The 288,358-nt window shown below is 37.0% G+C and overlaps 1 protein-coding gene across 2 annotated transcripts; it reads left to right on the forward strand.

Moving 5' to 3' along the window:
* Positions 1 to 40,991: 40,991 nt before the first annotated feature.
* On the forward strand, positions 40,992 to 220,262 carry CDH12 (cadherin 12). Of its 2 annotated transcripts, XM_054714318.1 has the most exons (11): positions 40,992 to 41,222; positions 103,263 to 103,557; positions 155,026 to 155,145; positions 163,824 to 163,991; positions 183,494 to 183,681; positions 189,537 to 189,790; positions 202,223 to 202,359; positions 209,329 to 209,450; positions 214,560 to 214,677; positions 216,031 to 216,282; positions 219,763 to 220,262. In XM_054714318.1, exons 1-11 carry the CDS (start codon positions 40,992 to 40,994, stop codon positions 220,260 to 220,262), a joined length of 2,385 nt encoding a protein of 794 aa, XP_054570293.1. The 2 variants fall into 2 exon arrangements, with proteins under 2 accessions (XP_054570293.1, XP_054570294.1); XM_054714319.1 differs by lacking the exon at positions 155,026 to 155,145.
* Positions 220,263 to 288,358: the final 68,096 nt, after the last annotated feature.

The raw sequence follows: 288,358 nt of genomic DNA on the forward strand, positions 1-288,358 counted from the left end.
ATAATGTAGACAGTTACTGCAGACGCCTTATCACACTCCTGCCTACACACGCTGCCTGAAAGCCTCCTACAGTTTAAACACTCAGGGTCTTCTTAACTAATGCAATGTAATTAATGATGCTAATTTTACCAATTGATTAGTGGCTTTCTGCTATGAATACTCATCTACATAGGAACATATTTTATATATAATGATTATTTTGATAACTATAAGAATCATGAGAATTAAATTAATAAATAATAGTGTGTTAACCCTCAAGACTTACTATTGTTGTTTTTTAGTGGAAGGAAATAATATTCTGGGGGGAAATAGATGATGCCATATTTCACCAAAACTTTGAATTCTTAGAGTATCTGGTTATCTTACTATTTTTTTCAGTAGGGTTTTAGTTTATTATTGATATTGGGATGGGCAACATTTGTTAATTGACAGGATTTCCATTCATACCTAGTCTCTCCATGTGCACAAATGTGTCCTACATAGTTTCAAATTAATAATTAAAAAAAAGATGGGATTCATCATGTCAAAAATTGGAGAGGAATAAATTGACAGTAAAACAAAATATTAAATTACAGTTTCATGTGCATAATATTAAAAAATAAGATCTTGCCAGAACCGGTTTTGCTCAGTGGATAGAGCGTCGGCCTGCGGACTGAAGGGTTCGATTCCGGTCAAGGGCATGTACCTTGGTTGCGGGCACATCCCCAGTGGGGGGTGTGCAGGAGGCAGCTGATCGGTGTTTCTCTCATCGATGTTTCTAGCTCTCTATCCCTCTCCCTTCCTCTCTGTAAAAAAATCAATAAAATATATATTAAAAAAAAAGATCTTGTAGAAATGGCTCTAACTCTGTTTGATCTTACTCCTATTCACATAAGCATTTAATATGTTAAACTTCAACTGAAATTTTTTTAAAAATATATTTTATTGATTTTTTACAGAGAGAAAAGGAGAGGGATAGAGAGGGATAGAGACACTTTAGGAGCAATTTTTAAGAAGGAGAAGCAAATAAAAATTTCACTAACAACAACAAAAAAATGAAATATATCAGAATGAGTTTGTAAGTAAAATTGTTTTTAAACTCCCTATATTTTGTATTATCAAATTAAATATAATAAGGCTTTCACATTTTTCTTTTACATTTCTAAAACTTTCACATTGCAGATGAGGTACCTAAGCCATTTTATAAATGAGCAACATGTAGAACTTAAATCTTTAAGTTGTAATTCCTAAGCCAAACTAAAACACTAATTTTTGTTTAAACTGTGACTAAATCAATAAGGGCCCACAAGTCCTCTATTTAGCTTTAGAAGACAGGGGAGATTAAGTTAAATTTAAATAACAAAAGTTACCACAAAAGGAATAAGCTTTTAAATTATGAAATAGCTCTAGCTCTACAGTGGAAATCTTATTGCTTCCATATGAATATTTTTTTCATCAATGCACATTTATTCTATTTTTATTTAAATACATGACTTAATAAAATATACCTTAAATACTATGTTTCTTTAATCTATGTTTAAACAACTTGCTGGTATCTTTCAAAATGACTATTTTCTGGAATGCACAGTAGTGTATAATGAGAAAATGGTTATTCAGAGAAATTACAGACACATTTGTATCCTAACCTTAATGAGAGTTTATTGCCAGTCATCCATCGGGCTCAGTTTTGTTCAAACCATTATCAGACTGCTTTATTTATAGAACCCATGTGCCTGTTTTTGGCAAAAGGTTCTCATAAATTACTAAAATACAATAGCTCAAGAATAGACCTTGCTTCAAAAATGGATTCCAATTACAATGGAAGGAGAATAGTTAGGTGAAGATTTCAATTGCACCATTTGCTCCTGGGAAATTCATGGGACAGATTGAGAGGAACAAACAGCCATGACTGTGAATGGCTATTTTTCAGAATTAAAATCCCAAATGTAAAGGGGAATTTATAATAAAGAAAAATAGTCATTAAACGTAATTGTCATTAATCACTGAAAAAAGCACAGTACTATATTTAGTAAATGTCCTAAAGCATTACCCAGGCTGCCAGAGTTGAAAGAGAGGGAGAGGGAAACTGGGAAAGAGAGAGAGAGAGAGAAAGAAAATGAAAATATGCATTAATATCAATCCCAGGAGATGCAAAACAGCCTCTATAAAGACTCAGAATTATGTCGATATTTTACTATTTGGTCTCATATAACTTGCATGTACAATCACATACTCTGGACCACACAGAACTTATTACCGAAACTTGAATGCCAATTAAAGTAGGAAATATGAAAACAAAGCCTGTAATTCATACTCTGAGTGTTTGCTGTCAAGACTGCTTCTTAGAAAAGTTATAAAGCAAGTTCTGGTTTGTAAGAGGCTCTTAAAAACAGAAAGCATGCTTTGCAAATCATATTGGAAGGTCAAGCTAAAGAGGGTTTCATACAACACACACTTAATTGCATGTTTTTTTAAAAAAAACATAGTTTTATTGATTTCAGAGAGGAAGGGAGAGGGAGAGAGAGATAGAAACATCAATGCTGAGAGAGAATCATTGATTGGCTATCTCCTGCATGCCCCACACTGGGGATCTAGCCCAAAACCCGAGTCTGTGCCCTGACCAGGAATCAAACCCTGATTCATAGGTCAATGCTCAACCACTGCGCCACACTGGCCAAATGATAAACCACTGAGCATGCTGGCCAGGCTTGCATGTCTTAATTGACTAACATGATTAGCTTTTAGAATGATTCATAAATCTGTGATATTTTTAAGTGGTCTCAGCTCATATTTGGTGATTTGTTACTGATCATTTCTTGTTCTCTTGCATACAGTTCCAGGATCATTTATTTTGACAGGATTGGATTATAGGATTTCAAGTTCTAAATGATATCACCTGTATCGCAATAGTAGCTTGTCTCCAATTTTTGTTTAATGATGCTTTCACCAAAGTATTTTTTTTCTCTCTAACCTCATAGCTACATTACCCAGGTAAAGTTGTAGCCAGAACTTAAGACTCCAAATAATTGATTAGTATGGCAATACAATGGTAGAAAAATTCTTCTGTTAGCATGAATAGAGCGGAAGTCATTCTCAAGGGCAGTATGAGCTTTTTATAGCATATTGTTATTATGCATATATAATTGAAGATTGACAGAAGTATGTGCACCATGCTTATGTCAACCTTCTGGAACAAGTCCTTCTTTATAATGGCATCGTGGTGCCATATATAGGCCTTGACAAAGGTGCTTAATGGTTATAAATATTGTAGGGTAGCATGGTCAGTTTTTTATTAGCCCTGACAGTTACTGAAAAGAACTGCTTCATAGGGGACACCACCCAGCCAGCCGCTCCTCTGCTCCTTGTGTTTAATGAATTTTCTATTGATTAAAACTGGGAGATGTGCTTTCTCAACAAATCCGGTCTTTTCGGGTGAGCTCTTCTCCCAGCAAGGGTCTGTATTGCCAGCTCCCTCACTTCCCAAATGTTTGCTTACATTACCTTTTAGGTGAACTTGCATCTTCCTCTTCTCCTACAACCACCCCTAACCTCCCTATCCCATTTTACCGGCTGCTCCACTTTTCCTGTTTTTTTGTTTTTTTAATATATTTTATTGATTTTTTACAGAGAGGAAGAGAGAGGGATAGAGAGTTAGAAACATCGATGAGAGAGAGACATCGATCAGCTGCCTCCTGCACAACCCCCACTTGGGATGTGCCTGCAACCAAGGTACATGCCCTTGACCAGAATCGAACCTGGGACCTTTCAGTCCTCAGGCTGATGCTCTATCCACTGAGCCAATCCGGTTTCGGCACACTTTTCCTGTTTTTTAAAAAAATGACTATCCTTTTTAAGTAGGCCATTTAACTTAAGTACATATTATGCTTACTGCTTTTTTTGCCATCTCTCTCCCTCAAAGGAAGACTTTTTTTGTTTGGTTTGGTACATTCATTCCAAAGACCTTAGGAAAAACCAGCTGATCTATGATAAGTAATCACTAATATTTGTTGACTAAATGAAAAACATCAAAATCGATGTGCATTTTTAAATTTTTACTAGATGGAAGGGAAAAATTTCCTCATACGCTTAGATCTTTAATTTGATTTATTCTCACCTTGAACAATTCTTTCATCTTTTGTCTCATGTAGTTTCTTATTAATATGTTAAGGAAAATACACTTTGGAAAGTGGATTTAGTCATTTTTACTGGTCCGGGCTGTATTATTTAAAAACAAAACCAGAAGGCACCTGAGGGTACTTTTGTCCCCCCAACCCTGTGCATTTAGCCCTTTATTGTGAGCTAGAGGCCCGATGCACGAAATGCATTCAAGAGTAGGCCTTCCTTCCCCAGGCTACTGGCACCGGCTTCCCTCTGGCACTGGGGACCCGGTTGGCTTCCCTCCAGCCACCTGCAAGCACCTGGGACCCAGGCTTCCCTCCTGCCCCGGCTTCGTCCAGAAGGACTTCCGGTCTTATTAGCATATCACCCTTTTATTATTATGGGTAACTACTCTCAGTTAAACACTCCCACAGCATCCACTTACAGTCACTGGGTGGCCCTCACATTCTTTGTAAAAATGAAAGCTCGATTAAAGACACAACTTTCTTTTATGGCACAATTTGTTGGCTCTTAAACTGGATCCCTCTCTTTACCATTTGATATCCTCAACTGAGCAATTTATGACAGATTTTAAGGCCTACTGTCCGCTGCAAGCAGCAGGTTTTAAAAGCTCCATCATCATCCTAAGTTTAATGAGTAAATGGCTGAAAGCTCAGCAGGTTGGTGGGGGAAGTGCTGGGGGTTTTATTCTCTGGCAGCCAGCTTGCTCTTGCTGTAATTAACAATGAAATGTTACATCTCTTGCCTTTTACTTGGAGACGGGGAAAGTGACTGGGATTATGGAGAGAAATAAATTTACATTGTCGCTTTATAAAGCATCCGTAGCTTCAGGAGCTCAATACACACAAAATTACTATAAGATGACAGTCTCGCCAGAAAGTAGTTTCAAAAATATTTAAAGCTCTAGGCAGAAGAATCAGGACATTGTAAGAATACAAAAAGGGGAAAAAAGACATTTTGTTTTATCCTGTCCCTCCTTTCCTCCTGCTTAATTTTTTTTTCTATCCATCTTCTTATAAAAAGATCAAAGATCTATCTAACTTGTCTCCCTGAGTGAATCTATTTCAGTCAATGTCACAGCCCACCTAATGTCACTGCTCACTCACTTTCCCACAGTGACAAAAGTTCCCTTCACACTGCTCCTCTCAGCTCTCCCTGTGGGCCCCACAGCTGCATCCATCATCCTAGAAAATAATTTATTAGGAAAAGAAAGTGCTGGAGTTCTCTGAATGAGTCCTGCACAGTGAAGTTGATGCCACTGACAATTAGTCATGTTTATAGCAAGCTAATAGACCACAGGTCGTCGTTTTTAACCTTGCTCTTCCTCCAGAGCAGTGCATCTGGACACCTTGCTTTCCTCACCTGTGAGAGGTGATGCAGAATTCTCTGTCATCTTCCCTTTCATGGACTCTGAAGGTGCCATGAAGTCCAAATGCTCATGCCAGCTTTGTGAGTTGGTGGAAAGTAAGTGTAGGCTCTCACAAAGAGACGGAAAATTATTCGGAGTTAAGGATCTAAGATCATAGTAATCCACATAATTATTTTTATCTTTGATCATTCTTTCTTGGTTTTAACTGTGCAAATATTCATATTGTTGGCATGCTCTCAAGAAGTGATTGCTCTTCATCCTCAACCATTCTTCCATTTAAAATATATCTGTGGATGAGAATAGTTGAAAGTTATATTAACTATCTTGTTTAAAAATTAGCAATATTTTACACTGGTTAAATGACCTGATTGATTAAGCAGAATGGTAGGTTTTATTTTACTTGTTTGTGTTACTGACAAAAGTATACACTTAGTTATGTGTGTGCATAAGTATTCATGTATAAACCCTGCAATGATTGAATCTTGGGTCCCCCCATAATTCCTATGTTGAAATTCTAATTCCCAATGTGATGGTAACTGGAGTGAGGTCTTTGGGAGGTAGTCAAGGTGGAGCCCTCATGAATGGCATTAGTGCCCCTTCAGAAATATTAAATAGAAATATTACCAATCTGTCTTATGGATGTACAAAACAACTTTATCCTATCTAATAAAAGAGTAATATGCAAATTGACCATCACTCCAAGACACAAGATGGCCGCCCCATGTGGTCAAAGATGGCTGCCCCCATGTAGACACAAGATGGCCACCGCAAGATGGCTGGCAGGGGAGGGCAGTTGTGGGCAGTTGTGGGTGACCAGGCCAGCAAGGGAGGAGAGTTGGGGGGGACCCAGGCCTACAGGGAGGGCAGTTGGGGGGGGCAGGCCTGCAGGGGAGGGCAGTTATGGGTGATCAGGCAAGCAGAGAGGGCAGTTAGGGGTGACAGGGCTGGCAGAGGAGGGCAGTTGGGAGAGACCAGGTCAGCAGGGGAGGGCATTTGGGGGGGCCAGATCTGTAGGGGAGAGCAGTTGGAGGGGGGACTAGGCCTGCAAGGAGGGCAGTTGGGGGGGCAGGCCTTCAGGGGAGGGCAGTTGGGGGGGACCCAGGCCTGCAGGGAGGGCAGTTGGGGGGGGCGGCCTGCAGGGGTGGGCAGTTGGAGGGGACCAGGCCTGCAGGGGAGGGCAGTTAAGGGTAACCAGGCCAGCAGGGGAGGGCAGTTAGGGACGACCAGACTGGCAGGGGAGGGCAGTGAGGGGTGACCAGGCTGGCAGGGGAGGGCAGTTAGCGGCAATTGGGCCAGCTGGGGAGCAGTTAGGCGTCAATCAGGCTGGCAGTGGAGTGTTTAAGGGGTGGATCAGGCTGGCAGGCAGAAGCGCTTAGGGGCAATCAGGCAGAGGCAGGCGAGTGGTTGGGAGCCAGCAGTCCTGGATTGTGAGAGGGCTGTCTGACCACCTGTTTAGGCCCAATTCTGGCAGTTGGACATCCTTCAAGGGGTCCCAGATTGGAGAGGATGAAGGCTGGGCTGAGGGACACCCCCCCCCCATGCACAAATTCCTTGCACCGGGCCTCTAGTATTATATATTGTCAGTCTCTAACTATGTTAGATTTGAGTGTATGTGTTTGGGATGACCATCAAAGGACTCAAATGTATACATTCATTTTAGATTTTTATCAGATTCTATAATAAAATATTTTCTGTAAAGAATATTTGTCTGAGAATGAATTTTGAAATTATTGAAAATAAACTAGGTTTGATCTAGACAAAAGACGCTGATCAAAGCATTGGATATAAGGTCAAGAGTCTTTGGAATTTTGTGTGCTCAGTGGCCAGGAAGGAATCTGGAGCTGAGTTGCATAGCTGAGCTTTATGACAACTACATGCTGCCTAAATACCTTCCCCTCTCCCTCTTCTTCAATGGTCTTCTTCTTTGAAAGTATTTGAGAAAAAAATATGTTGCCTGGATCAGGCCCTGTTTCTTTGTTTTACTCGGATCTGAATACAAAATGTCAATCACCCCTGGGACTTTCCTGCTAATAGTCTGGAACGTCTTCATTAATATTTGCCTTAAACCACTACTGTCTGCTGCCTCTCTCCTGTTCTCCTCAATCCATGTGTTATTTTTTCCTCCCTATTAATTCACAATACCTCCTCTACAAGGCTGCCACAGATCAGATGTCACAGGAATCAACATAAACTCAAGGGAAATAAAACCAAGAATACGAAAAACAGCAATAATTTAAAATTGCAGATGCTTATTGTAAGTGGTCCAGGAGTTTAATGGGAAAGAAAAATAATGTAAACACAACAGTAAGAAAGGCACCTCTTTGCTGTTCCCTAGCTCCCAGGCTTGGCTCTCTATTTGCAGGTCTCCCAAGCTCATTTTGCTCTTTCTTCTGCTTCAGAAAAGTGTATCACCAACAATCCAATGGGGTTGTAGCACCTATAGTCAAGGCTTTGAATATGTCTCTCTATCTATCTATCTATCTATCTATCTATCTATCTATCTATCTATCATCTATCTATCTATCTATCTATCTATCTATCTATCTATCTATCTATCTATCTATCTATCATCTATTATCTATCTATCATCTATCTATCTATCTATCTATCTATCTATCTATCTATCTATCTAGCATCTATCTATCTATCTATCTACCTATCTATATCTATCTTATCTATATCTATCTAGATGGGTTGAGTGAAGCACTATTGTAAAGAAGTTCTTAAAAACAATATACCTTGTAAAGACAGTCCAGGCTTTCCATGGAGATATACATTTTACATTTTGTAAACAACAACTTAAATTCTCCTTCCCTGAGCTTTTTGCCACCAAATCATGCACATTGTTGCTTAAGATAAAGGGGCAGTTTATAATGCCTTTCAGAATAATCTAAGCTCCCCTCAGCTAACAGAGAATCAGCAAAGGATCTGAGATTATTCTATTTCTTCATATTAGGCCAGATCTAATTCTTATCCAGGACTCTCCACCCAACACATATTTCTGAAAATTGTAAGGAATTGGTGTACATATTTCTCTTTCCTTTGAGTGGGATATCTTTGAGTGCTTCTTGCAGTTACATGACACAGTTAGAAAAATACTCCCACATGCTGCCATAGGAATCATTCCTTTCCAATGAGATTTGGCTGCTGAAAGTTTGTGCAAGGATGAGAGTAAAGAGCCAGGCTCAGGGTCTGTCTCACCAAGGAAGCAGGTGACCTGGAATAGCAGTAGAGCCATTTAATCACTCAGGAGAGAAATGTTGCCATTCTGGCTCTAAAACTCTGTGATCATTTTGAGACAGGCATGCAGGAGCAAGACTACTAATACTAGCAGCTCAAACCAGTCTATCCTATCCATCAGCTATTGACTCAACATGGGTCAGGACTATAGTCAGCACCACACAATTAATTGCCTACATAGCCAACATATATAAAGAATTGGTGAAGAAACATTTTGCACATATGGTAATGGTGTCTAATAAATAGGAAGAATGCTACCTCCTCTAAACACAGTTTTCCAGTTTTCTAAAAGGTGGTTGTTGTTGTTATTGTTTTTAATTACATAAAAACTCTCAGTTAAACATACCTACACAAATATTTGTGCAAAAATGTTCATAGTAGTTTTATTAGCCTAAAAACTGGAAACCTCCCAAAAGTTAATCAATAATTGAATAGATAAATTGGATAAAATAAATTGAATGGATATTATTAGTACAATGAAATACATACAGCAATAAGGAGCTAATGACTCATATACTCAATGACATGGAAAATTTTGAATCATTATGCCGAGATAACGAAACCAGAAACAAATTAATACCTACTTATAATACCATTGATATACAATTTAGCAAAGATAAATCTTATCCATCGTGACAGCATCTAGGTCAGTGATTGCCTGCGGTCAGGGGCTAGTAGGATGGAGGACTGGAAAACTTCTAAGTCTACTGAAATGTATTCTGCTCCTTTTTATACTCACGTTTTTTAGTCTAAAAATATTTCCCCCTTATACAAATATTAAAATAAACAGAAACTTTATTTTTAACCTTTTGCACTCGGATGTCGAGTGTGACTCGACATGGTTAGCATCGGTAGCAGGAATCGAGAAAAAAGCAAGCAAGTACAAAGGGTTAAGCTTTTATCCTAATTTGGTTCTTGGCTTTTTCTGTGCAAATGTATTTATGTAATAATTGACATTAACTGTTTCTGCTTCCATGATTCATCCCATCTCTTACATTCTAAGCTAAGGTTTAACCCTACTCTTTAATTGTAACTTACTAAAAAAAAAAAAAAAATCAGCCGGCATCTCCCATGATTCTCAACTTTTCCAGTAACTGCCCCCCTTTTTTTTCCTGTCTCTTTAGAAAGTTGTCTGTTCTTGACTTAAAATTTCTGGCTCTGACTTCTGGTTCCTTTTTTTCCTTTTTATGGCTGCTAATACTTTTCTGTTATCTCTTCAAACACCTCCCTGAATCCAGAATTCTTTGATCATTTTTCTTTCTCATGCTTTTTTCAATACTTCTGGGCTAATGCTTTCTAAATATGTATATCTCATTATGTTTTAGCTTGTCTAACTGGTAAAATGTGGTATCCTGACATTGTACACAAACTCATCATGTGTCAAATTTAACACACTGTATCTTTTACCCAAGACCCTTTGAACCCCAAATTTAAACTTCACATATTATGCAACTTATTTTATTTGAAATATTAGGATTTTTATTTGAATGTATCTCTCATGTAGACCATATTTCTTTAATTGTTCCAGTAAACAGTTTACATTTACAATGAGCCTTAATCATTGTAATAGTGTTCCATTCTTATTTTCTCTATTGTACCCTATACATTGCTGCTAAGAAATAATCTCAGTAAAGCTCAACTCAGTTTGCTTCTTTGATCTGCTTGCCAGTTTTCAATTAAAATTTCATATTAATCAAGAAAAAAACAACTAAACAATTATTTATTAAGAACTGGAAAACAGCAAGCAGGACCTGAAGGGCAGGCATAGACAGATATAAAAGCATGCCCAGTATCCTTATTCTAACATTAAATGAGCTTCTACTTTCATTTCAACCAGCACTTTTTGTCAATGTTATTTCCCACAGACTGATTTCAAGCACCCTTTGACAAATCCATTGGAAGAATTTTGCTCAGAGCTTGCTCAAATTTATATTTTTGCTGAGATTGTTCTCACTTTCTGGAATGATGAGCATAATCATAAGCATAAAAATTTTAAGTATCATTCATAGAGCGTGTACTGTAGGCCATTCATGGATAGCATTTGTACCCATGATTTCATTTCACCTTCACAGCTATACTATGAGGTCAAATTTGTTTTGTGCATTTTACAGATGAAGAAATGGAACCTCAGAGATGTTGCATAACTTGCTATAGTCACACAACTAGTAAAATTGTCTAGTTGGTTACATGAAAAACCTTCACACTTTTCACTGTGAAACAGTGCCCCATGTGTAGTATGTCCCCCTTTCTAGCTTGCTCATACATGTACTTATCTGACTCATTCTTCATACAACTTACTTTAAAAAAATATTTGCTCTTTTCAAGTTGGAACTTATTATTCTTCCTCATCCCAAGTAGGTTTTGCAATTTAAACTTATTTTTTTCACTTGTCACTTAAAATCTTACGTTCTGGTCATCTGTGCACAAGCTGTTGTCTCTATAAACTGCTGCCTAACAACTTAAGAACAATGTTATTCTTCATGTATCTTAAAATGCACCTTTACACAAAGAAGGTAGCAAATGTTTATATTTGGATGTGCAAATGTGGTTATTTCTGGCTTACTAGAGCATATTTAGAAAACTTACTTAAAAAAAAAAGTGAAACACAGTCTTAACTGCTTGTGTTCAGAAGTAGTTATTTTTGGTAAATACTAAGGCCTCCTCTAAATTTCAAGAACTGTGGTCAGAGAAGGTTAAATGAGAAAAAAAAAATCCTCTGGGAGAGATTATCTTGGAAGAAGAGGTATAAATAAGTAAAAATAATGAAACTGTTCTGTTTCATTTCTATTGATAATCTTTTATCATAATATTTAGTTTATATTTCCAGTGAAGTGTATGTACTTATAGGAGGATATATTTACTTATCCTGAAGGATCCTGTGTTAAAACATAATTGGGTGATACTTTTTTCTTTTTTGTCATCTGTGTGAAATAAAAGAGATATTTTTAAATGTAAAAAACAACACCTATATTTAACAGAAATAACTTTCTATCTTACATGTTGTATGACTGACAATAACAAGTCTCTTTGCTATGTAAATTTGTCAATTGAAGAATAGAGTGCATTATCTTATTGAGTATTATTATGCACCCTCAGGATCTATTATCCCTATTAGTTCCAAGTTCAACCTCCACCTTGTCCTTTTCCTCTTCTAATTGGCAGTGGGGAAATCATTTCTGGTCAAGATTAGAAGTTCATCTGCCTATCTAACCTTGAACATCAATCTAACAAAAGAGCAGATGCTATTAGCATTGGAGTCATGGCTGATACATGCAAAGGTCCAATAAAGAGCAACAGTGCACTTTGGTACCTCCATCAGTCTTTGGCACCCCAGAAACTAAGTGTAATGAACAGTAGGTCACAACCTATAGCTTTCATAAAATATCCCCATTAGGATAGCATATTAAACATACAGAATGGTAATGTCATTATATACAGGCATTTTCTCAGTCAAAAAGTGTCACTGTATTTCTAATTCTACTTGTAAACCAAGATTCAGACATACAATCACTGCTTATATGGCCTTCATAACATCTCATTTAATGCTCTTCCCAGGGCTGCATACAACACTACTGCCTCCTATGCTGCAAGACACCATCCAATAATATAAACTTACCAATTCTGAGACTCATTTGCATAACGAAATATTCTGAAAGTGTGCAGATGAATTTGAAGTTTTAGAGTGCATTGTGAAAGATATGGATATTGCTAACTTTAAGGTCTTGAGGGGAAGAAATATAAGAATTTGGCCCTTGCCGGTTTGGCTCAGTGGATAGAGCCTCAGCCTGTGGATTGATGGTCCTGAGTTTGATTCCGATGAGGGGGTGAAGGGCACATGCCAGGGTTGTGGGCTCAATCCCCAGTAGGGGGTGTGCAGGAGGCAGTTGACCAATGATTCTCCCTCATCATTAATGTTTCTATCTCCCTCTCCCTTCCTCTCTGAAATCAATAAAATAGTAACATGCTAATTGACCATGCCTTCACGACACCCACCAGCCAATGAGGAGTGGGTATGCAAATTAACTCAACAAAGATGGTGGGTTAATTTGCATACACAGGCGCTGAGCAGCCGGGGACAGGGCAGGATGCTTGCGTTGTCGCCATGGCAATGATGCAGGCGTTCAGCACCACCCTAGCCGCTCAGGGCCTCTGGGCAGCATGGGAAGGCAGAAAGGTGGCTCTGGGCCAGAGCGAAGGTGGTGCTGGAAGCCAGGGGAACGAAGGCCCATTCGTGCATGAATCTTCATTCATGCATCGGGCCATTAGTATACATATATAATTTGATTAGTATTCTGCGATTCAAAAAAACACTAAAGTCATTTTTAATTCATGTATTTAATCATAGTTTTCCCAAAATTCTTTTTCATTTAATTATTTCTTTTTTTAACCTACTTTTCTCTTTCACTTGTTCTCGACATCTGTCTCCCTTTTTGTAGTTTTCCCTTCACATGCGCTTATTTGAAACAGCCCCGTGCAGTTGTTAATGATAGGCTTAGAAATACTATATGTGAAGTGCTATGACTATACAACACCCTGCCCACATAAAACCACTGTGAGAGTTTTTATCCTTGTCTATAAAATTAGCCAGAAGTCTCTCTTTTAACACATGTTCTTTTGTTCGTTCTCTGTTTGATTGCATTTTGTTTTTCCCATGGCTCATTTTCTAACACTGGAATGAATCAATGTGTAGGGAACATTAGGCAACCTGTTTAACAGCCTTTTGATATGGCACTGGGGATAATAACAAAAAGTGGTCATTTTCTTTGAGATCTTGACAATTAGCAGTTTGGCACTTGCGAAACCTTTCATCAGCCTTTTGTGATGCAGTTGCCACTTCTGCAAGCTGCTGAGGTGGAGGCAGGGGTAAGCCTGAAGACAGGAGAGACCTCAGCTATTCACTAATAGAGTAATTGTCTATAAGTAGAAAAAAATTCTAAAATGTATCAGATCTATAAAACAAATAAATGCTCAATTGCAAAGAACATGATATTTGTTTAGCACACGCTTTCTTGATAGAATTGTTTTTTTATATTTTATCAAAAGTATATATGAACTATCTATAGGCACGATAAAGGGATGATTTGACACAATTTGCACTACCTCGACATGGGTGCACCGATGCCCTCCCCAGGACGTATAGATTTTCTGTCATTCTTTTCATCGCAAACCAAAGGAAGATGTGAGGCAGTCTGGAGCTTTTTGTTAGTGCCTCATAACACCTAACAGTAGAAAATGAGGTGCATGGCAGAGCACACTGGTTTTTATGTGTCTGAAGGATGGACGGAAGCGCCACTTAGAGAGCTGATGGCTCCAGGTTGCCTATGATCTCCAGGCCCTGTGACCTGAATTCTGAGTGCATTTCCCTAAGTGCTGCACTCAGCACCGAGGAGCAGCGTGCAGTATGCGGAGAGTGAGATCCATTACTGTAATGTAGATAAATAAATGCCCACTTTATATACTCAGGTCTCTGTATACTTTAATTCTGTATGTGTTTTATTTAAATTCTTGGTATCTTTTACTTAAAAAAAAAAAACACTAATGTAAATTTTGGGGAAAAATAAGTTGATAATATGAAGGCAGCTTGTAGAATTTATTTCCCCCAAACTGAATTAAATAAGAAAACCTTTTTTTGTTGTTGTTAAATATGTCAATAAAATCTGAAATAGAGAAAGGTGCAACTTCGCACCCCAGAATTCAGCAAGTACCATCCAGACCCATTTTGGAATAAATTAAAAGAAGTCAGCATAGGACTTTTCTTGGCAGAAGAGATTGTAGTTTGTCAGGAAGTGAGGAGAACATCTCAAAACCTCACCAATGCGCTTGGACTGAGGACAGAGGCCAGGCCTGCTGGCAGCCAGGGGAGAGACTGGGCATGGTCCACTTGGAACCCATCTCAACAGGAGTACATTGCAGCCTCCAGTCCAGAATGGAAAAGTGGTGGAGTGTTTCCCCATAGATATTGTTATCAGAAATGGAATAAAGCCCAAGATAAGCCACTTGATAACTGGGACTGAGTACAAAACAGAAAAAGATGGATAAAGAGGATAAGGCAAAACAAACAAACAAAAAATCGTATGGCTTTATCAAAACTCAAATCTTGAAAATAGAAATATTTCAAAAAACATTACCCACACATATGAAAGCAGGGAGACATATAAACCTCATATAAGAACAAACAAGACACTTTAGTAAACATTCTTGTGTTTTTTTTCTTCTTCTTTGTTTATGTTTTTTTTGTGTGTGTTTTTTTTTAATTCAGATGGAAAGAATGCAGAAATAAAGTTACTTACAATGGCTTCAGGGGGCCATATTTTATTTACCCCCTTAGCACATATATCCAATTTTAAATTCTTGCTATTTTTATCTTTGTAAATACTTTTGTTGTGGTTGTTCAAATGCAAATTTGTATCCACTTTAATGGAACTTTATTAGCATACTTTTATTTGGAAAATAATATCAATGTTTAACCACGTAAATTGGTAAGCTCCAAGCAACCCAGGGACTCTGATGTGTCTTTGAAGTTATAGCCATTTTAAAATTAGCATGTACACAACATTTCTGTTTTTCCCTTATAAATATTTCCTCTACTTTGTGTGAGGGTATAAAAGAGATAATCAAGGCATCAGTAACTGCTAAGAGACTGGTAGTCACTTTGGCTATGAAGACATAAAGTACTGTGACAAGAACTCTAGCTTGTACATTCAAAGTCAAGTTATTTCATTGTCGCTTAGAAAATGAAATATGTACTTTCAACAATAAAGATTAAAAAAAAAGAAATGGAGGTTTTAGCACTGTTCTTAGTGATATGAGTACATTGAAGGCAAATATAATTTCAATGCTCACAACTTCATACCAAGAAGAGAGGATTTGAAATTGAGCAAGATTTAGTAATTGCCTTCTTCCCAAAATCCAGGACTACATTTAATGCTCGTGAGCTTTGCTCTGTCTGTGCTTACTCTCTTGATTAGAAACCCATAAGACATACAATAGCAGTCTCACTCTATCTTCTCATTCACATTGCTCTTTTTCCTATCATCTTCACTGTGCATACTCTCACTCCCCGAAACAGAACATTTGGTTGTGCCCTAATGGCCAAAACTACTTCACACCCAATTTTCCCCTCACCAAATACACAGCCTCTTCTTACTGTAGTGGGAAAATCAATTAAGGATGATTGGAGTATTACATTTCTTAAAGAAGTTGCGTATGACATGTTCTGAGATAATAATGTAATAGATGGTAAAGAAGAAGATTAATACAAAGTCAATGAAAGTTTGTGGATAAGGGAGAGAAAGAATATTGTTTAGAAGTATAATGGTGGGAGTTCCTTGACATTTTAGGATCCTAGAGAATAAGAAGGTCAGGAATTAAAAAAAAAAAAAAACACTATAATTTTGAAAGGTATATGAGTACAGTTAATGTACTATTTGAGTCTCTGAAGTCACTTCCTAATTTTTTTTTTTATTTTTCAATGCATTTTTATCAGGAGGCCTCTGCAATGCTTTAATTGTGAAGTGGTATGTGTTGGTATAGGTCAGAATCACAAGAGGTAATTGTGACTTGTCTTGAAATGGTGATTGTAGAAGTCAGGTTAATAAATGGGTCTAAAGGACAGAGAGGCTAAGTCAGCAGTCTGGGTGTTAGACTGGGATTGTATTTAGTGAGAGGGAAAGTGGGAAAGCATGATTCACTTAAGCTTAATTTCAGTGGCGTCTGCATTGTGCAGCTACTGAGATGTAGGTACATTCACAGGAATAGGAATCGGTACAGAGGACAGTTTGAATTTTAAAAATCAAGAATTTGTTTTTTAAACATTTTTGCTATTTTGTGATTGTATATCTAAGTACATATACTAAATAACTTGACCTGTGTTTCTTAGGAGAGGATTGAAAAAGCTACAGGACAAAAAGAAACAAAAATAAAGAAAAAGTTACAGGATCATGGCTTGTTTTTGCATGATTCTGAGTTGGGGTCCCTGATATGAATAATTGTTTCACAATTATATATATATATATATATATATATATATGTGTGTGTGTGTGTGTGTGTGTGTGTGTATACACATATATACATACACACACACATATATATAGGACTCTGGACAATTTATATTACTAGTGCTGCTATTTTGCTATCTACTAGATAGGGTAATTATGGTACTTAAACTTTTAAAATCATGATAAGAATTACATGATGCAATATGTATAAAATTAGGTATATAAAATAGTCAATAAAGGGAACTCGCTGTTATTGGCATTAATATCATCATCACTGTTACACTCATTAGTGTGCATATGTGTCTACCTTTCATGCTGTAACCCCCTCAAGATCAGGAGCTTTGTCTCATTTATCCTTGTTTTTCTAATGTAGCCCAGCACTTAAAGACACATTGACATTTATGAATTTAAAGCAAATGGCATTTACACTCATTCGTTCAGAACTGGGTTATGTCCAGCTTTTTAAATCAAGGGCTAATTATCTGTAACAATGATATACTTGGGGAATAGAATAGTCCTTGGATCCTGAGGCGCACATTCCAGAAGTTGATTTTATGTTCTCATTCATTAGGATTTTATATATTATTTAGGTTACTTAAAATAAATAAGCTCCATAGAAGCTGTCTCTGTGTCTTAAACTTCTTTCATATTCTTCAAAGCTACTAGAAAATAATTCAGATTATACCTGAAGCTCAATAAACATTTCATAGAATTGTAGCCCCTGAACCTTGGCATGATAATTAGGGTGATGAGCTAGTGGTACAGGGAGGCTGCCTGCCTTGAGTGAGTTTACCAACTGCAGCAAGGCAGACACAAGCCTAGAGTAACTCCTTTCTATCATTCCACCATAACATTGTTTCTTTTCACTTATTTCTTTACAAAAAAAAAAAAGATTAAAAAAATCACAAAAAGCAATCAAGTCTTCGGTAGCAGTAATGCTGGAAAAATCCAAGAGCACCAAAAATGAGTGTTGTAGGGGCTCCAGGAAAGCTGAATGAAGATGATGTCCAACTCTGTGTCAGTCAACCATTGCTGCTGTAACAAATCACCCCAAGTGTATTGGCTTACAACAACACTCATTTATTACCTCCCAGATGTGTAGAACAGAAGTCCAACATGGCATAGCAGATGCTTTGCTTAAGGCATCACTGGGCTAAAAGGTATTAGCTAGGGTGACACTTTCCTTGGGTTCAAATTCTCTTCCTAAACTCACTGGGTGTTAGTAGAGTTCTGTCATAGGACTGATGTCCCCATTTCCTTTACACTTGCTCCCCTTTCATTTTAATGCCCCAAATGGTATGAATTCTCCTGATGCTTTGAGTCTTCTTTTTCTGCATAAGGAGAAAGAAATATCTGAGTTTAAGGGCTCACATGATTAGATTGGCCCTGCCCCTATAATCCAGTGTAGTTTTCTTAATTTTAAAGTTTACCGATTAGTAACTTGATCACATCTGCAAAATCACTGCCAAAGGTTGCAAATACAATAAAAAGCAAATGGTGCCAGCCTTACTTTCACATTTGCTGCATTTCCAATTGGTTAAACCATCAAAGGCAAACACTTGTCATCCTAATATTGTAGCCAATGTATAGAAATTAAACAGGCTATTTTATGAACAGAAGATACAAACAGAAATACAGCCAATGAAGGGAAAAATGGTCCCATGAAGCAGTTGACAATCTGACACCTTTATAGTTACAAACCTTATAATGTAGATTCTGATCTTATTACCATATACATTTTTGAAACTGAGTAGAACTATATACTTGTAACTATGTAAATGTTCTAAACCATTGAGACTATATTCTATTTGGTACCTATTTGAATAACTGCTTCTTTGGTCATCATTTTATTTTAATATTAAAATAACCACAATTGCCCTTTATTGAAAGTTCACTGCATGCCATGGACAGTGTTGATCTCTTTGCATATGTTCTCTCACAACAACACTATGAACTGAAAATATCTAGTAAAGTGTCCCTTTAACAGAAATGGATGTTTATGGAGATTTCCTAAGAAATGGCAAAAATAAAACAAAAATCTTGCATGATGTTACAGAGAAAAAAAGTTAGAGTGGGTAATTAAATTCAGGTTTTTACCTCAAAACTTGGCTTTGACCATTAAACTGTGTATTTACCTCACACTTGGCTAATTATTTTGTAAATACTTTGATCAAGTTTTGCTGAGCTTGGAGATCTACATCATCTTAGTATTTGAAAGTTTTTAAATATAATTGATAGTTGAAGGAGGGGGGAAAGACCATGATAGACCATATAATTCATCTAGATTACAAAATATTTAAGAGTAAGGTTTACATAACTCTATTGATCTATTTATTTAAGTTAGTTTGTTTTAGTCAGTGACTCATACCATCATCCAATTAGAAAATATAACTGAATCTATACCTTCTTGTGTCTTGTAAGAATAGTCAAAACTGATAAATGTCAAGAAGAGAAATGTTTGAGTGTGTGTGCATAAACATATGAGTGCATTTATGTATATCCTTTTTGAAATGAAAAACTAAATTCTTGTCCAGAGGAAAAAGCCTCCCAGGCCTATAAAAATTTATCACATCAGAGTGTCTTTTAGTAAAAGCTAGGCAACATAATTCTATCTAGTTGGAGTCTTGTTTTGTTTTTTTTCCAAAAAGATTCTATATGTATATTTAATATTCTTTTCAAATCACCAGAAAAAATAAATAGCGGGGGGGGGGGGACTTAATTTACCTTAATCTTCAATAATCTCTCAATAAATTAATATGTTAATTTATAATTTTACTAGAGGCCCGGTGCACAAAATTCATGCACGGAGGGGGGTTGTCCCTCAGCCCAGCCTGTACCCTCTCCAATATGGGACCCCTCGAGGGATGTCCGACTGCCCATTTAGGCCCGATCCCAGTGGGCAGTCGGATCCCTAAACGGGCAGTCGGACATCCCTCTCACAATCCAGGACTGCTGGCTCCCAACTGCTTGCCTGCCTGCCTTCCTGATTGCTCCTAACTGCTTCTGCCTGCCAGCCTGATCACCCCCTAACCACTCTGCTGCCAGCCTGTTTGCCCCCAACTTCCCTCCTCTGCCAGCCTAGTCACCCCTAACTGCCCTCTCCTGCAGGGTTGATCACCTCCAATGGCCCTCCCTTGCAGGCCTAGTCCCTCTCACCTGCCCTCCCTTGCAGGCCTAGTCCTTCTCAACTGCCCTCCCTTGCAGGCCGGGTGCCTCCCAACTGCCCTCTCCTGCTGGCCATCTTGTGGTGGCCATCTTGTGTCCACATGGGGGCAGGATCTTTGACCACATGGGGGCAGCTGTGTGTTGCAGTGATGATCAATCTGCATATTACTCTTTTATTAGATAGGATAGAGGCCTGGTACAGGGGTGGGGGCCAGCTGGTTTGCCCTGAAGGGCGTCCCGGATCAGGTGGGGGTTCCCTTGGGGTGTGGGGCAGCCTGAGCGAGGGGCCTGTGGTGGTTTGCAGTCTGGCCACGCCCCCTGGCAACCTAAGTGGAGGCCCTGGTATCTGGAATTTATTTTCCTTCTACAATTGAAACTTTGTAGCCTGGAGTGGAGCCAAACCTGGGGCTCCCTCAAAGGCCAGCAGCCATTTGTGTTAGGGTTATAATTGAAACTTTGTAACTTTGTTGCCTTAAGCATGTGGGCCCAGCCAGGGTATGCGGAAAGCTTTGCTTCCTCTGTTGCCGCCGGCAACCCTGGCCTGCTCTCTCAAGCTCCATTCTACCTCCATTTGTTTGAATTTGTTTACCTTCTATAATTGAAACTTTGTAGCTTGAGTGGAGGCTTAGGCCTGGCAAGGGCAGGCGGAAAGCTTGGCTTCCTCTGTTACCTAGGAAACCTTGCTCTCTGTGGCTGTAGCCATCTTGGTTTGGGTTAATTTGCATACTTGCTATGATTGGATGGTGGGCGTGGCTTGTGTGGTGTGTCAGAGGTATGGCCAATTTGCATATTTGTCTATTATTAGGTAGGATGGGGAATAACCTAAAGAAAAAAGTAAATAATATAAATATTATTAAATTATTTTTACATCTCATTATAAATTTAAAATGAAATATATGTAATCCCGTCACTTACATGTATGTTTACATAGCCAAAGTCATTTATTTCAAGTAGTTCCTTAATATAATTATAGTACTTGCAGTGTGTTTATGCATTTCAAGTTCTACATATATTTGATGGCTTGAGAGAAACTTTCTCTGTTTCTGATAGGTGGATATAAAGCTTCCAATGGCAGTTCATCTTTCAGCTAGTAAGAGCCTGAAGGTATTATTGACAGTACATAAGCAAGATGTGTATTAACAAAAATGACTTTTGGGGTAGCAAAATTACCACGTAAAGTGTTGAAAAATATGAAGCATCCCTTGACCAAAATTGAGGACAGATGGTAAATAAGTATATTATATAGAAATGCAACTGCACAGGGAATATTTAAGTGGGAAGAATGTGATTATGTAAATGAAAAATTCACTGTAACTAAGAGTACTGAGTACATAGTGATACTCAAATTGCATTATTCAACTAAGTATAGAGTTGTTCCTGGATTATGATCATAGGCTAAAGGATTGGTCTCTGAAAAAATGGAAGAAACATCTATATTTGATCATATTCCTCTTACCTGATCTTTAAATATTTTATTTATTGTAGAATAAAGCATAACTTTTGAAAGCATATCTCTTTTTTCTATAACCTCCTGCTATCAATGTTTTGATAAGTGAATACACATTTGGTCATAACATGAATGTTACCTGAACAGTGGTATTGCTTGAAAAGAGATCACGGGAAAGGGACAATGGGTAGCTAACTACATCACCTGCTGCAATATTGTGATTTCGGAGAAATATATGTTTGGTCATTTATGTGATCAAATTACATCTTTCATATATAATTGGTCTTCTTTCACAGTTCTGGACTCATGGTTAGGCAAACGCTTGGCATTCCTTGTGTTGAGAGACACAAAGATGTCTCTTGTTATGTTGATGTGTTGACTTTTGGACCACACCTAAGGATGCAGCTGGATGTCAAGAGAAACAACCTTGTGATTAGAGGGTTAGAACTTAGACTTTCACCCCTAGACCTCCAGGGAAGAGAGAGTCCTCAAATTTTAATAAATTGCTAGAAGCCAGTGTTTTAATCAATAATTTCTATGTAATGAACCCTCCATAAAAACCTAAAAGGATGTAGGGACAGTGGGTTTCTGACAGGGCATGGAAATTCCGAACCCCTTCACACATACCTTGCCCCATTCATTTCTTCCATCTGTCTGTTCCTGAGTCAAATCTTTTTATGATAAACTGTTAATCTCTTTTTTCATATTTTTATTACTTTCAGATAAGAAGGGAGAGGGAGAGAAAGATAGATACATCAATGATGAGAGAGAACTATCGATTGGCTGTCTCCTGCATGCCCCACACTGGGGATCGAGCCCACAACCATAGCCTGTGCCCTGACCGGGAATCAAACCCTGACCTCTTTGTTCCTAGGTCAACACTCAACAACAGAGCCACACTGGCTGGACAATAAAATACTAATCTAATAAGTATAATGTTTCTCTGAGATATGTGAGACCCTTTAGTAAATTAAATAAACCCACAGAGGGTTTTATTGGGACCTCTGATCTATATTCAGTGGGTCAGAAGCATAGGTTTGACTGGTATCTGAAGTGTGTGTGAGGCTAGAGTCTTGAAGGACTAAACCTTTAACCTGTGGGATCTGATGTCATATCTGGATAAATAGTGTCAGAATAAAGTTGAATTACAGTACACCCAGCTAGTCTCCCAGAATTGCTTGGTGGTATAGGAGAAATCCCCCTAAGAAGTCAGAATTGGTCACAGAACCAGATCACCTGCTTATTACATAAAATAGGAGGAATATAATGATTTAAGAAACATTCTGAGTATTCAGATCATGTGATCTAATTGAGTAATTATTTTAACTATCTGTGATGAATTCATGGCTGTACACATTTTTAATCTAAGGAGTCCCTTCTAATGTCTTCCATAAATAAAATATGCTTGTTTCTTTATGTAGGCACAGATTCAAACATACAGAGTTCAGAGGGTTTCCAGTGTTTTTTTATCTTGGTTATTGTTAAAGAACTGTGAGATTTTACCCTGCTTGCAAGCTGACAAATTAGCCTGCCACAGTTTCAGGGGTGCCGATGGAAGGCATGGGACTCATGGTCAGAGACAATGTACTTAATTACTCACAGTGACAGCAGTACTCTGTGTTACAGCATTTTCTTGTGCCATTCCCTGAACCTCGAATCCCATAAGGTGATGTGAAAAGAACCAAGTGCCACCTGCATACATAGTGAGTTGATTGACAGGAGAGGGCCTCTGAACTTGGAAACTTGAATCATTTATAATGGGAAGTAAGGGTGCTTGACTTGCTCTGGAGGCAGATAAAATCTCTGTCTCCCAAGACTGTAAGTAGATCTCCCCTTTGCTCCAGAGAAATAACCCATGTCTATCTTCCATTCTTAAAAAGATAATCTAAAAGGGCCTCATTTGCAAGATCTGCAGAAACATGGGAGGTGCATGGACAGTTATATTCCTCAAGTGAAATATCATAAACAGTAGTATGAAGTATGATAATCAGCCCCTTGCAAAGTAGGCAATGTTTTCACACATTTTAATGATGGTTATCTCTATCAGTATTTGACTCAAAATAGCCTGTTTATTGCCTGGTAAAATTTTTAAATTTGTTTAAATTATGCATTCTAAAATCTAGAAGTAAGTCTCTCAAGTTTGTGATGTGGTTTTAATTTTAAAAATAATATAGTACCAGTGTTCAAATTTTCATTTTCTTCAGGGAGTTACTGAGTAAACATTGATAAATACTTCAGATCCCCTCCAAATTTATTATGAACCTGTTATGACATAAGATATTAAAGAGAAGGCTTTTGCCACCTGTCATCATTTGTCACTCAGGGTGACATTTCTCTGGCAATGAATTCACTTCATCACTCTGTTGGACTCTGGGCTTGAGTTGCCCACATGACAAGGCTCTAGCTACATTGTTCTCTCTATCAGACCCCAGGCATATAAAACTGAGGTGATCATGTGCTTCAGGTCATGGCTAACTAGCATCTTGCCCATTGTAATACCTCTCATTCTTTATGATTTCCTTTTGTCTCTCTTCCATGCCTCCACATGTTTAGAAACATTATTCAAGAGTATATGTGTCCTTCCAATCCTTTTTCCATACTCTGCCTTAGATAGTGTCACAGAAATAGTGGTGTCATTTGTTTATTTCTAAATCGTAGATTGCAGACATTATTTTTGTTCAAAACTTTTCTGTTTCCTGCTTTTTCACTCAACATTATGGTTTTGAGGTCTATTTGTGTCGCTACATGTAAATCTACTTCATTACTTCTGATTGCTTTATAGTATTTCATCTTATGCCTGTGCAGATTTTATATCCTTACTGCTATAGTGATACACAGCTATGTATCACTTCTATTAGTTACCCACCAACAATGCAGTGATAAAATTCTTCATGACCATCACCTAATGGACCCATGGGAAAACAGGTCATCATATTATGTATACACATTAATTAAAGGTAATTATTTAATAATTACTAATTAAGAATGTGTACCCTTTACATTATCACTTGCTTTCTTTTCTCATATATATTTTATTGTGTGTTATTATGAATTTCTTGTGAATATTTTTATATATCATAGTTTTTTAATATAAGCTTATTTTATTTTACTGAGGTAATTAAATTTTCCATTTTGGTGTCACATGGGATTCAGGCTCCTTGCATTGAAGTTAGTCTGGTGCCTATTGATTTAATCAAATTATTAAACCTCTGAAGAAGATCTGTTTCAAAGAGAGTAGAAATGTGGTTCTGTGGCATGTCCTACAGGCAATCTTTGACATACTCCATGCACTTGGACGGGGCTTGCAGAAGGCTGGAACTCAGGAGAATGGGAAGCTAGAAGGAAATGAAGAAACCAGGACTACAAAATACCAAGTCCAGGGGATATAAGACAAAAAAATAAATAAATAAATAAATAAATAAATAATAAATAAATAAATAAATAATAATTAAATAAATAATTAAATAAATAAATAATAAATACAGTTGTCTCTCCTACCATCTGACTGGTGCCAGAAGGCTCACCTATGAGATCTTAGTCTTCTCATTTCAGAATTTTATTTCTACTGGAATGCATATAATTTCAATAGTCAGGTCTTCATACACTATATGAAATTGGTACTACTGTGTGATTACACATGGAGGAGTAGGAAACAGTTGCATATGCATAAAATAATTATCTACTGGATACATAGTATCTTTTAGTGTATCCTTTTCTGGTGCTTGAACAGCTCTTGGACTTTTTGTCAACTAGGACCAATGGTAGATGTGGAGCCCTTAGACAGGCAGGCTGAATCTCACTGTGTCTCAGTTTCCTCCTCTGTAAAATATGAATGATAAAAATCAAGTGTTTTTGTAAGCATTAAATGCTAGTAACATAAAGTTTTTAGAAGTGTGCCCAGAATATAGTCAAATTCAATAAATGGTTACTCTTATTATACTAAAACATTATTTCATTTATCCTAATATATAAAAACCCTGGGTCTTAACGACCGGTAATGACCAAGGCTCAACCAACCGGAAGTCAGTCCTGCAGTCAGCACTGGGTTGCCGTGGCAGGCGGGGTGCCCCAGCACTGACTGCTGAGGGGGCTGCGAATCAGGGCCAGAGAGAGGCCTGAAGAGAGAAGCAGGGACATTGCCTCTGTGGCAGCTTTTGATCAGCACTTGCCTCTCTCTCTCCCAGTTTGGCCAGCAGCCGCACCTCCATTTCTCTCCAGGACTCCACTGGGGCTGCAGATCAGCCATGCCTTTCTGATCAGGCCCCGTTGATAAGCCCAGAGACACTGACTGGCATAAAAACCGACCAATCAGAAGCAAATCTGGGTGAAGTGTGAGGAACAAATGGCTCCTTAGGAGGCGGAGCTTTTGATGCTGACTGGCATAGAAATTGACCAATCAGAACCAAATCTGGGTGAAGTGTGAGGAGCCAATGGCTGCTTAGGAGGCGGAGTTTTTGATGCTGACTGGCATAGAAACCAACCAAAATGAACCAAATTGGCCAGCAGAAGAGGGCAGTTGAGGGCAGGCAGGGAGGGCAGTTAGGGGCGATCAGGCAGGCAGCCAGAGGCAGTTAGGGGTGATCAGGCAGGCAGGCAGGTGAGGGGTTAGGAGTTAGCAGTCTCAGATTGCGAGAGGGATGTCCTGTGGGATCAGGCCTAAACCGGCAGTCGGACATCTCCCAAGGGGTCCCAGATTAGAAAGGGTGCAGGCTTGGCTGAGGGAAGCCCCGCCTCTGTGCACAAATTTCATGCACTGGGCCACTAGTTAATTAATAAAAGATATTATGGCAATAGATATTATGTCTAAATGTAGCTGAATTTCTATCTCATTCTGTATGTCAAAATGCATCCCAAGATTGTCAAAAGGTTACATAACAAGTAGATGATAGTAGTAAACAACAATATCAGAAAGTAGAAACAACACTCAGAAATACAATAGAAAGAACAATAAATTTGACCATAAAAATTAAAATTCCAACCGTTATAACAATCCAAAAACTAATAAAATACATATACTAACATAGAAATAACATTTACAACACATCTGACCAATGTTATATATACCTATAAAGCTCTTAAAATTTAAAAAGAAAAAGATTGATTAACCTGTGATAGGTTGAAATGTGTGGCCCTTCAGAAAAAGACATGCTGAAGTTTCCCAGTATCTCCGACTGGGACCTTATTTCAAAATCAGTCTTCATAGAGGCAATCAAGTTAAACTGAGGTCATTAGGGTGGCTTGTAATGCCACCCATCTGTTGTCCTTATTAAAAATGGGGGAAATAGGGACACATAGAGACAATGACACAGAGAGAGGGAAGGCAATGTGCAGACATAGAAAGAATATTATCTATAAGCCAAGAAACTCCTGTGGTTACCCAAAGCTGGGAAAGAGGCATGGAACGGATCCTTCCTCAAAATCCCCAGAAGAAACCAATCCTGCCATTATTTTCAGACTTCTAGTCTCCAAAAATATGAGGTAATACATTTCTGTTGGTTAAGCCACCAAGTTCATGGTCTTTGTTATACCCGCCATAACATATTAATACGTCTCATTAAAAAATTGACAAAAACAAAACAGAATTAATTATACATGAAAACCAAGGGCCTTACATGTAATAAAAGAGAGGAAACCTCTGAGATAATTTACAAAGTCCAATTAAAATGACTTTCTATATTTTAACCTATTATTAGATTGTTAAAGGTGAAAAAGTTGGGAAATAATGATTAAAGAAGGCAAGGGTCTACATTTTTTTCATTTACTTTGGATGAGAGTATAATTGAGGTGTTTACTTTGGAGGGAAATTTGCTATTATCATTAAAGTTTTCACATACACACAGTTCTGTCCCTATCAGGTAAATGTCTGGTTGTACAGACTTTCAAAGTAGACTGTTCTTCTTGGACAACCCTGATAATAATAAGGTTAATTTTTAACTTCCTTTTCTTCCTCTTTCTATCCCTTCCTCCCTCCCTTATTTAATCTGCCTCCAAATGAAACAGCATCCCTTTCTAACTACAAACATCACAATAATGAGTATTTCCCAAACTTAGATCCAAAACCATGTGTGATAATGCTAGTTTTTATATGATCTAATTCAAACTTCTGCAAATAAACTGGCAATAGATGTTTGCTTGCCAAACTTTAAGAAGTACTTTTTAAATATATTTACAAAGATAACAGATAATTATCTATTTTGTATGCTATACCTAGCGTAATGTAGGTGTTATATGTCTCCACTTACAAGTTTCCGAGAACTGATTGATTAGCTTCTCAATCTACAAAGCTGTAGGTTTGCCATTAAATTTTCTTATAACATGCCATTGTGAGTTCACCTAAAGTGTGGCCTCACCACGGACTGTTTCTATGTTTTGTTTCAATGACTACTACCCTTACAAATGCATTATTGATTTTTCTCCAAACCATAATGATGCAAAGTGCAATAGCTTGACAAATTTATGTTCATTGCCAAAATCTTGACCTGACAAGCAGCTGCGACTTCCTTTACTTACATGGTTCTGTTCCTTCATGTACATATAGGTCACTGATGTTGCATTTGAATAAACATTCAATTCCAAATCACTATATGGAACAAGTGAAAAATATAACCTTCTGATTAAGTAAGAAATAGAAATGCTATGTTATTTTTACTGACTTCTACACATAACCTTCAATTCAGAATCACTGACTTTGAAAGCCTGGAATTACCAAGACATTTTGAATGGGTTTATTAATCTGTAAAGCAATCGAGATTCTGGACTTTATTAATTGTTTAATAAGCAATGAATGATTAACTGTGTGAGTAGTGATAGGGACTCTGGTGGCACTTGAGAGGGAACGAAGTGCAATATATGAAAAGCTCAGCACCTGCCCAAGTCAATATCCGTCTGCGTGCTCACACCAGCAAGTAGAGGGCAGTTTGTTTATCATTGGAGAAAGTCTGTGCTGCAGAGCAGCTGCGCAGGTGCTAAGATCCTCCCTCCCCGGACCCCATCATTCGATTGCTAGCTGTAAGAATGAGAGCTACCTGCATCCTCTCCTAGAGTTCAATGTTAATGTATTTTTCACCAATGTTAAGAGCATGACAACTCCTAAGAGAGAAAGAGACAGGTTGAGAGGAGAAAAAAAATAATAAAAAAAGATAGAAATGTCGTTAGATCTGCTCCTTGAGACCAGATACATCAAGATTCAATATTAGAAGCTGTCATCGAGTTATGGCTTTTGTTTTTCTTTCTGTCACCCATCTGGTGCAAGTGCTGAAAGGCAGAGCAGGCATCTGCTGAAATACTGTATTCATTAATCACGAGAGTAGGGAATATGCCTAAGACCCACTGGGGACATTACTTAGAGCCTCTAATGACTTAGGTCAGTGCAGGTTAGTGTCTCTTCCTCACTCTGGGTGTGGCGTATTTCCTACTGGGTGTTGACGGGTACCTACCCTTTCAAGCAATTGAGGGATATTCTTTGAAAGCTCATCCTTCACTTACAAAGAATAAGTGTTGGCTAAAGAGGGAGGAAACTCCCTGGGCATCATAATGTCTTATTTAACACCTCCCTGGATTCCAAACCTTATTGTAAAACATTTCATGTATTTGAAACAGAATTAAACAAACCCAATTGTCTTATTGAGATGGAAGTGTGATGCTGATATCTAATTATCAGCAACCTTAGTGTTATTTTTCCACTCCACCTCTCAAAAGGTACTACTCAAAAGAAGATTTTTTTTAATATAGTCCTATTAGACCAGAGTCACCCCCATAAAGTTACATTTAAAAAAATAATATATTTTTATTGATTTCAGAGATGAAGGGAAAGGGAGAGAGAGATAGAAACATCAATGATGAGAGAGAATCATTGATCGGCTGCCTCCTGCACGCCCCCAACTGGGGATCAAGCTCACAACCCGGGCATGTGCCCTTGACCGGAATCAAACCCGGGACCTTTCAGCACACCGGCCCACCTTCTATCCACTGAGCAAAACTGGCTAAGGCTGGTTATATATTTTTGATGATTTCTCTCAGGCTATAGTGGCAGTGGTGGGTACTTATTAATGAAATTCATATATATATAGTCTTCTGTGACTAGCACCTTTCATGTAGCGTAATGTTTTTAATGTCTGTTCATGTTGTAGCACATTTCAGTACTTTGTTCTTTTTCAGAACCAAATAATACTTCATTGAATGATGTTATATAAAGATGCTAAAGACGTAGCCTGTAAGTGGGCCCTTAGGTTTTTTATCTCTTCACTGCAGGCCGAGAGCTATTAATCAAAAGTCTATGATTGTTACAGCTGTTTCACGCCTTTGTATTTTATGTTCACTATTTGGACCCCTTTGAAGATAGAGTTCACCAGTTGCTTTTTCCGCCCCCGTGTATGGGTCACCCTTTCCTTTTGCTTTGCATGTCATATAATTGTTGAAAACTGAACTTTATAAATAATATATTGTAACAGCAGTGGGCATTGAAACTCCAGTCCCCTCCCCTGGGTATTGTTCTTGTTGTTTGCTTGGTCATTTATTTGCTCAGTGAATTGGATGGACTCATTTGGAAATGTCTACTGCATCCACAATGTGCAACCGTTGATATCCTCGTTGCTATTGTTTCCTCACTTGACCTTTGAACCTGGCTGCATGTGGTATTGGCCCTGCATATGCATAAGCCACCTGTTGTTCAATGGCTGTGCTTGAGCCTGCTGTGCCACTTACATTTTTACTCTCTACCATTGTATATATGTGATTGTAGGCTGCTATTAGTGATCAGCGAATTTGCATGCATTTTTATGTTTATTTTTGCTCCATGTTTAGCTAGGGACAAGTACCTGGGAGGTTTCATCTCTAATTGCTTTTGAGAGGGCACAAGGTTGGAAATACACATTTTCCCAGACTTCAAGGGATGAGTATAATTTTTAAGATTGGTTTCCTGGGAGTTACCCCTGGGTCAGAGTAGCTTATTGCTCAGTCAGTGTTTGCAGATGTATTGAAGCCTCTTGTGCCAGTGAGGCTCCTGCCTGTGTTGATGGGTCTGGAGAATGCTCTCACATCTGCTTCATCCCCTCCAGTGATCGCCACTGAATGAGTTCAGCTTAGCATATGTGCACAACCTTCCCAACCCCTGGAGCTGACTGAACCCACAGGGTTCGTCTTGTTGTCTTTCTGCCTAGTTCTCTCTATTAAACTTCTAGCTGTTGTGCCATTTGCTTGTATCATAGTCTACAACTTCCTCATATTGCTCTCTACCAAGATCTCCATTCATTTCAACAATTTCCCAGATAAGGAGTTCGCATTCTGTTCAAAATAAAGTGTGTTCTACCAGGCAGAGAGGTGGAGCTCTCTGTCCTTTGGGCCTTCTTTCTTCCTGGGAGGAATGTCTGCATCAGCGAAACAGAGCTGGGAACCCAGGACTCACTTCTCCTGCACTGTTGCCCTCTCTGAGTGGGCATTGGTGGTGGTGGGAGGTAGCAGTCCTAGTCTCCTTTGTTTTGCTGCTACACATGTGGAATGTTTTCCCTACAAGCAAGCTAGTGGAATAGTTGGGCCCTAGTATTCTTTACCTGGTGTGTCTAAAGTAGAATTTCACTCTGTGAGTAGGGCTGGTGAAAAAGGGAGTCTAATACTCTCCATCCCACCTGCTTGAAATAGGGATTCTGCTACTCGGGCTGGGTAGGGGAGCACGAGAAATATTGCTGCCAGCCTTCCTTCCAGGGATGAAAGCGTAGCTCCAGCCTAGGAGCTGGGTGAAGAGGGAGCCTCCGACTTCTTGGCTACTCCTGCCCAGAGAAGAGAACTTCTGTAACACAGACCTGGAATGTATACATCCTATCTAATAAAAGAGTAATATGTAAATTAACCACCACTCCGCTACACCCACAAGCCACGCCTACTGGCCATGCCCACCAGCCAATCAGGAGCGAGTATGCAAATTAACCCAACCAAGATGGCTGCGGCCACAGAGAGAGCAGGAGGGAGGCTTGGGTTTCCCCTGGAGATGGAGGAAGCCAAGCTTTCTGCACACCCTGGCCAGCCCAGGCCTCCGCTTAAGGCTACAAAGTTTCAATTATAGAAGATAAATGAATCCCAACAGAAATGGCTGCTGCCATGGAGCGAGCAGAAGGCTTGGCTCCTCTCCAGGCTACAAAGTTTCAATTGTAGAAGATAAATAAATCTCAGATACCAGGGCCTCCGCTTGGGTCGCCAGGGGGCATGGCTGGCCTGCAAACTTCCACAGGCCCCTGGCCCAGGCTGCCCCACACCCCAAGGGAACCCCCACCCTGATCCGGGACATCCTTCAGGGCAAACCAGCTGGCCCCCACCCATGCACCAGGCCTCTATCCTATCTAATAAAAGAGTAATATGCAGCTTGATCATCACTGCAACACACAGCTGCCCCCATGTGGTCAAAGATCCTGCCCCCATGTGGACACAAGATGGCCACCACAAGATGGCCAGCAGGAGAAGGCAGTTGGGGGTGATCAAGCCTGCAGGGGAGGGCAGTTAGGGGTGACCAGGCCGGCAGAGGAGGGAAGTTGGGGGCAAACAGGCTGGCAGGGGAACAGTTAGACATCTATCAGGCTGGCAGGGGAGTGATTAGGGGGTGATCAGGCTGGCAGGCAGAAGTGGTTAGGGGCAATCAGGAAGACAGGCAGGCGAGCAGTTGGGAGCCAGCAGTCCTGGATTGTGAGAGGGATGTCCGACTGCCCGTTTAGACCCGGTGGGATTGGGTCTAAATGGGCAGTCAGACATTCCTTGAGGGGTCCCAGATTGGAGAGGGTGCAGGCTGGGCTGAGGGACACCCCCCATGCATGAATTTTGTGCACCGGGCCTCTAGTTTTAAAATATTATCTAAGAAAGAAGGTCATGGCTCAATGTCACAGACTCTTGCTGTTCTTAACAGGAATGAGTAGATTTCCTTGCATGGATGTTTCCACATTTGCTGTACATGCTTCAGACTTAAAATGATTGTTTTTAAATAATTTCATCAGTAAAATTGCTTTTGTGTTGTGGGGGACTGTCTGCTGAATGCCTCACTGTGCCATTCCAGAAGTATGGTACCCTACTCTTTAGTTTCGTTCTCAGAATGTACCACTTTTTGTTTTTCTTCTCCCCTGATTAAACTGCATAAGATTGAGAATTCAGGAAGATGAAGTTTAAGGAGTGTGATGAAATTGAAGATCCTTCACCGTCTTGGCTGTTTTGCTAAAAGTGGGATTAATCTAACCTTACTCTAGGCTGATTATCCAAGCAGCTCTCCATCAGTCCCTAGTGGTTGGCTTCCTGTAAGCCCTCTTCAGTCTATCACAGCTGGAGCATTTTGCCTTATGTTGTTGATACAGAATTTGAATGCAATATAAAAACCCAAACTATTTTCCAACTTAAAGTAGACATCCAGGCATGGTGAAGTGGTAATCAGAATGGAGATTCTATGGCTTTCAGCCCTTGAATTATTTCTAGTACTGATTTTCATCACTTACAAAGGTAATCTCCAAACAGGACTCTAAATAAGTAATTTTCCTCCTGCTCTTGTCCCATTCCTTTATGTAATTGTTTCCTGTATCTGTTAGAAAGTAGGTTGCACCATTTTTAGCCATAACCAAGCCTCCAGATAATAAGATATCATCCATTAATCAACAAATATTTTTAAAACATCTCATTTATTTGACCACAATCTCTCAATTTATAAAAAGTGTTCTAATTTCTTAAGAATTGATGTGGTTTAAAAAATAAAATTCAGCTGAATACATTTGAAGATCTAATTGGCTTGATTCAGTGATTCATAAATCAGACAGCATTGCATCTGGCCATTAGAAAAGAGATGCTGAATCTGAAAATAAGTCTTTATTTGTTGAGATGGAGCCTAGCACAAGTGACTCCATTTAGAATCTGTTGTCTTGCTTTCTAGCATTGACTAAACACATATGTCTAATAAACATATAAATTGCCCAAGTGTGTTGTTTATGTCTTAAAGTAATGTTGAAAAAATTGTACTCTTACTTTTGAATATAACATTTAATGATGTAATTCAGTTTCATTTGTGGTAATTTTTTTTGTTTATTTCCATGGAATGAATAATTGCCTTTTTGTTTGCTTGTTTTTCTATATACTAATCATTAATTCATCAACAAATTCTCCAGTGAAGTCTGAATTGTTTTCTGTCATTTAAAGATACAATGTAGAAAAGTAGATAAAAAAGCTGTGGTACATTTATACCATGGAATACTATGCAGCTGTAAAAAAGAAAGATCTCTTACCCTTTGAGACAGCGTGGGAACCTGGAGAGTATTATGCTAAGAAAAATAAGCCAGTCAGAGAAAGACAAGTATTATATATGACCTCACTCATATGTGGAATCTAATGAACAAAATAAACTGATGAACAAAATAGATTCAGAGACATAGAAGCACAGAAAAGTCTGTGGAATCTCAGAGGGGAAGTGGGGGAGGGTGAGTGGGTGGGAAGAGATCAACCAAATAACTTGTATGCATATATGCATAACCCATGGACACAGACATTAGGGTGGTGAAGGCCTGGGTCTGGCTAGAAGAGATCAATGGGGGAAAAAGGAATATATGTAATACTTTCAACAATAAGGATTTATTTAAAAAATAATAATAAATTATTGCTACAAATTCTAAGTATTCCTTTTTATTAAGTAAACTTTACTTTTTGAACAGGTTTAGATTTACAGAAAGAATGGTAAAGATAGTACAGAGAATTCATAGTGCCTGTACCCAGTTAATCCTATACTTAATACCTTACATTAATATTATACCTATGTTACAATTAAATAATCAATGTTGATACATTATTGCTAACTAAAGTCCATACTTTATTCATATCTCCTTAGACTTAATGTCCTTTTTCTTGGTTCCAGGATCCCATCCATCACATTTAATTTGTTACGTTTTCTTAGGCTCCTTTTAGCTGTGACAGCTTTTCAGATTTTTCTTGTTTTTGATGACATTCACAGTTTTCAAGACTACTGCTCAGGTATTTTATAGAATGTCACTCAGTTGGGATTTGTGCAATGTTTTTCTGATGATTAGACTGGTGTCATGGGTTTTTCAGAGAAAGATCTAAAAGGTAAAATGCCATATCAAGGGTGTTCTAACAATGCAGTCAAACTCCCACCGTGAGAGTGAATGTGCTCTCAGATCTCTTGTCTGTGTCCCTTGTCATCATTTACTGGAAGAATGTCCCGTGTTATACATGTATGATGCATGTATAATATATACTAGACTTCTCTCTAAGATATATACTATTATACATGTAATATATACTATTATATATGTATATATGTATATATGTGTGCATTAGAGAGTAGGAACAGGACAAATCAGAGAGTAAGAGTCAATGAACTCCACAAATTAAGACCATAGTATAATTATCACTTTTAGGCATCTTTGTTTTACTCCTAAGAGGCAACAGAAATTGGTTTGCTATTTCTACTTCGCAGTGTCAAATTTCTAAAATAAAGAGCTGGGGTTAGGGTTTTGCTGAACCACAGAGAGAGCAAAATTTTATTTTGATGTGAGTTTACTAGGACCAAGTGAGGTTTCGTAGGAATGTCTGTTCATCCCCAAATCATTCCAAGAATTGCTTTCATTTCTGAAGAAGGTTAACCGTGTCACATCACGATGTCTCTGTTACAACCTTCATATGGTTTTTCTAGGTCTCAAATTCTTAAATCATCATACTGACCTAAAATCTTTAGATGATTCGTGAAAATAATGCACTTATACAACATGAAGCAGAGAATTTGAAATGTAGTTAAGTCACTTGTAAATTGAATGTGTAGAAGGTAAACATTTCTATAAAGTGAGGTATAAAGTTTATGGTTGACATTTTAATAATTTTTGGATTGCATATATAATTTTGCCATAATTTCATAATATAAAAAAGGCCTCTCTCTACATTATTTCAAATTAAAATATCTTTGTGTTTTTCACTAGAGAGAAAGCGGGGGGGCGGGGGGATAAATTTGTTTATGTTGCCATTAAAAAATCACAGCTGGGCCAGAGGCATAGTCACCATGAAAGAGTTCTCCAATGCACAGGCAGCCTTGGAACGTTACCCTTCGCAGAGGACCATTTGTAATAATTAACGCATCTGTCAGCCTAAGAAAACATCTAACAAAGGCAGACCTTGCAGTGTAATTTACATGAAATAAGATTTTCTCATCCGAAGTTGTTCTTAAAAGCAAATACACCCAAAAGTATATAAATACCGACAGCCACCACAGCCTTTTTATATCTGTTAGCTCTGGGCACACCTAACAGAGAAGCTGTCATTGGCTATTTCACGCCCAAGTATCCCCTGCTTTGATATATGACTATTAAAAAAAATCGCCCTTCTGCTAAAAGGAATATTTGACTCCCGAGACTCAGATATGAAAAGTCTTTGGAAGCCACCTCGCCTTTACAAAATTTTAGGAATAACAAATATAATTTTTTAAACACTATATCCCAAATTTAATATATGGAGTAAACACAGCTCTGGTGATGTTCATTGTGTCAAATATGTCTCCTTTAAGGTTCCCACGTTCCCAGAGGGTTCTGCCACCCCGGGACAAGTCTGCTCTTCTTGCTCTTATCACACCATTGGTGCTGGGCAAGTGGACCCAGGTCGGCGGTTTTATAGTTTTTTTTCTTGTAAGCCAGGCTATGTTTCGTGCCTGGGGGAGTTGTTTCCCTTTCACTTAAGAATAAGAGTCCTTCAGTCTCCTTGCATTACTTTTGCTGTGATACAGCCCTTTCAAAGCTCCTGCTGAACCGTGGCCGGAGGCTGGGGTCTTCTGGGAGCAGCGTCCTGTGCTGGAAGTAATCTCTGTTCATCTGTGCACGGAGGGACTGCAGTGCTACAGAGTCTTGGAAGGGATTTTAGGCTCTAGTGCAACAACACGGGTTACAAAACACACAGCGTACACACTTTCTATTTGTGATGGAATATGAAGTGTTCTATTTTATCACGTATATAGCTCCACAGACAGAGCATTGTTGATTGTGTCTCCACAATGCACATGCTTCTTACCAGATTTTACTTAGCATAAAACAATGCTGTGACTTCATGAGAAATGATTGCTCAGATCTGTCTTGTTTTAGAGCCCATCTTTTTATTCATGCATTTGGTTATGACTTGCGCATACCAAGGCTGGACGTGACTCCCAAATCCGGAGTTGTCAAGGAGGTCTGACCACCCGCCTTCTCACCTGACTGACCCCTGCCCGGCATCCCCAGTCCAAGGGAACTGCAAGAAGCCTGCAAAGCTGGAAACCGCTCACCTTCCTCTGTGCAGCACCTATGCCAGGTCCCCTGGCCTGCCCAGCACCTTGCTGGGTGGATTAGCTGGGCTGCTGTGCATTCTCTTACTTTTCAGCCACCATCCAATCCTGTTAACATCCTGGGCTTGTCACTTATTGCTTTTAGGTGTTTTTGTGTTTTCTACCTCTGCCTAGAATTATGTGTCTCTTTTTATATCCTGGTAGTTGAGTGCTGGGAGTCCTGAGTACCCTGACTTCAGAGGAACTATATTGACCTGATAGCTTAGAGCCTCTCATTCTACAGAAGACCTAAATGAGTCTAAGAAAAATTAAGCTGCTCAGTATTGAAACACCTACTTAGCTTTGGGAAACAGAAATTGGAACTCAGGACTATATATTATAGATAGATGATAGATAGATAGATAGATAGATAGATAGATAGATAGATAGATAGATAGATAGATTTTTTTACAGAGAGGAAGGGGAAGGGAGAGGGATAGAGAGTTAGAAACATCGATGAGAGAGAAACATCAACGAGCTGCCTCCTGCACACCCCCTACCGGCGATGTGCCCGCAACCAGGGTACTTGCCCTTGACTGGAATCAAACCTGGGACCCTTCAGTCCGCAGGCCAACGCTCTATCCACTGAGCCAAACCGGTCAGGGCAGAACTCAGGTCTTTAAACTCACATTGCTTGTCTTGCTAGGATTTGGAAGGCTTGATGCTTTCTTCTATTTACGCATTCATTAATACAGGGCAGCCTAGGACAGCGTCCAAGAGGATGGGCTCTTGAGCAGACTGCCCCAATTCAAAGCTACCTCTAGGTGCTAATGGTTGGACTATATTCAAGTCCTTTAACTGCTCTGTTCCTGTTTCATCTGTAAAATAGGTATAATGAGAGCATCTCCTTCATAGAGCAGTTGCACAGGTACTGAACATATAAGAATAAAGCACTAATAAATATTTCTGTAAATATTTCATTCTATTTTAAGGAAATGGTAAAAGTGATTTGGTGGCAGGGATAAGTAAGGATCAGCCTACTTAGAGAAAGAAGAAGAGGGAAATGTACACACAAAATGTAGATAACACAGCATGCTAAGGTAGAGTGTGTTCAACAAGAGCCAAAGGAGAGAGCAGAATGTGTGTGCGGGAACTAGGAATCCTGTTCCATGCTGTACTCCTCCATGGCTTCAGTTAACTTGAGCCCTAATTACAATATTTTGTGTGTAGCTTCTGCTTTTCATGATGTAAATATTTAATGTGCTGGGAAATTAGCTTAAGAAACGACATACTTTCTATGTTATATTCACACTAGAGGCCCAATGCATGAATTTCATGCAAGAATAGGCCTGCCTTCCCCTGGCTGCCAGCACCAGTTTCCCTCTGGCACCCGGGACCCGGGCTTCCCTCGCAGCCCCGGCTTCGTCTGGAAGGTCGTCCAGAAGGATGCCCGGAAGGGTGTCCAGTCTAATTAGCATATTATGCTTTTATTATTATAGATTATTGTCTACTTATCAATCATTTGTGAGTCAATCCCCGCACATTGCAGACACACGTTCTAGCATACCAGGTGGGGAATGCCATGGGTAGATTCGAATTTCTAAAAGATTACTCTAGTAGGGAACCAAACTCAGATTTTAGAAACCTTTGGCTAAAAAAGGGGAAAGGGTAGCTGGAATCAGAGTGTGACAGTGATGATGAAAATACCCAGATGTCCAACATCAAAAATCTCTACTATAAAATAAAAATACTCTTATTTAGGGAAATAACCTTAGGTGTCATTGCTCTTTGAAATTTGATACTTCACAGCTTCTAAAAAGTGGAGGAGAAAATTTTCATGGAACAGAAAGGCAGAAATACAATCTAATTTGCTCCATGTACTAGAATAGGTTTGGGAAGGTAGAGGTCTTACCCTTCATCTTCTCTATTGGTGTTTACCTCCCCACGTGTCTGAGCATGCCTGAGCAAGGGCTGCATAAGTATAGGAAGAATCATAGAAGATACTGAACGGTCAAGAAATTAAAACATATGGGATGTCCTTGACAGCCATTTAAACTTGAAAACAGATGAAGGAAATGTGCACACTGGCCTTACACTGGCTTATTGAAAACAGTTGCAAATATTCTCTGACCTCTTAAATATATCATCACACAGGCATGATACAGCTCATGTTTGAAATTTCATTTTGAATGTTAAGAATAAATGACTTAACTAGAAATCACAGCCTGCAATTTAAACTCTATTGTTTAAATCAGTACTGTCCAACAGGAAATAATGCCAACCACAAATGTGAGCTGCATATACAATTTTAATTTTCTAGTTAAACACATTAAAAAGTAAAAAGAGATAAAATTAATGTAATAGTTTACATTTATTTAAGATAATATTAGTATGTCAACAAGTAATAAATATATAAATGAATAATGAGATATTTTAAATTCTTAGTTGTCCTATTGTCTTTGGATTTTGGCATACAGTTTAAAAGCAGAGCATGTCACAATCTCAAATTGACACATTTCAACCAAATAGCCACATATGGGCAGTAGTTACCATATAGGACAATATAGGTCAAAGTTAACTTTTTATGAACATTAATTTTCCAGATTGAAAAGATGCAATAAAATATATACTACTTACGTTTCTGTCTAAAAGTCTCATCCATACAGATTATTAAAAAATGCCATACCCTATTTTGGAGTGTCCTTATAGAATGCTTTTAGAGTATAACACTTCATCTCACATCTTATCTCAAGCATGGGGAATTGCTTTCACATTAAATGTTGATATTTCAATATTTGTGAAGAGTGCATTGTCCTTTTTATTATATTATATGTAACTGAATAAGTATTGAACTGAATGGACAGGTGGACAAAATGCCATTCTTTATAAACATTTAATTAAACAGGCATTGATTTTGATTTTAATTCTCTTATTTTGGAAGTATTATATGTAATTTCTGGCCTCCAACATTTCTGGCTCTTGAAAACCTCATAGGCTGTGGACACTGTGCCCCTAATTCTAAACATAAATCCACCCTAAATCAAGCCATGTCTTTCCAGCTTGCTTGCAAAATACAGGGATGCCCCTATTCCTGTAGTTGTTACTATAATTGTCACATATCACAGGCTTTCACTGAATTGAATTTGCTAACTTAAGTTTTGCTATCAGGATATTCTGCTTGCCTATTTTTACAGCATTGGTACATTTACCCAATTTTGTTAATTTGGAAACTGTTAATTTGTTTGCTATTTCTGATTTAAGAGAGGCAAGGATTATGTCTGTTTTCTTCTCTACTGTATAACAAATGACCTAGTACATTGTAGATACTCAGTAAACCTTAAATAAATGAAGGGGAGGGGGGATGTTTGCTGTAAAGAGAAATTTAAAGCTCATTTTACCTACATGCAGAGTAGAGGTTGTCCATCTGGTAGGGAGCCAAGATTGCTCTGAGCTGGACATACTCTACAAAATAATTCCCACATTAGCTAGGGTTTCTGGTATTCAAGGTTAGAGAGCATTTTTTTAAACTTAAAGCTTGTAAAGCCATCTGGCAGTTTAGTATTAGTTTATGTTTTATTAAGATCATTTATTGTTACATTTAGTAATTTATCTTGTTTTTATTTGTTTGTTTTCCTGAATGGTCTTATTCTTTGTATTATCTACTAGGGAACTTTTTGCTTTTTAAAAATTGTCTGCTTTTTCTCTTATTCTGCAAATCTGTGGTTCTCAATCTTGGCCCGTTTTGTTCTTCCCAGGGGATATTTGATAATGTCTATAGAGATCTTTGTTTGTCACACTGGGTGTGGGGAGGATGCTACTTTGTTATCTATTGATCAGAGGAAAGGAGATGCTTCAAAAAAATCATAAAATGGACAAGGTGGCTCCCAGCAGCAAAGAATTATCCAACCCAAAATGTCCACAGTGCTGAGATGGATAAACCTCACTCTTAGTTCCCTTTAAAATCACTGATCCCTGTTTTATCTTTAAAATGATTATTGAATTAAACAAAATATTGCTTCTGTTTATAATACACCTTTTGCTCCATTGAAACGAATACTTTTCCATTCTATAAAAAGCCTAGTTTAACAAAATTAACAGGTTGAATAGCAATGAACATTTATCACTATATTTTTCAAAAGTCCTCTCTGTTTCTTCAAATGCTGCCAGATATAATGAGAGTTTTGATGACTATCATGCGATTCTAGCCATTTAATGTATCTCTGTTAATCTGTTTTATAGGTCCCTTTAGATGGAATATAATACTGCAGAAGCCGTTTCATCAAAAGGATTAATGCCTGCATTTTCATTTCTGCAATAAAACAGAAAGCTAAGAGGGGGAGGCCACAGACACCTCAAACCTGGATTCCACAATTCCACACTAAGTGCTGGAGTTTTTATTACCCTGCTGTAGGAACGCCTTTGCCAATGCTTACAAGGAACTGCCTATCCCTGCTTCTCTGGGTCCTGTTTGATGGAGGTCTCCTAACACCGCTTCAGCCACAGCTACAGCACACTTTAGCCACAGAGCCAAGAGAGAATGTTATCCACCTGCCAGGGCGGCGCCTGCATTTCCAACGAGTTAAGCGTGGCTGGGTATGGAATCAGTTTTTTGTGCTGGAAGAATACATGGGCTCCGAACCTCAGTACGTGGGAAAGGTAATGGCCTGTTTCTTTTGACAACCGCTTGATAGCCGGGGTGTTGTGCGTTGTGTCTTGTGTGTGGATGTTTTGCGCAGGAGTTGGAACAAACCAGTGACTTGAACACTGGAAATGAAATTCAAGAAACCTGTTTTTCCTTCCTGACGCAGTGGCCCGGGTAAGCTTTGGGGAATATAATTTAATCTATCTTTACTTGAATTATCCCTGGTTAATATATATTTTCTATTTCTTTTTTACATTCTTTGCTAAGCATAAAGTTAAATATATAAAAGTCTTTAAAAGTGCTATTATAGCACATCACAGAGATCCTGAAATTGTTTACTTCTGAAAGAAAAAAAGAAAAAAATCACCAGGTGTAAATATTCTAAATCATTGTTGGTGTCCTTGAATGACCAAGATGTCTTTCTTCCTCTTCACCTTAAAAACATGACGTATAATTAGAATTGTGGTTCTGAAGTATTTGACTTGGCTTGCTTATGCTTTATAAATAATTTCTTTATTATACGCTTTGCAAGCTATTTGTGAAGCTATTTACGGTCAGGTGAAAAAATGTTGGAACCCAAATACGTACACATTGATCTTCAGCACAGCACACAGTTTTCTAGTCATAGTAGAAGTTTATGGACATTTTTTTTCACCACAAAATAGTTGATGGAAAATGTCTGTTTCAGCACATTTAAGCTTTACTGTTATTTTCCTTAAATAAAATAGTCTTATCTATGCCTAGGATAGATAAAACTTAACAATGGCACTAGAAAACTTTTTTTTCCAGAATAGTAAGTATTTCATTGTATTCTGATTTTAAATTTTCTAAAAGATTTTCTAAAATATTTTGCCATGGTATGAACAAAAGAAAAAAATAGATATGCGTAAAGAGAGTTTAAAAGAAGTCCAAGGACAGAAAAGGGAAGCCATAGTAAGAGGGGTATTAGTAGCTGATACATAGGAGAGCATGCCTCTTGAATATTAAAGTCCTCTGAACTTTCTGGAATCCTAAACTAATGATAAACATAATGAGTCATGATTTCAATGTTAGGCCAAAGAAGAAAACCCATTCACGATCTTAATGTTTTGCAGTACATTTTAGAATTTTTTTTGGAAAGGTATTCAAAGAATATTGAATGATATGGTACAGAAAGTCCTTAAATAGAAACCTGTGTTAGAAATGAAGACATAGCCAAGGCTGCCCTAGGTGTATGAGCTCGCAAATGAATATTTCCTGTGGGACCCCTATGTACATATAACATTTGAGTTACATCAAATCAGTCTTTGAATACCATGCTGGCAATTCAGTTTCTTATAATCTTGCCAAAAATATTTAGGGCCATTAAGCAGGAGCAATGTCCTTGACAGGATTCCTACCTACTTGGAATCAGTGACCTAGGACATGTGACCCTAAGACAGATCCTTAGAGCCAGTCCTGGTGCTCCACAGGGTATCTGGTGACCTTCAAAATTCAGTAGAAAGTCAGAGAGATCCTTAATGGACACTGATGGGAGAAGTAGACACTGAGGCCCAAACAGTTCCCAGCCAGCCCTGGGCACCACACCCCGATGGTGTCACTGTCCACAAATAAACCTGGGCACAAGGACAATCTTAAAAAATCTTTAGAAAAGTACTCCAAAACATGGAAGTCCCCTGGGGCTACTGCACATTATCTCTCTCTACTTATACTATTTCTCCCTAAAATCATGGAATACACTGAGTGGCCAGATTATTATGATCTCTGAATGCATAATAATCTGGCCACTCAGTCAGTGTGTGTGTGTGTGGGTGTGTGTGTGTGTGTGTGTGTGTGTGTGTGTGTGTGTGTGTGTGTGTGTGTGTGTGTGTGTGTGTGTGTATATATATAGGCCCAGTGCATGAATTTGTGCATGGGCGGGGTCTGGCCAGCCTGGCCAGGGGGAGGGGACATGGACGGTTGGTCAGCCTGCCTGCTGGTCGAGGGGACAATTTGCATATTAGCCTTTTATTATATAGGATATACACTGAGTGGCCAGATTATTATGTGTTCAGAGATCATAATAATCTGGCCACTCAGTATATAACAATCACTAAAACATTTTTATGGTGAGATAAGTTCATGTTGTGCCTGTAACGTGTTAATTTAATCTAAGGATTGAGTTTTGAAATCCAAGACAAATGAAAGGTAGCACAGCTCTAAAACTGCCTCATGCGTGTCAGTTATCTCAACTGTGCTGATGACAGAAGATAGACAGGGAACAGAGGTTCCTGGTGAATGTCTGATGAAAAGGGAAGCTCTGGTTTGGATTAAAGCAGATCAATAGCCTTTAGATGCTCAATTTTGAGGTGAGAAAATGGACATTCTGTTGAAAAATTAATGAAACTACTTCTAGTCTGTCCTAAATAGAGTAGCATTTCATCTCCTAATGGACATAAGTAAAGTGGAGCTAGGAGTTGCTTATGCAAGTTTTGTTTGGTATTCCAGAATTCTACCTTTGCTATGATAGAATGGAACTCTTCCAACTCATTTAAAAGATTAGTTAGTATTTATAAATAGATTAAAAAGAAAGAGGTATGACTTTGAGCCTATTAATAAATTAAGACATTTTCACAGGCAGATGGCCCCCCATCTGTAAGTTGTAATAAGAGCCCAGGGTTCTGAGGCATTGTGAGTTTCTAATGCAAATGAAGCAACAGTTGCCAAAATCTTCTTTTCACATGGAAAATGGTTAAAGTTTAATTAACTATGTCTTGATGATTCTAGATGTGGGAATAGTAATACGATAACATGGGGACCGATTTAAGCTATTATATGTGTGTAAACATATATAAATATATTTATGCTCTTGCTCTTTCTAGAAAGGCTTTGAGACAGTTTGTAGAAAAGTTAAGTATTATTAATAATATCGTATACAGAGCTAAAGGGAAAAAAGCAAGTGCAAAAAATCTAAGCACAATAATCAGCCAAACTACTATGATTGAGCTTCAAATTTAACTTTGATTCTTTGCAATTAGCGCATCTATGGAAAACATTACTTGGTATACTTCCCATCATCCGAGGTTTATTTAATGAGAGGAAAATTTGATTTCCCTAGGTTCAAATATAAAATAATTTATTCATGTAGAAAGTTATGGGGGTGGGAGTGTTCTGAGCAGCTTAGTGGACATTAGCCTCAGCAATTGTTATATTTAAAGGGAAGAAATGTTAATATTGACATCCTTTCAAAAAGACCAAACTGTGGCAGTAGTCATAGAGACATAGGAATAATAGGTGTAGAGATGGAAGCCAAATTCACATAAGTGGGTAACACACCCTAGAAAAAATTACAGAGATTATGTGAGAACTCTGATATTCAGCTGCAAAGCAGATAAAGAAGAATTAGATAGTTTCATGGATAATAAATTAAAAGAAAGTTTTAAGAATAAGAAATGACAAATGTCAAACTCCACAATCAAATGAAATAACGACTGAAAAGCCTGTACTGGTTTGGGCAGTTAGTGAGCCAGAGGTGACCTTCATCAAATTGACTTTAATGGTTTTCTCTAGAGCTCAAAGAAGGGAGAAAGTGATGGGAACAGTGAGTACATTTTAAAAGTGTAAATGAAAGAGATTGATCTATGATATGCCCCGTGTGATGTGACAGATACTCTATTAGCTGGTGTTTTCCAGAGAAACAAAACAAATAGTGTGTGTATGTGTGTGTGTGTGTGTGTGTGTGTGTGTGTAGAGAGAGAGAGAGGGGAGGGAGGGAGAGAGAGAGATGAAGAGAGAGTCATTGAGAGAGAGAGAGAGTTATTTAAGGAATTTGTCACATATGACTATGTATATGCAAGTCCAAAATCTGCAGAGTAGGCTGGTAGGCTGGAGACTCAAGGAATCATTACAGATAAACTTAGTATAGCTATTCTAATTATAAAATATATATATTATACATATATGTGTATATATACATAGGAATATATACACACAATTATGGAGAATATCTGTTCCAATTTATTCCAACTATGTATTCCAGAGCTGGGAAAACAATTATAGTTTGGATTTGTGGATATGTTAGGCCCACTGAGAGATGTACCACAGCTAAAATCCATTGACCGCCTGACTTCCTTCAGCCCCTACTCTGACTGGTGGACCAACAGTGATCTTTTGCATCTTCTGGAATTAGTGTCAGTTCAGAGTCAGTGTCCAGTAGTTCCCTAAAGATCTGCTTTTTTTATCCCCCCACCCCCATGCACAGTAACCCTAATAAAATCTTCCTAGGAAAGCTGAAAGAAAGATTAACTATATATATTTTTTGTAATTTATAGTGTAATGAGCCCCTTCCTCAAGGGGACCAGGGCTTTTTCTGTTTAAGGGATTCTGGGTCTATAACTTGAGTCTGGGAATTGATGGAGGGGCTGTAACTCTGTTTTTATGATTCAGGTTAAACTTATGTTTACTAGAACTTTTTGCTGATACAGATCAAGTAAGCATTTCATAGTCTTCCTATCAATTTCACTTCTAGGAGCAACGCCAGTACCATAGGGCTCAGCGTGACCCAGTATTCAGAAAGCTGCTTTATCTCTGCTGTCCATTATAGCAACCATACCCACCTTGCCTTTGAATGCTGCCACCCCATCCCTGTTACCCCAGGATCCAATTATTCCTATTGCATGTAGATTTCCCAGTTCCATGGGAGCAGTTCTCACTGGTCCTGGCCTGCAGAGAAAGGCCATCACAGAGCTCTTCCAAGATGTAGGAGCTCCCCTTTCAAGCTTGCTTCTCCAAGTCATGGTGAAAGATGTGTCCCCTGGAACCTCCCAGAGTGGGTGAATAGGTCTTAAATGACAAATGTGTTAGTGTTCCAATTTCCCTAAGCTTTTCAGTTTCTTCCTCTGCAATAAGCCAAGGCAGGTCTGGAATTTCAAATTTATTCACTGTGGGCAATCTTTTGCTCCATGTTTCAGCCAAACAAACTGTTGAATCACTTCCTAACCCCTAAGCTGCAACATTATCTACAGGAATTAAATGCAACATTAGATGCAGGATATTTGCTTAATTGGCCCACATCAATAAGTCCAATCTGATCCGACTTTATGTTTCTTCATTCAATATCTCACACTTTTGATATCTATTCTCACATGTGTATTTTGGATTTCTGTCTGTATAAATTAGAAAAAGCAAGTCGTTCTTTTGGTGTGTGATACATTTCCTTGTGGGTTATACTTTGTACTCACCTTTTAGGGACTTCTGAGACTTGAGTGCATTTATAGATCTAGAGCAGTGGTCGTCAAACTCATTAGTCAACAGAGCCAAATATCAACAGTACAACGATTGAAATTTCTTTTGAGAGCCAAAGTTTTTAAACTTAAACTTCTTCTAACGCCACTTCTTCAAAATAGACTCGCCCAGGCCGTGGTATTTTGTAGAAGAGCCACACTCAAGGGGCCAAAGAGCCGCATGTTGCTCGAGAGCCGCAGTTTGCCGACCACGGATTTAGAGTAAAGAGGACGGGTAAGCATGGATTCATGATGAATCAGTAGAGTCTTGTATGACTGTTGACTCAAGGGAGGCCCTGAGGAATTCAGGGTTAATCTCCTCAGATGCAGATGGAGAGACAGCTTTGCTGGCCAACAAGACTCATCAGAATTTATGATTTCAGTGTCCCCAGCTTCATCATGGTCTTCCCATACATCTGCATCCCAACTTTCAGGACCCCATTCCTTCACCATCAATGCATTCACTTTAAAAGTAGACAATTTGCATTGCCATTCAGTGACTCACAGGATGAGATGCTGTACTTGTTTTCAGCAATCTCAGTTCTGTGACTCCAGGAGATAAAGTTCTCTCTCCAGCAGACATAGAGGTTGTCAGGTTATTTTTGTGGAACTTGAATTGGGAATTCAAATCCCTGAGTATATATGTTTCTTTTCACACTTTGTCCAGTGCTATGATCTGAAGGTTGTGTCTCCCCAAATTCATTTGTTGAAATTCTAATGCCTAAGGTAGGGATTTTAGGAATCAGGGCCTTTAAGAGGTACAGAAGATGGGGTCCTCCTGAATGGTACTAGGGCCTTTATAAACCAGATACACAGAGTTCCCCAGCTCCTCCTACCATGTGAGGACACAGCCAGAAGCCTGCAATCCCAAAGACAGCCAATATCAGGTCATCCGGACACTCTGATCTTAGACTGTCAGCTTCTGGAATAGTGCAAAGTAAATTTCTGTTGTTTCTAGGCTGGCTCTATTGTATTTTGTTATAGCAGCTCAAACAAACTAAGGCATATAGGGACACTAGGTGCAACCAGCCATATGGTTATAATCATGAGTTTGACAAAAATGTATCATATAAATGATCACCCAGATTCTTAACTCTTACAAGTGTTTAATTAGGAGTATGCAGTTGTGACATTTTGTATATCTCTGTTGCTAGACCACACTGTGAACTACCAGCATTGTTTGTTTTTGTTTAACAAAATCCAACAGAACTTTTATTGTTGAAAGTATTACATGTCTCCTTTTTTTCCTGGATTAATACCCTCCCCCCACCCCCCGCTACTCTTACCCCCTTGGACAAGCCTCCACCGCCCTAGCATCTGTGTCTATTGGTCATGCTAATATGCATGCATACAAGTCCTTTGGCTGATCTCTAACTGCCCCCTCCCCTGCCTTCTCCCTGGGGTTGGACAGTGTGCTCAATGCCACCTTGTCTCTGGATCCATTTTTGTTCATCAGTTTATATTGATCATTATATCCCACATATGAGTGAGATCATGTGGTATTTATCTTTCTCCAGCTGGCTTATTTCTCTTAGCATAATGTTCTCCAGTTCCATCCATGCTGTTGCACATGGTAAAAGTCTCTTCTTTTTTATAGCAGTGTAGTATTCCATTGTGTAGATGTACCACCGTTTTGTAATCCACTCATCTGCTGATGGACACTTTTTAACTACTGGAAACAGAGTCATTAGTACCTTTGAGCCTAATGAGATTAGAGAGTCAGTTGCAGAAACCACACTTTAAAGATTTTTAAAGAATCAATTAAGAAAACTTATTCACAAGATTTTGTGTCTCTATAACCATTCCTAGTATCAAAATTTGTATCAGTTAGGGTTCACTGGAAAATCAAAATAAATAGGATATGCATAGATTTTATATTTATATTTATTTATTTTAAATATAGTTGTCTCATGTTATTTTGGACGTGAAAGTCCAAAATCTTCAGGATAGGACGACAAGCAGGGAACCCAGAAAGAGCTGTAGTTTGAACTGAAAGGTCTTCTGCTGGTAGATTCCTTATTGATTGGGAGAGGTCCATTCTTGTTTTATTAAGGTTTTCAGCTAATTGGATGAGGCCACCTCCCTTGTGCTGGGTAATCTGTTTTACTCAAAGTCCACCAACTTAAATTTTAATTTCATTTAAAAAAAACAAAACAAACACCTTCACAGTGACATCCAGAATAGTGTTTATCTGGGCACCTTGACCCAGCTAAATTAACACCTACAATTAACTTTCACAGAAATAATAGACCCAGTCAGATGCTAATGAAGATGAGATGGCCAATTTGTGGAAGGAAGAATTGCTGGTTGATTCTTGGGATTTAAGGAAAATTATTTTTTAAAGATTTTCAGGTGGTGGAACTAACAGCAATGCATTAGTTCTTTTCTTTATCATCAAGACAGTGTAAGAAAGAAGAAAAAGGAGTAGATGATTGTATCAATTTATTATTACAGACAGGGCCAGTGTGATGGAATAGAGAGAAGGATACAAAAAAGGAGAAGTCTACCACAAACCAGGGTGGAACAACAAATACTAAGTTTCCACAGAGATTTAGTAGCAAAAAATATATGCTTTTATATATATATGAAAGTCAAGGCAGTGGAAATATTTTTTAATAACTATATGAAGAATTTGGTTTTGGATTAGTAATATTTAAATAAGAGAGAAAAGAAAAAAATAAAGATAGCTTATTAAAATAGCTCTAATTGCAATACAAAAATAATTTGTCTATCTGAAATGTCTTCTAAATTAACACACTATTAGGGCAAAAATATGACTCCTATATAATCCAAAGCACCCAATAAAAATGTAAATTATATTATAAAGTTATACTGACACATTTAAAGATATTTTCATGGCTCAACTACTGTCTATATATCTATATATCCATTTATTTGGTGAATCACGTAGCTTTAAGAAAAGCTCATAATGTAGTTTTCATGTCCAATTTATTCCTAAAGTGAGAACATTCAATATCAGAGTAATTCCTGTTCATTTGAGATTCAAGGTTCATTATACCAGCTCAGTCTTCATACAGATTCAAAACTTTACACTTCCTCTTGACTCCTGCCTCACTTACATATCTGAGAACCTTTGCAGTATATTCAAGTGCCCTATATCAAGGTCTTCTAATCCTTCCAATGCCAAATATATTGACCTGGCTGCTAATCAAAGCATCTTTAGCTACCTGCTGTTTCTGCAGCAAAACATCGGAAGGGACCCTTGGATAAGCCTGATACTTTAATGCACACCTTGGTTCTTAAAGATATCCCTGAGTTTTATAGTTTCTCTCAAACATCAGGGTATCGTTGAAATAATCATCTTTGAATATGACTAGATAGCAATATGTACAAAAGGAAAAATTGCTTGAAATGGAACTTGAACAACTAAATAACACAAGATAACACTTTTCACTTTTCAAATAACACTTTTCAAATAGTCAATGCCCACTGTATTCTAATTCTCTCTCCTTTACAATTTATTTTCTGCTTTTGGCATGCTTACTTTATAATAGCTATGCCATAAAGCTTTAATGTGTTTCCTTTAATTGAATTGGCAGAGCCTTGAATGAAATTTAACTATCTTTAAGTCAGTATACGAATTACTAAAGCCAGCATTTCAAACATAACATGCACAGCATGATTTGAGCACTCGCCTTAGCTGGTTTGGCTCAGTGGATAGAGTATTGGCCTACAGACTGAAGGGTCCCAGGGTCGATTCCCATCAAGGGAACATGCCCAGGTTTCAGGCTCATTTCCCAGTAGGGAGTATGCAGAAGGCACTTGATCAATGATTCTCTCTCATCATTGATGTTTCTCTCTCTCTCTCCTCTCCCTTTCTCTCTGATATCAAGAAAATTAAAAAAGAATAATAAAAATATTTGAGCACTATTTTTCTTTTTCTCCTTCTCCTTTCCCCCTCTTCATCCTCCTGCTGTTTTGTCCACCCTATATCTAATATATTGCAATCTTTTTTCTTCTAAAATATTTTGGTATTATTTATTAATTTTGCTTGACTATAGTTACTTAACAGTTGACTAAAATGCTAGGAAGCTTTGATTTAAATCCCAAGTATTATAATAATCTACACAAAAGTACTTAAGCTCAAGTATGACAATACACACTAATAATATAGTGTGATATCACATACCCAAGTTGTATATTCACCAGAAATATCTCAAGCACATATGTCACAATAGTGTGATATCACATACCCAAGTTGTATATTCACCAGAAATATCTCAAGCACATATGTCACAAACTTCACATTGCAGTTCATTGTGTGTGTGTGTGTGTGTGTGTGTGTGTGTGTGTGTGTGTGTTACTGAAATCTTTTCTATAAAATATTAGTTGGATTCCTTGGAAATGGTGCTGTCTGAAGGCTAACATTGACAAAAATATATGACCTGTATATTATAACAGGTGATAAGAGATTTAACCTAAGGGAGTTATTAGAGAAGTACCATGGGAAAGGTCACCTGTATGAAAAGGTAACAGAAAAGTAAGGAATATAGAATGACCTAAATAATAAAAATGTCAATGTGCATATCTTCCAGCAACATTGATTTTCTGGATATATATAGTTATCTTACTCAAACTTACACTTGAAATATGAGTGGGTTCTTTTGGTACACTTTGTAAAAAACATTCCTCATTCTTGACTCTGAGAAAAAGTGAAACAACTGTCATGGAAGGTACCATCTGCATGTATTTCCTTGTTCATGAAGTACCACACATTTTATTGCTACTGATAGTTAATCAATATGACTAATACATGAAGTTACTGGTATGAAAGCAATCATTTTCTACTCCTGAAATTTCCCATAGAAATGGCCTAAAAGACATTTTCTATATAACATATGTCAGTATAACCATTTTAGAGTAGACTCTCAATGTATCCTCACACTCATTATTAAAGAATGCCATTGTTTTTGATGTTGTCTTATGTCAACTACCGAGAACTGCTCGTCTTTCACAGTTTCATGAATGCTGGAAGAAGACATGCAATACCTGGGTCAGAGAAATGGGACACTGTCACTCACAGGACAATAAGCAGCATGAGCACCAGTGTCATTGTCAGTTTCCATACACCGTAAGGGCGGAAAGGATGGGCCTAGGTGGATGCTGCACATGCAATGGGCTGCATTATGGGAGAGGAACTCTGATAATTCCCGCCCTTTGGTGGGAAAGGAGACATTACCTCTGGTTCCCTGGGTAGTAAACATGCCTACCCTTTGCTTTGGATGAAGACACTATCTCAACTTTTCAGGTGCTTTGCTATATGTAAAAACATCATTTAGTGCTGTCTCTGTAAGACCTTCAGGAACATAAGGGATGATGGAAAATTGTCTCCCAATGCTATGTGATGTGTTGACTTACTAAAGCAACATGATCTAATGTAGTGATTTAGTAAAGTTAGAAATAATTTACTTTCTTCTGTCAATTAACTGACTTGCTTTGCCAGTAAACAAATTATGATCTCTCTCACTCTCTGTCTCTCTCTCTCTCTCTCTCTCTCTCTTTCTCTTTGTCTTAAGCTTCATCAGAATGGACATCTCACTCCTTGAGAAAAGAAAAAAATATATAGGAGGAATCTATCACATTCTATGGATTAAGACACAAATTCCCATTCCCACTGTTACCCTGAGATTGCCAAGAATCTCCCAGCATGCCCCATGTCTCAATCTCTGGTTCCCTTATCTAAGTATATCCATATGATCAGAACAACAGTATCATATGATATTAAACACATAGTCACAATAAGTAGGAATAGTATTAGTAGAACTCATTGAGTTCACTTTGTTGAGAGTGCAGTGATGCCTATCATAAAGTGAGGATGAAACAAGTTTATTCAGGGTTTACACTGCATTGAGGAAGTTGGGTTAAGCAAAATATATTCGAGTGAACAAATGAACAAAATCAAGACCAGAGTCTTATAGCACACTAAGTATAAAATAAATGTTAATATGTATAGTGAAGAAAAATAATTTAAAATACCCCAATTTTCTTTTCTTGGTTGATTTAAACATTTATTATGTATGATGTCTGCCTCCTTTATCTTTATTGCAATAAACAATTACACATAAACTGCAATTTATGTAAAATTAAAAAGTGTGTATTTCATGAAAGAAATCTAGATTTCATATTTTAGAATGCTAATGTTCATTAGGGAATATTTTTATTAATATGTGTAAACATGGGCTTATATTAATTTGTCAAGGATAGTTCTAGTTTTTGCCTCCACTGATTAGATTTTTCTGTAACATCCAGTCTTTGATTAAGTACCAAACTTTAGTTATCATATGGAGCACTGGATATACTTTAGAATAATTATTGAATATTTATTATTCAATCAGTTCTGAAGTATAGCCACATTCATATTTCAAAAGTGATGCCTTCATTAACGGCTATGAGTACATATTACTAAGTGATTTTTAATCAGAACAGTTATTACGTTAATAATTAACTAAATAGGGGAATATTCCAGTTCAATGAAGTGAAATTATTACCTACAGAAAAATAATTATGTATACTCTCAATATACTAAGCTTCCTGGGTGAGAGTTCAGAAGAACAAATAATACATAAGTAAGTGCATAAGAGCAGGGACCATGAGAATTTGGGGATGACTAAAGCAGAAACTTATACAGGAAGGAAGAGTGGATGTTGTCAAGAGGAAAACTATAGGATTCAAATTGCTCCCCATTAAGTCCTAGGCTTTGATAATACAGAGCTTCAAAATCAGGTCACTCTCACTTGCTCTTTTGAGATTATTAGAATACACGTCCCATGTGCCATTTGGGCAGGGTGTCCAGTCCTTTCCCACGTGGCTTGCACCTGTCCCTTGCAGCCGCTTCTGCAGACAGTGAAGGGCAGAGCACAGCAATGTCATTGTCCCAGTGCTGCCTGGCCTTGCAGTGCAGGTCTCCGCTGATTTCCCAAGGCCGGGGCTGCTCCTCCTGATACAAACAAACAAACAAACAAAAAAACAAAAAAAACTGTTTTTTCTCAGCAACAGTCCAGTCAGGTATAGAGTTTCTCCTGATGTTAGGGTGAAATTATTGATAGCACCGATATTTACTTGCAAAAGTATCCCTGTTGGATGACAAATTATATGACCATCTTAATATGCACATCATTTAGATAACTTCCTGGCTTTAAAGGCTGTGACCATATTGTTCCAGCTTTATTAAACCATAACATGCTTGCAGCTATCTTGCTGGAGGCATGCCCTTTGCAGTTGATTGGCAGAGTGTCCAGAATCAACTGTGTTCTAGGATTAATTCCATTCTCCCAGGGTCTACACTTGGTTTTGATAGAGAATTTTCCTGATCATTTTTTTTTTCTTAGAGGTTCCTGTTAGTCTTATGATCATTAGGCCTCAATCATGGATTCTACATACATTGGACATAATCACATGAGTAGCTTCCACATTACTACTAGAAAAGTATTGTGTTCTTTTATAAACTTTCAAATGAAATACATAGGGACGAAAGTGCAATCTAATTTTAAAGATTAATATCAGCCAGGATTTGGGCTGACCTTTGCCAAACCACAATGTCTTGTTAGAAAATGTTACCCTCACATCAGTTGGAAGATTCTATACGATATATTTGTGTGACGAAATTAGGCCATTGTATTCATTCTTTCCAGATCAAAGAAAAAGTTTGGGCCAAAAGTAAACCCTAGTCTTTTTAGAAGGGGGAAACTAATTAGAAAGTTTCTACTTAAAAAATGTCTAGCTTTCAATATGTAAAAATCAAAACTCCACCAAGTATATGCAAACAGTATGTGGGGACATAATTTAACTACAAGCTCTCTGGTTCCAACAGCTCTAGGAATTATTTACAACTTTTATAAAATTTGGGTAGAAGAAGAAGTTGGAAGAGGAGATAATGGAGTGGAGATGGTGTTTCAAGAGAAGTTTCTTAACAGAGAAGTATTTCTAGTGGTTAGCAAGTGACCTCTATTATTAGAGGTCATATGCAAATGTAGACTACAAGTTTTCTTGACCTGGGTTCATAGCAAAAAAAATAAAATTATGGCAGGAGATATACACAGCCAAATAAATAATAAAAATTAATAAAATGAGCCTAGATCCTTAAAGTTGTAGCTTACTTGGATAACCCTGATGCTCTGGGATACCACTTTAGCTTCTGAGAAATGACAGCATTCTCCATAACAGTGGAAGGTCATTCTCGCTGACTATAAAATGATTACTATGATGTACTTAAGAGGTAAAGATTAGGGCGTAGGAAATTATGGCTTTTATGCAAGGCTTAAGAAGGGAATGCATTTAAAAATGCCTGTGAGAGATGGGGTGATAGAGTAAATGTTAGAGTTGAGCTATATTATCAGCAACAGTTATACCCAGAATTTAATAATTTCTGAATTTTTCATGGAAAGTACTCAGGATTTATTTCATTAATTCTCCCAGCACCCACAAGAGTGGAGTGCTGTGGTTTTCTGCACATGAAGGGTAAAGAATGGAGATGTAGAGAAGTTCTGATACTTGTCCTGGGTAACTCATAATATTGGGGTGCTGAGTTGAAAAATAGGTTTTCCTAACCAGAATAGTGGGCAATGCGCCTGCCTCACCAGGGTAACATTTGACCGTGTTTAATATGCATTCTGACACGGAAAGCATGTTAGCAGAGAGTAAAGCAGGCTCCCAAATGAGCCCTGGCTGTGCGTGAGGAGCTCTGGGAAGGCTTGTAGCCTTACACATATTAGTCATTCTCATGATGTAACTTTCAAGGTGATAAAAAAATGATGTTGAATGGGCTATCACTTAAGACATATGTTAATTTAGTGCCTGAAGGACATCAGCATTATTCAATTATGGGGTAAAGAACATCCGGGGGAGTTTATGTTTCAGTAGAATGAAGAGCTTCAGAGCAGCAAGCCTCACCAGACACCACTCCACATATTTCTAATAAGTCAGCAGTGCAGAGTGGTACTTCAGACATGCCCCTTCATTTTTATCTGGGGTGATTTCTTCTCCCAATAGCAGAGATTCTCAGATTTCTTATATAAAAACAAACAAACTGAACAATATAATCATTAAATATATATTTAGAGATAAGAAAATCTTCAAGTATCCATTTGAAAATGTAAGTGTAAAAACATTCTTGTTACGTAAATATTGGATGGCAAGATATACAGTGGTATACCTGAGAGGTTTTGAAGTCTGCTTTGAATAGCCCCTTGGTTAGATCTTATGCTATTAAATTGTTATTTTTTGCTTACTTTCATGATAAAGTGTTTAAAAACCAATTCTCATGCTCCAACAAACTTTAAGATAAATCGAACAATTGTAATAAATGTTTATTTTACCTAGAAAGTGATTCCATGAAGCTTGACAGCAAAAGTTATGTGGAAAACAACAAATGTATATACCATTTGTCAAAACAACTTTTGAATACAATTTGGTGATAGTTATGGAAAAACAAATCTTGCAAATTGAAACAAATGAGTAAAATTTGTTATGTTATTCTCTTATTAGAAAGCAAAGGGCTGAAACAGACAGGCAAACACAACACCTCAGTGTGTGTGCACAAAAATAGTCAAAATTAAATTTCAGGTCTGTTTCACCAGACAACTGGGTAAGTGGCTTTATGAATAGAAGGGAGATTAAAGGGAGGCTGGGTGAGCTGTCACAGGTGAATGATTTCTAAGAAAATGGTCACAAACATTATTTTGTGAAATATGGCTGAAAGAAGATAATAAAACATAGTTCTAGGTTGCCAATTATACTCGTTGAAGTGAAACCAACACATTGTAAAATAAAATAGCAAGAAATGCCTATTCCTTTAATGCTGGGTGGATATGAGGGAACAATGTAGCTTTAGACAAGATTATGGGAGAGAAAAAAATTGAAGAAAAGTAACTTTAATAGATAGCATTGCTGAGTTTTACTCATGCTTTGTGCAAGGCAAAGTTCTGAGGCTTTTCACACATTGATTCCTTCACTCACAAGACTTTAAACAAGGGGTTGTGAAATGCATGAAGCTGTGACCCACATGTTTAAATCCCAGAGCAGAATTGTAGTTAAAAGACAAGAAAAATCCCACATGATAAGAGAAGTTTGAAAATACTCAAATCCTTTACTTTCGGGTACAATGAATGAACATACAACCCCCAAGTAATATTGAAGTCTTAGTAGTTTCTCTCTCATATCATCTATGTGCTTTCCCCAAATACATCTTTAAAAACCACAGCCTACCCGCTTTCTGAAAGGTGGTTTCCAGTTTTTGTTCTCTCTCACCCGCTTTTTGTTTGTTTAGAAATGCCCATCCCTGGCTGGTTTGGCTCAGTGGATAGAGCTTCGGCCCTTGGACTGAAGAGTCCTAGGTTCGATTCCAGTCAAGGGCACAGACCTCAGCTGCAGGCTCAATCCCTAGCCTGGGTCAGGGTATGTGCAGGAAGCAACCAATCCATGTATCTCTCTCACATTGATGTTTCTCTCTCTGTGTCTCTACCCCTTCCTTCAACTCTCTCTAAAACTCATTGAAAAATATCCTCGGGTGAGGATTAACCAAAAAAAAAAAAAAAAAAAATGCCAAATATGTTTTCCACTTTGGGTCAAACTTAAAGTGAAGAGAAATAACTAAAGTGATCCAAGTCAGTTATTTTTGGATGGTAATAGAAGGGAAAGATTAGAAGCTTTTACTTTAATAGTTTGTATCTTATCACATGTGTATTAATGTTGCAGAAATTACAAAAAAAAAACTTAGAGAAATTATGTAGGGGAGCCAAGGTCAACTGCTCTTATAAGTGGACTAGCATAGCCTCTACCTCTTTGAAATGAGCCATATTGATGTGATCTAACAAGAGCAATCAAAAGTTAACATAGATTCATTTATGTCTCCCCAAGTACATACTATTTACTGTATATGATATATAGTGATATTGGATAATCATGTATAGTATGGAAATACTGTATTTCAATAGCAATGGCAACTTAATATAATTTTTTAAAAAGATCATTACTAGATGCTGAGTTTCTCCTAGAATTGACTTTGTCATAATACAGAAAAAAAATAACTACAGCTTTCATTTATTAAGTGTCTCCTATGTAACGAGGTTAGAGTTAGAGCGTTCAAATAATACCATGAGTAGGGCTGTGGGAGGCTGCAACTCCAGACGAGTCCATCTTCAGGAGGAGTCACCCATGTTGCTGAACAGCTGTCAGGTTTTATTACTTAGGTTTTATCATAATTGCTTAGAGTACGTGTTCTAAGAAGAAGAAAATCAGATTTTCAGATTCCTTCTCGACAGAGCATAGGTGGGTTTTGGTTAGGAAATGAGAATCCACATTTTTAAAAAATATGTTTTTATTGATTTCAGAGAGGAAGGGAGAGGGAGAGAGAGATAGAAACACCAATGATGAGAGAGAGAATCATTGATCTGATGCCTCCTGCATGCCCCACACTGGGGATTGAGCCCATAACCCTGTGCATGTGCCCTGACTGGGAATCAAACCATGACCTCCTGGTTCATAGGTTGATGCTCAACCACTGAGCTACACTGGTGGGGCAGATCTACATTTTAAACAGGAAACCCTCATGCATCAGATATAGATGTCCCAGTAATCACACTTTGAGAAATATTAGCTTAGAGTTCAACAAAACACTGAATAGTGGTAAAATTGCCTCTTGGATTTAATTTTAGAGTCAGTGCACCTAGGGCAGATGAAGTTCCCAGAATATTTGCTGGTTTTAAGGATCCCCTCTCACCAGGGAATTTTAAGTTCCAAATTGTCAGCTTTTTCAGAAACTCTCCATGGAATACCAAGTATTGAGAACAGACTGTGATTTCCTCAATTGCTCATAATGTACCACAGAAAAGAGTTTGAAATTGTCACAGTGATCCAAGACTAAATTATTCCAGGTGTGTACAGCTTAAAAGGGTGATAATTGGATAGCAGATGAACCGACATACTAAGTAGAGAATGCATGTGATGATTGTTTGAAAGTGTTTAACTGCTGTGATATACCATAAAAAGTTGAACTGGAACTTTCTGTTACAAAACTAACTACTTGCTAGTAGATCACTAACTTTGTTTTATTTAATTAAGCCAATCTTTGTGAACCCCTACAGTATGTCAGATTGTCTTTTAGACAGGGAACATAAAATAAGGAGCTCATAATCAAATGCATTTGAAATTATATAAGCACAATGCACAATGTTGAAAGTTATGCGAATCTAGGATACAGATGTGCTATAGAAATGAGCAGTTAATTACAATACAATGGTGAGGTTCTAAGAATTTGGAAAAGGCGGTGGGGGAAGAAGGGGATGGACAAAACCCAGTGAGCTTTATGTATAAGGTAATAACTGATGTTAAATTTTGGTAATAGAAACTCAGCATTTAAATCAACTTGTAGAGGACAGGAAATAAATGGAGATACAGTAAAGAAAGCTGTGTCTACAAAGTATGGGTCAGCGGATCAAATGCAGATCTTCAGCGAAACTCTAAGATGCTTAGAGCATCTGAAGGAGCACAAATTAAGAGATTAGGAAGGAAAAGAAATATTTTAGATGTGAAAGTGTTCCAGATGAGCCACCACATAAGAGCTAGTCTATACACAATAAGTCACTTGGTTTGTTTTCTATAGAAAACAAAGTGCATTTCCTAGAGGGTTTAAAACAAAAGAGGGAAATTATCACATTTTCATTTTGGTAGACCTTCATGATAGGAACATGGAAGTACATTGAATGTGCATTGAACTTGAGGAAGGAAATTCATGAAGAGTTTGGCACAGACATCAGAGCTTGAACTAAGACATTAGCATTAGCATGGAGAGAAAAGTACAAATTAGAGATTTATTTTAGAATTAAAAGCAGCTGAACTTGAGTGAGGAAGATGGAGAAGGACACAGAATTACTGGTTGGCATGATTTGTAGTGTAGTTGTGCAATGACATAAAGCTTAATCAATAAAAACACTTTTTAAAAATCATTTTGTTCGAGTTACTAAATTCTGGCACCAGAGTTATGTTGGTAATAGATATGGACCACTAATCCCCAGCATATGTATATATTAACTCCAGCATATATATGTGTCAATAGCAGCCAGGAATCCTTAATTCATAAATTTACTAAACCTAAGAATTTGTTGACAAGGATTGAATCCATACTCGGTAATGAGAATTATATGCAAATTACTCTAGAGTTAATTCAAGCATGAGTATAAGCAACAAGCTATAAATTGTATATTTCATATGTATAAGTCATAAATAATGGAAAATTATAGTGTGTTTGGAATATTAATAGATCCATCTTTCTCCTGGATACACAGATCTTCATTCTTGCATAGGCTACTCACATCACAGTTCTATGCTGGGTTGTCATTCCTTTTTTTCATGGTTCTTATTATTATTTGCATAATGTTCTCACTAATGCTGTCTGAATTAGTTTTGAAGCTTTTAAAAATATGTTGTATAAAGGCTTTTTATTTGTTTGTCTTCTATGCTCTGAAAAATCTGGGCTTGTTGTTTGTCATGCGAACCTAAATGTTTACATATAATAATATACACTCTCTTTTCTTGAATCTACTCTTATATATTTCTCCTTTCTCTCTCTTGATCAATTATTTTATCTTTTATTTATATTTTATGCACTCAATATTTTTTCTTCCTTTAGCTACATTGTCATAACTGACTCTTTCACCAGGAAAAATTAATCATGACTAGATCTTGAACTAAGAATATATTCCTTAAATAATTATGAATATACGAAAACATTTCAAGAATCATCAGTACTTTCAATTTTGTGTCTTTTTGTAAAGTTTCCGAGCCTCTCATTTTTTAAAGCCGTTATTCTCTTAGATCATGTGTCACTACAAGTCAAAAACAGTAGATGCAGTCAGTTTGTTACATATTCACACTGAGCCATATAATGAGAGGGGAAACATACTTCTTCCTTGCCAGGTCTAGGTTTTCTCCCATGAGCAAGGTGCATCCAGTGAGAATGTAGTGCAATGATTTATCTAGCTTGTTTCATATTATTTCCCTGAAAACAAGGGTATCCCAATTGGCAGTCCTCCCCAGATTGATATTTATATAAAGAGTCAAATAAAAAGTCTCTCAGGAGAAGGGGATGATAGGGAAGAACCACAAAACAAAATAGCTATCACACCCTACATTCTTTACTACACTAGTTGTAGCTCAGAGGCATTGAGTGTGACTATTCCACACACATTATCCCTCTGTCAGTAAAAAGAGAAAATGTTAGAAAGGTATTGAGCTGTTAAAATATGAATGAGATGAGAATAATTTTGGATATTTTTTTTTTTTATGAAGACCAGTCAGAAGTTCAATGTGTTAACTTTACTTGGAAGAAATGGGTAGACTCAGAGATAGAGATTTGCAAGTCAAAAGCACGTAGGGGCAGTTGAAAACTGGAAGTGTATATAAGCATCCACATGTAGCAGAAACTCAGCTTTGAATCCCTTTGACATGACCAAGAGCTTGGCACAAAGGTATACTGAATAAAAGTTCGATAAATAACTAGGGCAAAGAGCATGGGGGAGTCTTTACCCTTATTATTTTTTAGAAAAGATTTTCTCTTTTATTCGTATTTCCTCACTATAGTTTTTAAAATTTTATTTTTTAATTAAATACATTGGTGTGACATTGGTTAATAAAATTATATCGGTTTCAGTGTACAATTCTATGATACATCACCTGTATATTGCATTGTGTGCCCACCACCCAAAGTCAAATCTTCTTCCATCACCATATATTTGAACCCATTACTACCCCCTTTAGCCTATACTATCCCCTCCCCCAACCCTGAGAAGACACTTCTCCCAAGTCTTTACTTTTAGGTTTCAAATTTTTATTGATACTTGCATGTAACATACAGACAAAAGGCTCTGATCAGGTTGCTTAAATGTTAGACATCATTGAGCAGAAAGATCTGTGGACTGTGCCTGAGTAGTACAGCTTTCAGGATTTAGGCTTAAGTTGTTGGGGAGATGCCAGGAGACAGTTAAGAAGGGGATGCAGGGAGCATCAGCTGTTCCTGAATAGATACTCAGACATCATTTCTTCGCTTATGCATCTGAGCAGGTGGGTCTCCAACATTTAATCAAGTGGATTTCTAGCACCTTCATGAAAATACATGGCAAAAATGATGAGTTATTCTGTAATTTGGGGAAAACACTTCCAAGATGAAAGTGATATTCTGCCTCCCAAAGTAAAAGGAAAAATAAGTGATGGTGAGCCATGAGAAAAAAAGAAAAAAAAAAGGCTTGGAGTGCAGAGGATTCTGTGAATCAGATTTGATGTGAAAATGTCTCACACTGTGGCGTCTAACATCTTCCATCCCCGTGCACTCTTCCAGGCTGCTTTTCACACATAGTTTAGCTGTTGGTTCCTCAGGGTAGTACTCCCACCTGACAGATTTTTAAAAAACAGCACTAAGAACATTAAATGGCCTTTTCGAGTGAAAAGCTAGTAACTGGGTTCAGGAAGAGAATGGAAATGTTTGGGTTAGGGTCTGAGGGGTCTTTCCACTTTTCCAGAACTGCTGTACTGTTGGGCCACTTTTCGTTGATCTATTTGCTAAATTGCCATGGGGTAGCAAAGCATACATTTTTATTAAATAGGTAATGAATTTAGTTGTCAAATTGTTCAAACCATTCAAATGTATAATTGTCCAGGTTTTTGGTTTGATTTTCACCTCAGAGTAGCTACAATATTCGAACAGGTAAACAGCCAGTAGGTTTCTCAACATTGTTTTTAATTTTGAAATTCTGCTTAGGCATGCTCTTATATTTGTATTGGCAATGCTACTTTCTAATAATAGTGAATGAGTGGGGTATATTACTTTCCTGTAGCGGCTGTTACAATTACCACAAAATTAGTGGCTTAAAACAATGTAAATTTAGTATCTTATGGTTTTGTAGGTAAGAAGTCTGACAAGGTGCTGGGATGACAATGTTTCATCCAGAAGCTCTAGGGGGAATCTGTTTCCTTGTGGTTTCTAGCTTTTAAGGGCTGCCTGTCTTCCTTGGCTTACAGCTGTAGCCATCCATCAATTGCCTGCTATCGTTCTCAGATTATATTATTCTAGTTCTACATTTCCATAGCCAATCTCTTTCTTTGACTCTCTTAAAGAACCTCTTGTTTACTTTGATCCCGCTCTGATAATCTAGAATAATCTCTCCATCTCAAATGCTCAATTTAATCACATCTGCAAAATAGCCTTTTGCTAAGTAAGGTAACCTATTCAGGGTTTAGGCAAAGCAGCAAGGTAACAAATTCTAGGGATTAGGATGTGGGCATTTTGAGGAGAAGAAGAAGAGAGAGAGAGGGAGCACTCATTGTTTTGTCTACCATACTGGGTTTTCATTTTCAAGATTATGGTTCCCAGGCATTTTCATATTTTATGTCTGTGCTGTTATATGATTTATTTGTGTTGATCCAACATCCCAAATTCAGTTTTTTTGTATTCTTATTTCTCTCCATCCTTTATTTTAGACTTCAATAACAAAAACTACAGGTGAGGATTATAGCTAAATATTAATTTTCCTCTCATAGCCCTTCTCTAAATTCAATATCCATTTCCTAAGTTGTCAAAAATAAAATTATTTTAGGTTAGGAAAAATAACTGTATTAAATCAAGGCAATGAGTTATCCCAAAGCTGTCCTTTGGTATATTTGGCTGGGAGATACTAGTTTAGAAAACTAACTTTTTTTTACATGAAATCTTGATTAAGGGAAACTTTATAGGGCTTTAAAACATCAATTAAAGCTTGATTAAATTTTACAACCCCGAAAGGCTAATAATACTTGCTTTTTCCAGATGACAAAGAAATATGCCCTGTATACATAAGGCTCATTAGCAATGTCGTGACTCTAAAAATCTACATGTAGTAATTATTCTAAAATAGCTCAACCAAAAAAGAAAAAAAATAGTTCTGAACTCAACCCAACAACAGAATTCCATTCGTCTGTCCTTCCATAAATGACTATCCACTAGAGAAAATGTTTTCCAATTTACCAATTTATGGCTTTCTGAAACAGTCTCCCATTTTCTAAGTTTTGACAAGGTTCTATCTTGGACCAGCTCATAATATGATCATTATCATATGATATTGGAAATAAATCCTGTTTCTGCCCAGTGACTCTGCCTACTGTCCCTGGATGCAGCAATATGTAATTCTTTACTGCTTTCATCTTCAGCATGTTCCATGCTCCTCAGCCTTCAATCACCATAAGCAATAGGCGCAGTTTGGAGTATTAAGGCAAAGCTCAAAAATTGACATTTTTCTCCTAGAAGAGCACATGCATCAACTGATAAACAGTGAGGCAGAGTAAAAAGCATTTCCATTATTAGTTCAGTGTACCAGTCATACCATCCAGGATACTGTGTTTATTTTCCCCCTACAAATGCCTAATAGAATCCAGTTAATGGCTCTTACATGTCAATGCCAGCTGCCTCTATCCAAAAGTATGTAGTTGTTGCTAGTTTAATCTTAATTGATAGAAATGATGGAGACTCAGAATCAAACAATGGGTTTCTGAGACTTTACGAGAGGATTCTCACATAATCCTAATGAATTCTGGCAGCTGGCGATTGTACAGTTTAACCGGTGTCATAAATATAGTGAGGAGTTGAAACAGTGGTAAAGTTCCCTTTTATCATATCTGAAAGGTTTTAGTTTTCCATAATGTTAAATCAAGATCAGATTTTTAGACTCTTCTTCTGGGTTGTGTGTTGTGTGTGTATTTAGTACAAAAAAGAAGTAAAACCTTTCAAAAACTAAACCTTTTTTTATAATATATTTTTTATTGATTTCAGAGAGGAAGGAAGAGGGAGAGACAGAGACCTCAATGATGAGAGAGAATCATCGATCTGCTGCCTCCTGCCTGCCCTACACCAGGGATCAAGCCCACAACCGGTACCTGCACCCTGACCGGTTCATAGGTCGATGCTCAACCACTGAGCCATGCCAGTCTGCCAAAAATTAAACCTTTTTTCATCAATATTTAATTCTAAATGGAGGTCACATCTAGAACACCTGATGATTGATCATCTGATTTTCTGTTGGTAATTGAGTTTTTGGTATTTTTAGTCCTATTACATTTGCTGTTTTCATTGTATTAAATAATAAAAGAGCAAATATTATGTAGCTCCTTAGTAATTTCCACAGTTAGCATACTTCTTGTTCTTTACTTCTTTTCATAAGATTGAATGTTGTTAGGGCAGTTAATATTATGTGGCACAATATGAATAAGGCCAGATTAACTTAGCTACACAAGGTTAATGCATCTAATCATTTATATAAATTGGATCTTTATCCTTGATCTGCTGATGACTAATAAGATGGACTTTCTACTTTATTTTGCTGTCTGACTAGGTCTTTGTGAGCTAAATAAAAAGAACACTGTGATTCCAAATCACTCCAATTTTCCACAAGACACAAAAACACTTAAAGAGCAGAAACACTTTTCAGCACCCAGAATGCAGTTCAACCAGGAACCGAAACACTAATGGATGATTATACATAAACAGATATGGAAAGTTTATATGAACTATCTGCTATCATTTGCTTATTCAGAACACAGTAAATTATAGATTATTAAAGTTACCTATATCGAGTGATATTTGAGCCTCCAATATAATTTTAATAACTTATTTTTAACTTATATAACACATTTTTTATCTGTTCAGAAAATTCACATTTGATTTATTTTTTCCTCTTGAACAGTTCCTCAAAAATTATAGTAAACTACCTTTCAACTAGGGAAGTTTGATTTTCTATAAGGCTTACCTTGGGTTAGCCAGTCTGTAGTTTATCTATATATATAAAAGGCTAATATGCAAAGTGTCCCCTTGGGTGTTCGACTGGGAGACTGGGAGTTTGATCACTCGCTATGATGTGCACTGACCACCAGGGGGTGGCGCAGAACAAAGGAAGGCTCCAGCCGGCATCCAGAAGGCCCTGATGGGACCCTACCCGTGCACGAATTTCATGCACCTGGTCTTTAGTATGTAATAATGTACTTTCTATGTAAAAGAGTGATACTAGACATTTATCCTTTACACATTCGTGTCATCCATCTACAGGGAACAGGAATCTTGATCTTGTTGTGGGATCTCTGCCGGAGCCTGCCGGCATCAGTCGAACAGTACCTGCAAAGGGGGGAGAGGATGAGAAAAGACAGACAGAAAATAAAATGGGGTCAGGAGGACTGTAGCACTTCCCACTTACAGTCCCAAGTTTATTTTTCACCACACTTTTATACAGGATCAGTTACATTCCAAACAATACATCATTCCTATAATGTGGTAAACATAATTATACCCCTTTGTTTCAGGTTTCCTACTGACCTTTACACAAACCTCCTTATCTTGGCTAAGATCCCAATGGCCATACCTATACATACACCTATGACCACCTAAGTTCCTTTCCATCAGATAATCTAGCCATGCTTCTTGCTGAAGGATAATTACGCTTATAAATTAACTGTGCTTGAAGGTTAACTAAGCTCTAGGGGGCAGAATGTGCGATTACTAAACTATTGTGCTTAAGGATCTCTAAGCCTAAGGGGGGCAGGATGCATGACTAACCTTGGGAACAGGCAGGCCACTTTGTGAAACCTGCCCTCTCAGGACTTTGTCAACTGAGGTCGCTCCTGACAGATCTCCAGTGTAGGTCATCTGTCTGCACCATTCCTAGCATGGTATGTCTTTCCTCAGGCACTTGCAAAGACACCATGCATCACATAACTTTTCCTTATAAAATAGAAAAAATATGAGCATTTTCACTCTTGAAAAATAATCAGAATTCAACTAACTTCGGAAATCATTTTCTAATAGTTTATTCAGTGACTTTATTTGAATGTATATTGAGAATTCACAATGTACCAGTCAAGTAGGGAAATATTCATTCTCCTTACATTCATAGAAGCTAGGAAGGACAGTGCTATTAATCAAACCATCACACATGTTTATAATTTTAAGTTGCAGTAAAGGCTGAAAAGGGAACATCCAGAGATTTATGTAAAGAAATAGCATGGGCACAGGTGGGCTGTCATGCTGGGTGGGGAGTTGAGAGTGATTCTTGCCACTTTATTTACATATAAGGACCATTTTACCTGACTCTAAGGGTTCTCTCTCTTCCTTCATCCTCACATTTCAATATCCATCCCTGTTAATTTTGTCTCCAGAAGAATGGTCAGACATAATAATAATAATAATAAATAATAATAAGGTAATCATAGTTATTATTATTAAATTAAAATTATTGCAGAGGCATTATCTCTTTTTCAAATAACCATCAAATTAAGTGGATTTTCGGGAATTAATTTACATATTGCTTTTATTGTTTTTGATGATTTAAAAATATTGCTTTTTAAAATCTTTATTTTTGAGATTATTACAGATGTCCCTCTTTTTTCCCCCATAACTCCCCTCCACCTGGTTCCCACCCCACCCCAGGCCTTTGCCACCCTGTTATCTGTGTCTATAGGTAATGCATACATGTATATAAGATCTTTGTTTAACCTCTTCCTGCCCCCCATGCCCCCTTTCCTCTGAGAATCATCAGTGTGTTCCATTTCCATGCCTCAGATTCTATTTTATTCACCAGTTTATTCTGTTCATTAGATTTCTTATTTGTTTGATTTTTAGATTTAATTGTTGATAGATATGTATTTGTTGCCATTTTGTTGTTCATATTTTGTATCTTTTTCTTCTTCTTCCTTTTCTTAAAGAATACCCATCAGAATTTTATATAAGCATTTGGTGGTGATGAACTCCTTTAGCTTTTTCTTGTCTATGAAGCTCTTTATCTGACCTTTAATTCTAAATGATAGCTTTGCTGGGTAGAATAATCTTGGTTGAAATATTCATCACTATGAATATTTCATTCCACTTACTTGTAGGTAACTAACTGATTTTCTCTTGCTGCTTTTAATATTCTCTCTTTGTCTTTAGCCCTTGCCATTTTAATTATGATGTATTTTGGTGTGGTCCTCTTTGGGTTCCTCTTGTTTGGGACTCTCTGTTCTTCCTGAACTTGTAAGTCTATTTCTTTCACTAGGTAGGGGAAGTTTTCTGTCATTATTTCTTAAAATAGGTTTTTAATATCTGGCTCTCTTTCTTCTTCTGGCACCCCCATAATGCAAATGTTGGTACACTTGAGGTTGTTCCAGAGGCTCCTTACAGTATCTTCATATTTTTGGATTATTTTTTCTTTTTGTCCTTCTGATTGGGAGTTTTCTCCTTCCTGATATTTCAAATCTTTGATTTGATTCTTAGGATCCTCTAATGTACTGTTGAATCCTTGTGTATTATTCTCTATTACAGTCAGTGTATGCTTAATTTTTGACTGGTCCTTTTCCATTTTTATTTATTTATTTATTTTTTTTGCATTCTCACTAAGGTCCTTGAAAGTCTCACTAAGTCCCTTGGATGTTTCTAGAAGATTCTTGAGTAACCTTATAACTGTGGTTTTTAACTCTATATCCAGTAGTTTTCTTTCTTCCATTTCCTTCATTTGTGACATGTTTCTTTGTCTCCCCATTTTGGCTACTTCCCTGTTGTTTGTTTCTATGTATTGGGTAGAGCTGTTAAGTCTCCTTAAGTTGATAGAATGGCCTTGTGTAATAGGTGTCTTATAAAGCCCAGTGGCTCTGCCTCCCCATTCACCTGAGGTGAACTCTCTAGGTGCACCCCTTGGTGGGCTGTGTGTACAGTCTTGTTGTAGTTGAGCCTCAATTTCTATTGGTGTCACTGGGAGGAAATGACCTTCAGGCCAATTGGCTAAGAGGACCAGATGCAACTACAGTGGGAGAGTGGCTGTGCAGGAGACACCCCTGTGAAGCAGGATTTGCTTCATTGTGGCTTTTGTGCTCACTGAGTCTGTCCTTTGAGTATGTCACTTATGGATGTGTAGAGTCGTAATCTGGTATGGTCTGACACTGACCACTGGGTACACTGGCTCTTGGGTTTCCAAGAAGGTGTAAAGTCAGCCACTGCCTGGAGCTACCCAGCAGGAGCTACAGAGAGATCTGCAGATTTCTCCTCTTTGAATCAGGTTTGGAAGTGCCCAGATGAGGCTCAGCTGTGAAGCAAGGCAGGCTGGTGCTGGTTCAGGGTCTTGGGCCCTTTATTGATATGTTTGGGGCTCCTTGATCCAGCTGTAGCTTGTTTGACAGATTTTAGCCTAAGCAAAGACAGGCCATTCATATAAAAAAGCTGCTGCAGGCAGCTTGGGTGGGGTTATAAATTAGGTGGGGCGGGGTCTCAGGGAATCAACAGGGTGGAGCAAATAGAAATGGCTGCCAGTCAACCCTGAGACCAGGAAGGTCCCAGCATAGGAACAAAGACCACTGCCAGCACCTCCTTCTGGAAGAAAGCCACTCCTGAGTTGTTGCCTCGATGCCAGACAGTCCAGTTTCCAGCACTGGAGCTCAGACGAAGTGGGAGCTAGTAAGTTCAGTTTGTGTGCTGGCCTTTTAAGAGGAACAGCAGGGTCTCCTGCAGCCTCTGTGTCACTGAGCCTTAATTTGCACTGGTTTTCACAGCCTGTAGTTCTTACTGCCCATAGGCACTTCTTTTCCCAGCTCTGGGACCCTGCGCTGGGGGGGTTGGGGTGGGACTGGGAACCCTTGCTCCTCTGGGTGGCCTCTCCAGAGACCATCTCGCTCCAGATTAAAAAAGTAGCCCACATGGGTGCCGGCCCAGCCTGTTCCGAGCCTCAGCACCTCCTACTAGTCTCAGTGTGCTTCCTTCTTTACTTCTCTTGTTGTAGGCCTTTCATTCAGCTAGCTTTCTGGGAGTTCTGTATTTTAGTTGTAATTTTGATGTGGTTGTGGGAGGCAGGGAGTACAGGCGTTTGCCTATGCCGCCATCTTGGTTCTCCTAAATAGATATTTTTATTCAGAGTAGATCCAAATTGGTGTTTGTAGAGAACCCATCTCTTTTAAAACTACCACAGAAATAAGAGATTCCGTGTAACTGATTCATCTGAAACATCAGTGTCTGCTTCTCTGTGAATAACATTTCTGCAACATTTTGGAAGAAGATTTTAAGTCTTTCTATATCTGGTAAAAGTTGGGAGATAATAGACAACAATAAGCTAGGAAATTGCTGTGAAAATGCTCAAATATGCATGTAAATAATTTTAGTGAAACCACATCTCAGATAATAGACTTGATTGTCCAATAGACCTTGCTTGTTTCACTCTTGTAATGCTGAGACCAAACACATCCTTAGAAAATTTCCTGAAGCATAAATTACTCCATTTCACTCACAGAATTTAGGTATCCCAGTGGTTTGGAGGGAACTCTCCCTACTTTCCTGACGTATTGCTTGTTCTCCTCTGACCCAGCATGGTAAAGCTATGCACCCGTCCTATGTGCCCTATTGCACCTTGAACTTCTGCTCTCAGCATTTTGCGCTGGGCATCCTTCTTTGTATATTTTTATCTCTCCATTTAAATGTAATATCTTGATAAGCAAAAAACAGGACCACCTTTCTCAAAATTGAATCCCCTATACTTAACATACAACAAGGAATCAAGATGTATTTACTGCAATAATGCCATCCTTAGGCTGCAGAAACTTCTTTTATGCCTCATATCAATAATTCTAAATATGTATTTTAATAGATACATATAATCATTGCATATAATGTTTATATCTATCTATGATAGATATTGTTTATATTTTTCCGTCTTCCTATCTATGAGATTTATCAAGTAATCAATATAAAGACTCAAGAAAGAAAATTCCTTGACTAAGAAATTTATATTCTCTGTTAGTCAAAGCCAGTCATGTTTCATTAATTCTGTAAATTCTATATTCTGAGAACTGTAAATTCATACATGAAAACCTTGAAACTGGTATTGTGTTTTTGTTTTTTTGTTTTTTCTTCCTCTTTTCATACAAGCCTAATTAGTCAGTTCTGTTGTGGTAGTGTTTTGTTTTTGTTTTAATCTCAGTCTTCATAGCTAATTCACCATTTATTTTTATTTTTTGTTTCTTTTTAGATTTTGAACCAATAAGATTGGCAGGAGGATTGCTAATAAATACTCACTAAGCACACATATGTTCCTTTTCCATGCTTTAGATGAATTTTTATAAAGATAAAATAATTGATAGAAATGTCTAATGAAAATTTTTAGAAAATTTAAATAATATAATAGGACACAAGGCAATGCATTCATTTGGACTTTCTGTTTACTAATTGTTAACCTAAAAAGAAAAAGCCAAAGTGAAAGGCAATAAGCATTTATTTGAGATCAAGGAATTGCAATTCGGGGTCACAGATTCAGGCAGAAACTCAAATTGTGTCTTGATTACAGGTGGTTTTATGAGAAAAGGAAGTGTAATAATTATAAGAATAAGAGAAAATAAAATAATTTCTATTGGTTTGAACAAGCTAGGTTACTCTTTAACTATACATGACTGGTAGCTGATTCAAACGAATGTCCATAATCATCAGTCTGCTTTCCTGTTAGCTTTATGTCAGTTGTAAGACATGTTCGTTTAGCTTACTCGAAAGTTCAAACATCCCAAAGGATTAAGGAGAAAGGTGCACAAGTCCGTTCATCTGAAATGGCTGCCCCAGCTCCATTTGAAAATGGCTCCGCTTATGTCAATATTTTCAATTTTAATGCAAAAGTGCTTTTATATGACAGTGATGTTTTATGTTGCTGAAGTTGAGTAGTTTTATCTTGACTAGATTTTAAAAGGGCATTCAGTCTCTCTTTAAGTGGGAAAATGAATATAATTCAATAAAGATTATTGTCAGTTTTTTATTATTATTAATATTATTATTATTATTTAAAGTGGAGCCAAAGAGGTATACATGCTTTAAACAGTAAGCTTAAAGGATGATTGTGATATATAAGGTGAAACATTCTGGAAGAAGAAGGGACAAAACACTAATATTATGAAAGTCAAGTACACAATTATCTTTTTATATCTGTAGCCACTGCACAGTGTAGTTTTGAGGATAGTAACATTATACTTTCAATTCACAAAAATCTCAATCACCGTGAACCCTTCACTTGGCTAATAAATGTACCTTACCCTAATACTCAAAAGTCACCTGCCAGGGCAGCTGAAGCATTTATGGTTCATAAATGACCCAGGTGCTCCCACCCAACTCCTAGGCCTTTTGCAGTTAGGTGGGATCACATGATACTTCTGGCCAATGAGTGGTAAGTCCAAGTGGTGTGTGTAAGAACTCTCTTCCTCTGCATCAATAACTTGGAAGGCATGTGCTGAGATGGCAGAGCCAAATCAGCTCTATCTAGAGTTAGTCCATGGAAGAATACTCTCCTAGAATGCCCCCCACACACATGACCAACTTGGTAGTTAAACCATTATTGTATCAAGCCTCTTATATTTATGAGTTAGTGTTTTAGCCAAGACTACCCAAGCCTCTTTTAATATGCTACTGAAGACATGTTTTATCTCCATGATACACTTAATATCTTCTCTACCCTGACTTCTGTTGCAGTCTGCTTTTCATGTCATAGCGTTTAGTTTATTCCACCTAGCTTTGTAGAAAGCCGCCTATACATACCGGAGAGAATGAAAGCTTCAGGAAACCAGAGACCCTGTCTAATCATTGGAATACATACCCCAAACTAGCAAACTGTTTCCTTATTTATTCAACACTTACTTTTTGGAATACTTCTATGTACCAATTATTAAGCAAATTGTGACTTGTATAATTAAAAAAAAAAGTAGATAATGGGATATTTAAATGAATGATACCCAAGTGGAGAGCATTCTTTACAAATTTCATTAGTGTGAGTAGGAAGCAGTTCTACAAAGTAGACAGGCATATGTAAAGGGCTTGAGTCACACAAGATCTTGATTTTTAGGTTCTGAATGCCCTGCGAGGTTGGTAAGCATGAGGGAAAATCCAACAAGATGGAATCATAGAAGTCAAATGTAGATAATGCATGGCCTTGCAGAGTAAGAGATTTGGATGCCATGCTACTGAATGTATAGTTGAAACTTATTAAAGTGGGCAATATAACCTAATTGCTGGTTTTTATTTTTTATTTTTAAGTTCCTCTAGTCACTCTTTAAAATTACTGTCAGAAGATTGGGTAGGATGGAAGGAAAGAGACCTGTTGGGTCATTTTGTAGTACTTTAGGCATACGATAATGGTATCTTTCTTTGTGATAGGGATGGAGCAAAAGACAAGGAGATGAAGTCCATATATTATCAGGATATAAATCAGACTGCATCTACTGATAGTAATTTATATACGTGGTATCAAAAGAAGAGAAAAATCAAATCAAAACATCATTTGACTTTTAGGTGGCTTCTATGATTTGATTTTTAGATTTAAGTCAAAGGTATGTGGTGGGACCAAGAAAATTATGGGACAGAAAGAACGTCTATAGGCCTTAATATTCAGAGATTATTTTAAAAAAGTAAAATAGCCAAATCAAATAATTTCTTCTATCAGTTTCATTCATGATATAATAAACTGATCCTCATTTTTAATAGGATGTTTAAAGTGAATACCCACATGGCTGTCCTATTTGCTCTAATGACAGAACCAAATTGTCTAGCTTAAGTTAGGATTCAACAAGCCAATACAAGGTTTAGAATGTTTTCACTCCTCAGAGGCCATTGACTCACTGTATTCCATCTGAGTAACATTTTTATTTCCTATTTTCCAGTATGTTGCTCTTTTTACTCACATTCTTTCCTTGGCATGTGACTTGCTCACTTGATAAAATGAGATTCTGAGCAGGATCCCTGAGAAGCCCTTGGTCACAGCTCTCTGGGCCATTGATTCAGCAGCTTCCATAGTGGCTTCTGCAGCAGACAGGCTGCTGAGGCCTGCATCCACAGTTCTAAGGAGGGTGTAGGAGCACAGAGGCCATCTTTAGTTAAACTGTTACCATTTCCTCTTATTAAGAAACATGGGTTTAATACTTTTTTGGGGGGTGAGCTCTCATAGCCTCTTTTCTGGTAAGCACTCATCAATATTTATCATAAAGAGGAAATAGGAGGCAATTTATCTTGCCAAAACTGTGTCCGTTAAGTTACTTTTGATTTTGAAGATTGATGCACTTCTAACTAGCTTAATCTATTACTAATATATTGGAGAAAAACATAATACTTTCTTAATATCCAAGAAAAGCAGATAACCTAGACTAAATAAGAGTAAGAGCCAAAGTGAACAAGGTTCTCAGTTGAAAAAAAAAAAATCAAAGCAGCTCAGGTATTCCTTTATCTGTTCATTTTCAATCTCTCACCCTCTTTAACCCTTTTCTTTTATTTGCTCCTTTAAGTGCATGACACTCTTGGCCCCAAAGTTTACATTTTCTCCATTAAATAGAAGGACATTTCTTGAGAGTAGTCTCTTTATGATCTTGTCCAAAATTCATAGATAATAGAATCTTTCCAAAATTTCAAAACAAGTTCTTATTATTCAAATAGAGATTAATGACTTTATTCAGCTCATTGCACAGTTAGGAGCATCTGGAGACCAGTTTATTTCCTCAGCAGCTGGATGAACGTTTTTATAGAGTGAGGTGACGTGACAGATATGGGGCTTTATGGTCTAGCTCAGGTTGTAGTTTTCCTCATCTTCAATGGCTACTGAAGTTGTGGTTGGAACAATTGAATTTGTATGGGTTTTGATGTCCCTTGTGTCTGATCCTTGGTTCAATTTTTTCTGGAAGCTGTCCAGGTTGTTGCTAGTCAAGGTTCAAGGGAGAAAGAGTTGCAAAAGAAGTGTGGTACAGGGAAAAAGAAAAGAGAGGAAATAAGAGAAATGAATCTAGGGTCAATGCAGCTTAGGTCTAAGTACACACTATAGCCCATATTGACCCAGGAGTCCACTCTTGCTCCAGTCTGATTCAGTTGGTGATGGTGGGTCTTAGAGTAGAAACAGATGCTGGAATTTTCCTCTGCATATGGCAAGAGTCAATTTTCATAGTAACAAGGTATTCAGCATAGAGTAAACAAGGTCAATAAGTGTGGTTTCAATAACTCCAGTTACTGTCTAAAATACTAACCTCTTTGGCTAACACAATGACATGTCAGTCAAAGTTGTCTACAAGTACAAAGGTTTGTTTCAAAGAAGAGTGCAAATTAATGAAGCAGAACTGGTTAAATGTGGATATCGTTGAGTAATATATTCCTACACTGAATGCCAGTTGATCTAGAGAACTTTTAACATGTCATAAAATTTTTCTATAAAGGCAAACAGGAAAAATTGCAAATTACTTGGCTTGTGCAAGCCTACATGCACCTGTCGGCAATCGCTCTGTTAGGATTAGCAAGCATCACAAAAGTGCTCCATTTACACTTTTAAATAAGTGTGTCTCCATTACTACTGACCAACTTGAAAGATCACATACTACAATCTGGGGAAACTCACATGGCTTCTTCCATTTTGCAATATAATCAGAGACCCCAATATCAATGAACAGCAATTTCAAAACAATGGCATATACAATTAATCTGATTCAGTCTAGCTATTAGCAATGGCCAAACCTTAAGAGCAAATCATCCTATATAATAAAGAGGTAATATGCAAATTGACCATCACATCCTCACAAAGATGGCTGCCTATGACCAGGCCAGCAGGGGGGTTAGTGAGGGATGACCAAATGACTGAAGAGCAGGCTGTGTGGGGCAACCAGGCCGGCAGGGGGCCATGAGGGATGACCAGGTCAGCAGGGGGGCAGTTGGGAGTGACCAGGCTGGCAGCAGGGGGCAGTTAGAGGCAACCAGGCTGGCAGGGGAGGCAGTTAGGGGCGATCAGGCCAGCACACAGGGGCAGTGAGGAGCAATCAGGCCAGCAGGGGGGGCGACCAGGCAGGCAAGCAGGTGAGTGATTAGGAGCTAGTGGTCCAGGATTGTGAGAGGGATGTCTAACTGCCGGTTTAGGCCCAGATTGGACAGGGTGCAGGCTGGGCTGAGGGGTCCCCTCACCCCATGCATAAATTTTATGCACTGGGCCTCTAGTCTTTATATAATTCTACAGAGAATATTGTATAATGGCCACTCTCCCACATAATGAGATTAAACTAGATGTCTAGCAAGTAGGGTGCTATTACTGTATACAAATTCCTCAATCCACTTACCTTGAAAAAACTAACCACATATTATAGCCATTTGGTAGATCTTTTCAAGTAAGTTTGCCAGTTTGCCTTTTTTTGACCATCCATGACCATTTCATATGATACTGTAAGCTAAATGAGTATATACTGATTATTTGCTTTAATCTCCAGCGTAATGATCTGTTCACTGTGAAAGATCAAAGTAAGTTGAAAAAAGAATATATCCAACATTTTTCTGGGACTCTATAAAGCCACAGATATTATATCATGATTATGTATGCAAGTAGCTGAAAGCCATTGTAGTCTTAATATGCATGGATGATATAATAAAGAGCATGATGAACATGGGCCTCAAACCATGTCTGAGCAAGAGATAATGGTGACATTTGTCTAAACGTTGCATATATTCAACACATTTTGACAGATTTTATTAATGCAAATCATTCCCAGGGAATCAGTGTTCAGTTTTAGAGATAAAAATGTAAAATTTCATTTCTCTAGTTGAATTACATTTCCCTCATGCTATGTTAGCACTAACTTTCAAAAAAAAAATGCTGCAATATGTATATCTCCATTTTGTGATAAGCTACTATATCCTAAAATTTAAAATGTTATTTTCATAGCAAACAATACAACAGAGTAATGTGTACTAACCACTCACTAATTTTTTTTTTAAGTAGGAAAGACAGTATGTCAAATTCCCTCTTTTATCTTTGCAATGAGCTTGAACTGCAGTTAGTTAATGTCATCTTCTAATTAAACAAAATCAACTGTGAGAAAATTAAACAAATTGATTCACAATTAACGGTTGAGCAAACACTTCTACAGTTTTATCTCCTGCTTTAAGCTTTTGGAAACTTTTCCATTATTTTTGCTTCCTTACATTTACATTGAAGGTTATCATGATATTCATGAATGAGCATATAGTTATAACATTTTACTTCAGCTACATTAATTCAGTCTTATATATACATATTTAAAATTTGAAATATTCTGCATAAATATGATATATTTTAAAGTGCATGCATCTTGTACATTTTTTTTTATCTGCTGAAATTCAGTACCATCAAACCTAGACATGTTTTGGGACTCTACCATAAGATTTTGAAATAGTCATGATGTGCTTGCTGTAATTTTTAAAAATTAAATGGTTCCATAGTAGGCCAGATAACTTGGAAGGCAAATAATGATATTATGAATAATTTAAACTTTTCTTACATTGTGAATTGTTTCTGTCTATGCTTCTGTTTGCATTGTAGGATGACTCTTTGCATGCTGTTATTTAACATCGATCCATCCATAGCTAACACAAATTAGCCTGACCTATCTTAAATGAGCCAGTTATTTGTAACCTGTACCAATAACAAGGATTTGTCTATTGACCTTCATTACATATTCAATAGAATAAGCACACATACACACATTCTATGTAAAACCTAGATATACAAAACTATTTAATATAACTGAGATATAATATGTAAATATGTGTGTATATTATATATACAGCCTGAAAATTTCTGTTTTTAAATCAACATGTACTCAATGAATTTTTGTTATTCTCCAAACATAAATGGTATTGAGAGGAGTTAGAAACAGGATTAGGCAGACAGGGCAAAGGGTGAAAGGAAGGAGAAAATATAGATGTGACCTTTGGAGCCAGCTAAAACTGTTGCAGGGTTCCAGGGCAGGAGGAATAGGGAAACTGAGACAGAAAAGTTAAAAACAAGGCCAAACAATGTGGGCAGATTGCAGCCAGCTTGTAACTAACAAACCATTATCTTCCCCAGCCAAGGACACAGGAGCAAATTGTAAAAAACAAAACAAAACAAAACAAACAAACAAAAAAAAAAACTCCCTAATGAGAGAATACAGAAAGAGAAAAGGGTAAGGGGAAAAGAAAAAAAGGGCTGTTTTACTCCCGAAGCAGAGAAGCCAGCAGTCTCAAAGATTGGTAAGAAAAAGTTGCCAGTTGCTTCTCATGAATCCTGGGAAGGCCACAACCAAGTCAAAAAGGGATCTTGAGGATTGATCTGTACCAAAACAGTCAACAGAGGAATTCTGAAGCCTATGGACAGGAGTATGACACCTCAGACCCCCACCCAACTTGCTCTTCAGATTAGCTGAGAGCCCCATCTGTGCTTCATGAGCCAGATGTATAGGTTTGCTTGATTTGCTGTGTTGTTTTTTTTCAATATAGGTGCATGCTTTAATTGCTTTAATAAATTGACTTTTCACAAGGCAGTCAAGGTCTCTCATATAAATTCATTTATGGAGGTTGGGGACAGCTCTCTCCCACTGGCTAAGGGGGCTGCCCTGTCTGGTAACACCACTCTGGTGTCCTTGAGAGGTGCCTATAACAGTATTATGGGGTGTTCCAAGCAGATATGAGACCAGAGTGCTTCCCTTGTTTTATTTGCATATTATTAAGGCAGATCCTTTCTTAAGATACAGAATCTTTTTTCTTTCTTTAGTTCATGATTCTTTCTAGAAGCTGAGACTGGAAAAGAAGTATATTCAAATAAGAGAAACTTAAAAATGAGATTCACAAAAAGTATCTGGGCCTCCTCAAAAATATATATTTTTAATATAAACATTAATTAGCTTTTGAAAAACAACTATCAGAAGGTTTAAGTTTTCAATTGCAGGATCTTACAACCAAGTGTTTTTTGTTTGTTTGTTTGATTGTTTTGTTTTAGTGCTTTATTCTAAAAAATAGCTAAGAAATGGGAACTTAGCCTGTATTCCTTTTATGGATAACTATCACAGTCAATATGAGAAGTCGTACGTAATACTAGAGACTCTTTAAGTACCTCACGTGTTATGGAACATTGCATAGATGTTTATTGGGATTTACACCCCATCCATGTCTGTTTATTTATTTATAATTTTAGCATTTAAGAAGAAGCATGCATGATCCTCTGGATGAATTCTTAAAATTTTGACACTTTGCTTTGACATATCCATATAATTTGGTCACTTCTCCTGACATCTTGTAACTCGGGGTATGAAATATAGCAAAATTTCCATGTGAATGAATCTATCAAATAAGGAAAACACTGTATTTGCATTTGCGTGACATTTGTTATATTCATATAGGATCAGGGCTCACTTAGTAATTCCAAGTTACAGTTCATGGACATTAGTTTATTTCCCACGTGAAGAAAAAGGTAGCATTGTTATTTTCATGCAAAGCAGAGAAAATAGTTTGAGAGTAATGAAATACCTTGCTCTATGTCACATATCAAGCTAAGTAGCAAAGACTACACTAAAATTAAGATTTTTCAGTCTCCCTCCCCATTCTCTAATTTTTTGAAACAATTTTTGTTGATTTCTGAGAGGACGAGAGAGGGAGAGAGATATAGAAACATCAATGATGAGAGAAAATCATTGATTGGCTGCCTCCTGCAGGCCCACACTAGGGATCGAGCCTGCAACCTAAGCATGCGCCCAGAATCTAACCATGACCTTCAGGTTCATAGGTAGATGCTCAAACACTGAGTCACACTGGCTGGGCCCCATTCTCTATTTTTAAATGTTATATGACCCAAACCAAGTAAGTATACTGTATTAAAGATGCAGAATCATCTTTAATCCTTTTATGCCACTAAAGTCTATTACAATTCTCTATGGAATTACACATAGACATTTTAGCAGTTCTGTAAATCATCAGGGTAAAAGCTTTTTGCCTATAACTAGCTGTCAGCTGAAAGACAAACAAATTTAACTCTGAAAATAGAAGAAATATATGGTGTAAGTTCGAGATACAATGATGAACTTTTCCATTCTGCTATCTATCTCAATAGGTATTAAAAGTATATTATTAATTCATCATTTTCTCTTTCATATCACAAATCATTTATTCTCCTTGTCAGATTGAAATGAATTTTTTAATCTACCAATTTTTCCAACTATTTGAGATCTATATTACAGTAAAATGCAAAAACTTTTAATCTTTCTCTTTTCTTTTGATGTTTAAAAATATAGTACAAACAATGGAAAAGGGAATTTGGGAATTTACATGTCATTGTACTAGTATACCAAGTGTAGCATTTGGTGTTTAAACAGAAGCTCATAAAGCAGACATTTTCTGACCTCTCTAGATTTTTAATAATTAAAATAACTTTTCAAAAATATAATGTGTATTTTAATTACATCAATATATATGGACATTTTGAATACAATTACTTTTTAAACCATTAATCTGTATTTTGAAAATAGAGACTTGGCTTTGTTGAGATGAAAACAAGCCAGGATTATAAACTCTAGTAGTTCGTTTAAATAAACAAATATATTGATTTTGTTTTCCAGACTCTAGTTTTCTTTATTTGGTAAATAAATTTATGCTCTCTCTATATATATAAAAAGTAAAATACTGTATGCAGTTTGATAGTATGTAAAATAATGAGATTTAAATTGTATATAGAGTATTAACCTTTTGTGCATATTTGCTTATTTTATGCATTTTCAGGACAGGTTAATATATCTTATAATTGCATATAATTTTTCAAAATAAAATAAAATTAATTGAGTAAGGAAAATTAGAGTAAGAAAAAGTCTGTGAAATCATGGATTAAGTTAGTATACAAAATCCAAGCCAGGAATTTATTTTCTAAAAGTGGGTTTCACATGAGACTCTAAGCTTGCTATCTGCTTTTAGAAAATCTGACATAGTTGTATGTTCAGACTTTCCAGAAGTTAAATGTGAGATGTGCACACATGCACATGTGCATACACATAATTGTTTTTGCTCAGTAAAAAGACAAACTGTTCCTTTAAGTCAGATAAGAAAATAACTCCCATTAATCTTTTTGAAGAGTGTACCAGTAATGAAAACAATGGCCATCAACAATATCCTTGCAGTTAAAAAACTTTAGGCAAATATATCTTTATTATAGAGAATCTGGTAAGTTTTAAAGAGCAGTTTTTTTGTAATATCCATCCCCCCCCCCGTCCCCACCACTGGTTTGTGTCTGTTAAAAACACTTTGTAAAACATTTCTATAAGATGTCGATTTTATGTGGTAGTGAATTAGTGTTCTATGCTGGCCTGACTTAGTCTAAGAAAGGATTTCCAGTATCTGGAAGATATGGTGGGCCCACTGTCCTTCAAGCAATCCTTCTTAAATGCTGCTTATCTACACTATCCTTCCCAGATACACAGAAGGGAGCATGTTTGTGATTATTTCCCCTGAAAAGGAACTAGAGTTCAGAGAGTCATTATTGAGGATTAATTGCCAATCATATACTTGAAAGTTAATCCAGGGCCTGGTAAGGACATATTTATGATTCAAAAGGTAATTTCACCTCTGCTCAGAGAGAGACTTCAAGGAGTCCTCAATGGCAAGCATTCCTCATAGACCTTTAGTATATGAAGGAATGGGAATTAGGCCCTAAAATTCTGAAGCAGGGACACAAAATATGAAAGTCTCTGGGGAGATGGACATACTCACACATATCAAATGATATGTGTATAATTTTATATAGTACATTAAAAGAGACTTACAGTAATAGCAGAGATGACAGAGAGCATTGCTGATCCAGGGCAAGGAAAATTTTTATATAAATGGGAATAGCGAATTTGTAATAAACCAGAGACAGACAATTCTGTTTCCTTATCCATGACTGGATAAGCAGAAAGTGGGAGTAATAATGCATTAGCCGTTTGCACATTTTATTCTGAAAACTATCAGGGAAAATTAAAGGGGCAAGAGATCAGCTAGGATATAATTGGTTTTGGGGAAAAAAAAGCAATCGAGTTCTATGAAGCAAAGAGCACTCATGATTTGGGTGAAATGGGGCTCTCACCCAGAATAAAAGCCTTGCTAAGTCAACCCTGGTTAAATTCAAGACTACACAAACTTAAAAGGACAGGGATTAATAGCCATAAGTACTTAGTCCAACCTTCTCCTGGTCAAAGGAAAAAGGAGAAAAAGGTATTTTTGTGAAAACTTGCATGGAAAGAGGCTGAAAAGAAAAGGGGGACATTTATAAACTATTTATTTTATTAGCTTATGATGTAGTCACATTTATGCATCATGAGGAGTTCAGAAAATGCTAGGCTAATACTGACACACCCTCCATGATGGCAAAGTCATACTTTAACAAAACTATAAAAGAAAAAAATTAAGATAAAAACTTAGCATGTACATTTTTCACTAGTGCATTCCATGGTCTTAGTCAAAGAGCCTACATTATTATTTTAAATTGAGTGTATTAATAAGGATCAAATCTGTGAAAGTGAATGACATTAATGAATTAAGAGGAGAAGGTGGCCTCAAACACAGTAGGTGGAGAAAGGTATACTATAAACCTGAAAAGGAAATGGATGAGAGGTTCAGATGGGTAGAAGGAAAACCAGGTCAGTGTACAAGTAATATCTCAAAAGCCAATGACAGACGATTTTAAAAATTAAATGGTAAACAACATCAAAGGCTGATAGAGAAGACTGAAAACTTTCCCACTGGATTAACCCTTTGCACTCGCTTGCTTTTTTCTCGATTCCTTTATTCTACTCGGGATTTAATTTTTTAAATACCCCAGATTTTACAAAGCGCGGCAGTAGAATAAACTACTGGAGTTTCTTTTCATACAAACTTATTTATTTGGATTTTTTTTATATTTCAAATTATTGATACATTCAAAGAGTATAAAAAGAGCTGCTACCGATGCTAATGGTGTCGAGTCACACTTGACATCCGAGTGAAAAAGGTTAAGCCAATCTGAGCACATGGATAACCATATTGAGCTGCCCAGGTAAAGGAATGGGCTAGAGGCTTTAAGTGAGCTGAGCAGATTTAAAATAACCATTGCCGAGTAGGCGAACAAGTTGACCAGATGCACAATTTAAGGTAATTTTTAAAAAGCATTCGGAGTAGTAATTATACATGCATTCATTAGACTAACAAGTATTTTTTGAATAATCCTAGTGATCAAAGCAGTCTTCTGGGTGGTTGGGGCACATCTACACTAATAAAATAGAAAGATGCAAATTGACTGTACCTTCATGATGCCCACCAGCCAATCAGGAGTGAGTATGCAAATTAACCCAACAAAGATGGTGGGTTAATTTGCATACACAGGTGCTGAGCAGCTGGGGGTGGGCGTTCTGATGACACAGGCATTCTGCACTGCTCCAGCCACTCTGGCCCTCTGGGCAGCATGGGAAGGCAGAGAGGCGGCTCTGGACAGGAGCAAAGGTGGTACCAGCAGCCACGGGAAGGAAGGCCCATTCATGCACGAATCTTCGTGCATCATGCCTCTAGTTTGTATATAAAATAGACAATATCCCTGTCTTTTAGAAATTACAGTCTAGTAGGGTGGTTAAAAAAAGAGAAGAATGAATGCCACACAAGAGATGCATGTTGAAAGGTGACCAGTGTTAATTAATACACAAGTAGACCAGAGTGAGGAAGATCAGCAGTGTTTGAGATGGCTTTGACAGGGATACTTAATGTTGGTGTCATATGAGCAATGGTATCCACTGCAGGAAGTAAGATTTGGTCATGTGGACAGCTAGGAATAGCACTCTAGGCAAGGAAACAGCCAGCACAAGTTCTGTGAGTTGGCAGGCTTGTGTGTATGGAACCCAGGGAGACAGAAGAGATTAGAGACAAGGTTAAGGAAACAGTGAGAATGGGCTGGAGGGGCCAAAAATCAGAGGGTCTTGAAAACTATCACAAGGATTTAGCTTTAACTGAGTGAAATAAGAGGTATTTATATTGGCAACAATGTACGTCAGTCCTTGCCTTTCTCCAGTAGTGTTTCAATTGTGGATCACATGGACTGAAAGTTGGCATTACAATAGGTTTTAACAGTTACTACAAAAAGACAGAGTGTCAAAAAGAATTGACTTTTGACAAGTGTCTTATGAAAATGCAGGACCATATGTTCTCAGCTTGGAAATGAACAGAGACAAGAAACGAATGATTGACTGTGCTGAAAGAAGAGGAAAATGGAATGGGGAATTTGATGAGGATATTTGTAGTTTTCATTCACTGATAAAAAGATAAATATGTTCAGTCTAGTCCCAGAATTCAAGGTGTGTGTTTTTTTAGCATCAGATTATCTGGTTCTTAGTCAAATCTTTACTGTTTCAAGTCGAATTTATTACTTTCAGGTTCTTGGAAAAGAGGAGAAAAAAATGAAATATTTGAACACAGAATGATGCTTTTAATAATACATTTCAAAAATAAACTAAATATTGTATTTTTGGATTTGGTTTCAAATAAATCGTTTTTTTGTTTTGTTTTTTGACCTACTGGCCATTCATTCATTCATTGACTCATAAAAGTAAACGACAACAACAATAAAAACCATTTATTTAGCTACAAAGTACAAATAATTAAGATACATATTGGGAAATATTACCTTTAAAATTTTTAAGATGCTCGCAGTCTGGAGATAAGGATAACTTGTGTATAAATAGTGGCGGTAATAATGTGTAGTTGATAGAGACAAACACAACAAAGACATGGGAATGAATTAGGATTGGACAAAGAGTCTGAGAGGATACAATATTAGAAGATGGGTTACCAGGTAGAATATGTTATTAGAAAATGCATCGTTCAGGACCATGTACCAAAATAAAGAAATGATAACTACGACGTGTTACTTAAAATACATGCATTGAACTACACAGACACAGGGTTTTAAGAATACAATCAAATGAATTCACAGAATTCTATATTGTTAAACTCTTTTGTTAGGAATAAACTAAACTAAAAATGTATTCTCATTTACCTTAAGTAGCTAAGGCAAAATTGTGGTTTAGGGGGGCAGGTAAAAAAAGAAATAAAGTTGTATTCTAGATGTACTGCTCTAATTTTGAGCTGGTTGGACAATATGGTACTTTTCTAGAGAGTCGGGTACTGATTTTATGATTTGCTATTAAAATTAATGTTTTAATTTATTATTTCCACGTTTATTTTTCATGTTGTGGTGAAGTATTTTTCCTTTAGGTATGTATCAATTACCCACATTGGGAGAGCTGGCAGCACTGGAATTATTCAATGAAATGATTCTTTCCCATAGTGCTCAAAAGGTCAACCCAGTGTGAATGCAACCAAATCCATTTCAAAAGTTGATTTCCAATAACAATGTTTATTCTGACATATTCTCCTTGGCAATAGACTCATGATTAAATGAAATTGTTAGCTTCTAAATTACTGGACCCATAGAAGGAATATTTACTTAGAGGGTTAAGAATTGTTTTTTAAGATTATTTTATTTACTTTGATAATGTGACAGCAATGAAAGAAAAAATAATCATATTTTAATTAACAGTGAAATCTGACTGCATTTATTAATTTTAGTTAAATAAACCCTTGACATTCTCTGCAACTAACACATTACTCACATCAATGCTTAGAGAAAATGTGAAGATTACAGTTCTTTTTATACAGATTTAATATAAATATATCATTCTAAAATGTTATCTATAATATAAGGCAAGGGTTATTCATAAATTTATAGAAGCAAATTCCATTCTTTGACTGGCAGTAGGATCCCTTAACACTCATATATAGTTCCCACACAGGTACCATTAAAATGAAAAATGCTCACTTTTTAGGCATATGTATACTAAATCAAAAGCTCATTTTTTGTTTTAATATTTTTCTTCAACTTTATGATATTATTTTTGAAAGCACAACTAATAATATTCAAACAAGGTCAGTCAGATACCCGTCATTTATGAATGTGTTTTAAACTTTTTCTCAGAGTTTTCAATAAATATTTCTATTTGTATCCACTTTGAATCAGCTTTCACAGAATCATACTTTAATCAGAAAATATGAGCTTATGAGATGTTAAGTATATTGATTTTTTTTCAATATTGCTGTGCTCACTAAATCTTCTCTCTATAGGCTAATGAAATATTTTATTTCATGATGAGTCTCTGGGCTAGTAGAGAAGCATGAAATGTTATGGACACATTTTACATAATTTTCTGTATTACAATAATTGACCACATGCTTCTAAATGAAAATTGCTATGTCCAAACATATTACATACAGATGCTCAAACATACAGCTTAAAACTAGAGAATTTGTAATTGGTTTGATAGAATTTTAATTACATTGCAGAAAGGATATGGAAAAGAAATTTAATAAAGAACTGATTATCATTTTAAAATATAAATTTTGCCTGGTCGGTGTGGCTCAGTGATTAATCCCAGGCACTAAGAGGTCACAGGTTCTATTCTTGGTCAAAGCACATGTCTAGTTGCAGGTTTAATCCCCAGTAGGGGGCGTACATGAGACAGTCTATAGATGTTTCTCTTACATCCATGTTTCTATTTTTCATTCCTTCTACCTTCCTTTCTCTCTAAAATCAATAAAAACCTATTTTTAAAATATTATAAGATAAAAATATTATATTTTGTTAAAATATAATTAAACAAGGACTATGGCATTATCAAACACTGGTTTCAAAACAATTTTATGTAAATGAATATACAGACCTGTTTTCTGATTTGCAGTAGAAGGTAGCTCTGTATTTTCATTACAGATAATTTCCCTTAAGTTTTAAAATTCTTTCCAAACAGCTGTTTTATTATTTACTAGAGGCCCGATGCACGATGCACAAAATTCATGCAAGGGGCTCAGCCCTCACGGTTCCGACTGCCTCTCGGCCCCAGCTGCCTCTGAGCCCCACTCCCCACACACTGGTCGTTCCGGAAGGTTGTTCTGCCGTCCATTCTAATTAACTTATTAGCTCTTTATTATATAGGATTAGAGAGCTCCTAAATAAGTTTTCTTTGAATGAGATATTTATTTAGAAAAATATACAAAGAGCTCAAACAAACATGTTTAGAACTTGTCCATGTTATATTTATCCATTATTTATAGAGCCAATTAAATGAGTGTAAGATTTTTTTCTTGTACATGTTTACAGAGATTTGATTCTTACTATAAATTGTAAATAATTTTTATAGACATAAATACTGTTGCATGAAGAAAAATATCTACTAAGTTAGAAACTAAACTTTTAAGCAAGTAGAGATTTATGTTTCTTTTATTAAAAAAACAAAACAAAACAAAAACAAAAAACAAAAAAACAAAAAACACTCAGAGATAGATATCTTGGGTCTGGTCCAGCAAGTCCAAGATAACATTAAAAATGTACTTTTAATTTTCCAATTCATCAGCTTAAACTTTCTGCTTTCTCCTTTATGCTCATAAAGTAGTGTCTATGTATCTAACCATTATGTCAGCAATATTTGGGAAAAGGGAAGAAAAAAAGAGGAAAAGATGAAAAAAAAGCAGCAAAAAGTACATACCAAATGAGTTTGTCCACTTAAAAAATTTTTCCTAAACATCACCAAAGGTTTTGTTCATGTTTGTCTCATTAGCCAAAATGGAATCCCATATCTACTCTTGGCTCTGAAGTACTATGGGAGGTGAGCATTTTAATTAGGCAAACTGCTAGCCAAGACACAGCCCATTGATAATAGATTCCATTACTATGGAAGGATTATATTAATAAAAATGAAGGGAAAATGAATAGGAAATAGGCCACTGGCAGTGACTGTCGTGCTCATCAACTTTGCAATCAGATCCAAAAGGCAAACTGAGATATTGTCAAAGGGATTGCTAAATATAGACGTTCAGGTTGACTTGGTAAAATCGTAGATAACATATCTCACTGTATTTTGTGATTTAATGCTCTGGAGTAATAGTTTACTGAAAGCTGCAAGATAAAGATAGAAAATTTAGAGGGTAGAGCCATTATATAACTGCATTTTTACTCCCTATCTTCTAGCTATGTAGGCTTGGGCAAGTTATTTAATATTTCTTGACCTTTATTTTCTAATTTATTCCATAAGAGCAATTTTTAGAGAAATCACATTATTTTGTGTAGAGTAGATACACAAATATCACATGACTTACCATTTTTCTCAAAATTCATGTAATTAGTAATGATTTTTAATGACTGAATGAAATTTCAGAAATAGGAACTCCAATGAAATTTTCCTGATTGTCATTTTTTCTAATGATATAAGAAAACAATTCTAAGTAAATAATATGTTGAGATTAAGAACTGATACAGTCTCTGTTTTAAACTGAGTAGGTGTTCACTAAAGTGTTAATATACTTTTATAGGCAAATGATATAGTAAAATGAATTATACCTTGACTGCATTTATATGTATGGCAGAAAAAACATTCCTGCGTCATTCTGGCCATCACTTGGACATGGAATGTAATAATTTTTGCTGCTTCTATATGGTGAGACCTGAGGGTCCTCCTGCTTGATGAAATGTTTCCAGTCGGTAATAACTAGCACATAATGACTAGAGATTTGAGTCAGCAACAGATCACTTTATACCTAGAAACAGTCATGGTGATGGATGTATTTTGAGTTGCCACAGCAAGGATCAAGAAGTCTGATCCAGCCCCTTTCTTTTTGGTCTTGGTTAACCAGCTCAAAGCACAAGCCTGTGTCTCGTCTTCCTGTTCTCTCAAAGATTTACTCATACCGAATGATCTATTTTGTCTTGCAGAAAACACTTGATCTCAGGCAAATCCTAGTACACATAGATGTGGGCTCAGGCTATCAATATAGAAATAAAAGTGCAGAAGAACATTAAGCATAAGAAGAAGCAGAGGACAGGGGTTTGACCATGACTACTAGTAAACTGCAGTAATAATAGCAAAGAGCAGATCCATTCCGGTAACAATGGGGACAAGAAAGTAGGCATTAGCAGCTGGAAGGAAATGGTAGCTAAGGCTTAGTAGTGCTTAATTTTTGTTTGGTAAGAAGCTCCTTACTTTTATTATCTTATTTAGATAACATTATTATTGGGTAACACTATTATTCCCATTTTACACATAGGAAGTTAATTATTTTGCCCAAGATCATAGCACCAAACTCAGGCCATTCAGTATCAAAGACTGCTTTTAAATGATATCCTACATTATCCTGATATATAAAAACCCAGGTTATATAACATCCACAATGACCAGAGGCTCCACCAACCGGAAGTCAGTGCTGGATTGCCGTGGCGACCCAGCACTGACTGTCTAGGGGGCTGCGGATCAGGCCCAGAGAGAGGCCTGGGGAGAGAGAAGCAGGGTCTGATCTGTAGCCTCCATGGCAGCTGTTGATCAGCACTTGCCTCTCTCTTTCGCTCCGGGCCTGGCCAGCAGCCACACCTCTCTTTCTCTCTGGCCTATGCTGGAGCTGCTGATCAGCTCTGCCTCTCTGATCAGGCCCATTGATAGGCCCGGAGACGCTGACTGGCATAGAAACTGACCAATCAGAACCAAATCTGGGTGAAGTGCAAGGAGCCAATGGCTGCCTAGGAAGCGGAGCTTTTGACTCTGACTGGCATAGAAACTGACTAATCAGAACCTAATTTGGGTGAACTTCGAAGGCAGAACCTAAGGTGGGGGCTGAGGAGGGGTTTTAAGGGCAACAGCTATTTGGTGTAAGGTGGAAGAAAGTGGTTCAATTTTTTAATAATTAGTTTGGCAGTATAATGCATATGGCTGGCTATCAGTTTAGATATAGGGATTATGTCTTTTTGTCTGCCAAGAGCATCTCCTCCTGATGAAAAAGGCTTTCCCCCCCCCCCCCCCCGCATTTAAGCAATCCTATCCTATATAATCTATCTATACAACTAAGAGGGTAATATGCTAATTAGACCGTGTTGACCAGCCATCTTCTGGATGTCTGACTTCTTTCCAAACAAAGCCATGGTGGTGGGGGCCGAGGCAGAGGCTATTAGGGGTGATCTGGCTGGCAGGGGAAAGCAGTTTGCGGCTAGATGAGACTGGCAAGGGGGGGCAGTTGGGGGCAAGATCAGGTTGGCAGGGGAGGGCAGTTGGGGGAAAAATCAGGCCAGCAGGGGAGGGCAGTTAGGGGCAATCAGGCAGGCAGGCAGAGGCAGTTAGGGGTGATCAGGCAGGCAGGCAGAGAGGTTAGGGGCAATCAGGCAGGCAGGCAGAGGGGTTAGGGGCAATCAGGCAGGTAGGCAGAGGAAGTTAGGGGCAATCAGGCAGGCAGGCAGGTGAGCACTTAGGAGCCAGCTGTCCCAGATTGTGAGAGGGATCGGGCCTAAACTGGCAGTCAACATCCCCCAAGGGTTCCCCGATTGGAGAGGGTGCAGGCTGGGCTGAGGGACCCCCCCCCCCATTCACAAATTTCATTCACCGGGCCACTAGTATCTACATAAAATAAAAACAATAATAAAAGTGAAGCCTTAGACTATTGCTGAGTGTACTGCTTTAAGAGAAATCTAAATAGATTGACCTGTCCAAGTTTATGACTGGAAAATTCCATAACAGGAGAGAACCTGTTGGCTGAACTAGCAGCAGTTCCATCGATGCCTTTAACTGATATTGTTCACTAATAGTAAGATTTATCACAGACATTATGGAAGACACTTAATGGCTCCAGTACTCTTATAGGAATGTCCTGGGAATATATGTTTCAGGCTGCTGCAGTTCTTCTCAGATCAAATCATATTTCTTGCGAAAATAGTGTAGTGTGAACTGATGGGGCTTCAAACCTGAAGAGCTAGTTCAATAGGTTTGTATTCTGAATTGGAAAAAAAAAGTCCATTTTTATTTACTCTTAGACTTGTGTTTTGAATCATATAATATTAAACATAATGGGGATGTTAGAAGACGCTGCCTCCAGTTTGTATTTTAAATGTCCATGCTTCATATTTAAGACCTGGATAAAAGGATGTGACAAAAAACATCTAGAACCATTTTCTCATGGTGGAACCGTAGGTCTACATGAACTGCTACTTGAAGAAGAACTAATGAGAGTCAGCTAAAAAAGCTTAGTAAATGAAAGTTGGTCTCCCACGCAAATGTCTAGCTGCAAAATGTAAATGGTGCCAGATAATGTACTATAGGTGGATTAACTTTTCAGGAGACCAACTGTGGTTCACCAAAGATATTCATTCTAATGATACAAAGGATCAAATTGCCCCTATAATTTTAAATGTTCTATGTAAGAAAATATTCACTATCACTCTTCTTGAAATGCTGGCCCTGGAAATATTTTGAAAAGACTTACTATCTTACCAGAGTCATTTTAAAGAGGCCCCTGGCCAAAGATAGAACAGTTGAGTATGGTGAGGATGACGACACTGATAGACCAGAAGGTACCACAGCTGTTTGAATCCATAATGCTCCGTTATGGCAGCTCTGCCTGGTCACATTTGACAGATGCAAGGAACCTGTAGCATCGACAGTGTGACGAGTACAATTTAAAACTGACATTGACAAGTCACTGCAGAGAGAGACATATTACGAGGGAGCTCGGAATAAAAAGATTTTTAAGTCAACTGAAAAAAAAAAAAAAGATAATATCAATGATTCTTTACTCAGAGAATTCCAAGTAAGTAGGCAAATTTTCTTCATATTTAAGAGAAACAACTTTTTTTTTATGTATGAGTTGATGCTACAGTTATGAATGATACAAAGTTATTAGGACTGTTTCAAGCAGAAAACTCTGCTCTCTGCACTCCATAAAATCAACCTGGGATGTAATATGCAAAATAAAAGTTATGTTGTTACTAGTAGTGCAAACCATACATGATTTATGGAGAAGGCACTGGAATTGCATTATCACTAGAGTATATATGTGTGTGTATATATATTTTAATTTTAAAAGCTTAAACTTACTCCAGATTTAATAAAGAAGAAAATTTCTAGTTTTGTTCCTTTTCCTCTACTGTTGTTGCTGCTACATGGCTAAATGTTATCATTGCTTGGCTTTTTTTTGTTTGTGGATAAGAAGTGCTTATTATGATTAAATGCATAGGATCAGGGAGAATGAAAATTAGCAGTTATATAGGATACTAAGGACAAAGCACAATTTATACCCCAACATTGAAGTTCCTTTCTGTCTCCTCAGACATAGGCCTTGGCCTTGTATTATAAGCTCAAGCTCCCTGACTGAAAAAGTTCACAAGCAGAAAAGTCATTTTTAAAACTCACTTTTTGTAGCAAGTTTCCAGCTAAGGAAATATATCCACAGTCTACAATTGACTTTATATCACGTAATAACTTTTTGAATTCTATTTTAAAATTGAAAACAATATTGTGAAGTGTGATCACTGTAGATTTTATAAGTATTCCTAAATAATCAGGTGTATTACTTTGTATATAATGCATTAGATTTAAAATTTAGATTTACTTGTTTTTTGTATTTACAATAGAAACAAAACAACTATTAAACATATATGCATTATCTTAAATTCTCATATATATTATAATAGAAAGAGTGAGAAAGATTTGTGTACTCATTAAAAATACAATACATTTTTACTCATTGAACCAACTATACATAACTATTCATTGCATGCAAAGGTAGGGAGATGAGAGTTTTCTTTCTCTATTTAGGTGACATAATTACAATGATGTCATGGCATTTCAAGATATTTATCAGATAGCTTCCCATGGAGAAATATCATTCTTTGTCTTATCTATCATTGTTTACTTTAAAATTGCACAACCTATAGTCAAGTATTCATGGATAAGATAAATTACATTGCAGCTTTAATTTTTCAGGTTTACAACTCTTACTCATGACATAGAAAATGAAGAGATTTAAAATCCATTGCAAGCATGTAACTATAGTTTCATAAAATTTTATGTTCTACAAAATATAACGTGATAAAAATGTGAAGTACAGAAAATATCTGACATTATTACCTCTTCATGCCTACAGGTTTTGGGCCTTTTAAAAAGGTTAAATGTGAGGGGGAAAATATTTTTATTTTTGTTAAAAAAACTTCCAAATAGGTTAAAATGAAATTGGGGGGTGGGGAACATAAAAGAGTAAGTGAATTATTTAGACTAAGTCAGACACATGAGTGGTTTTTTTTTCCAGTCTCACAACTTTTGAGCTGCGATATATTGGAGAAATATTTAATATCTCCAGCTTTGGGCTCCTCATTGGCATTGCTAAGGAGGAAAAATATTATTAATGATGTCAAAGAAGACAATACTTATAAAATAATTAGTACATCTTTATAAATTATTTAAATAGAAAATATTAGTATAATTATGAATAATCAAATGATCCCATTTCATTTGATATATATCGTTCTCTACCCACACAATAAAGCTTATGTCTACTAATTTTACTCTACGTTATTTTTCCTGTGTTGCTAATGGAGCTTGAAATTGATGTGGCCATTTGTAAGCCAGTATCGATTTATTCTCAGTCCCTGATGCCTTTTGGTGGTACTGACTTCTTCCTATATAAATTCTGTAACACATTTACATATGAAATCATAATGAAATATATTTAATATAATTCATCTTACCTGCACCGGGCCTCTAGTATTTAATATAATTCATCTTACCTGCAACCATTAGGAAACTAGGTTGTTTTTATTTTTAAAGTTTTAAAATTGTATCGGCCAATGATATTTTGACTTATTAAACATTATAAGGCTGATTTCAATTCCAAGTGGCCCCAAAATAGGAGCAGGTAATTTTACTTGGTTTAATGGAAAGAACTCTGGGCAAAGAATTGGATAACCCAGTTTCTATTTTGATTGCTGTAATTAACTAGCTCTATAATATTAAGGAAATCACTTAGCCTTTTGGATGCTCAATTTCCTCATTTGTGAAAAGAAGTAATTGAAACAACGTTCTCCAAGGGTTTTCCAATCCCAAAGGCCTGATTGGATGTCATTACAGAAGCCAGTGCTTTGACATTATATTCTGTTTTCTTTTAAAATCTATACCTCCTTCTTAACAATTCAAATCATACTAAAAATATTATTGGAATACCTGATCCCAGGGTATTCCAATTTGGTTTAATTGATGCCTATGACCAACATACTTGGGTGACAGCCACAGTGGCCATTCTCTCCAGGCCAGGAATTAATTATGCAATGTGCTGGATTGCTCAGTTCAAGAGTCCTGGTAGAAATAGTTCTGGAACAAGAAAGACATAGCCTAACCCTCTGTTAGGCAGCTTTTAAAGACAGTTTTTGTATGTGAACTGATATACATCTGAGCTGGCTACACAAATGCCTTATTATTCTCCTTCCCAGGATCAGGGTCAATAAATTTCAAGCATCATTAGCAGCAAGTATGTACTCAAAACCAACAAATTACATGGCAACTTCTCAGAGAAGGCTTCAGGATATAAAAGGGATGGCAAGTTCATTATATCTTCAAGATCAGAAGGATCATAGAAGCAAAAGTACTCGACATTTTATAAGGCAATAAGTGAAGCCTGCTGTAAACTAACATACAGTATTGTTTGTGTTTTTTATGTCAGAGGAATCAAAACTAGGAATTAAGGAGAAATCATGTTCAGCACATTGCTTTTCCCCCAGAAGGGAGGGGAGTGACTTGGGCAGTAGCTAATCTGTGTATTCATAAAGGTTCAAGCAGAGAACTTCGGAAGTGCTCTGTGAATCGTGATGCCCTTTCCACTGCATAGCTGGGATTTTGAATTGGGGAAGGGGAGTAGGAGGAAACTGCACACTGACCCTGCTTCATTCAACATATATTTTGCATAATGATATCGCGGCTAACTTTCATTACAGGAAATTCTATGTTTAAAAAAAATGCTTAGGATAGCTGGCTTAGAGAATACCTGCATGGAGCATGATGAAAGTACTGAATCCATGCATTTGATTCAAGTTTAATTAACTGTTATTATTTGAATGGCAGAGCAGAGGCCTATGCTACAACCTAAGTGTCTGTACAGTGAGAGAACACATTTCCTTTCACTTCCCACAACAATTTACCTGATGAACGATCTGCCCTCAATCCTGAGCTCATCACACACTAGATCATTCGCTTAGTTTTCTCTCATTCAAAAGTTAAGATAGGGCCCTAGCTGGTTTGGCTCAGTGGATAGAGTGTGGGCCTGCAGACTGGAGGGTCCTTGGTTCGATTCAGGTTAAGGCCACATGCCTGGGCTGCAGGATGAATCCCCAGTAGGGGGTGTACAGCCGATCAATGATTCTCTCTCTCTCTCCCTCTCCTTCCTCTCTGAAATTAAAAAGAAAAGAAAAAAAAAAAAAAAAAAAAAAATATATATATATATAGTAGAGGCCTGGTGCACAAAACTCATGTACAGGGGTGTGTGTCCCTCAGCCCAGCCTGCACCATCTCCAATCTGGGACCCCCGGGCAGTCGGACATCACTCCCACAATCCAGGACTGCTGGCTCCCAACCGTCTGCCTGCCTTCCTGATTGCCCCTAACTGCTTCTGCCTGCCAGCCTGATCACCCCCTAACCACTCCCCTGCCAGCCTGATCAATGCCTAACTGCCCTCCCCTGCTGACCTGGTCCTCCCAACTGCCCTCCTCTGCAGGCCTGGTTGCTCCTAACTGCCCTACCCTGCAGGCCTGGTCGCCCCAACTGCCCTCCTCTGCAGGCCTGGTCTCTCCCTACTGCCCTCCCCTGCTGGCCATCTTGTGTCGGCCATCTTGTGTCCACATGGGGGTGCATTTTTGACCACATGGGGCTGGCCATCTTGTGTGTTAGAGTGATGGTCAATTTGCATATTATCTCTTTATTATAGAGGATATACACACACACACACACACACACACACACACACACATATATTAAAGTTAAGATTGGCAGATATTTCAGGATCCCTTTCTACTAGCACCAGTGAAGGGGGGACTGCCCTCAGTGCCTCAAGGTCACACCTCTGAATCAACAATTCTCAACCCCGGTGTTTGTGTGCTCTCAAGCCAGCTGGGGCATGTGTCTCTGACTTCTATGTCTACACCTGGAAAAAGCCCTCTTGCTTTTAAAGGTCATCTGTGATTAGGTCAGTCCCACTGAACATAGGCATAGAGTTAAATCCACAGGCTTTGCAGTCCTGGGGTCATGCAGAGAGTATACACCAAAGGGAGCGAAATCCTGGGCCACATTGTACAATCCTGCCGACCACACCCTAAGTCTGAACACAATCAGAATGAAGAATGAAGATTTGATTTGAATTTAATTCTGTATGAAATACAAGTTTTATGATCTATAATAATACAATCAAGCATAATTGGGCCCTGTTTAATCTCAGAAATTCTGCCTATATCTTATCTTAATCAGCAGCTAATTAGATATGGACCTGAAAATTAGAAAAAGCAGTGAAAGGAGTTAAACAAATAAACTATGTTGTAATTGTGGAAATAATGCAATTATACAATCTATAATATTCATGTGTTAGCTTTAGTAAAGTGTGATGTATTCACACATACATATTCAACTCAATTCCATATACTCCATGAATTATTGGGAAAATTGAATAACAAAACGATTCAGTAACTTTTGAAAACAATGAAACTTTGATTTAATGTCTCAATTAATATCAAATTAAGCATCTGCTTTTATAATCCAGAATTTCTTTTTTATTTGACCTTTATAAATGCAATAGCCTGAAATCAACTTACTTCACTCAGGCATCCAATAATATAAATTTGTGAAAAATAGTCAAAATTGAGCTTCCAGCACCCCGGAAAGATGTTTTTATTTTATTTTTTTAATTTTTCTTTCCTCTTTATATTTGAAGTCAAAGTATTATCTCTTTGGAGGTTTCTTCAGAATCCTGTTAGCCCTAGTGGGAAATAAGTGAGCCCTGAGAATGATTTCTTCCTTCATGTGTCTATAATAAGATCTTTAAGAAAAAAATCTCTGGTTTACCTGCACTCAGAAACAAGGCTCAACTTACTGCATTTCTTATACAGAACAGTTACTGCTTCTGTTTCTCTTTAACATATTGAAAGTTAGCAATAAGATTACTCACATTCATACTATTTGGCAAAAAGTGAGTATTTAATACATACATATCATGCAAATAAGATAATATTTATTTATACAAAACTGAGAGATATGAATACTTAACAGTAAGTTTGACATAAAACAGCTTGACTCATAATACAAAAAACACAATCTGTACTTGGATTTATTTGCTCTGTGTTTGTAATATCATAATTTCAAAATCCATTTAAAGTAGTTATTGTAAAGTGAGGAAAGGAAATAAAAGACTTCAATGAGGTGGTTTTCTGATTAAGACATAAAGCAATCCCTACAGTAATGCATGCTACAGAAAATGGGTCACCTTCAAACCACCCTTGAAAATAAGCAGATAACATCATTTCAGATTGCATTATCTAAAGAGCATTGTTATAGTATGTATATCTACATAGTCTTTTATTCAGTTTGCAAAAAAATGTCCATATGTGAGCAGATTAAAACACAAATACTCTTTTCATCTTTTTCCCCTCACATACAACATGTATACACACACGCCTAAACATCCTCGCATTCTCACATCTACTTGTAAGGTCATTAGTTAATTGTGAGAACGAAAGTATACGTGTTAGTGACTATTTTTCTAACTAAGTGGAGAGGGGAAGGAGGAAGGGGACTGGATAAAATAAGGCTCAGAGTAGAGTTGTACTCATAGGGTTGTTCTGAACATCAGTGGTTTTAGATTTGCAAAGCAGTTTTAGACTTACAAAGTGGTTTTAGACTCAAAGCCATTGGAAAATTGCCTAGCAAAAAGTAGAAGCTTGATAGGGATTTCTGTCATTATTTCAGATCCAATTAGTTTTCTTGCGCCTATGAATATAAATTAATATAAGTGGAAACAAATCTGGCTTTACAGGGTTTATTTAGAGAGAAAGGAAGGGAAATTAATGTTATGAAGTTAAATTCTTTACAATAGTCTCCAAATTTTACAATGTAAATATTAAAATCCATTTTTTACTAGTATATATGAGAATTCTAACATTTACAGAAATTTAGTAACTTAGACAGTAACATCCAGGTAACAAGTAATGGGTTTGGAATTTTAACTCCAAATGTCTGTCTGCTCATGTTCATAGATTTTAGATCAGTCTGTGTTTTACATTAGAGTTAAGATTTGTATCTGACTGCTGTATTAGAGCTATTAAATGCTTAGGCAAAGAGGTTAGGGTGCAAAATACAGCTTTTGAAATATAATTTTTACATTTTGAACTATTCGAATTTAGTTAAAACGATTTCTTTGATTGGAATTATCATGTTAGTATATCACTGATTAGTTTGAGAATTAAATAAAGCTTATAAAACTATTACAGATCTTGAGTAATTGCTAATAATAAAAGAAATGTGGAGAAATAAATACTAGCAATAACTAATTAACAAATCATATATATATGTAACAATATATCATTTTATTAATGACCCATCATTTTTGTCCCTTTAAAACTACACTAAAACATAAAAATCTACCTAGTATTCTGAAAAATAACCACACTTGAAACCATGCATAAAATGCACTTTTATTTCAAAAACAGAGATTCCATTAGCGATGGTTTGATCAGAATAGTTTATTGTCTGGAAATGTTTTGTTACCTAAAAAATGGCTCTGTGAAAAATGTTCTACAGCTTTGGAAATGTATGAAAGAAATTATTTTAACCTTCTCCTTCCATATTTTTTTGCTTCTAAATCCAGGCACCATGCCAATGACCTCTCAAACTTTTGCAGAAATACCTGTTAATATATTGTGACACTCTCAAATGATATAATCTGGGTGAGCTCAAGTTGTAAAATATGACAATTTGAAAAAAAAATAGGATGCCTCTCACATATAACCACACACACAATAATCAAGGACAAAAGGAAAGATGAAAGAGAATATCAGGTGGATAGTATATTTTTTCTTTAGCAGTGTTAAATAACAAACATTCAACTGAGTAAATTGAAAGATCAAATGGGCTTATTCAATGATTCATGAATCAGGTAGCTTCTCATACAGCATACAGCAAGGAGCTCTGCTGAGCTGGAGAAGGTTTTTAAAGATGGAAAAGAGGCAGAAAAAGATGAGCAAAGTACTCATCATTTCATGCAAGATCACCCTCCTAAGGGGAAAGGAAGGAGTCTGTCTGGCAGGTGATCTCTCTAGGTCTGGCCAAGTAATTCCAGGTTGACTAGTTAAAGGTGACATTCCTGAGAGAGGTTGAGACAATTAGGTTAATTGACTTGGTTTGGTGATGTGGGGCATAGCAGAAGATTCCATTTGGGGCCTGTTGGCTCTTTTTAGCAACAGGATGTATAATATATCCTAAAACATTAGCTTTTGTTGCTCCCAAGCATGGTAAATAGCCTTTGTTCTTTGCTCCTCCTTAGCATACCTCTGGGGAAATGTGGGCCTTTTTGAAATGGGTTTCTACTTTCTTAAATAGAAGTTGAAATATTTCCAGATGATAAATAGCTTTGGGCCTGTAACCCAGGCAGGGGAGTTCTCAACTCACATTGGGCTGTTGAAGGGAATTCCCAACCTTGTAAAGTAGTATTCCTCTTGCTGGAATGGCAACAGCCAAGCGAGGAAGAACAAATGAGTCCCCTCCGGGAACAGAACGGAATAGATGTCAAATATTCTTGAGCATTCAGTGGCTTCAGAAAGAGAAAAAGTTTGCATGATTCCATTACTCAGACAGAGTTATAAATCATCTTTGGGTCTGGTCTTCCTTTGTCAATAAACAACGAGTTAAAAACAATCTAATGGCATTTTAGCTAGTAACAATGGCCACTGTGATATTCCTGAGAACAGAGTAGGCATTAACAGTAAACTTAAGCAACTATAAAAAAACACTTAGTATTTTAGAAGGTCACCAAGGAGAATCTAGCAAAAGTCATTTGTTTTGTACATAATGAAATTTTTTCAGCCAAAGAAACTCACCCAAAAATGGCCTTATATTCATTTTTGCAAGTTTATCTGAATACACCCTGTATGTAAATAAAACAATTTCTCCTTTCAACAAACCCAGTTCTCTCCCCATGCCTAGTAACCACCCCCTATCCTGGAAAATAGCAAATGAAAATAAAATCCCTGCTGGACATGGCAATATAAAAATATTTTATATTCTTATGTGCACTTTTCAACCCAGAGAAAAGGAGAATAAATTCCTTCTTTTGTGCAGTGGTTTCTAAAATATAATCAGAGATATGCTAGTAAGTACTTGACTTTAGATTAGCTTTCTCAAAACTTTTAAGCCCTAAAATTCAGTTTCACTTACACTCTGAAGCTAGTCCTCAGTATCTTTTTTAAGCCTCTTTTGGCATCTCATTTTCACGCTCCATCTGAGATGACTTGGAAAACAGCAGAAAATAACAACACCACTTCCACAAAACAACTGCCTGGACACCGCATATTTCTACATCCATCATTTATGGAACTCTGTTTCTAGGACAAATTTTATTTTAAGTGTCAATATTAGAAGGTGATTTTATTGGAGTTGGCTGTGTCAGTCAGTAAATAGTCATCACCTACACAGAAAAAGCTTTTTAAAAATAATTGAAATAAGAAACGTTGCTTGCTGTTATTTTTGAACTAGAGGCCCGGTGCATGAAATTTGTGCATGGGAGGGGGCGTCCATCAGCCCAACCTGCACCCTCTCCAATCCAGGAGCCCTCAGGGGATGTCCTACTGATGGCTTAGGCCTGAGTGGACCTAAGCCGCAGTCTGGCCTCCCTCTGCAGGAGGTGACCGGGCTGATCAGGGGAAGGCGCTGCCCCCATCACTCCGCTGCTGCTGCCACTGCTGGCCGAAGCAGCCACCAAGGTGTTTTCATCAACACGGACTCCAGTCCCTTCACGCAAAAAAAATGACAACTTTCTTTAGGCATTTTCAAGATGTCTTCCATAGGATATGAGGATATTTCCTTTCTTTCCTCACCTGAGGATATTTTTCCATTGATTTTTAGAGAGCATGGAAGAGAGAGGGAAAGACAGAGAGAAACATCAATGTGAGAGGGACACTTCGATTGGTTGCCTCCTGCATGAGCCCTGACCTGTGCCCCAGCCAGGGAGGAGCCTGCATCCTCGGTACATGCCCTGGATCAGAATCGAACCCGGACCTTGCGGTCGGCAGGCCGAGGCTCTATCCACTGAGCCAAACCAACTAGGACAGGATATGACATTTCTTAGCCCCTCCAGCAGCGGACCTTTATTTTTCCCCAGGAATGAGGTGGAAAAATCTTAGATCACCTTCTTGGATTCTTATTACCCAAGTTACCAAGAACACTGCGAGTGGCGTACTGGGAGCTTAGCCAATGAGAGGTCAGAAAAGGGGTTTCCTGTGTAGCTCACACACAGAGGTGGGACTGCCAGCACCCTGCGGCTGGCAGGCCCTGCTGTGTGTGGGACTGCTCACTCGCTCATCCAGGCACCTGGCAGCCAGGCCCTGCTCTCTGCACCTGCCTTGCCCCGCCCACCGGACCGCCAGCCTTGCTGTGATAGGAGCCTGTGGCCCATGGGGGCGGGACCCAGAGGTGCTCCATGCACTTCCTGGTGACCAGTAGTCCCTCTGGTATTGTCAGCCCCAAGCTATTATTAGTATAGATGGCTTTGAAGGAGTTATTAGCTTTCCATATGTATAGCTTAAAGCCTCTGTATAAAATGGCATCATGTGCTTTTTCTGAACACAACTCAGAGATGAGGCAAAGCACAAGAATTCCCCTTCTGCACCCTTCGCTTCTTTATGCAAATGAAGTAAGCAGTAGCTTTGCAGTGTAAGCTAAGCCTGAATTAAATTCCCTTGCTGGAAGATTAAAAATAAAAAGTAAATTAATCTATAGAGATCAATTCCTGGAATCATTCAAGATTCAAAAATTCTTATAAAAATTATCATGGTTTTGATCTTAAAAATTACCCTTTTATTTTGAGGAACTAAAAAGTAGAACACACACATTCATCACATTTTTTATTAAGAGATAAGCAAAACCCATTGGCTTCCTTAAATGAATATAATACAGAAATTTAAAAATAATTTTGAATAATTTCAAATGACACTGAAAATCATTATAATATATTGTTATTGAAAGTATTGACTCATTTATCATTTTAAGAATCATGCATATATGTACATACAATCAGAACACAATTATATAGACATACAAGAAAATATATGAATATGTTAATCTATGTGTACCATTTTAGATATGCATATATTCATATACATTTACTAACATGAATGTATATAACTGAAAGTGTATAAAAATGATCAAAAAAGTTATCTCTAGGAAAGAGAGTTTCACTTTAGTTTATAACATTCTCTATCCGAGTTATTTAATATGTATTATGAAGAAAATTTTACAATACCCAACATCAGGTGAACACCATTTACTTAATATTAGATTGATTGTGAATAAACCAACACCTATAGTGTAAGCTAGCCACCTATGTGGCTGACTTAATCAGCACTGAATAACTGGTTTTGAATATTGCCTGCCAATGCAGGTTATTGCATGTGATCTCCTTCAAGGTATTATCCTGCAATGAGCTACTACTATAAAAATTCTAATCTTCTTAAGAGCTTTACATTAAACAAGTTCATTTTCAGTTCAAAATTTAACATACATTTTTAATTTTTATCATTGAAAGTATATGTCCCCCACTCTCCCCCATTGACTCCTTCTAGCCTGCCCTGTCCTGCCCCACCCCTCCACCCCTGCCCCAAGCCTTCAAATATTTTTTGAAGTTTTAATTTCTAAAAAACTCAGATTTAAAATAGAAGGAAAAGGTGGAAGAGGAAGGAGTAGCAACACTGAATTTAATTTGGATTTTGGAGAGAGCTGAAAACACATTTGCTTTTTTATTATGTCAGTTCAAAAAGAAAATGGTTCTGATTTTAGCTAAATGAAGACTTTTTGGTAACTACTTGGATCACATTGTAAAAACCTATTTAGAATTTTCACTCCATTTCCACAATATTACCACATATTTTTTTGAGCTGTTGACAAAATGGATACAGTTTATAAAGTCATTGCTTTTGCACTGAGCATTTGCCTGTCTCATATCTTTAGATGAATTTGAAAGCAAAAGCAATACCCAATGCGTTGGATATTTTTAATAGTATGGTTGGAATCTGTAATTTGAAATTTCTAGGTTCAAAGAAGATTTATTTACAGCTTGATTTTATGCTTGAACCTTCTTATACTTCACAGCAGTTTGTAAAGAATTGGGGGGAGAGAAGGGAGGCTTCCTCCTATCATTCACAGCATTTTTCTTAGACTTGAATAAAATATACAGAAACTTTCAAAGAAAAATTAAAATCTAGTGCCCCCTTATTGTTTTCTCATTCTCTTAATTAGAAAACTTACTCGGGTCTAAATCCTTTGCTTATACTTATATACATATATACTTTCAGAGCAAATTTAGATATCAATATAAATTTACAAAATGAATATATTTATTTTAATAACATTAATTTGAATGGTGATGTTATCTTACTGAACCTAAACTAAAATGTAGAGTTTAAGAGCAAAAGTATGTAAAAGAAGCAAATAGGTACATGTGTTCAAAATCGTTGTATTTATGCATGCTCATGTATTTGGGGGCTGTACTTCTGACATCTGCAATGTACTGAGCAATAAGATGGGTTGAGAGAAGCTGGAATGAAGTACAGATATTGGATCTATCTCTTCGAGAAGTCAAGTAGATTCAAAGGTGAATGGTGGAGTCTTTGGGATATATAGGTGTTCGCCATATACTTTTCAAACTTTGGATTTTGTGAGTTTAAAATGTTTATAATTAAAAATTGGTGAACAAAAACAAACAGAAAAAAAGAATCATATTATTGTGTTTGTTTACCTTTTCTGATTAAAAATAGTACTGCAAGTATGGCTTTTTAACCTAGAATCATATCTTTAATGGTCTTTTCTCTCTCTCTCTCTCTCTCTCTCTCTCTCTCTCTCTCTCTCTCTCTCTCTCTCTCTCTCTCTCTCATTCGCCCTCCCTCTCCCTCTCTCTCCCTAAAGCTCCATTCTGACTTAGATAAGGGAGAGGGCACTGTTAAATACACCCTCTCTGGAGATGGCGCTGGCACCGTTTTTACCATTGATGAAACTACAGGGGACATTCATGCAATAAGGAGCCTGGATAGAGAAGAAAAACCTTTCTACACACTTCGTGCTCAGGCTGTGGACATAGAAACCAGGAAGCCCCTGGAGCCTGAATCAGAATTCATCATCAAAGTGCAGGATATTAATGATAATGAGCCAAAGTTTTTGGATGGACCATATGTTGCTAGTGTCCCAGAAATGTCTCCTGTGGGTGAGTAAACAAACCAAAATTCTATCAGATGCTACAAGACCCTTTTCACATTTATTTTCTGCAGGTTGATGTAAACATCTTATTTGTAACCCAGAAGAGTATTCTTTCACTGTAGAGGATACAACAGTTTCATTTATTTTTTTTTCAATTTTCTTTCAATTTAACTTTTCCTTTTTGCTGCATTCTAAATACATAAGTAGATAAATAAATATCTAGGACATATAACATTCTTTCCCATATTTATATTTCCCTGAACTCACAAAAGTCCTCACTTTGCATGGAAATTGATGTCATTATAATTCCAGATACCTATATAGCTGGAGGTAACCACCACACTCAACAAATACCAGATAGTAGTTCTTGGCTGAAAGTATATTTTACACAGCATGTATCATATCTGAGCCTGAAGGTGGTGCAGAAAGGGGTGTGTTGCATCCTTTGTTGCCTTCATCGGAAATTCCAGAAGGATGATATTGCTGCTGTAGGTCACCATAGTATTTAAGCCATCACCCTAGGAAACAAATATGATTATGAAGTCAGTATTAGAGTAATTTTACAATTAAGCTTTTAGTATCATCTTCATTCTTTATAATTAATAATAATATAAAATCAGCCTGACCGGCATGGCTCAGGGATTGAGCATTGACCTATGAACCAGAAGGTCACAGTTCAATTCCCAGCAGAGCACATGCCCAGGTTACGGGCTCCATCCCCAATGTGGGGTGTGCAGGAGGCAGCCAATCAATGATTCTCTCTCATCAATGATGTGTCTATCACTCTCCCTCTCTCTTCATCTCTGAAATCAATAACAATATATTAAAAAAATAAAGTCACATTTCAATAACAACCTAAACTTATAAAGTCCTATAATATTTATTTTATGGTTGATGAGTTAAAGGTTCCTGCTTTACTGACAATTTTAAATTATAACGATTATTCCTCAGTGACCATTGCCAACTCCTCAACTTATTTCGAAGTAAATTTTAGTTTCTAGCTCTTTTGTAAAATAAAGTTACTCATCACTTCCAAGTAACAACTTGAAACTCCTATGTGAGCTGTTGCTAATATTTCCCAAGTCTGACATTCCTCAGGGGGCTTCTGCTGCCCTTACAACCATGGAAGACACACAAGGAGCGTTGCCTAGAGTAGCCTAAGGGCAGAAGCAGGCTACTGGCTCTAGGAGTTGTCACAGGGATTGATCATAAATGCATGCACTGGAAATTGTGTCTGTGACCTTTTCAGGCATTCAAAGACCATACTCCCTCCTTGACCTGAGAAATGAGCCCAGAGTACTTCACTTAGAAGTTTTGTATGTGTACGCAAGGCTGCATATCTGTTACTCGGCGTCTGCTACATTTTTCCAGCTGCCTCCTTTATGTGGTGCTATGGTTACTAGAGATTTAGAAATCCAGTCGGGAGAAGTCTTATTAGAAAAGTAGACCCTGAAAAGGGGAAGAGCAATTTCTTTAAATTGTGCTTTGATTTTACAGGGCGGGAAATGAGGGTAATATTTTGAGAAAAATGTATGGCTTTTAAGAAGACACTGCCCTTTAGAAATAAATGGTTTAACCTGCTTCTGACTTCATGAAAATTGGAGATATTTATGTGAATTCATGACCCTCAGCGACACTTTATTACCTGAACAGCATCCTTAAACCAACATACGCACTTCTCTCCAGTATTAGAAAATTATCTTACAAAGGTTTTTGTTGTGCCAATTAGGATAAGGGGTAGCTACAGAGTCTGAGCCCTTAAATAAGGAGTTCACAGCTAGTGTTTTAAGAGAGAAATAAATCTGAAAAATCAGGCAAGTGGTAGGTGAGGGAGAACACAGTAGCTTTTGCATGTTATTCGGTTGAGACATGGTTTGCTGTGCTTCCAGGAGGTATTACGAAGATCTACAGAAAAAATATATTGTATCTCCATAATATACTCATTTCAAATAAGTACTAAAAAGTCTAAATACCACATCCAAATTAAATATTATAAATTTAATATCTACCAGGCACTGATTTTGCCATGTCCCACAATCTTGCCTATACACATATAACTAAAAGCACAGGAGACCCAGCTGGATCTGTGGTATTTGATGTTGTTGTTTTTATACGGCCAACCTAAAGCTAACCAAAACCAACAGTGTACCCAGGCATCATACTGATGTTCCCAGAGCTCCTGAACTCCGTTCCCAAGCATAGCCTTCTTACCCTATGGAAACGCTTCACTGCTCTAAGTCACTTTGTCCAACAATTATTTTTAATTTTTCTTAGAATTTAATAATTTTTGATCAAGGCCAGATGCAGCTTACCATGTTATATTGGTCAGTACAGCTATTGTTTCAGTAAATCTCACCTTCAGTTTTATACATCTGTGTTTGAAATATTCTCTAGGAAATAACTATTCTTTCCCAATAATTGAGAATGTTCCTATTTCATTTTCAGTAAAAGAGAAGAATCACACAATCTAAAAATATATATAGTAGAATAGCTTATTTTTACTATAAATATCAATAGATATTGAAATATTGAAACTGAGCTTATGCAAATGCCTATTTAGCAATATGGGAGTGTACATGTGAAAATATGAACAATTAAACCTGGAATGAAGATTAACTAAAGTGAAAATTATAAAGAACAGAACTGTACAGAAGGGGAAATGGTGGTGAGCAGGGTAGATAAAGATTTCAGAGGAAAATCGAGATTTGAGATTTGTAAGACTGTGAAATATATTTGGTTCCTGAAAGTTTAAGAAAATTCTAGTGAATCTATGAATTGTTTAAGAGAAAGGTCACTTTGTTACTAACTTGTGTGACATCCAATAGGCCATGGAAGTAACATTCATAGTTAAAGTGCTTTTACTATGACCTAAGGAAATTACTTAATGATTCAGATATTCCCAACTCAGAGTTACTCCTTAGAGACAAATTTGGTCATTATGAATGCTGTTTTAATTCTTTAAGGTCACTAGAGTAACAAAGAGTTACAGTAATGTGCCCTCTTCCCTATCTGGTAATTTTGAATCAGTACGGTCTGTTTTAAGTTACTTTTCCTCTCAGAGTGATGAGAGGCCTAACATCTTCAAATCCATATTCATACTTGTATTATCTTCTTCTGCCTGAGGTAAGCCATTATGAGGCAGCTGATTTGGTTATTGGTAATCAGGTCGCTATGATACGTTTTATTGATGTCAATTCTGAATCATAATTTATGTAGTAATACCTACCATTGTCTGAGCTATAGTTAGGGGCCAGAAGATATAAAAAGAGATATCCATTCCCTACTTTATTTAATCATTATGAAAAATTCATGCAGTGTTTTTTTGTGTTTTTTTTTTTTTTTACTATTTGATCTTTATCTTCATATGAAAACTTAACCCTTATGTATCAGAAAGTACGAATGACTCCAAGGTTCTTTAGAATAAAATTAATTGCAATTTATTATACCTTTTATTTTTGGGTTAGTGATTTTTTGTGGGGGCTTAAATTCAGTTTGTTTGTTTAACTCAGCTGAGCTGGTCCTTTAGATATTACCCTTATTTATTTTAATTATCTCTTACTTTCTGGCCCAAAACTGTGTTTTGGACTTGTCTTACACTTTGTCTGCCCCAGTCCTTTAATATGATATTTTTCCAAGAAGACCTCTTATATGAAGATTAATATTTAGAAGCCAAAATTGGGTTTTTATGTGTATTCTTTGATATTGGAGCATCATTACACCCAGTCCCTTTCAATTGGCACAACAAAAGCATCTATCTAGTTATATATATATATATAGAGAGAGAGAGAGAGAGAGAGAGAGAGAGAGAGAGAGAAGATATTTGTGTGTCTTTTTACATATATTGAAAACCATGTTTTCATTCTAGTACCCCAACTCCAATCTAACACCATCATTTATTCCAGTTTTTCGTCACTCCTTTTATTTTTTCAATTTTTTTATTGATTAAGGTATTACATGTGTCCATATCTCCCCATTGCCCCCCCCCACCCCACTGCCATACATGCCCTCACCCCCAGTGTCTTACATCCATTGGTCATGCTTGTATGCATGCATACAAGTCCTTCGGTTGATCTCTTACCCGCCTCCTCCACCCCCAACCTTCCTGCTGTAATTTGACAGTCTGTTTGATGCTTTTCTGCCTCTGTATCTATCTTTTTGTTCATCAGGTTATAATCTTCTTTATTATCCATAAATGAGTGAGATCATGTGGTATTTTTATTTCATTGACTGGCTTATTTAACTTAGCATAATGCTATAACTCTCTTTTCTGAGAGTGAGAAATCTGGTGCTTTTAATCTTGGATATATTTTCTTATTTGATCAAAGCCCCTGTGTATAACCAATCTTTCATTGTCACCAACCCTTCAAACCCCTTGCATATGTCCTGAGGACTCCATTCCAGCTTTGACAATCTGAGCTGGCTATTTCCACTATTTTCTCTCTCTCACTGGAGGTTTTGCTCACTTCACTGGCGCTCTGAGTTCCCACCACAGATACCTTCCTGGCATCCACAGGTCTCTGATACCCATTGCTCACACTTCTGTGTGGACACCTTCCTCAGTCTGCTCCAGCACCTTGCTCTGGTCTATTGCAGCTGCAGCCCAACTCTTCCATTCCCATCTATCTGCCAGCATCAAAGCCTACCTCTTCCCACCCCTGCTAAGTTCGAGGACTGGATTTTTTCTAGAAGATCCGCAAAGAGGAAGGAGTTGCCTTTGATTCTTAAAGGGACTTGGAGTGTTCTTAGAACTGACAGCCCCTGGATTGTATTTTTACTGGTATAAGCGGTGTTTAGAACAGTGGTCTTTCATTCAGTTTTCCCTTCTCAATTTGTTGAGCTATCCAGATTGTTTTGTGAGAGGCCAAAGATGACCCAGGAAGTGTTTGATAAGGCCCAAATCCATTTTTCCCCCACAGTACTGGTTTTTCATGCTGGACGTTATCTTTTCTATTCTCCAGAAACTAGCAGGGCAAAAAGCCTAAGATGGAGAGGACCCGGTTAATAATCTTATTCCTTTTCTTTTCCCATAGAGTCACTCCCTCTGACAGGAACTCAATATTTACTACTGTTTTGTGTTTTGTTTTGTTTTTCTACAAACCGCACCAAATCTATTCGAAAACCTAACAGACTTTCTATTCCAATTCAAAATGTCTTTGGCGCAGAGCACTCTTTTACCTTAATGGGTGGAGACAAGCTGTTGATTTGTAAGAAACACCAATTATCAGATGACACTTCTGCGCTGGAATGTGCTGACTCACTGAAAAACCTTTGATGAAATGGAGCAGGCCCCGTGACCCCTCCGGTGTCAGCGTGGTGTCCACAGCACAAGCATGGCCGAACTGTTTTTCCAGGCCATGGGCTGTTACGACTGTGTGTTCAGGGAGCGTTTTATTCCTCTGTTTGAGTCCTATGATTTTATTAGTGGTACAATTGCAAAGGTAATGGTATTGACAGTTTTTTTTATGGCTTCGAGAGAAGTGTATGAATTGTTTTTGTAGCAGCACAGTGTGTCCCCAAACATAAACCATGCTACACTGATAGTTGCTTTAGCAGCCACTGATCAGCAATAAATGTTAAAAATTAACAAGAAGTTTCTATTTTTTTTTTCTCTAACAGCCAAATGACTCTGAGCGTTAAATATATGTTAGCAGGAGTTGCTTTTTGGCCACTGAGTACTGCAAAACATTAAACATATTTTCAAAGTATTACTCTTTCCCCAGCCTCCAAGTGGTTGTAAACATTAAATATGTTTTGTAAAAACTGCTTTGCCAGCTACTGGCAGGATAGCTGTGAGCATCATTTTTCTTTAAGGCCGTCTTCCAGCTGAGGGACTGTTTCTTTCTTATTTGCTCTATTCTGGTTAGTGTCTGTACACAGACGCAGGCTAAAGGCTACCTCGGCCCAATTGTCTCTTGCTTTATGGCAAGTGCTCATGGGAGAGCAGTTGCACCTACATAAACCCTGCGGGCAATAGGAGTTTTGTGAGGTTCCATTGTTTGTACCGGGTATTCCACGTGGATGTCAGCTACATTTTCCAAAACAATTTTTGTTTCTGCTTTTCATTGTGCAATGCGCTGAGGTCAGAAGATGGACTTAAACTAAGCTTGGTATTACAGATAATGACTTCAGGCAACCAGACACTGATGGATTGCACCCATCCATCAAGGTGAAAATAGTCCATCAAGTGAGCAGACTCAGAGACAGTCAAGATGGCAGGGCTACTAACGTAATGAGATTTTTAACCCAAACACGATGAAGGACTTCAAGTCTGTGTCTGTCCATAACTCAGTATGACAAGCTCATGGAGTTCAAATTCAAACGCAGGGAAGAGCATGCCACTATATAAAAATCTATGTAGGAGTTAACCTGGGAAATCTGTTTATTTTAACCAAATTCACCATAAAAACCAAGTGTGGCACTGGAGTCAATTGAAAAAAAAAAAAATTAAGCTTTGATTTTTATAGGATCCATGTGTTTTCCAAATCATTTAGTATTGTATTTTGCCAATAGTATTATTCTAGGTGTATGTTTAACAGATTCAAATGAGATACCTATTAGTTACCAGATAATTTTAGGTACTAGATAAGGTGACCAGATCATCCCGCTTTTGGCGGGACAAAACCGATTTTTAACAATTTGTTCCGCGTCCCACGGCGTTTTAAAAAAGTCCATATATCTTTCCAAAAATAGGGACTTTTTTAAAATGCCGTGGGACGTGGGACAAATTGTTAAAAATCGGTTTTGTCCCGCCCAAAGCGGGACGATCTGGTCACCTTATTAGGAGTAAAACTGAGAAAATCTGACCAAGCGCTTGTCCTCAGAAAGCATTCATTCTAAAGGTCTATTGCAGGGGAGCAAATGATGCTCCATGTTAAACCCAGCACAGCAGCTGTTTTTGTTGGAATACAGTAACACACATGCTCATTTATTTACCGATTGTCTGTGCCCGCTTTCACACTACAATGGCAGAGTTGGCAACAAGACTGAAGTGTCTGCTATTAATCCTTTTTAGGAAAATTTGTTGAGACTTGAGTTAGTGGATTGAGTATCAGAGAAGAGGTTAAGATAAGGTCCACAATTTAAGTATACCTATGAAGAAAAAGTATTTACTTTAGAAAATACCTCCTCAAAAACCCAAGAGAGAGAGAGAGAGAGAGAGAGAGAGGGGGGGAGGGGGAGAGGACAAACAGGAACAGAGATAAAATAAGGAGTGGAAGCAAGTCTCAGAATAACATGTGGAATAAAATCAGATGCTCCATTTAGCCCATGCTGAAAGGAATAGTTTTGACTTTATTAAAATTAGTTAAGTGCTGTTTTAACGTACTAGTAGTTAATGATAAAATATTTTTATTTCCCTGCAAAATATAATTCTTCTTTCAGTTATGTAACCATATCTTTTTAAAAGAGTTTAACTTTAAAACTAAATCTAAGAAGACTGAAAGAGGACAACTTTCAGATTGAAACATTCCTACCCTGAATGATTTTTCAGGATTCACAAGTTCTTTCACCTCGCTGATATGACTGGTGGGAAAAAAATGGAAAAATTACTGAAAACAAATTTAATAACAACAGCCGGTATTAACATGCACTACACAATAACCGTTACAGGAAAGCTGTTCATAAAGTAAGGTCAGAGAGAGTTTAGGTTGCCACTATTTTCATTTTGACCAAGAAACTGAAACTTGAAAATAAGGAAATCAGAAGGTACAACTTTACAAATAATTAACAAAAAGAATATCAAAATGTGATGCAATTTGTTTAATTGGCCACAGCACTAGAAAGAAAAAAAAAAACATATCAATTAAACTGTCATCCAGTTAATTTGTCTTGTAAGGAGAAACAATGTTATAGGATAATTTCTTGAAATGCTTTCATGGTAAGAAAGTGCCAAAATATCATTAGCTATTACACATTTTAAATTAGACAAGAAAGAAATTGGTAGCAGCCTGAATATCCAAAGATTTGGTTTCATGCCCTTTTTTCCTCTTTTAGCCTATGTTTAGTCAAGTATATGCTGTTTAGCAATGAAATGATTTATACTAAAAGCATTGTTATCACAAGAATTTACTAGAAACTCCATTATAAGAGGGGAAAACACACTTCCATTTTCCCAAATCTTCTTAAAAGAAGATTTTTTTTCTTCCCTTTCTGAAAGAATTTATCAACTTTATAGAAGATAAGTTCTATAATATAATGTCATCTATTTATATTTAATTATATTTTTATAACTAATATTAAGTGCCTATTTAGCTAGAAGCCTTAATTTGAAGCAATTCACACATACGATTATGTTTATATTTCTATTGTAAAATATATTCATTTATTATTTAAACTGAGTCTCATTTTCTTATTCTCACTTTTGCCTGATTAGTCAGAATAGATATTCTAGAATTATCCAATTTTATATAAATTTTTACTACTTAAATTTCTTATCCCTGATTCTTTAAAAAAAAATCTGGTACATACTTAAACTAACAAAGCATTCTAAATACCAGAATACAAAAGGGGCTATGAACAATTGCTTTTCTAATCGATCTCAACTCTGTACAAAAGGTTGCATAAATGGAATATATAGAAATTCTATTTTGTGTTTTGCTTTTTTAAATATGATTCGTGTATCACCTGAACCAAAATAGAGCCCCACACCCAACTGGCAAAAATGTTGTCTTTATGTGTTAATTTCTAATGATAGGAGCAGGTTGAGAACTTTTAAACCTGGAAAAACTCTTAGAATTAAATGGTGTAGAGTGCTTTTACTACAGTAATAAGATTATTACTTGGTAAACAGAAAAAGAAGGAAGACTTTTAAATATTATTTTGGGAGCTCCACATGTTTACTTTTCATGAGGGTAATTTTTGGAAAGTCTCTTTAAAAAGGATTAGTACAACTGAGAAGAGCAAGGCTAAAAGAGTGTTTGTAGAATACTGATAACAGCAGCAGCAACAAAAAAGTGTCCTGATGTGGAAACAAAATGGACCCCTGAGTAAACAATGATTAATTATATTTTTAGAAACATTTTGGAACCTCTGTTTTATGTGAAAATAGATTGGCATTTGATTAAGACATTATTAACGCCATTAATTTCATCCTGAATGACTATAGGCAAGTGATTTGACACTTACAAGCACCTATTTTCTCATTTGTAAAATGGGGATACTTAAGGTTGTATATGGAGTGAAGAACTTAATGTATAACAATCTAACATCACACCTAAAATAATTGGAACTGAATAATTAGTGCTCTAAGTCATTTTATCCGCCGCTACAGTTCTTGGATATGAATGTCACAAGGGAACACACCGTATAATCGCTCTACTCAACATGAATTGCGTTGTCTGCTGGGGCAAGTACTTCTCCCAAACAAATCAAACTATGTCACTCACACAGCTTTCCTCTGTCTCCTTATAAACTCCTGCTACTCTTCTGTTTGCATTTAATAGAGGATAAAGTCTTTGTTCACAATCATAATCAAATAGTACCTGGAGAATAAAAGCTACTGAGACCAGCCAAACATTGACTCAATTAATAACTGATCTCTTCCTCCTTCAGAACATCAGTTGTTTATCCAGAAGCAACATCTCCCTTGTTTTATAATAAAAAAGCAAACAGATGCTCTGATAGTTATAAGCAACACACAGGGTTTCAGAATGCAGTCTCACTTCGGAATTTTCTCTTGTAATTAATGTCTATTTGCTTATAATCTTTTTACATAGCTTTAAGAGACATCATGTTGTGATTTTTATCAAAGCTCCAAAAAACAAAGCTTCTATCATGTCTAATTTTTATTCCTAAATTCAATAAATATAATATGAATTGCCCATAGAAATATTAAACCTGTGTATTTCAAACCACGAGAATTAGAAAAATGATATATAATTATAATAAATAAATAATACAAATGATAAAGAAAACGCTGCTTTTAAAAAGCATCATTACACTGTAGGGACATACTTTCGTTGTCAAAAGTGTCCCAGTTTTTACAACAAATTATATAATTCCTCTTTTTCATTACTACATAATAATCAATTCATGTAATTCCCTTAAAATTCTTGTACTCTCTTTATGTCACCAGCATTCTTTATCCTGTGGAACTCAGCATGAAATAATCTACTCAAAGATTATTTCCGAATTACAGCAGAATTATGCAGTGATGGAAAGCAGGGAGGTCTACTACCATGATAGAAAGAGTACTGACCTGGCTGTCAGGAGAAATGCTTAAGGGTGTTTAGAATAATGTTACTTGCCTTTCTTATCTCACCTGCTGGTAGAATTCAAGTGCTTTGTGGTTCAGTTTTCTCCTTTGTAAGAAGACAAGGTTGGAGTAGATAATCTATAAAAATCCCTCTAAAATCTAATTCTGAGATTGTATATAGACACATCTATTGATACAGATCTGTGTGCTATTATGTATGAAAATATGAATATGGACCCCGGCCTTAAACTTATATGTTTTATTTGTGTTTTTTTTTAAATATATTTTATTGATTTTTTACAGAGAGGAAGGGAGAAGGATAGAGAGTTAGAAACATTGATGAGAGAGAAACATCAATCAGCTGCCTCTTGCACACCCCCTACTGTGGATGTGCCCGCAACCGAGGTACATGCCCTTGACCGGAATCGAACCTGGGACCCTTCAGTCCGCAGGCCGACGCTCTATCCACTGAGCCAAACCGGTTTCGGCCTTAAACTTATATGTTTTATGACTAACTCATTTTTAGGGCTTCAGTTATGGGTGTGTAATGTGGGCATTTGCACAGGGCCCTGTGCGAGAAGGGCCCTGCATTCCGTTAAATCCCTGCTGTCCCCATCATGACGTTTTCATCATTTTTGAACAAGGTGTCCCATATTTTAATTTTGCACTGGGCCCTGAAACTTTTTTTAGCTGGTCTTACCAATTCATTGATAAAACTTCTCTTTAGAAAACTACCAAATTATTAAGAAAATAATTTCTGCAGTTAATTATTAAATTCTAACTTGTTTTACAAAACAACACTTCAGTATTAACTCCTTTTTACTATTTCTGTAATTGTGTCTGTTCTTTATATGTTTAGGTACAGTTCATTTGCAAATTGCTACACTAGTGAGTGTAATTCTAAAATAATGACACATCCCTAGGTGAACCTAGTGTGTTGGCATTGACTACGGTGTTTTGGTTAAGTCAGAACTTTGATTGATAAACACCTTCAGTTCGTATATTCTTCCTACACACCAATATCAGAGAGAGGTACCACAACCACACATAAAATCACTATCTGGAAAAAAAATAAAGTCAAGTTTGGATTTAAATATATGTCAACAATTGGCTGCGTACAATTTTAAGAATAAATTATATATTATGTATATATGTCTACTTACATTTTTACCATAGCTTTTTGTTTTGTTTTGTTTTGTTTTCAGCTAACCTTAAATAGAAAAAATATAGAGAGAAACATGTGGACTCTGTGTCCTGCTCATGTGTCACTCACACTAGTCAGTGCTAACTCACTAAAAGTCATGTGGGGGGTTGACATTGATTTGAGAAGAAATATTGAGATTTTACATTGCCCCTACACCAGTGTGTTTTTTTTGTTTTTTGTTCTTGTTATTTGTTTGTCTTTCAGGCTAGTCTAGCAAATCACAAATAAACTATGCATAAACTTCCAGGGGGAAAAAAAGACACCATTAAACAAATAAAAATGATTGTTATGTTGCTAGTGTCTTGCAATATATTTTAGAATTTTGAATATGTATCTGTTTTGTGTTTATGTGTAAATACATACATATGTATACATTGATACATTATTATATATGTATGAACACATATATTCTCACAATTTCTCTTAAGATAACAAAGAAGTATGAGAAAAAAATAATAGAATACAACTGTAGTAGTCTCTATGGCTGTAACACATGACCACAAACTTATTGGGTTAAAACAAAAATTTATCATCTTATAATGCTGGAGGTAAAATGTTTGAAATGGACTTATAGGTTAAATAAAAAACTGCCTTAATTCTGGAAGCTCTAATCTACTTCTTTGCCTTTACCTTCTAGAGACCAACTACATACCCCTTTCTCCATCTTAAAATCACATTGTTTCAACCTCTGCTTCTGTGCCACTCATCTCCTCTCTCACGCTAACCCTCCTCCTTACACATATAAGTCTCTCGTGCTTACACTGGGCCCACTCAGATAATTCAAGTTCATCTTTCCATATCAGGATCCACAAATAGTCACATCTGCAACTTCCTTTTTGCCATCTTAGATAACACACCTACAGGTTTCAGGTACTAGGATGTGGTCATTTGGGGAAACCATTATTTTGTCTACCACAATAGATATTCTTCAGTTTCCATATTTAAAAATAGTTTCCTTGTTGTTTAGAAGGAAACTAACTTAGCAGATGCAGCTGGCCACAGCAGTCTCCACATTGAAACTTGAGGATGGTATTGTTCATCCTGATTTAATGTGGAGAGACTTCACAGAATCTTTCTACTAAATGCCTTGTCACTTAATTATGTGTTACTGCAAAGCCAAAGAATACCAACCAATTTGCCAAGAATATAGTACAAATGTTTTGGTCCAAAGAGTTCTTTTAATTCAACTGCATCTAAGCACACAATCACTAACATAACCTGCATAGTGGAATAGAAACTTTGGGTCAAGTTTCTTAATGGGAATGACCAGTCACATGTTTCAAGTTTGGTTTAAGCAAAAATAGACAAGTTATTCATAATTTGAAACTTTGAACTAAAAAAATTTTTCATATAATGAAAAATGATGTTATTGATGTAAGTATGCATATTGGTTAAGTGACTCCATTATATTAATTTCTATATTTTTCATAAATGTTGAAAAATCACAGAAACCCTTATCTCTTTTCAAAAATTGTCAAGGAAGGTGTATTTCCTTTTGATGTTTAGATAATTAGGTTATTTCACATTTTTCTCTCAGAGATTATGTTGCTATCCTAAAGCTTGGCTGGAGGCAGGTGCCTGCAACATTTTACCTACAAATAGTCATAGAAAGATATTGCAAATTAGTGCAGCTTCTGGTAACTGAAATGACCTGCAGCTAGCTTGCGGGCAGCGGTGAATATTAAAATAGATGTACAAAAGTTCATTTAGAACTTCCATCCCTTTTGAAGTGAAGGGAACATTTATAACTGGGAAGTCTGACTCTCTCAGGAGCATAATAGTTTCAAGAACAAATATAGGCTTAAAGATGGTTTACAGACAGTTCTGGAATTTTTGTTGTAATCTCAGATGAATGATTTTTTATCTTAAATAAGTGTGAAGGATAGTGAGAGAAAGAGATGGAGAGGGAGAAAGGGATCACATTTAGGTCAAATAAACATAAATTTCAAAGGTTTTAGTTTTGCAAATAAAAGTGATAATAAAATTAATACATTTTAAGCATAAACAGACTTGTACTCCCTCCAGGATGAAATCCAAAGTCCTAAAGAAGTTTGGCCTGTTTTTGGAATTTGAGACTGACTTTCAATAAATCATAGCTCTTTATATATAGCTTATAATATTTCTATTTATTATAAGTACATATGAAATAATTTTTATATCTTGTCTCAGATATTTTTAATTATTAAAAAGAAAGAAAGAAAGAAAGAAAGAAAGAAAGAAAGAAAGAAAGAAAGAAAAAAAAAAAACACCTGGGTTCATTGGGTAAAAACTAACAAAGCATATCCAAGGAAGAAATAAAGATTTGTAAGTCATTAGAATTAATATTTGAATATTTAGGTTTTCAGAGTTAAAAACATAAATGCAATTTTTATTTTTGTCTTAAATAAAAATTTCCATTTTTCCATTTTGTCTTAAATATAGCTATTTATGTACATTACTTTTTATACAACACCCTTCTTTGTACATTTTAGTAATTGAGATGCATTATTTGATTATTACTGAAATAATTTTTGTAATCTTAAACTAATTTCTATGATGAATGCAAATGCTTTATTTTAATAAGGAAAAATAAGAAGGCAATAAACTTAAGTAATACATTGAATGAAAGAAATTGGAAAAAAATTATGTTAATCTCATTTATATATATGTATATATATATATATATGTATATATATATATATCTCAAAGGTTCTGTTAAGCCCTAAAAAATATTTGTGCTTATGAACTCATCAGTATTGTAAAAATATGATTATCATATACTCTTGAAGAGACTCAAAGACTCATAATACATAAAATTCAAAGTGCAGCTAATATTTTCTACTTTTTATGTACTATATATTCAAAGTATTTTTCTATGATTTTATATTTATATAGAAGATATATCAACTATATATATATATATATATATATATATATATATATACACATAATCTATTATTTTAGTACAACTTTTATTAAGGTTCTAGAGGCCGGGTGCACAAAATTGGTGCACGGGGGTGTGGGGGGGTGTGTCCCTCAACCCAGCCTGCACCCTCTCCAATCCAGGACTGCTGGCTCCCAACTGCTCGCCTGCCTGCCTGCCTGATTTCCCCTAACTGCTTCTGCCTACCAGCCTGATCACCCCCTAACCACTTCCCTGCCAGCCTGATCGACACCTAACTGCTCCCTTGCTGGCCCGATTGCCCCTAACTGCCCTCCCCTGACAGCCTGGTCACCCCCAACTGCCCTCTCCTGCTGGCCTGGTGGCCCCTAACTGTCCTCCCCTGTAGGCCTGGTCGCCCCAACTGCCCTCCCTGCTAATCTGGTCCTCTCAACTGCCCACCCCTGCTGGCCCGATTAACCCTAACTGCCCTCCCCTGCTGGCCTGGTCACCCCTAACTGCCCTCCCCTGCTGACCTTGTCGCCCCTAACTGCCCTCCCTTGCTGACCTGGTTGCCCCCAACTGCCCTCCCATGCTGGCCTAGTTGCCCCCAACTGCCCTCCTCTGCTGGCCGGTCACCCCAACTGCCCTCTCCTGCAGGCCTGATTGCCCCCAACTGCCCTCCCCTTCAGGCCTGGTCCCCCACAAATGCCCTCCCCTGTAGGCCTTCCCCCCCCCGAACTGCCCTTTCCTGCTGGCCTTGTCTCTCCCATCTGTCCTCCCCTGCAGGCCTAGTCCCCCCCAACTGCCCTCCCCTGCAGGCCATCTTGTGGCGGCCATCTTATGTCCACATGGGGGCAGCCATCTTGTGTGTTAGAGTGATGGTCAATTTTCATATTACCTATTTATTATATAGGATATATATATATATATATACATATATGTATATATACATATAATATATATATACACACACACATCCTATATAATAATAGACAAATATGCAAATTGACCATACCTCCGACACACCCACAAGCCACGCCCACAAGCCACACCCACCATCCAATCAGAGCGAGCATGCAAATTAACCCAAACCAAGATGGCTACAGCCACAGAGAGCAAGGTTTCCTAGGTAACAGAGGAAGCCAAGCTTTCTGCCAGCCGTTGCAGGCCTAAGCCTCCACTCAAGCTACAAAGTTTCAATTATAGAAGGTAAACAAATTCAAACAAATGGCGGCAGAATGGAGCTTGAGAGAGCAGGCCACGGTTGCCACTGGCAACAGGGGAAGCAAAGCTTTCCACACACCCTGGCCAGGCCCACCCGCTTAAGGCAACAAAGTTTCAATTATAACCCCAACACAAATGGCTTCGGGCCTCGGAGGGAGCCCCAGGCTTGGCTCTGCTCCAGGCTACAAAGTTTCAATTGTAGAAGGAAAATAAATTCTAGATACCAGGGCCTCCGCTTGCGTTGCCAGGGGGCGTGGCCAGCCTGCAAACCACCACAGGCCCCTCGCTCAGGCCGCCCCACGCCCCAAGGGTACCCCACCCTGATCATGGACACCCTTCAGGGCAAACCAGCTGGCCCCCACCCCTGTACCAGTCCTCTATCCTATCTAATAAAAGAGTACTATGCATATTGATCATCACTGCAACACACAATATAGCTGCCCCCATGTGGTCAAAGATCCTGCCCCCATGTGGACACAGGATGGCCACCACAAGATGGCCAGCAGGAGAGGGCAGTTGGGAGGCACCTGGCCTGCAAGAGAGGGCAGTTGAGAAGGACCAAGCCTGCAAGGGAGGGCAGTTGGAGGTGATCAACCCTGCAGGAGAGGGCAGTTAGGGGTGACCAGGCCGGCAGAGGAGGGAAGTTGGGGGCAAACAGGCTGGCAGCAGAGTGGTTAGGGGGTGATCAGGCTGGCAGGCAGAAGCGGTTAGGGGCAATCAGGAAGGCAGGCAGGCAAGCAGTTGGGAGCCAGCAGTCCTGGATTGTGAGAGGGATGTCCGACTGCCCATTTAGGCCTGATCCCTGGGATTGGGCCTAAACGAGCAGTCAGACATCCCTTGAGGGGGTCCCAGATTGGAGAGGGTACAGGCTGGGCTGAGGGACAACCCCCCTCCGTGCATGAATTTCGTGCACCGGGCCTCTAGTATATATATATACACATACACTTGATGTTCTTTTATACCTTTTTCAGTACATATGCAGCTAACTCATATTGTAGAGGGCTGTGTACTTTTCTATAACATGGACATACTGAAACTGATTAATCCATGTCCTTATTAAAGGATGTTTAAGTTGATTCTAGGTTTTGTTATTATAAAGTGTTTCTGTGAACAGGTTTCATCATATGTCTTTGTGCCTGTGTAAAAGTATCTGTATCTACCTGGGAGTGGAGTAGATTAGAATGTATTTACATTTTCCACTAGGTAGATATTTAAAATAGTCCAGAATTTTTCAAAGAATTTTTACTCAATCACTTGCTCTCCTTCCAAACCTGGTGGAAGAAGAGAAGGAAATTAAGAAAGAAAAGAAAGGAAAGAAAAACTCTACTTCTTGAGGTATTGAATATGGGCTTGTGAGAAGAAACAGAATGAGGGTCAGAGTGGGGAGAAAAGTATAGTTAGAGGAAAAGTATGGTTAGCAATAACTAAAGTTACTGCCTTGTCAAATTTTGAAACAGTACTTTTCTGATTATGAAATTTTCCCCATTTTCTAGAGGAAAATCCCCTTTAATATCACATCTTCATGACCTGACCCCCAGGACTTCCCTTGTTCTATCACATTTCTCTGTTGTGCATTCATTTCATCACATGATTCTCAGCACTTACAGGAGCTCAGGGAACTCCTACACCACTATCTTGCTGACATAGCTCTCTCCTAGGCTGTTTTAATCCTGCTTGGCTATGCTTTTAATTTTCTTTCTAAAATGATTTACTCCATTCACATACCAGTTGATTACCATAATTTATTTTCTTAAGGATTGATCTTTACTTTATTAATCTGTCACTTTGCAATACAGAAATCATTATAAATAGGGACAATTCCCTCAGATTCCAATTTCAGTACCAGGAAATAAATACCAAAACATCATAACTGGCCCTCAATACAAAACCTCATGATTTCTAAGTACTCTGTTGAAGCGTATCCTTTTTGCTAAGATTTCCCTGGGAACAACATAAAGCAGACTTTAGCTATCTTATTTTTCCCTCTCCTATTCCTCTACAATTAGCATGCATCTACTACAGGGCTTCACAGACCTTGTAGATATTTTTGTTTAAATGACTGGATCCTTTATGCTTCTTAAAGGGCATGAGGCCCAATGCATGAAAATTCATGCACTGGAGGGGGGCCCCACAGCCCGGCCTGCCCCCTCTCACAGTCCGGGAGCTCTCAGGGGTGGGAGGTGACCCTGCAATCAGAGGAAGGTGGTGTCCCCATTACACCTCTGCTGCTGCCACTGCTGGCAGCGAAAGCCTCAGCCGGCCCTGGTTACCTGAGCCTCGGGCGGCCCTGGGCTACTGGGCAGCCACCATCCGAGAGGCTTGCCTGTGCCTTGGGCATCGGCTGGGCAGCCGACAGCTGAGGTTTGCCTGCGCCTCGAGCTAGTCCTGGGTTGGCTGGGGGGCTGAGGGGACTGGGGGACTCCAGAGGCAGGTGCGAGGAGCAGCCGGACCCGCCTGGGGGCTGGCCCAGCCAAGCCACGCGCCTGCTGCCCCAGCAGGGCTGAGGGGACTGGGCGCCACTATCTTGTGGCTGTGGGTGCCAACATCTTTGAGAGCATGGCAGTCAAGTAGCATGTTCCCTCTTTATTAGATAGGATTCATCTTTGTATGCTTATCACATAGCATAGTGACTGAGGCAAGGCATATATCTAACACATATGTCTGTTAAATAAATAAGTAGATAAATGAAAAATAGATGAATGAATGAATGAATGAATGAATGAATGAATAAATAAATAAATAAATAAATAAAAGCACCAAGGAAGTGGAAGACAAAGTTATGACTGTTTAAACATTTTCCCTCAATTAATTGAGAAATGTGAGGAAAAGAAGTCAAGAGGGAAATGATCCATTTTTATTTGCCAAAAATGCATTAATTTAACCAAGAATCATTTCCCCCTGCTCTTCCCTTTCGGATTTGTAAAGTTTTAAAGCTTGCTAATGCCTGCTAAACCATGACTGAACTGAACAGACACTTTAATAGCACATAGTTTAATATAGAAATGTATAGAAAATGAAAGCAAATATATCAAATTAGTCCATGATCCCATCACTTTAATTTTTTAAACTTTCTCAATAAATGGTAAACCATCCAAACATGATTAGAAGAGTTAGTTAGATGAGGAGGACAAAAAGAAGAAGGAAAGAATAAGTGGAAGTAGAGAATGAAATGAAAGGAGAAGAGGAAGAATGTGGAGGAAAAAGAGAAGGAGGAAGCTTCTTTGATTTTCCATAAGCCTCTCTTCCCACCAGAAAACACGAGGTGCACGTATCTGAAGATACACATATGCATGTATAGTGTGCTGTTGTGGGCATATACATGAATATCTGTGCCTGTATCCTTTTTTAAAAATTTTAGCAGGAGCATGTCTTATACCTGCATTTATGAATTAATATTCTATCGTGGACAGTTTTCCATATCAGTTCATACTTCCTTGTTCTTTCAAAAATCCAAATGCTGCACTGTGAGCCTATGGCATGATTTAGTTGAAGAGTCCCCTGCGAATGGATACTTTGTTCCCATTTTCCGTTTATGCTTTTGTACACAGTAAATTATAATTTTAAAGTTATTTTTATTTTATAAAAAATAATTTGTGGTCACTTGGTACTTATTTTATAATATATCATTATTTAATGTTCACATCAGTCCGTTGTTATAGAGTTTGTATAAAGTTGCACAGAAAACATGCTTAATATATATATTTTTTAAATAGATTTTTATTGATTTTAGAGAGGGAAAGAGAGGGAGAGAGAGATGGAAACAGCAATGATGAGAGAGAATCATTGTTTGGCTGCCTCCTGCATGCCCCGCAATGGAGATCAAGCCCATGACCCAGGCATGTGCCCTGACCAGGAATCGAAACATAAACTCCTGGTTCATAGTTCAACACTCAACCACTGAGCTATGCCAGTCGGGCTTAATAAATATTTTTAAACAAATGAATGAATAACTGAATAGTTACATCTGCTAAGATTAGGTAATTGATACTTAGCAAATTTTAGCAATTGTCCTCATGTTCAAGAAGGTATTAAATAGTGAACACAGGGGTAGAATTTGTGACTTTGGACTCTTTATTTCTTGCCATCCTTAGAATGTGTGAATTTAACACTGAAGGTTAGATGTATCTCAATTACCTACCTAAAGGAAGTGATATTGGGTGATATTTGACAAAAGCATTTTTATAGAAATCTCTTGCATCAACTCTGTGTAAATATTCAGCTCACTGTGAATAGCATTATATTCAACTCACTCTGAAAGCATTATGCTTAAGTTATGAAGCAACTTTGCAAGAAACAATCTATACTCAGGTAACCACTATATTTCTACTGCAGCAGTAACCTGTATTAAGATAATAATGTACATTATTATTTTAAATAATTATATGATAGAAATCATCCCCCCAGCATGATTGGTGAAATATAGAAATCATCTTTATCCCTTATTCCTCTGCCAAATGAGTGAATAATCTTTATGAGATACAAGTATCTTTTTATTATTATCAAAATGTTCCTGAAAAAGGTCATCCCCTAATATGATACACTTTTCTGAAATGTACCAGTTAAAGTTGTCTACCTCGGGCACCCCCAGAGTACAAAAAAAAAGTATGATAACAAGCTTGGTGTTCGCACATTGCATGAAAAGACTCTTGGGTTTTTCTCTTCCTATTTAAAAACAATTTGAGACTTTGCCAATGAGCTAGGTAGTCTGAAGAAACACAGATAAAGGAGTGCTTTAAAATGAGCAGATGACAAAGGAAGGAAAACCAGCAGTTTTACACGGGGAAAAGCTTTAAATGGTCTTCTACGCCTCTTCTTAATGCCCCTGAAGTTTCAGAGATGGATTTTGTTCATTTTGAAGTCAGCAAAATGCACGAATAACAGAACGTCAGTTCACCCTGCTCAGAGGGAAATTTGTAGTGGCAGATTTTTTTCTCCCATCATATCTAAAAGGGAAAAGGAAGTGGCATCACTGAAGGATGAGGGAACAGAGAGGATGTGTTTCTTTTTCATCTGGTGATTGGACTGACCCCAGTGCACTTCGCTGTGACTCAAAGAAGCACTTTACTAATTCAAAAAGGATCTTCAAGGATGAGATGATAATGGTCTCTAACACTTGCTTCTGGCCTCATACAGTTTTTATTGGGGAAAAAAAATAGAGAGTCCCACAGTAGCAAACAAAGGAAGACAGACAGGGAAATTGGCTTAGGAGGAACTAAGTTATATTTAAAAATGAGCAGGTCTACTTCCTTTAGGAATAAAATAAACAGATTAATTTTAGGATCAGATGTAGGATCCTCCTTGCTAAACTCATCTTGACATTATGACAAGTACAAGGATAATGCTAACCCTATATTCATTTACCTCATTTATGATTTGAAGCTTTAAAAAAAAATTAAGATAGTAGCACTCAAACCTTATAGTAATTCTGTATTTCTAAAATGTGGGGTAGTATGCCTTGTGTCTTTAAAAATGTCTATTTTTTATTCCTCACATTTCCTGAGAATAAAGTCCTCAACAAATGCTGTTGATCAACTTTATGTTCCTCGAGGACAGACACAGAAGAAAGCTGACAAGGCTCATGCTTTGGAGGAAAAGCTTTTTCTATATGTACCTAGTACCCAAAATGTGAGCAGCAGATGGGAGAATTAGGAAGAATCTGCAGTTCAAGTCTCTGTTGCAGAGGAAGTTTTTCCTTTGCTGAAGCAAATTTGACTATTAAAACACTCAAGACACTTTTTTCCCCCCATCATTGCTTTTGCTGTTTCACGCACTTACTTTCCTACATGCTTTTGGAGTGTCGGATGCCCAGGAAAAGGAGATACAGTTAAGGAGTGAACATACCACACAACTTCAAACTTGTCACAATACGATCCTGAGATGCCACGTTGTCTCTCGGCATGGCTTTTGTGTCAAATCACACAACGTGACCTTGACTTTGGGGATTCCTGCTAGGTAGTTCCCAGGTAACTAAAAGTTCCCCTAAAACTTTAAAATATCTTCTGATTGATTAAAGATATCTGACCTTAAAGGCAAGTAACTGTTCTTCAGTCAGAATATTTCTATTTATTATAAATAAGATTTTTTACATGTCCATGAACATGTACATTTCACCAACTCGGGCTTTTGTCAGATTTTGCTACTTACTAATGTAATCCAAGTGCCTAAAACAGTACTTGGACCTTGTTGGTCTCTAAATATTTGTTGAATGAGTGGACAAATGAGTGAGTGAATGGAAGTTTCATACAATAATCTGAATGTTTGTGCAGTCTGTGTACAATATATGTATACATAATTATGTGTTTTAAATAATATATTATAATATTACTAAAAGAGAAATGAGAAACTGTAAAATAAATAAATGGTGTTCAAGATCTTCTAATTTATTTCTTGCAAAATGTGATGGAGGTATTTACCTGAATATCATTGGAAGCATCAATGGTGGCGGTAGATGTAGAAATATTTCTTTCCTTAAATAATTGCTGGGAAGTAATTTAGAAGCCTTAACCTGAACTCTAACCAATGCTGACTGTGAAAATGTTTGTCAGTGCTTGATCCTCATGTGACAGGCTTATAATGATCTTTAAATAGTAAATATAAACACTAATTAAAATTGTAGTGTATCCAAATGATTCCTCAGAGACAGTGTTGACTTTTAGATTTAATAAATTATGTATTTATCAGTCTGTTTTTTTTCTGTGAATCAAGGCCATCTATGGTTGCATTTGGGAAGGGAGTGGTGACATCTACTGGTGGCAATAAATACTGCAAAAGGTTGAGGTTGGCACATGGAAATTTGAGGGTTAATTATACAAGCCTGACAATTTTTCTAAGAGAAGCTAAGAAAAATTTGCATGAAAGAAGAGGCAAAATAGGCAAATGAATTAATGGCACATTTTAGGTAGAATTGAAACATTAATATATTTTTCTGTGCAATAAAATATATTTTAAATTGTCAAGTCAGCAACAACAGAAAATGTCAAGAATAGGCTTACCACTGAACCATCTCTCTGAATCTTTGTGTTTTGGTAAGGAATATTTGTATGACAGTAAACACTTTAAGTAAATAGGATCAAACATTTGAGTTTTAAAACCTTTAAACAATAATCACATTTCTATATAAAATATTTCACACATATTAATTAGAAGACAAGTGACACAATCTCCATATTTTGAAACTGTAGTTTCTTAGTGTTTGTTGTTGGGCCCTTTCTTTGTCAGAAAGGGAATAAGTTGAATATTGCACTTAAGATTCAGTTTCAGTCTCTTAAGATAACATACATTGTTAATCCCTCTTTATAAAAGCAAACCAGTGAACAAAAGAAAACATTGAAGTGGGCCTTCTGACCTGAGAAAACTAAGATGGATTCACTAATACGTGTGCTGTTCTCTTTAATGAAGTATTTATTGTGTATGTTCTCGATGCAAATTAGTATAAGCGGATATCAAATAGTTCATTTTTGAAGAGTTGAAAGGCACAGGAGTGATACAATTTAGACAGGAATAAATTGGTGATATGATTGAGGAGCAGGCAACATTTTACAGTAATACAGAGAAGAGCTAATCAGAGTTCCCCACAGAAAAAATACCAATGGCATAAATGTATCCTATATTTCATGTTTATATATGAAATCTATCATCCATCCATCTACCTACCTATTGAGAGATTTAGTTTAAGGAACTGGATCACATGACGTGCTTACCCATAACTTATAGGGTAGGTCAGCAGGCCGGAAACTAAGGCAGGAGTTGATATGGAAAACTTCAGGCAGAATTTCTACTCCAGGAAACCTCAGTTTTTATTTTAAAACCTTCTACTTATTGGATGAGGCTGATTCAAATTACTGAAAGAAATTTTGACTTGAACTCAACTGATTGTAGGTATTAACTCTATCTACAAAATATCTTCATAGCAACATCTACATTCATGTTTGACAAATAAGTAGGTACCATAGTGTAACCAACTTCAGACATAAAATTAACCATCATACCAACTGTCTCTAAGTTGGGAAGGAGGCAAGAGTGGTATTTGTTTAAAGAATGAGAAACATTTGAACTGTATGATTATTACAACAAAGGCTGAAAAATTTAGAGGTAATGTGGGTAGTAATGCCGGACAGATGGTTATTTTTAGGGGTGATTAGGCCAGTGTGGAGAGGATGTGTGTGGGTGAACCAGGACCAAACCCTCGAAAGGCAGGTTGAGTCATCCATCCTGGAAAGGAACTGAAAAAGCATTGTTTTCCTGAAGGTAACCAGTAGACATTAAAGTTTTTTCATCAATAAATAACATAATTAGATTTGTCTTTGGGGACAAAAAGTATCATATTTTACAGCATAAGTTGAACAAAAGACTAGAAATTGGTAAGGGCTTGGTCAAATGTTACTTAAACATTCTGAGTGAGAGACAGCATTTGACCGAATAACAATAGTAATAGCTGTATGGCAAGAAGAAGATATAGATGAGGGAAAACAAACAAACAACCACAGGGGAATTAAACTGCTAAGCTCTGACTAGTTACATGAGGAGGAGAAAGATAAAGACAAATACTGAATAACTCTTCTTCTGACCTGAATTTTGAGCCCGGTGAGAATAAACACAGGAGGGAAGCATTCGGAAACCAAAATACCACATCCATCTCTAATAAAATTGGTATTGGAAATTGTAGGTTATAATCTGCAGAGAGGGAGGTTTTCAAAAACAAAATCCTAGCTCTAGAGAGATTTAGCCACTACCTGGGGTAGACTGGGTCACAGCCCCTGCCATTATCCCTCCCCACAAATACACCAAGTGCATCAGTGGAAGAGCAGCAAATGCATGCTCCCTACTTGGGGTAAAGGACTGAGTAAGGAAGGGTGTGAGGTATGGAGCAAGGAAAGTCATGTGTCACCACTCTGACCCACCCCTGTAGCGCTCTTTCCTTAGTATGAATTATTCCAGGGGATGCCATAAAAGAATTGTTCAATTCTTTTTATATTTTAATTTTACTCCTATTTGTAACCGTGTGTGTGTGTGTGTGTGTGTGTGTGTGTGTGTGTGTGTGTGTATACATGTGTATGTTTAAGACTAAAAAGCCGTGGGCAAGATAGATTAGGAGAGGGAAAAAAAATAAGGGATCAGGGCTGGGGTGGAGATATTGGAGAAGAAAGCAAGACTTGAGTACTTTCAACTAACAAACATATGTACATTTAAATGTTCTACTACATAATAAGAGAGTGGTTATCTCCATGATACACTAACTTATATTTGCATATTTCTTTATTTATCTATCTATTCACTAAATCATTTGAACATCTATGAGTTCCAGGTGTAGGTTATACTGGACCTTAAGACAAATGATACTTTACCGCTAATATAATAATATCACATCAACTGATGATGATGATTTTATGCGTTCTGTCTACCAAAAATTTAGTGTTGTATGTCAGACAAGCCATATACCCACACACATATAATTACCTTAGCCTCCTTTATACTAAGCACAGTGTCTGACAATTAGGAACTTAATAAACATGTTTATTAAAGGAAATGGACTCAGGAAGACTTCAATTATAGAACAAGTTTATTTTTTCTACTCCACTGCCTCACACAAGCTCCATTAAAATATTCTTGCCTTTGGATTACAACTTGAATATTGAACATATCTTGTGTTTTTTGTGTGTGTTTTTCAACAGGCCAGTTTCCAAATGTTATTTTCATTGGGTTCAAATCTTCCCTTGTCTCATAGATCAGGTCTTATTGGAAGCTAGCTTTGGAGAAGTCGGAATATAATTAGTTTCTTTCCTCTTCCTTATTCTTTCTAAAATCCTTCCTCTTTCCCTACTAACTATCATGTTTCTGGTCTCTCCAATGCTGAGCTGGGAATGGGGAGTGGATAAGGGAGAAATGCAGAGTTTTGCAGAAGATTATATTTGTAATCTTGATTGATACTTTCTAGGTATGGCTAGCTCACAGTTCAAAGAATGCCCCTGCCCTGGAGGTCCAGTGGGCTACTTGGAGGGACCATATTGGGGATAATGACTCTGTTCTCTGGCCCATGCAGTGCTCCATTTGTTAGCATTTGCACTTATAGGTTCCACTTACACGGTTTTCACCACTTTTAGACATTCTTTTTAAATGAAATTCTTTTCAAAACAACTCAAGAATACTTCTATTTTAGACTCTCCACATCTAGCTCCCATAAGGCAGCACCTTTACCCCACAGTTGGCAGTACAGCGCCTTCCTGCTGCAGTTCTAGTTCTCCAGTTCACTCCTTCTCACACCAGGCCCCATTTTTTTTTTTTGGTCCTCCCACCTATAAAATTCCTCAGGTGTGGGTCAGTGATCCTTCTGAGCCCCAAGCTCCCCAGTGTACTAGTTGAGCCCTCTCAAGCTTTCCAAAAGTATTCATTTGTCTTGAGCACCATGGGGAGAGAGAAAGAAAAGCTGGAACACTGCGTGGATGGTCTCTGACCTGGCTGCGCACTGGGGTCCCTCACCTGGGAGCCTTTAAACCGCCCGTGCCTGTGCTCCACCCTCAGAGGTTGAGATGTAGTGTTTCAGGTGTGGCCTGAGCGTTTTTAATGATGGTTCTGTGTAGTCAGTATTGACCCAGCTGCTCTGAAATCACTTTTTCTACTGACACCCCTGAGAATGCTTTGTCCTAAGAAAACCTGGAGGGTGATGGTCCGCTTGTGGCAGGCTGGTTTCGGTCACCCTTTAGGGCAAAATTCCTTTCAAAACTTTACAAATATGGAAAGTTTGACACCTTTTATTCTTAGCGTTGGGACTTCAATCAAAACTTCAAGAAAGCAAGAATTCCACTAAAAAGCATGCTGCTGTGTGTTTGTTGAAGTGACCTAGTGCAGAGCTGATGGATAGGATAGGAGCTGTTGACATCCCAAGGACAAAAAATAAGGCTGCTTAACAATTTTCCAGTCCATTTCCTTTCCTGTGTATTATTTAGTTTTCACTCAAAAAATATACTAAGTATCTGGTTTTGAATATATATCCAAGGTACCTAATGTTTACTAAGATCAAAAAGTGTCAAAATTTACCATCTTAAAGTCATACACTTGCTTCTTAATATTTTCTTGGAATATTATCTACCAGCTAATAATTTTGTCTATACATATTTGGACACAGTTTCTTGCAATTCCTCTGACTTTTACAATGAGAGCTTTACAAAAACTGCCCGGACTAGTTCTCTTTGTAAGTCTCAGGGTTTTGTTAGGCAATAGATTTTGCAATCAGGGTGTTTAAAGTAGTTCAACCCATGTAATATAACCACCATATTCCAAACAATTTAATATGACCACAGAAGCTATAAACTTTTTCAGGTAAAAAAAATAAATAAAAATAAAAACAAGAAAAAATATTTTTGAATTTGAATTCAGCTTGAAAAATATATAGCATGACTGTATTACACATGAGAATTAATATTTGAATAGTTATATAGTACCTCATATAAAGTAATTTTGCTTTCATTTTAAAAGATGAGGAGTGATTGTAATGAAAAGAACAAAGAAAGACAAGTATAGATTAATGATTTCCTTGTAGTTTGGATAAATTATGGCAGTTAAATATTATGCATTCTTAGTTCATAGTTTTAAACTATAATTTGTTAATTTTCATAAGGAACCTCTCCAACATAAGTTTTTGATAACTTCAAACATGTTTAATTGTTCTTTTGTATCTTCTAACAGACCTTATTATAGAGGTTTATTAATAATAATTTTAAAATGGTTGACAATAGTATTGTATCATTGCATATAGTACCCCCTCTTTTATCAAATCTCAGGTAAAAGTCAACTAGTGATCAATAATTATAGAATTCTAATAAGTATTTTAAAATGACCATCAAATTTATAGCCTCTAATTTATAGCCTGAAGATGATTTTGTTTTTATAAGATGTATTTGGATTCGATACTGCTATGTATTAGAATTTAGATTCTGAATTTAATGAAGAGCTCAGGATTTTACTGAGGACCAGTTAGGCTAAGATAATAATGGAATGACCATCAGTGGAGAGAAACATTTATTATGTCTATCTGGGGCCTTTTTAAAGAGAAAATTTAATACTTCCTTAGGGGGAAGAAGACAACACATATGTTATTTCCATTTCCTGTAAATTAACTTTGCAAAATAATTTATTTTAAACACTACCAGACACATTTTTAGGTTGTAGACTGTAACTAGGCAAAAGCCTTCAAGAAATATCCCTCAAGAACATTTTGATCCCAGAGATAGAATTTGCTAATAGTGTTTGAATTGTTGGGTCTTCTAGTTCCATTACCCTTTGGGATCTGAATTATTGAGGCCTCCAGAAGGGCAAACACTAGGGCTTATCAATGGCCTCTCACTTGGCATAGAAGAAAGAATGACTTTTGTTGTAGATAAGCCTCAGTGGTGGTTTATGTAGTTAGATTTTTTAGAGTTGTGGAATCTGTACTTTAGCCTACCCAGCATCCTAGCATATTATTCTTCCTTTGATTTGAGGAATCAATATTCTTCCTTTTCATCCCAGCTGGTTAGGCTCAGTGGATAGAGTGTCGCCCATGGAATGAAGGGTCCCCAGTTCAATTCAGGTCAAGGTTATGTACTTCAGTTGCAGGCTTGATCCCCTGCCCTGGTCAGGGTGTGTGCAGGAGGCAACCAAAAATTGTGTCTCTCTCACATCCATGGATATTTCTCTCTCCCTGTCTCTCTCTCTCTCCCTTCCTTCCACTCTCTCTAAAAATAACTGGGAAAATATCCTCAGGGGAGGATTAGCAAAAAATAAACAAACAAACAAACAAACTTGCTTTTCTCCTGGGAACTGGCTCTTTCTCTCTTTTCCCACTACTCCGTGGTGGCTTGCAGCAGCAGCAGCTCCAGAGGTCAAACCAATTTGGCCAGTCAGTTGTAAGTTCAGGGATGGCACTCAATTCAGGCCAAAGTGATCTGAGCCAACCAGGCCCAATTCTAAGGCTTATATTGGAATTGTCTTGTAGGAAAGGGACGTTTTCCTTCTCCTAAAGTGGCTGAGAGACAACATGTTAACCGGGAGCCGCTGGCAGCTTGTCACTGTCTGAGAAATCAGGCACCACAGATGAAACCAGAGCCCCGAGGTGGAAAGCATGAGTCCAGATGACATCCGTGGAGCCTCTGGATCCGCTATGCTTGAAGCCAGACCATTCTTGACTTTTAGGTTATGTGAATCAATAAAGTCCATTTCCCCCTTAAGGCAGTTCGAGTTGATTTTCTATCACGTGTAGCCAGAAGAGTTCTGAATAATGCATCTAGGATGCTCTGCCTGCAAGTACATACACATTTTCCACATGGCAACTCATTTAGATAAGTGGTGGCCTGGGTGTTAAATGGGAAATGACTGCTAAGCATACTCCTATAGAAAGTAAATAGCAGAGAAGCATAGATTTTTCTAAACTCAAACAGTCTAGTTCTGTGTAAAATAACAGGTATTTTCTCTCTGTGACCAAAGCTTTCCATTTGACCCCCATAGCATTTGGAATTTCAACACCTCTTGAAATGGGTAGGTTAAACATAAAACTATTTAAAAAATGATTTCTAGGTTCCAGACTATGATGATGTTATCACAAATGGGTGACAAAATGGGACAGCATCAGGAAAAAGCCATGCTTGTCCCCCCCCATAAGCTACATTGCCTTTTATCATGAGAATATTTCTTACCTTTTTTTTTTTTCCTTTTGGCTACAAAGGTTTCTAGGGAAATGAACCTTTAAGTTGTAGTAGAGTTTTGCAATGTTTATTTTTCTATTTTGACTGTCCTTTTCACGGTAAAATAAAACATGGATGTTTTATTTTAAGCTTTAATTAGCATTGTTGTTACTGTGGTTATAAAGACACTGAAAGAATACTGGTTTGAGAAATCTCAAATTATAGGAACCATTATTTTATTGCAAATAAATATTATTTTCTTTTAAAAAATATAGTTCTATTGATTTCAGAGAGAAATGGTGAGGGAGCGAGAGATAGAAATATTAATGATGAGAGAGAATTATTAATCGCCTGCCTCCTGCATGCACCCTCCTGGGGATTGAGCATGAAAACCAGGCATGTGCCTTGACCAGGAACTGAACCATAACCTCCTGGTTCATAGGTGGATGCTCAACCACTGAGCCACACTGCCCAGGCTAAATATTTTCTTCTTGATCTTAATTGCAATGTGTGACAACTTATCTCTCACTATCAGACAGTGCAAAATTGCAAACCAAATATAAAGTTTACAAAATTGACTTTTCTATCTGAGAAATAGATCAGATTTACCTGGATGCCCTTCAGCATTGTCTGGTGTGAATAGTTTGGGATAGCCTGCAATCTGGTACCTATCCAATGGGACGTTAACTAAATAAGTTAAATACAAGCAAAAGTGTGATGCAATCATAGAGGTATGCTTTACCTTAGTAAATACTTATTGCTGGAGATACAACACATTCTGTATTCAAAAGACAGAAACAGGAAGGTAGATACTGGCATAGTGGAATTATGGCTTCTTTAGACTCAGGTGGGCGATATTCAGACAGGTGAAATCTAAATGATTGAACAATAGAAGAGGGGTTTTCTTTATAGGTCTTATTCAGTCTGTTTGTTCTGAGAAGAGAATACAGAAGAATAACAGGCACAAACAAAGAAAGAAACATAATTCTCCAACACTGAGCTCCAGAAAACGATTAAATCAGAGAAATCCTAGTAAAACAAATGCGTGCCCTTTTCGGCCACTCTCTTTTTGGCCACTCTCACAGACAGTTACATGAAGCAAACAACTAGACTATACCCACAATCTGATTTTGGAAACATTAGATAACAATACAGTCTTTTCTGGAAATTTATTGATGATAAAGAAAGAGGCCCGAATAACACTGTATGGAAGATAAGTACCCCTTCCCATATCCATGTCCTTCGGTAGGACTTTGTCCTACTACAGGCAGACGAGACATCTCTGCTCCTTGATCTGGGGCTTGGTGATGTGATTTGCTGAGGTCAATGGCATATTAAGAGATGATAAAAGTCAAGAAGACATCTGACTACACAGCTGAGTTTTTCTTTTCATGCTCTGTAAACGCCACAAAGACAGATTCTGCCAGATACCTGTTAATATGTCAACTTGGGCCCCAGAATGAAGACACATGGATCAGCCCTTAGCCCATCCCATAGAGGTGGCCAAGCACAGCTGGTCCCACAGTCTGGATGCACAGTCTGAAACAGCCTATCAGAGCAGCCCAGCTTGAATCTGCAGAGCTATGAGCATGAGAGTAGTTGCTTATTGAGTTGACAATGAATCGTGGGGTATTTGTTACAAAGCATTACTGTGATACTAACCGTTACAATTATTAATATACTAGAGGCCTGGTGCACGAAATTGTGCACTCGAGGGGGTCCCTCAGTCCAACCTGCAACCTCTTGGGCCCTAGCTGGCAGTCAGACATCCTTAGTGCTGCCACGGAGATGGGAGAGGCTCCTGCCAATGCCGCTGCACTTGCCAGCCATGAGCCCGGCTTCTGGCTGAGCAACGCTCCCTCTGTAGGAGTGCACGGACCACCAGGGACAGCTCCTGAGTAGAGCGTCTGACCCCTGGTGGTCAGTGCACGTCATAGCAACCAGTTGTTCCACAGTTCAGTCTATTTGCATAGTAGCCTTCTATTATATAGGCCAACTAACTTTGTAAGAATACCCTTTCAACTCTTTCTCTCCAAATTCCCAATTGCTGTACTAATCTGCCCCCTCTTTCCCTATTGCCCAGAGCTATGATGCTACTCTGCCAACCCACAACCTCTTAAGTAAAAGGAACCAAAAGCCCTCTCTGCTTTGCGGAGTTATTTCACCACTTTCCATCAACACAAATACCCCAAGTGCCATCCTTAGAGAAACACAAAGAAATAATCCATCTTTTCAACAAGTCAAGAGAGGGGACACGTAAAACATTTTTCACTTAACTGGGGCAGTTAAAATGCACCAGTTATTCTTCTGAGCTTAAAACTCTTATCGTTATGTCCATTTTATAACAGAGAAAACTGAGGCTTACTGAGGAAGTGATATTAGTCTGGGTACTCAAAGTATTTGGGCAGAATATGTCTGAGCAGATATTTTTCCAGGCAGATACTAGAATCTACTACTGAAATGTGATGATTCTAAGCCAAGAAGAGCAGCAGGTATTTTATTTTGAATCCCATTTCTACCAGTATCTTGACCTAGAGGCCATGGGTAGTCCTAAGGTTTGGGTAAGGAAGCAAGCAAGTGGTTATTCTTTGATTCCCACCTGGGATAGGGCCGGGGTAGGAACTCCCAGATACAGAGTAATCATATTTTGCTTCCAGCGTTAAATTGGTTGCAGCAATCACACGCTTCTCTGAAGCTATTTCCATCATGCTTACAAGGCATGATATAGATTATCCCAGAGCCCACCTGCAGTCTGTCCCCTCCCTTTGCCAACGTGGGAGCAAATTATATTTCCTGTGCTTGCCTTGCAGTTTCACACAGTGTCTCCACTTAAATCTCACCCAGTGCTCTCAAGATTAGGGAGAAAATCATGCCCGGTTCTCCTTTCCTTTTCTATCTGGGTCACTGGCTTTGAGCTGCCATATCTTTCTCCTCCCTCCAGTCCCCTTTCCCACCCCCTCAATCTTCACACCACCACCCCAACCCAAGCCACACAAGAGGTTTTTGGCAGAAAGATTTTCAGTTTAACACTTCTCTATTTGGGCCTTTTTACAAAATGCCTCATTCACAACATGCCATCTTCTAACATAACTGCAACACTGCAGGTTTTGTAGGGCATGGTGAGACTCTGTTGGACTTTATAAAATCGGTCTCCCAATAAATAACAGTACTGATGTAGGTTATCTTATGTAATAAAGATGTAATATGCAAATGGTCGTTATGCCATGAAGCATAAAGATGGACCACGTAACGACCAGATCACGGATCAGCAGGAGGGTGGGGCAGCAAGCTACAAGCAGGCGGTGGAGAGCTACAGGAGGGGGCAGGGCAGCAAGCTATGGGGGGGCAGGGGGCGGAGGAAGTTAAAGGAGTGTGGCAGCGAGCGACTGGCTACAAGAGAGCAGCAGAGAGCCACAGGAGGGGGCAGGGCAGCAAGTTATAGAGGGGGAGGGGGAGCTACAGGAGGGTGGGACAGTGGGCGGAGAGCTATTGGAGGGCAGCAACGAGCTAGTGGCGAGCTACTGGTGCATGGATTTGTGCGCAGGGCTGCTAGTATTTCTATAAAACTGAAGCTGTCTTTTGTAATAGCCCATTGACCACATCCACTGCTGATTTTCAGAAAGCTGGTCTCTATCTAGACAAAGCCATCATTTCTTACTTCCTATCTGTAAGTGATACCGAGCATCCTGAGAAAGGGGGGGTGATGGTAGCTGAGAAAGAGAAGGACACGCTGAGCACCACCTGTGGACTCACATAGTGTCAGGCCCAAATTCTTATATTGCCTAAACTCTGTGATTTAATAAACACAGTAAAAATGAATATCTTTCTTTGGGAGCTGGGGAAAAAAATGCAATCTGAAGGGTTATGTTCTGTAAATCAAGCCAGACAACAGAGTGAGAAAATGATTCTTCTGTGATTATTTTTCAGCACCTCTTAACACCTTTCACTTCCCTGGAGAGTGAGGTGACAAGAAGAACTTCAGAGTTGTCTAGTTCTCTCATTTGAGTATCTGTTTATTATTCTGGGCTAATAACGTGTTGCCATCTTATAAAGCATGTGTCAAAACCTCATTAATTTGGACACAGAGCGTTACAAACTTCAACTTTTGCTAAATGTGTAAAAACAAGAGTTTGCTCAATGAATAAATATGTCAAGAACATTAAAAGGCACAGCAGATCTTAGGAAAAGACCTTGACCTGTCTGCTTCATTAATTATATACACATCGGAAAATATTCTACTCCAATAAATTAACTTAAACTAGTTCAGAACACTAATTTGTATTCTAAAACTACCTAAAGTACTAGTCTTTTAAAAGGATTTAAGCATTATGTAAAGATTAGTAGTTTAAATAATTTTATAAATATAAATGTTTGCATATAGTAACATATTATCAGATTTTAAAACTTTTATTTCTATCTATTGTTTTACTTTCTCCTTCAGAGTCTTCTTTTCTTTCAAATTTTAATATTGAGAATCAAGTATTTGCTAGATAGTGAATTTAGAAAGAAACATACATTTAGAAGGCTCTCATATGTTTTAGCTTATTTTTTTTTAAAAAAGCTTATTTAAAAAAAACTCTGACAAGAAAAAACAGATTAAAAATGCATTTTAAATCTTGTGGTTATAAGTGCTATAAAAATAAAGCAGGAAAAGGGAAGAGAAAAAAAAAGGTGACTGGTAGGTATTTTGTTTTTTAAATGTCCAGCTTTATTGAGATATAATTGATACATAACATATAACACTATAAAATAAGATATGCAATGTGATTATCTGATTTATATGTTGATTATAGTCACCATACTATACATTAGAGCCCAGAATACCCTTTGACTAACATCTTATTTTCTGCTCCTTGTAACCCCTGGAAACCACCATTTTAGTCTCTGTTTCTATTTCTATGAGTTTGACTTACTTAGATTCCAGATATAGGTGAAATCATACAGTATTGGTTGTTCTGTATCTGACTTATTTCACTTAACACAATGCCTATTAGGTTCATCCCTGTTGTTGCAAATGGCAGGATTTCCTTCTTTTTATAGCTGAATAATATTCTACTGTCTGTGTGTATTACATTTTCTTTATCCTTTCATTTATAGACAGGCCCTTAGGTTGTTTCCCTATTTTGGCTATTGTGAATAATGCTACAATAAACATGAGAATACAGATATCTCTTTTGAGTTAGTGATTTTTTTATTTTGCAGATATATGCAGAAATGGGATTGCTGAGTCCCATTCTGGTAGTTCTACAGTGAATTTGTTGAGGAACTGCCATACTGTTTTCCATGGTGGTTACAACAATTTACATTCCCACCAGCAGTACACAGAGTTTGCTTTCCTCCACATCCTTGCCAATTCTTGCTATCTCTTGTCTTTTTTATTATGGCCATTCTAACAGGTATAAGGTGTTATCTCTTAGTGGTTTTGATTTGGATTTCCCTGATGATTAGTGTTGTGTAACACCACTCATCTACCTGTTAGCTATTTGTATGTCCTTTTTGGAAAAATACCTATCAAGTTCTTTTGTCCATTTTAAAGTCAAATTATTTGTTTTTTCACTATTGAGTTGTATGTGAGATATATATATATATATATATATATAGATATATATATATTCATATATATATTCACATATATATCTATATCTATATATCTATATATATGTGAATATATATATATTCAAGTATATATATATTCACATATATATAGACATATATATGTGAATATATATATGAATATATATATATTCAAGTATATATATATTCATATATATATATATATATATTCAAGTTATAGTGATGATAGTGTAAGTAATATGCAGATAGAGCAAAATTGTTAAGGGAATAATTAAACCTCATCATGAATATAAACGACTGAAGGACTGTGATATTATTTGCCAAGCCTGTAATAGGTGCAAACAGATGGAGTTAAGGGTAAACATCTGGTTCCTTTGGAACTCAAATTTGTTGGAAAATCACACCTATAGGTAGGATTTAAAGTGAGATCGCAGACTTGATAAAACCAGCATCCTGCATTCTGCACTCACCACTTAAAGTCTATTTTTGCCACAGTTTATCCTCTCTTTGCACTCTTCCACCCCCCAGCCCCTTTTTGCCTCTGGCAATCATCGTATTGTTGTCTATGTCTGTTTTTTGTTTTTGTTTGTTTGTTTTGTTTTACTTAAACCCTTTACCTTTTGACCCAGCCTCCCAATTAGGGTGGGGATTGACCACATTGAGTACCCTTTTAATGCATCTGATCAAGTATCTACTTTCAGGGGGCCCTAGGCCAGGTTCTCTGGTTATCATGGGAGATGCAAACATAAACCAGATTGCCCTTGCCTTCAAGCGATGTACAAGCCAGGAGTGAAGCTAACTCTGTACATTGCGATCTGTAAAGCAAGGTAGTGTGCAGTAAATAATTTAAGGTAAGTAAAGAGTGCTGTGGAAGTACAAGGGAGGAGAAAATTCACTCTAGCCAGAAAGGTCACAGATAAATCTATGGTGGTTATTGAGAGGCATACAGGGCAGGGGTCCAATGGGAAACAAAGGCAGGTGGAACATCACAGACAAGGCAGTTTGAGCCAGCCTAACCACAGAAACCAACCATGCTGAAATTATAGAATGCTTTGGAACACAAAGTGGGAGGCATGGGGAACTGAGGGAGGGCCTGCAGCAACAAGGTGAATTGAGGCACAGGAATAGAGAAAGTTCAGGTCCCTTGCTAGGCAAGAACAATGAGGGACTCAATCAGGTGGCGACACAGGTAGCTCTAGAGCAGGCTTGTGGCCAATACATCCCCCTATAGCACAAGGCTTCATGGGCAGCCCTTTATTGTCCCCCTCCCTGTGTGGGGAGTCTGAATCTGTTTGTAATACATTTTCCACACTTTGCTTAAATCTTCTGGTCCGCGGAGCTCATTCTTCAGCATCACCAGACACGACCCTGGGGAAAAATGTTGGGCTCACCCTTCCGGTTATCAGTTATAATACTTAAATTTAGATTGCAAGGATAAATTTACAGCAAATATAGAAAGAGTAGGAGAGAAGAACCCCCGGTGAAGAGTATGAATTAAATCATAGAGGTAGAAAGGGAAGCAGGAACTGAGAAGTAAAGTTTTCCTGCAAAATAGGGCAAAGAGTGGGACAAAGGCTGGCGAGGTTAAGCCACAGAAATGCCTTTTCCTGTTCTCATCTCTTAGATCCAATATTTTTTGTTTGCGTTCCCAGGAGAAAGTCAAGTTGTGTGGTAGCCTTTTCACTTATCAAATTTATTTTTCCTTCTTCAAATTGTTCCTTCAAATATTACTCTATATTTCCTGATCGCAAGTATGGATTACTTCTATAATTTCTTCTCACAATAAACCAACCTTTGATTAATTCTGATGATTTAAGCAGTTGTTGAATATTTAAACCAGTACTTTCAATACATTAGGTCACACTTGTCATTAAGAAAGAACATGTCAATTTTCTGATGACTTTAATAAAAATATCAAAGCTATTATAAATATTAAGTAGCATATAACCTATCTAGTTTTCTTTACCATTTTAATGATGTTGTGTTCTATAATTTAATAATGGTATGTAAGTACTTAAAAAGTCAATCTTTTGGAATTATTTGATTAGTGTCAGAGTAATGGGATATATAATCTAATGCATTGCAAATGATGAAATCTAGGTGAGCCATATTTACACTTATTTTTTAAATGTTCTGATAAGTATTTTGTAATGCTGAGTTTTTACCTTATAAATTATGCCAGAAATCTTTGTGACATTTTATAAACAACATTTTTATTGCAGAATATGTATACATAACTAACATAATATGTTTGTGTTTCAATGATTGTTTCAGACTTGTCTTAAAGACAATGAGAAAAAAAAAATACCTGACAATTCTCTCTGTTAGCTTTAGTTTTGGGTAACTCAGAAACTTTGAGGCATATAGGATAGGCTAATGATTCTGTCCCTAGGAACTTCAGATCGGCTTTGTCAGTAAATTTTCATTCAACATAATGACATTCTGTGCTTCATTTCTCTTCAGTAACATAAGGCATCACTTGGGAGATTTTTTGTTAGCAAAATATAAAAGAGATTGATAACATAAGCTGTGAGAATGCCAGAAGCTTTCTAGATGTCCAAAGTCATACTAGTATGCAGCCAATATTTCTGACCAATGAATGTCAACTCCTGGATTGATAGTGAAAATTTCTCTCCATCAGATTTACAGAGAAAACCTGTGACCATCAGTTGAGGGGTCATTGGAAATGACAATGCCTTCCAATGGAGTTTATTTACAGGGGTGAGTGTGTGTGTGTGTGTGTGTGTGTGTGTGTGTGTGTGTGTGTTAGGGTATTTTTTTCTCCTCAGTAAGGAGCATTTCAGTTGTTCATATTTTCTGGAAATTTCCTTTGAAAGAACATAAATGTTATGTTGATTTTTTAATCAATATATTTCTTTTATTTATTTCAGAGAGGAAAGGAGAGGGAGAGAGAGAGAGAGACATCAATGATGAGAAAGAACCATGATTGGCTGCCTCCTGCACATCCCCCATTGGGGACCGAGTCCACAGCCTGGGCATGTGTCCCTAGCTGGAATCGAACTCAGGACCCTTCAGTCCGCAGGCCAACACTCTATCCACTAAGCCAGTGGTCGGCAAACTCATTAGTCAACAGAGCCAAATATCAACAGTACAACGATTGAAATTTCTTTTAAGAGCCGAAAATCAACTTCTGCACATGGGCCATGAAGTTTCAATCACACTGTACATGCCCGCACGTGGTATTTTGTGGAAGAGCCACACTCAAGGGTCCAAAGAGCCGCATGTGGCTTGCGAGCCACAGTTTGCCGACCACTGCACTAAGCCAAACCAGCTGGGGCTGCATTTTTTTTCAAGATGTTTTCAGATTTACTCCAAGAGTTATTTAATATTTTGGTAGTTTTGTATTTTTCAGTTATTCAATAAGTAAGGATAGGAAACTAAAAGATCAGCTTATTTGCTTTTTCTCCTGTCTTCCTTTAAAGTTTTGATTCAATTCAGCCACATACTCTTTTCTCATTTCCAAATTGGAAATGGAATATTGATTGGTTTGAATAAAACTTTTACTGTCTTACATAAGATAAATTTAGCTACTTTGGCTGCATCCAAATATAGATGACTTAATCCAACAATTGACCACTAATTATTGTGTAGTCCATGGAGAGGCTTGCAGAGTGTTATTTTATAAAATGGACCAACAGGAAATAAGGCAAGCATCACTAATTGCAATTGTGTTTGCCTCACTAGCCACATTATTCACCTGCCTGCATAATTTGCCTATTTAAGAAACGTTGATAGAGCCCTGGCCGAGAAGCTCAGTTGATTACAGTGTCATCCCATTATGCCAATGTTGCAGATTCGATACTGGGCAGAGCACATCCAAGAATAAGCCAATGAATATATAAAAAAGTGGAACAGCATATCAATCTCTCTTTCCCCTTTCCTCTCTCTAAAAAAATAATAAATTAAAAAATTTTTAAATGTTGATGTGATAAAGATATTAGAGAAAAGAACATTGGGTTGAGAATAAAGAGATTTAGTTTCTTCTCCCAACACTCATAGTAATAGGGCACATGGGGTGTAATCAATGAAGATTCTTTGGCTGTTTTCCTCATTTCAAAAATTAAAAGTGCTAAAAAGGGATTTTATCTTAAGTAACTTCTAGCTCAAAAGGTCTGATTCTATGCAGGGTCCAATGTTAATATTTTTGTTGAATTTCCAAAATATAGGCCTGGGCCTTAAACGTCCACATTTGTAAATTAACTTTGTTTTCAATGTACAAAGGGAATTGGAATCTAGTATCAAATACCTAAGGGTGCATTTCCAGAGCTCTTAGTCTTTTCCTAGTTCTACTTTATCTTGTGTTATCTGTCCTAAAGTGAATGGATATAAGTATGTTTGATTTTGCGCTATGAATTGTCATTATGATATATGAAGGATATAGCTGTGAGCCATTTTGGAGGGAAAGTAGTTTAGATATAGACACATATCATAGCTTTTGAACTTAATGGAATCCTAGTCTACATTCTATGAAGATGGATCAAAAGTCAGATTTTTTTTTTTCATTTTTAAGTTACTTCCTCATTTTGTTGTATTTCTTTAATATGAAACTATATTATTTTTTAAATGAGTTTAAGTTCTTTTCTGTTTTTTGTTTTTTACTTTTTCCCCTAAATAGCACTACTTACTAGTACATTTACTTTATAAGCTAAACTTGAAAATGGCCTTGTATATTTAGTGCCATTTTTTTTAAATGAGCTTTACTGAGCTATCCTACTTTTCAACTATATAATCACCAGCATTCTCTTACTTTGTGTAGGCCTCTTCTATAACACCTGCATATGTAGAGTCACTCTATCTCTAAAACTGTGCTTTAATGGGTGTGGAACAGGTCTATCTTTCATAACACGCTAATGCAAATGAACAAATGTAAAACACATAACTATTTTTATCCCTCCACACTGAGCGTGAATCTCAATGTAAGTTAGTATAGTAAAAGCACATGAGAAGCATACCAATTGAAATTATTTCTTAAATAATTATACGAAAGACTGCAGTTTCCTTTGCTCTTCTTATTTTCATTAACTATTACACCAAATAATTGACTTTATACATCTATTCAGGACTTCCAGTCATAAAAAAGAAACACAGTGTTCAGTTATTTTAAGCAACCATTTATTAAATATTTGTGGTGTTTGCAGTTCTAGATGATGTACCTGGGAGGGGGGAGATGAGTGAGGAAAATAAATATTGACACTTAAGTAAAATAAACTAGTTGTTTAGCTCTTGAAATATAAAGAAATACACATAATACACACATAACACACACACACACAAACACATAAACAAATGTGAGAGTTTAATTTGGCAAAGGGAAAAAATGCAACATTATTACTGGAATTGATTCATTTAGATGTCAGTTACTTAAATTTCCTTCTATTTTCTGAAACGTTGAATGAAGCTTTGAGATTTATATTTTGTTGGTCAAATGTAGCTTATATTATAACGGTTAGTATCTTAGAGTGCCTCTGATACTTCGCCTCATTCCATAGGCTATAAAAGTCAAACCTGGTCAGTGTGGAGTAACGGATATGCTAAGAGAGGCAGCTCTAGCCCCTGATGTTAGCACAAAAAGGAGTTTAGGCAAAGGCAGCTGTTCTCCATCACATGTACTGAGAAACGGTGGTATTGCTTTAATGGGTATGGTTACTTCCTATAGCAGAGAGTATGAGAAAAGAGAAAAAAACACATCACATATTTTTGATGTCTAGAATGCAAAAGACAGGAGAATATGCCTTCGTGATTGTGTGATGACATGTGTTATCAAGTCTGCACATATGTGAAAGCATAGACTGAGCAGAAGCTTTTTTAGGTAAAATATTTTGTTCACATTACCTCTGTAAAAGCAGCTTCAGAAGTCTAGCTTCAGAGCATATTACTGGTAATATTTTTCTTCCAAAAGATAAGCCCCACAAAGGCGGTGTCTCTTCCGGGTGCAGGGATCGGCAGCTTTCCTAAAACCGGTGGTGACAGGTCAGGAGTGTGTTCTGAGAGTGGTGGGGCTCCTGATCAGAATTGTAATATTCCTCTGCAGTGAGCCAGGCACCAAATCTCCCTCTCCCCACTATTTTTTGGGGGGGAAATTATAATAATATTTAAAAGGAAAACATCCCTTATACATTTTTTTTTTGGTTCAGAAATTAAGACCACAAGTACTTTCAATGATCCAATTCCACTTTTAAAAAAATTCTGGTATCATTTTTCTCTTTCGTTTATTGAAAAACTATTTTAATAAATCAAATATAAAAATTTTATGTACAATGAAGTGTGCTGATATTTGTTTCCTAATTAAAATATGAGAGTAGTATCTTAAATATATTTATTTTCTATCAGAAATATTTAATCAAATATGTCTTGTTATTTTAAATATGTAATGCTTATTTATAAATAAATTAATGATCTAATATTAATTCATTTGCATATGCAAAGATATACATTATCTTCTTGTTTGTAATAGTAATAAATAACATCAACTAGGTGACCATTAATAATGGATTGGCTTTAATAGTATAATTATTTATTTGGGAAAATATTGTATATTTATTAAAAGTATGTCACCCAATAATATTTAAAAACTGAATGCTTATCACTCTATATTGTTAAATTTTCAAAAAGCAGTTTATAATTTTTATGAATAGAATGATTTCAATTTAGTTAAATTTATTATTAATAGGCATTGCTGCCCTAGCCACTTTGGCTCGGTGGATAGAGCATTGGCCTGGGGACCAAAGGGTTCCAGATTCCATTCTGGTCAAGGGCAGGTACCTAGGTTTCAGGCTCCTCTCCAGCCTGGGCCCTGGTTGGGGCACATGCAGGAGGCAACCAATTGATGTGTTTCTCTCACATCAATATTTTTCTCTCTTTCCCTCTCTCTTCCACTCTCTCTGAAAATCAATGGAAAAATATCCTCGGGTGAGAATTAAAAAAAAAAAAAAAGCATTGCTTATATTCTAAATAAGATACACATTTACTGGTAGGGAAATATTAACTGGTCTATCACAATGGAATGAATTTTTCCTTCAGCTACTTATTCATAATAGTAAATTTATTTTATTTTTTTATTTTGATGATGCATTTATTTTCCATCTATATTAAATAATTATAAATGTCATGTTGAAATATTTTATCAATCATACCAAATAGTGTCTAAAATTTGCCCTCAGTAAGTGGTAAAATAATGGGGAAATGAAGGAGATTCGAAGCATTATTATCAGGAAAAAATTCTAAGTGGGAGGATAAAAATAGAGCACAATAGAAACATAAATGGAAAGTTCCAAATATTGTTAAGTTTAAAAAAATAAAAAAATAAAATTATTCAATTAGATCAGTGCACATGTATGAAAATCCTACCCAAGAACTTTCTATTCCTTACATATCACATTTGGTCACATAAATATTGATATTAATAAAATACTGATGTTATCATATCACAATACATGACCAGAGGTAATTGAGTCATGGATCTGGTAGCCACAATTCTGGCTCCTTGCTTCATGGGCAAAGACAATTAAACTATTGCCAAACCTATAACATGTTCATAGCCCATGATACAATGATTAGAAGGCTCCTCAAACAAATAACTTCTGACCACATACCTAGAGGATAACTTTCAAAGTTTTTTGTAAGTGAAAATGTGCATCACCATAAGAGTGATCATTTTTAAATTAAAATCAAGATAGAAACATATAAAGTAAACATTTTATAGAAACTTATGTAAAGTGAAATAAAGTTGATAATTGCATCAATGTTTAATTTCATTGATTATCACACTAATCAGAGTCTTTTGTCTAGAATCAAAACATATTTTCATATAGTAGGATCTGAAGTTTTTATTCAAAAATGCCCATTTTAGAGATGAAAAACTAAGATTAGGTTATGTTGCTTAACTATTACGATTAGTTAATCAATTGGGAGAATTTGGATTAGAAGGCATATGAAATCTAGTAATTGAACTTTGTTAGCTACAACACAGTTCTGCCCTGATAAATTGGATTACAATGAATATAGCAAAACAAGTGGACTTTCAAATCCTGTTTTTTTTGTGTGGGTAACAACTACTAAAATCAAGCCTCAGCCTACATCACTGCAGCATTTAACCACAGCAACATAAAAGGAACAAAATTTTAATATTAAATCACAGTCCTGAAACACAAACAATACACATTTCTCTATTGGCTAAGATTATTCCAACAATAATGGCTACAGTTACTGTCAAATCTTAGTTGCATGTGCTTTCTATCATTATACATGTGGATTTGTGAGCACTTTTGCAAATATTGCAGCATCAAGTGGCATCATATGTCTCTGAATTTATGAATTAATCAATAATCAATGCCACTTCATTCCAGTGAACTGCTATAAAAAAGTTCTAGGCTGTATTATAATAAATTTTCCAGAGATATGGCCTCAAGATAGCCCTTGATGTTACAAAAGTTTGTCTCCTTCCTTGGAACTGAGAGTGGAAATGCACACTCTTCTGTAGACTTCACAGGGCTTGATACGTTAGGGCTGCCAATATGCTAGTAATTGATTTATTGTACTCTTTTGCCACTGGCACTAAGAGTTCTCAAGGATTTGAAGCTGCTCCTTTGATTTCTGTAACAGACAGCACAGCTGCTTCACTGTCATCCTGTTGACAGGATGGGATGTTGAGCTTTTGGCCTGAGTCAAAATCTTATATAATAAAAGCCTAATATGCAAATTGTCCCCTGTCAACCAGGGGACAGGGCTGGCTGGCCAATCGCCCTCAGCCCCACCTCCTGGCTGGCCTAGCCTGGTCAGCCCCTATTGGGGCAGGCCAGCCAGCCCCCTCCCATGCACGAATTTGTGCACTGGGCCTCTAGTATATCATAAAGCTCCATTATAAACTTTTAACATTGGTTAATCAAAAATATTTTAAGCTAAACTCGTTATTTTTTATAAATTTACTTATTCAAGAGATGTGTATTAAGTTCTTTAAATACCAAACTCCATAGTAGGTACAAGGGATTCCCAAAAGAACTGTGAGCAGACTTTCTTCTGTATGCTGTGCTTGCTGCCCAGTGGAAACACGAGAGACGTGAAACAAGATGCTCTTTGAACATATGGAAATGACTTCCTGGGAGAGGATCTGCTGAGGCCAGTCTTTAGTTTGGGCTGCAGTTCACTTTGGTGAAGGAGGGCATTTCTGATATCCATAACAGAATATACGAAGAGCAGGGAATGAGTGAACACTGTGTCTTAGGGAAGTAATACTCTATTGAGGCAGAATAAAGTAGTAGACAAAAAGTGTGGCACTAGGTGAACCTGGAAATGTAGGTAGGGAGATTCACAAAGGAAGCATTAAAAGAGAGTGCTTGCATTTTTGAAAGACAAGTGTGGCTAAAAGTATACAGGGTGAATGGTAGTTGATTATGACAGGCAACCATGGGATTTTTAAATATTATAACTCTAAAATCCAGGTGGCAGTAGTAAAATTTTAAAGGAAAATAGTGAAAGGATGAAGAAGACAAACATAATTTTTCAATGTATATTCAATAGAGATGGGACTAGGTGTAAACACTAAGTGATTAAAAAAAAGTTTAGAATGTAACTAAGAAATTGAGTGTACCTTGTTCTAGTTAACTAGTAGTTTAGTGATTTAAACTATTGGGAAATATAGCTGATGATCCAGTTCCTAGTGCCTAAGGGAGCATATGAGGGAGGTGGTAGTCAGGCATATAGAGTGAGAGACAAAAGTTGACTTGTGTGAAAAGGGGTCTGTAAAGACCACTAAGAAATAAAAAAGGGGAGAGCTGAGAATAAATCATCCTGAGGAAACCAACCACAGTTGGAGGCAACTTGAAGAAGAAACTTCATTTCAACCAATTAAATACCCCCAGAGAAGACAAACAGGAAAGATCAGAGAAACAGAACCAGTAATGGGAAGTTGAAGGAATACAGTTGTGGGCCTATACTGTGCTAACAGGAAGTACTAGGATGGGGGAAAGCAATATTTCAATAAAAGGAAAAGGCTAATGGAAATATTCTGTGAAAGTGTAACAGTGAATGGGCTTTTCTCTAGTACTCCCAAGGGTAGACTGGATTATGGGAAGAGGCTGAGATGCAGAAACCAGAAGCAGGCGATTTATGTACTTAGTTTATACTTTGCAAACCTTTTGTGGAATTTAGATATATGTTTCCAATTCTTAGATGAGATGCTCAGAGTTCACCAATAATTCATTGTCCAAGTTCTCATATTTGTTGGATAGTGGATACAACGAATTTCCCTGAAGATGAGGTCTGAAGAAGCTGAAGAGTTAAATTTATAATGAAAAAATGTCAATGGATTTCAATCAGACTGTGCAGTGATTCATGGCACAGGACTGAAGAATTTGGACAGAGCAGTGTTAATGTTCAAAATCCTGTAACCAAACAATTAATCTGCAATAATGACTAAGTTATTTTGAAAATAGTTAAGATTGGGCATTGTTTCAATTTGTACAACATATTTACTGCAATTAGAAGGAAACCAATGAAATTTTACCCCTTGTTGTAAAGATGAAGAATTTTAACAACCATTTCACATGGACTCCCTATGTGCCAGCTATTATACTAAGCAATTTATATGCATTAACTCACAAATGGGTTTCATGAGATCCTGGCTATTTGTACTCTCATTTTGGATTAGAAATAACAGAAGGTTAGAGAGTTTAAGTGAATTGCCAACATGTGGTTAATTTGTAAGTTACAGAAATGCCAATTTAAATCAAAGTATAAAATTTCACACAAAAAGTAATTTATGGTCTCATATCATCAAGATGCTTGGAGGTTAAGCTTCATCAGGGTTTGATCAAGAGTCCCCATTTATTTTTCCTGGGATTCCCAAGTTTGTGCCTCTTGTGTGTGACTATCTGTAGCCACTTTCCCACCAACGTGTTGCAGTAGGTAATGAAGTTCCACACATTTGCACACCCGTGTCCAGAGAAAAAGAGGAAGAGGGCATTTCTTAGAAGGTCTCAGCAAACATCTCTGGTTTTATTAACTTGGAATGGGTTATATTTACACTCTTTAATCAACCATTATTAACCAGAAAAAAGTCTGTGTTTGTTAGTTTAGACTTGAGTTAGTTTAGACTTCAAAAGAGTTAAGCTGCATCTAACATGTAAGGAAGTATGAGGAACATAGTGATATATGAATAGGTATACACTGAGTGGCCAGATTATTATGATCTCTGAATGCATAATAATCTGGACACTCAGTGTATATCCTATATAATAAAAGGCTAATATGAAAATCGTCCCCTTGACCAGGAGTTCGACCAGCAGGCAGGCCAGCCAACCGCTCATGTCCCCTCCCCCTGGCCAGGCTGGCCGGACCCCACCCATGCACGAATTCATGCACCGGGCCTCTAATATATATATATTATACTGAGTGGCCAGATTATTATGTGTTCAGAGATCATAATAATCTGGCCACTCAGTGTATAAACACTTTTTAACCTTAGGTGGGATTAATTTGGGGCAATCACTACACCATCCACTGAAATCACATTATCTTTACAGAATTAAAATAACTTGCAAAAGATCATATATTTCATTACAGAGCTGGTTCTACAATTCAGTAATTCTGACTTATGGTTTACACACACACACACACACACACACACACACACATACACACACAAATACACTGAATTTGTATTTTTTCTTCCATTAAAACTAGATAGATAGATAGATAATGGAAATAGAGTGAGAGAGAAATGATGGATACATGGGATAGATGAATGAATGAATGGATGCATGGATTCATGGCTTGATTAATAGGTAGAAAGATCTTTCTTACCCTTAACATGGCAGAATCATCCAATCAAATAAAAACAATTAAGTTTAAGCATGTATGGTGTGTATTAGATAAGCTAATTAATCACATTAACCATCCTTAACACCTTGCTTAAAGGCATTTGAATCAGATTGGTTTTATTTATTCTTCAAGAATGCAACACTGCACAGGAAAAGAAAAAAAAAAAAGCAAAGTTTACTGAGTTATAGCTTAGAGCCACTGAGTGAATGAATTCCAAACCAGTATCTTTCATCATGAATTTTATGGAATTTCCTGTGAAAATAATTTTCAAATGACACTCGACACAAAGGAGGCAACTTGTACCATCACTGGAAATCAGAATTCAGTAGGTGTCACTGAGAGCAGACATTAGCATTTGTACTGATGTTCCTGGTATAGAATTCTTGGCACACAAAGGAGAGATAAAAGGCTCATAAAAATGGATTCACTTATCCATCAAAGTACAGTTGACTCACAAGGTATAAATATGTATAGTTTAAAATTTTTAGGACACAGCTAGGATGGGATTTTATAACCTTAGAGTGCTTTTGGGTTCTTGGGCTGAATAACAAATCATAAGTTGTTGTCACAGCATTAGGGTTGCTGGGGGACACTGTGAGGCCAGGCTGAGCAGAGTCGGAATTGGGTTCAGAGAGAAACCAAATTTCCTGCTCTGATCCTAGAAGTGCATTTGAAGGGGGCATTACTGCTACTCTGGGAGATTGTTATGACATAAGTCCTTTCTAATCATTAAAAGTTCTGGTTATTTCAGACAGATTTAACAAGTATACAAACTCTTCTTTCTTAAGTCGCTAACGAAGTGATCCAATCATCCTAGTCTCGTTTGCATTTTGATACATTTTAAATAAGTATTCCCAAAATTGCATTTTCTAACATATGGATGATAAATTCTAGATCAGTATAAGAACATCGAGGGGTGGGACTTGAAGATAGGAATCATGCTAGTGTTACACATTTGGGAGTTGTCACCCTACGTGTGGTGCAGGAGAAGAGAAAGTGAGTTCGTATGTATTTATTTTATTTACATTTTAATAGCACATACTATGTGGAAAACACATACTTTTCTTTAAAATATTAACTAATTTAATACTGCTGAAAATGGATACTATTTTTTTTTGTTGTTGCTTTCTTTTGCTTATGGGGAATCTAAAACAGAGAGGTTAACTAATTAGCTGGAGGTCACACAGTTGGCTAGTGGTCAATGTAGGATTCAAACCTAGGCACTAGGGCTCCAGAAACAAAGATGGCTTTCACAATGGCAAGCAATGCAACCTCTTCTGTTGAGGAAAGTTTCTAGAGAAATTGTATGGGGCTGAGCTTCTCAGGCCTGGGTACTCATTAGACTTCTCTGCCAAGATTGTAAAAAGTTCTGATACTTGGCACACCCAGAACAATGAAAGTAGGCTTTCTGATGGGGGCTCAGGACTTGGTATTCTTCATCCTTGTAGATGCCTTATATGCAGCCCTCATGGGAGATAAAGAAGTCCGAGGCATCAATTACAACTTCCAGGGGCAAACACAGTAAGAGAATCCTCGGAAGGAAGGTCCAAGTGGCCAGTGCGGTGAAATCTGATGTGACGTGGATTAAAGGACCCAGTGACGTAAATACTAAACTCACCTGCTGTGCATCTATGCTTAGTTTTACTTTATAATTAAATTCTGCTTCAGCAGACCTCCAATATCTTTGTGGAATCTCAAACATGCGCGCGCGCGCGCACACACACACACACACACACACACACACACACACACTCTATCTGGCTTGGCTCTAAAAACCTTTCTGCTTTACATTTCTCTGCTGTTGATGCCTTTTTCATGTGATAATATGTACATATATTTTCAAATTCTGTTTGAGAAGCAATTTATATGTATTTATGATTCTCTACCTAACTCTCAGTGTATTATTTCTTGTCTATAATGCAATGTATACATAAAGTAAAAGCAAATAGGAAATGATATGCCATGTGAAATTCCTCTGTCTTTTCCTGTTTATGCATTGGTGTGAAGGGTTAATGTTATTCACAAAGATATTTATATTAAATCCCCCTGGGTTTACATTGCATACTGTGGCTACGTCTTACTTATGGGGTTTTTTAAATGCAATGTCACTCATTTTTGGTTCTGCTTTCTGAAGTGAGAACATCGATACATTTGAAATTCAAGACAAGTTAAACTCCCAATTTAGTGTTTTAAAATCCTGTAAAGGCCATAACTAGCTACTGGATCACTCATTTAGAGTATTGTGTATACAGTATTTGTGTCCGTTGTGTGTATATATGAGTACTATAAGTATCAAACTGATAAACATTTGTTTGTGGCTTACTTTACGATAGATACCACATGTACAAAGAGTGAATGTGGAAGGACTATTGGGGTAAATGGTTTTATCATTCACAAGAGTACAGAAGGGTGGAAAAAATATCTCTTCTTCTCGCAGAAAAACTCGGATTCCTAGAAAAGACAGTGGAGCTGGGACATCAAGGGCGAGTAGGATGTCTCCAGCTGGTGGAGGTGAATGTCCTCCAGGTAACAGGGTCACGTGGGCTAGAGCACAGAGGAATGAAAGAGCCTCAAATAAACAGCTAATCAGTAGGTGTGGTCCCTGCACGAGGTCCCTGGCAGCACAGTTGAAAACTACTCTGGGAGGGATATTGAAACCCATTCATGCCATGCTATCCATAGCATGTCAACGGGTTTAGATTATTTTTCTTTTAATAGGAATAGAAACCCATTAGATGTTTACTTTTTTTTTTTTAATGAAGGAGAGTACTGTGATTGATTTTGTGCTATGGAACAATGACTCTGATGCCCCTATGTAAAAAGAGGTGGAGGAAAAAGCAAGTTAGGCTGCTTTTCAGCTTTGCAATTGTAAGTGGGGATGCAAGCCAGTTGAGATAGTGGCGGGGATGAGAAAAGGCAAATAATATATTCAACTAATAGAATATCAAAATAGATCGAGAGACATTTAAGCATGGAACAGACTGTTGAATCTCAGAGGAAAGGCATGGGTGGGTGGGTTGGAATAGATTAAACAAAGAACTTGTATGCTTGTATGGGTACGCCTGGGGAGGGAGGGATGTGGGCTAGAAGGGATCAAAGAGGGGAAAAGGAGGACATATGTAATACTTTCAACAATAAAGGTAAATTTTTTTAAAAAGCAAAAACAATTAGAATATCTATATACATCTGGGAAATTAAAAAAAGATTTTACACAGACCATCGATGCACTTTAATCCACTTATATTTTCCATGTATTTCTAGCAAGTTTGTTGATTTACTACTCAAGATGCTCCCCCTAGCCCCCCCCCCAAAAAAAAAAAAAAGAGTAGAAGCTGAAACTGTCATGCTGGACATGGCATTTGACAGAGCAAGTAATTACATAACCTATATTTTATTTTATGTTCAGAGTAGTACCATGGTGTGTACCATTGAACACTTGTTTATTGAAAGAAGAAATGAATGAATCAACAAATTAATGCATACTTTAACATCACTGCACTTCAATACTTTGATTGTAAAATTTGGACATTGTTTCAAAATATTTCTTTAAAAAAGCCTAAGTGAGTAACTGAAAGGAAAGTAGCAATTTTATATTGCCCAAACTGAGCAGTTACTTTTGACTCCTGTAAGAAGTAAAAGGGGTGCTGCCGGTTGTATAACTTGGGGTGCACATATTACTCCTTTATGTTCAGTAGAGATTTCCGTCCTTCATTAGCAACAAATTAATTAATTTATTTCTAGTTTGATATTTTTGTTTTTAGTTCATTCTCAAGTCAGAATAGTGGCATTGAACAGGACATTAAGAACAGGACATACTCACTTAAAAAGTTGTAGGAGGCAGAGACCAAAGGGATGGTTCCCAGAAGGGAAGGGATGGATAATATCGTGATAAGTTTATGAGGTGACAGGTGATTACTAGATTTAGTGGAGTGATCACATGGTAAGGTATAAAAATGCCAAACAACTATTCTGTGCACTTGAAACTGAAATAACCAATATACATTTGTATACAATTATACTTAATAAAAAGTCAAAAAAAGTTTTTAAAGACTCAACTATGACTATCCTATATAATAAAAGCCCAGTGACCAAATGGCAGAACAACTGGAACTACAGGAACAACCGCGGTCCCTCGCCCTGGCTGGTCCAGCCCCTGTTCAGCCCCCATTGGGGCGGGCCGACTGAACCTCACCAGTGCATGAATTCATGCACTGGGCCTCTATTGAATATATAAGACTAAAAAAAAAAAAAAAAAAAACTCCCTTCAATTTCTCTTAGTACATAAGTAATATGACCAATTGTCAAAAAAAAAAAAAATGAGAATTGTTACAGATAATTAGGATTGTCTTTAATGTTCTATGTCAATGAGTCTTTGGGTTAATGCAGTCTAGAGATATAGAGGTGGTCTCACAGTTATGTTTGCAATTATTTTGGGTTCCTCAATTTCTCAAATATTATCCTAATTAAAGGTTTCCTAATGCTGGTATGCAATTGTTGACTTTTAAATTGCAATAGCAAATTACTTACACCCTTGAAAGTTCAATAAGCCTTTAAACCTTTTTGCTTTTCTGTTGATATCCTAATCATGAAATTAAAGCATCCCTAGTAAGCAGAAGAGCTAATGTAAGCAGTGGCATGTTTTCTGTGGTGTACAAATCAATAAAATTATCATGATGACTTTTAGTTCAATGATCTAGCTACTGGAAATGGACACAGCTTTTAAAATTGATATTTAAAGCATGTATCATTTGTACAAACTATATTGTTGCCTAACATTTTGGTTATAATGGTTAAATTATTCTCAGTGACATCATATGCTCACAGAATAATGCCAATTTCCCCCAAAAAGTAGTTCAGCAGATAACTTACATGGCCTTGATCTCAGTGAAATAAAGATGCTAGAGTCATATCTTCTTATTTTTCAGGTGCATATGTGCTCCAGGTCAAGGCCACGGATGCAGATGACCCAACCTATGGAAACAGTGCTAGAGTCGTTTACAGCATTCTTCAGGGACAACCTTATTTCTCTATTGATCCCAAAACAGGTAAATTTTTTATTAGAAACAACATTACCACCATGCCTTCAAATACTTAAACTTTCATTAAATCTTGGCATGGGAAGTTGCCTATTCTAATACTACAATAAAGTTTGCATGCACTGCAGTTAAGCAAAGGAAGTTAGGATCTTACCTCACTGTTGCAGAACTATTTCCTTTGGATTGACCTTTGTGTAAATATAAATCTTTTTACATATGTGTGTCAACTCCACATTTGCTAGTTAGAATTCTCTGTATGATTTAACTTTAAATTTTCAAAAGTCCTTGCTTTCTTTTTTTGTTTTTTTGTTTTGTTTTTTTTGTTTTATTCTCTTGGCTAAAACAGGCCTTTATTTCAGGTTTTCTTGGTTGGGTTCAGTCATGTTCAGTTTTGGGCCTTGTTGACATATGATATGGTAAGATCATGGAGCTTCTATTGCTATTTTCATCAAAGGTTATGGATGATGGACTTGGATTAATAAAGTTTTATGCTTCTAGTAGGGAAAAGATAGGGTTGGAAAACTGGAAACACCAAACTAGTCTATGTTTTTAAAATCAGTCTCATTTTTAAGTCAAGCCATTTAAATTGTTTTCAAAAGCAAATATATAAGAATCTATGGGAAGTCTAGAAAGGGAAGAAGGGTATACAGAAATATTTTGTATTAATTTTAAAATAAAATGAGGTTCCCATGCTTCACAGAATCTGTTTTACATGCTGGATAGGAGAAATATATCAACAAATATTGAAGGGAAGTTATAAAATATTATACATCCTTTTATCAGGTGGAAGCATGACGGGTTATGTTTTTCTTATATTATTACCTATCTTTTCCAAATGTACCATAGTGGGTAATCTAATAGGAATAGAAGTATGAACAATACATGTGTCTTAGATCTTTCCAAGCTCTAAGAAGCGCTTCTTAGAGACAGAGGGGATGGAAGAAAGAGAAAAGAAGTGAGAGATTGGTGAGATATTAGAGTACAGTTATTGGCTTGCAATGATGATAGACTAGGTGAGTTTATGTACTCAGATTAAATGTGGGAGCAGAAAGATGAAGGATTTGACATTGGTGACATAACTATAGATGGAGCCAATATCTATCTTTAAGAAAACACAAGATAAAATCATACAAAGATGAACTTAAGCAGAAAGCATGAGTAAAAATATAATTATTAAAGTATATAAAATATAATTACCAACCTCAGATAAACTCTAATGTCTTTAGAAAATATTATATCATAGAAAAGTAGTATATTCATAATATGGCTTATAATTGTGTGTTTGTATTTTTACATAATGATTATTATTTAGAACTGAAGATGAAACAATTCTGGCATAAACTATGGAATAGATTTTTTGAAGCATTGATTTTCACTGGAGACAGAAGTCTTGATACTAACAATACCTCAGACCACTAGACAGGAAAAGAGTGGATGATGAAACGCTTCATTAATAAAATGATAACTAGTTTTTCATGCACAGAAACCATTAAGAAGACTTCTTGTCAAATTTATCACCTTGTGGTTAATAAGAGTAAATAAAAAATCAAGCATAATTGCAATTTCTCAGAAATGGTCTCCATTTGTTCCAGCCATATAGCTTTCTTTTATGATTCCTTTTGCTGTTATTAAATAAAATGCATGAGAAACTATTATCTTAAAAGTTTCCACATACGAGTGTAGAATACAGTTATAAACAATTTTTAAAGACTCTCATCTAAACTTCTAGTGCCTAAGATTTATGAAGAGATAAATATAACCATATATTTTTAATTTAAAATAAGAAAAAAAATTAAAGATTTCTTTATTGACACTGTTGTGTGACAAACATTATTTGGATTAACTCTGAAATAATTTTTTTTTTCTAATTTAGTATTCAAATATTCATGTATATGTCTCAAAATATCATTAAAAATGTTTTTAAACTCACAAATAGAGATAAATCTATAAAATATTAAATAACATGTATACTTTTAATTAATTTTTATAACCTATTATATATGTATTATATTAGCATGTTATGCTATATGACATACATTTTTACACTTAACATTTAATTAGAAGAACATTCACAATTTATAAAACATCAAACAGCAGACATTGTAATATTTTACCTAGTGTAAGAAATCAGGATGCTAAATATCTCCATATAATTGATTTTAGAATTATTTAATTGAAGAAAACAAACATTACTATGAATTACTTACCCTATGTCTTAAATTATATTTAAGATTATTTTAAATTATTTAAAATTTTCCCTGAATGATTTCAAAAACTAGTCTGACATGGATAACTAGATACTGCTACTATGTGTATCATGTGGTGATGTATTGTATTTTCCTAAATTATCTGAGCCCCAACTTGGGAGTACATTATGATATAATTTATCTAAAGTTAATTTTTCATTTCTCTGAACTTTAAAAATTTTATTGTGGCAAAATATACATAATAAAATTACCATCTTAGCCATTTTAAGTGTACAATTCAATGGCATTAAGTACATTGACATTGTTGTGCAACCATTATGACCATCTATCTTCGGAACTTTTTGACAATATCATGTTCACTGTCAAACATAATGTGCATTTATGAGTGTTTATTTTATGCATTTAAACATGAATGTCTAGATTTCATATGAAAACAGTTAAGTGAGAATGGGGTTCCATGCATAAGATACTCACCCCACCTTTATCCTTTATTCACAATTCTGATGGTTTGTGCTCTGAGAACCTCTCCTAGCTTATGTTCAGGGAAGTCTGATAAAGGTTGCTGAGAGAAATCACTTTCTCGAGATTTTTGCTTTTTAAATTTGACTATCACCTGTATTTCAGGAATTATAATCTTCAAGGCTATGTCCTAAATGAAACCTTCTGCCATATCCTGACTGATAATAATTTTTTCAGGACTTTAAAAATGTGTTGGAAGCAAAATAAGTCAGTCAGAGAAAGATAAATATCACATGATCTCACTCATTTGTGGATTATAATGAACAACATAAACTGATGAACAAAAACAGATCCAGAGTCAGAGAAGCATCGATCAGATGCTAAAACCTCAGAGGGAAGGTAGGGGAGGTGGGGGTAATGGGGAGAGATCAATCAAAGGCTTGTATGCATGCATATAAGCCTAATCAATGGACACAGACACCAGGAGGGTGAGGGCATGATCAGAAGTGGGGGGGGGAGGCAATGAGGGGATAAGGACACATATGTAATACCTTAATTAATAAAGAAAAATAAAATGAAAAAATAAAAATGTATTGGTGTTTTGAGCCCCATATTAAAAGAAAAGCATTGCCCAGAGTTTATATTTTGAGTTATATTTTATAGCAACTATATAAATACGTAAGAATGCTTTATTATTTGAAAATGCTTTTGATATTAATTCAGAGTTAAGTCTTACAGGATTCAGACACCTCAGTTGGTGCTGTTGAGAGAGATGTAACATTTTTCTTCACAAACAAAAAAAGAGCATTTGCTCCAGAAAACAATCACTACTCTTCCCCACCCCCCCCCCATTAATACAAGGACTAATAGGAACTTAACAAGAAAGGAAAAACAATAGATGGTGATAAATGTAAGGAAGGAAATGTGTTAAGGGAATAGACAAGTATTAAGATGATACAACAGGTTACTTCTTTTAAAATATTTTGCATATCTGTGGTAAAATTACATGACTAAAAACATTCTGCAGACAATGGTTTCCTTGTGAGAACCATTGCCACACTTTGTGAGAACTCTGTGTGAACTGCACTTGCCTAATTTTAAAAGTCATGGAACTTCAGCAGACAGAACTGAGAATGTTTGACCTTGAGAGGAAAGTGCTCTGGGGGGATGTGCTACATGCCTTTAGGAAGCTGTAGAGCTGTCAAGTACAAGAAGAACTAGCCGTGTTCTGTGCTGCTGAAGAAATCGGCTATCAATGGCTGCTATGAATTCCAGGAAGAAAAAAATTTCATTTTATATAAGAAAAGATGTTAGTACTTGTCCATAAATAAGAGTAGAGCTTTGTGAGATTATGTGCTTTAAATTGCTGGGAATGCTAAAGCAGATGATAAGTAATGAGCAAATGTTTTATCATGTTGTTCAAATGACAGGATTTCCTTGATTCTCATGACTGAATACTATTCTATTCTATGTATCCAGTCTTCTTTATCCAATCACCCACAGATGGATACTTAGGATATTTCTATATTTTTTGCTATTGAGAATAATGCTGCAATGAACATGGAGGTACAGATATTCTATGAGTTTCTGTTTTTATTTATTTTTACTGTATTTATTTTCTCTAGATATATGTCCAGAAGTAGGATTGTGGACCAAATGGTAGCTCTAATTTTAATTTTTTGAGGAACCTGCATGCTGTTTTTCAAAATGGCTGCACCAATTTTCTTCTCCACCCACAGTGTACAAGGGTTCTTCTTCTTAACTTCCTTCCAACACTTACTATCTCTTGTCTTTATGATGACAGCCATTCTTGCACCTGGGAAACCTTAGTGTGCTTTTGATTTGACTTTCGGTGATGGTTATTGATGTCAAGCACCTTTGCATGTGGCTATTTGTATAACTTCATTGCAAAAAAGTTTATTTAGTTCCTCTGCCCATTTTTAACAGTTTGTTGTTATCGTTGTTGTTGAGTTATATGAGTCTTTCCTATTTTGGATAATAATCCCTTATCAAATATAGATGTGTAAATATTTTCTCCCATTCTATAGATTGCTTTTTAATTTTGCTGACTGATTCTTTTGCTGGGCAGAAGCTGTTTAGTTTGATATAGTTCTGCTTGTTGATTTTCAAGATGCTTCCCAGAAAGTTTATTTATCTTTGAAAAGCACTGTGACTTCCTTCCCCCATGGTGGTCTGTTTTGATACCACCCTTCCCATAGCAGGATGCTGTGGCCATCTGTGCTCTCCCTGGGTGCTCTGAAGGGCTGTGCTCCCCTGCTCTGCCTCCCTGGGATACCCCAAACCCGTGTTATTTCCAGGTCTGCTTTCTCTACTTCTCTGAGATCGCAGCTCTAAAGCTTTGCCCGAGAGTAATTTTCTGACACCATGTTTAACAGCACTTGATTTCTTTTTCCTCATAGCACTAATCACCATCTGAAATTAGCTTAATTATTTAAGTACTTCTTTATGGCCTCCTCACCACCCCACATGAACACATAGCCATTAGATGTGCATTCCACACAAAAATCTTGTACAGAGACTGTATTAATTATTATCCCAGATGGAAGCAGATGGCACCCCATTGGGCAATTTGAGATTCATTTAATAAGAGAGCTCTTTATTAAAGTGTGAGCAGACTGTAGGGAAACCATGGGGACAGGGCAGAATCTGGAAGAGGATTACAAGTACATGCAGTAGCCACACTGGGGCTGAAGGAATGAGAAGGGCCTGGAGACATTGCGGGGTGAGGGACTGTAACAGGAAACAGGGGGGTTTCCATGAAAAGAAAAACCCAACCTCATTCTCCTTTATACCATCCCATCTCCTGACAATTGGCCTAAGGCAGTGGTTGGCAAACTCATTAGTCAACAAAGTCAAATATCAACAGTACAACAATTGAAATTTCTTTTGAGAGCCAAATTTTTTAAACTTAAACTTCTTCTAATGCCACTTCTTCAAAATAGACTTGCCCAGGCCGTGGTATTTTGTGGAAGAGCCACACTCAAGGGGCCAAAGAGCCTCATGTGGCTCGCGAGCCGCAGTTTGCCGACCACGGGCCTAAGGCAACCAGAAGCCAGAAAACAGATAGAGATCTAGTAAAGTGTATGAAATGGGTTTGGAGGAATAAAAGAAAGAGTGTTTGCTATCATACCTTCAAACCTAATAACAGTGCCTGAATGAAGCATATTTTAGTACAAATGCTCACTGAATCTAGTGTCAGATGTCTCAGTCCTACCCTCAATTCAAGAAAAGTTTATATAAATATCCTGGATTATCACATGTTAATATTTTCTTTCTCATATGTAGTATGGCATTATTTTTAGCTCACTTTGTTTTCAGCATATTTAACACATTTTTACAAAATAGGCTGATATCCACCCAGATTAAGGATCTTGTATACAACATGTGGTGATTGCAGATGGTGAATATATCCCCTGGAAGACTAGCATCCCTGGATATATATATATATTTTTAAGTTTATAATTCCCTCAGCCGTATATTTCCATTAATTTTGGCAGAAATAAAATCCACTCTCCTCATTCTTGTTTTTACTCTCATTATCATCTTAATTATATATGTTGGAAAGTTCATCAGGTTTAACACACTCAAATCCTACTAGGATCCAATGAATAAGTATTCTTTTTTTCCCCAATAAATAAGATGTATTCCAGATTAATTAAAGTTTGTGGTATCACTCCTACAAAGTACTAATATTGTTCCATAAAATGCATGTGTGTGTGTGTTTGTGTGTTGTGTGTTTTTTTTAGGCTGCAGCTATTATTATACAAGGTTGTCGCTGTATCTTTATATACAACTATTGAAAAATAGAGATGGGCTCATGAACTGAGGCCTAGGACCTGAAAGAACAGAATGCAGCATTTCTTTCTGCTGGTTACACTCCACTAGCACTTAAGCCCGGTCCTTGGCAATGTTCCTCCCTGCTCAAGACCATGCAGTGTGCTTCTGTTTGTTTGGCTTTAAATGTTAAGCAGTTAATAAGCAGTGTGTATCTAGATTCTAGAAGAAGAGTAACTTCTAGAAAAGTAGGTTTGTGTTCCTTCAGGCAGATTCAGTGGACCACAATGTTTAAAGATGATCTTCTCACATTGAACTTTGCCTGAATCCCTAGATTCAACTCTAAAAATCTAAATCCTACCAATGCCGTATTTTATTTCCCGGGGACAGGGGTTTTAAGTCGGAATGGTTGTGGGGAGCAGAAGCACATCATACTCATCAATGAGATTTCTTTGAAACTACATGAAGGGCCCTGTTTGCTCTCTAACTTCTAACATGCCTTCCAGTTGAGCAGCATTCCACCGGAAGAGGGGCTGGAAGGAGCAGAGAGGTCGCCTACCAGACTCAGGATGGAGCAGGAGGGCGGGCAGTTTGAGGTCATGAGGGCAATTGTAATAAATCAGCAGAAAAAAAAATCTAGGCTTAAATAAGTCTGTTAATTCTTATTTGCTCTCTTTAATAGCAACCTAATATATATGTGTGTGTGTATATAACACATTTATACATTTTCATATTAGAAATATTCATATTAGAAATGAATTGAGTAAATATATATATATATATATATATATATATACATTTTTCATATTGAAAATGAATTGAGTAAAGATAGATCTGATCAACAACAGGACAACACAACATGCATATGAATTAAAACCCAGGCATTTATCTAAAAGTATAAGCATCATAATGCAGGCAGAAATCATATAGCTTAAGGCATGTAGGACAGGCCATTGAGGTGAAGAGATGAAAACTTTTAGTTAAGAGACTTGGGAATGAAACATTAGGAAACTGAGATGAAGAGAGGAAAAACAGATTGGAATAAAAGTCAGTGCCAATGCATGAATAAAGCAGCAGTAGCAAAAAATGGAGCTTGCCTTTTTTGCAACTATTTCCTGGCAAGGGTTAGAAGAAATCTTAGATTGTAGTTAAATTTGAATTAGCAGCAAAACAACATTTGGTAAGTCGATAGTGGAAAGAGTAGATTAAATGGGGATTGATATTCAGCTTATGATTCAGAGGTTGTATTTTGTGTCTGTGTCTGAGAGTTGATATTATCTTTGTCCTCATATGTGCTACTTTGTTTAAGGAACAACACTATCAAAGACACGTGGGTTTAAGACAAATCCTCTGCAATCTTTTGCTAAAACTATTGGCTGTATATTGGAATTTGGCATAAAATTTATTTATATTTTGTTATTTTCAACAAATCCAGAAGGTTTTAGTTATTTCGCTATGAATAAATATAAATAGAAATTAATTCTACACTTGGGCACAGAGAGGAAAACAAATAGGATATGTATATATACTATATGATTCATGATCATAAATTTAATTATTTATAGATTCATTCATTTATTCAGCCAATCTTTCAATTAGTCAGTTATTCTAACTGAATTCCTTCTAAATGGCAGGCACTATTCTAAATGGTGATAAGAGAGACAAGGTCTCTGTAATGACAAAGTTTCATAAGATTTAAGTAAAAAACTAGTGGCTAAAATAATTAAGAGGAATCTCTGAAAGACAAAATAAAATATATGAAGGAGATACTTAGTGTGTTTAAAATAGTAATGTACTTATCCTAAAAAATTTAAGAATGAAGAAGAAAATGGTCATCTTTGAAATCTCTCACTCAGTGTAATCACTTAATGTTTTTAGTATATTTATCTGTAATCGCTGAACGTTTTCATTCTCTTTTAAAAACAGGATCATTCTGTATAAATAACCACTGACCTGGTTGACTAATGAATGACCACCTTTTATAGCTGATGCATTATTCTTCAACCATATTCCACAGCGCTACACATTTCATTATAAGGCTGTCACCATAACATGTTTATGTCCTAACCATACTTTGGGTGTTTCAATTTTTAAAAGACACATAATTTTTGTTGTTGTGTCTTTGCTAGTGAATCTAGGTAGAATCATTTTCTTGTTGTGGACTATTTTATTTTAGAAATTACAACTTGTGTTATTTATCTTTTGTTATTTTTTTTTCCCCTTAAGGTGTTATTAGAACAGCTTTGCCAAACATGGACAGGGAGGTCAAAGAACAATACCAAGTCCTCATCCAAGCCAAGGACATGGGCGGACAACTGGGAGGGTTAGCCGGAACGACAATAGTCAACATCACCCTCACCGATGTCAATGACAATCCACCTCGATTTCCCAAAAGTATGTTCTTTCCTGTTAAGTTTAAATTAGTGCATATTTTTTAAAATGCTCTTACATTTCATCCAATACTACAGGACTTGCAATAATTTTTCAGATACTTTTGGTCTTTGATAAGCATAGAGTAATGGATAAAAATTAAATGACTTCAGATTTTCTGTTTTCCATTAGACCCATGCACAGTGTGACTTTAATAGAAAATATCATAACTGAGTCAAAACTTGAACAAATAAGTCTTATGCTATCAATTTCTGTGAAAGTAAAATATTCACAACAGATTGGGATATTGCTCTAATTCATTAATTGAAAAATAATACACTTGACAATTGCAAAGTAATTTAAGACATAGTTCACCTATATGCCACCATGTTATTTGCTATATCATTTAATTACCATAAGAATTCTCTGCCTTCTCTAGTGATTATGTGTTGAGTCATCCTCATATACATTTTTTTATCAGAGAAATTAAAGTGATGCTATTTACATTACTTTAATTCTACTTTTTTTAAGTTTTGCAATAGGTAAACATTGCTATAGTTTTGGTGATAATAAAATGATTCATATATGTATCTTCTCTGTTACTCAGTTTCTCATTGAAAATGAATATTTCTCACTTGTGTTTTATCTAGTTTTCTTTTGCAGTGTTACATTTAACATCCATTGGTACCTGTTCAATTTCTGATACTTTTTCAAGGATTAGTTCAGTGTTCCTGGGACTTCCGATACAGAAACTACATGTTTCTATTTCTGGTTAAATAAGAAACTCAAGCAAATCGCTAGGTACTCATTTGCAGGGACAGTTTCAAAAAACAACAGAAAATTATTCTCTTCTTCTGACTCCTGAAGCAGAGTTTAAGTTCATCTAATAAAGTTATGTAACACTGAGAATATTTAATGAAATGGACATTTTATTCCTTCAGTTATGTGGTTTTCCATATTTTACCACTTTGTCATTTTTTCCTTAAGTTTATTATCCATTTTTATGGAAATACATTTACTCAGTGATCATAAATTATAATTGCCAATGTTATGAGTGGCAATTAGAAATCATCACACTTTAGCCCTAACTGGTTTGGCTCAGTGGATAGAGCATAGGGCCTGTGGACTGAAAGGTCCCAGGTTTGATTCTGGTCAAGGATATGTACCTTGGTTGTGGGTACATTCCCAGTAGGAGGTGTGCAGGAGGTGGCTGATCGATGTTTCTCTCTCATCGATGTTTCTAGCTCTCTATCCCTCTCCCTTCCTTTCTGTAAAAAATCAATATATATTTTTAAAGAAAAGAAATAAATCATCACACTTTAGCAAATGCAACATATAAATGAAAAATGGCTGGATATCATTTGTTATGGTTAACAACACAGAGAGTCTTAGAGCAATACTTTCCCTTACTTCGCTATTAAGGGAAACAGAAAAAATATAAATAAATGTTAAAAAGGAGAAAGAAATATGCATTTGATTATCTAGCACACGAGAATAATAAAGAATATGTTCCCAAACCAGCAAGCATGGCTGTTGTTTTTTCCTACTGCATATATGTGTCCAGCTGTAATAGCTAATTGAGGAAGATGGTTTAGGACAGTGGTCGGCAAACTCATTAGTCAATAGAGCCAAATGTCAACAGTACAACAATTGAAATTTCTTTTGAGAGCCAAATTTTTCAAACTTAAATTTCTTCTAACGCCACTTCTTCAAAATAGACTCGCGCAGGCCGTGGTATTTTGTGGAAGAGCCACACTCAAGGGGCCAAAGAGCCGCATGTGGCTCGCCAGCCGCAGTTTGCTGACCACGGGTTTAGGAGATAACTCTGCTTTTGATACAAAGTGGCATTGGGAACCTGGGTCCTGTTTTGGGTTTTGTGCATATAAAATATGTTCCATCTAGAGTATAGGAAATAGAAGACGTCTGATTAGAGAGTGTCAGTATTCTTATTTACAAGGAGGGTAGTGGAGCTTTTTTCAGATGAGGAATATGAAACTCATCCAATGAAAGGATAGAACTCCTGCGGGTATGGATGAAGGGTGGCTTGTCAAAGTCCGGGAAGGCCCTGGGTGCAGGGAAATGAAACGGTCTCAAGGGGAGAGGAACTAGTATGCTCAGGAAACCAGGATGGAGCGCAAAGGCCCCCCTGAAGCAGGAAGGTCACTTCCAAGTCTCACCTAGTGAAAGGGAATCTGGAAAAGGCAGTAGGCCTGGTGGAACGTTGTATTCCTTCTAACTTGACTTAATATGAAAATCAAAAAGTTGTTACTTTCTTTTACCTGTTGCTCTAAAACCATTCGCTAGAACACAGCTGCAAAAGAGTCGCATGACATATGTTGAATTGTCACCATAAACAGAGAAAGGAGAGGGCAGAATATATATACCAAGTAGATCCTTGTGATCAATTATTTTCTGCTTGTGTTACATGCATATTTGAACTGGAGTCTGAACTTTAACAGGTGAGAGATATTTTTAAATCATGAGAAGAAAGGGAGCGTTCACATTTTGCATGAATAAAAAATTAATCCCCTTGAAATGTTACATGCCTTTGTGTCAAGCCCTTTTTACTGTGCTGTCATTTTGAATTACATCCTTCAGGGGAAAAGACAGAATCCATTTATAAACAGAAAGCCATCTCTTTAGAAGCCAATGTGCTTTTTGCAGGAATATTTCTCACGGGGAGTAATTAAACTGCATCTATGGCATAAAATTACAAACTGAAATAATGGCCTTTTGAATGTAAAAGTCAAGGTAACATATATTCCATCCATAAATAATAACTAGCTAAATTTGTTCATGCCTGTTAAGCAATTATGCTGGAAAAAAAATCTTCCTTCAGAGGAACACCATGAATTACATTTTTCATTGCTTTAAAGGCATAAGATAATTTTTTTAAAATTTACTAATCATATTTTGGGATTTTTGTGTGCACATTTACATATATGTGACATTGTTAAACACCTATTACATCCATTTTTCTATAAATCTGTTAGAGATAAAAATAAAAAGCATATTTATTTGTATCATTCAAATATAAATCGTTTGCTATTTTATTGTTGTAAAATAGATGGTTTGTGAGATATCAGAGCTTCCTACACATTTGATATGCTCAGGGTGAAAATGATATTGACTCATACATTACTATGTGTCATGCACTATGCAAAGTGACTTGCATATATGTTTCCATTTAATTGTTATTATGAAAGTGTAGCACTAGCTCAATTTTAGAAATAAAACAGCAAGACTATCTGATTAAAAAATCTTAAGAAACTTTCCCAAGATCACATGGCAACTAGGTGAGAAAACCAAGACCTAATTTTATGCAGGAACTTCTGACCTCTAACATTTGTTCACTCTCCTTCTTATAAGGCAGTTTTTGAGGACTGTGTTTAGCCAAAAAAATCCTGCACATATCCCAGAAAACTGTCCATAAAAAAGGCAGTAATACTGTTTCATAAATATAAATAATTCCTGGCATGTTAAAAGAGCTCAGGTCAGTCATATGAGGCAAAATATTTCCTTTGAAAAATCTTTTCCATAGAGTTATGAAGCTGCCATCTACTCTAGTAAAAGATATGTGTAGCAGGTCTCCATCTGTTAAAATAAGCATGTTGACTGTTTCCAATATTTGAATTTTAAATGACTGTCTAACAAGCTGATCTAAATTATGCATTATGAAATCAAATCAATTAAGTGATGTGCTTAATTCACATAAAGCAAAATATCCACACTTTTCCCACTTGGTCTTTTTCTGCTGTATATTAATTTTATAATGAATATAAAAAATGACTTAAGTGAAATGAAGCAATTTACTCAGACTAAAAAATATATACTGATTGTTAATATAATTTTCCTAGTATTATTTAAAAGCATATTTATTTTATTATATTTGCAGTCTATGAAAATTACATTATAGTCCATTAAAAATGCCTGCATATTTTATAAATTATATATACAAGACAAACTATAAGACAAATATCTACATACATGTAATATCTATATTACAACTGCAATAATACTCCAAAATAGAAATATGATCAAAATAATTATTGCCATAAATAAGATATGGTAATTAGATCTAACTGGGATCATCCTATATAGTACAAGGCTAATATGCAAATCAACCGAACGGCAGAACAATCAGTCTCTGTGACGTGCACTGACCACCAGGGGGTCAGACGTTCAATGCAGGAGCTGCCCCCTGGTGGTCAGTGCGCTCCCACAGGGGGAGTGCCACTCAGCTAGAAGCCCTGAGCTGGGCTCACAGCTGGCGAGCGCAGTGGCAGTGGCCTGAGCCTCTCCCACCTTTGCTGCAGCGTTAAGGATGTCCCACTGCTGGCTTAGGCCTGCTCCACGTGTGGTGTCAGTAGGACATCCCATGAGAGCTCCTGAACTGCGAGATGGTGCAGGCCTGGCTGAGGGACCCCCGAGTGCACGAATTTCATCCACCGGGCCTCTAGTTAAGAAAATATTTATGAATAACATATAATTTGAAAATAAATATACAGTAAGAGTTTAATAATAAAAAAGGGACTGCCACAACTCTGAAATATAAACATGCATTTATGTATCTCTGTGTGGTTTTGAATACAGGGGCAATATCTTATATCAGTATCTTAGGAAAGTAACTTTGATAACTTGGTAAAGGCTGAAGTAGAGTGTACATGTTACACAAACCCAGGGCAGTTGTTTGGAGGAAATACACAGAGGCAGAACTGAGTAATGTTTCAGTAGCAGAATGGAAAGAACTTAGTCAGATATGGGATTCAGAGATATGTGAGATAAAGAGCCTGTGAAGAAAAAATTTGAGTAGAAAGGTGGTTTCTCAGCTGCTATGATGATATTTGAGTAGAGATGAGCAGGAGATGATTGAAAATAGAGGGATCCTCAAAGAGAACTCTGAGTCAAAGAAAAATTTCTGACGGATATAAACATAGAAGTGATAAGTGCAGTCTAAGGCATGGATAAAATTAGGCAGATTATAGAAGACATAACTCTCTTTACATTTTAGATACAAGGAAATCCAGGAAAGAGAATGAACAAAGATATAAGGAGAACATGAAATCTAACCAGGTAAAAACTGTAATGCAGGGTGGGGCAAAAGTAGGCCTACAGTTGTTCATATGAAAAATAATACAATACTTAATAATAATACAAGAATAAAATCTGTGCTGTGCACACTCACAACTGCAAATCTACTTTGCCCCACCCTGTACATAGATTTCTGACAGGTGGGCAATTTTTAATCATAGAGGTGAAGGCATCATAAAGTCACCATTTGTTTCAAATGTTTTAAATTTCTGTATTTCATATTTGCCTTATCACTGGTCTTAGTGTGTTCATATAGGAAAATAAATTGGACTTCTAAAACATTTCTTTAGAATAGTTAAACAGATTATAAGCAAAACCAAAAACCACAGAAATAAAACATTTTGTTCATAAGAAATATATCACATTAACAAATACTAGAGAAAATAATTTACATCATTCAGTGAATAATGTTGCATTGATTGCTAGTTTTATTGATGTGTAAATGCAAAAAAGTATCAATATTTTGTATTGCATTAAAAGGATAAGCAATTTTAATCCCTTCCTTTCAGAAGCTCTCTGTATAATGGGGAGATGGTTAAGTTAGTGGGAAATTATATTTCCTAAAGTAAAATAAGTGATAACCTTACACACAATCATACATGAATGTATAAGATGGACACCCAAATAACTACAGAGTAGATCTGAGAAGATTTTAAAGAAAATAGTACCAGCACTGATTTCTGAAACCTGCAAGAATTAGACAGTGTGAGAACAAATGTGTACCAAAATATTTTAGACCATTACAAAACCATGATGTATTATTAAAGAATTGTGAAAAAATGGCAATGAAAAACAAAAAAATAATTTAACAAAAATTAGCTGTAAGCTATCTTTGAAAGAATGGGGAATATAATTTATGCAAAGGGGGATGAGGAGTAGTAGGCAAATGAATCATGTTAGGCATAAGCAATAAAATTGGAAGAGATAGGGAGCATTCAAATAATAAAAGACATGCAATTACAGAAAATGTAAACCATTTTGTACGTACACAATATGTGAATATGTGATGGATATTTAGAAATAAAATTTGCAAATTAATTAGGTGCATTTAAAATTTTTAGTTTGGCTAACAGAAACCAAAATATTATGAGAGAAAACACTATCACCAAATTTAATTTTTCTAGACTCATAATATTTTAAAAAATATTTGTGAGTCCCTGGCCTGTGTTTCTAACTGGTTTCTAAATAGGCCTGCGTACCTGATGGTCACAGGTTCAATTCCTGGTCAAGGGCATGTACCTGGGTTGCAGGTCCAATCCCCATCCCTGGTTGGGGTGCATTTGAGAGGCAACCAATTGTTGTATCTCTGTCACAGTCACATTGAGGTTTTTCTCTCTCTCCCTCCTCCCCACTCCCTTCCCCTCTCCTTTCCACTCTCTAAAATCAATGGGGAAAATTTTGGACATTGAAATTGGGACTCAAACATTTTTTGTTATTATATGTTTATTTCTAGTCTGCAGAGGCAAGATTTTTTAAAGGAAAGAAATGGGGGAAAAATAGATACAGAGGCAAAGAAGCATTGAACAGACTGTCAAACTACAGCGGGAAGGCAGTGGAGGTTGCAGGGGGGCGGCGCTGTAAGAGATCAACTGAAGGACTTGTACGCTTGCATATAAGCATAACCAATGAATACAAGACACTGGTGAGGAGGCAGGTGAGGGCATGTACTGGGGGGTAGGGGAGGCCGGGGGGAGGTCAATGGGGGGAAAAAAGGAGACATCTGTACTACTATTTGTAATACTTCAAACAATAAAAGAAAAAGCTCTTGGTGAGTAAATATCACCTTGTATATTTCAATTCCAAATATTTTTCAGGAATTTAGTTTATAAGATGCTAAATTTACTGATAATTTGGGATAAAGCTTTATGGGGCTTGTGTGTGTGTGTGTGTGTGTGTGTGTGTGTGTGTGTGTGTGTGTGAAATTATTGGGCAATATCACTCACAACTCCTAGAGAAGTATCCATCTATTGGGTTTTGTTAGATAGATCAGAAATTATATTGACAAGGACAAAAGAAGAGTTTGCATATTTAATGAAGCTTCTAAAGAAATGTTAAATGTATGCCAGAAAAATGGATGAACAATGGAAAGCTATTGCTGTATTTGAAATGTTGTGAACTCTTGCCAACTCTTCATCATGTTTACTATTATGTAATGGAGAGAGTAGTTAGTATATAAATCACATTAATTAAAAATAGATATTTTTGAAAATCAGAAACACTTTTCATTCTGGCATTCATTAAGTTTGTTTTTCATTGCTCATTTGTAATTGGTTTGTTTGGGATTTCCAATGCAATTTCTTGAAAAAACATTATTAAAAAATTCATTTTGCAAGGAAATATAGATATGTGTTTATTGAATTTACACATTTGTAGAACTACAGTATTAAACATAAAAAGTCTGTACTTGAAAGCTAGAAGCTAGTTAATAAGGATGGGAGAATTGGAAAGACAGAAGAGGTATAATAAATGTGGATTCAGAAACAGAAGTAATTTTATCTTTAGAGTTATATCTCTTTACTAGAACACTCTCACATTTCCTAATTCTCTTTTCTCTATATCTTCATTGATTTTGCTCAATAAGCACTGAAAAGTGAAACTTTTACCGAGTTAATCCTACCCACTCAATCCACCTTTAATTGGAATTTGCATTCATCAGTGTAGCTGATTTAAGAAAAAAATTGAATGTCTTGCACTAAAATAAAATAAAATAAACCTTCTATATTAACCCAATATTGTCCCTATTTGACTAACACTCAGACAATAAAACCAAGTGAAATGAAATGGGAAGACCAAATGAGAGATTGCTCAGAAATGTCACTGGATTGGTTCATCTCACTGCCTGTGAGTGCCCAGTTGTACGCTCCTCAGTTTCTTCATTTGTAGATGGGTAGAGTGATGTGCTGGAGCTGGCTCTTCCAGAACCTTAGATCCAGTTGTGTGCATCTCCCAACTCTGTGTTCAGTGATGCCACACTGGCATAAACACTAAAATGAAGGGCTTACAACTGTCCTCCCTCTCTCTGACCTTATTATTAAACATTTACTAGGATATCCCTGATTGAGAATTATAATAATAGTATCTACCTTACAGTCTTCATATGAGGATGGGATTACTTTATAAGAGAAATCGTTTAGAAAAGTTCCTGGAAAATAGAAAGCACTATACAAATAATTGCCATTATTCTTGTAATTTATTGTGCCTATTCTACTTAAAGAGTACTATCTAGTTTAAAAGTTCTTTTATGTTGATTTTGTAAAAGTTTATGCATTTTCTTCCACCAGTCCTCTTCATGATAGAAGGAAGGACATTTCTACTAAGAGTGACAGACATGCCCCTCTTTACCCTTGCCATGCAGAAGAGACTGCAGGTGGGGGGAGGGTGGGAAGAGCAGACACATGGAAGACAGTTAGCAGGCAAATGCAGGGATACAAACAAGAACTGTGAGTTATTTAATCTATCTATGATGGTGGCACAGATGGTTAAAATGGCAGTATGTGGATAGATTGGAGTTATTTTTAAGAGGTAAAACAATCAGCAATTTTTATAAATGTGCTATGAAAAAGAGGATTCTAGTTTTGGAGACAGAGAGATTGTAATGGTACTTGCGGAGACAGTGAATATTAAAAAGGGTCTTCTTCTGGAGGCATAGCAGGTCCATGAGCCTTAGTTTTGAATATGTCCAGGCAGAAATGCCTTGGAGATATCCAGGTGAATTACTGGAATCAGATGATGCTTTGTCATGTATAAAACTCAAATATGTATATAGGCTGCAATTAAAATATAAAGAAGTTTTAGCACGAATATAAAAAATGAAGTCAAGGGACTGATGAAACTCTTGGAAAGAAAAAAAGCTTGGATGAAACAGCCTGAGATAATGGTTCCTGATCATGATTGCAAAGCAGAACAGCAGGCAGTTTAGTCAATCCTGCTGTTCAGGTCTAAACTCAGAACAATTAAATTAGAATCCCTTGGGCAGTCTTTTTATTTCTTTTATTTTAAACTTTCTACATCATTCCAATATGCAGCCAAATTTTAGAATTACTTATCCAGATTCTCTTTGAGAACACCAACAAAGGAAGCTAAGAAGAAGAAAGATGTGGTTGGAGGAAAACCAGAAAGATAGAGTGTCACGGATTTTAAGGAGCAATGTGTTTCAGGAAAGATGGAATGCACACGAGTATTCAATGCTGCTTATAATGAATTCAACTAAAAAAGTTGTCACTGGGTTTATGGACAAGGTTGTCATGGAGATCTCAGGGGAAATTGGTTTTAATATAGTGGCTGGTTCAAATACTAGATTAAAGCTGCTTTGTGGAGTGATTATCTGGTAGGAATGGGTAACAATGACTATTTTTGAGAAGTTCTGCTGGAAAAGAAAAAGCAAATCAGGAGGCTGGCTAGGATCAGATTTAGGGACAATGGAAAAGTTTTGTAATGCGAGCAAATATGAGCAGCTTGCAACTATTCGGAAGTATCTCCTTTGAGAAGAAAGTACGGAATGCAGAGAAGATAGACTCCTTAGTGAGTAGTGCGATATTTACAAATTACTGGAGTTTAATAAGAGGAAGCAGACTAAAGGGTCATCTCAGTTGAAGTTGGAGAGTAGGAGGAGGAAGGTACACAGGTATAATGATAGATTAATGTTGAAGTTTCCACGGGAAGCCAAGATAAAATGGACACCACATAGCCAAGTGTGGCCCCAGAACAAAATCAAATTTTCAATTGAAATGTCAGCACCGCCGAAACCGGTTTGGCTCAGTGGATAGAGCGTCGGTCTGCGGACTGAAGGGTCCCAGGTTCGATTCCGGTCAAGGGCATGTACATTGGTTGCAGGCACATCCCCGGTGGGGGGTGTGCAGGAGGCAGCTGGTCGATGTTTCTCTCTCATCGATGTTTCTAGCTCTCTGTCCCTCTCCCTTCCTCTCTGTAAAAAATCAATTAAAAAAAAAAATTAATGTGAAATGTCAGCACGCACTTTCGACTCTTGAAAAAAATCTATCACGACAACCCTATTTGTATCCTTTTAAAGCACTTTTTATGGGGTGTGGCATGGAGGGAAACTTTGTGTGAAAGATTTCTTTGGAGAAGCCATGCTGAATCCTTATCTGGTAAAAGTAAGAATTAGGGCTGCCTTTCTCTCGCCTCTCAGGTCTGGAGAGGGAAGCCTTCCCTTCAACATGGACCAATAATAAAGTCCAATGCACTCTCCCAAAACATGGGTAAAATTCATGGACTGATGCCTGCCTCATGCTTAAAAATGCTAACGTGTTTTGAGAAAGAGCAATACAGAAGAACAGGTTTTCTTTTGGGAAAGTAATGACAGCCAACAAAAGAAGAAGGAGTTAGAAATGTGTAAGCAGAAAGGAAAACCAGCCCTGAGTCATTTTAAGACCTGGTGAAGAGATTTTCCTCAGTGAGACTCTGTGTGTGGAATGAATGGCTTGGAGATGCAGAGCTTAAGGAGAACATTATATCAAAGTAGAGGGAATGCCTTTGTCAGGGTCTGCAGTAGGAAAAGCTTCCAAGAGCCCTCAAAAATGCCACCAGGAAGAGTCAGTCCCAGAGAGACAAAAACTATCCACTAAAGTAAGAACAGCCCAGGCCCCTAGCGTTGCTGCCTCCTATGGTTAGGCAGCAACACCCTGGCAAGCAAAGGATGAGACAGAGGAAAGCCTGCCAAGCCACTCATACCCCAATTCCATCTGCTATTGGCCCAGTTTGGCTTGGAGATTGGTAGTAGACAGGAGTTGTCTTACTTTTGTATGGGGATTGAAATACTGATTACTATGATAGGCTGGACAATTCTGATGCCCAAACCTAGATTTGGGGAAATTAAATTGAGCATCAGACTGTCTATCTATCTATATAAAAGCCTAAGCGACCGTCACAACCAAGCAGATGACTGAACAGGCTGCGTGGGGTTACCAGGCCGGCAGGGGGGTTAGTGAGGGGCAACCAAACAACCGAGCATCAGGCTGCATGGGGAGACCAGGCCCGCAGGGGGGTTAGTGAGGGGCAACCAAACGACCGAGCAGCAGGCTGTGTGGGGCAACCAGGCTGGCAGTGGAGGGGGGTAGTTGGGGGCTATCAGGCCAACAGGCAGAGACCATTAGGGGGGAGCAGTTAGGGGCAACCAGGCTGGCAGGGGGAGGGAGTGAGGGGCAATCAGGCCAGCATGCAGAGGCAGTTAGGGGTGATCAATCAGGCAGGCAGGCAGGTGAGCGATTAGGAACCAGCAGTACAGGATTGCGAGAGGGATGTCCGACTGCCGGTTTGACAGCAGTTGGACATCCCCCGAGGGGTCCCGGATTGAAGAGGGTGCAGGCTGGGCTGAGGGGACCCCCCACCCCGTGCACTAATTTCCTGCACTGGGCCTCTAGTTATTTAATAATGGGCAAAAAAGACAAAGCTTACTGTCAGTGAAGAAAGTTTAAAGAGCAGTAGGAGGCAAAGAAAAGCACATTTTTATTACATTTGCATGCTGTGCTTTTGTAAACTGCAGTAACACATGTGAGATGGTTTGAAGGTTCAGAACGCTGAGCTATCTTCTATGTGCTATGATTATATTTTCCTGTGAAATATGAAACAAAGAAGAGAAATGAAATAGTAAAAATAGTAAAAATTGTAAAACAGAGGTTTGGGGAGAGTTGGTCACTTTAAGAGTCGTGATGAAATGATTACCTTCACTAGTTTGCATACTTTGCAGCCAATCTTTTTTTTTTAATATATATATTTCAGAGAGAGAGGGAGAGAGATAGAATCATTGAGAAAGAATCATTGATTGGCTGCCTCCTGCATGCCCCCGACTGGGTGTGGAGCCACAGCCCAGGAATCAAATTGTGAGCTCCTGGTTCGTAGGTAGGTGCTCAACCACTGAGCCACTCTTGCCAAGCTGTAGCCAATTTTGAAGGTGCATTTGAGGTTAGTGATCAAAATTGATTCCTCAGCCTAGCCGGCATGGCTCAGTGGTTGAGTGTTGACCTCAATTAAAGTAATAGAAAAATAGGTTATTTTTATATTACTTTAATTCAGGCTTATTGAAAACACACAAAGCTACAGGCTTTTCAGTAAATAGAAGGTATAACGTGTTCTTCAACCACCAATATATTTTTATTCTTGAAATTTTCAATTTCCAAGATATGGGAAAGTGTTTCAGTTAAAATTAGCATCACTGTTCCCAACTTTTTAACACCTCCCTTTCTTTTACCTTCATGCCTCTATAGGCAGCTTCCTGTTGATTATTGTCATTCCTATAGGAAAACATTATAATACTAGAGGCCCAGTGCACAAAATCATGTGCAGGTAGGGTCCCTAGGCCTAGCCATGAGATCACAGTTCGATTCCAGGTCAGGGCACATGGCCAGGTTGCAGGTTTCGGCTCAGAGATCTATGCTCAATCAAGGAGCAATGCCAGGCCAAACCCCTTCTTTCTAATAAAAGGATGGGGTCTCTTTGCAACCAGTCCTCATCCCTATGTATGATATAAAAGCCACCTTATTAACATAACTAAAGAAACCTTTCTAGCTCTCATAGGGTTTTAGGAACTCTGTGCCAAAAAGCAGGGACTGAGGAAGACCTAATATAAATATTTCTTATTTTAGATCACATTACACACCCCCACTAGACTAGAAATGCCATCAGAACAAACACAATCTTTTTTGTTTGTTTGTCTGGTTTTTCTTTATCATTCCATGGAGGAGGCTATTAAAAATTGTAGTTGAATCAAATATGAGTCATCTGAATTATTGGAAGATTTAACAATTAATCTACTATCCTAAGAATCTAAAAAGATCAAGGCAATATCTAGCCCTAAATTTTTGTGTTGTGTTTAGCAGCTCAGAATTTAATAGTTTGGATATAATTTCTCATTGCTCTGAGGAAAGAAATATTGCTATCATTAAATAGAATTTATAGAACTTAATCCATTAATATGCTGAAGATTGTGCACATGGTAATTCATATTCATGTACATGTTTAATTAAAATCTAGTCGGGGCAATTATAACCTTTATAAAGGTGAAGTGATTTAGCCAATACAGTAAAACTCTTGATGCAAATACTTGACACTTCCACAGATTTGCTCATCTCAGATTCATTCCATGAGCTGGAGTGGAGTTCTCTGCCATTACTGAGACATTCCATTCACTTATGTTTAGTATGCTTGACTAAAATACAGCTTGAATCCAACTTTTTACAAATCAGACTAGTTCTTCCTTGTGGATTATTTTTCTATTATTTTAATTCAGGCTTATTGAAAACACACAAAGCTACAGGCTTTTCAGTAAATGGAAGGTATAACATGTTCTTCAACCACCAATATATTTTTATTCTTGAAATTTTCAAGATATGGGAAAGTGTTTCAGTTAAAATTAGCATCACTGTTCCCAACTTTTTTCACACCTCCCTTTCTTTCACCTTCATGCCTCTATAGGCAGCTTCCTGTTGATTATTGTCATTCCTATAGGAAAATATTATAATACTAGAGGCCCAGTGCACAAAATCGTGTGCAGGTAGGGTCCCTAGGCCTTGCCTGTGATCAGGGCCATCTTTGGCCCTTTCACCAGTCTCCAGTCCCACCCCGCTGCCGACACCCTCCCCAGATCCCCTTCGCCATCTGGCGATCTATCGGAGCCTGCGGACCAGGGTGAGGGACCAAGAGGTCTGCATTCTGCCTGCTCGCCAGTCCCCAGTCCCGCCCTGCCACCACCCACCCCAGTTCCCTATGGTTCCCTGTTGGCCTTCCAGCAATCAGAGCCTGTGGGCTGGGGGGAGGGACCGAGAGGTGGTCAATGCACCTCCTAGCGACTGGTCGATCAGCCGTTATGGTCACTGGCCTTTTATTATATAGGATAAATATAGAGTTTTCTACAAAAATGCTATTTAAAAAATAACTAGCAATATTAGATATTACTGAGTTTTGTGCACAATTGCATGGGACTTTTCAAACACAAATCTACAAGTTAGGTAGGAATAATAAAAATGATAATAATAAAATTATACTTATTAGTATCCCAGTTTTACAGATTAGGGAAAAAAAAAGATTAAATATGTTACGTAAAGACAAAGAGCTAATAAGAGGCTATAACAGGTATACCATTTATACAAAGTTTCTTTTTGCTCATAAAGATACATTTTTTGCTTTCATTTCCTGATTATTTTTTTAAGATAAGGTGAAATCATTTCATGCGATGTTATATTTGCTTTAGTAATTAAACCAAAAATATCAATAAAGCAACATTTTCTTCTATGTAATTAGATGGTAAGTCTCAGACACACACTTGCAAACATGGAGGATCACTATCAGAAACAGCTAATGCCTGAATTCAATCACTGAATCACCAGTTTGTAGTAACATGCATTTATTTTCTAAAGTTTAATAAAAATGTATATTTCAAATAATTGTTTATTTGGGTGGTCTCAATATATGTTTTCAAGTTCTTAAAACTATTTAACATTCTTAATAATTTGAAATAAATTCTAATTAAATCTTCCAATACTTCTAGGACTCTAGTTGGTTGTTGTTTTTAATACATTTTTATTGATTTCAGAGAGGAAGGGAGAGGGAGAGATAGAAAGATAATCATTGACTGGCTCCCTCCTGCACACCGCACACTGGGGGTCGAGCCTGCAACCCAGGCGTGTGCCCTGACTGGGAATCAAACTGTGACCTCCTGCTTCATAGGTCGAAGCTCAACCACTGAGCCGCACGAGCTGGGCAGGACTCAAGTATTTTTTAAATACTATTTACCTCCAAATTAGTTACGTGTCTTATAGATAATTTTTAAGTGCAGTTGAACATTAACTTTTCATATATTGCTTTTGAGTAACTTTAGATTAGTTGTTACTATACTAGTATAAGCATAAAATAAAATGTATGTCAAAAGATAATGTGTAGTAGATTATTTCATCTTTTTATTTGCTATTCTTATCACTGAATGTTTTTATAGTATTGTATAATTCACTTTATTTTTAGATTCTATAATCTTTATTTCTTAGTAAATTATAACATTAATTTATATTTTATTAAGTAAATATATCTATTTTGGTGTTTTTTTATCAATACTTTAAAATTTCTTCAAAGGAAAAAAAGGGGGAATATAACATATATGTTTTGTCCTTAGGTATCAATGAATGCCCTTGATATGCACACACACACACACACACACACACACAGTGAGTCATAATAATCAAAGTGTAATTTTTTAAACAGCATGAATACTTCGAGGATACTTACTTAGCCTATAACTGAGTAATAGATACCTTTACTTTGGAATGAACATGGAATAGAATTTGTAAGAAGGTACAGAATTTCTTTATTAAATTTCAACTTAGTTTACTACATGCAATTTTCTCCTTCTCCACAGGAACAGGGTTATTTTGTTAAGCATAGCATGTATATTTGATGAATATGTAAGTACACATTTTGATTGAGCCTGTGAACAATTGCTTGTCACCTGCTTTATTTCTTAATGTGTGTTGTACAGGTAGCGCCATTAAGATATTTCATATGCGTCAAAAGTAGGTCGCCCAGAAGATGTTGGCAGTGTAATTACATAGTACATCATAAGTGGCCCGACTTTGGCACAGGGGAAGATTACTTCGGTTTTGAATTAATCTGAATGACCCCGGCTTTATTGCTGTTGAGTTTCTAGAAATGATAAAATGTCAAGTCATCGGAAATAAAACGACAGAACCTAAACAATCTGACATGACTAATGCATAGTTTCTCTGCCTTGTTCCATATTCTGTAGATGTTTTATCAACTACAATATTTTATTGAGAAATTCTTATCTTAATAAATGTGTCTTCCACCTTCCTGAAATGTATTTCTGTTATGTAAAGAACAGAAAGTACAGTGCTCTGTATATGTGTGTCTTATGTGCACTAAAACCTCAATGCATGTAAAAGATGTAGGTGTTGAATCACTGTTTTACTTCTCCTATATCTTAATTTTGGTAGGGCATGTTATTGGAATACTATGAAATAAAAATTTATTTGGACAATGCTACCACTTCAATTTATAAGCTTTCTAATGCCATTATGAAATTTTCAGGCATATTGTATGCTCGCAACTTAAAAAAAACAAAAAAACTGCTGCTGAACTTATAGTGATAGAGTACCAAAAGAAATAGTTGTCTTCACATTTATTGTTATTGGCCTTATAAAATGTGCTTTTGCAAAACATCAAGTTCATATCTCAGCATATTGTCTTGGGAAGGTGGGACACTCTTTCATCTATAACGTGCATTATCTGATGTTCTTCTGGTCACCTTTCGGAGTTTTAAAAATTCTTCTGACATTGGAGGCTCTCGATTCTGGGTGAACTCTTCACCTGCACTAACCATAATTCCTAAGTGATGACACCAGACAAGATTATCTCCCTTGACTTTTGATTCTTGTATTTTTGCTTTTAAATGTTCACATGGAAAGCTAACTCACAAACCTAACATGTAACTTGAAATTCTTCCCTTGATCAGATAGAGCCGTGGTCGGCAAACTGCGGCTCGCGGGCCACATGCGGCTCTTTGGCCCCTTGAGTGTGGCTCTTCCACAAAATACCACGGCCTGGGCGAGTCTATTTTGAAGACGTGGCGTTAGAAGAAGTTTAAGTTTAAAAAAGTTTGTCTCTCTAAAGAAATTTCTATCGTTGTACTGTTGATATTTGGCTCTGTTGACTAATGAGTTTGCCGACCACTGAGATAGAGTAAGCAGAAATATCCATGATTTTTTAAAGTTAGATGCCCATATTTTTCTCGAGATTCCATTCAACACCCACAACCACACCCCTTCCCCACTCCAGGGGGGCATCACCATCACTACCCAGGTCTGCTGGTGGCTGTGTTTGAAATCTGGAAACCATTAGACTTGACAGCTCTCTATCTCTCTCAGCTCTCTACCTGCAAGCTATATCTTTGATAATTATTCCGTCATAACCTCCTAATTATATATCCTGTTGGAGGAGGATTTACAATCCATTATTCAACACAGAACTTAATTGCTCCATTTTACTAGGAAAAATTTAAGTCTTTCCCTAACAAGTATTAATGTTAGACCATGACAATTCATACTATAGATTCAAGGTTTTTAGTGTTTCTTCAGGTTCTTTATAACCATCACAAACTGAGAGGCAAAGAATATGGGGATCTTTTTGATAAACCATATTTCTATTTAATAGACATTAAGAAAAGAAGGCCCAGCCAGGGTTGCTCAGTGGTTGAGCATAGACCTAAGAAACCGGAGGTCACGGTTCAATTGTAGGTCAGGACACATGCCTGGTTTGTGGGCTCCATCCCCAGTGTAGGACGTGCAGGAGGCAGCCAATCAATGACTCTCACTCATCATTGATGTTTCTCTCTCTCTCTGTCTCTCCATTCCTCTCTGAAGTCAATTTTAAAAAAAGGAAGAAAAAGGGATAACAAAAATAGCGCACATATTTATACCTAGTCTTTTCTATTTGGAATTTGTCCCTGAGAAGTTTAGTATAACTTAAAATAATGGTGTCACACACTTCCTTGGAACATGAGACAGGAATTCAGGCATCCTCACATTTGCGAATATCTCAGGAGTGCTTCACTAGGATCAGGGTTTAATATGGCCATTGGAAACACCTACACTCGATAGGAAGTTGGTTGCAAAAGGACCATGAGTTATTACTTATGTAATCATGGCTATTTAAACTCAGAAAAATTCCCTTTGAATATCTACCTTCAGTCTTCCTGTAGACAATGTAAAATGTGATTTTATTCTTTCTCTTTGCGATGGTTGCCTCAAGTTCAGACCCTACTTTAATCCTCAGACACTGAGTGTCTCTAGATGACAGCCACTGTATTAAGTGTTTAGGGAATAAAACCTAACAAAATATAAGTCTAGCCTATGAGAAGTGGCTAGTTTGACTTCTTAAATCAAAATTATTTTATAATGTTTATAATAACACTTTATCATTGCCACTTGGAGTATTTTTATTTATTTATACTTATTTGTTTATTTCTTAAATTTGTTCTTCATATATTCTCTGGAGGCTGGCATACTATTAAATAATTATTAAATTAATTAGTTAGTTAAACAAGTATTTTATATCACTGCAAAATGGTAAAATGTACTTTCTGTCCTTTACATGGAACCAAAGAAGTTTTAGGTAAGTATTTAGCTCTCTTGAGACTAAATATATTGCATGCCCCACTGAGGTTATGTCCATTGGAAAAATAAGGCTAATTTTAACATTGTAGGAGCAACTGGTGGGTATCTTTTTTTGAGGGGAAGGGCAGATGCCAAATTTTAAGGGCTACCAGGTCCAGTGAAATGACCAAATATTGAAACTTATTGTGAAAGAACTATAAGGCCAATAAATATAATTGGAAAGAAAAGAAAGAAACTATTTGGCAGACTCTCCATAAACTGTTGATTTTTTTTCCTTATTTTGATTTGAACAGACTGCTATTTAATTCATTAATATCTACTTTGATAAGATGTCAGTGAAATAGCTTATACTATATTTTTTCTTCATGTTATATCTTACAAAATTTTGAAAAGTCTTTTAAACAATGTACATGTTTTCATTTTTGTGGGATATTATAATTTTTTATGATTCTGGTATCTTTTATATAGGTAGGGATTTTTCTAGGTTTTCTGATTCAGTATGAAGTTAATTGTAATGTCAGTGCTCCACCTGCTGGTGAAAATATAAGCATTTTATTATTTTTTTTAATGTTAAAAATATGGGAGCTAGAACTTTATGATCCTAATTTTAAGTTTGTAAAAGTGACTAGCAGGATACTCAGTACAAATTTACTAAACATAAGTTGAATATTAGTCTATATTGTACTTAATTCCATCATAGATTAAAATGTGGAATGCAGTTACCTAGACGTATAATTGTTTTACATGTCATTTTTAGTTTAATGATTTATCCTAATTGAGTAAGTAGTCTAACTAATTATATATTTATATTATTTTATATACATTTAATATTTATTTATTCTAGAAAACATAACCTTTATTTTCTATAAATATTAAATATATGTCTATCTTCTATTATCTATGTAATATATATATATATATATATATATATATATATATATATATATATCCTGCATTCTTTTGTATTAATTCCAATTTAGTTTCATGGATATTACCACCTTCATATTAATATTAGGTACTCTCTGATGCTGTTAATATATAAAATATTTCCTCACACTAACTTTAATTTAACACACACTACTATTTATAATACCCAATTAAAACTCTAGGAAAGGATCAATTACTCCTAATTATAATCCTTAACTTGACAACTTATTGCCTTTCAATTTTTAAAAATATGCTTTAAATGTAATTTACTTTCTATAAATAAATCCTATAGAGTATATTTTTCCAGCCTAGGAATCTTATTACATACTTTACTAACTCTACTGTCAACACAATTTCTATATGTCCCATCAGGCATCTTCCATCTGAAAGTTCCTGAATCTTCTCCTATTGGCTCAGCTATTGGAAGAATAAGAGCTGTGGATCCTGACTTTGGACAAAATGCAGAAATTGAATATAATATTGTTCCAGGAGATGGGGGAAATTTGTTTGACATCGTCACAGATGAGGATACACAAGAAGGCATCATCAAATTAAAAAAGGTACATAGACAAGTTTTTAGACAGTTGACTACCCAATAATAATTAAAGAACAGAAAGACTAAAACTTGAGAATGACAGCAATTTTAATTTTCCTTCAGTTAGCAATATTTCAAATAAAATAAGACCAGTTGTTTATAAAGCATTCACTCCCACTTGCACTTTTTTTCTGTGATTCAACAGGTATATATTTTTGTTCAAACAATCAGGCCTATTAGTTTGATTAAATCATTAAAAAAGTCTACCAGAGTTTAATTGATTTTCAATTTTTATTGTAACAATTGTAGATTTAAAAATTAATGTAAAAATAGGATGTAGATATAAACTTTATCCCTACCAGGCTTGATCTTGCCCCTTTTATGACTTTTCTGAGAATACAAATATCTAACTCACACAATGTTGGTGAGCGTTGATATCATAGTGGAGGAATCCTGATGTGGGCAAGCTCTACTACTGGAGGAGTGGACAAAGTGAGAACAATAAACAAATTAAAAAGCACTGTCAACAGTGCTAAATTCAAGTTTGAAAAACATAAAGCAGGGTGAAGGGATAACCAGCATAATGGAGGGTGTTGGCAATCTCATAATGGTCAGAAAAGGCTTCTTTATTAGGGTGAAACTGAAGCAGAGACAAGCAGTGAGGTTTTCTTGTTACTGATTAAGAAATTTAGGCAATTAAATAATGGGATGAATACTTAAATTATATAAAAGGACAAATCAATATATTGTGTGATTTCTCAAATAGCTCCATATCACTGCTACAAAAAGTATTTATTGGGAACTAATAAGTAATGATATCATGTTTAAGATAAAGAATGCTGAAATAATAGCCTCTTTATTTTAAAATAAATAAAACATTTAGAAAATAAAAAACAATCCTTATTATCTTGATGTTACTTGTTATTTCATTTCACATAAACATAGCTGTGATCCCATTGAATACAACGAAGAATTATTTTATTTTTTCTTAAAAACATGAGATAAGCCAGGCCAGTGTGGCTCAGTGGTTGAGTGTCAACCCATAAACCAGGAGGTCAAGTTTCAATTCCTGGTCAGGTCACATGCCAGGGTTGTGGGCTCTATTCCCATTGTAGGTCGTGGAGGAGGCAGCTGGTCAATGATTCTCTCTCATCATTGATGTTTCTATCTATCTCCCTTCCTCTCTGAAATCAATAAAAATATATTTAAAAAACAAACAAACAAATAAAAACATAAGAGATAAAACACTTCATTCTTCACCAGGACTCTAATAAGTAGATTAAGTTCTCAACTGATCCCATTGGACATTTATATTTTACTTATGCCTGTCAGTCACTAAAACTCATGTCTTTCTGCAGTCTTAAACGGCAAGGAAGTGAGTTCACATGATTTGGTAGCAGAGCACCATCATGTGGTTAATTTTTTATATATAGGCAAATATACACCTGAATTTAAATTTAAAATACTGTTCTATTTAGCTAGTCTGTCATGCAGAATTTCAAAGAAAATTAAGTGTTTATTATTTGTTTCTGCAAACAATATGTTCTTGTTTTTGCAAAGTTTTGTCTTCATCCTTTTTTTTTTTTTTTCTTTTTAGCATCTGCCTAACTCCCTCATTCAGTCTCATCAACTCTAAATTAGCCCCAAATTGACATGAGGCAGATTGGTTGCTGCCTTATAGACATTTCTGTGTGTTTCATAGTCTTTTCAAACTCAAAATGGCTAAAGCTGAATTCCCTCTCTTCTCCCAACACAAGCACACCTGCTTATGTTTTCTTCTACCTGATAAGGCCCCACCTCCTCTCCAGTTCCTTAAACCAGAAATCAAGGGTTTTTCTTATGCTGCTTCCATTGCCATTGGCCTCCCCTTGCAAAGTAAAACATGAAGCCCAGCCACTGATTTCTCCTGACTAGGGTTAATATTTCTTTCATGGATTAAGTTACATCCCTCCTCATTACTCCTTTCCACCACTGCCATGGTATTCTCTGAGCTTTATACCTTACCTTCATCCAACTGGTTGATAGCTTCTTTTCTTTGTGGCTTTAAGACTGAAGTCCCTATGTTTTTGCTAGCTATTGGTCAAGGTTCAGTCTCTTTTCCTATAGGCACCCCTTAAACAGTTGCCAGGTTACTCAAGGCCCAAGAAAATCACCCGTAGTGTGTCTTTCTTTATAAGTTCACATGATTAGATCAGAGCTTTCAAGTAAAGTCTCCCTTTTAATTAACTTAACATCCAGTAAGAATCTTAATTATATTTGCATAATTATTTTTTCCATAAAACAGCAAATTCATGGGGTGATATCCCATTCAATTCACAGGCCTCTTGCACATTCAAGGACAGGGGATTATACAAAAGTACAGGTCATTGGGACAGGGATCTTATGGATATCTTGGAATTCTGTCTACCAATGCCTCTGTTTTTCCAATTCCTCAAAATATAACTCTAGCTATGCATTTCCACTCAACATTGTCTAGAAACATGATGAGTTCTGGAAGAACTCGGGAAGTTATTCTCTTGTATTTGACGTTGAGTAAATTAGCTCACCTTTATAATTATAGAGTTCTGTCATAGAATTTTTTTTTCTAGCAAGTGAAATCCAGGCTGTTCTGTTTTTATTTCAAACATCAGAGTTTTTGTTGATTGTAAAGTAGATGAATTTCATTCCTTGACACCACCCCATGTCTCCCTCCACAAAAAAAGTGGAGGGTAGTCAGTGATATGGGTTGGATAAAGTCACCTAGAGAGAGATCAGTGTTATTTGTCTTTCTGAACTACTCAGTTTTTAAAAAGTGGCATTGCCTAAGGGTTAGGGTCATGAAGAAGTAAGGCCTTCTAGGATATTATTGTAACATTTCTTCTATAATTTTCTCTAGTTCTTTGATCATTGCAGGATATCAGTGTTCAGTTGTAAAAAAAAAAAAAGAAAGAAAAGAAAAATATGTATGTACAGAAAGGTTCTTTCATCTCACTGTATATCTCCCTGACCACCAAGTGTTTGCCTGCTGTGATAAGTAAAGAGATCTTAAAAGGCATAGGTTATGTCTGATTTCCTTAAAAAATGTATGAAAGGTGTGAGAATTCTCCCTTCATTTCTAGGCTTGAAATGGACTTTAAAGTGGAGAGTCAAGCCTGACAGTTGTGGCTCAGTGGATGAGCATTGACCTATGAATCTGGAGGTCACAACAGTTCCATTCCTTCCCACACTCAGGTCACAGCACATACCTGGGTTGTGAACTCAACAACCCCCAGTAGGGGATGTACAGGAGGCAGCTGATCAATGATTCTCTCTCATCAATGATGTTTCTATCTCTCTTTCCTTTTTCCTCCCTCTCTGAAATCAATAAAATATATTAAAGTGAAGAGTCAAATCCATCAGATAGCTGTGGAATTTTAAACAAATCGGTAAATAAAACTGAGGTCTTATCTGGAAAAAAGTTGCCTAATCATATAGATAATCAGAGGTATTTCAATCTCCAGGAGAAAGTAGAGAGCGAAATGAGGAACAATTGGTACTAACTCCTGCATTCTAGGATAAAAGTTAATTCTGGGACATAAAAAAGGAAGTAGAAGCCAGGGCAGCTCAAAATAATTTCTAGGCAAGAACTCAAGGTGATAAAGTCAAAATAGACTTCTCCTAGAAGTTACGGATCATTATAGTAGAAAAATCATGTTGTTTAACATTCACTGACCATATAGAGCGAACAAAAACAAATATACTTTCCTATGTTCTTTACTTTGGATTAGCTAGTAATCTATCATATGCATCCGTCTGTCTCAGATATGTCTTAACTCATCAGATTTCCCCTGAACACTTCCAATGACATGGTACTTAGTACTTCTTCTAACAACTCATTCTTTAAACAAAATAACATGTTTCTCTCTGAGTTTGTTGACTACAAAGAGAGAGCAAACCTTAATTGTCATTGTATCTTACTGTCCTCAAGATGGCTCGGTGACCTCCACATAGGGGATCACCTATTACTTAATTTAATATTTTTAAATTAATTAAGTTTGAATGGTTTAATTTGTTAAACATATCTTAATTTTTAAAATCTGAAGTTACCATTTAATAAATTGTTATTAATTCTATAAGAGACTAATAATAAGCCTAACTGATATTTAACATGATAGCTTTTCAATGTGTGAAAATATATGTCCTGTCTTGCTTTGATCTTCTTCATTCTGGGCTAAACATTTCCAGTTGTATTTGTGGCAGTTTCATGTTTTTCTCCTGAATAATGTTTTGCAATCTGTCTTGCAAATATGAGTTTCATAAGTTGCTACCTTTAACAAAACAAGGTGTTGGCCAATCAAAACAAAAGCATCAGAGGATTATATCCTCTACTTTTTCAAGACATAACCAATAACTATAATATCAACCATGGCATGTGAGTACGACATTCCATACTTTTATTGGCTTCATGATAAATATAGACCCCCTAACAGGAAAGAGATGGAAATGGAAGAAAATTGATAGTATATGTAAATAGTTATGAGATGAGCAACTAAAAATATTTTAAAAAGTAAAATAAAGCATTAAATATAAAGCAGATAAAAATATGAATAAGAAATGGCTGAATAAAATAAAACAAAAGGAATAATTAGAGGAAAATTAAACAGATCCCTCTGAATAAAAATTACTGTGAAAAAAAACTATGTCAAGTCCAAGAGGAATTACTGTTTTGCTATAATAACCTTCATGGAATTGGGATAGTTTTTGAAGATTTCACAGTCATTTTTCCATTTTCCTTTTCCATCCTTAGAGAAAACACATAAAACAACAATCTTGTCCTTGAAAGAGAGAAATAGACTTCCTTTATTTCCCCAAGGTGTACTGAGGTAAAGAACAGATGGGTCCACACAGCAATTAGCATGTCTAGCAAGTCCTAGGAGTCATGCTAGAAGGAATTAATTTAGAAAGTGAAAGTTTTAAAGGTCCCAGTAAATCTTGAAGTTAATGTTAATTTCACATTGTCTTAGCTTTTCATAGGTAGTCAGAAGTCAGATTCATTGACCTTAACGTTTTTATATAAAATTCCACAGCAACACCATATTTCCAGAATAAAATATTTTTAGTTATTGGGAACATAAAACTAATAGTCAGGAAAAAAGTGACTATAAGTAGTAAAGAAGTTAAAATAAAGAACCATGACAAATGACTTCCAAATATATTTTAGTTTTCTTTCATTTGATTATATATGTTTAAAACCTTAATTATTGGTAAAAATATTTTGACAATGCCTAATAATTCTAGTGTTTAGTAATTATATGTTCAATGCTGAGAAAACAAAAGACGAAAACTATTTTCATAATTAACACTGTGCAAGTTTTGTAAATCTTGATACAGTCCTTTTTTCTAGTGAAAAGATCTACACATTTAAAAGTGTTTAATATAAAATTATATTTTTGTCAAAGTAGGCAAAATAGTCCAAGAAGAAGAAACATATATTCTTATACCAAGTTTTTAAGTGGAATCTAAGGAGTATCTTTAATTATCCAGTTTCAATTTTGTGTTCTAATTACTGCTAAATTCCACTAGGTGTCAGCATTGCATAAGAGCAGAAAATATTTCCCTTAAGAGTTGCTCCTTTGCTGTTCTAACTGCTCAGATAAAACGAACAAACCCTCCTTAGCATGGATGCGCACATATATGTCATTATTAATGTATGCAACTGGTTATCGTTACAAGTTACCCAGAGTCTTCTACAAGGGGGGCGATTCTTTTCTTAGCCTCCCCTTACCCGTTAAGTGTCAAGGCCAATGAGATACTGAAACCAATACAATTTGTATTCTCTCGCAAATGATCCGAAGCCCTGTTCACCATCTCTGAGCCTCCTGTGAATGCCCCTCCTCACGTCTGGTTTGTCCTCGCTTACAGCCATTGGATTTTGAAACGAAGAAGGCGTACACGTTTAAAGTGGAAGCCTCCAACCTGCACCTGGACCACCGGTTTCACTCCGCGGGGCCCTTCAAGGACACGGCCACGGTGAAGGTCAGCGTGCTGGACGTGGAGGAGCCGCCGGTCTTCAGCAAGCCGCGGTACACCATGGAGGTGTACGAGGACACTCCCGTGGGCACCGTCATCGGCGCCGTCACTGCACAAGACCTCGACGTGGGCAGTAGTGCTGTTAGGTAAGATAAAAAAAAAAAAAAAAGGTTGGTTTTTTTTTTTTTTTTTTTTTCCTGCAGAAAAAGAAATGAAAGCATTTAAAAAGTACTCTGACCAAACCTACAGGGAAATAGAGTGGCTTCTCATAGATATTAGTGGAAAAGCCATAGGATTTGAACAAACACCTCTGACAATAAACCCTTGCAAGGGCATTTGGTAGTGGTGTGATGTTGGGCCTGCCCCGCAAGCTAACCAAATCTCAACTTTCATCTATAAAAGGGATTTCATGATACAACCTCAAAGGCTGATTCTCGTGATTAGTGATAAGGTATTTTACAGTGCCTGGAATGTAAGAGGCATTTAATCCGTTTTTCTAAAGCCTCTGCCTTTCACCCAAAGTCGTGTTTGGAAAAACATTTGCAATCGGCAGTCCCTTTTCTGGCTGTCACGGTTGTGTCTGCTGATGGAAGCACCGTTGGAGTCAGGCCTTGGATAAGTTGAATTGTGGAGTTTCTCAAAACCCACACTTTTCCAGGAGCTTCTATTGACATATGGCTGCAGGGTAGTGTGTCCACCAAGCAATCAATGGAGTAAGAAAGTGTAAGAAATCTCTCTCCCCATCCCCTCAAACCCATAAATTCCACTTGCACTACTGAAACCCAGTGGGGTTTACCTGTTTCTTCCCTCATGCATTGACCCTGCAACATATTTTGAGACTTGTTCTACTTCAACTTTGCTCCTTATCTACCTTTAAAGTCCTTGCCACATGCCCACATACCACCTGCCTACACAGAGTATACAAGAACCATACCAAAGAAGCATTAAGTAGGCTTTTATAAAAAATATATATTATTACATTTTAAAAATCTTTATTGTTGAAAGTATTACATAAAAATGCAAAACACTACTCTATTGATATAGGGAAATATATACAGACAGACACATATAGCATAAGATTTTATGCCATGGGGTAATTAATGGAAAAAAATGGATTAACCATAAAGCCATAGCCTCAACATATTCATAGCATATAGGAAAATCTCAGGAAATGTCTTGAGAGTGTGAGATCTGCTCTTTGTATTCATCTGAATCCATCCTCCAAAGTGGCTCGAATATGTTCCTTCTTGAAGCATGTCTGTCTGTGATCAGGAGAGAACCCTAAAGAAAAACATTTGTTTTGGGAAAGGGAAGACAAATAGCAATTGCTGAGTGCCCCTACGTGTCAGGTCGAATGCTGGCTAATTTACTCATTGGATTCAAGTTGTTGTTCTACATGTCCATATACCAACATGATTCACTTCCAGTTACACTCCAGGAAACTGTACTTATTACCGGTGTCTGTAGGGGCATTCTCCAGAAGCTGCCATGTTAGCAGTTCTTACATACTAAGTCATTCATCAATCTTGTTCCTGAAGCCGTGTTGATAATTATGAAAGTGGGAAATGTCCAGTGAGTCCATTTACGGGTACTTTCAAGAATATAAACAGCTGCAGAAGGAATATTGAAGGTTGTAAAGGAAGTAATATGGAAGTAAATAAATATGGATTGAAACTCTCTACAGTGCTATAATTGAGAGACTTTTGGGACATAGTGGAACACGTTATCTTGGAGAACATGCTAGGTTGTTTAAATTTACTGTACATTCTATTTTTGAGGACTGATAAAGCATGTTTATATCAAAATATTAATAAATTATGATTTAATTTAATACTTGAAAAGGAAAATCAGAGAGTCTATAAGTAAAATTTTACATTTGGTAAAGATAAGGTAAGCATTACTAACTTTCAAATATAAGGAAATGGTTAGAGTCAAAACCCTCATGTGAGAAATAAAGGAAAGCTACATTTTAGAAAAACTCTCCATCTATAAATCAATTTTTTTTTAATGTCACAGGAGCTAGTGTCTGACAAGTGCTATTTTATGTGAAATGAAGTAATGTCCCCAGTCTTCCTTTCTAAAGGGTACTGACTCACTAAAGCTGTAGACCCAGATGGATCCCCACGAGGGGTTGTCAAAAGATAAAACGGCCTTTGAGTCAACATGAAAGTTGTCTTTCTTCCATGTCCTTGGAGTAAACAATAAGCTTGAATCATCAGTTGAGGAAACACAGGGTATGAATCATCTTTTCCTGGTCTGGAAATATGTTTGCTGACTTAAGATTGATAGTAAAAATATGTTGTGTAAAATAAGCATCAAAATGTAAAATTACTTGACATATTTAGATAGGGTCTGCTTGTTTCATTTTATTTTGCTTAACTGTCTTTTCACAGGGTTATTTTGTGAGGTATCTATTTAGGACTCTGCTATTCTATACTACTGGGCATTTATTAATATTACTATTTTTCATCACCTCACACAGCAAAGAGCCAGAATGCAATGACATTAATCAAGGATTCGAAGAGTTTAGAAGAAAGGTTCAGTTAGTTGTAATGAATCCAAATAGCCCATCTCTGATCTCTCCTGCCCAGACCTTAATTTCTTTTTTTTTTTTTCATCTTGTGGAATTTTTACTCAATATTATTTTGTATTAGTTTCAAGTGTACAGCATAGTAGTTAGACAATCATATCCTTTACAAAGTGATCCCCCCAATGTTTCAAGTAACCACCTGCATCATACATAGCTATTACAATATTATTGATTATGTTACGTATACTGTACTTTACATCCCTCTGACTATTTTGTAAGGACCCGTTTTTACTTATTCATTTCTTCACCTTTTTTTCCTGCTCCCCCAACGCCTCTTCCCTCTGGCAATTATTAATTAATCCTCTGTATCTATGAGTCAGTTTCTATTTTGCTTATTAGCTCATTTTCTTCTTTAGTTCCTACATATAAATGAAATCATGTGGCATTTGTCTTTCTCTGTCTGACTTATTTTGCTTATCATGATACCTTCTACATCAGCCATCACATATGAAAATATTTTATTCTTTTTTATAGCCAAGTAATTTTCCATTGTATATATGTACCACTATTTGTAATCAACTCATCTACCGATGGGCACTTGGGTGGCTTCCATATCTTGGCTATAAATAATGCTGCAATGAACATAGGACTGCATGTGTTCTTCAGAATTAGTATTTTGGGTTTCTTAAACTTGGCATTTGGAAGGATGTAATATTCAAATATATCTCTAAAGAAAGAGAAATACATCAGAATCAAATATTATTAAAATTCTACGTGCTGTGTTTTTTATTTCCCTCCAATTGCTTGAGCTTTCCTCATTTATTATTGAGAGGAGTTAAAAACAGGATTAGGCAGACAGGGCAAGGGGTGAAAGGAAGGAGGAAATATGGATGTGACCTTTGGAGCCAGCTAAAACTGTTACAGGGTTCCAGGGCAGGAGGAATAGGGAAACTGAGACAGGAAAGTTAACACAAGGCCAAATAATGCGGTCAATTTGCAGCCAGCTTGTAACTAACAAGCCATTCTCTTCCCCAGCCAAGGACACCCGAGCAAATGCTTAAAAATCCTCCCTAATGAGAGAATACAGGAAAGGAGGGGAATTGGTGGGAAGGAAAAAAGGGCTGTTTTACCCCCTAAGCAGAGAAGCCAGCAGTCTCGAGGCTTGGCAAGATACAGTTACCAGGTGCTTTTCATGAATCCTGGGAAGGCCACAACAAAGTAAAGGAAGGGACCTTGAGGATTGATCTGTACCAAAACAGTCAGCAGAGGAATTCTGAAGCCTATGGACAGGAGGGTGCATGATGCCTCAGACCCCCACCCAGCCTGCTCTTCAGATTAGCTGAGAGCCCATCTGTGCTTCATAAACCAGATGTACAGATTCACTTGCTTTGCTGTTGCTTTTTTTTTTTTTTTTCAATAAAGGTGCATGCTTTAGTTGCTTGAACAAATTGGCTTTTCACAATGCAGTCAGGGTCTCTCCTATGAATTCATTTATATGAGAAGACAAGGACCAAGGTTGGGGACAGCCCTCTCTCTCCCACTGGCTCAGGGGGCTGTCCTGTCCAGTCACACGTCTCTGGTGTCGGTGAGAAGTGCCTATAACATTATTACTTTTTAACAAATGAATATTTCCTACTGACTTGGATCATTATCCCTACATCTTTATAGCTTAAAGAATGAGATGTAATATTTTCAGAATAACTATACCTTCAAATATGTTATACAAAATGTCTCTGACAATTGAGTTGGATCAAAGTTAGCTTTTCTATTAAATGTGAGAAAGTTATTAGGCACAAAAAAGTAAGAGGAATGCTTACCTAATAAAGAGAATAAAACTTTTAAAAAGCATTTCTGAAGAAGGGGCATTCTCAAGAAGCTGCCATGTTAGCAGTTGTTACATACTAAGTCATTCATCAATCTTGTTCCTGAAGCCGTGTTGATAATTATGAAAGTGGGAAATGTCCAGTGAGTCCATTTACAGAAAAGTAATAAAATTGTACTCTGTCAAGTAACCTATACAGATTAACTTAATGTTTTAATTTTTGATTTCTATTCAGTTGTTAAAACAGGTTTCTTAGCAACATTCACTATGCATACATCTACAAATTATATATTTGCTTCATTTTATATAGGTCATAACATTTTTTTGTTTTTTATTTGAATCTCATATTTCATCTACTCATCAAATAAGTATAAGTTAAAGTATGTATTTAAGGATTTTGCTCATTTAAGCAGGTGAGTTAGGCCAAATTAGAGCTTTCATATTATACTCTTGTGATTAGTTTCAATTAAAATATCATTCTACCCTAAGATTGAATATGGACTGTCACAAAACCAATATACACATTGGTGGTTCACTCTGAGGGTATACATCTTAAAAATTATCTAGACATTTTAGAACTAGGTCATATATTCTCTGAATTGTCCAGGAAATGTAAGGGAGGTTCCACTGTCAGTCATTGATGATCATCCTTTATAATAAAAGCCTAATATGCAAATCGACCTAACAGTGGAACGACTGGTCAGCAGGGGGCAGGGCTGGTGAGAGGACGGCACCAGGCCAGCCAAGGTGGGTGCCAGCAGACAGAGGGAGGGGATGGCAATCAGGGGCAGTGGCAACTGGTGGCGGTGGAGGGGTGATGGGGAGGGGCGGCTGCTTGCCAGCCAGCGCTGTCCCCCAATCAGTCTGCTGGTCACCTCCCACAGAGGGAGGCCACCAGTGGCAGCAGGGCCAGAGCTGCTCCCTGGTGGTCAGTGTGCTCCCACAGGGGGAGCGCCACTCAGCCACAAGCCAGGCTGACGGCTGGTGAGCACAGCAGCGGTGGCGGAGCCTCTCCCACCTCCGTGGCAGCGCTAAGAATGCCCGACTGCTGCTTAGGCTGCGGGGAGTTGGCCTAAACTGTCAGTCGGACATCCCCTGAGGGCTCCTGGGCTGTGAGAGGGCACAGGCCAGGCTGAGGGCCCCCCCACCAAGTGCACGAATTTTCGTGCACCAGGCCTCTAGTCTCTTATAAATATCAACTCGTTGCTATATTGGGAAAATTATTACAATAAAAAATGCTGGTTGTCTCACATTTACCATTCAGTCAGGCACCGGGATTAGTCAGTCCCATAAAGGTAGGACATCAGGAAAATGCCAGGACCTAGTACTAGACCTATAGTCTTCGAGTCTGACCAGCTGTGGGAAGATGCTGAAGATGTACAGCTGAGTGGAAAATGTTCAAATAAGTTTTGGGTAACTCCTGAAGAAGGCAGTGAACTTTCTGTGAGAATAACCTCTGGAGAAAAGGAGGTATCAAACCTCACAAAACGACAGACGTAAAAATTAGATGCCAGCAAATAGTGAATGAGAGCCGAGCAAAAGCACCACAGTGTGAAATTGGGCTGGATATTGGTGCTCATGGTTTCTACTTCTGGGGATTGTGTGGGAGCTTTGAGACTCAGGTATTTTAAAGTTGAAGGCTGTGTATGTCACAACTTGGTTCTAGAACTAAGCAAACATTTGTATGGTAGGAATGTTTTGGGGGAAGGTAATACACCATTATTAATAACTAGAGGCCCGTTGCACAAAGATTCGTGCAATAGGCCTTCCTTCCCCTGGCTGCCAGCACTGGTTTTCCTCTGGCACCTGGGACCTAGGCCTTTGCTCTGGCCGCCACCTTCCATGTTCGCTCCAGCCAGAGTCTTCAGTCTTTAGTCTTCACTCCAGCCAGAGCACCACTCCTGTAGCTCCCTCCACCCCCACCCACCCCTCATAGCAGGCGTCCCGCCCCACCTGGCCACTCCGCACCTGCATGCATGCTGCCAAGAGTCCTGGAGCGGCTGGGGGCCAGGGGTGCCTCCATCTTTGTTGGGTTAATTTGCATACTCACTCCTGATTGGCTGGTGGGCACTGCGAAGTGACTGTCAGTTTGCATATTTCTCTTTTATTAGACGAAGAAAATAATACATATTCTCTCTCTCTCTCTCTCTCTCTCTCTCTCTCTCTCTCTCTCTCACACACACACACACACACACACGCACACACACACACACAATTCTATACCAAAGCACATATATCTTCTCTCATATCATCTTTACGAGAATACTCACTATTGCACTGTTTGGTGGGTATTATTTTCCAAATATTACAGGAGACAGAGAGAACAGGCATGTGGGGGTAATTTCTAACTTGATTGCTCAAGGTAAGTGAAGGAATTAGTATATCACTCTAGTTCTCTCTGTTCAGAAAGTCAGCATCTTTATGTGTTATTTCACTGCCTCTCAGTGGTGGTTGATTTATAGAATCAAATTCTATGTCAGTGTTAGTCTGAACTAAATACATGAATTTGCTTACTAAAGTTGCAAGATAATTGGATTTGGATTGATAAATGCATAGAAGCATTAAACAAAAATATAGACACAGCATTTTATGGATACATTATGTTCGTTTTTTGAATTTTTTAATGTTTCCAGAAAAACTTAAAATTATAATTTAAAATAATGTGTGTACAGTGGTTCATTGTACGAGGATATATTTCATTTTGAATCAGCTTTGTAAATTATTACATTGCTGTAAGTTATAATTAACTAGATGTAAAGTGATTAATTGTCTGAATTTTGTCTGGGATTGAAGAGTTTTCTGGAATTTAGTGTTTTCAGTATGAAAATGAAGAAAGTCCTTAAGAAACCAAAAGTAGATGATTGTCCTAAATAATACATTCTTAAAACCCTAAATGTGTTGCTTTGAAGGAGAAATATTTAGCTCTTAGGTAGGTAGAGAAAATAAAATCTGTGCATTGAACTTAATATAGTATTTAAGTAACACCATTCAATTTTGAGGTAGATTTTGGCAAGTATAAGGCAGTTTATTTACTTTCTGTGCACATGGTTGTCTTTCTTCTCCAAGGCCCTTTGAATTTCCTGAGACTAGCTTTATTCATCTCTGTGTTGCCAGGGATCTGGGATTTTGCAGACACTTCCCAGTGAAACAAACAAATGGTGAAAATTATCTTTTTAAAATTATTTTAAAAATAAAAATCTACCACTTACTGTTCCTGGAAATTTTCTAAAAGCATATAGTAAATGGAAGAAATATTTATTGGAGAAAATCTACTAAAACATTTTAAGAATGGCGGGAGACTGTGGCACATGACACAGGACCTCCCTCCCACTCCCATCTCCCATCTCCCAACTCAGCTGGATAGAAAACCCACTCTGGCCTGGTTGAGAACACATGACTCCTCTGCCCTCAGCTCCCAATGAGATGTAACGTCTCACCAAGAGGGGCAGGGTTTCTCATCCCCCCAACTCTGAGTCTCCGCGGACAAATTCCTGGTGAGTGTGGTTGGGAGGTGGGCAGCTCACTTCCCCCACCCAACCCCACTGGAAGGACACAGGCTCTACCCCTGGCAGACAGATAACATGGGGCCCAGTCACTCACTCCATTTCGCTAGTTCCTGGGAAGCCAAAATGAGATCACCCTCTGCCTTCAACCATGTGTGGAACGGTGACTCGGAGAATTTCCCAGGGTTATAAGAAGTACATAAGAATAGAAAACTCAGCCTAGCTAGCATGGCTCTGTGGTTGAGTGTCGACCTATGAACCAGGAGGTCCATGCAGTTCGATTCCCGGTGAGGGCACATGCCTGGGTTGCAGTGTGGGGTGTGCAGGAGGCAGCCCATCAGTGATTTCTCTCATCAATGATGTTTCTATCGCTCTCTCCCTCTCCCTTCCTCTCTGAAACAAAAAACAACAACTATATTTTAAAAAAAGAAAAGAGAACTCAGAAGATCTTCTGAAGATACTTGCTCTTCTTTATTTTTTAGCTTTAATAGACATAAAATTATAAAAGACAATAATTATAGCAATGTTTTATTGGGCTTTTGAATATATAGATGTAATATAGATAAAATATATGTAAACATATGTATACATGTATACTTAATAGAACATAGCTACATAGAAATAAAATTTCTATATTTGACTAGAATTAAGCTAATATGAATAAGAATACAATGTTAAGCTTTATATGGTAAAACCCAGAGCAAACACTAAGAAAATAATAGTAATTGAAAAAAAGTATTTTGCCCTAGCAAACTAATAAGTTTAAATTTAAAAAAAAAACACACAACTGCTGAATTGTCACACAACTTTGTGAATATGCCAAAATGATTTAATTATTTGGGTTAAATGAGGGAATTATATGTATGTGACTGTAGATATTATTGAAATAGGATATGAAAAAAATAATTTTATGTTTGTAAAGTGATAATTTATTGGAGTGTTTGGAGTAGAGTATGTTTGTAGAGGTCAGAACAAGACTGCTGGTAGGAAACAGTAATTGAAAAGTATTTTGCCCTAGCTGGTTTGGCTCAGTGCATAGAGTATCAGCTTTCAGACTGAAGGGTCCCGGGTTCAATTCCTGTCAAGGGCACATGCCTGGGTTGTGGGCTCGATCCCCAGTTGGGGGTGTGCAAGAGGTAGCCAATCAATGACACTCTCTCATCATTGATGTTTCTATCTCTCTCTCCTCCCTTTCTCTCTGAAATCAATAAAAATGGATTTAATTTAAAAAATAATAATAAAAGTGTTGCATTCCATGCAAAGTAAGAGAGATAGGTTTCATTCTATATGGGTAATAGTGATAGCATCTCAGCATTGTAAAGTACTTTCAGAATCTCCAACCATGGTTATATTTGTTCTACTCCATCTGCACCAAGCATTTGGATGGTCAATTTTTCACTACTCATGTTGCTTACTGTTCCCTGAGGATACTCGTTATGACCTTGGGCAGCTCTGACATGTCTTTGTTACATTTATCTGAATTCATAATTTCTATGGATTCAATTCCCCTGTCTTATCTCCATTCCACTGGAATGTAACAAGTAAATCTAACACCTGCTTTACGTCAGCATCCTTACGAAGTCAAAGGCAGCTGGCGTATCCTTCTGTCTCCTTCCTGCAGCCGGCATATTCCTGGTTATTTCAAGCACTTCTCATAACCCATTGAATCAAATCTCTTTATACCCCCTTTATACCCCTTGTTACCCTTGTCTCTTGGCAAGATTCTGGTATACAGGAAATACTTACAGTGTGGTCCCCTTTAAATAAACCTGACACTGAACAGGACGCCTTTCCATCACAAAGCCCCTCACAACACACCTACATTCTTTCTGATTGGGACAATTTAGATGCGCCAGTTCAACTCACATGCACATCTTCGGGGTGGGGGGCGGTGCTGAAACCAGAACACCCAGAGAAAACCAATGCAGACAGGGAGAGACGTGCCAACTCCCCACACACATGGCCCTTGCCAGCATCAATTCTGCTTTCTCACCAACGTTATAACAAAATGGCGTGGAACAAAACAGCGGCACTGCCCATTGCTCCATACTGGATATTACCAGTATTTTAAATTTTCACAAATCTTGAAAACACAGTTGAACAATGGAAAAAAAATAAAATAAATATAACCATGATAGGCCTTAAATGTGATGAACTTTTAATCCATACCCTTTTATACCCTTTGATAGTGTTCTTTGCCCACAGGATCATATCCCTCTCCTTATTATAACTTATGGCTTAAATCACTTACCTTTTTTCAAGTTATTGTGCCTCTCGGATATGTTTCCATAATCCCCAACAACTTGTAGTCAGTTCCCTAACACAAACTGCATGGCTTTGCTACTAAACGACTTTTGAAACTTCCTGAAAAGCCTTTCTTCCTCTCCTCACTTTGTCTGTCTCACTCTTCTCCTCAAAATTTCCTTTACCACCTTCCAACCTCAGCCCAACCTCACCTGCAGGAAAGTCTGCCTGAACCAATAGGCTTGCACTGCGTGTCTTTTCTTTGCACTCTCTGATGTCTTTGTTCTTCTAGCACAGTGGTCGGCAAACTCATTAGTCAACAGAGCCAAATATCAACAGTACAACGATTGAAATTTCTTTTCAGAGCCAAATTTTTTAAACTTAAGCTTCTTCTAACGCCACTTCTTCAAAATAGACTTGCCCAGGCCGTGGTATTTTGTGGAAGAGCCACTCTCAAGAGGCCAAATAGCCACATGTGGCTCGTGAGCCACAGTTTGCCGACCACTATTCTAGCAGATGTGGAAATCTGATTATATGTGTCTTCCCAGCAAAAGACTCTTCATTGGTGGGATTGTCCTTTATTTATTTTTATATGCCTCAATCCTAGTATGGGGTCTAAAACATAGTGGACACTGAGCAAATATTTGCTAAATTGTACAATTGAACACAATCAGCACCAACATTCTTCCAAAAATGCTACAGTCCCTAAAGAGATTCCATGGCAATTTTCTTCTTAATTTAGGCATGGATATTGAGTAAAGGTTCTGAAAAGGGCTACTGTGAGAAAATGCTTTCGTATCCAGAAAGGATTATGTGATAAAATTAAACTCATTATATCTTGTGCTCCCTGACTTTCAAATGTGCCTTAACTTCATTTATGGTTTTTTGAGAACATTCTTATGAGACAGGATACAACATTGATATCATTAGACATCAATGCATTCTCACCCTTCAAATCAACAAGAGAATTATCAAAGGCAGATTAACAGCATGACTCATACCCTGATCCTATAATTCTCAGCTATCTTCTGGTTCAGAAATCAGTTTCTAACAAATATTGACAAGAATTATAAATCTCATCTATGGTATAAAGGCAAAGTAATTTTGAATTAGCACCAAAATGACATCCAAACTGCCCTAGTTTCTAATGACCAGCTTGTCTGCTATTTTGAAATAGATACCTTAACAAACTTACCATGATGAACAAATAGATCACTTCCTGTGGCCTGGCGATTTAGATGGGCTAATTATGAAGATGTCATCTGCTTTCACCCATGGTTTGTAGTGACCTTGCCTTGATTCAGCTGGCCAGAATAATGGTGATAAACATATGGTACATTGAGCCTTTTGGTTAGCAAAGCCCTTTCATGTAAAATGTTTACTTAAAATTGGTAATACTATATAATAATTAATACAAGAAAAACTATTGATGACCTGGTTCAAATATCAGCTCTAAAACTTTCTAACTAGGTGAACTTGGGAGAATTTCTTAATGTCTCTATGCTTCAGTTTCCTCATATATGAAATGGGAAGATTAATAATACTCACTTTTAGGGCTTTTGTGGGGTTTTAACAAATAAATATACATAAACATTTGGAACAGTGTCCAGTATGTGGTAAAATTTTAAAGTGTTTATTATTATGATTGAAAATATATGTTTGAACATAATTATATATATGTACACACACATATATATATATATATACACTGTATATATCTGTGTGTGCCACTATATTTCTCTCGTTACCTGAAGATTTATATAAATTCAATTTCTGTGTTTTTTTTCAATTATTTTTCTTGGATTTTTTAGCCCAGTAGCTAGAATGGCAGTGTCTGTTATTACCAAGAAGGTTAGCTAATAAAGAAGATAAAAAAGACAGTATTAGCCAAGGTCACTGTTTTTTTTTTTTTTAAAGTGTCCAGATCTATAGAACAATAAACAACAATGGCCCTTTTATATGTGTTTAGGGGAAGATTTCTGTACATTTACCACAGAGTCAGTTTAAAAATGTCCCCTCAATTTCCTTAATATGATGCCCCTTTCCCTATCTGTGAATACAAAGATTCTACTTCTGCTCTGGCCGCAGTCCTTTGCAGCTGTTTCCAGATGTCTCTCCCATCCCCAGCTCTTCCCAAAGCCACCATTAAGGGATTTTTTACTGCTTGAAATGTTTTAATATTCAGCAGGTTAAGGAAACCCATGGTCAGCTTCAGAATTTTAGTCTCTGCTGAGCTTTCAAGGTGTCAAGACCCTAAAATAATATGAACAGCAGGAGCACTAAATCTTTCATTATTTCCCCTTTCCCCTTGAGCATACTGACTTTGCAATAAAGAAGCTGTCATTTACACTCTTCTTTATTGCAAGGTGGGTAATAGCTACAGGGAGAAAAAATAAGGAACTGTGTCAAGTTAGCCTGACTGCCGTTATGATTAATGTGTAATCATTGTGCATTTGCATCTACTCTTTTTTATATACAGGTACTTCATAGACTGGAAGAGTGATGGGGACAGCTACTTTACAATAGATGGAACTGAAGGAACCATCGCCACTAATGAATTGCTAGACAGAGAAAGCACGGCACAGTATAATTTCTCCATAATTGCGCGTAAAGTTAGTAAGTATGGCATCGACGGAATCAATGTTATACTGCAGCTTTTGGATTTAACACTCTTAAACGAGTCCCTGCTGGGGTGTTTTTCATTTTTGGACTGACAGCTGAGTGGTCTCCTGGGGAAACTCCGAAAGCTGTTCCTTTCCCTCAGAGCGTCAGTCCGGAGAGGTTGTGACAGCTGCCAGCGAGCCCTGTTGGCAGGGCTGCATGAATATCCAGTACTGCATTTCGTTGTGTGACCTCGTCCCTTTCCACGCTGTACCCTCAAAATTCCACCAGACTCCCCACTTCTCTTCCACATCGGATCCCCATGTATGATTGGGAGCTTCATTGGCCAGGCAGGAGGAAGTAATGATAACATAAAATCACCCATTCTGAAATGTTTTCTGAAATTGAAGACTGCATTTTAAAAATCATCCCTCTTCCTTCCCTCTGCTTTCATTAGAATCTAATTTTTAAATGAATATCGCTTTGGAATACACAGGAGTTTTAAGTATTCTTCTTCAAGGAGTCACTCAGAATCTATAGGATGCTTACAAAGGATTGCTTGTGTTGATTCCTGCCTGGCCCAGAAGAGAATCCCCTAGACTGAGTGATTATAGGTCTTCTTTGTTTGTCTGGATGATCAAGGGTATTATCACATCTTCCCAAGGTAACAGATTAGGTGTGTGTGGTGCTATCAGTACAGCTGTTTGCAACAGAAGTGTATTTTTCCAGTCCTCCTGCCTATGGTCTCTTGAAAGATTTGGGGAAATCCTTTCAGTTTGTTTTGTGCCTATTTCATTTTGTGCATGCGGTACAAATACTTTGGCAGCTAATTTCACCTCTCGTGTGTGTGTGTGTGTGTGTATGTATGTGTGTGTGTGTGTGTGTGTGTGTCGGGCGGTGGGGGGAAGCAAGAGCTGGCTGTGAATGTTTCTGTTTGAGGGTTTTTTGATCAATCTCAACTCACTGGGGGATAAAGAAGAAACAGTTTTGTTTATCTTCAGCAACTGCTTCAAAACATGAATAATCAGACACCTATTCCCAGGCCTTGGTGATGTCTTTAGCACTTTCATTCCCTTCAGGTTATTCTGGTTACTAAAGGTAAGCCTGACATAAACGCAAATGTAGCTTCTGCCTTGTACATTGGAACAGTGACCTGTCATGTGAGAAGACTGGCTACCCTGAGGCTACCACACTAGAGAGGCCATGTGACGGTGGTCAGGCTGACCATCCAAGGTCAGCTCAACCTTCTAACCATGCCTGCCAGTGTTCTGGAAGTGTGAGGGAAACCTGGAACCTCTAGTCCAGGCCACTTGCTAGCTGAATACCGCAACATAACTTCTGTCGCTACCACGTGAAATGCAATCTATTACCCAGCCGGAGCCTGCCCAGATACTTACCCACAAAGTTGTGAGAAATACGAAAAGTGTAATTATTTCAAGCAACTACACGTTGGGGCCATTTGTTTTACACAGCAAATAGATAACTGCAGAGCTCAATGACACTATAAATTAGAACCATGATTCTTTGCTTGAGGGGATAGATTCTCTAGTCTGTTAGAGTGGAAAAGAGATAGGGAGATACAAATGCCCCAATCTCCCTTTTCTGTCCCCATATAGTATTTGGTCGCCATTGCATCTATGACTAAAATGGATTGGCAGTAAGACATTTGCCCAAATGCTGTCTTCTCCTGTGATTTTTTTTTTTTTTTAGTTATTTAATGCTGGTGGTGGTGGTTGGAGGGGAGAGTATCTCTCATTCCATCTGCATAGGAACTTGATACGAGCACCAGCAGAAGACCTTACAGCTTTTTAATTCCAGCATCCCCCTTGTGCAACAGGCAGTCTTCTTTGGTGATTTAATAGCATACTTTTTCAGTTTCAGCTCCTTTCTGCTGTACTAACTTGACCCTCAGGAAATTCACACATCTTTGTCATCCTAAGTAGGCACATTGCAGGCTACTCTGCTACTGCATCCTTTGTTCTGCCTTCTCCTGCCGTCCTTGCTCAGTTAGGCTCTGAACACAGATGAGCCGGTCTGAGCAGAGATATTATCAGCAGAACAGAATGCCCGTCTCCCCGGGAGTCCCTGCCCCCATTCTCTTTGTTTTCCTGAAGCCTCTTTTCACACTTGTCATCTTTCCTCTCTCCAGTATCACGTCCTATCACAGTTACATATGCTATTCTGCATTCCTTCCATGCTAACTTTCAATTATTTCATTCATCCAGAATGTTGGGGGCAATTTAACCATGTTGTAATAGAACATTAGCTTTTATTTCCTAAGATGTTGGACAATATAGTGAAAATGAGTTGTCTAAGATATTGAGTATAGGACTTGGACATAGTGACACCTGACCAGAGGCGGTCTGTTTAAATAACTTCTACTCATCAAAGACATAGTATCCATAGATTATGAATTAGAATACTGCCCATTCTAACCCAAACCTTCTTATAAATGCACACACAAAACTTGTGCATGTTTTATGAAGTAGGCGTAGTAGGCCCTGTAGCTTAACTCCAGGTGAAATTGTGGATAGTGCATTGATCACCTGTATTATAGCTCTAGAGCAGTGATTCTCAACCTTTCTAATACTGCGACCCTTTAATACAGTTCCTCATGTTGTGGTGACGCCCAACCATAAAATTATTTTCGTTGCTACTTCATAACTGTAATTTTGCTACTGTTATGAATCATAATGTAAATACCTGTGTGTTCCGATGGTCTTAGGCGACCCTGCTAGCGGTTCTAAACCTGTGGGTCGCGAACCACAGGTTGAGAACCGCTGCTGTAAAGCCTAAGACCATCGGAAAACACAGATATTTACATTATGATTCATAACAGTAGCAAAATTACAGTTATGAAGTAGCAATGAAAATAATTTTATGGTTGGGGGTCACCACAACATGAGGAACTGTATTAAAGGGTCGCGGCATTAGAAAGGTTGAAAAACACTGCTCTAGAGGATGTCTTTCTTCCGAATGGCTACCCAGGCCATAAAACCATCATCATGCTATGAGGGCACTTGTAGGAGCATGTCTGGCACCTAAATCAGTGTTGAGCTTCAACTATTTGGGAAATGGAAGGAGACTATGGATCCTTATGGTGGAAGCAAGGTCATTGATCCTCAAAGACTTAGATTTTTCAAACTTAGGGAATGCTAGTTTTAAAATTATTAATATGATCAAGGCACATGCTGGCTCTGCCAAACCAACCCACTGAGTTAGTATTTACTTAAATGAAAATTAGGAGATCCAAGTGTGTGGAGTGTCATAAATTATGTTGGCCCTTACTGGAACATATGCAGAACTGTGACTTAGACCCATAAACTATATATACACAAAATAAAAGAGTAAGCTAACATTTCTAACATCTCTATCTACCCACGGTCTATTCTAGTATTTATTTAAAGACCACTGTGTGGATGGATTTTAGAACCCTTGAGAAGCCTGCTGGGGTAAACACTATATTTCTGTGTGAAAAATAAAGAGGCTAAACACACACTCTGCATTAATTAAATATTCTGCAATAAGAAGAGCTTATTGTGGCCCTGGCCAGTTTGCTCAGTGGTTAGCATGTCGGCCCACAGCCTCCAGGTCAAGGGCATGTACTGAAGTTGCAGGTTCCCCGCCCTCCATCAAGGCCATGCAGAAGGCATCCAATCAATGTGTCTCTCTCAGGTTGATGTTTCTCCTTTTCTTCCCCTCCTCCCTCCCTTCTACTCTCTCTAAAAATCATCCTCAAGTGAGGATTAAAAAAAAAAAAAAAAGAATGGCTTATTCTGGGCTTTATTTTGCTTGAATTCACAGAGTTTAAAAGTAAACTTTATTCATATTCTAATTCATAAGGCTATTTTCATTGATTGAACTAGCCAGCTGAGCAGAAAACTATCACCATACTGAATGACTGAGAAATAAATAGCCCATTCTTGCCCTGCCAAGAAGAACAAAATTGTATAAATATACCTTATTGCAGATTGAACTAGCATATGTTGGTTCCTGAATCTTCTATAAAAACTCTCAGGTGAAATGAAATGGTACAATGATTGAACAACTTCCAATTAATTAAAAAGCAGTCATTAATCAGTGTTGCTATAGTTGGGGATCCAAATAATTTTATTAGAGTTCTAGTAATTTTTTTATGCATTACTACTTTGCTGTTTTTATGGTGCTAATCTTGAGACTTTTTAAAGAGACAGAAGCTCCAAAAATTCATTTCATTCAAATTATCAGAAATTTTCAACATGAAAATATTTCTATTTTATTTTGCTGTCACTATAATAAATATCATTAGGGAAAATAACTAAGAATAACTACATTAAAACCCTTGAACATGTTTTATATAATTGTAAAATAAACAGATGACACCAAAGATAATTCTTTTCTTAGTCATGTAATCATCTGGATGATAATGGATTATTTCCATTCATAGGTCAAAAATCAGTGAATTGACTTATAAAATACTATATTTGGAGAAAATTTTCTGTGTATACATATCATTATGACTTGTGATTACATTGTTAGGTAATTAATTTTTAAGTCCATTTGGTATATAAATTTATTTTGTTATAAATTCTTTTTAATTCAACATAATGCAAGTGATATGATTTTCATATGTACAGAAAAGTCAAACTTTAGGCTTACTATACTTCAGGCTCAACATTAATTCATACATTTGTTTTTATAAACTTTCATACAATATATTACATGCAAAGCACTATTTGTTTTTGGGTTATGGAAGACTAAGACTGAAGTCTATTATTGAGAATAGTAAAGTTTACAAGTAGTTAGAAGTTAACTAAAATAAAGAATTTTAATAAACTATAACTATGCAAATTATGCTGAATTATAGAGACTTCAGATTTAAGTGTGCTCTCATATAACCTCCAGGTGGAGGTTGCAAAAGATTATGACTAGGAAGCAAAACAGTGGAATCAGTCATATGAATAGTTACTCTTAGAGTGCAGATGACTTTTGAGGACTTAATATAAACATTAATTTTAATTCTAGATTGAAGTTATGTTTTCCCTTCTATTGCTCAAATAATTTCCCTCTCTTTCTATTCATGGATACCTTACTTTACATGTGAGTCTAGGTTTTTTTATCTACTGTTCTGTAATTCCCCCCCTCCAAAGTAACTATATGAAACTATTTTGTATTTTTAAAAAAAGGTAAGTTTGATTATACTAGTCCAGTATTGGCAACATTTCAGTAGTACTTGTAAAAGTAATACTTTGAAAAGAGAATCACTTCATTTATATAATTTATATAACGGTAAAAGTTCATACCATTTCATAGTCTTGCAATGTATCATTTACATGGAAATAATAATCATTAACACCAATATAATCATAAACTTAATTTAGAAATGATACCATTTTTCTTAACTATTATATGCTGTGTAAATATAATGGAATTCAAATTTATGTTGTAATACCTTATATTTTATTTTAGACTTACTCAACTGCTTATGGTATACTACCCTAATTAAACTGCAACAGTACTTTAAATCAGTATAATTGCTCCATCAAAATCACATACACAACGGTAATGCTACTCTTATTTTTCTTTTTCTTAATTAGTATCCAATTTTCCTAGGAAATTAAACTGCATGATGAGCTTTCACCTGAAGGTTGAAATTTGGATTTAAATAAAAGGGTATATACATAAAATTCCTTTTAAACATCACATGCCAAAAATGGAATGCAAAACCAGGCAACATTTTTACATGGAAAATTTATTGACATCATGCACTATATTTTATTTCATTCATTTGTAAAATAGATGATCTCAAAAAACTTAGCAATCTTCTCAAGTATGAAATTCTTAATATTAAGGACATCATCATATATGTCTCTTATGCCCAAGATGTCATACTCTACAACAAATGAATATGTTCATAATTAATAAATAAATTAATAAATTGGTTGGCTTTGTACTTATGTGAAATAAATAATGTTACATCTTAAGTGAAAATATTTATATCATAACATTTATTTTTTTCAACAAATTTATACTTAAAATGAATATAAAAGTATCAGTGACATTTTATTAATTTATTTATTTACTTATTTATTGCTACATATATTGTGTTCAGTGCATAAGGCTCACAAAAAAAAATGTTCATCAGATGGGCATCAGATAAAGTAAACTAGCAATAAGAATAGCGTGTTGTAATGTTAATATGGAAAATAAGCAAGACATTATGCGTTCACACAGAAAGGTACAAGGGAAATCCTCATTGTAGGATGTTTTTCAGTGATACTAGAGAGAGAGGAAGGAAGAGGGAGAGAGACAGAGAAAAACATAGATGTGACAGAGAAACATTGATTGGTTGCCTCCAAAACACACCCCGACAGGGATTGAACCCACAACCTGGCTATGTGCCCTGACAGGGAATCCAACCCATGACCCTTCAGTGCATGGCACAACACTCTAACCAACTGAGTCACACTAACCAGGACATCACCAAGTAATTTACTTCTACATCCTTACATCTTTTTAATTTTTATTTATAAAAAGCCATCTCTCTTTCATTCTCTCTGCAATTTATCATCATTCTTTCCAGGAAGAATCTTTTTGAGAGAGTTATTTAAATATGTAAATGATATTTTACCCAATAATGTTTTAATTATGTGGACACAACATAAAAAAATGTGTGTTTTATCCAGTGAAAAATTTTACTATTGGTGATTGGTTCTATGAACTAACCCTGGTAGGATGGCGACCCTCATGATAAACTTCCAGCTAAAAGGTTGACCTTACTTTGGTGGGTGGTGAGTTTCAGGAGTAAACACTGGTAGTTCTCTCAGAGTAAACATTGGCACCTCACTTACTCATCTCTTTCTCATTTATACTCAACACAACGCCTCAGTGGGTCATTGGGATTCCAAATGAAGGCTGAATTTAAAAAAAAAAAATGCTATTTTCAGTATAAGCAATAACTGACCAGATTTTTTAATTATCTTTTCTCTTTTTATATTTTAATAGGTAACACATTATTAACCAGCAAAGTCAGCATATTGATTAATGTCCTAGATGTCAATGAATTTCCACCAGAAATAGCTGTGCCATATGAAACATCTGTGTGTGAAAATGCCAAACCAGGACAGGTATCTTATCAATATTGTTAATTAAGAGTGTATAAAGGCCTATTATATGCATGTGCTTTAGGTTGTAAGACCATACATGAATATGTACACACACAGTAATGACAGTTTCTGTCAAAGTCTTTGGATTCATGTTGGTGATCGTGGGTCTCCAGGTTTTTTTCTACCTTATTATAAATGAATGAGTGAGTGAATGAATGAAGAAAATAAAATAAAATAATGGTTATCAGGCATAAACTAATAAGTGTATTTCATGCAAAAATATTATGAATAAACCAATCTGTTCACCTAGGTTCCAAAAGAAAAAAATATGTTGGTATCCTTTAATTTGCTCTATAATTAAAACACCTTTAAGTAGTATAACTACTCCTTTAAGAAAATATGAAGTTTTAATTTTTACTTGAAAAAATCTTAATATTTAAAAAGAGCATATTTTTTGAAAAGGGCATTCTTTAATCTATAGTATTTATTTCATTTTGACTGTCTTCTTTCCTGTATAGGACATTTGTCTCATAGTTTTAAATCTGTGATGTCCATTACCATAGGGCTATTAAATTAAATTTAATTTAATTTTTAAAAAAATCCATGTTCCAACTTATGCTTGCCTTAGTTCAAGTGTGTGATAGCTGTATGATAGGTGTGAGTGGCTGTCATTTTGGTCAGGGAAAATACAGAAACGTCTAGTGGACTATGCTGCTCTAATCCTTCTTTTGATAATTGAGGGGAAACTATTAATTTTATTTCAGCATGACTAGTTTAGTCACATTTTCCCAAGTGATAAGCACCTTAAATGTACCCACAATTTACATAGGATGAGCCCAATGCCTGTTTTAGTGTCTGAAATAGTAGATGCTGCATCAATGTTTATACAAATACACAACCTGATTTAGTTATTTGGGGAGTTATAAGAAGTTAACTTAGTCATTTTCTACTTTCCAGATCCCTCCTCCCCATCCCCAAAAGTCAATCCTTTATTTTTAAGTAATTAGGGACATTAATTATTTCATATCAATCGGAAACTTGCAATGCACTAAATGAAAGCTTTTTGGAAATAGAACTCTACTTAAGGCTTCTGTGTTTACCTAGTAAATTAAAGAGTTTAAAAATTTGGGAGTAGTGGAAGTTACTAGAGATAACTTATTTTTTTTTTGTATCTGGACAAATTGGTGAGAAATACGATGCATCCTTGGAGGATCTTTTGCTAATATCTATCTGTTGGGCCTGTGTGCCCTATTGGGCTACATTTATGTGCAAAGCATAACCCTGAAATGTCTCTTGAATTTGCAGAGAGTGTAGTACATGAGCATCCTCTGCTTTTGACCTCAGCCATTCTGCCCTTCACCTAGGATCCATGCATAGGAACTATTTATCTTTTCTGAATTATAATTGAATATGTATGTCTATATGTATGTATGTATCAAAATAAGAAACAGAAAAGGGAAAAAGATGAGGCTGTGTATACCAGTAAACTTTTATATATTGGATCAGTAAAGATTTATATGGGAGTTATTTTCCTTAGGGCAATTATTCCCAAGTGATAATTCCAAGTAAGTGACAGTTTATGCCCCAATTGTCATGTCTCTTTGGTGGTTGAATGAGTTGTGTTTTTTTAATTTTATTTGAAAGTTATGTTCTTGATATGCATTAATGTTACATACCTTTAATTTAATAAATAATTATGTTGCTTTTAAGTAGTTAAAAGAAAAAAAAACCCAAAACTTGAAAAACAGTTATTAGTGCTCAAATAAGTTAGATTTTATGGATGAGATGTAGTGATCAGAGCATATGGATTTGTATGAAGTTAAAGTTTTACAGGGTCTATATGGTGGTTCTTTGGCTAAATTACCACATTCCATGACCTGGCTTTTGGTGTTGAATAATTAAAGTCTCACTTATGATAATCCTGCAACTGATTCACACTGAACAAAAGAACTAGAATTCTCATTAGAGGACGAGTTTGTCAAATTACAAATTACTGACACTACCAGACACTCGAAGTCGTAGTATGTGTGTCTGTGTGTCTGTGTGAGTATATGTATGCACACACATCTACATCAGAAGGTTGATCAGAGTATGAATAAAATGGGATTTTAAGTATGAAATTAAAACAAAAAGTAGTAGATTAAATCACATGTTTAAGGGCATCAATCTGAGATGACAGGATGACAGGATATAGTATTCTAAATCTAAGGTCTTTCTTAGGATTCAGATGAAGTAAAGGAGCATGATCACTAAGCGAGCACAAGACTCTCACCTTCTCACACAAATTTCCTGAAATTCATTCTGATGCAAAGCCATTGGATATATTAATAACTGAATGCCTCAAAACCATTCTGAGATGCTTATTTATGAAGTGAATTATCAATTTCACTAGAGGCCCGGTGCACGAAATTCGTGTACTGGGGAGGGTGTCCCTCAGCCCAGCTTGCATCCTCTCTAATATGGGACCCCTCGGGGGATGTCCAACTGCAGGTTTAGGCCCGATCCCTGTGGAATCGGGCCTAAACCTGCAGTTAGACATCCCTCTCACAATCATACACCGCTGGCTCCTAACCGCTCACCTACCTACCTGATTGCCCCCTAACTGCTCTCTTGCTGGCCTGATTGCCCCCTAACTGCTCCTCTGCAGGCCTGATTGCCCTCAAATACCCTCCCCTGCTGGCCTGATCACCCCCAAGGCTTTTATTAGTATAGATATGACCCTGCACAGAAAATTTTACTAACCCTGCTTTACAATAAGGGATTGACGATTGAATCATTAGGACCAGACACCAAGATTTCCTTTCTTTGAATAGTGGAGGGAATACTTATCTTGTCTTTAAGTTGCCCGGAAATTAAAATGAGATAATGACTTAGAAAAGTATAAAAGCACCACATAAAGACAACTGTCTTTTTAATGAAGTGGCAAAATGAAAAACACTTTTTATTCTCCCCTTCCTTCCTTTACAGCTTTTATTTAAACTTTGAAATTTATAAAAATTTCACTCCAATTTTCATTTCTTTACATTCAACATTATTTTGTATTGGTTTCAGGTTTTATATTAGTTACAGAATAGTGGTTAGACAATCATATACTTTACAAAGTGTTCCCCGATATTTCTAGTATCCACCTGGTATCATACCATCATTACAACACTACTGACTATATTCCCTATTTAAGTTACAATGGATTTACAGGTTCGTTTCAGTCTTTCTTTTATGTTGCTCATCCTTCCTTTTCTTTCTCACTTCTTCCCTCATTTTCTTATATAGTATCTCAATTGGCCATCAAAGCTCAGTGAAGGCACTAGGACAAGCTTAATCCATTTTACAGACCAGGAAACTGAGGCCAATTCCAGTTGGCTGTGGAACTTGACTCAGCACACAGGAAGCCCTCAAAGCCATGCTCTTTGCGCTTCCTAAGGGGCAGCCGCCCAGCAAACAGAACAAACCTTCCAGTCAGGCTTCTGAGCCTCTTTCTCAAGCACCTCTTCATTGCAGATGCTCCACATTCTTTCCACTCCCCCCATTCTTTACTGCCCCCCCCTTCTCCGAAGCAGGTGGAAGGCTTCCCACTCACTGCTTAGGCATGCTCTGACATGGGGCAGGGTGTCACGAGCTTGCTTTTGGGTCAAGTCAGGAGCAGGAGTCACTGCCTCTGAAGTGTGAAGGCCGCCTGAGCGAGGCCCATTAGCACTGGGAGCTTCTCTGAATCACATCAGTCAGTCCAGTACCCTGCAGTGCAGCACCCCTCCACTGAGGTGGCACCACCTCTCAACCCCCGCCTCAGGGGTGAGGGTCCTTGCCCCTCTGCCAGGAGTCCTCCCATGCCCCTTGATCCCTGGCTGGGCCCACCCACGTCTTGGGGGCACTGCAGAACCTCTGTCTCTCTGCAGATGAGGCAGATCCCTGCCCTAGGTCTCAGCAAAGCTATGAATCTGTGGCCAGAGGACTGGTCTGGGTCTCAGCAACCACATGCCTGCAATGTTCCCAGGGACCCCGGGAGCGGCTGGGTGAGTCCCGCCTCACCTCCCCGGGGTGCTGATCTCCCCAGGGACCTCCGGAAGTGGCTGGGTGGGTCCGGCCACACACCCCTGGTTGCCGATCTCCCCAGGGACCCCTGGGAGAGGCTGGATGGGCCCGGCCATGCCCCCCCCGGGTTGCCGATCTCCCCAGGGACACCCAGGAGCTGCTGGATGGGCCCGGCCACAACCCCCCAGGTTGATGATCTCCCCAGGGACCCCCGGGAGCAGCTGGGCAGCCCGGCCTCGTCTCCCCGGGGCGGTGATCTTCCCAGTGACCCCCAGAACTAAGAGGACTGGGCACTGCCATCTTGATCTTCTCAACGGCTGGATAGGCCACCCGGAGTCCCGCCCCCCAGCCTCCCGCCGGCCCAATCGTGGGCGTAGTGGAGGTGCGGTCAATTTGCATGTTTCTCTATTATAAGGTAGGATAGTTGGGTTCTCAGAAGTAATTTTAAATCTCCAAATTCTTAAAGTCATTTTAATGAAGTATCAGCATTTTAACTACAACAAAACCCAATGGGAACAATTTAGGAAAAATTTTGAAACTGGATGAAAACTGCTTTCTTCTTAAAAAAAAAAAAAAAAAAAACTCTGGAAAAAAATATGTACTTTTAACCCATTGAAGGACAGCAAACAACAACAGAAACAAATGTGCATCCTTTGTATATCTCTCATCATTTTATTTATGAAGTAACATTCATTCTCACAAAATAACTATTTCAAAATTTTGCTAATGTTAGGGTTTTTAAATACTCACAGATTTTGTCCCAGTAAGCATTTTCATACTTTGGTTCAAAAGCACTTATTTCATCTAATTTAAAATGCAAGTAAGTACATTTTAATTTTATTTTGCTTATTGGTGAGTACATTCAATGCCATTAAGCATTTGAGTTATGCAGATATTGATTTGGAGTGAACCCATATGCTATCAATGTTTACATATTTGTACATTAAAATTATTTGTAAATAATTGATCCACTGATATGAATCCTTAATGTGTCAATTCTGTGTACTTGCTTGCCTCATTAAATAAACTTTTTAGCATGGAATGTAAAATTCCCTTTGAAACTGATGACTGACTTCAAGTTTCATCTCCACTTTGTTTCAGATCATTCAGCTAGTCAGCGCTGCTGACCGAGATCTTTCCCCTGCTGGGCAGCAATTCTCCTTTAGAGTATCACCTGAAGCTGCCATCAAACCAAATTTTACAGTCCGTGACTTCAGAAGTAAGTACCACATAAAAATTTACCTGTTACCATGTAACTTTGTAAAAGGACACAAAGATAGACACCAATACTTTTCCTACAAGCACTTCAATTCATAAAATATTGAAATCCATATATGAGAAATACAAAATTCCAGGTAGCAGTAGATGAAATATTTAGAATGCTATTGTCTTGGACTGTTCCAAATAAATATTGCTATTGTTGTTTTTATGAAAAATAAAATATTTTTGTAATGAAAATGGTGATTATTTGTAATTCATGGTGGTGTTCAAAAAATTTTATGAATTTTAATGGTATTAACACACTCTATTTTCCCTTAGATGTTACTCTAACATTCAAATTTTAAAGTTTATATATAGACACTAGTGGCCTGGTGCACAAAATTCATGCAGGGGGGTAGATTCCCTCAGCCCAGCCTGCACCCTCTCCAATAGGGGACCCCGTGGGGGATGTCCGACTGCCAGTTAGCAGTCAGATAGCCCTCTTGCATTCTGGGACCACTGGCTCCTAACCGCTCACCTGCCTGCCTGCCTGATTGCCCCTAACTGCCTCTGCCTGCCTGATTGCCCCTAACCCCTCTACCTGCCTGCCTGATCTCCCCTAACCTCTCTGCATGCCTGCCTGATAACCCCTAACTGCCCCTGTCTGCCTGCCTGATCGCCCCCAACTGCCCTCTCCTGCCAGCCCGATCGCCCCCAACTGCCCTCCCCTGCCAGCCTGATTGCCCCCAACTGCCCTTCCCTGCTGGCCTGATCTCCCTAACTGTTCTCCCCTGCCGGCCTGATTGCCCTAACCACCTCTGCCTTGGCCCCGCCACCATGGCTTTATCCAGAAGGACATCCGGAAGGTCTCCAGAAGGTCTCCCAGTCTAATGAGCATATTACTCTCTTATTAGTATAGATAATTTTTTTGGGGGGAGGAAATCAAGTGTTACCCTGAAATAGTAATTTGATATTTGTTGTGTTTTTAAATAATAGGTTGCAAGGTAAGATTTTTTTGTAGATTCATACTTGTAATAATTTGTCCTGCCATTATGTGAGAAAATATTCACAGAAGCATTTTTTTCTCTATGAGATTTTGATGTCATAAAAAATAGGTAAACACATCTCTTTCTTTTTTTGTACACCATATTGTATTCTTTCTAAATAGCAAATGTAATTATTTTACCAGAGAAGAATAATGTTTCTTTTTTCCCTAAGGATTACTTTTATTTTTTTTGGCATCTTTCATGATAAAAGAATTAAAATATGATGTATTTTATTAATTTAGGAAGAGCTTCTTACTGTTTAGCAGACATCCACTTTGAGGTGAAGCTCATAATAACCATCTTATCATAAATGTCATGTTTTGCAGACAACACAGCTGGAATTGAAGCCAGAAGAAATGGATACAGCCGGAGGCAACAAGAGCTGTATTTCCTCCCTGTTGTGATAGAAGACAGCAGCTATCCTGTCCAGAGCAGCACTAGCACAATGACTATTCGAGTTTGTAGATGTGACTCTGATGGTACCATCCTGTCTTGTAATGTGGAAGCAATTTTTCTACCTGTAGGACTCAGCACTGGGGCTTTGATTGCAATCCTGCTGTGCATTGTTATACTCTTAGGTGGGTTTCAATATTAACCACTTCTCTTTTTTCCCTCCTTCCCCACCCCCTCTCCCTTCTCCTCCTCCTCCCCTTTCTCTCTTCCCCTTTCTCTCCTCCTCCTCCTCCTCCTCCTCCTCCTCCTCCTCCTCCTCCTCCTCCTCCTCCCCCCCCCCTCCTCCTCCTCCTCCTCCTCCTCCTCCTCCTCCTCCTCCTCCTCCTCCTCCTCCTCCTCCTCCTCCTCCTCCTCTTCTTCTTCTTCTTCTTCTTCTTCTTCTTCTTCTTCTTCTTCTTCTTCTCCCTTGCTCTCTCTCCCTCTGCTTCTCTGTCTCCTGTATGTCCTCAAATTACAATGTAAATCAATGTTTCTTCACTGAGATGCTATATTGGGTTAGAAGGAAGATTGTCTATTCATATTGAATTATATTTTTATGAAAGTTAATTTTCTATTTTAGATGTATAGCATCAGGCATAAATAAATAACATAATCAAAAATACAAAAGTTTGTTCAAGCCTTAGAGGATTTCCAAACAATAAAAGTTTGTGGGACTTGCCACAATGAAATTTTCTGTAACAAATTTCCTATTTACTGTGATTATTACTCCCTAAGATACTGCATAGCCATTAAAAATACACCAGATAAATAATAGTTCTCAAACATTAGTTTAATAAATACTAGTAAAGAAAAGAGAAGGAAAAAGAAATAAATAGAGATAAAGTAAAGGAACCTCTAATTTATTTTTTTTTTCTGTTCAAACAGCCAGCAGAAGTGATTTTTATTCCACTTTTCTCACATCTCTTCACATCAAAATTCTAGCCATTTCCACTGGAACAGAAGAGACCACACTGAAATATCTAGTAGCATGCTAGATGAAAGGGATCAAAATAAATGTATTCTGTAACATCTCTGGGAGAAAAAACACAAACCTAGTTAGGGATTTCCCTCTTCCATCAACTCTTTGGCTGACTCCATTTCCCGAATTAATTTATTGCCAGAATAAAAAAAGTGAAGAGAGATTTTCTGGGGTTATTTTAGTCATTATTTTAAATTCACAGTGCAACAGATACACAGTGGACACTGTGGAATCAGTTTATATGTGAATGTTTATTATTTAACCAAACTAAATCCTGACAAATATAGACAACTCCCTATATTTCTAGGATTGAAAACAAAATAAAAAAATAGTGGGAGGTAAAGCATGGAGTAAGGCATTACATAATAGTTTGTGAAGAACAATTTCTGGGTCATAATCTCACTTGGCTTGGAGGGCAAAGTTCTAGTCCGATTTACATGATGTAAATATTAATTCCACACAAGTACCCTGGTGTGTAGAACAAAGTATTTTCATATCATTATAATTTATGTTAAATTATATCTGGCATCTGTTTGTGCTGATGATAGAAACCTTAAAAGGGAAGATTCAAAATAATATTCTCACATCTGAAATAGAACATGATCAATTAGGTGTTTAACTTCAAATCAACCAGTCCTCTCTCACACTCTTCTCTGAAAGTTCTTTGAATCATAGAGTATTTGCATATCAACCTAGCATGAGGTGACATATTCTGGATGCTTGCCTTTGGCCACGGGTGCTGTTATAGTGTAGCAGTTATTCTTGCTCAGGTCAACCTTATGCATTGCCGTCCATCACTTATTCATCCAAACACTCACTGAGTGTCCCCTGTGCACCTGCACTGGTCTAGATTTATTACTTTGCTAGCATACAGCAGTAAATGTTGGCACTCTTAGTCTTGCTATGGGCTCTGCTTAAAAGTCCATCCATGGCCGAAACCGGTTTGGCTCCGTGGATAGAGCGTCGGCCTGCAGACTCAAGGGTCCCAGGTTCGATTCAGGTCAAGGGCATGTACCTTGGTTGTGGGCACATCCCCAGTAGGGGGTGTGCAAGAGGCAGCTGATCGATGTTTCTCTCTCATCGATGTTTCTAACTCTCTATCCCTCTCTCTTCCTCTCTGTAAAAAATCAATAAAATATATTTAAAAAATAAATATAAAAAAATAAAAGTCCATCCATGGTTTGACCTCCTTAACTAATCTCAGACTCTTTTAAATCTTCCAGCTTATTCTTAACCATCTTCATATCCTTCCTAGGTAAGGGGAAGCATAAGAATCTTGTGGTGCTTGGATACCTTTTAGGCAGCCTTCAGGCACATCTATCTAGTCTCCTTCTCCATCATGGCAGCTCTAAAGCTATTTTATATGCCAGGCTTCTCTGTGAGGTCTGCAGCCTCTCCTGTACTCCCCAGGTGAACAAACAATAAAGACTCCCTTTAGTTCTGAAAGTTGCCTAAACTCTGGGAGGAACCTATTCTGCAGGAGCTCTACCTATATCTCCCCCATCTTTTCAATTCATCAAACTCTAATTTTGGAGGAAGAGGGAATAAGTGGGCTTTCATCATCCTATGACAAGTATCTTCCAGGCTTTGCTGTGGTAAATCGAACACATTTTGTCTTTCAACTATTACCATCACTATGGAGAAGAGGGGATATATGACAAGTGAAGTTGAGTGCTGACTTCATGGTTTGAATCTGTGCCTATTTACCCATAGAAGAGATAAACATGATTTAATGATGGCGATGAGTCAACTAGAAACAAAGATATATTTAATAATGAGAGTATAGAAGTTAACTATTTCAAAGTATTATCATGCTTCATGAAGGTAATATGGATACCAGGCGTTTGGCTTGGAAAATGTCTCAATATAGTAGGACACATAATTTAAATTATTAGAGCTCTTAGTCAAATGGTTTATAAAACTAAGGCCTTTACGTTGTATATTCTTCTCTTTATCTCTTGCTTATTTATTGCTTTTAAAAATGACTCTCACAGGAAGATTTGTGTTTATTTCATTAAAAAAGTTAACATAATTAGAAAAGCTAGGTATGAATAATACCTAAATATTGTTGATGAGCTATAATATTCACACTTTATAATAGCAATGCTATACAGCTCTCTGTATATTTACAAAAACAATGCTTTTCTTTTTTAAATACACTTTATTGAGTTCAGAGAGGATCAGTGATGAGAGAGAATCATCAATCGGCTGCTTCCTGCATGCCCCACACTGGGGAATAGAGCCTGCAAGTGGGCATGTGCCCTGACCAGGAATTGAACCATGATCTCCTGGTTTATAGGTCGATGCTCAACTACTGAGCCACTCTGGCTGGGCAATAATATTCTTCTTTTTGTAACTTTGTAAAACACTTTTTACCAGACAGTAAAATATTAAAATATAATGCATGTTAATATTTTCTATAACAAGGCTATAATTGTTTGAGTCTGTGAATAATGTGGCTATGATTTCTTGTTACAATTTCAAAATAAATTTGAGTTTAGGCAATGAAAAAACATAAGCATAGATCTGATTCTTATTAATTTTATTGACGGTATGTTATTAAAGAAAATCAGTCAGCCCTGATCAATTTTATTTTTATGAGGCTATGAGCTGACATATTCTCAACTTTCAATTTTTTGTCTTCTAGTCATAGTGGTGCTGTATGTCGCTCTGCGAAGGCAGAAGAAGAAAGACACCCTGATGACCTCTAAAGAAGACATCAGAGACAACGTTATCCATTATGACGACGAAGGAGGCGGGGAGGAGGACACCCAGGCTTTCGACATTGGTGCTCTGAGAAATCCAAAAGTGATTGAAGATAACAAAATCCGCAGGGATATAAAGCCAGACCCCCTCTGTTTACCTCGGCAGAGACCCGCAGTGGAAGATAACACAGACATAAGGGATTTCATTCATCAAAGGCTGCAGGAAAATGATGTGGACCCAACCGCCCCACCATATGATTCACTGGCAACATATGCCTACGAGGGAAATGGATCAGTGGCAGACTCCCTCAGCTCCATAGACTCTCTCACCTCGGAAGCTGACCAGGACTATGACTATCTGACAGACTGGGGACCCCGCTTTAAAGTCTTGGCAGACATGTTTGGCGAAGAAGAGAGTTATAATCCTGATAAAGTCACTTAGGGGAGAAGCAAAGACTATATCAACAGGAGAAATTTAAGAAAGAAAAAAAAAAAAAAGACAATCACACACACACACACACACACACACACACACACACACAAGCTTTATAGGACAAGATTTCTTTGAGTATCTGGTTTCTAGCAAGTTGCTATATTTATCATATTGTCAGTTTTGGTTTGTTCTGCCAACACAAGATAAATCCTATTAGATGTACTTGCTTGGTTTTGTTTTGTTATTTTGGAAACACACTGAGACAAGCTCAGGCCTATTAAATACAATTTACTGACATGACAACCTAGAATGAAGATAGCTAGGTGGCATCACGGTGGAAGAGTGTTAGATTTTTCTTAATTCCACTAAAGTGCCTATTGAAACTCTTATCATTTAAAGTGGTATACAGTACACTCCGCTGTGATGACATTGCAGGACCCAGAGACACAGAGGACATAAAACAAAGACACCGTCTTTATATGCCAAGGAGCAATAGCAACGTGCTGACTTCTAGTTCCTTCTGAGAAAAAAAAAAAAAAAGCATACTTTCTGAACTCCATCTTCTTAGACTTCAAAAAATTTTAAAACTGTATGCCAAAACACATTTGTTTTCCCCACCCTTTCAGAAAATTGAAATAAATGTGATGTTAAATTCAATATGTAAGTTCTGGATTTTAAAAGCAATGTTTGATCTTACCATTACTTCGTATTAAGCTATTCATTACAATGTTACTTTTTATCAAAAAAAATAAACTTTTAAAAAATGAAATTTAAAAAAAAAATCCCTCTTTATAAAGAGAGGCCTCAGGGCTAAAACTCCACATTAAAATAAACATTGGTTTTGTTTTAATACTGTGCTGGTGGTGTGTGGAAGGTTGGTGTTAACAAGTGACCAGATCATTGAAGTCTTCATTCATAGATAACACTCTAAGTTGTCTTTTAATGAAAATGTTTTGTTCTTTTTTGGAGGGGGTTTGGGGGGGGGGGGAGCTCCATTAATTTAAACAAGAAAAAATAAATAAATTAATAGCTTCTCAGAATTTCTTATAAGCTAGTGATTATGTGATGACTAAATAAAAGTACATATCAAATAATACAGGATGGAATTATAGCATCCCTAAAAAGCATTTATTATACAACACTAAACGAAAAGTACCAGGGACTTCAGAAAACTCAAACCAATAACTAACTCCTAAAGTAAACACAAGTGAAAAGCCGGGCAGTTTGTTTACTTATTTTATTAACATGGATTTCAACTTTGTGAGCATTGTTATTATATTGAGGCTCAGAATTGCTTCGTTACACTCTGATCTACAATAATTTCTATATAAATTATCCCTACAACTATTTTGTAAAGAACTTTTACTGTTTAATTTGATACAGATTTCTAAGAAATATTAAATTTGAAAGCATTCAGACAAACATACACATACATTATTTTCAGAAGAACTATGCACTAGCTAAAAATGTACTTAACAAACCAGGTAACTATAAAGTAAGAGTATTTTTTCTTAATATTTAAAGTATACAAGTGACTACAGAAGTATTAAAACTATATGTAGGAAAAATTGTTTATAGATCCATCCTGATCTATCCATCATATCTGGCTATATTTGTGAATATATTTATATTTGCAAGGTTGTGAAAATAAAAATTCACACATGGAAAAAACAAATAAAAAAGTAGATAATCCAGGCAGCTTATATTCAGTCCTATTCTTTACTAAGTGCTTACTTCAAAATATATAACTAATAATTATGTTGTGGCAATTTGAATCTGCATTTCCCATCCTTTTTTTTTGTGTGTGTGTGTGTGTCTAATACTGGTACTTGCCTTGTTGTCTCTATTAGGAACAATTGTTGACCTCATTTTCATCCCCCCACCACCTCATTACCTTTGTCTCACCCCTGGGAACTGCATTTAAATACTCGTGTAGCCTAATAATTTGCAGTATGATATGCTTTGGAAAATATTTATTTTTAAGAAGCTGGTGATATGATAACTATACTAGAGAAAAAATAAAGGCAACTTCTGGGTTTCTGCTTGAAACATGATCCGATGCATATGCCTTTCCAAAAGGTTGAACTGCGAGATCACTAGGGCTGACAAACTAGTTCTTGCCAGGAATTACTGCATTGTGCATCTTGCTAGCGAATCTAACTGCTGTTGCACACAGCAATACACCAGAAAAATGGTGGCATGGAGAAAACTTGGGAGGGGCAGGTCATTGTAAGCCACAGGACTGAGATACTAAGTGAAAACATAAAATTGGTGGATCTTTTCTCCAGACTAATAAGCTTTTTTTAGGTACCTCCATCTTTTATTTTTGCTACACTGCTGCATTATTTTGCTAGGGTGCCATAACAAAGTACCACAGACTGGGTGGCCTAAACAACAGAACTTTATTTCCTCCTAGTTCTGGAGCGAAGAAGTCCAAGATCAAGGAGTCCAAAGAGTTGCTTTCTTCTAAGGCCTGCTCTCTTTGGCTTGTAGATGGCCATCTTCTCTGCTTCATGGCATTCCCAATGTGCCAATTCCTCTTCTTTTAGTCACACCAGTCATACTGAGCCTATTCACAGGACCTCTTTTTACTTCAATTCTGAGGTACTGGTGGTTTGGACTTCAAAATATGAATTTGAGGGCTAACCATTTCAGCCCATATCAAGCACACAGATGTTAACAGAATTTTAAATATTATTTGATCTGCAACAAGCAACCAAACAAATAAACATGTGGAAAATAAAATCCTGAATGGGAATAATTTCAGGTCCAAGGGAAAACCATAGGAGTGATTTGTTGAAAAGAGGTTTTTGGTGCTTATAAATTGGAAGCATGGGATATCTTTTATACTATAAAAAGCACTAAAATTAATGTTTCAATACTTGTAGTATTTTGGAATCCTTTTCTTATTTATAATAACACAGTCACTGGCATTCATTAAGCAATATAAAAATGTTTAGGACTTACATGGGGAATTTTGCCATTAACGATGGTTATCCTATAGTTTCATAATTACATTGAATGTTTCCTTTCGCAGAAATAGGTACTTATATATTTAACACATGTATGTTACTGACATATTTATAAAATGCAATCTTTAATTGTTCTCAAAGAAGTATTTCATCAACACATAAGAGTGAAACAATGATACACTTGACATAATATAAAATTGCTTTTGTACCAAATTCTATCCCTAACTGGAAATGTCATATGGAGCAACAATTTAGCCTCCCTCTCTTCTATGCTCTTGGTAAAATTAACGTGTTGCTCTTGGTATTAACTAAGTTTCTTCTAAAACTTCTTGACTCTTAAGTTGCATTAGAATTACATGAATTTCATTAAATAATAAATAGTTATTATGTAATTACGAATTACATAAAACTGATAATCATAGAGGTCTTAAAACATAATATGAATATCAAAATCTTTGCAGTATGGATTTGGTTGATTATACATTAACTCACCACACATCACATCAAGAGAACCATGTAACTATTTTTTAAGTAATAACTGTCAAAATACTTCAGCAGGATTGATTCATAGAGATGTACATAGGAAGAGTGAGAAAATTCAGTGTTAAAATAACTTGAGCTCAATTCTTAAGCCCAAGGGGGGAAAAAGTGATAGGGAGAAAATATTAGAAGCCTTGTGTTATTTTCTGTCAACTAGAAGAACATTTTAGACATCCTTTTAAGTTTCATTAACTATTATACTAAAATGAGAATTCCTAAAAGCAGATGTAAATATGCAGACATTATATTTGAATTGGGCCCCGAATTGACTATGTTTGTAAAGAGTTAAGAATTTGTCAGTAAGTAACATCAGTTTGCTAAAAATAAAAAAAAAAAAGATGGTTAGAAAAATAATTTTATAAATCTTACCATGTTTGAAAATTTCTCTTCGCCAAATTTATAGTTTGTCTAGGTACACAGTGTTCTTTTAATTTTTTCTTTAATATATTAAGGTGTTTTCTATCATATTCTAGCATCCAATCCAGCTTATGAAATAGAAAGATGCAGATCATTCCTTTTTCTGTAATAAGATTTTTTTTATGACAGTATTCAGATTGTTTTCTTTTCCTTGGTGTTATGATATTGGCACTAATATATTAAGATGAGTCTGTTGACATTTTCAGGAGTAGACAGGAAACCCTTTCCATGTGGAGCCTTCCATTTCTTCAGTTTGGAGAGATTTGCTTGTATTCATTCTCTGATGGGTTCCTACCTTGTGTTTTTCTGTTTGGTACTTGTGGAATTTTTAATAATTAATTTTTTAATGTCCTAGTCTTGAGTTGATTGTATTATCATTTAACTTATCACTTTCCATCTTATATTTTACTAAAGGCCCAGTGCACAAAATTTGTGCCCTCCCTTCCCCTGGCTGACCCTGCCCCCTGGTCGAACTCCCAAACAACTCCTGGTTGAGGGGACAATTTGCATACTATGCTTTTATTATGTAGGATTCTATTTTCATGATTAGCTTTTCATCTTTGTCTTTCAGTTCTAATGATTTGCCTTGTAGTGATTTAGTTTTAATTTCAGGAACTTTTTGTTGTGTTATTCTGTTCTCTTTTATTTCTGTTATTCTGATATTGATTTATATCATTTGTTCTTTCTGTTTTTTTCTCTCACTCATTTTTTTAAATTTAAATTTTTTATTGTTTAAAGCATTACATAAGTCTCCTTTTTCCCCCCATTGACCTCTCCCCGGCCACCCCCACCCCTCAACACATGCCTTCACCACCACCACCACCCTGTCTGTGTCCATTGGTTATCAGTTTTATGTAATTCGTAATTACATAATAATTATTTATTATTTAATGAAATTGCATGCATACAAGTACATTGGTTGATCTCTTACCTCCTCACCCCCCCGCCTTCCCTCATAGGTTGGACAGTCTGTTCCATGCTTCTATGACTCTGGTTCTATTTTTGTTCATCAGTTTATGTTGTTCATTATATTCCACAAGTGACTGAGATCATGTGATATTTATATTTCTCTGACTGGCTTATTTCACTTAGCATAATGCTCTCCAGTTCCATCCATGCTGTTGCAAATGGTAAAAGTTCCCTCTTTTTATAGCAGCATAGTATTCCATTGTGTAGATGTACCACAGTTTTCTAATCCACACATCTGCTGATGGGCCCTTAGGCTGTTTCCAAATCTGAGCTATTGTAAATTGTGCTGCTATGAACATAGGGTGCATATATCCTTTCTGGTGTTTCTGTTTTCTTGGGATATATTCCTAGAAGTGGGATCACTGGACCAAATGGGAGTTCCATTTTTAGTTTTTTGAGGAAACTCCATACTGTTCTCCACAGTGGCTGCACCAGTCTGCATTCCCACCAGCAGTGCACAAGGGTTCCTTTTTCTCTGCATCCTCACCAGCACTTGTCATTTGTTGATTTGTTGATGGTAGCCATTTTGACAGGTGTGAGATGATACCTCATTCTTGTTTTGATTTGCATCTCTTGGATAATTAGTGACTGAGCATGTTTTCATATGTCTCTGGGCCTTCTGTATGTCTTTTTGAAAAGTGTCTATTTAGGTCCTTTGCCCATTTTTTTTTTATTGGATTGCTTATCTTTCTTTTGTTAAGTTGTATGAGATCCCTCCTTATAAATTTTGGAAATTAAACCCTTATCTGAGATAACATTGGGAAATATGTTCTCCCATGAAGTGGGCTTTCTTATTGTTTTGTTGATGGTTTTTTTATGCTTGAAGAAGCTGTTTATTTTGATGTAGTCCCATTTGTTTATTTTCTCTTTAGTTTCCATTGCCCCTAGGAGCTGTATCAGTAAAGATATTTCTGATGATGTTAAATGAAGCTTTTATTTCTTTTTAAAAAATATATTTATTGGGGTGACATTAGTTAATAAGATTACATAGGTCTCAAGTGTACATTTCTATTATACATGCTCTGTATATTGCATTCTTGCCCACCACCCAAAGTCAAATCATCTTTCATCACCATATAATTGACCCCCTTTACCCTTTATTACACCCATTCCGCTTCCCTCTGGTAACCACCATACTGTTTTCTGTGTCTATGAGCATTTGTTTGTTTTTCTTGTTTATTCATTTGTTGCTTTCAGTTTTATATCCCACACTAGAGGCCTGATGCACAAAATTTGTGCACTCGGGTGGGGGGGGAATAGGGGGTCCCTCAGTCCAGCCTGTGCCCTCTCACAGTCCGGGAACCCTCGGGGGATGTCCAACTGATGGCTTAGGCCCAAGCCGTCAGTCGGACATCCTTAGCACTGCTGTGGAGGTGGGAGAGGCTCCTGCCACCACCGCTGTGCTTGCCAGCTGTGAGCCGGGCTTCTGGCTGAGCGGCACTTCCCCTGTGGGAGCGCACTGACCACCAGGGGGCAGCTCCTGTGTTGAGCGGGATCGGGCTGAAACTGACTCTCTTACATCCCCAAAGGGGTCCCAGATTGCGAGAGGGTGCAGGCCAGGCCAAGGGACCCCACAGGTGCAAGATCAGAGCTAGGGAGGAATGCGGGAGGTTGGCCAGCCAGGGAGGGACCATGGGAGGGCTCCAGGGCTTGTCTGGCCTGTCTCGCTCAGTCCCAATAGTCTGGACCCCAGCAGCAAGCTAACCTACCAGTTGGAGTATCTGCCCCCTGGTGGTCAGTGCACATCATAGCAACTGGTCAACTGGTTGACTGTCTGCCCCCTGGTGGTCAGTGCACATCATAGCGAGCAGTTGAGCAGGCTTAGCATATCAATAGCATATTACGCTTTGAATGGTTGAATGGATGGCCGGACACTTAGAATATTAAGCTTTTATTATATAGGATATGAATAAAATCAGATGGTTCTTAACTTTGACTGTTTTCTTCTCATTTTCAAGATCCATCGATGTTGTCACAAATGACAGTATTTCATTTTTCTTATGGATGAGTAGTGTTCCATTGCATATATATACCACTACTTTATCCAATTATCTATCAAAGCACACTTGGGTTGTTTTCATGTTGTGGTCACTGTGAATAATGCTAAAATGAACATAAGGGAGCATATATCTTTGCAAATAAATGTTTCAAACATTCTGGGTAAATACCCAGAAGATGGGTTGCTGGGTTAGATGGTAACTCTATTCTTATTATTGTGAGGAACTGTTTTCCATAGTGGCTGTACTAGTTTACATTCCCAGCAATGAATGAATAGTTTTCTCTATTCTCCACTTATTTATTCAATCATTTATTTATTTGAATATGGACTCAGATATGTATTGTATACTTTTTTTCATAACCCAGTACTACTTTATTTATAAATCCATTTTATTTGGTAAGTGTGCCTTTTACATATCCCCATTATTGCTTAGTTTTGGTTTCAGTTTATTTGCTTATATGTCTTGAGCACTTTCTCACTATCTGCCACTACAAGTTCCAGATTCAACTTGTATGTTTCCTGCCCTACTTGTAGAATCAGCCATTCCTCATAAAATCTTTGCATCCTTTTATTGAAAAATTGTATTACAAACAAAGGTCTAGATGTTAAGTGTGCTCCTTGCTACTGAGGTATTTGTGATTCTAGGTCCTCTCAGAAAACAGAGCAAGAAAATACATTGCACACCAATCTCTATACAAACATTCTTCTGTCTGTAACCATCGGTAACCTTATTAAATGAACATTTGTTCATGCTAACGTCTCCAATTCTAATACATTATCACCTGGATCATGCTATCATTAAGTATAGCCTTCTCTCTCCCACTTACATGTAACTCTTAATCCAAAACTAAGAACCTTGCTTCCCAATATCTGCTTCTCGTTCACTTCATGGTTTGATTTTCAGCATACATATATACAGTATGTCAGGATTATGAACTCATACCCTCATGCAAAACAGCTTGATCAAGTTGTTTTCCTTTAGTCTTATTGACTCTACTCATTTCCAAAGTCACTTAAGTCACTAGCTTCAGTGAGCTTGTTTCATCCTTTTGCTGAACAGATTATATTGTCACATTCTGCACTCAATCATTAGATCTTCTAGTCTCCTGAAACTATATATTTTTAATTTGCATACATTAAGGTTTACTTTTCATGCTGTAAAGTTCTATAGATTTTGACAAGCACATAGCGTTGTGCATCCACCATCACAGTCCAATCGATAATTGTTTTACCCCTTTAAAAAAAATCCTCTGTGCTTCACCTATTCAACGGCTCCCTCCCCGACTCCTGCTGACCACTGGTATGTGTAGTGTCTTTATAGTTTTACCTTTTCCAGACTATCATACAAATGGAATCAAACAGTGTGCAGCCTTTTCACACTAAGTCTTTCACTTATTAATACAAATTAAAGACATTCATGTTTTTGTGTGTATCAGTAATAATAGTTCATTTCTAGTTTCAATTATTAATGGCTCATTGTCTTTTATCACTGAATATCATTCCATTTTATGGAGGCAAATTCATTTGGAGCTAATTTTTATGAAAGTTATATTGTGTGTGTTAAGCACTTTTTTTGCTGATGAACATTTAATTGTTCCAGCACACTTTGTTGGAAAGACAATCTCCATTCTCCACTGAATTTCTTTGACCTTTATATTTGTGTGGATTTATTTCTGGACTCTCTATTCAGTTCCATATTTCTGTCTATTCTTTTGCAAAATCATGCTGTCTTGATTACTGTTTCTTTATGTAAGTCTTGAGATCTTGAGTGTGAGTACTCCAACTTTGTTCTCCACTGTTGGATTGGTTATTCCAGAATTTTTGCTTTTCCTTATGAACTTTAGAGCCAACTTGTTTATGTCTATAAGGTAGCTTGCTGGGATTTTGATAGAAATTGCATAGAACGTGTAGATCAAATTGAATTAACAATAGTCTTGTCTTCCAATCTATAACACACACTCTCTCTCCTGTGATTTAGATGTTCTTTGAATTCTACCATAATTTCTGCAATTTTCTGCATGTAGAACTTATATATAATTTAGTAGATTTATAAATAATTATTTTCTGGTTAGTATTATAAATGTTATATTAAAATTTTCATTGTTACTGCTGATAATAGGGAAACAATTGCCTTTTGTTTAAGTTGTACTTTTATGCTGTAATCTTGCTATATTTTGTTATTATTTCAGATTTTTAGTAGATTATGTGACCTTATACATTCACATCATGTTCAAATATAAATGTTTTATTTTTCCTTTCTATTTAATATATTCCTTTTATTTATTTTTCTTCTCTTTTTGTTCTATGCAAGAATGTGCTTATTGTACTACAATGTTTACTAGCAATAGTGATAGCAGACCTCCTTGCCATGTTCCAAACTTAGGGATGATAGTAATTTCTTTTCTTTTTAGATTCTTTTAATCAAGTTGGGAACATTTATTTTTATTTCTAATTTACTGAGATTTTTAAAATCATGAGTGGCTGTTAGATTTTCTGTTAAATGGGTCTTTATGTTAAATACCTTGATGAAGTTATGTTTTCATTGTTAGCCTATAGATATAGTAGATTAAGTTAATTATGAACTTAAATAATTTAATAGGTATAGGAAATTCAGGTTATTTCTTTCTCTTATATGAGTTATGCTAGTTTGTTTTCTCAAGGAATTGACTCATTACATCTAAGTGATAGCATTTGTGAGCATAATGTTTTTTTCTGCATGAATTTAAATGTTTGCTTCTTTGTGTGTGTGTATTCTTACATTTATTTATATCACTCAAAATAGTAAATATGGTGGATCAATCATTTCTTTGATCCGATGAGATTATTATGTGAAGGTAGGATTTGATGTTTGATAACTGCTATATACATATTTGTCCAACTATAGCAATATGGTACACCAAGTTATTATTTAGGAAGGTGATGTGGGAAAGTCATTGTTTTTGCCAAGCGATTAAACTGATGGACACAAAGAATGAGCAAAGCAGAATTCCAGTCTTTCCTCATTACAATTTACAAATTAATTATAACATTCCTTAAATTCTTGAAATAGTGAAAAGGTGATATGCAAAATAAAATGATATAAATATATTAGGTCCCCAACATTTGAATGTTATAGCTGAAGACACAGAAATGAAGAGGAATCTCAAATAATTACCCTTAAAAATGCAGGCTTATGATGGAGTATATAAACTAGTTACATAAGATAAAGTCACATTAAGCATATTACAGACATGTTTGAATCTTTTGTTCTAATAAGAAAGTGACATTTTTGACTCAGCAATTACTCTTGTAGGAATAGTCCCTTGCCTACATTCAAGTATAATGAATAATTTACAACGCTTAGGGAAACATTCTGTAGAAAAGTACAATTTTTTAAATTAGAAATACTTAGAGATTAGTCAATTCTTATTTTAAGAAATATAGTCATATAAATTTTAGTATTGGAAGAAGACTTGAATAAACATTAGTAATAAGATAGTGTGTTCATTTCCAGCTATATGCATATCTTTCAGTTCATGCACACAGTCCCATGAAAGTAATACCCCTCATTTCATAATGCAAATACAAATTATCAACCTGATTTCAAAACATACCAATAGTCACATCCCTTTTAAGTGACAGTTCTGAGGAGAAAAGTAAAAATAGCAGTAACAAAACAGTGATATATATATATATATATATACATACACACACATATACACACACAAAGGCTTCCAATTCTCTACCTTGCAAAGGACTATATAAATTAAAGAAATACCTGTGCTCTCCTATCTCTTTATTTCAGTATCAAAGACGCCTGAATTCTGAAGTGGGCCATTCTGTTTTATGATTTTAATCTCGCATAAAATCAGCACATTAAAAAGTAAACTTCTTTCTTATTGCAGCATGCATGTCAAGTTTCACTTTGCAGTTCGCTCAGAGGAAAATGCATTTCCATCAACTTTTTAGTTATTACATTTCAACCTTTAATTTTTTTTTTAATGTGAAAACTGAGGCACTGAGAAACGATATGATGTCCCATGGTCTCAAAGCTAATAATTTTCAGGACCCTGATATGGACATTTGTTGGATTGACTTCAGTGGTTAAGCTCTTTCCATCTCATTTCTGTCTCCCCTTGACATACCTAAGCTTGATAATCGTTTACTTATCTCTAGGTTATTTCATTTTCCATTCCATATAGAAGTTGTTTTAAAAATATCTCCTAGATTTTTCCCCAATCACTGCCACATATCACTCCCTGTCCCATATATCTCTGAAAAAAAAAAAAAAGATTCCAGTTTAATAGAGTAACCATTCATTTTCTTTGTTCCACAGATTTTCACTCGTCCTTCTCTTGTGTCTTATATTGGCAGGATTATTTTCATAGTTGTATTGTGTGGGAGCGCCAATCCCACAGTGTCTCACATTAGTGCAAAATATTTGCGACCTAGGAGTGTTTTGGAATTTGAATAATGTGTTCCCAAAGAATGTGATTTCCAGGTCATTATACTTTTTAGAATTTTTTATACAAACAGATTTATTTATCATTTATGTTATTTTTCTTATTATCAAGTTGTCAAGATTTTCAAGTCACTCTAAGTAAGAATAATGCATGTTTATATTCTCTTGGGTACTTTCATTGTTATTCATTCTTTCTTTCAAGATACATTATTAATCATAGATCTAACTCACACCTCTCAGTAAAGAAGTTCCATGGGACAAATGTATTCTTTTTTTAAAATATATTTTATTTGTTTTTTACAGAGAGGAAGGGAGAGGGACAGAGAGTTAGAAACATTGATGAGAGAGAAACATCAATCAGCTGCCTCCTGCACACTCCCTACTGGGGATGTGCCCGCAACCAAGGTACATGCCCTTGACCCGAATCGAACCTGGGACCCTTCATTCCGCAGACAGACGCTCTATCCATCGAGCCAAACCGGTTAGGGTGACAAATGTATTCTTATGTTCTGTTTTTTATGCCATAGCACATGGATAGACTAACAAAATGCACTAGTATATGCATATGATAAGGGATTTAATAGTGGAAGATTAACAATTGAGGATAGCATAATGTTCTAAATTACTTTGAGTACAGCATGACCAAATGGGTGTACACACAAATTAATGGGACATAAAAATGGAGGTAATAAGCCCATTCTCCACTGTATGGCAAAAGTCAAAAGTTAAATGCAAGAAAATGAATTTTACTTTAACAGATGCAAAACCATTTTTTTTCTCTTTTCAATGTATTTTTCATTTATTTTACATTCAACTGGAGGGAAATTGGTTATTGATTTTCTGTCGGAAATTGAGAACACAGTTCCTGGAAAAATGAATGCATTCCCCCACTGGTAGAAAAAAAAAAAAAAAGCAAGTAATTTACTCTTATCCTGAAGGGTGTCAGAAAGGAAAGGGAGGTAGCCGAGTTCTCAAAACTTGTTGCAGGAAATGAATCCATATTCTTGCCAAAGAGATTCTTGACATGATCATCAAAAACATTTATTTTTAGTAAAATTTGTCAAAGGTTGTATGTTTCCAAGAAGCTAGTAACTGCAACTGTGTCTGCAGGGTCACAGCAGAACTAGAGGTAACTAGGAGATTAAGTCCTGTGCTTTGCTAGGGTGTAGCCTTATATCCTCAGCTTTGCCTGAGAATGGAAATCAATACCTTCAACTACAGGCAATTCTAAGAAGTAAGGTTGAATCCAAACATCTGTTTATTTAGTTCTCATCAAACACCTTAAAAATACACAAATATTTTCTTCTCTTTTACTGTTTGTAATATAAAAACAAATATTCATGAGTTTCTAAATGTTAAGTAGATCATGTGAAAAATATTTTTATTCAATAGGACAAAAATAAAGCAAATGTGATTTTATATTGGACATATATTTATATATTTTCTTTACAACCTACTAGTTATTGCCTAAAATAAAATTGTGTTTATATAACTTAATTTTTTTTTCTGACCTGCTAATGTCAATTACTTTTAAAGTCAGCTACATGAATAGATTAATTTCAGTTTTTATGTCATTCATGATTTAGCTAATGCTCTTTTCACTGGTGGGTTCACCAAAATTTTTATAGTTTTAATTAATTATATTACTTAAACTGAGATAATATAAAAATGCTATATAGATATTTATGTTAATAAAAGTGTTTGTGAACTGCCTAAAGAATCCATATTGCATGTAAGTAAAAAACAAGCCATTTAAATTCAGTGAAATCAGTGTGTATCACAATTATAGAAGTCAAACACAAACTTTAATTTTTGACAAAATCAAATGTAAAATGTGTTTAGATTAAAATTCACAAACAGTTATCACTTTAAAGAAAGTCGTAGGTAAAAATTATGAATTTTAATATGCTATCCATTAATTTGCATCTTATTTAGCAACCATTTATTGACCATTCAATATGTAAGATATACATAAAAATGGTTCCTGTATTTATGTCACTTTAAAAATAAACTAGTGTGTTTTAACTTAGGTGAATATTTTACATTGAAAGACGTAGCTTTTTGTATCAAAACTATATTCATTTCAAATGTTTTTTTTTTTTTACTTTCATAGTTTAGTATTAAGAACATAAAAATAGCATTTGATTGAAAACCATTTTATTAACAGTGAGGTAATAGAGATGGTTTTATTTATACATTTGTCAAAGATTATAAATTCTTCCAAGGACAAAAACATACACAAGAGATTAATATTTTAATTGTGTGACTTAGTAATATATTATGACCACTATTCCTATCATATTAGAAGTATCAGCTTTGTTCTGCCAATTTCTTTAGAAGTTGATTCATTTTCCTTCTGTTGGTTAGAGTATTGAGGGTTTCAGATTAAGTTGCAGCTATATGATGTGTTTTTAAATGAAAATTCCACTTCCAGTGGGTTTAAAATGGAAAGCCACTGCCTGACTCCAGGCTATCTGCCGGGTAATTGCAGAAAGAACTTGGTTAGGTCCATGTAGAATGAATGAGCCCCAGCTCTGTGAAATGTGGTGCAGACGATCCATCCAGCTGAGAAAAAAACTTTGAAGATGATTGCCTTAGGAATTCTAGCGAACACAGGCTGAGGGAGTGACTCTAATTCAAAGCAAGCAAACCATCCTGATTTTTTATGATGATAACTACTCAAAACTCTGGAAAGTAACTACTTCATACAGAACATAATTGGCATTTAAAAAACATTTGATCTGACTGAGTTAGCAATGCAGGTTGAAAAGGAAACCAATTTACTCTTGTTGGAGTTTTATAACCACATCTGTGTTACATTTAAAAATAAAAAATATAAAGATTCTGTCCGGAAGTGAAAGTTAAATAATAAAATAAGCCAAGTGCACAGCCAATGTTAGGATGCCTCTACATATTGCAAATTAATCATGCGTATGATTTTTTAATTTAGCTAAATCAAGTGGCAATAAAGGTTACATTTTAGAGAGTGAAGATTATAAGAGCACAGCCTTCATAGAAACTCATAGCTGTGCACCAATCTTCACTTTTTCTTCCTTTTAAATCTTTGAATATTTTATGGATAAATGGCCAAATATTGAGCATTTGAAAAACTCAACCAGGTGGTTAAATTCTGGTCAAGAAAATTTTAGTGGAAATGGTGAATACAACCTGTTCACAAAGGGAAAATAAATGAGTTTGTTTGTTTGTTTTTTAAATCTCTTTCTCCTCATGTTAGCTGAGGTGTGGACTTAGTCGTTGACTCTCAAAAGGGTTTCATGGAACTAACTCCAAGTGGAAACGCTGTACTTAAAAATGAGCAATAAAAACAAGATGTTAAAACTGGAGATCCACGGAGTCCGGGGCTCTTCTGCCAGCCAAAAGAGCAGAGGCAGGGATTGGCTCATAAGCGCACATTTAATAATATCAGCTGCTGGAGATCTGGGAAGGTGACAGGTGAAAACCCTAACATCCACCTTCCCCTTAAGCTTGTTAGAAGTAAGCTTACATAGAGGAGTCCAGGGAAGGGAATGTGGGCAGAGAGCACAAAGGGGTTTCTGGTGATGTGTTGTCCTGGAATTTGGGTCCCTGTTGGGGGTCTTGATAAATGTCTTCATTACTGGTTGCCAGAGCAGGAGGGTGCATCATCCCGGTGTTTCTGAGACCTAATCGATCAGCCTCCCCATTCCTGGTGGCCAGGTGTGTCAGTTCAAGGCTCCAGTAAAAGTCTTTTTGTTCTTGCTTGGTAAACTGAAAACTGCAACAAAATCTTAGCCAGATCACATGTACATTTGATTATTTAATTACATATTCTGTTAGTAAAAGGAAGGGAAAGGAAATAGAAAGGAAGAGAAGAGAAAAAACAAACTGTATTTTTAGTCTGGCTAGTATTGCTCATATTTGAGCATCGACCTATGAACCAGAAGGTCACAATTTGATTCCCTGTCAGGGTGCATGTCCGGATTGTGGGCTCGATCCCCAGTGTGGGGCATGCAGGAGGCAGCCAATCAATGATTCTCTCTCATCATTGACGTTTTGCTCTCTCCCTCTCCCTTCCTCTCTGAAATTAATAAAAATATTTTAATTGTATTTTTATTCTATGCTTGTACCCCTAACATGCCACACCCCACCTTCCCTATGTCATCTGTCCTCAGATTGTTTGTTGTGACAGACACTTCTATGTTGTTTAAACTGTGGATATTTTGATGACCCCTCATAGGCAAACATAATTCTAAGTTATGCAGAATCTATACTGATAAAAGGGTAATATGCTAATTAGACCGGACGTCTTCCAGAGGACTCTTCCGGACGTCCTTCCTGACAAAGCCGGGCCCGGGTGCCTGCGGCTACGGCCCGCCCAGGAGAAGCCGCCCCTTGGTCCCAGGTGAAGAAGCCGCTCCGCCAACCAGCCTCCGCCAGGGACCTGTTCGGGGACCTGCCGGAGCCCGAGCGCTCGCCAGCGGCCGGTAAGTGATGAGCTGTCCTGCCAGTGAGGATAAGGGGCAGGCGGGCGGGCGGGCTGGTGGCGGCCTGGAGGCCGCAGTGCCTGAGGTGCCGGCCGGAGGAGAGGGCCGGCAAGTGTACTTGCCTCAGGCCCGGCCCCAGCATGCACACTGAAGCCCCGGAGCCCCGGAGTGCTCCACCATGTTCCCTGGTAGGAAGAAAGGGCTCTGCTCCAGGCCCTCTGTGTGCGGCCCCCACGCGCCGGCAGCCCAGCTTCGGGTCGCTCAGCATCAGTCTGGTGCAGAGTCCCTCTGCCTTCGCACACGGCGCAGCGTCCAGGCCTCTGGCCCGTAGCCCTCCCCCTGGGTCTGAATCGCTTTTCCCTTGAGCAACGTTTTTCCGAGCCTGCTTGTACACGTTCAGGGTTTTGTGTTGGTTTGTTTTGACTCCAGAGATTGAAGGAATCGCCAGCGTTGTCTTTCGTGTTTTTGAATCATCCTCTGTGCTTCTCTGATTTTTTGGTTGATAGCAGTTTCCCGGGTCATGGGAAGTCTCCCTCTCAGGAATCAGGAGCACCAGCCCAGGTCCACCCATGGGCCTAGCCCTGACCACGGGGGTGAGTTCCTGCAGGCTGGGGTTTGATCCCCACACATTAGCTGTAGGAGACCAGTGCCTTTGTTATTGCTGTGTGTCTGGGTTTTAATTGGACAAATGCCCAGCGGTCACAGGTGAAGAAGCTGCCCCGTGGTCCCGGGTGCCAGCTTAGCACAATCTTGTAGGAGGAGAATTCTGTCTGGGTTTCCCCAAATTCCCTCAGCCCCTACTCACCCCTCTGTAAAGGCACAGAACAAGTGAGGCCCCTTAAATAAGAATCAGAGGTCTCCAGCAATGGTGGGCCTCTCTCATCACAGTCATTTGGACTGGATGGCATTTGAGTATTTATCTAGGCACCATGACAGAGAAACACAAGCTCAAGTCATGATCTCTGCCCTTAAATAATTCACAATCTTATTAGAGCGAGTAGATGATAAAAGCGCAGTAATGACATCAGAATGGAAGGCAACAATACAGAGAGGAACAGAGGCAATTGTTAGAGTGATTTTCCAACAATTAGTACAAAGAGTATGTGCTATGAATTAAATAAAAAAATATATGTGTGGAAGTAGCTGCTTCATGAGTATGGCATCCCTTCCTATTTTAAAGGAAGCTGAGTTCCATGTGAACTGTGTACTATGCTATGATATTTGAGGCACAGAACAAGGGAGGCCCTAAGTGTACTATGCTTCGATATTTGAGACATTCTTTATTGTTCAATGTGATCTATTTGTGTACAACTCAGTTTTTTAATAGCTAAATTACTGAATAATACATCTTGTTATAAAATATTATTAGAAGATCAAATGATCAGGTGACACTTATTGTTATTTTCTATAAATGAACACAATCTCTGGTATGCTAAAGTGATAGCTATTATAGAAATATTCAGACAGGGAGACCTACAGGCTTGATTACAAGTGAGGTTTACTATCACAACCCAAATTTATTGCTTAAAAAAAAAGCAGGGAGCCAACTAGAAACTGAACCAAATATAAGCCCTTGAAGGGCAAATGTAAATTGGATAAGCTTCGCTATTACAAGAGCAATAAGAAAGAATTCAGAGGCAAGAATGAGAAGCAGATTGCATCCACTCTAAGTTGCTGCTAAAGAAAAAGAATGGTATACTATGAAAATACTTAATACAGATTGTAAAGAGATTTGTTCAAAGAGGATTTTCTAGAGTAGGTGGTATTTCAGTTATTTTTTTTTTAAGTGTGAAGAGGTTAGCTAGCTAAAGAAAAGGTGTAGAGGTCCTGGATTGGAGAGGGTTCAGGCTGGGCTGAGAGATCCCCCTCCCCCGCCTTGCATGAATTTCATGCACTGGGCCTCTAGTTATTATATAATCTTGCCCTTCTCACTTATTACATTTATCAATAAATTTTAAGAACAGTTTATTTGAACACACAATAAAATTGCCTCTCCTATCATTGTTCCTTTTGTGGACTCAGTCCTTGACCAGTGTGACTAAGACCCTGTATACTTTCACGTTTCTGAATATTCCATTCAGTGAGAAAACCTAGTTTCTAAAATTTAGGTTCAAATTTAGGAGAAAGGATGGTTTACATGATGAGTCTTGAAAGCTTAAGCAAAATTACACCTGCTACTTTGGTTGACTATTTCATAAATATGAAGCTGAGTCTTCACATTTGAACTAGTAGGAAAATGCTACTCTGAGAAAAATGCAATTCGCGTTTTGTCTCTTTCCCTTGAAATTCTCAGTAGTCAGTTTTCTCAATGAAAGCCCGAGTTTAGGTGTTGATATCAGAGATACAAAGTCAAATTAACCCCGCCCCCAAAGAAAAAACAATGTAGACTGTCTAAGATCTAAGACAGAACAGCTAAGGATGGTCCCCGATTGCTGGCTTCACTCACCAGCGTAATGGTACAAACAAGACTGGAAGTTGAGGTCCATATTGGAGGGAGCATATTAAGAGTGAGCTTTCAGTAGAAAAGTGGGAACAGCTTAAGTGTCCAGGAAATCAGGTGAGGTGCTTTTAAAAAATAGAATTTGAATTGCTCACCAAACTCAGGGATGCAGATCAACAGGTGGATCTCAATTCATTTTAAATTAAGAATTCCAGGTGATTCTGATGCAAATGGTCTGTGGCCACTGTTGGGCAAACAATGCTGAGAGGAAAACAGCTTTTCAGGGCAGCCCACATTCTTTTGCTCTCAGTCCCCTCGGAGCAAGGGAACCAGTCACACTACCACTTCATCACATCTTTTCTCATGGATTTTCCTGTCTCTCTCTGATAAAGACCCTTGTGATTAGGTTGGAACCACCTGGATAATAGGAAGAAAAAACAAATGTAGACATTTCAAGAAAATAATACACAAATGCCTATTTGCATTAAACATTTAACATCACCCTGGCTGGTGCGATCAGTGGTTAGAGCATAAGTCCTCACACTGAAGTGTTTTGGGTTTGACTCCTGATCTCTTCTCTCTCTCTCTCTCTCTCTCTCTCTCTCTCTCTCCCTCCCCTCTCTCTCATTTACTTGCCCTCCAGCCCCCCCCTTCCACTCTCTCTAAAAAAAAAAAAAAAAAATCAATGGAAAAATTATCCTCCAGTGAGGATTAACAAACAAAAAAACATGTTCAGCATCATTATACATTAGGAAAATGCATATTAAAACCAACATGAGACAGCACTATCATTCACAAGAAAGGCTATAATCCACGACTGTTAATATCAAGTGTTGGTAAGAATGTGAAGAAAACAAAACCTCTATACATTGCTGGTAGAAACTTAAAATGTATAGGTCCTGTAGCAATCAGTTAGACAGTTTCCTCAGGTTAAATATATGATCCAGGATTATTCCCGCATTGGTCTACCCAAGCAATATTAAAAACTATATCCACACAAAGATTTGTAGAAAATGTTCATAGGAAGAAACTAGATATATCTAAATAATCAGCAACTGGTAAGTAGGTAAACAAAATATAGTGTATTAATACAGTGGTATACTACTCAACAATAAAAAGGAACAAACTATAGATACATCTAGCAGCATGCATAATCTCAAAAACAATATGCTAAGTGGAAAACCAAACTAAAAGACTATATTGCATTTGAATGAAAATTCTAGAAAAATACCCCACAAAATATTGTGTGTATCACATACACACATACACATTCATATCTATACAAATATTATATGTGCATATATACATACAGATATACAGGGTGTTCCAAAAATGTATAATCACTTTGAATGATTATTAGTTCCAATGGCTTAAATATGAAAAGAAAGAAACATCAATTGAGCTATCAGCTGTTAAAGTGTGTATACATTTTTTGGGGACAAAAAAATTGTTCTATAGTTGCCTGGCATTGGATATAGGAGCTGGGGTTGACTGCCAAGAGAAAATTTTATGGTGATGCATATATTCTATACTAGATGTATTGATTATTACAAACCGTATACATTCAATAAGAGTTATAGAATTACAGAGTTACATTTGATGACTTTTCTGGCATGTGCCTTTTTTATTTCTCAATAAAGAGAAATGACAACTAAGAAGTCATACACACAAAACAAGTAAAAAAGAACAATCAATCACATACAAAGCAAGTTAAATTTCTGAACAAACTACTCAGCAAAACCTACTAAACACTAAATTTAGATAAATTGATGTAGGGTTAGTAATGAACTCTTTTGCCCTCTCTGTTTTCCCCTCTGGCTCATATTTTTATACAAATTCTTCAGTTAAATTTGGCATAAGAAGGATCACATGTCACACTATTTCAAGTGATTTTTGTCTTATTTAAAATATTTTAAATTATTTTTAAAACCACATATTAAAAATGTAGATAAGGAAATAAAAATGTATTGCTACACATTGGAAATACCTAAAGTTTTATACTCTAAAAATAATTTGAAGCAATTTTTCCAGCTTCCTTCTAATAAAAACTTTTTTGCAGGAAACATTAAGGAGCTTAAATTTCTAATCCTTCAAAACTGAGTGTGTGCTTGAAATCTGAAAATGTCACAAACCACTAAATTGAAACTAGTCCTGTATAACATAAAACCCATGGAGAGGAACCACAATTAGGAAGTAAAAGACTTAGAAGCAAGGCTTAAGCATTTGAACAAACGCTATCAGGTTACAAAACTGGCAGACAATGGAAGGAAATAGGAGAAAAAATGTCTTTAGGGTCTTGGGTTTCTTCACTTTTCTATTATGAAAATATTTATTAGAGTGAAGCATTTTTAATATAGACATACCCTGCAGCTTAGTAAGAATTTTTTATCTTTAAGTATCTATGTTTATTTCCTCTTAAATACTTATGTTTATTTGACAATACCCGTGATTTGACTTAATTGGTGCCTCATGATGTATGAGATGTATAAAGAGACATTCCTGGGATTAAATTCAGATTCAGCTAAAAGGAGTACTTTCAGACAAAAACCCTATCTAGTAAAAGAGTAATATGCAAATTAACCATCACTCCACTACACCCATAAGCCATGCCCACAAGACAATTAGGGCGAGTATGCAAATTAACCCAACCAAGATGGCTGCAGCCACAGAGAAAGCAGGAGGGAGGCTTGGATTTCCCAGGCAATGGAGGAAGCCAAGCTTTCCACACACCCTGGCCGGCCCAGGCCTCCACTTAAGGCTACAAAGTTTCAATTATAGAAGGTGAATTAACCCCAACAGAAATGGCTGCCAGCCACGAAGCAAGCAGGAGGCTTGGCTCCACTCCAGGCTACAAAGTTTCAATTGTAGAAGATAAATAAACCCCAGATACCAGGGCCTCTGCTTGGGTCACTGGGGGGGCGTGGCCAGCCTGCAAACCACCACAGGCCCCTCACCCAAGCCACCCCATGCCCCAAGGGAACCCCCACCCTGATCTGGCACACCCTCAGGGCAAACCAGCTGGCCCCCACCCATGCACCATGCCTCTATCCTATATAATAAAAGAGTAATATGCAGATTGACCATCATTCCAACACACAAGATGGCCACCACAAGATGGCCAGCAGGGGAGGGCAGTTGGGAGGGACCAGGTCTGCAAGGGAGGGGAGTTGTGGGTGATCAGGCAAGCAGGGGAGGGCAGTTAGGGGTGACCAGGCTGGCAGAGGAGGGAAGTTGGGGGCATACAGGCTGGCAGGGGAGCAGTTAGGCAGGCAGAGTGGTTAGGGGGTGATCAGGCTGGCAGGCAGAATCGGTTAGGGGCAATCAGGAAGGCAGGCAGGCTAGCAGTTGGGAGCCAGAAGTCCTGGATTGTGAGAGGGGTCCCAGATTGGAGAGGGTGCAGGCTGGGCTGAGAGACACCACCCCCCCCCATGCACGAATTTTGTGCACCGGCCTCTAGTAAATAAATAAAATAAAATAATTAATAAGCTTCAATTTTCTCATACACTAAAGGCATTGATAACATCTACTTTGTCATTGTCTTCAATTTTAGGTGTTATGGATTTAATAGTATTTCAAGTAGTAAATGTTCAAGGAAGGCTTAATTCTGAAGATGAAGCTCACCTCAAGATTCCTGATGCTTTTTCATTGAACCAAACCAGATACTAGGGCTGTTCTAAAGGGATTTTACAGATGTAAATACAGACTAGATTCAGTTGACCTATGAATAATCAGATTATCCAAGTTTGTATGACTCCGTGGTCGGCAAACTGTGGCTCTCAAGCCACATGCGGCTCTTTGGCCCCTAGAGTGTGGCTCTTCCACAAAATACCACAGCCTGGGTGAGTCTATTTTGAAGAAGTGACATTAGAAGAATTTTAAGTTTAAAAAAATTTGGCTCTCAAAAGAAATTTCAATCGTTGTACTGTTGATATTTGACTCTGTTGACTAATGAGTTTGCCAACCACTGCAGTAGGTGAACTCTTTTAAAAACAGAATTTGTTCCAGCTGGTAGCTAAAGAGAACATTAGAAATTCAAAGCACAGGAAGAATTTGGTGCCTCCTAACTGCCTGGAAGATGGAATAGGCCACAGAACAAGTGATATGGGCCCAATTATCTACTCCAAATATTATTATGCTGAAATCCTAACCTCTAGTGACTCAGAATGTGACTGTATTTGGAGTTAGGATTCTTAAAGATATAATTACGTTAAAGTAAAGTCATTAGTGTGGGCCCTAAACTGATATAAGAGGAGACACTGAGGACACAGAAAGGTACAGAGGATGGAGCCCCTGTAGACACGGAGAAGAGGGCTTTCTGCAAACCATGGAGAGAGGTCACAGAAGAAACCAATCTTGCTGATGCCTTGATCTTGGACTTCAGCCTCCAGAATTGTGAAAAAAAATACATGTCTGTTTTTCAAGTCATCAAGTCTGTGGTACTTTGTGATGACAGCCCTAGAAGACTAGTGCAGTTAATATACATCCTAAGAATTTTGCCTTTTCACAATGTGACTGTATCTTAAAATGCTAATTTTTAAAATATTTTGCCATAAATGTTAATTTGTCAAATTAATAGTATATAAGTTGAAAAATTACCATTACAATAATGGTGCTTGAGAAATTCATACAATAAAATTTTATAGTGTACTGCATACTTGAAAGTATTTTATATATTACAAAAAATGATAGCATGAAAAAATCTGCATATTTGTATTTGATCTGAATATTGTTTTATAATTAAATATTTATCAGATAACAAAGTAGTGTTTTAAAATTTGACTTCAATTAAGGAATAGGTAATGTGGGAAGAGCAAATAGTTAATTGTTTGAAAGACTTTCATAGTAGTTGCTCTGATGCTCAGATAACCAAAATAAAAATGTGATGTAAATCATAAGCTATAAAACTTTCATATTGCTTTATGCAATTTAACTAACATTGGAAAACAGGCCATTCTAACAAGGAAATATTCACTTAATAGAATCAACAAACTTGAATCATGCAAGTTAAATTTCTACTCAATCCAATTCAATTGAACAATTTAGCTTTAATTGACATGTGTATATGTTTGTTATAGTTGCAGATATACCTACTAGAGGCACGATGCATGAAAATTCATGCCCCGGAGGGGGGTCCCTCAGCCTGACCTGCCCCCTCTCACAGTCTAGGAGCCCTCAGGGGCTAGAGGCAACCTGATGATCAAGGGAAGGAGACGCCCCCAGCACACCTCTGCTCCTGCCACTACCGGCAGTGCAAGCCTCTGCTGACCCTGGTTACCTGCGCCTCGGGCTGGCCCTGGGCAGCTGGGCAGCCGCCATCTGAGGCTTGCCTGCACCTCGGGCGTCGGCTGGGCAGCTGCCATCTGAGGCTTGCCTGTACCTTGGGCCAGCTCTGGGTGGCTGGGGGTCTGTGGGGACTGGGGGACTTCAGAGGCAGGCATTCAGAGCGGCCGGACCCACCTGGGGGCAGACCTGGCTGTGCCGTGTGCCTGCTGCCTGGCGGGGCTGAGGGCACTGGGCAGCACCATCTTGTGGCTATGGGCACCACCATCTTTGAAGGCGTGGCTATCAATTAGCATATTCCCTCCTTATTGGCTGTGGGTGCCGCCATATTTGTGAGGGCATGATGGTCAATTAGCATATTCCTTCTTTATTAGATAGGATGCATATGTTTATGTGTGCATATTTGTATATCTACATGCATACGTGTGTGTGCTCTAATTGTTGTCTACTAATTAAAGACAATGAATAGTTCTAGGTTTGACATAGATCTATAATATAATGAAAGAGAAGCATCTGTTCAAGAAATAATTTTGAAAGGCATTTATTATTTATATCTAGGGATGTAACTAAAGACCAGTAACCAAAATTAGGATAATTAATTTTTTAAAAATTGATAAAACTCATTAAATATGACTAAAATCACATCAAATTAATGTAGCATAAGATGGAGCCATAGGGAAGTGCAAACTTGCATTGCCAATTGTTCTCTTGGAAGTAAATGCAGTTAATCATTTAATAGACCATAAGTATGAGTACAGTGAATAATTCAAATTCTATCTGAAAATCCAAATAGAGTAATATGCAAAACTCCGTTTGGTGACCAGTTTGGCAACTTTTCTTTGAATTACATTGTAAATAATTTGCCTTATTAGTCACTGTTGGGCCTTTTGGTGGCATGTAAAAAATAAAAATGAACAACAGGCTTTTGAAGCCAGATAACAATGAGTAACCACATGCAGTAACTAGCAAGTTTACCAGGAGCTGCTCACAAAGTAGCTGTACGGTATTCTGTTAAACTTGGGACATCCTGCTCAGGATATTGTAAAAGATAAAAATCAGGGTATCGGCAGGATTCCACAGTTAACAGCTCAGGAATGAATATGTTGATAGACCTCATTCATTTAAAAACAATGGGATCTGATTAACCCCCTTTTGCTAAACAGAATATAGGTTAACAAGAGTTGATTAGTCAAATAAAATATTTTCCGTTTAGGGGGAAATTGGCTTTCTTTTTGAGTGTAGTAAGCACTATAATACACAATCATGTCATTTTCTAGAGATATCTTAATCACAAACGGTCTTATTCTGTCAGCAAAAGGATGTTTTCTATGTACTCTCCCCTCACCCCCACCCTCCCGCCCCCTGCTTCAGGTACTGTGAAAGAGTGAGAGAAAATGATTACTAAAACATGCATGGAAATACTTTAGTACCAAACAGTGAAGGAAGAGATGCTACATTTTGAAATGAAATATACCAAACTAGTGCATAAGAAGAGTGATAAGAATGTTTTGGCAAGCTCTCTTGGATCTCCAAAGCAAATTATAGGCCTTGGGGATGAATCTGAATTACATATTTGGATTTCAAAGTAAACCGGAGAATTTTTAATCAAAGCTTGTTCTTAAGATCGGGCTGCCAATAGTGGATAGCACTAAGGAATTATGAAAATTTAAAACTTATTGCTAGGAGTGTGTATTCTGTTTAATTTCAAAATGTTTGCTCCATAAGTATGATCTGCATTTTAATAGTGCCTATGCTTCTCTCCTTCAGGAATTTTTTTTTTTATTATTTAAAAGCAGAAGATTATAGATAGCTTTATCTCAGTTACATCAGATGCTCAGAATTAAGCACACAAACCCAAGTATTTACTATCATATATTGGCTGTTGTTGAAGAAAAAACGCAATAGAGAGGAAATAATAATAATGTAAATTTTCATCTATCAAAATAGACATTAAAAAAATTTCCCCATATTTTCAAAGAGATTTGTGGTAGATTACAAAAACACCTATAGTATAGAAACAGAGAGATCAGCAGGATTGAAACCATAGAGTGCTATTAAGCCAGTAAGAGCTTGAGCGTAGAAATGTGTGCAATGAAATTCAGTACAGTTTTTAAATTTGGATGGCAAAATCAGCTTGAAGCTTTCTGGCAGCCAAAACACAAAGAAAATTATGTTCAGTTACAACTTTCAATACTTGTAACTGGTATGTGAGCTTGATGAACAAATTTCAAAATTCATAACTTGTTCATAAAATTAATATACCAGCACACTGAGGAATCATAAAGAGGGAAATGGGGCAATTCTGGCTGAAGTAAGTTGAAGATGCCAGCAGAAGGAAAAACAACGCCATTGCCCAGAGATAAACAAGCCAGTATTGAATTCACAAGGCTTCTCTGGAACCTATAAATAACCGAAATTACTTTCCATTATAACTGAGTCAGTTTCCTCCAGGGAAAACTGCTCTTCTTGATAGTTTTCAGCAAATCAGCCTGCCGAGGAAGGGGAAATAAAGCACAACAAATCCCTACACTTTCCCGTTTCCATTGACTTTCTCCATGTGTTCTTTTGTTTGTTGTAAAACTTCCCTCCCCTTTGTTTGGTGACTGACAGTATATATGTGATTCAATTCTCTTACATATAAATAAATTTAATTGTACATGTACTAAATTCAATATCACACCTTTTTACAACACCTTTTCGGAAAACAAAAAATCGCTTAATGACCGGAGAAAGTTAATCCTGGATACTTTCTTAATAAATAAATTCCTCAGTGGTTTTATGTGACATGTTAAACACCATTCTTAGAATATACAGAATGAAGTTTTTTATGTACAACTAGAGGCCCGGTGCAAGGATTCGTGTACCACTGGGGTCCCTCGGCCTGGCCTGTGCCCTCTCACAATCCGGGACCCCTCGGGGGATGTCAGATTGCCAGTTTCTGCCCAATCCCCGCAGGTCAGAGGCGCACACAAAACATGGTGGGCATTGGCAGCAGGCAGCAGAGCGTGGAACATGACAGGCATCAGCCATGGCGGGATGGTGGAGCAGGTGAGCAGGGGCGCCAGACCAAGGTGGGGCGCCAGTTGCTGTCATCAGGGCAAGCCTCTGGTGGTTCCTAAAAATTATTTGTTCCCAGGCACCGCAGTCCTGCTGGGTGCTCACACCTGCTGCCAGCGCCTGGTGCTGGCACCGATTGCTTGGTGCCAGCAGTGGGTGCGAGCGGCAGCTGCTGGTCCTGATCACCCCTCAGGGCTTCTCCACCTCCCCCTGCTCCTGAGGGGTGATTGGGGCAGCAGCTGCCACTCACACCTGCTGATGGCACCAGCCCTGCTTGCACCCACTGCTGGTGCCAGCCCAAATTGCTCCACGCCATTATCGGGTGCAAGCAGGGCCAGCACCGTCAGTGTATGGGAGTGGAAGCAACAGGAGGAGCTGGGCGGGGGTGCAGAGGATGGACCACGGCCCGCCCCTGTGCCCACCACAGCCTTGCAGCCCACAGTTCCTTTTAAGGTGCACAAATTTGTGCACTGGGTCCCCAGTTTCTATATAAGAGCTGGTTACTTGTGCTGCTGGTCAGCATAATTTAACAGTAAGATTTAGAGAATCTCTATCAATATTCCTAAAGTTCTAGTGTGAGTTGTATTCACCTGGACAGTGCTTAAGGTGAAGATTCTCCTCCTAAAACTTCTAATCACATTTCTGCCTGGTAGATGTGATTTGTAATCCAAGATTTTATGTTCTTTTTATTTCTTTTTAACTTTAGTTTTTGCTATTGTTATCCTCATCCAAGGACATTTTCCATTGACTTTTTAGAGAGGGTAGAAGGGAGGGAGAGAAAGAGAGAGAGAGAGAGAGAGAGAGAAAGAGAGAGAGAGAGAGAGAGAGAGAGAGAGAGAGAGAGAGAGAAACATTGATATGAGAGAGACACATTGATTGGTTGCCTCCCACATGTGCCTCAACCAGGGATGAACCTCTAATCCAGGTATGTGTCTCTGACCAGGAATCAAACCTGAGCCACACAAGCCAGGGCAGTTTATTGAAAGATTTTTAAATAACTAACAAGATAAGTTTGATTATTATGACCCAGGACAACACATTAAAAAATATTGATTGGGTGTTACTTTAGAAAAGCAGTTTGTAGATCTCTAAGAAAATCGTTTATGAATTTTATTTCTCCAGATTGAGAGTTTATTAAAACATAATTAGCATGTATGCTCTGTTTGCTCATTTGTTGCTTTCAATTTTATATCCCATATTTGAGTGAAATCATATGGCTCTTGACTTTTTCTGTTTGACTTGTTTTGCTTAGTTGATAGCAGTATTTAATCTTTTCTTATGGCTGAGTAATATTCCGTTGTATATATGTACCTCGGCTTCTTTATTTAATCATATATCAAAGGGCATTTCAGTGCTTACTAGAGGAAAGGAGGTTGGAGGGGTAGAAAAGGATAATGATGGTCAATATACGGTGACTGCCCAGCCGACTTGGCTCAGTGGTTGAGTGTTGACCTATGAACCAGGAAGCTAAGGTTTGATTCCCGATCAGGGAACATGCCCGGTTGCAGGCTTGACCCCCAGTGTGGGGCATGCAGAAGGCAGTTGATCAATGATTCTCTCTCATCGTTGATGTTTCTATCCTTCTCCCTTCATCTCTGAAATCAATAAAAATATATTTTAAAAGTATATGGTGAGGACAGAAGATTTGATTTTGGATTGTGGACACACAATGCACTATACAGATGACGTATTACAGAATTGTACTCTTGAAACCTATATAATTCTATTAACCAATGTCACCCCAATAAATTTAATTTTAAAAATAAACACTTTATATTTGAACAGTTTAGAATTCCACTTTTAGAAAAGAAGTATGAGAAACTCCATAAACCCACTCATTGTGCTTAACATGAATCATAAACTTCTCCCTCCCCCTTACACATAGTGAGATAAGTATTTTACAGAGGAGAAAACTTAGGCACAGACAAGTTCAATAATCTCTCCAAGGACACATAGCTAGGGATTGTGGCTGAGATACAAACTCAAACAGTTCAGCAGTGGACACCAAGGTCTGAATCACTATACTAATAACTAGATAGGCTAAGGATACAGACAATGATTCAATTTGTATTTTAGAGTGATCCAAAAAATGCAATATATGTTGCTTATGTCCAGGGAACAATTTGCCATAAAAGCAAAAATGGCCATTCTGCATTTGTTATATGTCTCTAAGAAAAAAGGCTTTCTACTCCAGTCCTAGGAGAAACTTTTTTTTTTTACTTGTTGATAATAAAGGCTCTGAAGGCAACCAATGAGATATATGTTATATAGACAGAACAGGCAATGTTGGGCTCCAATCTATCATATATTTTATGATTTACTTTGATTTCTGCAGTATTTATTTTGTGTCTGGCTAAAAGGAAAATTTCATCTTGTCTACTGGTTGTCTAAAAACAGTATTTGATTGTTAGCTGAATTTCTGCTAGACACATTCCTTCAACAAAGGAGAAAAAAATATCTTTTTGAAGAAATTGTTTTATAGTTCCGACAGCTGGGCTTTTTGGGAATTCTTTGGGGCTAGGTTTAAAGAAGTGTTTGGTCTAATAAAAAGGTCTTCACCTCCCTCTCCCCTCCCCGCTTCACTACAAAAGCACACTGCCACTAGATACATGCATTTTTAGAGATACATTCTGAACTAAAAGTCATTTTACTTTGTGGAGGTATGTGGGTTTTTGTGTTTTTTTTTTTCAGGTTTGCAAATCTGCACATTTACATAATTTTGATGTCATGTGATATACTGTTTAAATGGAATTCAACAAAATTCTAAGGAAAAAAAAATCAATTTCTATTATAAGATAGGAGAAACGGTACCCCCGTTATTTATTACATTCTAGAAAAATCTTTATAGAAATTAGTGGATTAGACTATACCATTTTGCTGTATTTGGAGATTTTTGTGAGTCAGGATTTTTCCTCAGGGATTGTTCAGCCCCATGTGGGGTAAGCTAGACTTCTTGGTAGTAACATTCAGCTGTCAGTATCTCTGAGCAGGAGCATCCCAGATGCCATCACATCCTTGTCTCTGAGCTTTGCAGGGTGAGTAGGCAGCTGAGCCTAGCTGGGTCCCTCGCTCCTATTTGATCAGGGCTTACCATGAAATCTCTCCTTCTCAGTAGTCAGATGTTTTAAGATGATCTCTTAGATTCCAAGGTACAAACTGCCAGTCCTCTTTTTTTTTTTTTTCAATCCTCACTGGAGGATATTTTTCCATTGATTTTTAGAGATAGTAGAAGAGAGAGGGAAAGACATAGAGAAATACTGATGTGAGAGAAATATATCGATTGCTTGACTCCTGCATGAGCCCCAACCAGGGCCTGGCTGGGGAGGAGACTGCAAACAAGGTATGTGCTCTTGATCAGAATAGAACCCGGGACCCTTGGGTCTGTAGGCCAATGCTCTATCCACTGAGCTGAACTGGCTAGGGCTGCCAATTCTCTTAAAATGCTCGGCCCAGGACTTGCATAGATTTAATTCTGCCACATGCTACTAGTCAAAGAAATTATGTTAGTTGACATGCAAATGGAGAGAAAATGGATTCTACTGCTCAATGGAAAAAAAATGCCAAAGAACTTAAAGCAATCAGTGTATCATGAATGATGCTCTTCCATTCTGTAACTTTTTAAAACTTGTCCTGAATTTTATTTATTGGAGGGTATTAGATTACTGATGGAATATCTTTACTAGTAATTGATATTTTCAGATTGTATGTTCTTTCATGATTCAGTTTTGATAGGTTGTATGTTTCCAGAAATTTGTCCATTTTTTGATGGTTGCCCAATTTGTTCACATATAATTAATTGTTCATAGTATTCTTTCATTTAAATATATTTTTGTTGATTCAGAGAAGAAGGGAAAGGGAGAGAGAGATAGAAACATCAATGATGAGAATCATTGATTGTCTGCCTCCTGCATGCCCCCTACTGGGGATTGAGCCCACAACTGGCATATGCCCCCTTGACCAGAATTGAACCCAGAACCCTTCAGTCAGCAGGCCAACGCTCTATCCACTGAGCCAAACCAGCTAGGGCTGTTCATAGTATTCTTTTATAAATCTTTGTCTTTGGGTGATACCAGTTGTAATTCCTAATTTTTCTAATTCTATTTATTTTCTTTCTCTCTTTTTTCTTATTAAGTCTACCTAAAGGTTTGTCTATAATGTGTATGTTTACAAAAACAGCTCTTAGTTTTATTGATTTTTCCATTGCCTTTATAGTCTCTATTTCATTTATTTCCACTTTTAATCTTTGTTGTTTCCTTACTTTACCTATTTTGAGCTTAGTTTTTTTTTCTCCTTTCTTTCTTAGTTTCTTGAGCTATAAAGTAAGGTTGTTTATTTAAGGTGTTTCTTTTTTTCTTAATGTAGGTATTTATCACTTCCCTTTGGAACTGCTTTTGTTGATGGGGGTTCCCTGCATATAAAAGTTGTTTTCTGCTGCTGCTTTTATGATTCTTTCCTTGTCTTTAACATTTGTCAATTTAAACATAATGTGCATCTGGGCAGGTTCTTTAGATTCATCTTATTTTGAACACTCTGGGTTTCCTGAATCTGGATGTTTGTGTCTTTCCTTAGATTAGGGATGTTTTCAGTCATTATTTATTTGAAAAAAATTTTATGTCCATTCTCTCTCTTCTAGAACACCTCTAATGCATGTATTGGAGTCCTTGATATTGTCCCATAAGTCTCTAAAGCTATCCTTAGTTTTTTCTCTTTATGCTACCACATAGATGAATTCTACTGGCTTGTCTTGGAGTTTGCTGTCACTAATTTGACTGACATTTGTTCCCTAGCAGACACTGTTGAGAGAAAGCTTCCTATTACATGTTAAATAGCGTCTTAGTGAAGATTGACTTTAAGATAAAGGAGAAATGACCTGATTGAAATTTATAATGGGCAATGACAGTTACCTTTTTTACACTCAATGTCAAACGTTCCCTGAAGGACAATTTTGAGAAGTCAATGAGACTCAGGTATGCCTGGTTTATAGAGTCTATATTCTTTGCTTTAGTTTCAACTAGAATGAAACCTTCTTAGAGTCTAAAGACAAGTTCTAGTGGAAATTTTACCTTTGTTGGAGTTATTCGTGTAGCTAAAATGTCCACAGACTCAATCTCCTCAGTTTAGCATTGACCAGGTGCATAAAACAAAAATTATCTCCCAGATGCAAAAAACAAAAACAAACAAACAAAAAACAAGACAATGACAGCATAAGTAAAAGTACCCTCTGGCTGGTGTCTCTATGCAGTATTCATAATGTCCCTTCTCTGCTCCACTGAGCCCCCACATGCCCCGATGCATGAAGCTTCCCGAAAAGCCTCAATACCCAGAGGAGAATGGACTGAGAACCCCCAAATTCAGGTGAACAAACTGTTAAAAACTCAAAATGTTAAATTCTCAAGTTTCCATGATAATATGGTTCTGTATAGAAGGAGTGAAAGAGCCTTTTAATAAATTTGTGTGTCTTTTCAACCAGAGGTAGCTGATATTGTTGAGGCTGTGTCCCCTTTAAACTCAAGTCAATGTAGCACAAAGCCACTTACTGAAAATACCTGCGACTCTCTGATACTGTTGTTGTTGTCTTCTGGGCATATGTGTGTGCACCACATGCTCCAGGCAAGCTCGGTTTGTGGTAGAATTAATGGTTTGAGACATTTGGGATCCATCAACTAATGGCAGAGAGAGGATTGGCTTTCTTGCCCCAAGAAGGCAACACTGAGGTATGTGATACATCTCTACGTTTGCTTCCATGACTAAGCCTCATTCACCAGGAGGAATAATCAGTCCCATAAGGCACAATTTATTGGCTTTCTTCTTATCCTATCTCATTTTTCACTCTCTTCTATTGCTCCCTAGATTATTTCCAAAGTAATTACTTGTACTCAAATTATTATCTCAGTGTCTACTTCTGAAGGAACCCAGCCTAAGAAACAGGGCAGTCCCATAAATACTTTTTAAATGGTCCCACTTTTTTCTACCAATTCTATCTGACCTCAGGTACTCAAAGTTGACCTGTAAGTTATATGTCAAGTTTCATATTTAGGTTTGCCTTTGCTCATAAATCCAAAATAAGCTTTTTTTCCTCCAGCATAGGAGAAATCATTTAATTCTGTTTTGAGCATCAGAGGAATGAACTGCCTTTGACTGAAGAGATATATTATTCTAAAAAGAGGTGTTTTTAATGACTAGCATGGTGAAATGTTCACACTATTTATCATATGCATAAAGTGAGGCGGATTGAAGGAACAAAATAGTAGAGCTTCCTTCTCATATTCAATCCATATGATCCTTGAGGTATATGGCAGGTTGAACCTCACAACTCTATTTTCCCCTCCTGTTTTAGTCCTACCAGTAGAACAAAGCATTGGTTGTTTGATTTGATGAAGAAGCTAAAATGGAAAGATGTTTTCTTAACAGCATCTCCAACAGTAGGGGGAGCTTTTAGATTATATGGAGGAAAATAGTATTCTAATTTATTTTCTGGTAGAAAAAAAGTCAGAGAAATGAAACATTATGGTTCTTTCAAAATATGTATTAGAAAAATTAAGCAGTCTCTGATTCCACTTTCATGGATGACATATCTCTTAATTTGTTACACACTTAAAGAACACAATAAAAAAAAATATTGGTTTTTACCAACTTTACTAAAGTTATCTGGCATCTTTATTGGCTTATAAAATGTGGTTTGTATCCTGGAATAGCCTGAGAACATTCTAGAGCTCTTGGAATTATGTTATAATTGTTAGCTTTTCATTCCCTAAGGAATAGACCTTTAACAAACAGTAGTGAAGTAAATATACAATGACCACAAATATTCAATTATCAATCAATGGATCAATAAAGTATGAATTAGGTGTATTTTCAAAGAATAGGGACTATATTAATATGCATATTTATTTTTATGTACATTCTGAATTCAAAGTCATTCTAAGTGTTCAATTAACTGGAAGGAAAACATTTAAATTCATATATCAAAGTTTTATTCTGATATGCTTCAATGTAGAATAAGAATATATATTGCTTTCTCTTTCCAGCTAAATAATGTATTGTTTAATTAACTATCTAGATTTGAAATTGTGTATGAACACAAGCCACTGAAATCATACTCAATGACCTGATCTTATAAAAATGCAGATTGGAGAGGGAAAGGGGGCTACAGGGAAATTGTTTTCTTATAGAAAGCCACAATTCCTCCTTGGCTATTTCTGTGATGTAAATTACATGACCCGTTGTTTAGAATCTTTCTGACACAGCATTCCTTCCTGTCACTATTTATAGAGGCAGAGGGATATAATGAAAATAGCACAGCTTTGCAGTCATAAAACCTAGGCTCACAAGGAAAGGACAGTAACATTTATTGAATATATACTATGTCTCAGACTGTGTTTGGTATATTGCATTTATTGCCCACTTTAATTTGACCCTCAGAGCAACATGATGTTTGGTCATAAACTGTGAATGCAAACATGCTTTGGAAACAGTCTTTGGATTACAATCCAAACTCTACCTTGGGAAAGTTGCTTAACTTCTCTGTGCTTCTTCAGTTGTAAAACTATTTTTAAAAATGGAGGTAATAATGATAGTAACTTCATTACAGTTACCATGGGGATTAAATCTGCTTTTATTTTTAAAGTGTTTATAGTATAATCTAGCAAATACCAAGAATTAATCAATGCTGTTTTATTTAGTCCACGAAAGTTATCAGAAGGATAATGGCAACCGTGTACATAGTATACCTTTCTAATGGGCAGATCATGCATTGGAATTTGCATCTGGGTCTGTTTGAATAGGTATGCCTTTCTCTTATATTATAAACTCATGATGCAGTAAACGACCCAACATCCTGAAGACAAACAAAGGCAAAGGCGAATTAAAGCTCAGTGTCTGTGTCACAGAAGAATGAATGAGTATTGCATAGAAGATGAAAGAATAAGTTAATGACATCTCTGACTTCTGACTCTTCCCATCGTATTGGTTCATTCTAGCTCAGGCCACATGCATATCAATTGGAGGAAAGCCTTTTATCTCCTTTGACATGTCAGATGAGCGATATCACCTATCCTGTCAACCACAACCTCATTCAGGGTCTCTTACATGACAAATCAGGTGGGTTTGAGAAAGTACTTTAAAAACCATAAAATACCATCTAGGATTCTAGGTGTATGCTGTTACTTGGCAGGTGGTAAGGTGCCTGTTAAAAACAAACCCGGATTTGAAACTTGCTCAGTTAGTGACTTCAGTAATTATCTAACCTCTCTAAACTTCAGATATCACAAGGGTAATGTGTGTAATAGATTCCCACCTATAGTGAGAAGTAAATACGGCTGACAGTACTTGTAAGGTACTTAGCCTAATCCTTATTGTAGTGCTTATCACCACAGAAAGTATTCAGTATCAGCTAGATGTTACTGTGTTATTGTTGTAATCATTATCGTTGTTAATATGCAAGACATATTAATTGGCAGTGTTTCTTTATAGAAATAGCAAATATCAGACATACATGCTACTATGTCCTCATCCTGTGAAATGGCAGAGGTTGCTAATTCACTGTGATCTTTGTCCTCCTGCTGCACTACTTTATCTTCCTAGGCAGCCACTACTGACTAATGCCATCGTTCTCTCTTAACATTATTTTCATAGAATGCGCTGAAGATAAAAAACAAAGATAATGAGTGACTCAACTAAAACGTTTAGGCAAAGAATAATGGCAATAAAGTGGTGAAATAGGAATTCTGAACCCTCTTTATTCCCATAGGAGCACTTATTTAACAATCATACATAGACCAAAATAGCTTTAGGAGAAATCCAGATTCCAGTTAAAAGGTTACAGTAGCCAAGATGAGCACAAATTTTACTGCGAACAGTCACATTGAAAGAGGTATAATGAGCACTTTTACTTTATGGAAATCAGTTTCTCCCTCAAACCAGCACAGCTCAGTGTGGGGAGAAATCACCTCTGCTTATGACTTCTCTCTCCAGGAGAAAGAAAGAGCGGAGAGTGACTCAGTGTCCCCAAGCTTTTGGCACACTGCCTGAAGGATATGTTTCTGTTTAGCCTCACCTAAGGAGCTGATGTGACTGGCATAGTTTGGATGCAGGGGGACACTAAGGACGAAGGAAAGGGAAATTTGCTGCAACTGGCTCAGCTCTGTGAGCCTGGGAGACTGCACAGAACCCGGGGCTGTTCTACTAAAAGGAAGGGAAAGAAATGAAACATCCTCCAGCATCGGAGTATTTTGTAAAACAGTCAGAAATCAGGGAGTGCCAGTGATCATGGTCTCTTGAAAAAATAAATATTTTCAATTAGTAATTATGTATGTGCACAAGGCTAGGCAAATTCATGGAGGAGGGCTGGGAGGTGGGCTAGTTGGTGAAGATCATTCTGTGTCAAAGCCAGTCTTAATTATGAGGACTGGGAGAGGTGTACCTTCAACCACCAGTGTACAGTTACCAGATCAAATCTACAAAGGCTCAGTGCAACATGCCCCAACCAAAGTATCAAAATATCAAAGTATCAGCAACTGACTCAAAAAATGGAGATCTGTGAATTCAAAATAATTATCTTAAAGAAACTGAGTTATAAGAGAACACAGACAATTAAAAATTAGGAAAACAATACATGAGAAAAAATATTAACCATAAAAAATCCTGAACAGCCGAAACCGGTTTGGCTCAGTGGATGGAGCGTCGGCCTGCGGACTCAAGGGTCCCAGGTTCGATTCCGGTCAAGGGCATGTGCCTTGGTTGCGGGCACATCCCCAGTAGGGGGTGTGCAAGAGGCAGCTGATCGATGTTTCTCTCTCATCGATGTTTCTGGCTCTCTATCCCTCTCTCTTCCTCTCTGTAAAAAATCAATAAAATATATTTAAAAAAAAAAAAATCCTGAACAAATCCTACAACTAAATGATATAATAGCTGGTCCCTAGGTATGTGTCCTGAATGGACTTGAACCCCCGACCTTCATGGGCTCTGAATTTAACATGAGTTAAATTTCTATCTCTGCCCCCTAAGAAGTTTGTGCATTTTAAATCTGATTCCTCTTCTGTAAAAGGTGATGGATGAAAATAATGCCAGTGATCACATAGGATTTTCAGTAAGATGACAATAGATTTAAGACCTTAGTTCTCAGCCTAGCACATATCAGCACCTAAAAATGTTAGCTTTGTTTTAATTACTATTTTAAAATGAAAATAAAGGTAAAAGATATGAAGACATTTTTCAAGTTACAAAACTAGTGTCTCAGTTCTGTTGGATATCAATGTCATCCTTTAGGTTTGTAATTTACCTGAAAAGTTTTTATTCTATACTGCTTAAATTAAAAATTCCTCATCTTTTTAAAAATCTAGTTCACTCTTCTCAAATTATTATTTACTACTTTAAAATTATCATAAATAAAAGAACAATAGTAACCAAAACATAGTATAATTATATAATCTTATATAGAACTAGAAGCCGGTGCACGAAATTCATGCGGGGGGGGGTGGGGGGAGAGTGTCCCTCAGCACAGCCTGTTCCCTCTCCAATCTGGGACCCCTCAGGGGATGTCCGACTGCAGTCAGACATTCCTCTCACAATCCAGGACTGCTGGCTCCTAACTGCTTGCCTGCCTGCCTTTCTGATTGCCCCTAACTGCTTCTGCCTGCCAGCCTGATCACACCCTAAACACTCCCCTGCCAGCCTGATTGATGCCTAACTGCTCCCCTGCCAGCCTGTGTGCCCCTAACTGCCGTCCCCTGCAGGCCTGGTCACCCCTAACTGCTCTCCCCTGTAGGCCAGGTCCCCCCAAGTGCTCTCCCATGCAGGCCTTGGTCACCCCCAACTGCCCTTCCCTGCAGGCCCAGTTGCCCCCAACTTCCCTCCTCTGCCAGCCTGGTCACCCCTAACTGCCCTCCCCTGCAGGCTTGATCGCCCCTAACTGCCGTACCTTGCAGGCCTGGTCCCTCCCAACTTCCCTCCCCTGCTGGCCTGATCGCCCACAACTGCCTGCCCTTGCAGGCCTGGTCCCTCTCAACTTCCCTCTCCTGCTGGCCATCTTGTGGTGGCCATCTTGTGTCCAGATTGGGGCAGAATCTTTGACCACATGGGGGCAGCCACATTGTGTGTTGGAGTGATGGTCAATCTGCATATTACTCTTTTATTAGATAGGATAGAGGCCTGGTACATGGGTGGGGGCCAGCTGGTTTGTCCTGAAGGGCGTCCCGGATCAGGGTGGGGGTTCCCTTGGGGTGTGGGGTGGCCTGGGCGAGGGGCCTGTGGTGGTTTTCAGGCTGGCCAGGCCCCCAGCGACCCAAGCGGAGACCCTGGTATCTGAGGTTTATTAATCTACTATAACTGAAACTTTGTAGCCTGGAGCAGAGCCAAGCCTCCTGCTAGCTCAGTGGCTGCCGCCATTTCTATTGGAATTTATTTATCTTCTATACTTGAAACTTTGTGCCTTGAGTGGAGGCCTGGGCCGGCCAGGGCTGCAGAAACTTGGCTTCCTCTATTGTCGGGGGCAACCCTAGCCTCCTGTTCTCTGCAGCTCCGTGGCTGCCGCCATTGTAATTTACCTGAAAAGCTTTTATTCTATACTGCTTAAATTAAAAATTCCTCATCTTTTTAAAAATCTAGTTCACTCTTCTCAAATTATTATTTACTACTTTAAAATTATCATAAATAAAAGAACAATAGTAACCAAAACATAATATAATTATATAATCTTATATAGAACTAGAGGCCTGTGCACGAAATTCGTGTGGCAGGGGGGGGTGGGGAGAGTAGAATTTATTTATCTTCTATAATTGAAATTTTGTACCCTTGAGTGGAGGCCTGGGCCTGCCAGGGTGTGTGGAAAGCTTGGCTTCCTCCATTGCAAGGGAAACCCAAGCCTCCCTCCTGCTCTCTGTTCCCGCAGCCATCTTGGTTGGGGTTAATTTGCATACTCTCTCTGATTGGCTGGTGGGCATGGTTGGTGGAAGTGGCTTGTGGGTGTAGCAGAGTGATGGTTGATTTGCATATTACTCTTTTATTAGATAGGATTAATCAATATTTATAGCCCTAAAATTTTATTAAAAGATAGAAGCCATGCTATACCATAAAAATGTGTAGATTTTGCCAGGCTGGTGTCGCTCAGTGGTTGAGCGTTGACCTATGAACCAAGAGGTTACAGTAAGATTCCCAGTCAGGGCACATGCCAGGGTTTTGTGCTCATTCCCCAGTGAGGAGCATGCAGGAGGTAACCATCAATGATTCTCTCCCATCATTGATGTTTCTATCTCTCTCTCCCTCTTCCTTCCTCTCTGAAATCAATAAAAATATATTTAAAAAAATATGTAGACTTCTATAGGTGTTAGATTTTGAAGTCCTTGAAGATGAGCATAATGTATCTCCAATTCCAACACAGGCCATGACATGTATTAGGAATTCAGTAAAACTTGCAAAATATATTTGCATTCAAGACAGTACATTAATTTTAGTAATCTAATGATTTTTGTGTATTGCTACATCATCAGATTGAGGGTGGACATTAGAAGATCATTAACATGGCTATAAATTACCAATTATCATCTCTGTAATTTAATAATACAATCAACTATGAATTATTATCAGATAAATTATTTTAGCTCTAAAAATTACTGAAGGGAAAGATTTTCAAAGGAATGACTAATGTGGATAATTATCCAAATTAATAACCAGTAATTTCCCCCCATATACTTGGATAGTCATATATTTAAAAAAAAAAACATTGATGTAAATGAGGAAGCAAATATATAACTCTGCTCAAGTAGTGAAGTAGTGATTAGCATAAAGTAGAAAACAATGTTACTCCCTTGTAACCAGTATTATGGCCTAAAATTGAAAATTAATGAATGTCTATTTTTTCATAAAAATAACTTCAATCCAACTAAACAACCTGAACACAGAGTAGTTTACATAAATAATCTATTTTAATCCAATTAAAAATAGCTTTAATCCAACATGAGGAGCACTGAACTGATCATTTTTGTCATTTGTAGTGATTTTTAGTTAAGTAAATTTGTGATTTCTTTAAGAATATTAACAATATTTTTTATTTATAGTAAGTCTTGTTTGTTTTGAGATGGTTTTAATGATCATATGTGTTATTTTCAGATAGAGTATATTGTTTTTGCTTAAACAACATCCTAGTTCATTTCTAATATGCAGACAAGAAAATATCCTGCAGTAGTAGTGTAACTGAATATGCAGTTTTATGGCCCAGTGACAGTGTAACCTAAAATAGTTAGGCAAGAGAAAGAGAAAAAGAAGTAAAACAAAACCATCTTCTAAAAGTGCATGAAACACTCAGTTTTATGAGCCTGAATTGTAGGAGTAAGCCTTGACCCTCCTTCTACCTCCAACTCTACAATTAAATTTTCACTGAGTATGTTGACTTTTATCTTCAAAATTTTTCCCAATGCACCTATCTCTGCAGTATCAAACTAGAACAGGCTAAATTGTCCTTTGAGTGAACAAATTCCAAATCCACTCTTATTTAGTCCAATATCTTTAGTAAATCTAAAATAATATTTTAAATGAAAATAGGAATATTTTACGTCCGACTGTTTGCTCAAAAGCACTCACCAGCTTCCTATTACTGTTAGGTAAAAATTCAATATTTGATACCTCAACTAGCCTTACTCTCCCTCTTTTTACAGTTCTAGCCCATGCTGTTCTCTTTCATCTCTCTTACCTCTCTTAATTAAATTTCTTTCAAACAAACGTGATCCTTGTCATAATAAAATATTTGCACATAGTGGCCCCTTAGTATATGCAAGACTCCCTGTGGATACCAACATCCAACAATGCTCAGGATGCTCAAGTCCCTTATAGAAAATGGAGTAGTATTTGCATATAACCAATGCATATTCTTCTGTATAGTTTAAATCATCTCTAGATTACTTATAATACCTAATATAATGCAAATGCTATGTAAATAGTTGTTATACTGTATTATTTAAGAAACTAGAGGCCCGGTGCACAGGTTCAAGCACCAGTGAGGTCCCTTGGCCTGGCCTGTGCCCTCTCGCAATACAGGATCCCTCAGAGGATGCCGGACTGCCGTTTTTGGCCCAATCCCCGCAGCCAGGCCAAGGAACCCCACTGATGCAAGAATACATGCACCAAGCCTCTAGTATGCATATGAGATCTTTGGTTGATCTCTTCCCACTCTCCCCCCTCCCCTCTGAGACTCATCAGTCTGTTCCATGTTTCCATACCTGTGCATTGAGTGTCTGTCCCCTGGTGGTCAGTGCGGATCATAGCTATCTGTGGAATGGTCCAATGGTCCAACTGTCGAATGGTCACTAAGGCTTTTACATAGAGAGATAACAACAAGAAAAAAATCTGTACATATTCAGTTCATATGTAATGATTATAGTCCTAACTGCATAGTACCTATCAGTAACAACACAACTTTTATTTTATTTTATTTTATTTTATTTTATCTTATTTTATTTTATTTTATTTATTGATGTGAGAGAAAAAGAGAGGGTGAAACATTGATTTATTGTTCCACTATTTATGCATTCATTGGTTGATTCTTGTATGTTCCCTTACAGGAGATCAAACCCACAACCTTGGCATATTGGGATGACAATCTATTCATTTAGCTACCCAGCCAGGGCCACAATACAATTTTTAAAAAATATGTATTTTCAATTTGTAGTTAGTTTAGTTTGTGATGAAGAACTGCAGATACAGAAGCTTGACTGTACTCTTTTATTTGTCTCAAACACTCTTGTCGCTGCCATAGTATTTTTGGCTAGATAATATAAAACATATTTTTCATCTCATGTACTATTTTCTCTGGGAAGAGTTCTTGGATTTCAATATTATATACCATATAGCACTTATTGTTTTTCTCTAATTGTACTATAAAATGTTTGTATAGATGTGTTTGTACAATTGTTTGATTAGTATCATTCTCTGCTCCACTGATTTTTGGATACAATGAAAGAAGAGCCATATTTATATTTCTCAATATTGTATCTTTAGTGTTTCTTTTGTGCCAGCCATATTTTCAGCTCTTGATATATATAAACTAATAAACTAATGGAGTAAACTGAGATATTACTTACAAATTATGAATCTACTCTTTTTTTTAAATATATTTTTATTGATTTTCAGAAAGGAAGGGAAAGGGAGAGAGAGAGAGAGATAGAAACATTAATAATGAGAGAGAATCATTGATTGGCTGCCTTCTGCATGTCCCCCACTGGGAATCCAGCCTGCAACCCAACCCGGGCTATATGTCCTGACCTGGGATCGTACTATGACCTCCTGATTCAAAGATTGATGCCCAACCACTGAGCACAATCCACTGTTTGTCATAAGATTTGCTATGGCTATATATGCTTGATGTAACCTCATTCCAGTTCCACAATGAGATTGCAAGAGGCTGTCTTGTCTTAGTCATTTTTGCTCAATCAACTCACACAAGAAAACATATCCCAGGTAATCATGATCCCAAAATGTAAATATATATGGAATAGACTTGATCGCAACCAACATCTTACAGTCAAGTAGCTGATCTGAGTTGAGCTCAGCAGATCCCAAGCTGACCCACACAAATATAAGTACAAAATAAATTCTTTATGTAAGCTACTCTGTTTTCTGGTTCTTTTCTGTAATAGCTGATGGATAAATTTCTAATATATGAATATATTATATCATAATTTATAGTGGGAAACATGGCTCTTTATTGAAATAGGGAAATATAATATTTAACCTATCTTAATTATATCTATACTACTTATATATAATTATAGTATAAAAATATGAATACACATTATTATATATAATATATATTTCAATTATCTCTTGCTATCTAAAAAAGAAAAATATTCTGACACTCACTGAAAAGGCTTAATTAAAGCTTATAAAAATATAATGTTTTGAATTATTTTACACTTCTGAAGGTTGTTTTCATTATTTTAACTACATACTTTTTTTCTAGTTGCAGCCTTATTAAACTTAGTATTGCTTTATTCATTGTAGCGAAATTTATGCATTGAAAGAAGTTGAATTGGTAGGTTCCTTGAAATTTTTTTGTTTCATCTCTGAAAACATATACCTCTGTTTGGCAGAGAAATGTCTTTGAAACGTAACTTAGCCTAGGTTTCATTTTCGCTTGTTCCCTTCCAAGAACTGAAGAGTAATTGGAGCAATAAGCTTATGGTCTGCAGCACTCACTGTACTGCCTTAGCAAATTGCTATTACTTTTCATAAGAAGGCAAACTGTACAGTGGTTACCCACAGGGTGTGTGTGTTTGATGGATGGCAAGTGTGGGAGGCCTCAGTCATTAAAAACTCCAGGCAGACGCTATTCGTAGAAACACATGCTGATGCTCACAGGCGGTGGCGCATAATAGTGAAAAATGAATAGGAATTATCTTTTGGAAAAAAAAAAAGATAATTCCTATTCATTTCAAGATTTCAAGGATATGTTTTAGTTTTACTGGTTCCTAAAGACTAGATCATGTCAACATATAGTTTATTAAACTCTTTTTATACTTCTTTGAACTATAAAAAATCATTAAAGGTCATCCAATCCAGTTTTATAAAACTTCTGGAGACTTAAAACATACTGATGCTCACATATGCCCCAGACCAATTCTGGTCATTGGACTAGGGCATGACTATTTTTATAAAGCTCCCAGGATAATTTTTCTATGTGTTTAGGTTTTAAAACTTTGCTTCTAGTATTTTCCCTTTATTTCATGATGGGGGACCCTGAGGCCCTAGAGAAGAAGGATGATTTACCCAAGGTGACCAAGAACATTGGTATAATTGTTAGTGAGACTCAACCAATTCCATAATATAATATTTCTTCTAAAATAGTCAGAAGGACCTCTTTTTAGCAAGTTCATTTTCTCTATGGCTTTATCCATTCATCTGCAAATATAAACTTTACGTTTAAATTTAAGCTTATACTGTCTTCCACAGTGGCTGCACCAGTCTGCATTCCCACCAGCAATGCAGGAGGGTTCCTTTTTCTCCACATCTTCTCCAGCACTTGTCATTTGTTGATTTGTTGATGATAGCCATTCTGACAGGTGTAAGATGGTATCTCATTGTTGGTTTGATTTGAATTTCTCAGATGATCAGTGACTTTGAAGATGTTTTCATATGTCTCTGGGCCTTCTGTATGCCCTCTTTCAAAAAAATGTCTATTGAGATTCTTTGCCCATTGTTTTATTGGATCACTTATCTTCCTTTTGTTAAGTTGTATGAGTTCCCTGTAAATGTTGGAGATTAAACCCTTATCAGAAATATTATTGGCAATATGTTCTCCCATGCAGTGGGCTTTCTTGTTGTTTTGTTGATGGTTTCTTTTGCTGTACAGAAGCTTTTTATTTTGATGTAGTCCCATTTGTTTATTTTCTCCTTAGTCTCCATTGCCCTAGGAGCTGTGTCTGTAAAGATATTGCTACAACATATGTCTGCTATTTTGCTGCCTATGGAGACTTGTAGGATTTTTATGGTTTCCTGTCTTACATTTAAATCCTTTAGCCATTTTGAGTTTGTTTTTGTGTATTGTGTAATTTGGCAATCTAGTTTCATTTTTTGCATGTATCTGATCAAATTTTCCAGCACCATTTATTGAAGAGACTGTTTTGACTCCCAGTAATCTCACTTCTAGAAATATATCCCAAGAAGCCAGAAACACCAATCAGAAAGGATATATGCACCCCTATGTTCATAGCAGCATAATTTACAATAGCTAAGATTTGGAAACAGCCTGAGTGCCAATCAGCAGATGAGTGGATTAAAAAACTTTGGTACATCTACATAATGGAATGCTATGCTGCTATGAAAAAGAAGCAACTTTTACCATTTGCAATAGCATGGATGGAACTGGAGAGCATTATGCTAAGCAAAATAAGCCAGTCAGAGAAAGATAAATATCACATGATCTCACTCATATGTGGGATATAATTATCAACATAATTTGATGAACAAGAATAGATCCAGAGACAAGTGGTAGGGGACAGGGTGGGAGGGTGGTTAGAGAGCAACCAAAGACTTGTATGCATGCATATTAGCATAACCAATGGACATAGACACTGGGGCGGTGGGGGCTTGCCCAGGGAGGGAATGGCTGAGGTGGGGGGTCAATTGTGGAAAAAGGAGATTTATGTAAAACTTTAGACAATAAAAAAATAATAAATATAATAAATTCAAGCTCATATTACTGCTAAACATATGCTTTCTTACTTTACCTTCATATAGATATCTTTAATTGGAACTAGTAAATATTGTCTTAGAAATATTAAGTTCAAAAGTAAATACCTTCATGTCTAAATATGATGTAGAACCTTTTAATGATAAAGTATATATTCTTTTTTTTTCCACTGGATATCAATTAGTATTTGATTCTAATATTTATTGACCATATTGTGTACCACATTGTAACTGAGAAAGTTCACACACAGGTCTGTTACATTTATTTATGAAAAGTATGGAAAGAACTGGTTAAAATCACAGAAAGTGAAAAAGGTTGAAGAGGATCATTTAAAAATGTGAAATAATAATCAAAATTGCATGCTTTTAAATTATATATATGGCTGTTTATAGAACATATATCTAAGTATATGTTGAAAGGGAATCCATAAAATATATATTATTTTTGTAACTAACCTCTCCCAGATTAACAGAGCTGTTGGTAGTGGTAATTTACATTATTTTGAAATGGTTTTTACCAAATCCTGCAGTAGTCATGCTTCTTTTGATAGATTTACAATATAACTAAAGCAAAAAACTGAAAAATAATTTATGCGTCTGACCTATGGAAAAAAAATAAAGAGGATTAAATATAAGCACCCAAAATTAACATATATATTTTTATTGAATTTATTAGAGTGACATTGGTCAATAACATTATATAAGTTTCAAGTGTAAAATTCTAAAACGTATCATCTGTATACTGCATTGTGTGCTTACCAAAGTCTATTCTCCCTTCATCACCATATTTTCAAAATTGTTTTTTTCAAAAGGATAATGCACTGTAATTTAATACTGTATTATTCGGCACATCATAGCATCACAGCAATTTGTGTTTTTCACATATCCTATTCGTGATGCACATATTTGTCACGAGAAGGAGCACAGACAGCAGCATCACAGGGGAGTGAATCTTTACGAATCTTAAAGTGCTCTCTAAGAAAAGCAGTTAGGTGCATCATAAGACAAATGGATCATCTTGTTAAAGATGATAATATTAATAACACCATCAGAATCTAATATTACCTAAGTCATATGACTAAAAGACCTAGAAGAGTCCAGAAGATCTCATCCGTTTTTGCTATTTTTCTTCATGTATCTCTGGGAAGGCTGAGGCTGTTTAATGCCCGTTTCACTGCAACAAGGTCATTTTTAATGAACAAAAGTTAATTAGGCCCAAATTATCTCTCTTGGTGCAACTGGTGCTATCATGATTTGAAGAGTCTCCGACTGCTGGGCACAGGGAGAAAAAATTAGAAGTCTATCTCGCTAACAATGTCAATCTAGTATTTATAATGAAATAAATTCCACTGGGAGCGAAGGAAAACAAATATGAAAGGCTTAGAAATTATTTAAGGGGAAAGAGGACAGGAAATTTGCACAATGAGTATGAGAAAAGTATAAACTAGCAGTAGTATAATAAAAAAAATGATTACAGAGGCAATTGAATATGAATGTTAAACAGTTTCCAGACTTCACTGAGAGCAACTGTTGATGTACTAAACACACACACACACACACACACACACACACACACACACACACACACACAATGTCGAAACAGAAGCACCTTGACAGTCTCAGTTGATTCATACGTTAGCACTATCTTGATCTGATTCAATTGAGTTTTTGTTTGCTTATTACTACAATGTGTTAACAAGATTGCCTTTTCTGTTTCTTCTAAAAATGTTATACTATTTCTCAGTTGGAATATCTTTAGATTGACCTACCAGGTGTTTTTTATTTTTTTTTTTGTCATAGAAATATTATTATTTATTAATAGGAAATAGGAAACTTAACAGAGAGAATCAAGATTTTTTTTTAAAAAAAGGTGTGAAATAGGAACTAGTTTATTACTGTAGATTGAACCATAGAAAATTATCAATGATCAGCATCCCTGATTCAGCAGATCAGGAGGGATAATTGAGAATGATGGAAATACACAGAGAATTATCTAAATCATGATTTTAACTCAATAAAAAAGAGACATCAGCATATACCTTTACAAAAAATAATTGCATAATAAGCTTTCTTTCAAAGAAGTTCTAAGCAGTCCCTCTCACCATTCCAACTCTGTTGACTGTAACTTATTAAGTGCCAAGTATTCTCCGGATTTCTTTGAATCAGCATCTCGTATACTCACTGCCTCTCTCTCTCTCTTATCTGTAGTCCTAAAAAGTCATTAAAAAATAACTTCCAGCAGCCTGCTCCCATCATCTGTTTGCCTTCAAGCATAGCCACATTTTCACTCTTTTTATCTCTTTGGGAAAATTTGTCTGTGAATTCTTGAACTCTAGTGTTTCTTATATTCAAAGCAAAAAAGGTATTAAGAAGTCTACTTTTAAAGTAATGTAGAATTTTAGAAAACCAACTGTGCTAAATCACACTACCACTATGTTAACTTACAGATGTGAACTTAAGGGATTTGAAATAAAACCTTAAGAACCATTATTAACTACAAGGTTCATTTTACAGTCCCCTTTAGTGCTGACATGGAGGATGAAAGTGAGAGCCATGATGGAACATGGAACGTAGAGTGAACAAAATAAATCTATTGATTTTTTAAAAAACATTTGAAGAACAGGATGAATGTAAATGTGAAGATCACTGTATAAAACAAGAAAGGAGTGAATTTCTAAAAGAGTCAATCTTAACAAAAGCATGTCTAGTTATTTTCTTTAAGTTTTCAATATTAGCAAGCAAAAAGTAAAATAATAGAATTCAGAAAACACAAGGTACATAAAACAGCCTTTTCTTTTTTCTAAATAAATTTTTATTGTGTTTATTCAATTTAATTTATGAAATAGCATTTTAAAGTATTCTTAATGTGAGAAATTAAGAAATTTCATTAGCTACAAGTGATGGTTTTAATTTTAATATATATCTTTAAATAAGTTATTATTCACAAAATCTTAATGATGATCTCATTCCAATTAGATATTGTGGCACTGAAATCACCAGCAATGTATCTAATTAGTTTTCACTAAGCTCTATCTTTATTTCTATTTTAAAACCATTCCAATCTATGATTAAGTAAAATAAAAAATATAATATGAAAAGTTAAAATAATTTAAAATTTAATTTATAATTTTGGAAAGTAGTGCAGTATAATATTTGAATACAGAATTGGATTTTTCTTTTTTTAAACAATAATGCTTTTTAAACATATATATATTTTATTGATTTTTTTACAGAGAGGAAGGGAGAGGGATAGAGAGTTAGAAACATCGATCAGCTGTCTCCTGCACACCCCCTACTGGGGATGTGCCCACAACAGGAATTGAACCTGGGACCCTTCAGTCTGCCGGCCAATGCTCTATTCACTGAGTCAAACCAGTTAGGGCAGAATTGCATTTCTAAGTTAGAATTTTTTTGCCTATATTCGTTTATGTGGGTAAATTTGCACATATCACTTAACCTCTCAGTAATTTGTTTCTTCATATTTAAAATAAATAGGTCAAAAATTCAAGACTCCCCTACAGTTTATAAATTATGAATATTATTCTAAGGTATATGAGTGTGCTATTTTAAATTACTCATCATTACTCTTTTTAGTAAAGTGTATATTTTCTTTTTATGTTTATTCATATAAATATGTAAATAAATTTAACATATTAAATAAGAAACTTTATGAGTTTTCATTAACCATTCTCAGACAAACTCAATATTCATAATATATCAGGAAAAATATTCAGTGTAAATTTATCTTGAAAGTTACTGTCTAGATGTGTGATTATTTGTTGCTCCACAAAATAACAGATTGACTTTTATGGGTCCTAAATCAATCCAATATTTGAAAATAATGTTCTTTATAAATCCAGGCAGAAAACGGTGCTCAATTCTCAATTGTATATTAAGGTTCCTATATAAATTATTTACTTTCTGTTTACACCAAGACATAGTATAGTGGTCAAAGTTATTTTTGTGCAGATTTTATAACTGGTTTGAATACATGTGAGTTTATGCATTCACATATTTTTATTGAAGGGCTCTCTGCCTAAGACTCCACACTTGAACTTCGACAATACAACACATTCAATCCTCATGGTGTACTAGTAGGTGACACAGCATATAGTTTGCATTCCTACAGAAGATAGCATCGTAGTGATAACAAGAGACTACTATAGACAGTAGGTAAAATGTAAAGGAGGAAAGAGAACACTGTGGGCAACGTAACAAGATCAGACTATAAAGATTCCTCAATTTTTTAAGACAGCTATTCTTGAATAGGAGGTAATGAGCAAAGAATGTATGTTAAATGTAGGACATGCTGAGATAAATAAGCATTCAGAGCCTGAAAAAACCGAAGGTGGGTGGCATTGTGATGCAGTTAACAGGACAGACTTGACTCATGTAGCCTGAATTCAAATCATCAATGTGATCATAATAGTGTGGCATTGAGCAGGATTTATAACTTTAGTTTTATCATTTGCACAGTGGTGATAATGATTGTGCTTACCTTGTGAAGTTATTATTATGACAATGAAATTAAATCAAGGTATAAAATTAAGGTATAATTATTATAACCATTTCATGGAGTAGTTTAGGAAAGGTTTTCTTGTGAAAATATTTAAATACTAGGTTAATGGTTTGCTATTTTATCAAGATTGCCTAGAAAATGAAATTTTAAAATATTGCATTAGACATTTTCATTTGGGACTGTGTATACTTGTAATTAAAATGGATTATAGCAGTGTTGGTAAAGTAAATAAAAAAACAAAAATATTGCTGGTCAGTCCTAGTGAATAAGACTCAACAGAGCTAAGCAATTAAGTTTGTAATATTATGAGAACTTAAAGTCAGGGTTGACTCCACAATTTAGAATGAGAATGATTAAAAGGAAAGATCATTGGCAAAAATAAGAAAATCATAATGAAGAGTGCTTTTAGTGTGACATACTTTATGTTTGAAATGACTTCTAAATGTCAGATATTTGCCAATTTAAATTAGATGTGCTTTCATTGTAAATCAAGTTAATTCAATCTTGTTTGTGGATTTAAAAAATGGATATAATTTTGTAGGTGAAAAGTTAAGGAAATTATGTCCAAGTGAGATAATTTACCAGCAGAACCAGATTTCATTACTCCCAGAACATTATCTTGTTATCTTACTTTTCCATTTTATGATTATACTAGAGGCCCGGTGCATGAAATTCATGCATGGGGGTGGTCCCTCTCTAAATCTGGGACCACTGGCTCCTAACCACTCAACTGCCTGGCTGCCTGATCGCCCCTAACCACTGCTCTCCCCTGACAGCCTAATCCTCCTAACTGCTCTCCCCTGCTGGCCTGATCGCCCCTAACCACCTCTGCCTTGGCCCCGCCACTGTGGCTTTGTCTGAAAATTAGCATATTACCCTTTTATTAGTATAGATGGAAAACAACACAAACATCTGTGAGCATAATCTCCAATATTAGAAAATATAGCTCCTTCTCAATTAAAGGCAACTTTCTGAACAAGTGTGTTTATCAGTTTAAGAATATATTTAAAGAGAAAATATAAGGGGGTATTATCTAAACATCAGTATTGAAATAATTTATATTAAAACTGGCATTATCCTTAAGAACCAATAATTATGCAACAAAATGATAAGCTCATTAAGTTTCTATTCCACTTAAAATTTTACTTCTGACTGTTTTAAATCTAATTTTTTTGACAATTGTATTAAATTTATTGGGGTCACATTGGTTAATAAAATTATTTAGGTTTTAAATGTGCAGTTTTATGATACATCATCTGTTATTGCATGCATTGTGTGTTTATCACCCAAAGTCCAATCTCCTTCCATCACCAGCTATTTTACTGCCTTTACCCTTAACTACTTTCCACCCATCCCCTTTCCTCTGGTAACCACCATACTTTTGTCTGTGTCTGTTAGTTTTTACTTTTGAACAGACACTATTCCCAAGAAGACTGCAAACAAAGATGCTTAACTTCTCTAGCTATTAGGGAAATGCAAGTCAAAACTACAGTGAGATACCACCTCACATCTGTTAGGATAGCTATCATCAGTAAGACAAGTAATAACAACTGTGGAGACGTTGTGGAGAAAAATGAACCCTCATTCACTGCTGGCAGGAATGTAAACTGGTATAGCCACTATGGAAGATAATATGGCAGTGACTCAAAAAATTAAGAATAGTTACCATGTGAACCCAGCAACCACTCTTCTAAGTATCTTCCCCACAAAATTGAAAACATTTTTGTAAAGATATATGCATCCCTACGTTCATTGCAGCATTATTCACAGTGGCCAAGATGTAGAAACACCAAAGTACTCTTCAATAGATGGTTGGATATACAAGATGTGATTTTCCAAGGCAGTCACTTCTGAGGATCTCACTAGCACTAGAAAGATCAGTTACTGTATCACCTGTGTGTAGGCCATGTGTAGAACATTCCCTCAGGTCGACACCTGACACTCTTACAGTACTGCTTTGGCTCCCATGTATCCCAGGATCTAGAGAACAGTGGTGTCCATTACCAAGCAAATAAATACAGAAGACATCTCAGGAGAGGATGATACCTGCCATGTTGAATAAACCGTAGGGAGTAGATTCCAATGGGCTGTCAACACCAAAGAAGACTATATAGCCTGGGAAAGTGGTGGTTGAGCTGAAGGAGTAGAATGCTGAATAAGAAACTGGACTTAAGCCTGAAACATTCTAGGGAAAGCATATTTTTGGAGGAAGATGTGAAACATAATGTCCCAGGAGGTTTGAAAGACAGCAGAATCTAGAGGTTTCACATGCATTTACAGGAATATCAAATTCTTATATAATATATAATTTGGAAATAGGCCCAGGTAGTTAGAGCAAAGAACATATTTTTGCTGGAATTCAGATAAGGCTCTTATAAGGTGGTGCATGGCTGAGCTTTATTGCTCCAAGTAAAAATTTGATATGAATGGAAACTAAGAATGTCTTTCTTTGGGGTTGAACAGTTTTATTTAAATACAGTTTTATGAAAACCTTAAAAACAAGTATCTCTGTTTTGTTATATGGCCCTGTTTTCATCAATGAAGTCTAATGTAATCAGGTCAAAGAATCTTTTGTGGTTATGTCAGGACCCCTATCCAACACAAGTTCCTCAACTTTATCTAGGGTTTATGATCTCAAGAAGGTCAGGCTGTCTTCAGGCAGTCTCTCCACATTGGCTAAACAAATGCATCAGCTTTGGAATTGAGGATTGGGCTTAAAGAAATAGCAGATGGTATAAAAGTGAAAAATTACAAAAGTCCCAGTTAGAAGAGACGTGTCCAGAGGTCAAAAGAGAGATTTACCCTATGTTCTTTCCACTTTCCGAGTAATAAAGGATTATAGGTGGAGGAAAAGACATTGAGGGGACAAAGCAAGAAGTTGAAGTCTTACACTGTTTAAGCTGTGATTTATTTTAGCTATTGGTTCAGTGTTTTTTCATTCTTGCAAAGGCGGTCTTTAAATTATGTCTACAATACTTGAAACTGTTCCCAGACACATTTTTGTAACCTTTGTAAGCCTTGAGGTTTTCAGGTGAGGAAATATAAAGCTCTTAGCTCTCTAAGGAGTGAAGATGTGAAGACACATAAAATGTTAACCAGCGTTATTAGACATGGTTTAAAAGTTATTAAGTTATAATTCAACTACATGTTGATAGAATGAAAGGATGCATTCTCACCACAGATCATCACACACATTCTTTTCACATTTATTTATTTATTTATTTATTTATTTATATTTATTTATTTATTTTTAATCCTCACCTGAGGATTTTTTTTTCATTGATTTTTAGAGAGTAGAAGAAATAGGGAAAGACAAAGAGAAATATCCTGCACAAGCCCTGACCAGGGCCCGGGTCCTTGAAGGAGCCTGCAACTGAGGTATGTGCCCTTGACAAGAATTGAACCCGGGACCCTTTGGTCTGCAGGCCGATACTCTATCCACTGAGCAAAACCGGCTAGGGCTCTTTTCACTTTTAAAGCTTATGTTATATTTAAATATCCTGCATTGTTAAGTCTAGCAACTTCTTTAACATGTCTGTTAATTTCTGTGAACATTTAACCTATACAGATTTTATGCATCTATTAACTTTAATTAACTTTAAAATAAGTGCATTGCAGATTGCATCTCATGTATAATTTAGTGTGGCACATGGTGGATACTTAACACGTACATATCGCTGCATGGAGAAATGTATAAATAAAGCTTTTATTTGTTGAAGGATGTCTGACAGAAACTTGTAACCAAACACATACTTTACCAATGTAAATTTTTAAAATTCACTCACTTTTAGTTCATGTTTTATGAAAAGGTTATATATGTATGCCAAAATAAATTGTAAAATTCCATATTAACTAAACACTTATAAATGTTGTGTACCTAATTTAAAAATGTTTAATTATATCTACCCTAATAGAATAGTAATAAAATATAATTTAATAATTAATTCAACTCAATTAAACCTATATATAATGGGAAAATGCAGTAATAAATTAAACATATTTTCTCTATTCAAGGCCCTCAAGGCCACAATGGTGACAAATAGTATTTAAATTATTATAAATATAATATCAAAGATAGACAGTTATAGATAAAAATATACACACATATTGATACTTACATATTTACATAAATAAATACAATTTTTAGATAATCAAATCACATACACTTTCCTTAGTTTACTAATCTTTAATCATACACACCATAATATAATTTAATGTCCCATGTTTGGCATTTTCATCTTTGAACTATCGGCTCTTAGATTTGTTATATAGAAAATAACTCTTTGGGTTTTGCTTCTAATGACACATATTATAACCACTCCCAAGGAGAAACATTTGGTTTTTAAATAATATTAAATGTGTTATCATCAGCATTTAATATTTTTAATCTTTGCTTCAACATAGCTAATTCCATTTGTAGCATTATGCTTCATGACAGAAGTGTTCAAGATTTGGAAAACCCCCTACTGCCTGAAAATAATTGGAACCACCCAGAAACATTTGTGTTGCCTCAGGGTATCCTCAGCTTAATGCTAACCATCTAGTGGTTTATGATTTTCAAAAGGCATTCCATTCTATTTACATATTCTTATTTTTTACTTTTATCAACTGTTTCAAAATGTGTTTGGTTAGTGTTTTGGCACTGCCTCTTGGGAGATAATTATTAGAAATGGTATTCACATAACATAAGAATAATATTCAAATTTTATAGAGATAACATTTGTAATTTATTTTCCAAAAAAATCATATTTTAATGACTTTTCCAGAAAAATTTCCCTACCTTTTTACCAGTTTCCTTTGTAGTTGTATTGACAAAACTTTGAAAACAAATCTTATGCCTGTGAAGTAATTTCTCTGTCTCTGTACACTTCTGGCTCATGCACAGAGTAAACTCAATTTGGGCAGCACCATCTTCTGTGGATGCACTTGTCCCAGAATCATCCTGTTTCTCTTAAGCCTTGCACATCCAAAGCATTCTCTTAGTCTCCATGTCTCCCTTTGTCAAACTTTGTTGAGCAAATATTTTATACAAATACCTATTTTATTGAGAATGGATGTTAAAAGTACATAAAAACGTAAGTGGCACAACCAATTTAAAAATAACTGATAATTCAGACAAAAGATGACAAAACTCCCCTTATTTTAAAAGAGTAGAAATGTGTTCAACACTTATTGACTCTCTTTGTGCTAAGCACTGTTCTAGGCTTTAGGGATAAACACAAGCATATGAAAGCAATTGCTGTGTTCAGAGTGCTTATTTTCCAGGAGAAGTTTACATACAAAATGAAACAAGTTACTTATACAATACTAGAGGCCTGGTGAACGAATTCATGCACCAGTGGGGTCCCTCAGCCTGGCCTGAGAGATTGGGCTGAAGCTGGATATCCGATATCCCCTGAGGAGTTCTGGATTGTGAGAGGGCACAGGCCAGGCTGAGGGACCCCACCAGTGCACGATCGGAGCCAGGGAGGGATGAGGGAGGTTGGCCAGCCAGGGAGGCACCATGGGAGGGATCCAGAGTATGTCCAGCCCATCTCGCTCAGTCCCAATCAGCAGGACTCCAGCAGCAAGCTAACCTACCAGTTGGAGCGTCTGCCCCCTGGTGGTCAGTGCACGTCATAGCGAGTGGTTGATCGGCCTTAGCATACCATTAGCCTATTACACTTTGATTGGTTGACCGGACAACTGGACACTTAGCATATTGAGCTTTTATTATAAAAGACTAGAGGCCCGATGCACGAAGATTCATACAAGAATGGGCCTTCCTTCCCCTGGCTGCCGGTACTGCCTTCGCTCCTGCCCGGAGCTGCCTTTCTGCCTTCCCACGCTGCTCAGAGGCCCGGAGCTGCTGGGGTGGTGAGGAACGCCTGCGTCGTTGTCATGACCACGATGCAAGCATCCCGCCCCTGTCCCCGGCTACTTGGCACCTGTGTATGCAAATTAACCCTCCGTCTTTGTTGGGTTAATTTGCATACTCACTCCTGATTGATTGGCTGGTAGGCATCGAGAAGGTATGGTTAATTTGCATGTTTCTCTTTTATTAGTGTAGATATTAGGAGATAGCTAGTGCTGCTGGGAAAAAAAGGGGGGAGGGACTTGCAATATTCAAAAGTGTGATCAAGAATAGTGTTATTAAAGGGAAATAAGAGAGCAAGCTCTCCTCACACTTGGGGGCAGAAAAATAGTGGTCCAGGCAGAGGGAAGTGCAAATGCTCAGAGATCAGAGCAAGGTATACTTCGAACAAGTTGGCCGAAACATCTGACACAGAGGGGAGCTGGCAGGAGGTTAGTTTGGGGAACTGGGAGTGGAGAGTCAGATTATTTTGAGTCTTGTATCCTCTGACTGAGAGAATTTTAAATTAATCACAGTAAAAAAGCCACTGAAGGCTTGAGTAGAAACTGAAGAAGATGGCAACGATGTGGTTAATTGCACTTTTAAAAAATGTACAGAGCATATGATAAGCTTTTCAATGTTTTAGAAAGGGTTGAAGAATGACCCCAAGAACCTTTGTATCCACAGTGGTTTACTGGTTATCTTACCGGCAATATAATAACAGGATTTGGACATCATTTTTAATGCTTTATATAATAGCAAAATCCAAAACATCATATATCACTGGGAAGTACTTGAGCTTTCTCCCATGGTAAAAAGCAAAAATATATATAACACCAGAAGGCAATAAAGTAAAATGAAATTCTTTTTCAATAAATACTGCTTTAAGGGTAATTGAAAATATTGCTGTAGCTCTGAAAGGAAGAGCATTAGAACAAATTAGTCCATGTGGGAGGTTTGCTCTACAACAGGTGAGAGTACAGAAATTTCTAAGATGAATCAGCTTACAGTATTTTCTGGGTTCTCCTTCAGTAATGAAATAAAGAGCTACTTTTTCTATGAGGCACTAAAAAAGAGATATATCGGAGACATATACCATCTCAACAGTAAATGACTTCTTCAAAAAAAAAACTGTATATTAGGAGAAAACTGTAAAGATACAGCCACTGATGGAATACGTTCATGGCATGAATTTTTTTAAAGAAATATATAGTGAACAAATAGTATATGCAGCAAGAAGCTGTTACTTTCCTACTTAGTGCCAGAGACTAGCTCTACCTTTTATATCTGAAGTATACAGTTATAAATGACTTTTTCTTTAACAAGAGTCGTGCTTTGAATAATATCCAATAAGCAGACATTATATCTGGGTTTAACAAGGAAGTGCTTTTATGTTAGCAGATAGATTCTATATATTACACCATGCTTTGTGAAATGGGAGAATAATAGATCTGTCACCATGCCCTGAGGGTCAGTAATTCTGACTCAGTAGGACAAATTGAGAGATAATATTGCAGAGCTAAGAATACGCTGGAACATCCTACATTTCTTATTTTCTGTGGTCCAGCTGGCAGCAGTATAGTTTTTATGCTAGCAAAGTGAAAGTATGTTTTAGACATATTGTAAAGATAACATATGACTACTTTTGAATGCTTTTAAAATGATTTCAAGTCACTAACAAAGAAGATTTAAAGTTCTTTTGTTAACATTAAAATACATTAACGTTAATAACCTTGCACATGTAAATGGATGTTGAAGTGTTTATTTGAAATGTCCCCTTCAAAATTTAACTGTAATTTTGGCTATCCTGCAGTCTTATTATTAATAATTGATCAATAAATATTTTATTTTTTGCTCTAATAATCTAAACTTCACTTGCTTCCTTTCTTCTCTTTTCTTGGTTCCTTCCTTTTTTCTTTCCTTCCCATTACCTTTCCTTTGCTCATTCTGTATATGTAGTCGCCATTTTTCTTCTATCATCCAAGCCTAAACACACACACACACACACACACACACACACACACACACACACACATCTCTAAAATGATCTGAATTGAAATTCTGGCAGAGTGTGGTAGGCTCTATTATACCCTTACCTCCCACCCCCAAAATGATCACCCATGAAACATGTTAATATGTTTATATCACGTGCCAAAAGAAAATTTGAAGATGTGATTAAAATAAGATTAATGAGATGAGAAGGTTAAACTGGAATATTATGGTGGTCCCAATTTGATCATAAGGGTTTCTATAAAAGGAGAAAAGATAAAGTGATGAAGATAAAAAGAGGTACAATGATGAAGCAAGGGATAGACTACTGGAGGGAAGGCTCATGAGCCAAAGAAAACAGAAGCTTCTAGAAGCTGGAAAAGGCAAGAAAGCAGATCATCTTCTCCAGCCTCCAATAGTCACCCAGTCACGCCAACACCTTGATTTTCTGACTTCTGACCTTCAGAATTGTAGCATAATAACTTTGTGTTGTTTTAAACTACAAAATATGTGTTAATTGGTCATAACAGCAATAGACAGAGACATGTTAAGAAATTCGTTATAGCTAGAGTGTGGGATGCATGCAAAAAGTAACATTATTAAGCTTAATTTGTACATTTTTAAAAAATCTGGCGAGGTGCCTATGCTTTGGATTCTCACACACAATTTTTATACCTTATTTTGTTTAACTGTTTATTTTCCTGTGAGTGCATCTGCACTTCTATAGCCCAGTGGTGGCCCTTCTTTGTCCATGTGGCTATCTACTCATACCACTCCTCCCAGTGTGGAGTCCAACATGATTCTTCCATCCAGATTCCTCAGCTCTGTTATTTTTTCCTTTCTGGGGCATATAGGAAATTTTGGTGATCTGTATGTTATGTGTTGTCTGAACAGGAAGAGGGGAACTATCTCAGGCATGTCTATATACGTTCTACACTCAGACATCATATTAGAATTATTGTTAGAGCAACTGTTGGGTTCTTTGAGAAGAGCACATTCTATCCACATTGCAGGGGTAAAAGAGAGACATCAGCCTTCTAGTCTTATAAACAATTGCATTTCCACCTCACCCTCAACTAGATCCGAGAATAAAGACAAGATTCATCTTAATGTTTGCCATTTCTTCCTTCTCCCATCACCCTTCAGTTATAAAAATTATAGCCATTTATCTCTCCTCTTTCAGCAGATCACTATTTGAAACCCTATGTTTCCATTTGCCTTATGATTAAAAGAGCAATAAAAATAATTTTTAAAAAACTAAACAAAAAACAACAACAACAACACAATCTCTTTGATCTGAGACAAACAGGCTTGGATCCTAACATAAAATTTCTACTTTAGGAATCCTGAGAAATATTCCTCTCCTCTGAGAAAACCTGAAACATCAAGAGAATTTGCTTTTAGCTTATTTTTCTTACCTGGACTTTGAGTACACAACTGCAACACTATCTTGATATTCATGGCAAAGCAAGGACTACCACATTATCCTTGAAATTCTGCCTCTCTCCTAACTTTTTCTGCATAAAGGCTAAGTGTTTATGACATGATCTAGAATAATTTGCCATGTTAAAAAGTATTATAATCTACCCCCTTTCCCACATACATACAAGTACATCTCCAGGTTTGCAGACATGGCTACAAGTTATAGGCCTAATAACTACACAGAAGTCTAGTAAACTAGTTCATTTTTGAGAAGCTTTTATTTTTCCTCACTTTTTGTGTATGCAACTTGGATGGCATGAAGTTATAATAGCTATCAAGTCCTACATAAAAGACATTTTAAGAATATTTTTGAGAAAGTATGTCTAAAAGTCTTTAAAATGAGCAAGTTTGCTGAAACTATACTTATACATGAACATTCATCAAGACCTATGCATATAAAAGAATTACTTTAAATATGATACACAGAAGAAAAACAAGTTTTTTTTTTCTAAATTTGACACAAAATAATATATTAATTATTGTATTGGTAACCAAATATGGAATAGAAGGTAATGTTTATATCTTTTAATTTTAATATTGAATACATTTTGTAATTGTATATTTTAATTGAATAAATATAATATTCTTTCAGCTGTACTACAATCACTACACTTTCTGATAATATGTTAAAATGGATGCCTTTATTATAAGAATCCATCAAAGTAAAAATGAAACAGATCACATATATTTTTTAGTAAAAAAAATTGGAAGGCCATTTCATATTTTAGCTTTAGAGGAAGCATACTTGATGACATATGAATGTTCTCACTTAGGACTTTGTCATGAAAATTGCCCTATTTTACATGCACATTAAATGTCCTTTCAGAGAGAACATAAGATATTCATGGATAAGTTCCAAGGTTCTGTGAAATAAGTCCATTCTGCCTTGTACCTTGCACATTGTATCCTCACGTGGTATTATTTGTGTTATTGATGGACAAATTCATCCTGGGTTGTAGGCTTCCTGTCTTTGTAAATTCTTTAAGCTGATCCTGTTTGTAATTACTCATATGCTGAGCCCTTTCACTGTTACTTGAAGAACGTTTTATCAATCATGTTATGCATATACAAGAGCATCGGTGTTTGTGGATCTATCCTGTTCCATGTCTGAGTCCTCATTGGAGTGTTGAAAAGAGGAATAAGAAATTGCCAGTGGCCAATTCATCTCCAAATCCTTCTTCCGAAGGTGATATCCTGGGAGCTCTTCTATTCTATTTAAAAATACACCTGGAACAACCTCGTTGTTAGGGGCACATTGATCGCTGTCTAATTTTTCCTGAAATATTGTGAATTAATCTTCCAAAATTCTACGTGTATGTCTTTGACATTTCCAGATTTACTGTGTTTGGGATAATGAGGTTCATTTGTGCATTATCCTTTCTCTTTAGCAGAGATTTTAATTGCCCTATAACTTTTTAAAACTACTGAAATACTCCCAGTCATAAGAATTATAAGAATTTCAACTTATTTATTAATCTCATATAGTTATAAAATTGCAATTAAATTTCTGTTGTTTTCTATCTGAAGCATGAAAAAGTTTGTTGGTTGTTCTGTGAAGACCAGTATAGATTTTTAAAAATATAGACAGTTTAGATTACAATAGGCCTAACATCCTTCAGATGAGGTGCACCTGAAAGAAGCTCATTGTTCACTCGCTGGGCTGCTGTGAGATAGGCATGCAAAGAATTGTTAATAGTAGGCTTCTTACCATTTTCAAAAATCTAATGAAGAATGAAAACAAAGAATAATTTTTAAAAGATGGCTGTTTTCATTAATTTAATTCTACTAGATTAATGATAATATTTTAGATATGGAAGTGATCCTTAAAAGGTTTTTTTCAAAGTTTTAGTTGTTATTCCAGAAAAAAATTGAATCTGCCAGGTATTATTAATAAGAGATACAAGAAAATAAGTTCTTCTCCGTTGTGATTCTTCAACATAGGAATTTGATAGGAAATATTTTCAAATTTAGTTAACTATAAAACATTTTTAAGAATTTTTAAGAGACCTAATTTCAATGTTTCATTTGGAAAAAAGAGCAATATTGCATTGTGTGCCCATCACCCAATATACAGATGATATATCATAGAATTGAACACTTGAAACCTATGTGATCTTATTAAACAATGTCACCCAATAAACTTAAATTTTTAAAAAATAAAAGAGAAATTTATAACAATTTCTAGCTTTATATATGAAAAAAATTAAGCCCAGAGAGATGTACACAGTTACTTTTCTCATTAGAGGTAGAATTATGATGACATTTAAGACTTATTTTTTAAAAACGATGTTTTTATTGATTCTAGAGAGAAAGGAAAGAAGAAGAAAAGAAGAATATCACTGACAGAGAAACACTGATCAGCCCCCTACCCTATCTTACACCCCACCAAAGATAGAGCCCACAACCTGGCATGTGCCCTGACCAGGAATCAAATCTGCCATCCTTTGGTGGATGGAATGATGCTCCAACCAACTGACCCACACTGGCCAGGGCAACTATGTATCTCTCTTAACACATTTTCTACTTTATATTATTATTATTATTTACACTTATTACATGTATTTCCTTAACTGGTATATATTATTTCCCTTCAGCTTTATTGAGACTTAATTGAGGTATAATTCCATGTAAGTTTAAGGTGTATATTTAATTTGACACACCTATATATTACAAAATGATTAATGCATAGCTTCAGATAACACCTCCATCACATCACATAATTACCATTATTTTGTGGTGAGAACATGTAAAATATACTGCTTTACCAACATTCAAGTATATAAAACATTATTATTAACTATATAACTATGCTGTACATTAGATCCCCTGAAGTAATCCATCTTATGAGTGGAAGTTGTTAAACACACTAACTCATTCACACCTATATGTGCACACATCTTAGTATACATGCTTTATAATTCTCATAAGCAGTATACCTCTTGATCCCCAGAATAAGACTCATATACAGCTAGAAATTACAAACAGGAGAGAAAAGTTAAATTGTCTCAAGATGTTTTTTGCATCTATACACAACAGAAAAAAACAAAAATGCAACAAAATAGTGTATTTACAAGATAATATAATTAAGAATTATAGGTATTTTATATGATTGTGTGAATTATAATTTATTACTTAATAAGCATAAAAATCTAGAATTATGTAATACTTTCAACAATGAAGATTTTTTTAAATGACAGCAGCCAACACAATAACAACAAAAAGAAATCTAGACTTTATATAAGCATGTATGTATGCATTGAATTAACACCCAAATAATATGTGCAAATAAAATATGAAAGAAATAAATTTACATTCAGTAAAGTAGTGTTAAAAAGAAATTTTAGACTGGTCAGCATGGCTCAGTGGTTGAGCATTGACCTATGAACTGGGAGGTCATGGTTCAATTCCCAGTCAGGGCTCATGCCTGAGTTTTGGGCTTGATCCCCAGTGTGGGGAATGCAAGAGGCAACTGATCAATGATTCTCTGTCGTTATTGATGTTTCCATCTCTCTCTCCCTCTCCCTTCCTCTCTGAAATCAATAAAAATATTTAAAAAAATTTAATTTTAAATCCCTTTTAGGGGCCAAAAAATGTCTTAAAGTACCAGCGAATATAAACAGGCAAATCATACCTACAAATAAATCAAGTGGTCTAATATCCATTGGTTGCCAGGAGTCACAATAGTGTATATATTTACTAATTTGGAAAAAAAAAATGCCAGCTGAGGAAACTCTGATTATATCCAAACAAATTCAGAGTTGATGGAAATATAATTAATTGGACCATCAGGGACAAAATAAATATCTGTAATTCTGTTCTCATAAGAAAACAAACTTAATTGTAGCTATTAAACCTGTGGGCTACAATACCAACAGGGTGATGCCAGGTGATTAGTTTTACAAGTTCTAGTACAGCTGTCGTCAGGAGTCCACATGGTAGCGGGGGGCTTGGTGTTTCATCTGCATGATAAACTGACATATCAGATTGACCTAGAAATATCTCTGATACATCTAAAAAGGTTTAATATTTAATAAATTGTATAGGCCAAAAAGAACAAATTACTAACATAATATCTAAAGAAAACATATATTGTTAGAGGAAGAAAAAAATTTCAAAAAATATATATTTTTCTTTTTATAATTGGAAGGGAATGATCTGTGGTTAAATACTACTTTTTTGGCTGAGAATCCTTTAGGATTTATCATTTACAATTGTAACTTTTATACCTGACTAGGTTCTACTACTAGTTGAGTAAAAGAGGAAAATCTATCATTTTGAAAAACTTATCATTTAAATGTATTCTAATACCCAAAGAGTCTCCTTGGGCATTAGAATTCATTTAAGTAAGTTTTAGATTGTAATTTTTAGGAGATGTAATATGATCATGTGAATGGCCACCAAGTAAAAAAGTATATTTATAGCAAAGTCTCCCCTTTATTTTGTCTGTGGAACCTGTTCTTCGCTTATTCTGTATCAGCCACAATTAATATCTCATGGATTCGTGCTTACAGGAACATTTTAGAAATATGACCTTGCCTAGATTATAAATTCAGAGTTACTTAGAATGACATAAAAAGCCATAATCTTGCCTTTGGCTAAAAATCCAATTACATCTTCTTTTACGCATGACCTTATAATTTATGTTTTATTAATGAAAAAATGTGCTTTATTCTCTGCAAAAAAAAAAAAAAAATGTTATTTCATGAACTCCAAACTGGAAGAACTCTTATCTTTCTTTGGCTCCTCTTCTCCTATTAAATAAACAAGCTCAGCCCTGTCTAATTGAACTTACAATTCTTCTCTAAATGAAAACAATGTTTTATATTTGTGCAATCCAACATGGCAGTCCTGATCTACATGGGTTGAGCACTTGAAGTGTGGGTGATATATCTCAGAAACTGAGATCTTATTTCTTTAAAAAAAAATTAGTTAATCCTATATAATAAAGAGGTAATATGCAAATTGACCACCACGTCCTCACACAAGATGGCCACCCCCATGTGGTCACAAGATGGCCACCCCCAGATGGCCACCCCCATGTGGTCACAAGATGGCCACCACAAGATGGCTGGCAGGGGAGGGCAGTTGTGGGTGATCAGGCCAGCAGGGGAGGGCAGTTAGGGGTGATGGGGCTTCCAGGGGAGGGAGGGAAGTTGGGGAGGACCAGGCTGGCAGGGAGGGCAGTTGGGGGCAATCGGGCCAGCAGGGGAGCAGTTAGGCGTCGATCAGGCTGGCAGGGGAGTGGTTAGGGTGTGATCAGGCTCACAGGCAGAAGCAGTTAGGGGCAATCAGGCAGGCAGGCAGGCAGGCAGGCGAGTAGTTGGTAGCCAGCAGTCCCGAATTGTGAGAGGGATGTCCAACTGCTAGTTTAGGCCTGTTCCCACAGGGATCGGGCCTAAACTAGCAGTAGGACATCCCTTGAGGAGTCCCAGATTGGAGGGGTGCAGGATAGGCTGAGGGACAACCCTCCCCCCCCTGCAGTGCACAAATTTTGTGCATTGGGCCTCTAGTATAAATATAAGTTAAAGTAGTCACCTGCATCTAAAGGCTTCTCCTTTTTTGTTGTTGTTAATACTCATCCAAGAATATTTTTTCATTGACTTTTACAGAGAGTGGAAGAGAGGGGGAGAGAGAGGGAGAAACATCGATGTGAGAGAGACACATCAATTGGCCCATCACTCCTGCATGGGCCCCCAACCAGGCAAGGGAATCGAGCATTTAACCAAGGTACGACTGGAATCAAACCATTCAGATCTTGGGCTGATTCTCTATCCACTGAGCCAAATCAGCCAGGGATAGTGGCTTCTATTAGACAGTGAAGATTAAGCTATTTCATTGTCTGTTATTGGTCAACTCTCTCCTGATAACTTCTACAGGCTTCCAGGCTGAAGATGACAGAGACTGTAGAAAGTGGCTAGACAAAGCAAGGAAAAAGAAAAATGAGAAAAGAGGGTTCATGACAGTTAAAAATTTATAAAAGAAAAATAAACTTAGAAAGCACAAAGTTAGGAGCCCATACTCCCTTTACAGCCTCCTAATATCACATAAAGTTTATCTCATTAATTGTTAAAATTATTCTAAAATATGGCACACTTAAAGAACAGTAAGTATGCCATATTTTACAATAAGTTTAACTATACCAGTATTTTATGCAGAGACTGCTTCCTCTCTCTTTATGACCTTATTCTTCATACAGCACCTCTAATATTTAACTGGCATCAAGGCCAACTGGAATACAATATATATTTCTCATCCTGCTTTGAGTTGAGGAGTAGCATGCGACCAAAGGGACAAAAGTGGAGCCATGTCTTAGCAACCCATCCTGAGAAACGTCCTGCAGCGCTGCAGATGCAGTTTTGAATCTCCTGCACTGATGTTTGAAATAAGCCAATGTGAAGGCTATAATCTTACGTCGGGCCATAGGATGAGAGCTATAACAGGCATGGTAGAGAAAGAAGTGGGAAGCAACCTGGTTCATGGCCAACTTGATTGCCTACGTGTGAATATTACTGTCAGAGTGACATAAACGTCTACATTTTAAGCCATTCTTTCCATGACTCTGTTATTCTCATCCAAGCATTACATACACAAATAGAGAATATGATACCGGAGAATGTGACTCTGTAAGAAAAAGTACCAAAAGACACACTTGGCTTATGGTATTAGCAGAGTGGCGAGAGGTAGAAGCATATATGTGTCACAGGCTGGAAAGTTGGTGACTCTTGTCAGGTTTTAATAAAAAAATCATTTGCTTCACCTGAATTACAAATCACAAATTAATCTGGAGTATGGTATTAGAGAAAATGATGAGATTATGTTTTAAAATTAACATATGTTGGCTGGTTTTTGTTCTTTTCAACAAATTTCTGTTGTTTAAGTTTCCCAATCTGCCACATGTTGTTATGGTAGCACGAGCAAACTATTACATGTCCTTTGATATCCCAAAGTTTTTAATTTTGATGAAATTCAATTTATGGGTGTGTGGTTCTTTTTGCTGATCTTTTGGTGTTATATATAAGGATTAATTGCCAAATCTAAAGTCACAGAAGTGTAACCCTATGTTTTCTTCTATGATTTTGTATGGTTTCAGTGACTAGAATTAATTCATTGATCCATTTTCAGTTAATTTTATAGTTGGTGTGAGGTAGAAGTCCATTTTTATTCTTTTGTGTGTGGATATCCAATTGTTACAATGTCCTTTATTGGAAATACTATACTTTCACTATTAAGTGATGTTGTCATGCTTGTCAGAATGAATTGTAACCTAGGTGTATGGGTTTATTTCTGGATCTAAAATTCATTCCATTGGCTATGTCTGTCCTTATGCCAGTACCATGCTGTTTTAGTGATGGTTTTGCCAGTTTATATAATCAGTGATTTTTAAAATGATTTAACACCATCTTCATTAATCTATTAGAATATTTTAATTTTAGAGGAAATGAACAGAAGTGTCAACAGGTGCGATGGAAAGAAAGACCTGACTGAGGAGGATTTAGAGCATAAGTGGAATGTAGCAACTAGTCAGGATAGACATGACTGTGGTCTTTTATATAAAACTAGAGGCCCGATGCACAATTTTGTGCATGGGTGGGGTTCCTCGGGGTGGCCTGCGGGGATCAGGCTGAAACCTGCAGTCCAACGCCACCTGCAGCTCCTACCTGCCGCTCCCGCTCATCCCGGCCCCACTGCGCCTGCCACGGGATCCTGCCCAATCAGTCCCAATCTGGAGAGGCTCGCGCTGCTGCCCTGTATCTGGTGCCCTCCTGAGGGGAGTGGTCTGTGGGATCATGATGAAACCGGCTCTCCAACATTCCCTGGGGGTCACAGATTGTGAAAGGGCATAGGCCAGGCCGAGGGTCCCCACTGGTGCACGATTGGAGCTGAGGAGGGACCGCAGGAAGGCTCCAGGGCATGTCTGGCACCGTTTCACCCAGTCCCATTACGGGCCGATCTGGACTGGCCAGCCTGGGAGGGACCAGGGAGGTTGGCCAGCTGGGGAGGGACCACAGGAGGGCTCTAGGGCATGTCCAGCCCATCTCGCTCAGTCTGGATCGGCCGAACCCTAGAAGCAAGCTAACCTACCTGTTGGAGTATCTGCCCCCTGGTGGTCAGTGCACATCATAGCGACTGGTCGACTGGTCAACTGTCTGTTCCCTGGTGGTCAGTGCACGTCATAGTGAGAGGTTGAGCGGTCTTAGCATATCATTAGCATATTATGCTTTGATTGGTTTAATAGTCGACCAGTAACCGGACACTTAGCATATTAGGCTTTTATTATATAGAATACTAAGCAGAAGACCCACAACTTTACACAAATTCAAAAATGCTAAATATATATATATATATATATATATATATATATATATATATGCTTTTATTGACTTCAGAGAGGAAGAGAGAGGGAGAGACAGATAGAAACATCAATGATGAGAGAGAATTATTGATTAGCTGCTTCTTGCACACCCCATATTGGGGATTGTGCCCACAACCCGGGCATGTGCCCTTGACTGGAATCAAACCCGGGACCTTTCAGTCTGCAGGGCAATGCTCTATCCACTGAGCCAAACAAGCTAGGACAAAAATGATATATTTTTATTACTACTAATGGATCATTCAAATGGAAATTGGAAGAGTTAAGAAATTGATGAAGTATATATATTTACAAGTTAGAATGGGAGCACTTAAAAATGACAGAGCTTTACTTTCACTTATTTTAACTCTTTTGAAGCAATTTTTGAAGACAGTTGAGGTAGGGAAGAATTTGTGGAATGAGGAAATAAAGGAATAAAATAAACAACTGTAAGACTCCTGGGAAAAAAGTTCATGTGTGAATGGATAAGGTTTCCTCCCTGATGAAGCACTTTTTGTGTTTTCCTTCCCTCTCAATTTTTTATGTATGCTATGCTTGTATTCTTTTGCATTGTTACAATATCTTCAAATATCACCTCAAATATAATTAAATAATACTTCAAAGAGGATTAACTTGCAAATGATGAATACACATTGCCTCTCTTTGGTGAAAGCTTTCTCTCTTCTGTATGGGACACATGGAAATAGATAAGGGGGACACAGATCCCAGAGAACCTACAAAGACCACCATTGATAATCTCAATTTACATACCATGATCATGAGGTCCAGGTTCTATTTTTCCATAGCACACTCAGGGACTTAATTTTGCTAAAGCTCACTTTTTATCCTGGATCAATTTCCAACCTCAAAAATTATCCTTTCTCTTTGGTAAGAAAAACATTATTATCATGTGCCTTTTCCATAATGTTTCCTTGTCTTAAAAAAAAAAAAGCTATTAATTTCAAAGATGAAAGCAAGGTAGCTCATTAAATTACTGAGTACCATAAAAAGAGAATATTACCTTGTCAGTTTCAGTATTGCATGTGCATTTGTAGGAGACAGAAATCTTTTCTGTTCCGGTTATGTTTCCTTTATTGTACTGTTTCACGCTGGAGCACATTGCAGGGTTAACAGTTTTTAAAGTGACTCATAATGTTGTGCCCATCTCTGCCATATT

The sequence above is a fragment of the Eptesicus fuscus genome, chromosome 4 (genome assembly GCF_027574615.1).
Source record: "Eptesicus fuscus isolate TK198812 chromosome 4, DD_ASM_mEF_20220401, whole genome shotgun sequence".
In the NCBI taxonomy this organism is placed as follows: Eukaryota; Metazoa; Chordata; class Mammalia; order Chiroptera; family Vespertilionidae; genus Eptesicus; species Eptesicus fuscus.

What these genes read in the sequence shown, in the direction of transcription:
- CDH12 (XM_054714318.1), top strand. Translation starts at nt 40,992, where the DNA reads ATGCTTACAAGGAACTGCCTATCCCTGCTTCTCTGGGTCCTGTTTGAT. An exon ending in CTCTATTGATCCCAAAACAG is followed by an intron (nt 155,146 to 163,823) that starts GTAAATTTTTTA and finishes TTTCCCCTTAAG; the next exon opens with GTGTTATTAGAACAGCTTTG. An exon ending in AAAATGCCAAACCAGGACAG is followed by an intron (nt 209,451 to 214,559) that starts GTATCTTATCAA and finishes ACTTTGTTTCAG; the next exon opens with ATCATTCAGCTAGTCAGCGC.